Here is a 288,358-nt window from a genome sequence, read left to right as displayed (position 1 = left end):
AGGGGCTTGTAGACAGGGCAAATGCTGTTGCTGACATTCTGCTGGGAGTGAAGTAGGCTGAACGTTCTGAAATATTCCAGCGCATTGCAATGTACAAATTGCACTTCCTATTTATGATTGAATTATTTGTATTGTTATAGTGCCCAGAGGGCCCCAGCCCGTATCCAAAGCCCCACGATGGCTCTCTGCAAGAATGAAGTTTTTTGAGGAGTGGGGAGGAAAAGTAGCTTGACTATAAAAGGTTCTTCTATATGTGTGTGGTAGTGATTCGGAAGAGCTGTCACATTTCAGTGATGGGCGAGAAAGGGTGTGCTTCTAACCAAACACATACACATGCCTGCTCTCCTCATTCTCCATAGAAATGTAGCAGCTGCTCCATAGGCATGTTTTTTGCGGTTTCCTTAGGAGTGAGAATGAAGAATAGTCTCCAAATGACACTTCAGGGAGATCTGAGAGAGGCAGATTGTAATTAACCAAGTTGGAATTTGGCCAAGCCACTGAAAGTAGCACTCTTATCGTCTGCTCTGCGCAGGACAAACCACCATGTTTAGCAAGAACTTAAACACGCCTGTGACCCAGGATGGTCTGGCTGGCTCTTTTAGACGGAGCTGATTTGTTCTAAACAGGTTTCAAAGCCATGTTTTATGCTGATTGGCCAAACCAGTCTATAAGCTCTGCTGTATTTAAACTGTTCTTTGGCAGGTTTGGTTGTTAGAGATGATTGGGAAAATGCCAGTTATTGTGCGCGGAAAATCTCAAAGATTTATTTTTGTTTTGTTTTTCCCCACAAAAATGTTTTGGTTTCAGGATGAAAAAAACTGAAAATGTTTCCATTTTTTTAAAACCTTTTTTTTAAAAAAAAAAACGTGTTTTTGATTTGAACAACAAAAAACCCTTCCCACCCACCCCTCCATTTTTCCTAACAATATTTGTTTTTCAGTTTCTGGTCTCTTGACAAAAAAAACCTTGCAATTTTTGACCAGAATGAGAACTTCCTGTGAAAATTTTCATTTGGGTCAAAAAGCCCTTTTCCACTGGGGAAAATTTTTTGAGGAATACATTTTGACCAGCCCAGCCATTTGCTCTGTGAAAATGTTTGCTCTTGTTGTTGTGAGGGGTGCCAGGGGATCTTTAAAGATCACACAGCGCTGGCTTTTTGCCCACTTCGGAATTCTTTGAGAGTGTCAACAAGCATGTGGATCAGGGTGATCCAGTCATTATGGCACTTGGCCTTTCAGAAAGACTTTGACCAGTTCCATCACCAAAGGCTGGCTCTTAAGCAAACTAAGCAGTCACAGGATAAGGGGGAAGGTCCTCCTATTAGGGTGACCAGATGTCCTGATTTTATAGGGACAGTCCTGATTTTTGGGTCTTTTTCTTATATAGGCTCCTGTTACCCCCCACCCCGTCCCGATTTTTCACATTTGCTGTCTGGTCACCCTACCTCCCATGGATCAGTAACTGGTTAAAAGAAAGGAAACAAAGGGTAGGAATCAATTGTCTGTTTTCACAATGGAGGATCTGGAAAAAGGGTGACCAGTGAGGTGGCAAAATTTGCAGACTATACAAAATTAATCAGGACAGTTAAGTCCGAAGCCGACAGCAAAAAGTTATAAAGGGATCTCACTGAACTGGGTGACACAATGGCAGATCAAATTCAGTATTGATAAGTGCAAAGTAGTCCACATTGGAAGAAATAATCCCAACTATCCATACCAACTGATGAGGTCCAAATTAGCAGAAAGAGATCTTGGAGTCATGGTGGATAGTTCTCTGAAAACATCTGCTCAATGTGCAAAAAAGCTAATGGAATGTTAGGAAGCATTAGTAAGGGATAGATAATAAGACAGAAAATATCATAATACCACGATATACATACCTGGTACGCCCACACCTCAAATACTGCATGCAGTCCTGTTGCCTCACCTCAAAAAAGATCTACTAGAATTGAAAAAAGTGCAGACAAGGGCAACAAAAATGATTAGGGGTATGGAACAGCTTCCAGACAAGGAGAGATTAATAAGACTGGGACTTTTCAGCTTGGGAAAAGAGATGACTAAGTGGGGGATATGATAAAGGTCTTTAAAATCATGACTGGTGTGGAGAAAATGAATAGGGAAGTGTTATTTCCCCTTCACATAACACAAGAACCAGGGGTCACCCCATAAAATAGTCAGCAGGTTTAAAACAAAAGGAGGTACTTCTTCGCACAGCACACAGTCAACTTGTGGATCTCCTTGCCAGGGGATGTGGTGAAGGCCAAAAGTATAACTGGGTTCAAAAAAGAATTAGAAAAGTTCATGGAGTATACGTCCATCAATGGCTATTAGCCAAGGTAGTGAGGGATGCAGCCCCATGCTCCGGGTGTCCCTAAACCTCTGACTGCCAGAAGCTGGGACTGGATGGCAGGGGATAGTTCACTCAGTAAATTGCCCCATCCTGTTCATTCCCTGTGTTGAATGAAGAGCAGTGGTTGCTGTCAGAGACAGAATACTGGGCTAAGTGGACCATTGGTCTGACCCGGAATGGCCGTTCTTATGACTCAGCCTGGGCTGGTAATGCTCTAGCAGCGATGTTTAGCTGCATCTACTGGCCCCCCGAATTCTCTCTCTACCTCCAGAGGGGTCGTCCCTGCTCTTGTTGCCTAAAAGCAGGGATTTAAGGTCCATAAATACGTAACACTTTTTGGGTGATTTCCCCGCCCCTCAAGATCCACCGCCCCCTCCCTTGTAGCACGTTGTAACCCCAAACAAATGCAAAATTAAGGACAACTCCTCCGCCCCCTTAATGTATTATATAATGTATGGACTGCCCCTGAGGGAGAGGACCCTGATCCACTCATGGGATGATGCATGAACTAGAATCACCCCCCACTGGGAGCCTACCCTGGAGCATGGGTTTATGGCGTAGGAAGCTGGTTGAAGAGGTCCCATCAGATTGAGATGAAGGGATTTTTTGGATGACTGTGGCTTGGAAGGGGCAGACTTCTAGCTGACTGTGACCCAAGTAGGCTGGAGTGTCTTCTGGCCCACTGTGACACAGAGGGCAGACCAGTGCTTTCCCTTCCCAGTGGGAGTGCTGCTGGGAGCCTCGACTTTATTTTGAAAGACTGCTACGTGCGTTTGGTCTTTAGCTACAGCTAAAGGGGTGAGGAAAATGTCCTTGCACATCTGTTCGGATTTGCTAGCAAATTTTGATTGGACCCTCATCTGTGAATTTGGCCGAGCACTAAGAGAAAAGGAAGGGGAAAATTCCCATGACTTATTTCTATACAGAACCGAATGAATCTCAATTGATCAGTCTTTAGGACCCTGCTCATATTTGGTGCCTACAAACCTTCTAGCAAACAAGCTCCATTAGTGCGAATACCCAAAATGCATGATTTTTTTTAAGCTTGAATATTCACTGCAAGCAAATTTCAGACATGATCTTCGTCTCTAATGCGAGGTTGTGTACCGTGCGTGTGTTTTACAGATGGCACATCATCCGATCAGTGAGCAGAAACAATACAACGCGTCTGAGGTAACTAACCATCCTGGCCTGCATTTCAAAGGCCGAGTGTTCCCTAGTGGGTTGCTCGTGAACTCTTGAAATGGAGGCACGCACATGGGCGTGGAGGCGGAGAATTGTGCCCAGGAACTTGTGATTTTAAGATCATCAGAGGAGTTCTTGGTTGACCATTTTCACCTTGTGCTGTTCGAGAACAGACCCCAGAGTGCCTCAGCTCTGCCTACCAGCTCTCCAGTCATTCTGAGTTTCTCTGAATTTAACATGTTCCCTAATACTTTTTCGTCCACTAGGCTTTTTTTCCTCTGTCCTTTTCCTCTCCCTTTCCTCTTGTGCGCACCAAGAGCAGAAACCAAGGGGCCGCGGGATCGTAGGGGAGGTGTTTAAAGATGGGGGCAGATGTTGGGATGTAATGTGCGTTGACTGAGCCTTGGGTGGTCTGGTGGCCGAATTCCTCTTCCTTCCAAGCCCCAATCCACTCCAGCACAGGCAGAGTGTGGGGATATTTATAGATGTTACCATGCATCCAAGGACCAGGCAAATAATATAGCTTCTTGCGTATAGGGCCTGATCCTGTGTGTTGCTGAGCATTGACTTGGATGGGAGCTGAGGGTGGTTGGCATCTCTCCAGATCAAGCAGTTTAAAATGGTTTGCAAAGCCCTGCCCATAGAATTGGACTCCTTGCACTCAAGGTAGCTCCTAATTCTGCATCTGTTTATTCCCCGTCCCTCGCTTTTTAAAGGAACAGTGCCCCTAAAGATGAATGAAATAGGCTCTTCTCCCCCACCTTAACCCAAGTTGCAGACCAGAGGGTATCTTTGTTCTTTCTGCGTGGGGCTATCCATAAGGGTCCCCATGTGTAGGGGTATGATGTTTGTACAGGATCTAAGCTTCTGTGCTTTTGTCACTTTCAGCTTCCTTCTCAACACCGTTGTCTACCAGAGGCTTTGCACTCACAGTGTCTTGATTCAGCCTTCTTCCATCTCAGGTGCCCTCCAAGTGTTGGGAACACTAGCTGTTTGATGCAATGATTCCACCTTAAATGGAGAAAGCAAAAATCCCAGTAAAAATGATGCATTATCTAGCCCTCCTGCTCTGTTGAATTAATGCCTATTTGGGCAGGCAGGCAGGGGTAGAATTAAATTAATATCTGACTTCTGACTGCTACTGTACCTGGTTATTGACTTATCTCACGCTGTAGGAACACGCACATCTAGGGACATAAACTTAGGATCATATTCTGCTCTGGATCATTTTGAAGCTCTTTCGAGATTCATTACAAACTTTAGGGTCAGAATGCCGATTCCTTCAGCAAAGAGCTGAACTCTGTATCTAGCCAATTGTAAATCTGAATAAGTGTGTTCCTCGGTATGGGTTTGTCCCACAAATCTTGGAGATCTCTTTTGCGTAACCTATCATTTAGAACCTTAACTGGATGACTTGTTCCTGAAAGGAATGTGGGAGTGATTTGGCTCAGGGACAGACTGAGGTTTTCTGTGCTAGGTCCATGGTTCAGCTGCAGCCCAGATAAGTTGGAGCATCTGGAGGTTTCTGTACTGGGATTCTGATCTCACGTAGTAAGATGAGAAGCCACCAATCTCTGACACCTGTTCCAAGGTTGAGAACCCAGGGCCTCTAGGAACTGAGTTAGGTGATCTGAGTCCACTTTCTAGTGGCCAGAAACCTTGTTGGCAATCCCAGCAGAGTGGCCCGTAACTGAATGACCCAATGGAGACTGAACTCCCTTCGCCTCCTTGTAACATCCGACTCCATGTGATGGTTTTGTTTGGGTGGGTATATCTAGCAGGCAGCAGCTTCACACCGAGGAAATGATTTTGGTCAGAATTATTGATGCACTGAGGCAATTTTACTTCTATATAAAGCAACAGCATCCAAAAAGAACTGCATCAAAGCATTTCTCCCACGAGCTGACGGCCTGTAGTTTCTGCTAAACAGAACTCATAAGAATCTCTGTAATAGCAGCATCTGGTGATGCCAAATAATATCTCACCCTTTACAAGCACTCCTGGCAAGGCATTGTTGGTACATCTGCATTGCCACCGCAGGTATGTCATGGACACTGAATTCACCTGAAAAATGGGACATGTTGCTGTGGCACAAATTATAGGGTAGAGAATTCCACGTTAAAGTGAATATAGTATAACCACTCGTGATCATAAAGAATTCAGGGTTAACAGGTAAGGGGGGATGTTCAGTCACAACTTTGGGGTTTGTGTTCCCAGCTTGCTGAGCTCCGGGGTGAGGGCCTGATCCTGGGAGCTGCTGAGCACCCAGAACCACCAGTGACTTCAGCATCTTGCATGATCTCAGTAGAAGTTGGGGATGCCCAGGATCATGCCTTTTACTCGCTCACAGACTGGTAAGTGTCTGCTTTTTCGCAGGGTTTCCCAGATAGAGCCGGCAGGAACGTTTCCACCAAAATGAAAAGTATTGTTCTGTCAAAGCGGACACATTTAGCGGGGACATCTCATTTCCGTGGTGACGTCATCCGAAAGGTTTTTTGGATCAGGGAGAGGAGAGAGGGACTCTACCGCTGGGTGGCTGAGAGTGGTTACTGGCCTGGGACGTGGGAGACTTGCAGGGCCTGATTTGGGATGAAAAACTGGGCTCCAACTCAGGCAGAGCAAGGGCTTGAACCTCGGGCTCCCACATCCCAGGTGAGTGCTCTAACCACTAGGCTATAGAGGGAGACAGGCACCCTTTCTGCCCCAGCTCCCTTTTTTGTGAGGGGTTTTGTGTTCATTCCAATGCAGAATGAAAACAAACACCAGAACCTGGGACGTTGCTGTGTAATGCAATCGCTGTCTTCCAACCAGCTCAGCTCCTGCATAGCAGTGGGGCTCGCCAGCTGGAGACCTTTGTGCCTGTCTGCAGGTTCTTCACTGGACACTTTGCTGCGCGTTTGTTCACTCGGGGAAGACATGCTGGCTCTCTGCAAGGCGACTGATCCCCTGCAGGGGAGTACTTGGCCCATGCTGTTCATGTGCTTGGGATAAGAAATGCTCAGGCGCCATCTTCAAGGGAGATTTACTCTGCTAGACAGGGTGGTCACCAGGGGGCTTAGACATGCCCGTTCACACAGGCTTATGTATGTTTCAGTAGCAGGAGATTTGTATTCTGCTCTACTTTCTGCATTAAATCTTATCAACCGCGGATGAAAGGGGAACCTGATTGTGTCTCCTCAGAGTGGGGCGAGCCCCGAACTTCCCAAATCTCTCGGGGTGTGTGTGTCTCCAACCCTTCTGTGGAATACCCCACCTCCCCGTCTGCTAGCGCTGTTCCATCCCCATTCTAAGGCCATGGTGATCTTTTCTTGGGGGAATCCCCCAGCTGCTCACGCCCCTGCATTCCCCACTTGGAGCCGTTCTGGGGATTTGCCTTCTGCTAACAGCTGTCTCTTCCCCTGCCATCTTCCTTCATCCGGTCCCTTCCTGGGATCCCCTGTTCCGAGTGGAATCCTCTGTGCACGTTTTGATCTCTTTCTGCCATCTGTAAAGGCATGTGGTAACAACTGTGGGTTGTTAGCCTGAGGAAGGATTAACTCTTTGTGCTCCTGTATCCTGCTGATAACATGCCGGGAACTGGTAGTTCTCTGTTTCCCTGAGGGAAGGGGACACTGGTCTGCTCTCTTAGCAGTATATGCTTAAAGACCGTGGATGGTGTTTCCTTCATTCTGACTAAAGCAACTTTAATAAATATGGGGAAAGATCCAAAGGGAAGGTTTGTTCCCTTCTCTAAATGCTTCCCACTGGCTCTCTGTTTGCAATCTCCTTTTGTCTAGTCACAAGAAATTGCCCTCTTTTTATTTTCTCTCTCCAAGGCAGAATTGATGTGGCGTGTTCCGCCTTTGTGCAGTGTAAGCTCTGTGCCATTTTATCAGGTGTGATGGGGGAAAGGTTATCTGCTCCCCTGCCGTCGCCAAGACACCATGAGTGCTGGCTGCTGGCCTTCTGCATACATACCAGAAGAGGCTTTGCCATTGCAGAGCCGGCGTGGAGCATGTGTGGTGTGGGGGCGGCTGGCATGCCTTTGTTTTGGTTTTGAATTTTCCTGATTAAAACCCTTCTTTTCGTGTCATGGCACAAGCCAGGCTCTCGCTGGTGTACAAGTCCAAGGTGGGGCATGGCCATCTGGAAACAACCAAATGCTGGATTTAAAGAGCAAGAGGCATTTGGCAGAGGGTTGTGTGTGTTCACAGGCCCGGAGCGGCTGCTCAGGTAACCAGTAACAAGGCCTGTACCCAGGAAAAGGAAAACACCTGCATATCTTCTCTCTCTCTAAAGTACCCAGCTCAGAGGGTGGTTGTCCCCACGTACACACGCGCTTTCTGAGACCCATCCTGCTAAGCACTGAACACCGTAGTTCACCTGTAGCACTTAGAACCTCCCAGGATTGTCTGGGTTGGTCTCAGGTCCTGGCCTGGACGGTTGTGTTGGGAGTTGGTGGCAGTGAGAGTCTGCTGGCAAGTTAGGGAGGAGTGGGGAACCCAACGCTGTTTCTTAAGGGAAGGTAATTCAGCTGCCAATGCGGAGTGTGGTCTGAGCTTACAAAGGGCTCTGCTCCCACATGAGGAGCCTGAATGACACTCGCTCACCCAAATCTCTATTAGGGGCTGGGATGAGATCTTCATGGCGGGGGATGAGTTACCCCACCTCTGACTCCTGTGGGGTTTCTGGCTCCTTTGTTGAAGCATCTGGTACTGGCCACTGTCGGAGACAGGATACTGGACAGGATGGACTAGAGGTCGGACCCAGTATAGTAATTTCTATGTTTCTGTGGAAAGCTCATTGAAGACAATGGAAAGACACCATCTGACTTCAGTGGCCTTTGGCTCAGGCTCTCAGACAGTGGCACACACAAGGTCCTAGCAGCTGTCATTTGCTGAACATACTCTACTCTGAACTGAAAGTGCCGAAAGGTGATTAAGCCTCTCATGGCTGCATCTGGTGGGCTAAATGTGGGCTACGTGCTTTTACAGTGTGTCTTGTGGCTGCCCTCCATCTCAGGTATGGAGGTGTGGCCCATGGAGATGACAGGTCCCAGCAGGCTGTACTCCATCCTGAACCAAACAGCTACACCTCTGACGCAAGGGAAATCAGCTCCATTGTACGCAAACTAGGGATGCGGTGGGTTCCAAAGACCTCAGATAAGCACAACTCCCTAGTGCAATTAACAACCTCTGAAAGGCAGTCTCTTGGCAGGAAGGTGAGTTGGACACCCTTAGTTAGGAAAGAGTGAATCAATAACCTCATGACACACGATCACCATTCACTTGTGTTTCCTGTTTAACTCCAATCTATTTCCACCTCTCTGGGTGCATTTAGTTACCTTTTATTAGATGTTGCTATGGTGACAGTCTTTGCTAGGAGGCTTTTGTTTTATCATCACTGTTCCTCCAGTAACCTCTTCCCTTAAGGTGGAACAGGCCATGTCGTCTTCTCTTCTAGCATCCTTGACCCCTTTAGATATGTAGCTCTAATTTGATACACCCAAGGAATACATAGCATTCAATACAGCATTTTACATATTCAAAGCACTGTCCAAACATTAACGGATTGATCTTACCACCCCATGTGAGTATTCAAAACAATGTGAATGATCAAAGGCCCCTCTTGTTAAGAAACTGCTTTTGATAGTAGCATGGGAAGGTTTGCCTGGTACCTGTCCAGAAACATTGGAAGAGCACAAGAACAATCCAGGTTTCAGAGTAGTAGCCAGGTTCTCCTGCCTTGACTCAGCCATTAAGGGGTCAGAAAAGCACGGGTTGATCTTGATGTTAGGTTGCTGACCTTGCTCAGAGCCATGCAGACATGCAGCCACTGCTTCTCACTTCCAGGGGCTCCCGAGTTTTTTAATAGGGCGTTGTCCCCTGTCCTTTTGGAGTAGCAGCCATGTTAGTCTGTTTCCGCAAAAAGAAAAGGAGTACCTGTGGCACCTTAGAGACTAACCAATTTATCTGAGCATGAGCTTTCGTGAGCTACAGCTCACTTCATTGGATGCACCTTGAATTGTCGCCTCTTGTCCCTGTAAATGGAATCTGTCTTTGAGTGAGTACTTGTGGCACCTTAGAGACTAACGAATTTATTTGAGCATGAGCTTTCGTGAGCTACAGCTCACTTCATCAGATGCATACTGTGGAAACTGCAGCAGACTTTATATATACACAGAGAATATGAAACAATACCTCCTCCCACCCCACTGTCCTGCTTGTTTCATATTCTCTGTGTATATATAAAGTCTGCTGCAGTTTCCACGGTAAGCATCTGATGAAGTGAGCTGTAGCTCACGAAAGCTCATGCTCAAATAAATTCGTTAGTCTCTAAGGTGCCACAAGTACTCCTTTTCTTTTTGCGAATACAGACTAACACGGCTGTTACTCTGAAACCTGTCTTTGAGTGGATGTTCAAACAGTCATCACCTCCTGTTTCTATAGGTTTACAAAACTAGGTCTTCAGCTACCTGTGATTGCAGATTGCAATCTTAAAAATGGATGAGCAAGTTACAGTCAAGGTAAAAATCTCTCAAAATCATAACCTTTTGCTGTAGAAGGACAAAGGTAACTGGTCCCCCCTCCATACACGCACAAATACCCTGACTGCATTCAGTCATTGTCTTTTTAATGTCCTTGTTTTCCAGCTCTGTTTTTTTTTAAATTATTTACTTGGTTTTCCATTAATATTCTTTACATTGGGGACAGAATGGAGATTGGGGTGTGTGTGATGAATCTATTCAAGGAGTTGTGATCTCTGCATTTCATTTTGCAGTTCAGCTGGAAAGATCTCGTTTCCAAATACACCCACACACAGACGCAGCAAGAGAGCGAGAGGAAGAAAGACAGAGACTCAAGGGGGATGGGGAGGTTGGGGCGGGGAGGCACTGGGGGAGAGTCACAGAGAATGAAATGCCAGGGAAAGATAGGAGACGGGTGAGTGTGTGGGACACATGCTTATAGCTCAAGATTCCAAAAGGACAGGGGACAACGCCCTATTGAAAAACTCGGGAGCCCCTGGAAGTGAGCAGCAGTGGCTGCATGGCTCTGAGCAAGGTCAACAACCTAACATCAAGATCAACCCGTGCTTTTCTGACCCCATAATGGCTGAGTCAAGGCAGGAGAACGTCCTGTGCCACTGGGGACAGAGCAAGCTTGCTTGTGTGACATTGGGAGAGATTTAGGGCACTGGCTGCTGTGCAAGTGATGTAATTGCAAACTCCTTCCAGTTTTGGGGTAGGATGATGGGTGAGCTGGAAGGACATGCCCTGCACTAGTTCTGCCTGGTGTGCAGAGACGTTCTTCTCCTCCTTTAATCAGGAACACAAGCTGGTGTTTCTTCCCTCCCCGCATGTACCCCAAAACTCAAGGCCAACTGGTTGTCAAAGTTCTCAGCCAAGAGCAGGGGCAGCCAGACTCCTCCTGGCTGAGGGCTGTATTGGCAATGAGAGTGAGCCTGGAGCCTCAGAGCCACATTTAGATTGCATGGATTTTCCTCTTTTAATAAGGGGGAGCAGCCTGCCGAAACAATGAGACCGTTGTCTCTTCAGGCCACACCTCCATGTTAAATGCCTGGGCAGTGGGCTGCATTGTAGATCTCTGTGGACGTGCTGACTGCACTTTGGCTGACCCTGGTCTTGTACATGGCAGCAGCGTGTGACGATGAAGTCTCTGCCTGGGAAGGCATGGCTTTGAATAAAGACTCCTAAGGATCAATACAGAATTGGGAAGATCGTTGCTCAAATGAACACTGAGCCCAAGTTTCCTTGGCTCCAAATTGATGGTGCAGGGGGCTTTAGAGACAAAAAAAATTTCAGTATCCCTGTGACCCCCAATTTGGACCTGAACCCAACTCTTTTCTTTGGAGGGGCTTGAAGGTGGAGCTTCTCTAGAAGAGGGAATAGGTTAGTTAAGAGTTTGTATGAGGTTTCCAGGTCCAATGGGTGCACACGAAGATAAAGGAGCCTCAGCTTAGCTTACTGTGGGTGGGTTGGCTGAGCAGATGAGCATACATGAATTTAAGGCTGATGAAGGGTTTTGTGCTGACAGTTCTGGAGAACAAAATTGCCTTTGTCAACAGAGCAGGTGCAGCTTCAGCAGCAGTATTCCTCGACCCTACCCTGTGGAGACCGCTTCTAGGAGCGAGCGAATAATTCAGTCCTCAGAATTGATCTTTGGCCTGCCTACTTAACACGCCAGCAAAGACGGTAATGAGCAGTGATTGTAATGTCGAGTCCAGTGCATTTGGAATAAGAGACCCCCGGCTCTTTATGTAGGCCAGTTGACAGAGGGTAGCAAATTTGAGTTACTACTGATCCGAGCTGGACTCAAACCATCCCCGTAGAAGTAGTCTACTGCTAGTCCCATGATATATTCAGTCCCCTGAAAAGCTATTCTCAGGTTGATAGATGATTCATTCCATTACTCCAGACATGCTTAGCTCATGCAATACCATTCCTTGGGGCTAATATTTCTTCCCCTTCCAAGTTTCCTTATTTTGATATTTCTCAAACTTTACATTCCTGGGCATGATGTGTGACATTGCCGAAAAACTTGGAGTCTCCTCCTTAATGGGAACCAGAGGAGTTCTAACATCCCAGAACAGCTTCTCTGTAAGACCTCTCTCAACAATGAGGCGTCCCGTTAAACCACCAGCACTTCAGCCAGGTTGTTTGTCTTGCTCTGTCTCAAAACCTTCAGCAGAGGTCACCATAAGTCTTAAATTATGGTGAGAGGATTGTCAAGCTGTCCTGCAGTGGCTCCCAGATGTGAATACCAACCTCGGGGCAGACTGTACAAGAGCCAGGACACGAACCCCCAATTGGTTGTGAGTTCCATACATAGATTTCGCCAACGAATTATCAAGTGTAAAGTCCTCAGGCACTATGATAGCCTTACCATGAAGTCACAGACAGGTCCCTTGGGCACTCCAAATGTCTGTCTTGCTACACAGGGTAAGCCTGCCTTTGTGACAGATGGTCTCTTACACCAAGAATGACAGCAATATTCAGGTTATTCCCAGCCCCAAAGGACCAGACACTTAGCCCAGGTCAGTTAAACCTTAGATCTCACACCGTAGGCAATGCTAGTAGCCAATCCTAAAATAAGCTATCTAAAGAATTATTTAAAAGGAAATGAGAGTTATTTATAGGGTTAATGCCGGTAAACATCACAGGCGCCAACTTCTGGCACCAGTGGGTGTTCGCGACCTCCCCACAGTCCCGCCCTGACTCCACCCCTGCTCTGCCCCCATTTCAACCTCATCCCCAAAGTCCCCACCCAAACTCCGCCCCCTCCCTGCCCCTACTGGACTCCTTCCCCAAATCCTCGCCCCGGCCTCGCCTCTTCCCCACCTCCTCCCCTGAGCCCGCCTCCCTCCCACAGCTTGTTATGCCACAAAACAGCTGTTTCGTGGTGGCAAGCGCTGGGAGGAGAAGCGGGGATGGCACGCTCAGGGGAGGAGCTGGAGGTGAGCTGGGGTGCGGCAGGGAGCTCCCAGTGGGTGCAGAGCACCCACCAGTTTTTCCCTGTGAATGCTCCAGCCACGGAGCGCCCATGGAGTCGGTGCCTATGGTAAACATACATATGCCATTGAGTTACAATCTTAAGTTTCCAAAGGTAATAAAAGCTTCTATAATAAGCAAACTCTATATGACCTTTAGGGCTAACCCAGGCTAAGCAGCTGGGGATCCCTTGCTTATGCTTAGAAAACCTTGCCCCCACAGAGTCCAAGCAGCATAGAGATACAGTTCCTTCTTGTTAAAGGTTTTTATTCCTTTCCCTCCCAGGTGCTCTGAGCTGCAAACTCAGCTGATGGGAGAAATTCACTTTCATGACTCGTCTTCATGGGAGTGGGGTGGGGAGAGCAGAACAACAAAGTCTTTTGTTCTCTTGTAATGTTCCACAACAGTCCACCTGGTGTCGATGGGCCTTCCTTGTTGGCCAGGACATAACCCCTTCTGCTGAAGACCAGCACTTTACACCAGTTAATGTCTCTCTCCTGTCTGGTGACTTACACAGTCACTGAGGCATACAATACAAATGCTTAAATATTACCTTACAGTATGGGATACAGAGGTTATAAGTGAGATTAACACATGCACCAACTCATAAGCATTCAATAAAATCCAAACACAGCACCCATTTTACCAATAGTAACACACCGGTGAGCCAGACGGATCCCAGCTCTGCATTCGTCAGGATTCCGCTGAGACATGGGGACCTTGGCATGGGTTGGCACCTGCTCTGACATTCTTTTCACTCTAAAATACACTCCATCACCACCACGGCCTGTTGTGCTGTGTTTGCGTCGTGTGTGTGCTTTGAAAACACAGCCTCCAAATGTAACTCCAGAAACGTTTACTTTAGCTGAATGCCACTACTGAAGCCGGGGCTGTGTCAAACAACAAGACTGCCAGATTGGTGAGTTTACGCCATGTGGCTGGATTTGTGATTGCAGTTGGGCGGGGAGCAAATGCGGAAGATGTGGCGAAAAGACCATTTCTAGTCAGTGGTGGAAATAGCTAGTGATGTTGCAGGTTGAGTTTTCCCTGCCTGAGGTTAGGAGGTGGCTGTTATCAGAGCCTGGGATGGTGGCTCAAGCATGCATCAGTGGTTGGAGCAAAAGTCGGTAGCCAGAAATCGGAGTCGAGCGTCAGAGCTGTGTTACTTGGAGTGAGGCAGGGCTGGAACAAGCAGGTGCTTTTGCAGCCGTGGGCAAAAGCTTTGAGCAGCTGCTGGGGCTGGTCTGTTGACTCTTCTCTGAGGCAGGCAGTGGTAGCCAACCAGGCAGCCTGCACTGGTTAGGTTGCCCGGAGACTGGCTCAGCTGCAGGCCCTGATTCCTGACAGATCTTATGCCAGCAACAGGCTCTTTTAAGGGATAGATTCAAACAAGGGTTTTCCCCCCTTATATGCTTGAAAACTATTTTTTGGGGGGGGGGATTATAAATGGTCATTGTTAATAGGGCTCCCCAGAGTTAAAATGGTCATGCACAAGCAGAGACCCTGGTCGGAAGGAATATTTGAACAGGGAAAGAGATGGTGAAAGTTCTAATAATAGAAAGCCGATGGACGTGGCAGGAAGAGATCTTGGGCAATAATGTCGTGAACTTAGAGATGACGTTAAAGGGATACGTTATCTATTTCACCTGGCAACTGCTTGCATACAAAGGAGATGGGCAGCCATATAACCCCCTAAGCTAGACCGATAGCACGGGGTAGTAAGTATTGTCGTCAGGGTGCTGCCCCAGTAACACCGGGGAGGTTATGTTGAGAAGTTGGAGATGACCACTGCTATTAAACTAATGTCACTGACATCGAAGCAGTGACTTGGAAATGCCATGGGAATGATTGACAGCTACATGCCAAAGGAGAAATAAACAAACAGGACTAAAACCTAGCTAAGTTGAAAAGCCATCTCCAGTTACTGAAAACAGGAGGAGAAGCTTAAGGCTCCCAGGCAAGCCCTGCCCCTTTAAGGAAAGACTTCCCCCGTGTCTTGACTTTACCTCTCTCTGTCTGCAAGTGGGATAGTCTGATGCCTGAGGCTTGTCTTGACAGGGTAGCTAGAAGCAGAGATGATATCATGAAGCTTAAACCATTTGAGGGGAAAATGAAACCAGTTATTTTTGAAATGTCACAAGGGGGGCAATGGCATGCACAGTGATGCCATGAGCAAGGTGTGGAGACCATAGGATCTAAGTGAAAGGGCTGGTTTCTTAATTTCCAAGAGGTTTTTCAGTCAATTAACATGTGCATCCTGCCCTCCTGATGAGGCAGAGGTGGTAACAGGATGTGATAGGTAGGTCCCAGCCCTGGAGCCCTTAGCACAGTGGGATTACAGCTAATTGGGTGGTAATATTGGCACTGCGCAGCGATCGATCTCAAAGTGTGTTACAATCACATCGCTATGGGAAAACAAAAGCATAGTGACTTGTCTCACGTTGCACAGCAGGTCAGCGACAGAGTTGGGGACTGGACCCGGGGGCTGGATTCGCTGTTGCCCTGCACCTTGTCTGCTCCCTCACACCACTGCAAAGTGAGTGCCAGCCGGTGAGGGTAGAATGCTGCGGTTCTGATTGGGTCACTATAGGCCCATTTTGCACACGGTAACAGGGCAACAAAACTGGGTCCCAGGCTTAACCCTGCTCCTACCTCTGTGCCCTGTCTGCTGAGCTGCACTGACTATTGCATCCATATAGCCCCAAGGAGAAACACTTTGGGGGGTGTGTGTGTGTGTGTGTGTGGCGAGGAGAGGGGTAATCTGAATGTTAGACAATCTCAGAACTGTTCACTGAGGCTTTGTGGCTTGGCTGGAATGTCCTTCCAGCGGCTCCCTACCCAGAATGATTAGCTTGCGGCGGAGAGGGCAGCCGGCCACTTGCCCTCTCTTGTGGTTTTAGGAAGCAGTAGTGGGGATACTAATGAGGACCTGGTTGCTGAGAGGCAGGTTTTATCTGTGCAGCTGAGCACACTGAGCTAGGGCTGGAGCAGTGTGGAGCAGTTCAGCACGGGAGTAGCTCTCCAATTTGTCTGTCCTTATTTTCTGCCTTTTTAAAAAAAATCCTTCCTTTCTCTTTCCCTTGTTCCATCTTCTGCCCTTCCTGAAAGGCAATGCTTTCCCTTTTTTCCCTCAGGCACCTTTGAATCTTCTCACTGGTTCTCTTGAGCCACCTGTCCCATCTGCCTCCTCACCTCGACTACGAAATAATCAAGTCCAGATGCCAGAGAGTAGGGTTGATGTAGTGGAGCCAGGCTGTCTGTGGTGCTTTTAAATCAGGAGCTTAGAGGAAAAATTAAACCTGTGTTCTGGCTGAATATGTCGGATGCTCTTTTCCCAGTTCCCTCTGAGCTGTGGATAAGAGGGATGTTGCTGTAGATACTCAGCTGTCTGAACTCAAACTTTTTGTCCACCCCGCCCCCTCCTCCAACTTCTCAGTCGTACTTTGTAAGTAGAAACCATTTAAGCTAGTACACAAATTGATGCTCGCAGCCTCCCCTGTGTTTGCCTGATTAAAATCTTAAATTCTTCCTTTTTAGAGATGATTTGGGTATCCTGGGCTGAGCCAAGAAATCTCTATGGCAACAGTTGAAGGAAACTTTTTATCACAGATCTGTGGTAGAGACAGGGGGTCATTTCTGGTGTAGTGATTTTTCTATTTTAAAACAATCTAATATTTGTGGTAGCGAGCACTGGAAGAGTGGGAGATGTGTGGAACTTCTTTCAATTGGCGTGTCAGCAAGCATTGTTGATCCTCTTCCTCCCGTCGTCTGTCTTGTTGTCCCTCTCCCTTTCTTTTTGAATTCTGAAAAGCATTTGTGTAGGTTATCATCACTGGAGGGGTGTGTGTTGTATGCATTTTCGTCTGTGGTTGACTCTAAAGAGATGAGAATCTATTATGGAAACTCTTCTTTTTTAAAACCGTGGTAACTGCCTATGATACCGGTGGAGATAACGGATCGGATTCTGCACTCACAAGAATTTTTTTTTCCACTAATGTCATTCCCTTGTCTTCACTGGGGAAATTTGATTTGTGCCAGTGTGAATGAGAGCAGAATCGAGCCCTACATTTCTCCTGGTCTCTGATCTGGGAACTCTTCATAGTGTGAGGCCATTAAATGTACTGGGCCGGTGTGAGATCTTTGCTCTGTCAGTTTCACTTGGGTGGTGATAGCATATTGCAGTGGCAGCTTCATATCCTCTGTTCACGGTGGCTATGCTTATTTTGAAGAGCCTCCATGTTCATGTCCTGATCAGAAAATCTGAAGTAATACTAAAGGAGGCTCAATCCAAGCTCACTTTGAGCTGGTTGCACTCCAGACTGCTGCCTACCAGAATAAGATTGGTGGCCCAGAGACAGCATGAGTTGAATACGAACCAGACTAATGAAATGAACTGGAACTAAGATCCCATCTTTGCTACAAAAACTGCTACACGTGTTGCTTCTTGTCACACGTAAACAAGCAATGACCATATTCCCTTGAACAAGACAGCAACATGGGAGGGGCGGGGGGGGCACCATCAAGACAAGTGTGCTTCTGGCAAAGTCCTATAGAACTTAATAGCCATGAAATCAATGGGTTTCCCTAAAAATAAAATAGGTTTTTAGAGTAATTCCTACAGAACCCTATAGTGTAAGCCCCTTTGGAAAAATCTTATAATCCTAAATCCTTTTATATAACATTGTTAGCCATCCTTTTATGTCTTATAGCAAGGATATAACTTTCTATTAAATTCCATAGGGTAATTACCCTTTCTTTGGTGTGATTTAAAAAAAAAGAACCAATCACCTATCAAAAGTTATATGCCTGCTATTGGATATCATAGGACTTTAAAAAAAATCGCTATAAAGTGTATAATTTTCTATTAAAGCTTATAGGATTTTTCCATAGGGGTTTATGCTACAACAGAGAACCTCGTTGGTGAACAATTGTTGTAACCAGGTCTCCAACACAATAACAGTACGTATGTGTCCTAAACTACATCAAGGCACTCAGTACCCCAAGTCTTTTGCCATTGGACCAGATTGAATAATTCATTCTGAATAAGGTACTAGATAAACATTTGTTTGTTAAAGGAATGTCTGAATTGACGGTTTCTCCCTGCCCCCAATATATTATAAAATATGTCACAGAGTATTTTTCAAATTTCATTTTCCCTATGGCTTGCTGTATGGAATTCAGGCTGTTGTTTGTGTTTTGTACCTACACAGCATGTCCTCTTCTCATCTAGTGGCTGATCCACAAAGGAAAACAACCTGCTACTGTTACCAGCTAATGGAGTGACTCGTTTAGTTTAGGCGGTGGAGTGTTATGGTGCCAAATAACCTAGAGTGAAACTTTCTGGACAACCCATGCAGGGTGTGAGGGTGTCATTGCACTTAAGTAGGTCACCAAAGTCGTCTAATATTGTTTGGTTGGGTCTGGTCAGGTTTCTTGTTTGACTTCTCATTGAAAGGGAATTTTTAATTGTGGTAACTATTTGAGTGTAACATCAATCGTGAATATCCACAGAAAGCAAACGCTGGAGTGGATTTGTTTTAAAAACTAGACCAAAGGAAAGCTTGGTTTCAGCACCCAGCCATTTCAAGTTATAACTATTATAAGGGAACTGCATGACAGTTCTGAAGAAGACTGTCGCATGGGTCCTTTGACTTATGACACGGTTTGGTCCGATCAAAAAGCAACGACGATACCGTGTGACATTTGCTGCTCCAGCCTGGTTTGCAATTGTATGGTAGCTGGGACCTAAAAGCCAAAGTAGGCTGAAATCCAAGTCAGTGAGTAATCTGCATTTTATATTCCCTCTTGGCAGAGCCAGGGTTACCATTACGAGACCTGTGAGCCGTAACACAGTGTTCTAGTGTGTACTGTTCAGCTCCTTCCAGTACAGCCCCTTCTGCTAATGAAGCAAGTGGATGCTTCTTGGTTCCCTGTGGGCTTGTGCAAAAACTTGAGGGGTAGCAGGAGGTCTCTCTAGAGAAGCAGAATGGAGAAGGTGGAAATTGGACAACTGAGGTGTTTCTGCATTCAGAGACTTCTCCTCAGGAAATATCAGGGTCGCAGTGGAAATTTAACTATGTCATTTCTCTGTCTCTCCCGGTGAGATCAGCGAGCTCTGAGGCAGGAGACAAAAATAAAGGGGGTGTGGGGAGGGAAGGGATTAAGATCTAGAAATAAATACATCAAATTCATCTTAATGCCAATTACTGCTGTTGATGCCGTCCTTACTAGCTGGTCGCATTACAGTCACACACAGAGAGAGACCCCAATTGAAATCAGCCCCTCATTGTGCTAGGCGCTGGACACACACATAGTAAGAGCCAATTCCTACCCTGAGGCGCTACATTGTAAATAGACAAAACGGGCAAAGGAACAGAGTTCCCATTTACAGATGGGTGGAACCAGGCACAGGGAAGTGAAGTGACTTGCCCAAGGTCACGCTTAAAGTCTGTGACAGAGCCAGGAATCGAACGCAGATCTCCTGGGTCCTAATCCAGTGTTGTAACCAATAAATCCTCCTCCCTCTTACTGGATGATGAATACGCTGAGTGTGCAAAAAGAGCCAGTGTGGCCTCTGTCTGTTTTGGGAAATACAGTGTAAACTTTGGTTGCTTTTCTTCATGTGGGAACTTTCCATAACTTCTGTCAGCCGTGGATGTAGACCTGAGATGTTTCCTTTCACGTGGGTTCGACAGACAGCACAGTCTTGCTGCCAAGAATGCTGGGACTGGGGGAGAGGAGGGAGTTGTTACACTTTAATTTTACCGAGTGCCGATGGTGTGAGAGGCTGGTCTAGTGGGCCGGACCCTGGGTGGAGAGATGGAATCTCCTGATTTCTGATTCCAGAGCAGCCACTGACTCACTGCCTGACCTTGGGCAACTCTATGGTTTAGTTTCCTCCTCTGTAAAATGGGGATTATAACTGTGCATCTTACACAGGAGCTCTGAACATTAGTTGATGCTTGTAAAACATTTAGATGTAATATGTTATATAGAGGCTAATCTTATTATTTTTTCCTGTACAGTAATACACATTTTTGGTCATACACCATGTGCCAAAGAGGGCTGAGGATTTATCTTCCATTCTATAGTCCATATGCAACTATGCATTCCAGTTACCCAACGTGTGCTGTTGCTTTGGGGTTCCCCTGAATCATGAGGAGAGCCCTGCTGCTGGGATATTCCTCTCTAGACCAGGGCAAAGCCTCAAAAAATGTTCCACACATAATCTTTCACATAGTTATTCCACTGTATTAGAGCTCCCTGAGTATTTTAGCAAAGGAATTTTCTGGCAGGCGCATTTATGACATGGTGATTTTAAAACAAGCAGCACAGAACAGTCACAGAAAATGACTTTTGAATTTATAATTTGAGAGTAGTTGCTTGGGGACCCTGATTGTGTTTCTCCAGCGGGGACCAGAAACACGCTGCGTGACTCGTCCAGTCAGCTTGAATTGTGCATCCCAGCCACTTACAATGATCTGCTTGTGAATGAGCTGCAAACCAAGAATTATTCGCTGATATTATTTAGTGAATCATTCGAAATAATGACTAAGTTTGCGAGAATTGAGATCTGTTTGCTGACAATGGTATCCAGGAAAAAAATTGTCCCACAAATTTCCCCCTGTAACAAACGATTTACTTCAGCTCTACTACTCATGGCGAATACAGAAGTAAATGCAGTTCCTTCAAAATGTCCAGTATGTTAGAGCAGCAACTGGGAAAAGGGTAGGAAAGGGACCTGGGTCTGAGCCTGAAACGAAAGTGGTGTGGAACTGGTGAGAGAAGTGGGTCATCTCTATTTTGGTTTGAGGGGCTGCTTTTACAGTTCACAAAAAGGGAACTAAGTTGCTGCCATTAGGAAATCCAAGGGTGTCTTGTCTGGTTCTGATCCAGGTTTGGAGAGACCTGCTTCCAGCCCCTCTTCTGGATCCATTTTTGCTAATGCTTCTGTTTCATATTGATTCTGCGGTATGCCTCACATCTGGTCTCTCCGGTCTGGAGACCCTGGGAATCCAGACCCAGCAGGAATCCAGACAATAGATCGATGAACAACTGTGTCTTGCAGAGCATTAGGAGCGCTGGTGACGTGCGGGAGAGCGAGGGATACCCTTCGCTGATGATGTGGCTTCCTCCCTCCCCACCTCGCTTCACAGCAGACAGCTGAGATACCATGTGTCTGATATTCTTTTGCCTCTCCCTCATTGTTTGCTTAGTGCTGTGTGAATTCCAGCCTCCACAGTTACAGGTGTCTCTGGCTGGGCTTAGGGAGTGAGCCCCCCATCTCCTCATAAGACAGCCCAAGGACTAGGGCTGAATCACAGGGATTAGAGAAAGGAAAGACCTGTTAGATCAGCCAGTTCCTCCTCCTGCCAGGGCAGGATCATTCCCTATTGCAGAATTTCTGATGCTTTGTCCTGTCTACTTTGAAGTCCCAAGTGACCCCCTTTGGAAAGGGGCATGAGGGGACAAAGCACCTGCTTAAAACCCAGCTGAAAAGATCAGGTTTAAGCTATCTCTTTTTATTTAAGCTCAGCTGGCATTAAAGTCCTGACAGTTACCATAGCAACCCATGCCACGTGACTTCACAGGTCTGTACTGTATGCCTGGAAACCTGTATCACCCTGGCCTCTAGTAACCATGGCAATAATGTCACATGGTCTCCACCTGTCTCCCAAGTAACCTGGAAGTATCCCATAGAGATAAGTACCTGAGCTAAAGGGCATGGAAAGCAAGTGGCTCTCACCATCCCTGTGGTGTCTCTAGGGGACCAGAGCCTTTTAATAGCCATGGTAACTAATAAGCACTGCATGGTGATATATACCTTCTGTATCCATGGTAACCAACGAACATCACATAGCAACATGTGCCTCATGTACCCATGGAAACCTGCTCGTTAGTTTTAGTACTGATGCATTCAAAAAGAAATATCCATAGTGTTTGTCCTGAGATGAACCTGCAGATGTGAAGAATGGTAGAGTTATGCCATGGACACTGTAGAGAACAGGGCAACATGAACTCCCACCTGATTGTCAAGCTGAACTTCTGCTCTACCCCTGCCAAAGACACTGCGGGGATTATGCCTGAGTGATGCAGGTATCTACTGTGTTAAAATCTATCCAAGATTGAGAAGAACTACCACGGAGTGCAGTGGGAACAGAAACAGGCCCATATGTTATCAGTACTCTAGTGTGTAGAGGCAGGAAGGCTGTTGGACGCAGACAGATCCCTGCTGGGCTGGGCAGAAAGGGTGTATCCCAGCCTGCAAGGCCTCATAGGAGCGATAGACTTGTCTACTTGGTCACATCAACAAATCTGGGGCTGATGGGTACAAATCCCTCTTCTCCCCTATGTTTTTCTACTGAAGTCTCTTCTTCCACTGTCAAACTGGGCACAAGCTTCCAGTTTGCCCCCATGAGGGGGAGAAGGGCAAGAATGGAAAGAGGTGTACGACAGTGAACTAGAACAGTGCTTTGCTGCAGATCCACCAGTCAACATGCAGCAATAGATCTTGCCAGGAATCCCTGAGATCTTCTCCCCATCAGACCCCAGTGCAGGTGTGAACCTGATTCTCCCATCCTGGTATCTGTGACAAAGGAGGGAGGCTAGGCATCGAGCCTCAGACAGGAGAATTTAGACAGGAATGGGGAATCCTTTCTTGCATGTGGTATCTGCCATAGGTTTGAAGGGCTTGGCAGGGATGGGAATTATGTTGGAGTGAGTTATTGCAGAGAGATGGCACATGAAATAAGAGACTTTCTGCTTTCCTGAGCACTTGCCTCAAGGCTCTTAGAAGTTTTCCTCTTCACTGGTGCCCCAGACTGTGATGGCCAGGACCTTGGCACCTCAGAATATAGTTTGACAGAGACCAGGAAGAATACACAGGGCACGTGTGAGGCGTATCCCATGGACACCAAATCCCGGGGATGATTTAATTGGATTAATGGCTCAGAAACATCTGATGGGCTTCTGGCTGCTGATCTGAAGGAGAGTTAGAGATGTTTAGGAGCAGAGGGCTGGAGAGTAATTGAAAGTTTTTAGAGGAGGATATTTGAAGGCCTCTAGGCCTCCTCCTCACTGCCCATCTCTGAGGCCACCAGGTCCTCTTGTATTCTTGGACAGAGATTTTCAAAGCTACCTAGGAAACTTGGAGATCTGTCTACTTTAATGGGAAACAGGCATCCATATCCCTTGGTTGATTTTGAAAACCTCCATCTTGGTGTCCCTGAAGATGTCATTAAATGCACAGCCCCCAGAATGGAGTCAGCATTGGGATGTGTGTGTCCCGTGCTGCAAATTATCCAGCTGCACGTGCACCAGGATTTTCTCAATGTGCCCAGACGCTTAATAACACAGGGGATCCCCAAGCTGGCGGGAAGAGGGACACAAGTGGCCTGGCTTTCACAGGAGGTTTGCAACTGTTGCTGATGTCAGCTGGGGCTGGGGCTTGCTCCACACCTTCGTAAACCAGACTCATGTATTACTAGCCAAATGAGAGCTGGAGGATGCTGAGTCTAACCGACTGGTATGTGCGTGCGCCCGAGTGTTACAGGTCCAGTGGGTTACATTAGCACTACTAACAATCTGGCTCATGCAGTATATAACTTAATAAAATATTCTTTTAAATACTGCGATAGTTTTCCCCGGTATACACATAGCAGAGGATCGCTGGGAGCAGGGAACAGCAGCATTCACCCATTATTAGCAGCAAAGGATTTAACAAAAGTGACCCCTGTTTTTCTAGTCACAAGTTAGTCACAGATTTTTAAGAAGTTGTTTATTTGTAGTTGTTCAACAGGCATTTCTTGCAAATGTATTTCAGCCCCCTTTTTTTGTCCATTTGCAAACCTACACACATTGCATGGAGTCTTCTTCAGGTTTTTAATTATTTTTTTCTTTCTGTAAACATTCCTGCAACTCAAAGCAAATGCTCACAGAAATGTTTTCAGAAAATTTGTAAAGGCTCGTGAATTGAACTGGTTAAACTTTCTCTGCCTCCTTCCCCCCAGTTTGGACTAAACTTTTTGCAATGTTTTTTTTTCCCATTGGCTAACATGTTCTAGCTGTGAACTGCCGTGTTGGGCAACGTTCTCAAAAGTGCCTAAGTCCCACGAAAAGCCAATGAGACTTAGGCTCGACTGACTCTTCAAACCATTTGAGTTTCTGTTCCGCTCTGACTTTTTAGGAGCTACAGGTGCTCAGTACTCCTCAAGATTAGGTCATAAACCCCTAGACAGGTTTGTGTCCTAACTCGTATCCGCCTGTGCAGTGTCCTGTGTGTAACACTGGGCTGACGTGCCCACATGCAAAATTATGCTGTTATAGATTCTGTGTTCCGGGCCCCATTTTGGTTTCCCTGGGGGGTTCTCTTTGCGGGGGAGGGGCAGTTATAGGGCTGGGCCCTCTGCTGGGTATAGAGATACTGTCATGGCTTTCTCCTAGGCATCTCAGGCCCCTGTTTTTTCCCCCCTGATGATCCCAGCTCTGCTGAATTTGGTAGCAGGGAGTCACCTTTCTGATTATTTTTTGATGTATCCATTTCCTCCTACACTCCTGCTCGTCAAGGTATCCCAGTCCTACGTACGGGGGGCAGTCAAGAACTTTGACTCCCGGCGTTGGTCAGGCTGCACACTGATTGTGTCCCTTTCCCACAAGAAAACGCCCAGTTGTAAGGAAATGTCACTGTGTGCCACTCACTCTGCTCTGTGAGATGCTTCCCATGATGCCATTGGTTGAAAGTATTTTCTCAATTGCTGCCTTTGTTAGACATAATGGTTTGGAGTACCGGGATTAGGATGAAAAGTACCTGTGATGAGCCACATTAAATGGCAAAAGGAAGGAGTGAGATGGCATCCAGTTAATTTGCCATTGAGTTGAATAATCATCCATTCACACAGCCCTTCATTGTGCTGTGACCAAGAAGCTGAGGCAGTGAGCACATTATAATCCCAAAAAAGAAAAGGAGTACTTGTGGCACCTTAGAGACTAACCAATTTATTTGAGCATAAGCTTTCGTGAGCTGTTATTTATTTATGCTCAAATAAATTGGTTAGTCTCTAAGGTGCCACAAGTACTCCTTTTCTTTTTGCGAATACAGACTAACACGTCTGTTACTCTGAAACCTGTCATTATAATCCCAAGTGCCTAAAGCCTGTACATCCTGGGAAACTGACCCCTGGCTGATCATGGGGGTTAGCAGTGCGTCCCCCTGAACCAGCACTGCCAAGGATCTCACTGCTAGAATTGATGGGATCAATCTGTTGTCAGCACCTGTGCCGAAAACATTAATAGAAAAGTTTGCAGATCTCTGCCAAGACAATGAACCGGGCTGGACTAAGGGTGGGTCCTAGGCACATCCTCACATAGGGGCCACCCATGCCAGGGTGATCTCCCTCAGTGGTATGACAGGGCTCCCCTTTGATTAGGTAACCTGGTCTGGTCTGCTCTGTTGGTGGTGGGGCAGATGCCTTCTTCCTTGACTCTAGAGGCTGCTGACGACTGAGGCAGGCAGCATGGCACAGTTACTTTTTCAAGCTTTTCTTTGCAACCAGCGGGTTAGATTTTTTTTTTGTTTGTTTTAAATGAAAACTGAGATTTTTGACATCACCAAATTCTGAGCTGGAGCCCCAGGCCCTTGCCCATAGTAGCTGCAATCCAGCTCTGACAATGAGCTTGCAGGTCTGTACGAAACATTTCTTTCCAATTCTTCTCCTTACTGATCACTCTCCCATCTAGGAGTCCCTGTCGTGACCCAGGACCCCATTGTGCCTGGCGGCGTACAATCACAGCACAACAGTCCCTGCCCCATGGAGCTTACAATCCAAGTAACAAAATCAATGATACTTGCACATATTATTCCGCGTGCTACCTCTTCGTGTGCACCCCATTGCTGGGAGCCGCCTTGGGGCAATGTGCAAGTTTTGTGGTTTTTTTTTTTTTTTTTAAAGTCCCCTCTCCCTCCAAACAGGCAGCTTAGAGTAACTGTGCTGAGAATGGACTTAGTAGAACCAGACTCATTTTCAGCACTGGTTCATCCGCACCCATTGCTGAGATCTGTGCTAGTGGCGATGGTCTTTAGAAGCAAAACCAGCATCAGGCATCAGCAGTGGATGAGTTGTGTTAGGTCAGAGTTTTAAAAGAGCCCAGCTCCTATATAACTGCCAAACTAAATGAGCAAATTTAAAATACTGCTCAGCATGGTGGGTGCTGGACCATATTGAAAATCCAGGGTGAAATCCTGGCCCCACTGAAGACAATGGGAGTTTTGGCATTGATTTCAATGGGGATCTGATTTCCACCCGCCCCCCCCCCCCCCCCCGATTCTTGTTTAGGTGTCTAGATGGGAGTGAGCTCTTTTGAAAATCTGCCCCCTAGTGCTGATGCATCATAGGACCCTTGGACTTCCCCTTCCTGCAAACACTAGCGGTGGCTGCTCAGAGTGAGCCTAACAGACCCGGTGTCAAAAACAGCTGCAGTCCTGTCTATGCAGTGGATCTGAACATTGCTAACATCAGCACCAGCATCCCTTGAGCCTTTCCCTAGTATAGGGATGGCAGTTTCCTCATCCCCACTGAATGCTGCCCATGCAGCAGGAGCAGAGGGTGTTTGGGGACTGTCACGGGGTGGTGGGTATTTATTGATGATTGATTTTAAACCCCTCCTCTGTTTCTCAAAGGGAAGGAGGTACATATGGGCTGCAGCCATTAACCCCTCACTTTGCCCCAAGAACACCCTGCTCCTCTAGTTTAACAAAGTAAATCTGGAAAAAAACATTTGTATTTGGACAGAATGGGACAGCTCAGCCCCCTCTCTCACTCCATTCAACCTGCAGCATCCTGTAAGGAATGAATGAAAGATCGGGGTTGGGGGGGGGGAGGGGGGGGAACACAACCTTGTGGGCATCTTGCCCTGACAAGTGTGTGGCGGCTCTCGGGATTTGCATTAAAATCTGAGCCCTGTAACATTAGCAGGGGCCAGACTGCGTGATCTGACACAGCCACAGGATGGAACTTTCTCTCTCCCAGAGCTGTGTTAGCAAAAGGTCCAAACTGCAGTGACAGGCAATGCCCAGCCGGCTGCAATTCTGTGGCAGGTCTAATGAAATGTTAGGGGCTTCCATCCATTCCTTCTCCTTCAGCTCAGTGATCTCTGTGCTTCTAGAGTCTGAAAGGCTGAATTGTAAAGATACCATTGCTGGTATCGGAGGAGGGCGGCAGCAACCTCAGTGAAGTTTAATTAAATCTGAAATCCTGGCTGTTTCTCCGGGCTTCAGCTCAGGACGCCGCTGATTGGAACTCACAGAAAGGAAATAAACTGAATTAGAACAACTTCAAGGCCATCATATCCCCAGTTAGTGTGAACCAGGGACAACTTGTTTTTGGAGAGTGAGCAGGGTTGATGCTTTTGTGTTGATGAAGAAGAAACAAAGATTTGTTTGACCGTTGTTTGGGGGGAATATGTGAAGCCAGTCCTGGTCCCACTGAAGCCTATGGAGTGTCTCCTATTGCTTATATTGGGACCAAGATTTGAGACATGGAATATACGGTGTGTTCTAGAAAGGAGAACTGTGTCCAGTGAAACTCACCACAGGTTGGATGTGAGAAGTCAGGGAAGTAGTTGGGAAATAAAATTGGAACCTAAGAGAGTAGGAGTTTGAGCTGCCCTGGTTCTAGGTTTGATCTGATCATGCCTGCAGCTGATCAGGAACATGTCGATGTTTTGTCAGAAGATGTGATTCATGCAAAGTGAATTTTTCCCCTCCACAGAAACAATCTCATTGAAACCAACATATCATCTGAAAGGCTTCTCAGGACCAGGATAGGATTTCTGGGGGGAGGGTGAGAGAGACTGATCCACCCACCCCACAACAGCCAGTAGCCTGGTGGTTAGGACACTTAGTTGGAATGTGGGACACCCAAGTTCAAGCCCCTGCTCCAAATCAGGCAGATGTCTCCCACATAGAATAATAGAATCTCAGGGTTGGAAGGGACCTCAGGAGGTCATCTAGTCCAACCCCCTGCTCAAAGCAGGACCAATTCCCAATTTTTGCCCCCAATCCCTAAATGGTCCCCTCAAGGATTGAACTCACAACCCTGCGTTTAGCAGGCCAATGCTCAAACCACTGAGCTATCCCTCCCCCCGCATCCCAGGTGAGAGCCTGGACCATGGGACTATTGGCTGTTCTGGAATGGGTCATTCTTGTGGGTTGTTTCTTTTGGCAAAAAGTTCCAGAAGGTTTTGGTTTTGTTCCAATTAACTTTTTGCAAAATGGAATTCTTGTTTTCCAGCCAGTCATGCCTGAGCTTTGGAGAAGCTCCGATATGATGAGTGTGGCTAGGACCCATCTTGCACTTGCATAAACCTTTCCATTCAGACATCTTCAGAAAGGTTTTGGGAATTTTGAGTAACATTTTCACTGCTGACTCAAAATGGTGCCCAGAATCACGGATGTCACTGAACCTGGGATTGATATGTGGTTTCAGGAGAACGTGGGCATCTCCAAAGCAAGTGGAATTCGATCACTTCAGCTGGGTTTTACTTGGATTTGTTCAAACCAGGAGCTCAGGGAGTTTGAGCCCAGTGGAACTCAAACAGGAAAAAAGATTCCCACGAATCCTACAGAACCAAACCGCATTGAATGATGCACCCAAGCATTCTAGGTATATAAATCCACTATGTCTCCTCACCTGTCTGAGGCTTCATATTATCCTTCACATTTTACTAAGGGAGAAACTGAGGTGCAGAAGTCAAGGCCTGTTTCCCCCCAGCACTCCAGCTGATGTCAATAGGAGTTATGGGTACTTAGCACCGCTCCAAGTCTCAGAACTATTGGCAATGATCTTTGAGAACTTCTGGAGAACTAGAGAAGGGCAAACATAATACCCATCTCTAAAAAAGAGAACAGAGAGGTCCTGGGGAATTATAGACCAGTCAGCCCAACTCTGATACCTGGGAAGATATTGGAACAAATTATTAAACAATCCATTTGTAAGCACCTAGAGGATAACAGGGTTATAAGGAATAGCCAGCATGGATTCGTCAAGAATAAATCATGCCAAACCAACCTAATTTCCTTCTTTGATGGGGTTTCTGACAGTAGACATGATATATCTTGATTTTAGTAAGACTTTTGACGCAGTCCCATGTGACGTTCTCATAAGCAAACCAGGGAAACGAGGTCTAGATGAAATTGCTACAAGGTCGGTGCTCAGCTGGTTAAAAGACTGTATTCAAAGAGTTGTTCTCCATGGTTCACTGTCAAACTGGGGTGATATATCTAGTGGGGTCCTAGCGGAGTCAGTCTTGGGGCCAGTACTATTCAACTAGGTCTGTCAAGCGATTAAAAAAATTAATTGCAATTAATCACGCAATTAAAAAGATTGTGATTAATGGCACAATTAAACCACAATAGAATACCATTTATTTTAAATATTTTTGGATGTTTTCTACATTTTAAAATATATTAATTTCAGTTACAACACAGAATACAAAATGTACAGTGCTCACTTTATATTTATTTTTTATTAGAAATATTTGCACTGTAAAAAAACAAAAAAATTGTGTTTTTTCAATTCACCTTATACAAGTACTATGGTGCAATCTCTGTTATCATGAAAGTTAAACTTCCAAATGTAGAATTCTTTGCAAAAAAACTGCTGTCAAAAATAAAACAATGTAAAACTTTAGAGCCTACAAGTCTACTCACTCCTACTTCTTGGTCTGCCAATCACTCAGACAAACAAGGCTGGTTACAATTTGCAGGAGATAATGCTGCCTGCTTCTTGTTTACAATGTCACCTGAAAGTGAGAACAGGCGTTCACATGGCACTGTTGTAGCTGTTGTCACAAGATATTTACGTGGCAGATGTGCTAAAGATTCATATGTCCCTTCATGCTTCAGTCACCATTCCAGAGGACATGCTTCCATGCTGATGATGAGTTCTGCTTGATAACAATCCAAAGCAGTGCGGACTAACACATGTTCATTTTCATCATCTGAATCAGATGCTGCCAGCAGAAGGTTGATTTTCTTTTTTGGTGGTTCGGGTTCTGTAGTTTCTGCATCAAAGTGTTGCTCTTTTAAGACTTCTAAAAGCATGAGCCACATCTCGTCCCTCTCAGATTTTGGATGGAACTTCAGATTCTTAAACCTTGGGTCGAGTGCTGTAGCTATTTTTAGAAATCTCACATCGGTACCTTCTTTGCGTTTTGTCACATCTGCTGTGAAAGTGTTCTTAAAATGAACAACATGTGCTGGGTCATCATCTGAGACTGCTATAACATGAAATGTATGCGGAATGCGGGTAAAACAGAGCAGGAGACATACATTTCTCCCCCCAATTGTACCCCAAGGAGTACAGTCACAAATTTAATTGACACATTATTTTTTAACAAGCATCATCAGCATGGGAGCATGTCCTCTGGAATGGTGGGCGAAGCATAAAGGGACATACGAATGTTTAGCATATCTGGCATATAAATACCTTGCAACGCCAGTTACAAAAGTGCCATGTGAAGTCTTTTCTCACTTTCAGGTGACACTGTAAATAAGAAGGAGGCAGCAGTATCTCCCATCAATGTAAACAAACTTGTTTGTCTTAGCGATTGGCAGAATAAGAAGTAGGACTGAGTGGACTTGTAGGCTCTAAAGTTTTACACTGTTTTGTTTTTGAGTGCATTTATGTAACCAAAAAAAATCTGCATTTTTAGGTTACACTTTCACGATAAAGAGATTACACCACAGTACTTGTGTGAGGTGAATTGAAAAATACTATTTCTTTTATCATTTTTACAGTACATATATTTGTAATGAAAAATAATATAAAGTGAGCACTGTACACTTTGTATTCTGTATTGGAATTGAAATTAATATTTTTGAAAATGTAGTAAACATCCATAAATATTTAATAAATTTCAATTGGTATTCTATTGTTATGAGTGTGATTAATCACAATTAATTTTTGTTAATTGTGATTAATTTTTTTGAGTTAATTGTGTGAGTTAACTGCGATTAACTGACAGCTCTGTATTCAACTGTTTTAATTAAAGACTTGGCTAATAGTTTTGAGAGTATGCTTATAAAATTTGCAGATGACACGAAGCTGGGAGGGACTGCAAACACTTTGGAAGAAAGGATTACACTTCAAAACAACCTTGACAAATTGGCAAATTGGTCTGAAATCAACAAGACAAAATGCAATAAAGACAAGGACAAAGGACTTCAAATGCATGACTACAAAATGGGGAATAACTAGCTAGGTGGTTGTACTGCAAAAAAGGATTGGGGGGATTAAAGCGGATCACAAATTGAATAGGAGTCAATAATGAGATGCAGTTGCAAAAAAGGCTACTATCATTCTGGGGTTTATTAACAGCAGTGTCATATGTAGGACACTCTTCTTGGCACCAGTGAAACCTCATGGAGTACGGTGTCCATTTCTGGGTGCCACACTTTAAGAAAGATCTGGACAAATTGGAGAGAATTGAATGGAGAGCTACCTAAATGATAAAAGGTTTAGAGAACCTGAGCTATGAGGACAGGTAAAAAAACTGGGCATGTTTAGTCTTGAGAAAAGAAGACAGGGCGGAGTGGCGGACCTGATAAGTCTTCAAATATGTTGAGGGCTGTTGTAAAGAGGACTGGGGTCAGTTGTTTTCTGTGTCTATTGAAGGCAGGACAAGAAGTAATGGGCTTAATTTTCAGTGAGGGAGATTTAGGTTAGAAAGTTTTCCCTAATTTCTAACTATAAACTCTGGAACAGGCTTCCAAGGGAGGTTGTGGAATCCCCATCACTGGAGGTTCTTAAGAACAGCTTGGACAAATACCTGTCAGGGATGATCTTAGGTTTATTTGGTCCTGCCTCAGTGCAGGGGGCTGGACTTGATGATTTCTCGAGATCTCTTCCAACCCTACAGTTCTGTGATTCAATGAAAATCTGGCTGAAGGAGGCTTGATGTGCACACCCAAAATCAATGGTTGCTTCAAAAAAATTGTCCTAGTTTTTGCCCAAAGTCACAGCATGAGTCAGTGACCAAGTGGGAACAGAATCCAGGAGTCTCAGCTCCCAGTCCTCTGCCCTAATCCCTGGGCAACACGACCATGGCTTAATAACTGCCTGGATGGGAACCTAGCGGCTCCCATCTCCTGCAGTCTGCATTTTTTTAGAGGTACATTAGTAAAGACTATGAAGAGCCTTACAACTAAGTGGCAGACAAATGTGTGGTTAACTCCGAAAGCCAATCTAGGTATTCCAGGATTGAAACTGGCAGAGCAATGGCTAACGATTCACACGCAAGGCTCCAATTTAGGTCTATATTTGAACAGCTAATTCTAATGAACTCTCCTGAATCAATAGCTCTGTGTGACTTAATGAACACATCCCAATTTAGGGCTGACCTAAGTGGCCTGGATGCTTTTGATTAAATACTATGCATTTTAAAAAAAACCCAAACAACTTGTCCTCATCTGATCAGATGCATTGGCAGAGATGCTGTCTTTCCCAGCCAGAAAAGATGGTCTTGTGGCTAAAGCAGTCAGGGTTCAGTTCCTAGCTCTGCTACAGACTTGCTTTCTGACTTTGGGTAAATCACTTAATCTGTCTCTGCCTCAGCCCCCCCTTGTAAAATGGGAATGATAATACTCTCTTTGTCTGTCTCTGTCAAGTGTAAGCTCAGTGGGGCAGTGTCTCTTGCCACCTGTCCCTATGCTGCCTAGCACAATGGAGCCCCAATCTCCGTTGAGGCCTCTGTGTGCTACTGACACACAAATAATGGCACCATTGTTACTTGTGTAAGCAGAGTCTGAATGAGCTCTCCCCTCACATCTAGTGGTGAGCTGTGGAAAAGAACTTCAGGAGCTGATCTCATTTGCATGGGCACACCCACCCTGCCTAGGTGCTCAGCATGATGGGATTGCTTGCCCAAATGATCACTTGTGGCTGGGGTTGGATTCCCCAGTCTCCTTGTTATTGGGGCAGGAGTAATAAAGAGCTGTTATCCTTGTTGTGTGAATCGAGGGCAGCAGAACTGTACCTGGCATGCCCTAATGGAGGGACTCACCCTCAACTGAATGGGACTCGCTAGGCAGGGGACCTGGGTTCCAAAGCCCAGTGAGTTGAAAGGGGAGGCTCAGGCAACATTTGACTTGTTCTCTTTCTACAATATAATAAAAGCCTACTTAGATTTAATTGAGAGTCTTATGTACTGCAGAGCTGAAGTCACTGATACCTGGGTCTAATTATTAGGCCTACTTTGGGACAGTGTTTCTATTGCAAGAGACTGTCCAGTGTGCGCCAGCAGTGAGGCTCCCCCACTAACAGCTCAAATCACTGAGAGCTGTGTTAAGTGATGGGCCCTGAAGACATCTTGGTGAGTGGCCAGCTGGGTGGCTGGCATAGAGGCGTGGCAAGTGGCCAGCAGAGAGGCTGGTGGAGAGGTGTGGCCAGCAGGGTGGCTGGCAGAGACATGCAGTGAGTGGCTAGCAAAGAGGCTGGCGGAGAGGGCCAGAGGAGAGCCCCCCAGAGAGGCATAGCAATCGGCTGGCGGGGTGGTGAGTGAGTGCCCAAGCAGCGGAGTGTGTAAGGTGCCTCCTTACTCCCCGCTCCTTCCAGGGTGGGAGGTGAACTCTGCAGATGAGCCTCTGAACTCTGAGGCTGCACTGGCCAAGGACAGCAACTGTGAGTGAGGTACAGAGAAGGGACAGGCACATTACAGGGACTTTTGGGTTGTGGGACTTAAGAACCTGAGGGGAAAAGGATACTACCCAACTTATTTGTGGGTGGGTCTTTTGCTCATGGTTTATGTTTATGAACCCTAGTTGCGGTGTTTTCCCAAATTAATGCTGAGTTACTTCCCTCCTTTTATTAAAAGTTTTTGCGACACTCAGACTCTGTGCTTGTGAGAGGGGAGGTATTGCCTCTTAGAGGTGCCCAGGGGGTGGTGTGTAATTGTCCCAGGTCACTGGGTTGGGTCTCGAGCTGGTTTTGTGTTGTACTGGTGAAAAGGAACCCCTAGATCCCAAACCCGGCCCTTGTTGCTGCTGGCTCCACCTGGCAGAAGGGTAACACTTGAAAGGCTTCCTCGAGTCTAGAGGCTTCTGCTGCAGAGGGAGCTTTTGCTGTAGGCTGAGTTGAGCACATGGCATCCCTCTGCTTGGATTGCATTCATGCACTCTTTATTACGGTTTTGATAAGCTGCTGATAAGGAGCAGTGTTTTCCCCAGGAATTGAAATTATGGGGGGTGTTCAAATTTACAGGGGCAGGGGGTCAGGGCCGATGTGGGGTGAGACTGTGAGGGGGAAGGTGGGCTGTATGGCACCATAGTAAAAACTAAAAAATGTTTCATGACCATTTTATTAGATTTTAAAATCATCACACAAATTAAAGTTGGCTTCTCAAGCCTTCTATGAAGCACTACGTCTACATCCTTCTTGGTTTCTTGTTATAATTTTGCACAACTCTGTTAATGAACGTCTTGAATGCAATGCATTCACCTTTGGTGGCTTCTCTTGTGTCCGGTACTTCCATTCCTTCAATTGATATGCTCATTAGTTCATTCCCATGATCAGGCAGAAGGCGACTTCTTTCAAAACACAAAATTCTATTCAATGATGAAAAAGAACACTCAGCTGTAACTGTTGTGACTGGGAGTAGCAAGAGATGAATTCCTACTTCTTTCAGCCCAGGAAACATAGCTCAAAGATCAGGTCGAGCCACTAGTGATGATAAAAAAGAAGTTGAAGTCAAATCTTCATTCATTCATCGTATGATATTCCACTCTGTGTTCAAATTCTCTATTCTGTCCTGAGCACATGGCAGCCTCATTGCTGGTAGTGCCTCACTCAACTCAATTGTTGGTGTTTTATAAGACAGGGATCTGTAAAAGCTACGTAGAGGTTGAGTAGAATCTAGAAGTCGCTGTTGTAGATTTTTAAGAATCAAGTCTGTGTACTTTTTTCAGTTGTCTTAACAAACACTTCTTGTCCTCTTCACTTAAGGATTCGATATAAATGCCTTCATTAGTCAACTTCTGGACTGAAGTCTTTGCTTCTTCCAGTACTTTTTCAATGGGATAGCTCTCTGATCCAAATGTAGCTTCTATTGCTGGACAAAGATCTACAACTGCTGTAGCAGATGCCTGGATGGCATTGTTTAATGACCCAAGTGGTTTCAACAGTAGACTTACAAGAGAGAGAATGGCAAAAGTCTTCTCTGAACATAGTAGCAAAAGTAATGCACCAGTCTCACTACTTAGGTCCATCCCATCTTGGCAGATACTTTCCAAAGCCAGTGATAATGGCTGGAGTAATTTTAAGACAACAGCCAAGGATCACTCATGAGAAAGCCAGAGGGTTTTCCCAGGTTGGACTAATTTGAACTTCAGTCCCAGTGTATTTTCTATATTTTCCAAGATATTCAGTCTTTTTGGACTCTTGCTGAAAAAAGAATATAATGAAGACATTAAATTTATAGCTTTTTAAATGTCTTTTGAAGAGTCTGTAGCTCGTATTAGTGCTAGTTGGAGTAGATGGTCTCTGCAGTGTGTACTGGAGAGATCAGACTTACACTTTTCTCTGAGCAAAGCTTGTGCTCCACCATGTCTTCCAGAGAAGTTTGCAGCTCCACCAAATGTACAAGCAGCCATCTGTTTGGGGTTCCACTGACAAGCATTTAACTCTAAGATGTGGGTTGTCATAGATGCAGCCAATCTGTCTTCTATAACTTGAACATGTAGAAATGCATCTGCTGGCCTACCACTGACATCAAGATAACGTACACAGTGACTTAGTACTTGATGACCATTTGCATTGGTGCGTTCATCAGCCATGTATGCAAATTTTTTGAATATGGTGAGAGAGTTCTTCACTTTTTCAACTGTTGAGTCTTTCACTGTTGCACAATATGCGTCTAGCCAGTCAGTTGAGTTTCTTGCAGAAAGATAGTGAGCATTTGCTGGTCTTGTTCGGAGCCAGTGTTCAACTTCAGGATGAACAAGCGACAATGCACTTAACATTGGCCTCCAGTTTATAGTGTCTGGTATCTGTTGCTTAAATAGAAAGTATGATGCCACGGCCACATTTGTTTGCATGAACTGTGTTGTGTCTCCAGCATTCTTAACAGCCTCCTTAACACTCACCGGTATTGGCCTTGATCAGTGGAGACTAGGAGTTCAGAGGTGCTTTCACATGAGTAATCTCCCAGGTGTGGGGGGGCAAGAAGGCACCTTGCTCATTCCTCCAGCTGCTCACTGTTCGTTCTGGCCACTGTCATTTGTTGTGCCACCGTTCACTCCATCACTCTGTTGCCAATGGCCCTGTGCCGTCACCTTCTGCGGCCACCTGCCACTGTGACCTCTGCGAGTTGATCTCTTGAGGATCCACCCAGCTCTCAGTGATTTTAGCTGAGCTCTCAGTGGGGGAACCTCGCTGCTAGTGCAGACTGGGCTGTCACTTCCACAGAAACACTGTCCCACAGCAGGTCTAAGCACTTAAACCTGATTATCAGTGATTTCAGCTGTAGTGATCACTTAACAAAACAAAGACTATCTATGGAGCCTAGTCAGTTCTGTCTTTAAACAGTGGAGAGGAGCAGGTCTAATAGTACTTGTGACTCAGGCAGACCATCAAGCAAAACACCTGTCCCCACCCTCTCTCTTGATGCCCTCAACCAGCATAGGCTAAGTACAGTTCTACTGCCCTTTACTCAGACAATAAGAATAACAACATTTCATTACACCTCCCTGCCCCCCGCATTCAAGTGATTTGTAACCCAGTCCCAGCCAAAATCTATCACTTGGGCAACACAGCTCTGTTTGTTAATCTACCTAGGTATCTAGCAGTGAATGTAAATGCAATCTGGTCCTGAAGCCTTTCCCCCCAGCTCATCACTAGCTGTCAGAGAGAGCTCATTTAGACTTTGCTTACAAATCATAATTTGAAATTATTAGGCTGGCCAACATCAGTGAAATGAATGCACTGACATTGTCATAAACAGCTGTACAAGGAAGCTAGTCTATGTTCATACTTTTCAAATCTATTATACTTTTTCAGATACACGTATTTTATCATACATGTATATGCTTTTAAAGTGTATATTAATGTTTCAATTTTAATTTCCAAACAATCACTAAATTGGCAACGCTGCATGTAACTAGTTCACAAAACTGCGGGGGGTGTTGGGGAAATTCAGGGGGTTAAACACCCTCATGAGGGGTGTGTGTGTAGGGAAATCCCTGGGTGGGAGAAAGGGAGTCTTATTCTTTTCCACATATCACAGATGGGGAACCGATCCACAGAACAGATCAGGGTCTAAGATCAGGCAGAAGGTATCGAGCGGAGCCAGGAACTGGGCTCAGATCTCCTAAGTTCCAGTCTAGGGCCGTAGCTGTGAGATCAACTACCTCCCATGGTAGATAGACATTTATCTGGGCTGGGGAAAGGGTGAGTTTCAGTTCAGTGGTTGAGCTGTGGGGGCAGGACTGTTATGGGTCATGCTGGCTGCTGTACTAAGGCAAGGAGGCTCCAGGGTCACCAGCATGAGGGCTCCCAGTATTCTGCACTACCACTGTAGCCCATCTCCTACTGCATGGCTTCTCCTTGTCTTCCCATCCTCGAGCAGAGGGGACAGCACAGCCGCTAGTCTCCACAGGCTCCTGTTGCACACCCAGGTTGGAAAGTCCAGATGCCAGCTGGGACATTCCCAAAACTGCAGCGAGAAGTTTGACGTAAAACTGGGCATGTGGAGGGAATTTATGGGTCGGTTTCATCCCATATTGCTACCTTTCGCCGCCTTGTTCCCGCCCTCCCACTGCCTGGCACTGCAGCCGGGATGGAGGAGCGAACCAAGAGCATCGGGGGAGGTGGTGGGGGAGAGAGCTGTTGGCAACTCTTGCGGAGTTCGCTGTGCAGTCGCTTTGCATATGGCCGCGTGCCAGCTCTTGGTGGGGCAGGGTGGCCATTCCTCCCCTGCGCTAGGCGGGAAGAGGCCTTCCGATCGCTGGAGGTATTTATACTCCACAGCAGAAACGGGAAGGCAGATGCCATTCTGTTTACATCCCTGGAGCGGAAGCAGAGTGGGGGTAGGGGCGGTTCTTGGCATGCAGGCCTGGATTTGGAAGTGGCTGCCAGATAATTTGTTGTAACTGCTGGCTGGCAAGGAAGAAACTGCTTGATTCTTTTTCGTCCTCCCTCCATCTTACCTTGTAGGAGTGGGCAGCTGAGGTGTGAGGTGGGTTATGGCTAGTGTTCCCCATGCATGTCTCTGGCTGTCTGCAGGGGAAATTCAAGGCTGCTGAAGTTTGGTCCCCCATCGTGCCATGTTACGTCTTGCATGTGGCATTCACTGGCCACCTGTCACGTTGGTGCCAGGGCCCCTTGCAGCTGCAGTCTGTCTAGGAAGGGATGTGTGGGCACATACCGAGTGGTGCTTTAAAATCTATTAACCGGCAAGTGTTTAAACATGGTGAAGCGATCAAAGTCCTTGGTGGTTAAAAGCGGATTGTTTGGCTAGGGCTGACCACAGCCAGCCGCCACGCTCTGAGCCGTCGCGGCCTGGTCTGCAACAAGCGCCACATGGTGTTTGAAAACCGGCTCATGAACCTGTTTTAAAACCCCATTTGCCATCCTAGTGTACACAAGCCCTTTGAGCAGGCATGGCGCATGGGTGTGGCTCCTCGGTGTCATGGCCTATCGTGTGTGTGTGTGTGTGTGTGTGTGTGTGTGATTGTTGTTTGGTGCCTGTGGCCAATCACGCCCCGTCAGTGTGCTGTGGGGTTTGTCTACACTGTACAACAGAACCTCAGAGTTACGAACCCCTCGGGAATGGAGGTTGTTCGTAACACTGAACAAAATGTTCTGGTGGTTCTTTCAAAAGTTTACAACAGAACATCGACCTCAGACAGCTTTGAAACTTCACTATGCAGAAGAAAAATGCTGCTTTCCCTTTCTTTTTTTAGTAGTTTATGTTTAACACAGCACTGTGCTGTATTTGCTTTTTTTTTTTGTTTTTTGTTTTTTGTGGGTCTCTGCTGCTGCCTGATTACGTACGTCTGGTTCCAAATGCGGTGTGTGGTTGACCGCTTAGTCCGTAACTCTGGCATCCATAACTCTGAGGTTCGATTGTAGCACTTTGCTGAGGTATGTGTGTGAGAAGGGCTCAGGTCCCATCAGGTTAGGGTGTCCCCTTGTGTCACTTACTAATGCCGGAGAAGGGAGATCCACTCCTGGGGAAGTGTTGGGGAGGGGCTTTCTGGGTGAGGCTGAAGGCAGGCTTTCTGGGATGCCCACACTTCTGCTTTTCAGGGGATCCCTTAGGATGGGTGAGTGGTGGGTCCAGGCATGGAGGAGAGGAAACAATACTTGCCCCATCCCATAAAGCCCTCTGAGGGCCTCATATGAAAAGCATTGTACAAGGGCAAAACATTATTATTAAGTGGGCTAGGCTCTGTGGAAGGATGGCCCAGGGGTTAGGAGACCTGGGTTCAATCCCCTGCTCTGCCTCAGATAATCCTGACTGGCCTTGGGCAAGTCACTTAGCCTGGTGATATTGTAGTGTGTGTGGGGATAAAGATACCACAGAGAGCAAGGTGCTCAGATATTATCCTGCAGGTACCTTAGATAGATGCCGAGGCCTGTACGCTGTCTTAAATGCCATTTGCTCCATTTGGCCTCCTGTGATTCAAAACCAGTTTGTCTGAGGTGCTACCGATAAGCTGTGTTAACGTGGTTTCCAGCACAACTTCGTATAGCCCCTTGTCCAGGCCGGGAGGAGAGGGCAGAGGGAAATAGCTGCTGTATCTTAAGCCTGACTGGAATTTAAATAAATAGGCTGAGTGCCCTTAATTAAAAGGGAATAATAAGGGAAAACCCAAGTGTTCTTTACCTGTGCAAGAAGACGATTCGATCCAGCTCAGAGCTGAAGGCGGCAGACTTGGTGGAGTACGTCAGGATCCTCAACAAAGCATTGCCTCTGGTGTATCAGATTTTAGGCTAATGCATCTGGGTCTCTTCATTGGTGCAGTAGCTGATGTGGGGCAGGCAGGGTCCTGAGTACAAAAGGAGTGGGTGTGCACCTGTCTTGAGACTAGTGTGACGCTCATCATACCACCGAGGGGCTTAGCTAGACGTTCCTTTCTCTTTGGCCACGCCCAGCCGCTGTAACCCACTGGGTCAGTGTGTGATAGGCATCCCCCTCTGTGCCTGATTCAAAGAGAATGGGGGGCTGTCTGTGCTGCCTCCCAGTCCAGGGAGACAGAAACGCGCTAGCTCTGCTTGAGCTAGTGCCCTACAAATAGGGGTGTGGACGTTGTGGCTTGGGCTAGCTGCCTGAGGCCAAGTCTGCCTGAGCCTCTGGGTCTGAGCTCGGCGGCTCGCCCGACCCCACCACCCAGGCTGCAGCGTCCAAGCTGCTATTCATCGTGCACTCGGTCAACTGGATGTTTACCCGGGCTGGGGTGCATGCCCCCATCTGCAGTGTAGACATGGCCTTACAGCCCCAGCTACAGAGCCTAGGATCTGAAGCGTAAGCTGGGGAGTTATGCCTTGGGGGGTCCCCAGCGTCTGTCAGCGTGGCAGCTGTCGCTCTCCTGCACAGGACTGACTTGGCAGCAATGTAGGAGGGGTCCCATTGCTACAGGGTTGGGGTCCCTGAGTTTCCTCGTCACTTGTTATCTTGCAGTCATCAGGGCAACGCTCCATACCTGCACTGAGCAGGATGCAGCCTGGAGTGTCTCTAGCTGGGGTGTGCATTGCCACAGTGTTTTGTAGCTGTGTGTCGGGATGTGTGTGTAGCATTGTGCCCTGTGTGTGTGAGAGTGTGTGTGTGTGTCTGTCCGGCAGCTGTTCTGGGTGGGAGGGTCTGTGTCTGTGCCATTATGCCAGCTGGGGTCTCGCTCTGGCTGCATGTCCCTGAACTCCAGGCTTTCCACGGATGGCAGACGGGATGGAAGAACTTTTTGTTTTTTCCCTTGGTTGCCAATAAACCATTTTGTTTGCTGTGGCTCCTGCTGCCATTGGGTGACATAAAATCTGGTTTCACTTGGACATGTCCTCAGCCAGAGACCCCACTGGGCAATTCCCCCTTTGGCTATAGGAGGAGCAGGAGTTCAGGGGTCCTTCCCCTGCAGGAGACTTTGGGGGAAGTTCTGCTACCTGGAAGAATCCAAAGCAAATCGGTCTTTGTGCGTGTGCAGCACAAGCTATATCAGATCAATCCTTTAGCGGGAGTCCAAAGGGTGGGGTGGGGCAGTGGGGGGAAATAGGGCTGGTGGGCAAGGCTGGTAGTGCTGCTGGGGTAGGGGGATGGGCATGCAGAATGTCACAAACTGGGGCGTGTGGGCTGATGGGGCTGAAACACACCCGTTGGAAACGTGAGACCCGAAAGTAAACACTGTCACTTTAAATTACATCCTGCGCTCTCCATTGTTAGCAGAGCTAGCAACTCCAGCCTTGATCAAACCTTCTTGCAATCGGAGCCAGGGGAGCCGAGGCCAAAAACAAAGGCCATCCAAACCGTGAGCCGGCTGTCTCCTTTGTGCTTTGGAGAGCAGTCTTGGTTGATTAAGAAATTGTTGCATAACCTCTAACAAGGCTCTTTTCCTCTCTCATTTATATTTCCTCTCCTCTCTCCCCTCCAATTAAGCTGGCATGTGTTTTCCAAGTGAGGCAGCTGCTGCTGCCCAGATAAAGTGGCTGGGGCCGCTCGTCCCTTATTTACAGTATCAAGTGCCGTGGTTCTCAATCTGTTTACCATTGTGAGCCACATATGCAGCAATCTGTGTTACGTGGGCCACATCCACACAATATATATACTACCTGCATGGCTCTGAGGATGTCACGTGGGTCGCAGCTTTGTGCTGATTGGGCCACGAGTGGCCCGTGGGCCACAGGTTGAGAACCACTGATCAAGTGTCACTGTCTACTTGATTTGCATAATTGGGGCTGGAGGGACAGAGGTCTCTGGGCAGAGAGTGGTGCACATTTACTACATCTATAATTGTCACACTTGTTCAGTAATATGAGATGGTACCTGGGGTCTCCATTAGACCAGAAAATAACGGAGAGGCTTCTACTGGCAAAATATTGCTGTGCTTGTAACTTTATCCTGAGCGTCGCGGTAGTCTGAGTTTTTTCTTAAAGCCCCAGTACCTGAGGTCCTGTGATTACAGGATAATCTCTCCGCTTTCTTTCTTTTTTTTTTTTTTTTTTTAAAAAAAGTGTATTTCTAGCTGCCATGATTGTGGCGAAAACTAGAAAAGGTGACCAGAGTGCACCCTAAGGGCTCCTAGCACAGAGGACAAGGACAAACTAAGCTCAATATTCTTATAAAAAAAAACAATAAAAAACCTCTTGAGATTGGCTTTAAAAAATGGTGATTTTTGAGAGCAGGCGGGTGAGATGTTTTTCAATGCATGGGGCTGGTCATGCTGCTCTCTAGTTGCTAGCCACTGCAGTCGAGCTACCACGCAGCTGGTGTCCCAGAAGTCTCCTAGGTCAGCTTCAGCGCTGGGTTTGCAGGGCATTGAGTAAGCGTTGGTGGGGGAGGGAGGCAGCGGGAGAGAGGCCGGGGATCTGAATTCTCTTTTGCAGTGTACATGGTGGGGAGGTCAAGAGCAACAAGATCAGTCTGCTCGCTGCTGCAGCTGACCTTCTCAACCCTGAGGATGCTAAGCAACCACTTGCCTGGCTTGGGCTTAGGGCCAGCCTCGCCCCTCCTCACATGCACTGGGCCTGATCGGGCACCCATTGAACCATCAAGAGCGTTGCAGCTGGCTTCAGTAGGAGCGGGGCCGAGGCTGTTGATAGCCCTAGAATCGCCAGTTCCAAGCTGCTGGGCAGGAAGATACCTGAGCCGCTGCTGAGTGCCTATTAAAACTGTGCAGAATTATTGAGAACCGCTGCCAGGCAGGAGGGGAAAGGAGAAATATTTATCTTGGAGAGGCGAGAATGGCAAGAGGGAGGGAGCCGGGGAGGATGGCTGGGTGGGGAAGGATTGGAACGTGCTGCAGTTTTGGAAAGGTCGCGGGGAGAGGGAGATGGGATGGCTCATTTTTCTTCTCAGTGAAACTTAATAACCTAGCAAGACAGGCAGGGTTCCTTTGGCCCAAGCCCTTGCTTTATTACCGTCTAGCGATTGCCCAGGCCGGCTGGGGTGTGGAAACGCTGCTGGGAAACCAGAGCCTTTTGGCCTTGTTGTCAATAAAGGGAAAGAGGGAGTCAGCTTCCCCCATCTCCAGGGAGCGCTGATGGCTGGTGAGGGGAATCTCTGGGCCTGCGGCCTCCTCCCGCTGGGGCTTCTGGTGCTAGAGAGGGTGGGGGCCATGCCCTGCGTCGCTTCTCGAGGCTGGAATGACAGAGGAGAAGCCCTGGGTGACATTTCAACACTCTGCCGTTTGGCACAGGTGGCAGTGGTTTGGCTTTTAACTTTTTTCACCCTCCCCTTTTTGCTTGAGAAGCCAGCTGTGGAACCGCAGGGGCCTGCAGAGCAGGATGCAGGAGCATTGGTGGTGGGGTGGGGAGCTAATAGCAGTGGGGTGCAGGTCAGGGGGGAGGGGCAGTGGCAGAGCGGGGGGCAGTAGCACTGTAATAGCAGGGGGGTGCAGGTCGGGGGGGAGGGGCAGTGGCAGAGCGGGGGGCCAGTAGCACTGTAATAGCAGTGGGGTGCAGGTTGGGGGGAGGGGGAGGGGCAGTGGCAGAGTAGGGGGGGCAGTAGCACTGTAATAGCAGGGGGGTGCAGGTCAGGGGGGAGGGGGAGGGGCAGTGGCAGAGCAGGGGGGCAGTAGCACTGTAATAGCAGGGGGTGCAGGTCAGGGGGGAGGGGGAGGGGCAGTAGCAGAGAGGGGGGCCAGTAGCACTGTAATAGCAGTGGGGTGCAGGTCAGGGGGGAGGGGGAGGGGCAGTGGCAGTGGCAGAGCAGGGGGGCAGTAGCACTGTAATAGCAGGGGGTGCAGGTCAGGGGGGAGGGGGAGGGGCAGTGGCAGAGAGGGGGGCCAGTAGCACTGTAATAGCAGTGGGGTGCAGGTCGGGGGGAGGGGGAGGGGCAGTGGCAGAGTAGGGGCGGCAGTAGCACTGTAATAGCAGGGGGGTGCAGGTCAGGGGGGAGGGGCAGTGGCAAAGTTGCTGGAGGAAGCTCACACTTTGCCCACCCAAGGAAGTTTGTGGTATCAGGGCCCTGATATCACAATGGAGGAGACTGATAGCGAGACAGGGACATCTTATTTCTTCCTTCCTGCATAAGCTGGGGAATACATCAGCCTTGGGGAGTGCTGAGTCCACGGGGATGAATAGGCCCTGGGATGCAGCACTGCTGGGCTGTGCCGAGGAAAAACGCGCGCTGGAGAAGGCTGCTGACAAATTCTAAGGCTCAGATGAAATCACTTGTGCTGTCCCAGCTGCCAGTCAGTTGCCTCCTGCTCCCAGCTGATTATCCCAGTGCAGAGTTGCTAAGTACATTTTGCTCTCTCCCAGGAGAATCCACCTTCGGAAGAAACCAGCTGGATGCTGGAGGGGTGGCACCAAAGCGGTGGGCTCATTAGTTTGTGTTTCCAAGCGTTACTGTGAGCCGATTAGAGGCCGGAGGCCAGAGACAAGTGAGGGAGGCCAAAGACTTCAAAGGCTCCTGAAAGCACGGGGATTAGAGGCGAGCTGATTCTGTTTGTTCAAGGCATTCAGGGGAGAGAACAGCAAGTTCAGCGTGCCTGGAGCTTGCCGAGAAGGGCCGCTTCCCAGAGGAGTGTGCGCAGCAAGGTGTCTGGAGGGCTGCGGGGAGGCTAGCCCTGAGCTTGGGGGTGGGAGGGGAGAAAGCACTGCAGATAGTGCTGAGCTCCTCTGAGAAGGGAAGATGAAGTTACCAACGTGGGCTTACAACTGCGCCATGTCTCCATCTGGGCAGTGCCCTGGATGCATGGCTCAGGCCTCCCAAGGGTCCCTGCCACCCAGGAATCCCTCCACATAGCCTCAGTAGACCAAGTTGCATTGACATGGAAACATCAGGTGCAGCTGATCTCCGTTCTGTGTCCACTACCCCCAGAAACTACCCCTAGAAACCCCCAGTACAAGTCCCATTTCCTAACACCCCCCCAGCGCTGCACGCCGTGTCCCCCAAGCTGGGAGTGAAGGGTCTTTGTAAACCAGCTGGCTGTACAAGGGCTGCGGCATAGCCCCGTTGGAGCAGGCCGGCATGCAAAGCTGGCTAGGACATGTGCTCTGCTTTCTAGAGCCATGGGGGCCTGGCGCACAGAACAATATTCGCATCTCCCTTTTCCCAGACAATCCCGACATGAACCCCTGTCACCTCTTCCAGCGTCAGTGCAGCCTAGATCATCCCAAGCAGTTTGGGTCTGATATTTATAGTGGGGCTTGTGCCAACAAATTCAGTTCCCAGCTTCAAACACATGTCAGGGGTTGGGGTTGTTCAGGTCTGGGATTTGGCCTGTTACAAAGGGGATGCCGGGAAGATGAAGACCTGGGTCTGGTTTACAAACATCCTTGGTGTCTGATCTGGGCGCTCACTCTCTCTCTCTTCCCTTGTTTGTTGCTGCTGGGTTCAGAGGCTGCTTTCCTTCCTCCCACCCCCAAACACCCAGGGAGTTCTGCTCTCCTATTTTGGGCCGTTCCCAGCATTGGAGAGGCAGGTGGGCCCTGTGGGAGGAGGAACTGCACTAACATCTCCCGGGCCTCGTTAATTCTCTACCCCGCGCGATGTGCTTTGTGCAACTGGCTGGCTTTCGCCTGTCCCCGTCACACGCTGAGCGCTGTGTTGTCTCCGCAAGGCCCCTCTGGTGGGAGCCGAGCGGCTGAGTGCGCTGGTTGACAGAGCTGGGTGTGTGCGAGTGTTAAGGACTTGGGGTAGCGATGCTGACAGGGTGAGCGGCCCCCGTTGTAAATGGCAGGCCTGCCTCTCTCAAGTGGTCTGCTCCTGTGAAGTGCTGGCATTCGTGTTGTGGAGGTGCCATGGCCTTTGCCGTGGAAGAGATGAGCCCGGCTACGAGGGCTCTGTGCATTTGCACTGGGAGAAGGGATGGGATCGGCTCAATAATAAACCATGATATGGGCACATGGGAAACTCTGAGTAATAGACAAGGACACCCTCCCCACCCCGTTCTCGCTCCCCTGCTCACAAGCCAGAGGTGGGGCTCAGTGGAAAGCCCAGGCTGATGTAATGTCTTAATTCAGACTGTAACTGCATGGGAAAGTCCGCCCCTGAGGAGCTAGGGCTGCCATTAGCATGTCATTCTGGGGGCATGTTGTTGGAGGAGAGCTGTGTAGGTCACAAAGCTTTTGCATTCTAGCACCTGGCATAGCAAGCGCTGCTGGTCTCTGGCACAGAGGGCTACGTCTCTTCATATTTCATGGGGATTTCAGTCCCCAGCTGTCAAGAATCCTGCTCCTCTTGCCATGCCCTGAGTCTGCTGATGGAAAGGACCCCAAAGGGCCAAGGAACAGGGCAGGATGTGAAACTATGGGGCCACATTCTCTGCTTGTGTATGGGGCCAGCTGTTGAAAGAACTGTGTGCCCAGCTTCTCCCATTGGGGCATGTATGAGGTTGCTCGGCAGTCGGTCCCTGAACCTCTCTGCCTGAGGTTTCCCATCTGTAAAATGGGCTTCTTAGGGAACTGAGTCATCATTAACTCCTTATCCGTCTCCAGAGTGCTGTTGAGATGCTCGTTACTGTTGGTAACTGTAACTTGGCTGCTATCCACCTGCTGTGAACTTCATGTTGTTCATATGGGTAATTTTTATATCTGACTTCTGAAAATATATATGTATATAAATAATATACAGCTTGGCACGTCCTGTTCCTAAACACCTGTTGTTTATCCAGGAGGCCACATGGTCTAACTAGCCCAACAGCCACTCCACTCTCCTGGGACTTATAGAAATAAGCAATAATGCCTTTTAAAAAACCCACCACCATCAACCCCGTCTTCTCCAGTCCTTTCTGTGGTTACGTGGAGACTTCAGTGTTAGGCCTGACTTCATGATCTGCAGACCGCAAGTTGCCCTAGAAGAGGTCTGACTTTCCTCCCCCAGTAGCAGACCGGGCAGTTGACACTGTAATTAGTACAGGACCAAGTGTTTCCCCAGATGGATCCTTGTTTGTTTATTATTTGCCTTATGCTAGTGCCTAGATTAAGACCCCATTGTACTAGATGCTGTACAAACATAGACCCAGCCCCGACGAGCATCCGGTGGCCAGATTTACAAAGGTACAGAGGCTCCTAAATCTAGTAGGATTTGCAGAAGTGCCTAGGTGAGTTAGGCACCTCAACGCAGTGATTTCCAGTGGCCGTTAGGCACCTAACCTTGTTTTTGAGAATCCCACTCGGTGTCTATCTGCCTCAATGCCTCTGGGAATGTGGCCCGCAGACAAAGGATGGAAAGGGAAGCAGAGAGGTAAAGGGACTTGCTGAAGGCTACAGCAAGTCAGGGGCAGGGCTGGGAATAGAGCCAGGGCTCATAAGTCTCCTTCTAGTGCCCTATCCCCTGGGCCACGGTGCCTCTCTGACTAGAGTGTCTTGGACTGCTTGGGTGTACGGCTCTGCCCATTGCAGACGGAGATCCAGCATGCCTCACTCTGGGCACCATGTGTGCGTCTTTGGCATGTCTCTGGAAAACCACTGACAATGTGGGAGATGGGGGGTGATGCTGCTCTTTGTTGTTGTCTGTGTTTAAAAAAAAAAACACCTTAGCATCTCAGTCACTTTTAATTATCACCTGAAGGAATTAATCTGCATTCTACACTAATGACCTGGGAGAGGACAGGGTTCTTTAAAGCTGTGTGTGTTTGTCTGTCAGAGCCAAATGGGTGGAGAATCGGAGATCTGACCTGGCTTGCTGAACCCTAAGGGGACCCTCCTCTGTGAGCAAGAAGCTGGGGACAGAGAGATCTAGTTTCCCTGGGGAAAGGAACATGCTCTGGAGAGGAAGAGTGGCCTTGTGGATAAAGCACTGGAGTGGGACTCAGGAGACCACGGTTCAGTTCCTAGCTCTGCGATGGAGTCAGTGTGTGACCTTGGAAAAGTCCCTTTGCCCTTTTCCCTAGCTGTAAAACTGAGATGCAGAGCCTTGTGTATCTCCCAGGCGTGCTGTGAGGCTTTCTTGGTCATGAAGGACTTCACGGTCCTCAGCTGAGAGGCACTGGAGAAACACAGAGAGATACAGAAGCCAGAAAGTGAGTTCTCGCCCGAGTCCAGCCCAGTGTCCCTTGCTATGCCCTTGAGGGGAAATGGCTGAGGTTGTAGGAACTGTTTCCCTGGTCCAGCCCCTTGGAAAGGTTTGAAATGGAGGAGCCTGTTGTTTCATTTGCTGCACTTCCATCTCCCTGAATGGCAGAGGCTTATCTGCTGCTGTTGCTTTATCAGAGCTCTGCAGAGAGATCTTTTAACTAAGGGCTAAAACTCACCATGTAGCAAAAATTATTCAAATCTCCTTCTGTGCCCTCCCCATCCCACAACCCCCAGCTAGCCAGGCAGACCCCTCACTGTCTCCTTCCCATCCACGAGGTTACTTTGGAGGGTCGAGCTCCCACCTAGGAAATGGAGAGGCTAGAGGATACTGGAGAAAAGCTTCTCTCTCTCTCTCCTTTTCTCTCTGTCTGCCCTACTGCTCCTCCGGGCCTTCACTGTTACTTTTCTTTCTCTCATCATTGTTCTCCCTTCCCCTATTCTCTTCTTCAGCGTAATTTCTCATGCTCATCACAGTGAATGGGAGACTTCTCCGGTGTTGGATATGGTCCGTGGGGAATGTGTGGGCGTAGGGCTTAGTTCCCCAGTACTCAAGGTGTTTAAGGGATCACACCCAGTATTCTAGCTAGTCCTAGAGGGCAGTCAGTCTCTCTCTTTTTTTTTTTAACCCCTCTTCTCCAAGCAGCAGAGAAGACTAGTTTCAGCCCCTCCACATGTGCTGGATCACATCACAGGATGGAAGGGCTCTGCAGACTCTTCCTCCCATCCCATCGGCGACTCCTTGTACTCCGCATACGCACCTGTCTGCAGCTGGGGTTTGGAGGATTCAGAATGGCAAAGCTTAGGGACAGATCTGAAATCCACCTCCTGCCCTGCAAAGTCTGGGATCCAAGGGCTTGGTTCAGGTCAGGTCTGTCTCTAATTCTGACTCGTAGCCCTTCCTCCCTGAGCAGTACCTGTGCTGAGGTGTGTTGCCCTCGCTCATTTCCACAGCCTTTCTCATTTGACTCCTAGACCCAGCTCTGCAGAAGGGAACTCGTGCACTGGCTCTCAACCTTTCCAGGCTACTGCACCCCTTTCAGGAGTCTGATTTGTCTGGCGGACCCCCAAGTTTCACCTCACTTAAAAACTACTTGCTTACAAAATCAGACCTAAAAATACAAAAGTGTCACAGCACAACGCGACTGAAAATTTGCTGACTTTCTCATTTTTAACCATATAATTATAAAATAAATCAGTTGGCATCTATATATTGTACTTACATTTCAGTGTATTGTATACAGAGCAGTATAAACAAGTCATTATGTGTATGAAACGTTAGTTTGCATGGACTTTGCTAGTGCTTTTTATGTAGCCTGTTGTAAAACTAGGCAAATACCAAGATGAGTTGATGTACCCCCCCCGGCAGACCTCGGCATACCCCCAGACTGCTGGGGGTATGCCGAGGTCTGCCGGGGGGGTACATCAACTCATCTTGGTATTTGCCTAGTTATGGCGAATTGGGGCAACTGCTCCAGGCCCCGCGGGCCAGCGCGCACACCGCTGGCTGGGGGAAGCTAATCCCCAGCCCCACCCCTTCCACCTGAGGGAGAGCGCGCCAGGAGGGAGAGCGTGTGGTGCCACCGTAGCCTTCCCAGCCCCAGGAAGGCGGGCGGGGTGGCCCCAGCCCCCGGGAGCCCAGCAGCTCCGCCGCAGCGGGGCTCTGGGAGGGCGGAGTGTGGGTGGGGCCACGCCTGGTTGTTTGGGGAGGCACCACCTCCCCTGCCCGGCATGGTCAGTCCCGGAAGTGACGGATTTGTCGCTTCTGCCCCAGACCCCGCCGCGCCCCCCCTAGGGACGACCCTGCCCCCAGGAGTACTTGTACGCCTGGTTGCAAACCAGTGAACTAGTGGGTTAACTTTCTGTCCTCTTCTTTCTCTCCTGCTCCTTTCTCCCTGAAAAGTGGCTTGGCCAGGGTGTCCTGTAGAGTGGGTCGGTACCATCCGTGCAGCTTTGAGTTCTCCTAACCCTGTCTTCTTCCTCTCCTGCCCTAATGTGGGAAAGGGGTTTGGTGTTGGACTAATCCCACTCCTGGCACCCCCCTGCTCCCTGCTTCCCAGAGCTGGGTTCCCAGCTCCTGGCTCTCCCACTTGCCTTGTAGAAGGAAAGCACTAGGTTATAACAGGCTTCTGGTTTTTATAACCCTGAGAATGAATCTCAGAGACATCCGTCTGTCTCAGGGGACTGGAGGTCACGTCAATGCAGAGGAAATCTCTGACAGGGAGCGACAGCTATTTAAAAAAAAAAGTGTGTGTGTGTTTGTGGGGGGGGGACGGGGGACGGGAATACCATGCTGAGATCACATCAAGTAAGGGATGGAAGAGAGAGCGGGAACTAGAGACAAATGTGCTTTCCACGCAAACAGGGGAGAGGGAGCAGCCCAGGTCAGAGATGGGATGTGCCTGGTTGGTGGCGAGGGGACAAGAGCCACCAGGGTCTGGGGAAGGGCTGTAGCTGTGGGGGGCCCCCCAGGACAATGCAGAAGAGCTGACTGAGATGATAGCTCCGCACCCTTCTTCCCCAAATCACCTGCTAAAGAAACCTCCCCAAGCTCCCTTCCCAATAAAAGCAACCCCCTCAAGCAAATAACACCCTTCCCACTAGCGGGAGCCTCCCCATCTCTGTTCTGTGCCCTGGGTGTTCCAAACTCAAGGTTCCTTTTCGAGGAGCTGTGTTGTGCCATCTGGGTAGCTCTCGGCATTTCCCTCTAGGAAACTGGATGCTGAACTAAATGGCTTATTGGTTTCCTCTGTGATGACCCCCCTTGGGTTCAGCGAGTCAGACTTAACACGTGCCCTGATTCTTGCTAATTCAGGTGTCGAAGATACCGCATTGCGAAATTTCATATGAAGACTCTCACTATTTGATGTTTGGGTTTTTTCTTCCTCAAACCCCCGGCTCCTTTAGTCATGCGAGAACCTCCACTTCGTTTCAGCCCCCATTTCATTTTCACGTCTATCTAGCCCTGCTGTTTACAGAGAAAAGCTTGAAAATGGGATCTCTGAAAGGCTCCAGCCCCTGAAGGCCACCCGTATTGTCTTTTGAGTCCCATGGGCATTAAGCCAATTCCATGATTTCTGGGGGGGGGGGGGGCAGCTCTTTGGAATGTGAGCTCTTGGGGTTGACAGTGTGCGGCGGACACTGCCCATCGGGAAGACCACTCAGTGAGCAACACTCAGTGGCAGCTCTAGATCTGGAAGCCTTGTGGCACTAAAGGGGTGGAGCTGCCCACAGGACATTCTCCCAGGGAGGCCCTTCTCAGGTTGTGTACAATGCGCTCTTTCTCCCCCTCCACCTATCTCCCTGGTCCAAAATAGCATTGATCGGGTCGGGGTTGGTGAGATAGGAAGAGGGTCAGGTATGGGGCCTTCCTCAAGCAGAGAGACATGGGGCTACCATTTGAGAGCTTAAAATGCTGGCTGTCTTACAGGAAGGGGAGTGTGGTTTTGCGTATCTATCTATTTGTTTATTTTTACAGGAGCTCGTTGTTTTATTCAGTGGAATCCCCCTGCAGGGCAGGGGGAGGTTTGAGGCTTTGGAATTGTATAGAAAGGGTTGGATCAAGGGATGGATAGTGTGGTTTTATTTGACTGTCACTGAATCGGGTCACCTATGCCTAGCGCCGAGCGGCTGGACCACTGCATGCCTGGGTGTCTCTGTTGCTGCAGTCCCCTCTGTCATTTTACACCTTGAATCCATAGCTGTGCTGATTGTGAAATCAAATGGCGGAGCTGCTGGGGTGTTTGTGAGTGACTTGTGATCACGCAACCCAGCATTCAGAATCACAGCTGGGAGCTGCATGCTATTAAAAGGCAGAGAGAAGGTTAGGATGGATGGGAGGGAGGAGGGGAAATGCAGGGATAAGTGTGTGTGTGCGTCCGGGGGGTGTTAAAGCATGTTAAACACCAAGGTTAGGCTATCCCCCAGTGAGACCCTCATGCATGAGAAGTAATGGAGCTGATGCTTCTTGCTAGGACATGGGAACAAAGATGTGGAATCAAACTCAGCCCTTGATGTCAGCTGCACCTTCAGGCTTTGGAAAATCACTTCTGGCAGGGACCAGGGCTAGTTTTGTCCCATCATGTACGTGGACTGGAGACTGCCACAATCTGAGCAATAGACTGGGAATCAGAAGCCCTCGAATGCTAATCCTGGCTTGGAATTGACTCCCTCTGTGTCCTTGAGAAACTCCCCCAACCTCAGCGCATCCAATTCCCTGTCCATCAAATGGTGGTCAGACTGACCTGGCTCGCAGGCTGGGGAGAACAGATTAGTTAATGTTTGCAAAGTGCTTTGGGGGAGCACAGTCCTGTCTACAGGAGGTGCCAGCTGATTGCCCAAGTGGCCTTTGAGAAGCACATACCTCTGGCTATCGTGACCAGCTGTTGGGAAGATAGAGTGAAAGGTGGAAAACGACAGTGAGATAACAAGAGCGGTCTCTCCTGCCTTGGAGTGTCTGGTGTGTGCAGAGATGGGCGTGCAATGGCAGGTTGCACTGGTGGCTTAGTGAAATCACTAGTCAGATTTTGAATGGTGAAGCAAAAGCCCACCTTATCTGGTGAGGTTGGGCTGGGGATGGATAGATGGGCATGTGCTGTGTGAGCAAGTATCTGCACACACATGGTCTCCCTAGCACGGAGCGTGCTTTCCTGAGTAACGTCCCCAGCCACTGTCGTTCCTCCCGTTGCTCCATCTACAGGATTAAAACTGACCAAACTCATCATTACTCTGAGCTGATTTCTTCCTGGAACCATGTAAATCAAATGCCTCATTGATTTCTGATTCCCCAGCTGCCAACGGGGCCCTTGTGCAGCTCCTGCAGGAATCCGCGGCACGCTTTGCTGCTTCCCCCATTTCTCACATGGCCACCGAGCAGTATGAATAATTCATTGCGAACAGTTTATCTTGCTAATTTATTAACCAGACAAATGTTGCCTCATTTTCTCCTCAAACTGTCCACATGCCAATCGTGACTTCTTTAAAACTACATGAATTTATTCCCCAGACCCTTTCCATGAATAGCTCTTGACTGATTATTTGCAAATAGTTCATTGCAAGTGTTAGTTTGAGCATTCTAAATAGACAGTCTTTGATTGGATGCATAGGTCAGACGGTGGGCTTCTGGCCCCTGATTGGATAAGCCATAACTCTTAGAATCAGTTTTCTGCTGTGAGCACTTGTTTTCTGTGAATATTCTCTTTCCACAACCATTCCGGCGAGAGCAGTCACGTGGTAGAATACACATGGAGAAGAAGCGGAGAAGCGGGAAGAGGGAGAAAATAGTGCTGAAGTGAATTTGCTTAAAAAAGTGAAACAAATCTGGATGGAGTCTTTCCTTGTTAGCCTTCATCCAGCTGGTTCTGCTGGTCTGGGAGAAGAGGGACCCACCAAACTACTTCTCCCCTCCGTACCCTCAGAGGAGCCAGCCATGTGGTTCTGACTCTTCATGAGGAGAGAGAAGTGGAGCATTGGAGACTGAGGCACTCAAGCTTTCTCATGACATGGGTTTCTGATAGACAAGGGGGCGGATGGGGAACACTGGGGGTTGAACCAGTGAGGACAATTGAAATTCAATGGGACTTTGGAATCTAGGCTCCTCTGACCATCCTGGCTGGTGGCTGGTTCTCATGCTGTACCCTGGGGTTCTCAAACTCTTTCGTAGTGTGGACTGCAGCACATAGAGCGAGTCTCTTGTGGACCAACCTCCAATGGTGACCACGTTGTACTATAAAGTATCCATGGCGATTGCCAACACAGAAAAATAGCATTAGGGAAGGGTTGAATAATTACGTATTGGCACCTGTCTTCTAATGCAGTTTGGTAGCTGGAAATAGAAGAGAACCAACCAACTACATGGTCTGGATTGGTTATTGGCCCCATGCCTTGCACCAGTGCAACATGGGTGTGAAATGCTGCCCTGCTGGTTTGGTAACACTTTGCACCCACTGTATACTGCCATAAATGACTGTGCAAGGTGCAGGGCCATGGAATCTCTGGACCCATACCACAGCTAGATCTCCACAGACTTGCTAGGAGAAAAGCGCTCTAAAGGGCCCTTTATTTCAGGGTAGACATCAGCAGTGCCTAGAATCCAATTCAGCTCTGAACTCTCCCTACTTCTTGTGGTGGTTCTGATCTGGGATGTGGTTTTGGTCCAGTTTCTACATTGCCTGGTCTCTACATGACCAAACTCCAACCCCAAAACTCCTAGTGGCATTGTGCAGTAGTGACCTGAAATCACCCCAGCGTCGCTCATGTGCACTGCACAGCCCTGGCTCTGGATCGTTCCTGTCGGATACTGTCGGGCTTCTTCATAATGGAGAGTGGAGGTTGCAGAAAGAAGAAACTCAATTTCCCCAGGCTCCTTTACACTGAATTAAAGAGACAACTCCACCAGGCAAACTTGAACATTGACGCGAGCCGCGAACTGACGGGGAATCCAGCAGAAAGAAAAAGAAGAAAAAAATCAAAGGGGATGTGGAGTTCCATGTGTTGGGCTCTGGAAAAATCAGCTCTGAAAATGCGGCCACTCTAGGAAGCTGTGAGTTGGCCCCTCTGAACCCCTCCCTGGAGATCTGTCTCTCTGGATCTAGGGGGGCTGGGCCAGGGTCACTTATGAAGGAAAAAATAGATGATAGCAGGATGGTTTTTTTTTAGTCCGGTGGTGACTGACTCCTCCCCATTTCTGGGCAGCCTTGTCTCAGGACTGGGGGGGGGGGGGTTAAAAATAAGCATCTGTTCCCTTTCCCACCAGTCTGTTTCCAGTTACCCTTTTACAAAGAGACCATTAATTAGGGGGGTGTGGGGTTGCTTTTCAGAGACGCACCTAGTCTCAGTTCTTTGCAATCCCAGGTGGGGAGCCAAGTGGGGCTCTCCTTCGTGTTGTTAAAGGTAATTATTGTACTGGGCCAAATCCTTCCAGCTCAAGGACTGAGGAAGAGATCTGTGTTACCTTTCCCAGCACAGGGCCAGAGAGATCCCTGTCTCTTCCTTCTGCACCATCCCAGGTAGATATGGGGAGAAGAGCTCCTCTCTTGCTGGGGATATTGTATGTAGTGGAGGGGGTGAGGAGCCCCCTTTCCTCTATGGGGAGTAAGGAGGCTGGGGTGGTGAGGTGAAGAGACCTATGTTCCCCCTGTTGAAGGGAGTAAAATGGGAGGAGGGCTAGAGCGCTCAGTCTCCTCTTCGGGTGTGGGGTGGGTGTCATGGGAGAAAGTGGTTTGTTTCCCCTGTTCATACCAGGCTGGGTTCTTTTGGCCGGGAGTTGGAAGCCCATCCCACTAATCCATCCCCCATGCACTCTGCCTTGGTAGGATGACTGGCCGCTGCTGCAATTGTGTCTGAATTCCAATTAACCACGAGTGAAATTTGCAGAAATTTGGAAGGTAAACAACTAGGGGCAGAAATTTGCCTCACTTTGCGGGACTCTAAGCTAGGAAAAGTTTCCAAGTTGCAAAAGAAAAGTTGTTTTCCCTCTCTTGTTTTCCCCTCTGGGTGCCTTATAAGGAGAGTGGCTGGAGCCCTGGGTACCAAAGCAGGAGGAGGTGAATCCATTTGCAACCATCACTGCAAACGGACCCTTGAAACATGCTCAGCCCAGGGAAGATGGAGAGTCTCAGCAAGATGCAGGAGAAAACCTTGCGGTCGGATCCTGCCCTGTGCTGGGATGAAGAAGAGCAGTATATTGGGGTGAAGAGCTGCCACGTGGCTCCAAAATCAGGATTTTGCTCATAGGGTGCATGGACCTGAAGCATCTCAGATGAAATGCCATGCTGGGGCTCCCAGTGTTTTACAGAGCTGACCAGGCTGGGAAGTGTCTCCCAGATGGGAAAGGATTGCACATTCAGGTTAAGTGACCTTTCCAAAGCTACACAGCAAGTCAGTAGCAGAGTGTGACTAGAACCCAAGACCCTGGCACAGATGAGAGGGAACCTAAGGCACCAAATCTAAACTTCCCGTCTGCATGGTCCTCACCTGCCTGACCCTGCTGTTAACACCCCAGAGTCCTCACAGAAACAGCTTCACTTTTGTGTCTCTGGTTCTCCCTCCTTCCCTCTCTGCCCCCTTCTTATCTCTGCTTCCCTTGTCCCCGTCCCCCCCTGCCCACTTCCTCTCTTCCTTCTGCCATGTGTTTTAACACAACCTAAAGCTGGCATTGGTAAAATACAAACAGCTGGGCAATAGTCAAATCTGCACCATCTGCCAACGCATGTGAGGCAGAGGGGCTTGGTCAGTCTGCCTCCTGCCTGTGACAGGAGAGCAGGAGAGTTCATCCAGGCTGTCTCCCGCTCCCTGGGTTCAAGAGGCTGTCTCAAAGGGCACTCTAGGTGCTCTCCTGCTGGCCTGACTTTCTGGTTCTCAGCTGTCTGTCCTGAGGGAAAGGGCTTTCAGAAGGAGGAGAGACAGCTGGGAGCCTTCAGCCTCTCGTAGCATCTCACCTCCTGTCTCCTGGGTGTAAAATATCCTTGTATGTCTGGGATCGTCCCTCCCAAGGTACTGTCTGCTTTTCCCCGCTGTGGTCTGTCCCCACTCCCTGTATTCCTGAGGCTGTCCCTTGGCATGGTTCCCCTCCTGCCTCACTCCTTCTGAGGCTCTGCCCCACTGTGGTCTGTTTCCCCCCCCCCCCCCATATTCCTGAGGCTGTCCTGTGGCACGGCTCCCTTCCTGCCCCACTCCTCTTGAGGCTCTTCCCCACTGTGGTCTGTCCCCACTCCCCATATTCCTGATGCTGTAGCTTGGCACGGTTCCCCTCCTGTCCCACTCCTTCTGAGGCTCTGCCCCACTGTGGTGTGTTCCCCCCCCGCCATATTCCTGAGGCTGTCCTGTGGCACGGCTCCCTTCCTGCCCCACTCCTCTTGAGGCTCTTCCCCACTGTGGTCTGTCCCCACTCCCCATGTTCCTGAGGCTGTAGCTTGGCACGGTTCCCCTCCTGTCCCACTCCTTCTGAGGCTCTGCCCCACTGTGGTCTGTTTCCCCCCCCCCCCCCGCCCCGTATTCCTGAGGCTGTCCTGTGGCACAGCTTCCTTCCTGCCCCACTCCTCCTGAGGCTCTTCCCAGTGGTGGTCTGTTCCCACTCCCAATATTCCCGAGGCTATCTCTCCTGCCCCACTCTTCCCAGCTGTGGCTTCCCCATGCTTCTGCTCAACTTGAAGGCAGAAACATGAGGCAACTAAGAGTGACACTGACCAATTCCCCCTCCTGCCCCAATCACTTTATTCGCTTCCCCCTGTCTGTCCAGTGTCACTGGTTCCCCTACGGGTGTCTGCAGCAGCAGCAGCCCCCTGCCTGACTTGTTAGTTACAGACGCCCAGCCTGGTGCAGCCATACCGTCTGACTCTTAAGGCTTGGGATCCAGATTGTATCCCTTGTAATTAAGATGAAATGAGCTACGTCAAACTGATTTCTGGAGATGCCAAGCCCAGGAAGTGCCTGGGGGTTTTGGCAGTCAAAACTCCCCCTAAACCACAATGTGACACAGGCCAACTGTTGGAAGCTCCCCTAGCATCCCCCCATACTGGCTGTGTGGTGTGGGCCCGGTGTCCTGAGCGCCCCTTGCCCCAATGCTCCACGCAATGGAATAGGCTGAGTATGGTGAACTCCCGTAACCGCACGCACTCAGTCACCTCCTACTGGCCAAATGTGAAGTCCTGTCAACCTGGACCAGAGAGAGCCTGTTCTTGGGAGATTGGCAGCCCAGTTCTGCAGTCTCAAAGGGTTGGGATGCTGTTTAGATGAGCATCCAAAACTCTGGACTCTGACCCTTTGGTGGATCTCCCATAGCTGGTGTTCTGGAGGCGCTGGTTGCTGTGTTCCCCTAATGCCGGCTGTCATATCTGATATTCCCCCCAGGAATCTCAGATTGCCCTTATATTTACAGACCTTCCAGACTGGCCTGTCAGTTCTGCTGTATCTGGGGTGCTGATTATCTGTTACAATATCGGTGTATTGTTGTATGTAGTCACTGATACACAGCTAGGCAGCTATATAGGCAGTTTATATGAAACCTGTCTCCAGCCTGCTCTAGAGTGGGTGTCAATGGGATACTCCGTTTGATCTCTCTGATCCCTAAGGAGGGACTGGGTGCACACATTTGGGTCTTAGTGGTGCACATCCTGGTGCTGGCTGATCCTCTGAATAGGGCTGATTTTCAGCCCCGTAAGTTGAATTTGATCTGGGTGGGGAAAACTAGTTCTGACGTCAGACAACTTGCAGACCTGAGTCCCTCCCTAGAATTTAGAGATGAGAGAGACTAGAATACCAGAAGATGATCTAGCCCAGATTATTCCCAAAGTACAAGTCTGAATTGTGTCAGCAGCGAGTGACGCAGCCCCTTCTGTTGGGATGTTGCTCCCTCATCTAATTCACATTTGGGGAGAAATCTTCCCTATTTTGTTACCAAATATGCCCTGATACCCATTCTACCTTTTTCCCAGTTCTCTCCAATCACAGCTGGTGATTCCATCCTGAAACCCCATCTCCACCCCCCACCACTAAGTGATTCTTCCTCCTCCAGATGCTGTTTCTAGAAGGTGGTCCCATTTCCCGTGGCCCTGTGAATTATCTCTGAGCCTTGCAGTACGTACTTCATTCTCTTAACCTCTCCTTGAGGGTTAAACCTCTCTCTGGATCCCCTCCAAAATATTGTCCCAAAAAAACCCCCGAACCCCAGATGGAACGTGAACCCGTAATCCCTGGCTTTGGAGGCCAGTGCCTTATCCGTTATATATTTATAATGTACCAGCAATGTTAAAAATTACACTGTTGATGTGCGGGAAGTTATATCTGAAGTCACTGGGCACTGGGCTAAATAGCTCTTTGTATATCCACTGGGCCAGCTGTTTTGGCTAGTGCCTGTCGAGAGATCTCCCTCCCTCCCCTAAAAAGAAAAGGAGGACTTGTGGCACCTTAGAGACTAACAAATTTATTTGAGCATAAGCTTTCGTGAGCTAGTCTCTAAGGTGCCTCAAGTCCTCCTTTTCTTTTTGTGAATATAGACTAACACGGCCGCTACTCTGAAACCTCCCTCCCCTGCATCTCACTGGGTTCTCCCTAGCCATATTGCCCTTGTATTGAGGGGAACACCCTGGTATGTATTGCTGATGCTCAGAGCGTGTGTATATGATTCTTTGCCATCCATCCTCAAGAGCAGTTACCATCCACCCTCGGGGATTATTCCTTTTGTTGTTTGTATTGCAATAGCAAGCAGAAGCCGCAGCTGAGAGTGGGGCCCTGTTGTGCTAGGGGCTGTACAAACCGATGAAGAATGTGGTTCCCTCCCAGAGGAGCTTACAGTCTACCCGCAAAAATGATGTACAGTAGGTGGGAGGAGAGGGATTCAATCAGAGGTGCAGGTACCTCTGCAAAAGCTTTTAAATGAACAAAGGGCCAGCTCTTCCCAGCTGGGCCTCCAACCAAATCCTCACAATGGGTTGGATTTCCTGCCGGCATGGTGGGTCTGAAGGAGGGATTCAGTGGGGAGGGCTAGGGGCCTTTCGGCTCTGTTTGTGAATGGGGACGGGGGAAAGGAGATACCCGCTTGATAAGCTGGCAAGCAGGTGGGCAGGGCTGACGCTGCTGTGGCAGCTGAGGAGCCTGGCGTGACTTGAGCCACGGAGGGGCAGCGCTGTGAAGGGGCCTCGAAAGGGAGGCCGAGAAGCACAAACTTCCTGGGGCAAAGCAGGGGGGAAGGGTTCAAAGAAGGAGCTGGGTGGGCGCCAGCCTTAGGGCTGTCTGATCTGGAAAGGAAAATGCAGCATTTCCCCCCCACCGCGCTCTGTCTGCCGCGGAGGGGCACCGAAGCCCCACCAGTCAATGGTTCCTGCTGCTCTCGCCTTCTCATTAGCTCCCTCCTGTGGCGAGAGGCCCCTTCCCCGGCTGGGCTGAGTTCCGGCCCGGAGGCTCTGCGCTGGCGGGGGGAACTGTGTAGTAGCTCCATTCAATCCCACCCAGCTGTTTTTATTGGTGCTCTTGCTCTTTGTTTGCCTGCCAGAGGTTAGAGGGATTCCCATAACCCTCTGCTCCAGACTGCCAGGCCTGGCTACCCCATCCTCTCACACACATACCCCCCGCCCCCCTCCATTGCTGTGGAGATTCAACATCTGGAGTTGATTGATTAGCTGCTTCCAGAACAGAGCCCCTTTCAAAGCATCCCTGCCTCCTGGGGAAAGGGGGTGGGGGAGAAAGCTCCCTTGCGGTCAAACGGCTTCTTAACACCCTGGAGTCAGCAGATCACAAGGGAAGCTGGGAAATGCAGCTCTCCCCACCCACACAGCCGGCAAGCCTGAAGGCACCGACTATGCTGGGTTTTACTAATCCTCCCATGCTCGAAGGCACAATAGCCTACCGATCTCTTCCGAACAGGGATGGGCACATCCCAGAGCTGGGCCGCTCCCTGGGGTGCATGCTCCCTTTGCCTGTCGTGCTTTGAGATCTGAGGCACATGGCACTCTCTGAGATTTCTGACAGCGTCTGGCTGATGGGCCTTGTGAGGGCTGGCTGTTCCCGCTATGCTGAGGATAATGCTGGTGGGTTGGGGAGAAGCAACCAGCAGACCCAATGGATGTGCTTGTCTCTGGGTACTAAGATTTGCATGGGAGAGAGAGAGAGAGAGAGAGAGTGTGTATACACAAGCCAGGACAGAGCATGGATAAACTGGTAATAGCAATGGCCAAGACTGGCTCCTTTTTTCACTGATAACTGGCGAGAATGGTGTGACCGTTCCTTTGTGGTGCCAGCCTGGCTGCTGCTATCCACACCTTAGATGTCCTGAGGCTGACCTCTGTAATAAGGTCTCTGCGCCTTGGGACCCTTTGGAAACTGAAGTTGGTGCAAAATTCAGCCGCTTGCTTATTAAGTGGCATGTCATGCAGCAGAGACCCTGTTATACCAGTGCTCTGTAGTCTGCACCGGCTGCCCGTCAAGTTCCAAGGGGAGTTTAATGGCTTTGATTCGACCTATAAAGCCCTAAACTGCTTTGGGATCCTGCCAGCCTAGGTGACCACCCCCTTCCTGGTGTGATATTGTCCTATAACTAAACCCGGGTGTGGGACTCTATTTTGGTACAAGTGGCTTACTTTGGTTTAAGGTAGACCTGTTCCCAATTGATTTAAACTGGACCAAAACAAGCCATTCTTATATGGAAATAAGAGTGTCCATTTGGCCTTCTGTACCTGTCTTATTAGACCAGTTTAAATTCCCACTTTGGGCTATGCAACACTGATGTAGCTTTCCTGTGTACACAATGCCTAAGGGGGTCGGGCCTTGGCTGTGGTGGGTCTTAGGGTGCGTCATTCTCTACCCTAGAACCTTTCTCGTCTCATCTCTCCTTGCTTAAAAAGAGTCTGTTAAAAGCTGACTGAGCTGGACGCCGCTGCCTTTGCGTTTACTCTCTTCAACGGCTCTACGCACTCATTCTTTCCCTACTTCTTCCTTGGCTGTTTCTACTTAAGCTTTAGAGAGACTTTAGGACCTCACCTTTTTTCCCTGGGGCCTTAACCTGGCCTTTGCTTGCAAACGCTCACACCATGTGCACTTATGGTGCATCATTGCCAGCACACACAGATGCTAGAATTTTTCCTGTGCAAAATCCATCCCCCATGGGCACAGGTGACAAGTTAAAAGGCATGACCAGAGGCTGGCACGGGCAAAGCTGCACGCACCTGAGTGGAGACCACCTTCAGAGAATCAGGCCCCTCATAGTTAATATGTGTTAGATGGTTGGATTGTTATGTATGTATGTAGATGGCTCCTATCTTCTCTGCAGAAGGGCCCAGTACAGGGGCTGATGTGTAGCCTCTGGGTGAAACTGCTGGTGTAATAAACCCCTTCCTGGGTAGACCTGGGAAAACTCACTGTTTTTTTTCCTAGGGTTAATCCAGCAGTTGCATGATTCTGCGGGAAGGGTGAGCATCAAGCAATCCCTGCACAGCAATATTTTGATTGGATTCCCTGCCCCCACCCGTGTGACTGGAGTTCTGTCTTTCCCAAGCATTTATATGCGAGGGTTATGTGAAAGGGGACTGACCCTGCTTGCATCTGTTACTGTGCCGTCTGTTGCTCAGCAAAGAGAAGGACTCAGTGGCTTAGGGAGACATGGAGTAAAGGAATCGCATGCTCTCTGGACATTGCACTGTGATTCCTGATGTATGGCCTATTAGTGTTATCCTTGTAATCTTCCCTTCTGCCTGGGTGTTTCTTCCAGACAACGTGAATTTTAGCTGCTGGACCTTGGTCTGATTGCTGAACCCAGTTCTCTTCAGTGATGCAGAGGAGAAGCCAATGAGTGTACAGCTGCTCTTGCAATATTGTCAGCCTGGGCAAAATCAAGAAGTACAGTACTTGAAAATAGAGATGAGACTTGAAGTGACCACCCTACAATTGTTTCGTCCAGACCTGGCTGTAGAGAAACCCTAGGTGGTGACATTAAGCAGCACAGGTTGTGTGTAGTCAGCCTGGGCTGGGAGTTACCCAGCCAGAGAGAACCACAGGGGCCTGTCTGTATCCAGGAAGTTCAAATACAGCAAGGATCCAGACTTTTGGATGCATTATCCAAAATGAAACAGGCTCTCCGATGTTCCCTCCTCACTAATCCTGATTCAGAAGGACTTGAAAGGGAACAGGGTCACTGGAAGGTTTATTTCAGCACTTTGTCTTTCAAGAAAAAAACATGATCGGACAAGAAGTTTTAAATATTTTTATAAAAATATCTACATCTGCTGAGTGCAAAAGTCCCTGTTTTACCAAATGTAGAAAATGACTTTATATGGTGAAGCATTCACAACTGTGGTATGGAGGGGAGGAATAATAAACCATTTGCACTGAATAGTGTCTGTCATCTGAGGATCTCATAGCACTTTTGCAGAGTTGGTAAGAAATCAGCTTCCTTCTCAGCGCTATTTCCAAAAACAGAGGCACAGAGAGAGTAAAGCCAGAACAGTTCAAACTTGGATGGCTAAAGTTAGACATCTAAATCCATTTCCATCCAAAATAAGTGGCCTTATTTTAACAGGTAACGCCCATTCATGTCCCTGGAGTTACACCAAGAATAAGTATGGCTCCTTGCACCTGCAATGCCAGGCTGGACTTCATGCAGGAATGAGCTTCCTCGCACTTGGAACTGCAGCTTCCAGTCGCAGTCAGACCCGAGCGCAGAGGTACCTGAATACGGAAAGCTAATGAGATGAAAATGATCTGAACTCCTTTGAACTTCAAAGGAGGTTTTGTTCAGGCTGAATCTTATTTTAGCCAAATCAGTTCAATGCTCTCCGTTGGGGAGCAGAATCTACTCCAGTTACGGAAAGCGAATCACGGCGTTTAACCGGCATTACCGGACACTGCCCCTTGCCATGTGTTTTGCAATGAAAGGTGCAGGTGCCAGCAGAAAGGAGGACAATATGTAACCAAAACCCCTTTGTCTTTTTCTCCGTGAATAATCCCAGTGTGTGTACACATCCACTCAGACACGTTCCGTGGACAAACAGTCGCTGGGCGCTTTCCCCGCACGCCACTTGTTTCCCTGAATCCCAAGTACTCTGTAAACTGTGGTGAGCAGTAAGCTGGTGCTCTTTGCTCTCCATCTCGCTGATACCACCACCTGCTTGTGCTGCCTAACTATAGAGGAAAATCCTTTTAAAGGAAAACTCTCCCTGTCTTGCTTAGCCAGGCGATCTGAAAGAGGTTGGGGGGGTGTCTGTCTTGCCAGGAATAAACCATGAAATGCATTTGAGAGTAAAGCATTGAATTACATGGGTTTTAGGTGGAATCCCAAATCTGAACACCTTTAATCTACAGAGGGAGATGGGGTGGTTTGATGAACCAATCCCAACACTGGGTGTCAGGAGACCTGGGTTCTATTCCTAGTACTTCTGCAAACTTTGGGCACGTAACTTTACCTCTCTGAGTGCCGTTGTTATTATTTGTATTGTGATAGCACCTAGGAGCCCTAGTCAGGGACCGGGACCCCATAGTGCTGCATGCTGGACAAACACCAAATCAAATGATGGTCTCTGCCCCAGAAAGCTTACACTAAGTATAGACAAGAGACCGTAGATGGACAGACAAGGGAGCACAAGGGAAATCAGGACAAGGGGGATGTTTCCTCGTGCTCTGCATACCATGGCTCAAGTGCTTGGAAATCTAAAAGTGACAAGCTTATTGTTGGTATTATAATTATCTGGATCCAAAACCAGCCCCTAATTTTGGGATTAGGGCCTGTTTCTGAAATAGCACAACCACGCGCTCCAACTCCGAATGTTTCCATGTTTTGCCTGGAGCTGAGAGCTGGACTTGAGCACAGATCCAGGTGTTGTGCCTTGGAACCATTTATACCTTTAGTTACTTCTCAGCGTGTTCCTTCTGGTAGCAGCTGTCTTGTTAAAAATGTGACTTCCTTGATTACTTTCCCCAACAGGGGAGTCCCTTCAATGCAACTTCAGAGTGTCTGTCCAGCATTAGTGCTGGCTTAGCAACTACCTAAAATACCTTTGATATCAAGTATACATTTAAAATTATTCTTAATGTTGGACAGAGACACAAAGTCTATGATCATTGAAGCAATGAAAGAGCCTTTGTAGAAAAGCCCCTCTCTGGGATCTCAGTCATTGTTACAAGTGACTTACTAGGGGAGGAAGGACAGCCTAATGGTTAGCGTGCTAGTCTGGGACTCAGGTGACTCGCGTTCAAGTCTTTGCTTTGCGACAGACTTCCTGAGTCCTTGGTTCCGCATCTGTGTAATGGGCATAACAGCACTTCCTTCCCTCGTAGAGGTGTTGTGAGGTTGTGGGTGCTCAGATACTGCTGTAATGGGGGTCATATTTCCTTAGCCTGGTTCTCAGCAAAATGGCCACCACCTGCATGCAGCTGAGCATTGCCGGTTGCGATTAAAAGCTTTATTTTTCAGATGCGTTTTGTGGCCTGGCAGAATCGTGCTTCTGGCCCTAAGGCCAGCTCACTGGGCTGAGGAAAACAAGCCGAGGTTTCCCGCTTACATTGGATAGATAAAGCACAGACCAGGGTCCAATCCTGTGAGGTTCTGAGCTCCTTCGATGCTCATTGAAGTCAGTGGCAGTTGAGGGTGCTCAGCCCTTCCTGTGACCCTATAGCTGGCAGAGACCTCAGGAGCCAGGAAGATAAGTGCTGTGCACCACATCCTGGGCTGATACTCAGTCAATATTTGTACACGGTGTGAATGAATGGCCGTGTAACATCCGTGTCATTTATCACCAAGGTGTCTGGGTTTGCACGCTGTCCCGCTCTTTCTGCTGGTCCTTGCCATGCCTGTTCTGGTTCTCCACTCACCTCCAGCCCAGTCTGCTCCCAGTGAAATCTGGGCTGCTTAGCCTAGGAACTGTCAGATTGCTGGGAAACAAGAGAGATGCCAAGAGCAACTTGGAGCTGAGATAAGAAGTGGCCAGGCTGCCTAGTTGGCCGTCCTTGGCACTCTAGAGGAAAGAGCTACCCCTCACCCGGAGTCATGGGAAACGGGCCTGTTTTTGCTCTTACGTCACTCGCAGATGTCAGCTCCCCAGGGCAGCTCTGATGATCAGGCCCAAAGGAGAACGGCTCAGCTGAAATGCCTCTCTGGGAACTTGTCGTTCTCTTGGGTTCACGCTGCCCAGTGCTGAGGAGGCTTCCTTTGCATGGGCATCAGTGGGCATTGAAGGCGCTCAGCACCTCGCAGGATCTCCGCGTTAGTTTGGCACCGGAGCCACCCCTGCTTCCTGCTTGGTCTAACCACTGCTTTTCCATGCTCTGTCAACTTCTCCGTTTTATGGGCAGCCACCATGACTGCAATGCGCCTGTTGTTTCTATTTGAAATTAGTACTCGTTTTGGAGCCCAGCTCCGGCAGCCCTTACACCACCAACGCTCCCATTGACAGGAACCAGAACCCTGCCGTCTCTCTCCCACACAGCAGGAGGTTGCTCTGAGGGCTTGTCAGATCCTCTGTCATGGGACACATTTGGCATGACACATCGCTGATGGGATGTGAAAGGCAGGATCAGGGAGAAATCAATTAGCACGCAGAAAAGTACCCTTGATCCGGACCATAACCTTTAATCCAGCTCAGGCCTCATAGTATGAAGGCAGAAGAAAAGAAGCCTGGCAAAACGTATAAGGCTGATCTCCTTCCCCTCGGCTGCTATGTTCTCACTAATGTATTTGCTGGCAGCGTCTCTGGTCCCCAGAGCATGAGCAGTGCAGTTCAAGCAGCTCTTGACAGCCAAAAGCAGGAATGTCAAACCAGGCACGGGACTGGAACATCCTGAGGGAGGTTAGGGGAGCGTCCCGCTCACTAGGCCAATATGAAAGAAATTGGGGGAAGGAGATGGGGCAGAGGGAAAGCTGCCACCATGAAGCCTGCTGCTGAGAGGGTGTCGGATCCAGGATGGGGGGAGCCCAGCAGAGGAATGGGCACCCAGTATGAGAGACATTTGGGAGAACAAGATCCTACTCGCTCTCCTCCCATCTTTCCCTGCACCCTTGGCTAATGAGGAGGGTTATGATCTCAAGTACCCTATCTGCTAGCTGTCTAATCCTCTGTCTCCAATGACATCCTGGTCCCTATCTTATTCCATATCTTATTATTTCTGAGCTGGCCAATGTAAGAATTCCTGGCCCCTGGGAACCTATAAGTGTCCTTGGATGCGTCCATGCATCGATAGTGGTTTTCATATATGAATGGTAGGTAGATGTGGTATACATGTGCACGCTGGGTGAAATTCACGGCAAGTGTTAGCAGGAGCGGTTCCATAGACGCCACACCTATGTGCATCAGCCGTGATGCTGGACTGTCCGGTTATTCACATCCCCACAGATTGGCAATGGCGGCAGAGCTTCCCTTTGGTCAGGATATTTGACAGACAGCATGCCCTCTTACAAGAGAGATCTGTTTTGTGTTAAAATCCTGCACCGTGCTGAGTGACCCTCTGCCCTGCTGCCTATTAGTTATTTTGTAAGTTTCTGTGTGTTGGGGAAAAAACACCCCGACTTTATAAAATGGGTTTTGAACTGGATGGGGCCTGATTTTTGCCGATAAAGGATAGAGTATCCGTATTTGAAACTCCCCCCTGTGCGGCGGGCCAGCATGAGGCTGAGACCCAGTTTCAATCCCACTCCAACCCAGAGGGTTTACATGCTGCCTGGGCCTTGCGCTGCCCTCTGCATAGGGGTGGATTTACCCTGTTTGCAGAGACCTGAGGAATGTGACTTGGAGTGGGGTGAGTGGATCACACTGCTCCATGTGGGGAAGGACTGTCTGCAAAGCCCTGTGTCGTGGGGTGGAAAGGATGAAGCATTTGATTTGCTTCTGGGTGTAATTCAAGGTGTTGATTTTGATCTTAAAGCCCTGTGTGGTTTGGACACCCCAGACACGCCTTCTTCCCCTCGGCTCTGCTGTGGCAGTGGAGAATAGCACAGGTGCTTTTGCCAACAGTCCTAGCTTTGATGGTCTGGGAGCAGGGTGTTCTCAGGGAGGGGTCCTTAGCTGTAGCAGTTAATTTCCCCCAAAGTCTGCTGAAGTTTAGATTTGTTGACTCTCAGGGGACGAAGGGAGGTCTTTGTCTTCACTCAGGTGTTTGGCAAGTGACCATATTGGGAAGTAGTCTCATTAACTGGCATAAGTTTTGTTGATTTCTTAACTGAGTACTGGACAGATAGGGGGGCATTTTAAAAAACCCTCTTATTTTACCAAGGATGCATCTACCTTTAAAATGTTGTAACAGGGCAAGAGAGGGAGAGAGGAGAGGCTACCTGCCAGGAGCTGAGAGCTGACTGCACTTGGTTACTTTATTACCGCCTTGTCAGGGAGACTATCCCATCATTTACCACCCACTGCCATTACGATTGATTACGTGAAAACAAACACACACATTTCACACTCCCATCAAAGTTACCAGCAGGGGAGCTAGTGGCGAGTTGAAATTTCCTGATGGCCTTCTGAAAAGCAAACGCTATAGCAGTGTCCCAGATTGGTCCACTGTCACCACTGCAGGCTGGCGCATTTGAGGCCATTATTGTAGAATATTATAGCATATTTTTAATAAGGGTTGATACGGTCACTGCACTTGTTACAAGTGAAAGTGATGAGAATTTTATGAGGTGAAAATGGATTGCGAGTGCTTTAAAAAGGCAGTGTCATTTTCTCTCTCTCTCTTTCTTTCTCTCACAGGTACACTTCTCTTCTCCCCCCTTCTCCCCCCACTTCCCAATTTGGTAGAAATTTTTGCCTACTTACAGGTGTTGAGGAAAAGGCTAATATTAGCACTGCTAGATTTTCTAATCCTTGCTCTTGTCTGAGTCCTCTTTGCCGTGGTTAGTGAACTGTCTTCTGGCTGCAGGATTCATTAGAGCCCAGTCTCATGGGTTTGAAGGGAAATCGGAACAGCTGCTAATGAGGGAACAGTAATATCTAGACCTCATTTCAAAGCAATAATGGAATTAGGGGGAAGACAAACACAGATCAGTCTTGCGCCTGATGGCTTTATTTTCTGCTTCCTTCTTGCTTTTCACTTTATTAGTTAGAATTAGAACATACATTTTACATTAGAGGGAAGCTGATTAGATCACATGGGATTGGAAAGAGTTACCAGCTACGGGCTGAAGAGGGGAAGTTTGAGCTTGCTTGGCCATTCGGAAGAGCTCTCGGCGCAGACTGCGGAGAAGTGAAAAGTGCACGGGGAGGATGAGGAAAAGTGGGGTCAGAGAGAGGGAGACAGGTCTGGTAAGGGCAGGAGTAGTGCCTGAAGGTCTTTTTAGCCAGGCTCATAATACGATATTAATGGGAAACTAACACCGACTTTTATTTTGTGGACATTTTTTTTGTTCTGCATTAATTTTTAAAATGCACATTGCTCCCATTACAGCATCCTGCTGGGGCTTGGGTTGGGAGGCTCTCTATTATAACTTGACTCTTAAAAGGGTTTTGTGGGGAATTTGGTGTCCGAGTACCTGAGCCCTGTGTGCAGAGGATGGCAGGAGGAGGTAAGAGGATGTGGGGGAGAGGTACATGTTCCCACTTCTCCTTTCGTTTTTCTAGACGTTGCCCATGCTTAGTAACCTCCAAATGGCACCTCCTTTTGCGTGATCAGTTGTGCAGTCTTTAAAAAGTGCCTTAAGGCTGCGGGATTGGCTTGGGGCGTGCAAGAGCAATAATGGTCATAGAGCTTGTCTATACATGGAGTTGTTCCTGATTAACTCCATGTGTAGACCCCCTTATTCCTGGACAACAGTGTCTTGCTCCTGTTTAGCACAAAGTGCATTAAGTTAAACGTGAACAAGGCACTCTTGTTCTGGAATAAGAATGTCCGCACATGGAGTTAATCAGGAGAAATGCCATGTATAGACAAGCCCGAATTTGACCACAAGTCTGAGTGCAGATGACATTAGAGATGGGCCCAAACCAGGCCATGAAGATGACTAACTGTAAATATCGGGGGTGAGTGAAATCTGAGACCATATCCAGATCTTGCAAGTTACTCTTATCTTCCTTGTGGGCCAAACCAAAACTCTGGATCTGAATGAAACGCCCCTTTGCCCTGCAAAACTTTTGGGGTGGTCAAAATCCAGGCCTGGATCAGAATTTTACAGCTGGAGCCCATCTTTACAGGTTCTATCGAGTGGCTCACTGACAGTGGTGTCAATTCAAATATTTCTTGTGGAGGACAAATGCCTGTCCCCATCTCTCCTGCCCACCAGGGATCCTGTTCTACTCATCCCCCACTCATCCCATAGGGGTCCCAGGTTTCCCTCAGCTGGGGAGTCTCCCCTCTCTCTTACCCACACAATGCCTGAACCGGTGCCATCAGGAGTCGAGTTCTCGGTGGACGCCCCTGTGCTCTGGGTCACAACACCATTTGGCCCAGTTGCTCCTCCACCTGGATGGAGGGGCAGGTGGACCAAATTTGAGTGGCATTGTGACCCCCTGCGCCGGGTCTCAACACCAGTCACTGAAACTTGGCCTGGCTGCCCTTCCCTCTGGACAAGTCAAATTTTAGTGCAGCTGGAGCAATGCTCTGGACCGCTCCAGCAGCAGCTGGACTGATTAAGCATGGACCACTGCTTAAATATGGTTGGGCCATGCCCCGCCTCCCCAATGGGTGACACTGCTCAGCCATGTGGGGGACAATAAGGAGGGTAGGAGCCTGTGTGGCGCTAGCTGGCTGTGGAGGAGGATGGTAGGGGCCAGCATGCATCAACTGATTGTGAGGGAGGAGGACAGAGGCTGTTGGGGGTAAGGAGGGCATAGCCCACTGTGCCGTTAGATGGTGTAAGTCCTGCTAAGTAACTCCTTTCGGCGGAGCAGTGTTGGTTCTGCAGAGTCTCCCTTGCTCCATTCTTGGTACTCATTTGCTAACGGAAGGTGTAATCTCTATACCGGAAGATACTATCTTTACCCTCTGTGCATGGAAGGATTTACAAAGCAAATCTGCTCCTTGGTTTTCTGTCTCACCACGGGCAGGAATAAACCTGCTTTCAGACCCTCAGTCTGGCAGCTTTGTTTCCTTTATCATTACACTGGGGGAGAGAGATGCCCGGATGCCAAGTGCCCCCTCCCGTTGCTGGGCAGCCCCTGCAGGAGAACGTGGTGTGTGCAGGATGGGGGGGTAACCAAACACCAGGTGGGAACATGAGTGTTTCTGGATTCCGGGGGTGTGTATCCTGTGGAACTCTCGTTGTGCGGCCTAAGCAGCGTATGTGAGCTAGCGGTCCAGCTGGAAGAGGGCAGGGCCACTTGGCTACCAGTGGTGCTTTATTGGCTAGGAGCCTGGAATCTGGGGGCAGTGTCAGTGTATGCCAAGGCTGACTGGTGACTGGACGCTGAAGTGGTGCCCATGTGTGCCAAGGCAGAGTAACAACTGGATATAGATCAATCCTCACGTGCCAGGACTAGGCCTGTTCAAACCCAGGCAAAACTCACCTGGATTTGGTTTCATTACAGACCCCAAACTAAGGCTAATCATGGCTATGCTTGGAGATCCTGCAGTTAAGCCTGACTGAGCTGCGATTTCATGTCAAAATCACCCAAACCTCCTTGGCTTCACAAGGGTTAGACTTGGAATCAGGAAAACCATGGGGGTTCCTGCTGAGTTCTCCTGGGCTTGGGATTTATTTGAATCTTATCCTTGAAGCAAAGCTCACTGGGTGCAGAGCCCCTCTACCAGAAAGTGCTTTGCCCAGACCCCTGTGCAGTGTACTTGATGCAGTGGGGAAGAGATCCCAGGGCTAAAATAGAGAATCGTAGAAACTAGAGATGTCAAAGTCCTGTTACTGTATCTAGGGCAAGCTGTCCACATGCCAGGTTATATCTTGGGACATACAGCTGGCATTCAGCTCCGCAATCCCCTCCCCTGCCCCCCCCATCCCCCCAAACTGTTGCTTCATCCACTAGGACTTTGTGTTGCTGAATTTAGCAATTGGGGGGGGGGGGTTAGTAAACTTTCCAAAGGAGGCTTTTGAGGATAGTTTTACAAATGTAAAAATAAAGAAATGCTCTGGTTTAAGCTCCTTTGCTGTAGTGTCCTACAGCCATTTATATTGGGAGCAGACTTTCTTTCACCTCCTTTAACTACGGAGATAGCTTTGGCTCGCATGCCATGCATCCTGCATTTATACATGCAGACTGCACAGAACACCACATGCCCCGTTATTGCAGGGGTCGGCCTGCATTTGTGCACACAGTGACCCAGGCTGCCTGCACAAATGCAGGCTTTTGCTCCAACAAATGGATGCGCATCCAAATATTGTGGTTGCATTTCATGTAGCTGGCTGAAAAATGTAGCCTCTCTGTGACTTTTGTAGCGTAGACATTGTGAAAAGAGGGGGCATTGGATGGCTCAGGGAATTAGGAATGGACTGTAGAGTATTTTGCATATAGGTTCAAATCCAGCCAAGGTCAGCAGTGACTGTAAGTTTCTGCCACCCAAAAGCTGTTTGGTTGCCTGCCCACACCATAAAAACCACCATTTCCCTCCACATTGGCACTAACTGACCCGGTTGCCAGCAATCTTAACAGACAGGCCGAGGCCAAATGGGCCCTGAAGAGGGAAGTCCTCCTGCTTCTGCCTCCCCCCCCCCCGAGGAGATTTTGGAAAGGAAAGGTTGCACTGCTCCTTCAAGTGCTGTAGCTCTTGTCCCGCACTTGGGTCTCACACCATCACTAACACGCAGGGACTCTTCGTGACTCAGGGTACCCCTGGCGCTCTGTGGGTCTGACTCTCTGTCACCCTGCGCCTTGTGTCGGCTCTGGCAACCGCGCAAAGTGGGAGTCGAACGCTACCGCTTCAGAGTGGTGACATCTGACCGCCTCTGTGCCCTGTGTCTTTGCCTCAGCCGCCAGGGGCGCCACGCTGAGAATCAGGCCCTGCGGGACTCACAGAACCTCAGTCGGGTTCACTGCTGACACCAGAGCTTCTCCGAAGGACATGCACCTGCTCTCTCTAACCCCCAGGGACTGTTCTGAAGGAAGGAATGGAATAAATCCATTTTAAATACCTGGGTGTGACACCAGCGGTGACAGGTTTTCGGGGACAGCAGACACTGCTCCTGGTTCTCCCTGAACTCAACCTTTTTTTTCGGCCTGTGTAAATCCATTGACTTCAGTGGAGTTCCTCCAGATTGACCCCAGAGCCCGTGAGGATCAGAATTGCTGCCTCTCTGGATCTGGAACCTCTCTCGCAGCAGCGGTAAGGGTGACTTGTCGTCTGTGCTCTGAGTTTCCTGCCTTTTGTCAGCTCTTCTCAAACCCTGACATTAATTAAATGGAGTGTTTGGTGTTTAATAGACTCCCACTTGAGTCCCATGTGAGAGACGTGCCAGGAGAGCTGCCCTGCTCTTGCCTGAATGTCTCGTTACCTGACTGTACCCTAGACGTTACTGTCAGTGTCCGTCTTTGTTACTGAGCCTCAGGGATCGACGGTTCGCACCTTCTGTCCCATTTCCTCCCCAGGCTTCTATCCGTCTGCCGCTCCTAGCTGCCCTCAGCCCTGTGCTGTGCGTTCATGCGTGTGTAACCCTTCCCACGCACGCACACCCACTTAGAGTTAAAATATCAACACCTGGGTGCATTTTTATACCTGATCATAAAAAAAACCCCCAAACACTGATTAACCTGGTGCTTTTCATCCCATGGGATCCCAAAGGGGTGTGTGTGTGTGTGTGTGTGTGTTTTAAAGGCCACACTTTGCTCTCTGTGCTATTGGTGTAAACTCAGAGTAACTTTTCTGGAGTAACTCCACATTTACACTGGGATAACTGAGAACAGAATTTGGCCTGTTAGTCCCTTGCATAACTACCTCCCTTGCCCCAGAAATCTGGCCACTGTTTAACAGAGCATTACACCACCAGACCACACAGAAAGGGCTTTTTAGATGGGAAAGAGGCACTCAGATTGACCATTAAGAGGGAATTTGAGGGAGACAGGAAATCTCCCAAGAGGGAATTTGAGCAGCCCATCGGGGATCATCCCCCCTGTCCAAGTAGTGCTGCCAGCTCTGTAGTGTCCAGTAGGCCCCAGGGCCCCACACTGTGTCTCTTCCAGAAGAAAATGCCTCCTGTGGCCCAGAACCACATGTGGACTAGCACAGCAGGTGTTGAAAACATCCTGTTCTCCTCCGGAGCACCTTAATGCAAACAGACACATACAGGAAGCCCAGTGCATGCACCTTTTCGCTCTGCTCTGACTCTTCACTTTTGCAAGGGAAACGTTCGTGTTGTGTCAGACAGCTTTAAAGTCACCGAACCATACGATGCCCCAAATGCTCCGGCCACCTCGGAAATCTCTTCGTGTGCCGCAAAGGCAAGTTTGTCATTTTCTTCTCTTCCACTGCTCCTGTCCTCCTTTTCCTCCCTCCCCCGTCCCTTCCTCTCCTGGGGGAAAAGAAGGTCTTACACACGCAGGCTAATTCCCAGTCAAACGTCCTCTGAAGAATGACAATAAAAAATAATGCAAATGTGTCCAACAGCAACTTACATAACGGGCCATAATTTTGCTTGAAGCAAGGAGGGAAAGAATACGAAACAGCCCCCTGGTTATATAACACCTTCAGAGGGACTGCTTAAGCAGACAGCAGCACAAAGGCTAATAACATGGAACTAATGAGGGGTTTCCGAGTGGCGTCTGACATGGGCTTTTTGTACAGCGGGCTCCCACACCTTCTGCAATTTATAGGATTAATTTTACCGCTGCAGCAGGCGTGAGGCTCTGTGTGCAGCAGACTCTTCTTCAACGTCCGTCTTTGTTGACAGAGCTGTTGGGAAGCCCAGAGGCCCCCGAGTCCAGGGAGGGGGAGAAGAGTGGGAAGCTGGGTGACTTCAGAAGCGAGATTTGGGTGCTTTTCAAGGGTCGAGGTTGGTGGGGAGAGCAAGTTTGGAAACTGGAGGGTGGTGTAGATTGGGTGCTGGCTGATGGGGGCAGGGTTGGAATGCTGGTTTACTGGCGGAGGGATTGGATGCTAGTTGATTGGGCCGGGGGGAGGATGGGAAGGGGATTGGGAGTTGGCTGGTCATGAGGAAAGGGCCAGGTGCTGCTTGGGCAGTAGGAGGAGAGAAGGGAGGGAATAAGGAATCAGACCTTGATTGCCTGGGGGAGAGGGGCCAGGGACTGGTTCCACAGCAGCAACACCAGGAAATTCCAGTAACTTTGTTTAACATTCCACCTGCAGCTTCCTAGAGAGGGAGAGAAGGCTGGAGACCTCTCCCTGCACAGAGAGGAGTCCCCAGGCTTGTCCCAGGCTCTGGCATGCAGAGCTCTTCTTAGTCACCTGGCCAGCAGTCTGCTCAGACCCCAGGGCTTGGACCTGCTGCAGCCCCAGCCTTGCTGGCCCAGTTGATCTAGAAGATGCTAAGAAACAGATGAGGTGTGAAATGAGACCAGGCCGGCGTGTCGCTATCCCCTGCAGCTGTCCCAGAGGGCATGGTAGAAGGTGCCTTCCTTCATCATTCCTCCAGGCTCCTCTGGGCTTTCCCCCACAGCTGTCTGCAGCAGGCTGGCACAGGTCTAACAAATTTTCCCATCCTCCTTGGGGCTCGGGATGAGCAGGTTGGGACGAAGGCTGGGCAGTGCATGGAGGCAGCACACAGTACAATCCCCTCCAGGCTGCTGTCTGTTTGTTTTGCAGGGACTCCTTGGCACAGCCTGAAATATTAATCTTGCCCTGGATTTCCGACTCAGCACTCGGCCCTCCCTGATTGGTCCCTCGGAGGGCATCGCTGCCAGTGTGCGGGAGGTGCAGCTGAGACCCTGGCTGCTTGCGCTCACTGCAGGGCACAGACACGACTCTTGATCTGTTGTAAACTCTGCCCAGCCCTGAGCTTTATCCCAGCAGCGGATCCAGGCGGCTTTACAGCATATGCTGCTGACACCACACAACATGCCTCTGATTAGCTGTATCTCCCCTGCCTGCACCGCTCAATCAGATCCATGGCACAAGCAGCCGTGCGGGGGAGGAGGCTGGGAGCAGTCTGAGTTCAGATGCAGGTTTGCTAATTTCTCGTGGGGAAAACCGCTGGCTTGTTCCAACCTTGGTCCTTTCTCAGACCAAGTGACCCTGTTGTGAATCCCTCATTGGCAACTGCCACTAGCCCATGGCACCTCCCTCTGCTGTTCTTCACCTTCTTTTGCTCTTCCACCTTCCCCACCTCCTCCCTTCCCACACGTCCATAGCGGAAAAGTCCTCCAGGAGTCAGCAGGAAATTAAATCCCTGTCTGTGGGTTCTATAGGATGCTTCCTTAGCCCCATAGATAGGTGATCATCCAATTACTTTCCTGAGGATTTCGGAGTCATTTTGACTGACTCCCGCTGCAGCTCAATAAAACCCTCTTGATTCCTTCCCAATGTCAAATGCTATAGAACTTTTCCTTACGGGGCACCGCACCTTTGTCCCCTCTCGGCTGTATTTGTGTAGCAGCAGCAGTGAGAGTAGCTTTTGTACAGGGATGTAGGGAGATCAGGTCCCTGCCCTGACGAGCTCACCATCTGAATTCACGTACAGGAGGGTGGAACGGGAGAGGCAGCAAGCGGAGTGGAGCAAGGGGCATGTCCTGTTAGCTCTGCTCAAATTTCAGGTTTATATGTAATTACGGGACCCCACTCCTGTGTCTGAGCTGTGATATGTTTTCTGTTTGAGTCAGTGCTCCAGCTTCGGAAACGCTGAGGGTCAGAAAGTTGTTGGGAAGAGGTTTGTACAGTGCCTGGCTCGCAGATACTCTGATCTATACTGTGGAAGTGTTTTCAGAAGGGGCCTGCTGGGTGGAGAAGCGGGGGACTGGGGCAGGCAGAGAGTTCCTGGTATAAAGAGCTGTGTGCCCTCCCTGCTTTCTTCTCTGTTCTTCATCTTTTTCCTGTCAGGCTCTCTGTCACCTCTCCTCACCTTTTCTCTTCCTCACTCTCTCCCCAGCTCCCTTCATCATCTAACCCCTTGGCAGAGGGGAGCTCTGAGTGATCAGCAAATGAGTGATTTCCCTTCAATGGCCATGATGTAGTGTAGGTGCTCTGGAAGCCACATGCCTCCCGGTAGCCTGGCAGAGGGAGAGCTATGCTGTAAGCCTTGGGGCTTCTGCCCACACTGTGAGTGGGGGAGGCAGGAAAAAAGAGACACACACAACCTTTGCTACTGAAGTACTAATCGAAGGCAGCTGAGTGCACGAGGACAGAGGATCGGGGTTTACCAGCTTTTCACCCCATAATTGCAAACTTGGCTCCCTTCACACAGGGCCCCTTGTCCCCCGTTAAAGATTCTGTCCTGATTTGCGTGCACTCTGGATTGCATGACCCGTCCTCCTTCTGACGCACAAAAGAATATGCCATGCAGGATGGTCCTGAGCCCATAACATTGGACAGCTGGCAGAGTGTACTGAGCACCCTGATCGATTTCTTGGACCAGCTACTTCAAAAAAGAGACAGCCCTGGGAGTACCTGAGCAGGTGGCAACCCTACCCTGCAGCAACCCAGGCCAGAGAATAAAGAGTGTGTCCCTCTCTGCTGCCCAGGCAGCTTGGATTTGTGGGAGGGAAGTGGTAAGGTGCCAGCCTGACAGGTCTGGAGCCTGCCCACAGAGCAGGGGCAGCACCAGCGAAAGGTACCCCCTACGCTGCTTAACCAGCATGCCTCACACCAGACCTGGAGGGACCGTTCGCCAGGGCAGAGAGAGAGAATTCAGTCTCAATGGATGATTCAGTCCTTAGCCTCTTGCCTCAGACTGCCAGCGAGGTTCCCAATTAATGTCTGCTTGGATGGCTTTTGTATTGTGGACACTTGTTGTAACACACTAATGGGGATACCCAGAGCTCTCGCTCTGCTTCCTCTCGGCCTCAGCATGAGCTGTTTTCGCTGGGGATTAGACTGTGTTAGCTCCCTGCTACTCTAACCTGTCTGCCTCTCCAGCAAGCTCTTCAAGTCTCTCCCAGCCCCAGCCTCACCTACCTGGCAACAATCACTGAACTCCAGTCCCCGAGCTCCTCAGAGGCTGGGCACTGCCGAGACACATCTCCACCACTGAGCATCCACAGGAGAGATGAAGTTCGCTGCTCTGTTAGAGTCAGTAGTCACAGCTTATTAATTTAACTGGGGTAAATACACCCTCCCCTTCAAACACAGTCCTGTGTTGTGGTTTATAGTCAAACTAAAACAAGTTTAACAACAGAGGAGCAGGTATTAAGTGATACCAAGTAAAAGGCATAAAGGTAGAAATGGTTATAAGCAAATAAAACTGAAAACACGCATGTAAAAGTCTAAAACTTCCTTTAGCAAGATACAGTCTTTGTTCAAGATGTTTTCCCTCACTCATAGCCTCCTTTCCAGCCTTTTCCTGGCCAGCCTGGTCAGGGCCCATCACAGAGATCAAATCACTTTGTTTCTTTGCCTCCAAGGTGAAAGATAAAGATGAAGTCTTCTGTCGGTGTTCCTTACATCCCCAAAGGGATGTCTTTGTCTTCTGGGGATTCGGTCTCTTGTGTCTCTCTGGGGTACAGGACCCATGTTAACTCTCTGTCTTTCGAGTTCAGGCTCAGAATAACCCCCACTAATTTAACTCAATGGCTTTGTTTACTGCTAATATGTAAATTGAGGTAAACCCACATTCCTTTGTCTAGGACAAATCTGTTTAGCCAGAGGCTGGGCTGTTTTACCTTAAACAAGTTTTAGTCACATCATAAAAAGGGAATTCATAACTTCACATGGAGCATGAACACGTGCATTTTACAATGATATAATTAACCAGTGTGTTGTTAGCTTGCATATGATACCACACAAGGCATATTTTGAACAAATATTATTGCAGTCATGTGTAGGGTGTGAATACAGAGGTACCTAGGGTCACGCTTGTCCACTAGGTAATATGAGCTTGGTCCGCCAATTCATTACACGTATGTCATGAGATGGTAATTACAGGCGGGTGACATTTTTTGACTGCAACGTTTTTTGACCTGAACAATTTTTTTTTTTTTCCGATTTTTAGGAATGGCCAGAGAACCAAACAATCAGTTATTTGCACAGCTCTGATGATAATGATTTTCAGTCACTATAGTATTTTGACACCATATAAAATGGTTAGGTGTTTGTTCTTGTTTTGTTTTGGTGTACTCATGTGGGCTGTAAGTAGCAGCTATGCGCCTAGGAAATGACTCAAGCAGATGAGAACGGATATCACTATTTGCACAGTGTCTAAATATTACACCACAACAATGAGCATTTCACCATGGTCTAACTGTGTAATGTGTAAGACTATCTGCAGTAGTCCATCTGCCAACTCTCAAAAATACTGTAGTTCCGAGCTGGATTCAAACCAGTGACCTTGCTGTGAGAAGACCCATGGTCCATTGACCCTATGTTTATTCTCTTCCATCTTCTACATTGTTTCTCTAAATGCATATAGAGACTGGGCTACCTTAGACAGGCAATTTGTGATACCGTATCTGGATTTTTTTCCCTTCTTAACATAAAAGAGACTTGCAGTGTAGTTTCTGTAGCTTGGGGAGAAAAACTGGCTTACAGTGAAATGCTTTTATCAAAGGCTGACTAACATGAGACATCTACCCCTCATGCAGTCCCCTGAACAGTTGGTCTTTTAATTTTTTTTTCTCAATAGCCTTTGCATGCAGTTTGCTCCATCTCTTGTCTAACAGAGGGCCGAAAGAGTTATGCTAGGGATGAGTTGCGCCACCCCCCAGCCTCTTACATAAGGCAAAGCCTGCAGGTGGCAGCCTCTGGCAGGACAAACTCATCCATCTGGGCCCCAGTGGGCAGGAATTTCTGGGCGTTTGGTGCCATTGCTGTTTCCTCTGATCCTATCTGCTTTTTTTTAAACTGCCCTCGGTCCATGAAGTGTCCTGCATTTGACAGCATTTATAAGTCAAGCGAGGAGCCCACATCAGCGAGAGCAGAAATCGGTGAGATAAGCAACGTGCTGTTTTTATTTATAAAAACAAAAGTGGAAACAGATGCTTTAAGTATAAGGAATAAAATCTGGAAAGCTAATACTGATCTCACTGGGCAGAGGTACTTTTAAATACCTGAACTGTGATGAATATTCATCTTTAGCCCAGGGGCTGGTGTGGGTTAGTGCTCCGAGCATTGGCCTGGAAGCCAGCGACTTCTGCATCCTACTTGTTCTGATACTGACCCACCCCGCCACACACACTGTGCCTTCGAGCAAGCCGTTTAACCTCTCTGCCTCAGTTTCCCCATCTGTAAAATGAGGTCATTAATATTGCCCTACTTTCCAAGGATGTTGTGAATATTCATGTTTGTAAAGCTCTGTGCAACTGCAAAGTGCCTGACAAAGGCATGCAATTCCCACTGAAGTCAGTGGAAGTTGCAGGTATTTATCCAAAACGAGGATTTGGCCCCATGTGGTATTCACATTACCAGTCAGGATCCTGGCCTTGTTATTCTATTTAAAGAGAGTTCTTGCTCCACAGGCCTTACTGTCTAATGAAAGATGTGAGAAGTGTGTGTAAGGAATAAGCGCAGGGCATAGGCGAGGGAGGGTGTGAGTAACAGTGCTAGGAGTTCATTGTTGTGGAGCCCGGCTGTGTGCATAGCAGGGTTTGAGTCATTCACCTGTTTTAAAAAGATAGAAAAAAAACAAGAAATCGTACAGAGCCCATTGCTCTCTGTGACCTGCCTGCCCTGCTTTAGTCACTAGGATTAAAATGAGAGAGGGTCTCAAGATATCAAGATTGTCACTAGATCAGAGCTTCCTCAAAGCTCAGGGGAGTTTGGCTGGGGGCTTCTGGCTCATCCCCCTCCTCTAATGGATGGAAGGGAATTTAGAAAGGGTAAAGGAATAATAAAGACCCAAGTAAGTATGCCATACAGATCTGCCTGGGAACTAGGAAATATAGGGCCAATTCTCAGTTGGTGAAATCAGCATTGACTTCAGTGGAGAGAGGCCAATTTATACCTGCTCCGGATCAGCTCCATAATGTTTTATGTTTAACAATACCTAGCTCTTTTCATCAGTGGAGCTCAAAGTGCTTTACAGAACATGCTGGTATCATGGTCCCTATTTTACAGATGGGCAATTGAAGCAAAGAGGGGTGCCTGCCCTGAACCCAGACTTCCTGAGTCCCCGTCCAGTGCTCTATCCGCTAGGCCACACAGCCTCTAGATAGCACCTTTGGGAAGACTCCAAAGCACTTTACACATTATCTGCATCCTGCACCACCTTGGGGAACAGGTGACCGCTCATGTGCCTGGTACCCTGCACAAGGGGTGGAGAACAATTCCTGTTGTATGTAAGGCCCCGTGGGATCGGCAGCATCTGCTAGGAGCTCCTCAGAAAGACATGTGCACACAGAGCAAACGTGGAAGGACTAAGGGCGGCCTCAGCTCTACTGTGGAAGGACTAAGGGCGACCTCAGCTCTGTGGGAAGTGTAGTCTGCAGGGGCAGGGATTTCGCTGAGCCCTGAGGCTTGGGTCCCTGAGCTCTTGCCTCTGGCGAGAGATGAGACTGATGAGTATAAACAGGCACAACCCAAGGCCTGGATTTGGTGGCTTTAAAAAAAGAGATTGGGGGAGCTTTTCAAAGGCACCAGTGGGAGTTAGGCGCCCAGTTCAGTGGGAATGGGACACACTCAATGCCTTTGAAATCATCCCCTGTTAACCATAAGGTGGGACAGAAGGTGTCAGAGAGAGCTGTGGGGAGTGGGGGGTGGGGGGGGAGAGGAGGGGTCAGCTCGGTGTGGGGGCAGGGAAGCAAATAAACAAATGTAACATAAATTTGTTAAAATTTCTACCACTCCCCTGATAAATAAATATATCCTCTCACCACCCCAACCCCACATCCTCTGTCTTACATGCCTCAGCATGCCAACCAGTCTTTGTGGCTCTGTAGAGCTGAGGATGATGGTTTCATTCCGAAGATTAAGAACCTGGCCCAGGATTCGTGGCATTTATTCCCCATCTGCCTGAGGCAGGGAATATGGCACTGGAGGTGGGAATTGGGACACCTGACTTCCATACTTTGCCCCTGGGAGATGTGTATTTACGCTTACCGCTTGGGCAAGTCACTTAGCCTCCTCATGCCTCAGTTACCCCATCTGTAATCTAAGGAGGAGGATGGTATCCAGCCTGGAGCTCTGCAGATACAAAGGGCTCAGTATTATTAAGCTTCAGGAGCTGGGGTAGAGAAACCGTGTGCAGGTCACAGGTGGAGAGAGATGATTTGTTTAGTTTGCTGAAGATGAGCGACTTTTCTGACCGTTTTTTCGAAGAGTGTTTTCTCAGGCCCTGCTGCCTCCGTTCCCTCTTGAAGGGAGAACGCCCATTTCCCTCGGCCTGAGCTACCTTTCCTTCTCCAGCTAGGACAGGGAGTGCTGAAATGAACAAGATGATGAATTACTCTAATTGCAGCCACTTCCAGGGTCTCCTCCCCTTGGCCTGGGCTTTGTGGTCCTCCCTTAGTTATTGTGTTTTGTTGGTTTCCTGACACCCACTTGTTACCAATATTAAGGAAGCACTGTATTAAATCAGCAGCCGCTATTGACCCTGCAGAGCGGTAACTTTTACACTCTTTCTCCAAGCTGGTTTACATTTCCCTGTCTTGAATCTTTCATGGGCTTTGCCTCATGTATTTTTAATAGTTTGGGATTTGGTTAAAGCACACTCTGGCTTCCAGCAGGGATTTGCAAGACAGAAGGAGGGAAGAGGGATTATAACCTGTACCTGTAGAGGAGGTTTGTGGGAACAGGGGTTAGCAATGGAGCGCAGATCTATAGTAGATTGGGATGATAGGGGTGGGCCAGGGATTATTTAGGGTCCTAGGGGAGGTCTGAAAAGGGTCTAGAGACAGTAGACTTGATTCACCATTTACCTGCACCCCTTATGTGGTTCTTTACACTACCGCACAATGTTCCCTCTTGATAGGATTCTGCCCAGGTGTAAATTGTAGCAATAGTTGTGACTAATTCAGGGCAATAGTAAATCAGGCCCAGTGCTCTCCTTGCAGGGTGGTTAGGGTTCAGTCAGGGAGTATAAGGAAAAGGAGGTGTCGTTGGGGTTCATTGACCGTAGTGGTCATCTTGATCAGAGAACCAATCTTGGCTCCAGTGGCCTTATGGGGATTCGTGAGGGGAGTTTAGGAGGCTGCCAGGGGAATTAGTGTAAGTTTGTTCACCCCAGTACATCCCTTGGATGGCGCTGGGCTGTCATCTGTCTGTCACTTCCACTGCTTTATTAATACACTGATTATTTTTTTGAGCTCCTTGCATGCAGCCCAGCGCCTGCCAAGGAAGCCTCTGCAGGGAAAGGGGATTCTTCTAGATGACATCTCTCTGGGCACAGTAATGTCTGGCTTTGGCAGCTGAGCCGGTTTCTCCCTGCAGGGAACTGCGGAGGAGGGGGAAGAGACCTTCCCCTCCATCTGTGCGCTTCTCTCGGAAGGGACCTCGATCATGGGCTTGTGATAGCTTCCCCTGTGGCTCTGTGGGACACGCCCTCAGGGAGTGGGAGTCTTAGCTATCGCCTCCCTTTGTAACTGGGAATGGCTGGAGCTGGAACTTTCCTTTTAATCTCTGACCCCAAAGCAGGGAGAGTGTGTTCCTCTGGCTGTGCTCCAAAGGCATTCCTCTCCCTCTGGCCATGTGGGGGAGCTGTGAGGGATGCTGCCTTTCTCTGGCCCCAGGATGGAAAAGCCTTTATAGGACAGATTATCCCCTCCAGCATAAAGGACATGGAATAAGAGGAGATGCTTGAGTCAATGAGCAGGACCTGGGGAGTGCAGCTGAGAGTCACTTAGTAAGAGTCACTCCGAGCCAGCAGGGGGTGGTGCTGAGCAAGGTGTGCCGTGGGCCACTGAAGGACAATGGGATAGTGGTCCAACCATCACAGTAGCAGAGAGATGGACGGTACCAGGGGAGGCAACAACTGCCTCACAACAGGGTATTGCGGCTAAGTGGCCCTCGTACCGAAATGATCAGACTCAATGGGTGAAAAAGTTGGGGAGGGAGTGGTGTACATCAGTCCCAGCAACGGGGGTCTGACAGTGGCCGTCACTCTTAGGGGATGGGTGGTAGAACGCAACACGCTAGTGTAACCCACACAGCTTCTGGGTGTGGTGTTCTGTCCCATCTAGTGGCACCGAGACCAATTAGAGAGAGAGAGATAAAGTGAGTCTGCTCTACAGCCTTAGCTAACAGTCAGTTGGCTTTTAGCTCATGCGGTAGAGCAGAGGAGGGCAAACTGTGGCCTGCGGGTCACATCCGGCCCGCGGGACCGTCCTGCCCAGCCCTTGAGCTCCTGGCCGGGGAGGCTGGCCCCTGGCCCCTCCCCTGCCGTCCCCCGTTTCCCGCAGCCCCAGCTCGCTGTGCCACCAGTTCTCTGGGCGGCGGGGCTGCGAGCTCCTGCTGGGCAGCACGGCTGGCATGGCTGGCTCTGGCCGGGTGACATGGCTGCCAGTCCTGGTGCTCTGAGCGGCATGGTAAGGGGGCGGGGAGCAGGGGTTGGATAAGGGGCAGAGGGTCCCAGGGGGCAGTCAGGGGACAGGGGGTGGTTGGATAGGTGTGGGAGTCCCGGGGGGCCTGTCAGGGGACTGGGCAGTCAGGGGACAGGGAGCAGAGGGGGTTGGATATGGGGGTAGGGTACCAGGGGAGGGGTCCCGGGAGTAGGCGGTCAGGGGACAAGGAGCGGGGGGGTTGGATGGGTTGTAGGTTCTGAGGTGGGCAGTCAGGGGGCGGGAAGTGGGAGGGGGCAGAAAGGGGGCAGGGGCCAGGCAGTTTGGGGAGGCACAGCCTTCCCTACCTGGCCCTCCATACAGTTTTGCAACCCCAATGTGGCCCTCAGAACAAAAAGTTTGCCCACCCCTGTAGTAGAGTCTCAAGCACTAAGCTCTAGAGGTCCCCGGTTCGATCCCGACGACCGCAGTCTGTTGGTGTTACACAAGCACAGCAGGGTGTGCTGCTGCAGTGTATAAAGCGCCCATGCATACACACAGCAGGAAAAGCACATTAGTACAAGGGAGACAAAGGCTCATCCAGAACATGGGGAGCTACAATGGGCCCCAGCCCCTGTGAATTAGGAATGTAGATATGACCAGCTATATCACTGCTAGTCCAACATTCATTAAGTGCACTCTTGTGGGGTACAATTTTGCTGCCCTCTGAAACATGGCAACGCAGGTGCCAGGGCTAGCCTTTGTAACATGCAGTGGGAGGAGGGGAGCACGTTGTGTTGCTGATCTCTCTTAAACACGCCTTATTTTCTGTGACCCCCCGCCCCCTCCATCCCCAAAACCTAGTGGTGTATTTGCCCTGAACCCAGTATTCACACATGATTGCACAGGGCCCTTTGCTGAGTAGCAGACGATGCATCTCCCACTTAGAGGCAGGGATGCTGCCTTTAGGGCAGTAATAATGTGCCTCTTGCAACTTGGGCACTTTTTGGTGCACACCAGACATGCATCTGATGGGATGATTTTTCTGGCTCTGGGTACAAAGGACAATGGGCCAGACCCATGGAGCAATGCTGATTCACACCAGCTTAGGATCTGACCCACTCTCTTTCTTTGCTCCCCTATTCCAATGGTTGTAGAGGAGACTTTTCTCTGTAGTAGGAACCCTTGCATCTCTCTTGTCAAGGAAGAAGCTGTAGGGTATTTCCCCTGATTCCACAGCTCCAGATCTATTAGGATCTCTCTGCTCTTTGTGTGTCACTCTGTCTTTCCTCTTGTCATTTCAAGTCTCTTGACTTGACCCAGGAATCACTTTGATGGGTGCACAGTTTGCCTTGAGTATGTTGCTGACATTTGTGGATTGATACCACGTGTGGCCGAGAAAGCCATCTCACAAAGTCCTTTCTTTCACAAACTGTTATATAAATCCACTTTCATACTGCACTTGTGGACGTCACTGAAGCTCTGTCCATACCCATAACATCATTGTTTCCATAGTAACTAGCATACTTCCAAGGGGACACAGTGGAAGGAGACTAAAAAAAGGATAAAAAGGGAACAAGACAAATATGTGACATATCCCAACTATGTGCCGGTGTGGGATGCTATAAAGATTTTACTGCCATTTGTTTAGGAGGTCTTGCATAACACTCTCTCTCTCTGATGGCTCCAATACTCGTGAGTAATGCAGTCGTCACAGACTAGTGGCAATAAAAACTTTATAGCATCCCATATTCTCCTTATAGGGCAGAGGGTGGGCACATGCGCTGTAGAGATGTTAGACTTAGTTTATTTCTCTGAGAACCAATAACGAGATGAAGAGGGTGCTGGCCAAGCCTCCAAAGCATATCTGGGTAAGGCCTCCAGCTCTCTGCACGGTATGTTCCCATGATGATCCATGTCCCCAAAAGCTTTGATTGTCCATCCCCCACATTTTGTGATCTAAGCAAGATGGTCATTTTTTGTCTGCTGCACCGGCGAGTACATGGCATGCCTTCTAATGGAGATTTATAAGGGTATGTCTACCTTGCAGTGAGAGGTGTAATTTCCAGCTCAGGTTAGGGTTGCCAATTTTGGTTGGATGTATTCCTGGAGGTTTTATCACACGACATCATCTTTAATTAAACACTAATCTTTAATGCCTGGAGACTCCAGGACAATCCTGGAGAGTTGGCAACCGCAGCTCAGGTAGATGTACACAGGCTTGCTTAGATCACATTAATGCACTAGAAATATCAGTGTAGCCACACTAGGGTGGTCAGTCATACAGGCCAGCTGCCTGAGTACAAGCCCATCAGCGCACACTTGGGGGGTTAGCCCGTGCCGTACAGCTCTGCTGTAGCTACATGGCTATTTTTAGCGTGCTAACTCAGTCAGAGCTAATGCAGCTACGTCTACCCAATCTGGCAATTGCCTATGGGTGTGTCTGCTCTGTGATCAAAGGTGTGATTGCAGCGCGGGTGGATTTACCCTCACTAGCTTTGATTGAATGAGTGTGCTAAAAATAGCAGTCTAGCCACTGGCTTCAGCACTGGCTGTATGAGCCCACTCAGAATCCCATGTAGGTAGGTGTGTTCCTAGCCCTCTCTGGAGTGTGTGGATTACAGCCAGTGCCCGTATATCTAACCGAGCTGCCATCACATCTTCGATTGCAGTGTAGACCTACCCTGAAGCAGGCAAGAATGAAGTGCAGGAGCCAGCCAGGGGTCTGCGTGGAGTTTTACTGGATGTTGTGCTGTGCTCTGGGAGAGGGAAAGAGAAGGCGGAGAACGGAGGGGTGGGGTGCTTTGGGGAGGGTTAGTGGGGTGGTATTGCAGGAAGGAAGGGGAGTCCTTGAGCACTTTGGACAATCAGCCCATAAGGTAAAGACACTGAGGCTTAGACCTGGTCTGTCTTTCACACAACCAGTTTATCCAGCCCTAATTACAGCCCCAGCAGGGTGCCATGTGTCTCATCCAGGACCTGCTTCCCCACACACAGCATTTCTCCCTGCCCTTCTGTGGCTGCTCATGGAGTCCTGTCCCCTGTCCCATTTCACCTGGTCAGCATGTCCACATCAGGCTCTGGGAGGGAAGGGTGTGTGTGGTACAGCACAGCTCTCTGCCCATTTTGTAGCAATTACTTGGGTTTCCATGTCTCTGCCTCCCTCCCTCTTTCAGGCTGTGATCACGGAGTCTACATTTAGTCAGGCTACAACTCTGCTTTCCATCGGAAATGTTTGCCAGGTAATCAGCCAGCCGGCCAACTCTTTAGCCCTTGCCGTATTCTGATGCCGTGCGTGTTTCCATGTGCACATTTTTAAGGGACCGTTTGCAATAAGCTGATGCTTCTGACATTCAGGGGTGAAGATTCCACCCATTACACATTTCACAAAGCAGGGGAGACCTTAATTACACAGCACCAACAAGGATTTTACTGTATTTAATATAGTTCAAGTTATAATCCCTACCCCTGCTTACAGCAGTGATCCTGGAGCAGTCCATAGGAGGAGGTTCCCTTACGCAAGACAACCCTGGTTTTTAACGGCATCATCGTGAGTCAAGGGGCCTAACGGGCTGAATTCTCCTAACTTTATCCTGGGAGTTATTGGCCTTGTCTGAGCCTAGGTCAATAACAACGCGAGAGGGGCCTACAATAAAGAAGATCCCGAGGAACGTGTACACGGGACAATTCTGTGCGCTGATACCCACACAGTCTCAGTTACGGTGTGAGGGAGTGGGGAGCCTGACCTGGTGCATCAGAAATAAGTGTGGCTGGAAAAACGAGAATTGTTTGGTGAAAACGTGGTGAGGTTTTTGGCACTGGTTTGCATTCTGATGTGGCACGGAAACCAAGACTGTCAAAACCGCACAAGGGGAAGAGAGTGCCGCCGCAGAATAGCCAATAGCCCGCTGGTGAGGGCATGCGCCTGCAATGCAGAAGACCCAGGTTTCAGTCCCTGCTCCTTTTGCTTATGCTCTCCTGGCAGGTTGGGCAGGGCTAGGTCACGGAGTACCGAGCCTGATGGACAATTGCCCTGAATTATTGCCATAATTTTCAAAAGGAGCTGAGCACCTGGCGTGTACCCATTCTACTGAGCTCTTTTGAAAATCTGGCTCATGGGGTCTCAGAGCCAGCAGGGATTCGCTCGGTTTGCCAACGTGCCCTCTTCTGGTGGTGCCTCACCACCACCGCTTCTGCTCCTGGACCCAGGTCACCCTCTTCAGATCACTGCCCTCTGGCTGTGTCACACACTCGGCTCTCCCCTCTTCCGGGGGAACTGCAGTCCACTGTCCAGGCACTTCCTTCAGGGGCAACCACAGTCTACTGTTTAGCCACTTCCCCTGTGGCCAGGAGCAGGGGTGAGGGGGGACAGACCCAGAGCCACCCACTACTCCAGGTCCTGGCCCAGGGATCCATAGATAGCAGCCACTTGCTGCGTCCCCTCCAACCCCTCAATCTCTTTCCCTGGGCCACTTCCTCACAGCCCTAGCACCTTCTTCACCCTTACCTCAGGGCTTCAGTATGCCAGTCTTAGCAGCCAGCCAGGAGCTCACTCTCACTCCTCTGCCCAGTACTGCTTGATCCCGGGTGCTAGGGACCTTCCACCTGCAAGGCAGCCAGTCCCCTCCTCTCCCTGCTCAGGCTCTGGGGAGTGACTGAAGCTGCTCTGCTCTGCATTCCTTCTTATATGGGCCAGTCCGGCCACGATTGGCTGCCTCCTGCACAGCCTCCCAGGTCTGCTTTTAGCTCCTTTTCTGCCAGTGTGGGGCAGCTGCCCCATCACACCCCAAACGGTTCCTCTAAGGAAAGGTAGCCAGAGACTAGCATGAGTGGGGCTGTGCAGGTGAGTTGATGTAGTGCAGGGGGTGGGGGAGATCATGCTAATACCTGCGTTAAGCCAGTCAGCATGCCTAGTGTGAAATTTCTGTTGCCTGCAGCCTGGGCAGCCCAGGTCTGAGCTGAGTGCTCATGCCCTTAATCAAAAGCGCTGTGCCTTCTCTTCCAGCCAGCCTGACGCTCTTCCAGCCAACCCAAGTGCTCTTTAATTATTACAGCTCAGAGAACTGGTCTGGTAAAGCAAATGGATGTCTAGCCAAACTATCAGACCCCATCTTGTGGCCTTTGGCCCCTCTGCTTCCCATCCCGGAGGGAACCCAGAAGCTCAGAGACGTAATAACAAAAAAACTAACGTGTGTGGAGGGGTGGGGTGGTTGATGTCCTCAAACTTCACAAAAAGGCTGCTCTCAAGTGCTGGTAAAGGATCAAGGCAACTTATCCCAATCAGTTCAGCTGTCTGTGCATAAGAAAGGGGAAGACTGATAATTCTGTACTGTCTGAATCTAGTCGGCGTGATCTTCACCATCCAAGAAAGGCATGATTGCAGCAAATGGCAGTAGGGACAGATGTCTGCAGTGGGAGCTGCAGGGTAACTAGAAGAGACCTTGTCCTGTTGGGGGCGGGAATAACTGTGGGGGGGGGGTGTCAGGGGAGCAGGAGGTGTCCTGCTTAATTCTGATTCTGTTCACAGTGATATTACCTTGAGGAGTAAATAGTTAGGAAATTATTTTGTACAGTGTCCCGCAGAAACCGAGCACTTCACAATTATTATCCAGTTAAACATTACAAGCTAAGCAAAGCTGCACTTGAGGGCATACCTCCAAAGATACCCAGGTGCTGCAGGAGTCAGTGTTGCAGTACCTGGCATTTTTCCCTCTGAGTCAGCACTAAGCCAATACCCAGAAGTATGGTGCTTGGAGATGATATGCTGTGAAAAGTGCTTTCCTCTGGATGAGTCTTAAGACCAAGGTCCTGGACTCCAGGACTGGCCCTAGACCAAATGGCACCCCAGGCGAGGAGTGTCTTTGGCACCTCCTCCATTTGTTAAACTTTTGAATACCTTATTTTTTGTTGCATTTGTAGCCCATTTCATGCTTTGATGCACGATTTGCATGTATGATGTATCCCTCTCATATAAGAGGATAAATTTGCACTCTAGGAGCTGTAAATCTGTATTTATTCATGCTAACAACAAAAACAGCCCCCCAAGCCTGGCACCTCAGGTGTCACCTGCCCCTAAATCCAGCCCTGCTGGCCACTTGTCATTAACACACCACCCCCATCCAGCTGCTCTGTTTGCAAGAGTACAACTCAATGTGTTGCCAACTCTCATAACTTTGTGAGTGATATTTAGGGATCTTTTTTAACCCCCAGATTCTCCGATCCTGGGATTATGTGAGTCTCTCAACTTTCATAAAAAAAAGAAAAAAAGAAAAAAAAAAGTTTTAACCCTCCTGGTTGCAGAGAAAAGCTTGAAAATGTGGATCTTAAAGGCCCAAAGCCCAGAAGCCAAACAAGAAGAATCTAGGGCTGATTTTTCGACTAAACTTTTTTTTTTCTGTCAGAAAATGCTGATTCATCATAAGTGAAGCTTTTGTGGAAAAGGTTTGGTATCAATGGCCTTTTTTGACTCAAAACAGTTTTGCAAAGGAAGTTGAGATTGTTAAACAAAACTCTTCTGGTTTTCTGGTTTCAAATGACTTTTTGTTGTGAAAGTTAAGTTAATTATAGTAAACAAAATGAAAAAAAGTCAAAATTGGAACAAAACATTTTGGAATGATTGAAATGAAACATTTCAGTTGACCCAAACTGATCTTTTATTTTTCAGATTTTCAATTCATTACAATTTTTGAGATTTTAATTTTTTGTCCTGATTTAGAGCAGGAAAAATTTTCAAAACCTTGAACATTTTTGTGGGATGGGAAAACTGTTTCCTTCCCAGCTCCAGAAGAACCCCAAATTGATTGTGTTTAAAATCTCATGATTTGGGGAGACTAGACTCATGATTTTGAACATTGGGGATTGGCAATACTGAACCCCGGTCTGTTTGTCCAGTTCTAATTTAGTTTACTAGATTAAATTCCCCCTGGATACAGCATTCACTTCCTCAGCTGAATAGTTGTGTAGCTTTGCTCTTGCACTGCTAAACAACTACAACATCAGCTTTCAGAGATGGTTACATTTCAGTAGTGGGGGAAATCTATTTAGTTTAACAAAGAGAGGGTTAAAGGGTGACTTGACTACAGTCTATAAGTACCTACATTGGGAACAAATACTTAATACTGTAAAAGTTGTGTTATCTGGCACTTTACCAAATGGAAAGCTCTAGAAACTGGCATTTCAGGAGAGGTGCGGGGCGCGGGTTCTGAGAGGGAGTTTGGGTGTGGGACGGAGGTCCAGGCAGGGGGTTGGGGCATGGGAGGGGTTTTGGGGTGCTGGATCGGGGCAGCGCTCAGCTCGGGCGGCTCCCTGCAAGCGGCGACATGTCCCTGCAGTTCCTAAGCAGAGGAATGGCCACATGGGCTCCGTGCACCTCCCACGCCCTGACCCAAGTGCTGGCTCACAGCTACCATTGGCTGGGGACCATGGCCAATGGGAGCTGCGGGGGCAGCATCTGCGGGTAGAGGCAATGTGCAGAGCTGCCTGGATGCGCCTCTGCCTGGGAACTGCAGGAACATGTCACCACTTGTAGGGAGCTGCCCGAGGTGAATGCCATCCCGATCCGGCACCCCACACCCCCTCTTGCGCCCTTGCCCCAAGATCCCTCCCACACCCAAACTCTCTCTCTCTTAGTTAACCGGAAGTTTTGACTTACAGGCACCCCTCACCTCCCCCAAATGCTGGATAACAAAGCTTTTACCATAATGTACTCTTCAATCTAGCAGAGAAAGGTATAGCGTGATTCAATGGCTGGACGTTGAAGCTAGAGAAATTCAGTCTGGAAATAAGGTATAAATTTTTAATGTTCAGGTTAATTAACTACTGGAACAATTTACCAAGGGTTGTGGTGGATTCTCCATCACTGACAATTTTTAAATGAAGATTGGATGTTTTTCTAAAAGATCTGCTCTGGGGATTATTCTGGGGAAGTTCTCTGGACTGTATTATACAGGAGATGAAACACGATGATCATACTGGTCTGCCCTTGGAATCTGTGAATCTATGAAATGATTCGTGGCTACAGTCTGCATTTCAATTTGTAAGCCTTTGGGGGTATGTCTACACAGCGATTAAAAACGTGTGGCAGGCCTATGCCAGCTGACTCAGGCTCACGGGGCTCGGGCTAAGGGATGTCCCGGGGCTCGGGCTAAGGGATGTCCCAGGGCCCAGGCTCCAGCCTGAGCCCGAATGTCTACACTGCAATTAAACAGCCCCATAGCCTTAGCTCCATGAGCCTGAGTCAGCTGACATGGGCCTGCCACACGTTTTTAATCGCTGTGTAGACATACCCCCAAAGACATACCCTCCAGGAGTGTTTAATTGCAATGTAGACATACCCTTAAGGATTTTCGCATGGCTGCATCAAAAACTCAGATCTGAGAGGAGTCTGATCATTAATAGCACAGGGAAGCCAAGAACACAGCACCTTAAGCAGCTGCAAGGGTAAATACATTAAAAATGAAATTTCAAAAACACTGGGATAAATAATCACCGAGCTCCTGATTCTCCGGTCTGATGCTGAAATTGCATGGATTACAATAATCTCCTGGGCTTGTCTTTCTTGGACACGAACCAGTTTTAAACAGCTACAGAAGTATAATACACACACACCCTCCCCCTGTCCTTGTATTTCCCAGTTCACATCAAATGGACAGGGGGAGGGTGTATGTGTAGTATATTTCTGTAGCTATTTAAAACTGTATTTCCCAGTTCTCATCTCTCATCTTCCTAACTCCATTCTCATTAATGGCTGCAGCTTATCGTAGTGTCACTCCTAAACTGCGGGATCTCACTGACACTGCAGGGAAAGGCTGTAAAAAGCAGAAAGTCAGTTCCCAGGTGAAATCCCGTTGGATTTAGTGGGGTTGCATCTAGTTAACTCGCAGCAGGATATGGCTCTATTTACAAGTCTGCTTCTTGGTTTCAGACTAAGGAGCAGGAGGTTCACAAGGGACAATGCTCAAGTTGGGCAACTGCTGCCAAAACGTTCCATGAATATTTGTTTAAACAAATTTGCATCAGCCCCACTGGAGCTCTTTGTGTGTTCGCTCTCCAGGAACTTTCATGCAATCAAACTTTATTGGCATATTTGCTCACGCAATCCTTATGTTAAGATTGCATGCTTGAATCCGTCTGGAAACCTGAGTCTACTAGTGACACTCATCCAGTCAAGGAACAGAAATGAGACCACATGATTTATAAGGCCCAATCACAACTATGCAATACAGCTTGAATAACAAGTGGTAGACTAAACAAAATATATAAAAGCTTGCCTTGATTATTGTGACTGGCTGAGCTCCATTCAGCGCAGAACCAGAGGGATTGGGACAACGATAGTTTGTGCCTCTCCCCTCCTGAGCCTGAGCTGATTTGGCCCCTCAGCTAACACTGGAGCAGCCACAGGGCTGCTATAATTCATGCTGGTTGATTAGAGCTGTGAAGGGCCACTGCTCCAGCTGGGGATTGCCAAAGGACAACAGTGCCCTTTCCTTGAATATACCCCTGACATGCCTTCTGCCTGGGAGCTGCTGGGGTGGGTGGGTGATGCCCCCAAACTGAGTTATTCTGAGTTGGATGCTTAAGCCAGTTTTTTGGCCCTTTTGCACTGCCAGATTGGTGCAAAAGGGCCATAGCAGCGACCAGCATCGGACCATATATCTTCATATTATTTTGAATGACAGTTAAATCTATCACCATTGAGACCTATTTGCCCGGATTCAGCGAAAAGATAAAGAAGTGAAATTTGCCAAGTAAATGATGATTTACAAATGATTCACCCAGGTCTAGATTCCACCTGAGGGGGCATTTCCCATTGCTAACTCGACAGGGTTATATCTTGGAGTAAACATGTGGAAGTGCATCTTCTAGTTCTAAGCTGAGGGGCAGAGTCTAAGGGTCCATTACACCCGGCCAGTTCTAATCCAAGGGGCTGTACCACAGGTTACACCTGGGCGTATAAATTCTGACAGTGCATCTTCCCCGGAAGAATCCAAGGGCGTGAATGAAGCTTGCAAACTAAACTCCAAAGCAAGGCAGCCGTGGCAGAGATATAAAGTCCCAGCAAATGCTGAGAGCAAAAAAGATGGAAACGTAGACGCCTGATTTCACTTTCAAAAGAGCACAGTTAAAAAAAAATCCAATTAAATGTCCCAGATTGTGATAGGAATCCTATAACCCTTCAACTGGGCTTTACATTAAGAGCCTTTCCCTGCATTTGGACTCACGCAGTCAGAGGCAAAGCTGAAAAGGGGGTTATTATTTCCATCTGTGAGGCAGATTAATTTTGAAGGACTTTTAACTTTCCTCTCGAATGGCCTGAATTAATGTTTTAGGATTTGAGTCATTTTCCCCCCCCCCTTCTCAAAGGCCGAACCTTGGAAGTTCCATTATGCTCTTGTCAAGGGGGCTATTTCTGGAATTGATGATATGAATGAGGCCTAAAACTCCATTCTCATTAACGGCTGCAGCTTATCGTAGTGTCACTCCTAAGCTGGGGGATCTCACTGACACTGCAGAGAAAGGCTGTCATTTCAACCCAATTTTCCCATCACATTGGCACAAAAATTCCAGGCCCCAGAAGCACTGTCTGTGTGCTGGTCTGTAAGCTGCAGTTCTACAGAGCAGAGCTCTAGCTGAGCACAAAGGAAATGACTGCAGCTCCTAGTACTGGGAATTCAGGGACAGACATGGTACCCAATCCTCTAGAGTGCAAGGCTTGGCAAAGGACCTGCATGACTGGGACTTCAGGAAAGATGCAGGAAGCCCTCCTCGCCCAGGCATCAATGAATGGCTTCGTGCCTGGAGCGTCCGGAGGGATTTGGGCTTGGCTCCTTTCCCCAAAACATAAGGAATAGCATGGAGCAGAGGTGTCAAACACCCAATGCATGGGCTAGATCCAGCCTGTTTGATGGGTTTATGTGGCCCCCGAGGCACGTTATGATTCTGCTGACTCTGAGGTTTCATTTCAGAATAAAAGTCAGTTTTAGCCTTCTTGGTTCCAAAGATAATCTTGCAGTTGTGACCCTGAGTGTAAAGCAATTCCTGAGTCTGCAGACAGCCTGAAACCATGACTATGGGGAGTATGGACTCCCTCTTCCTCTGCCACTGTCCCCGTTAATCTCATTATGGAGTTAACGGTATAGCCAAACGTTGACACTTTAAATGTCCAAACTAACTATTTGATGGCTATCCTTCATGTGATGGGTTGCGAAAAGGGGTAAAAAGTGACGTTTCTTAGGGGGGATTGAGAGTTTCTGAAGGGAAGGAAATGCAGACAAAAGAAAAGAGGAGAGAGTCAAAAGAGGAAGAGAAACAGAGAACGCAGAATGGAGACAGAAAAGCAACAAAAGGTAAAAATAGCACTGATCCTAAAGGTGAGCATATTTTCTTTACTAAGCCATGCTGGATGCCACAATAAGTGACTCAGCAACGATAACCCTAAAGGGTTAGCTAATACATAAGGGCCATATTCTACCCTTGATATTTGTGCAAATTGACATCAGTGGAAGTGTATGTAGCCTTGTGTTGATACCCTGACCCACGGACAATAGGTAAAAATAGAATTTCTCCCACTCCCTAGGCTGAGTTTGGCACTCAGGCCCTGGAGCCTTCCCTAGAGCACAATCCTGGACTCTGAATTCAGGGTGTAACCTGGAGCCCTAGTCACCTATCCTGGCAGGAAATAACACAGAGTCCCCTCCACTCTTAGAGTGCAGATAACAGATGGCGCCCCACTTCGTTTGGGCTTAGGAAACAGCCTGGGGCCCATTTCTCCCCATTGGTACCCCGTACACTCTCAGTACAGAACATGGAAGCCCGTTCTGTTGTTCTCCCAAGGTTTTGAGCTGGAGCCTTTTAATGTTAAAGGGCTTCCCCGGCCGTGTTAGTGGTAGAACTCATACTGCGCCATGAGGTGAACCTGCAGTGTGAGTCTCGTAGGTTTTGGGAGAAATGTGTTCTGGGCCCGATTTTTTTTTCCCTGGCTCCTAGCATATGATGTAACTGCCAGTTTTCTTCATGGGCAGGACCAAGAAATGAGCCTTAAGAAACATTTTAAACTCTCAGAATGCCTGTCAATGACTTTTTCTGGTTAAAAAAAAAACAACACAAAACCTGTGACTCATTTCCCACATCCAGTTGCAAACTTCACACCTTATTCTCCCCATCGGATTGGCTCTGGAGTCAGAAGTTACACCAACCCCATGCAGGTGACGTCTGTTTGGGAGCATTCAGGAGGAAATAAGGGCAGCAGTAGGGTATTCTCAGTGCTGGTGAACGTTGAGCCACATCGCTGTTCATTGCCTTTGAGGGAATGGATGTAGCTGGCGGATTGAGACTGATGTTCAGGCTGTCCCACAATCCTTTTGTTGGTGCTGCTTTGCGCAACAGCTTTTCATTTAATTCAGTCACTGGTGAATTTAATCCAAACCTCTGCCACCAAATCAGATTAAACATATTACAGTGTCCACCTGTTTTGATCATCTTAAGTGGTATGAGGCTGGATAATTAAATCGTGGGTTCTTGCTTCTTAACTATGAAAGGTCAGCTTCTGCTACCCATAGGAAAGTGAGTAGCATCCTACTCAGAGCTAGAGCTGGCTGTAATTTCTTTTGACAAACTGGTCTTCTTGTTGGTGAAAAATGGTCTTTTTTCAGAAACAAACGTTTTCATGGTGAGTTGAATTTTTTTTCACATTTTTTAATTTTTTTCAAGCTTTTTTGTGATTTTTTTAATTGAAATTTCAGAGTAACAGCCGTGTTAGTCTGTATTCGCAAAAAGAAAAGGAGTACTTGTGGCACCTTAGAGACTAACCAATTTATTTGAGCATAAGCTTTCGTGAGCTACAGCTCACTTCATCGGATGCATACTGTGGAAAGTTTAGAAGATCTTATTATATACACACAAAGCATGAAAAAATACCTCCTCCCATCCCACTCTCCTGCTGGTAATAGCTTATCTAAAGTGATCACTCTCCTTACAATGTGTCTGATAATCAAGATGGGCCATTTCCAACACAAATCCAGGTTTTCTCACCCCCCCCCCCCCACACACAAACTCACTCTCCTGCTGGTAATAGCTTATCCAAAGCGACCACTCTCCTTACATTGTGTATGATAATCAAGGTGGGCCATTTCCAGCACAAATCCAGGGTTTAACAAGAACGTGGGGGGGGGGTAGGAAAAAACAAGGGGAAATAGGTTACCTTGCATAATGACTAAGCCACTCCCAGTCTCTATTCAAGCCTAAGTTAATTGTATCCAATTTGCAAATGAATTCCAATTCAGCAGTTTCTCGCTGGAGTCTGGATTTGAAGTTTTTTGGTTGTAAAATAGCGACTTTCATGTCTGTAATCGCGTGATTTTAGTGAAAGTTGCTATTTTACAACCAAAAAACTTAAATCCAGACTCCAGCGAGAAACTGCTGAATTGGAATTCATTTGCAAATTGGATACAATTAACTTAGGCTTGAATAGAGACTGGGAGTGGCTTAGTCATTATGCAAGGTAGCCTATTTCCCCTTGTTTTTTTCCTACCCCTCACCCCCCCCCCCCCCCGACGTTCTTGTTAAACCCTGGATTTGTGCTGGAAATGGCCCACCTTGATTATCATACATAATGTAAGGAGAGTGGTCACTTTGGATAAGCTATTACCAGCAGGAGAGTGAGTTTGTGTGGGGGGGGGTGTGTGAGAAAACCTGGATTTGTGTTGGAAATGGCTCACCTTGATTATCATACACATTGTAAGGAGAGTGGTCACTTTAGATAAGCTATTACCAGCAGGAGAGTGGGGTGGGAGGAGGTATTTTTTCATGCTTTGTGTATATATAATAAGATCTTCTAAACTTTCCATAGTATGCATCCGATGAAGTGAGCTGTAGCTCCCGAAAGGTTATGCTCAAATAAATTGGTTAGTCTCTAAGGTGCCACAAGTACTCCTTTTCTTTTTTTTAATTGAAATTATTATTGGAAATCTGAAAGGCATTATAAGAAACGTTGGATGAACAAAAACCAGGTTTTTGATTTAAAAGAAATCTATAAGCATTCCTATAATAACGTTGATACATGCTCAATAAAACTGTGGATGCAGGGTTTTTTTAAACTGCAAATGGGTCCTTTTTGAACCGTGCGACAAGGAAATAAATAGCTTTGCCATTTAGAATTATTTACTTATTTATTGGACAGTGTCTTTGTCATTTTCTGATCAGAGCAGCCCAGTGAAGTCCAAGGGACCCCTGGCAGAGTGAGAGACTATTCAACGTGAATAAGACTGGGAGTACTGGTCCTAGAAGAAGGAACCAAAATGCTCATTGAGAGAGGGAAGACAAGTGATGGGAGAGTGCCCAAGATAATAAAAACGGAAGTTCTGGTGTTCAGATTGCATGGTGCAAAATGTGATTTGCCTCCATTAGTGGGTCTATTGATAACAAGGTCAGCTGCTTATTTCTAGAACTGGGTGAATAATGGGGAAACAAAGCAAAACCAAACCAAAGCAAACCAAACCCCTCAAGTCATGACTATTCATTTACATTTTAAAATGAATATGTTTCCCCCACATATGCGCCCATTTTTGTCTTCGCTTTCCATGACTGAGTTTCACCAGAGGCACTAACATGTTTAGAACTAAGAACTCCTTCTGCAATGGGAGTTTCTAGTGTTTCATTTGCATTCTACATTGCTAATGAAATGTGAGCACGTCGCAAGGTAGTTGCTCAAGACTGCTTGACAGGACTTATGCAAGACATTATGCAAGACATTGGACTCCAGAGCTAGCATTTTCCAAAGGGGCCCCTGAAGTTTGAGTGTCCAACTTGAGACACCTTTGGCCTGATTTCCAGAGGGGCCGAGCATCTGAAGCTCCTATTGGGTGTGTCTGCACTTTGAACTGGTGGTGCAAGTCCCAGCTCTAGGCGCCATACTCCCACGAGCCCTCATTAAGCTAAAAATAGAATGTAACTGCAGAGGCCTTGGTCACATCAAGTACGTATACCTGTCCGAGACCTCAGACTTGTACTTAGAGCTTACACCGCCATGGCTACACTTCTATTTTCAGCTTACAACTAGCTCGATGAGAGCTCGTGCAAGTATTTCTCCTCAAGCTGGGAATCACACCCACAGCTGGAAGGGCAGATGTTATAGACTCATAGATGCATAGACTTTAAGGTCAGAAGGGACCATTATGATCGTCTAGTCTGACCTCCTGCACAACGCAGGCCACAGAATCTCACCCACCTACTCTTGTAATAAACCCCTAACCTATGTCTGAGCTATTGAAGTCCTCAAATCGTGGTTTAAAGACTTCAAGGTGCAGAGAATCCTCCAGCAAGAGACCCATGCCCCACGCTGCAGAGGAAGGCAAAAAACCCCCAGGGCCTCTGCCAATCTGCCCTGGAGGAAAATTCCTTCCCGACCCCAACTATGGCGATCAGCTAAACCCTGAGCATATGGGCAAGACTCACCACCCAAGAAAGAATTCTCTGTAGTAACTCAGATCCCACCCATCTAACATCCCATCATAGGCCATTGGGCATCTTTACCGCTAATAGTCAAAGATCAATTAAATGCCAAAATTAGGCTATCCCATCATACCATCCCCGCCATAAACTTATCAAGCTTAGTCTTGAAGCCAGATATGTCTTTTGCCTCCACTGCTCCCCTTGGAAGGCTGTTCCACAACTTCACTCCCCTGATGGGGTCTTCAAAGCAATAGCCAGACTGGTTCAGACCGGTGCCCATCTGGTCCTATCTCCTGTTTCTGACAGTGACCAAAACCAGATGAGTCAAAGGAAGATACAAGAAACCTGGCTCAGCAGCTCTGAAAATCAGTACACTGATGTCTCTAGCTGAGCATCCCAATGTTAGGATCCTGAATATAGTAAACATTTGTGTAAATTTATTCCTAGTTTCTTAAAGAGGCAGTGCACATACCTAACTTGCCATCCCTTCCAGAGCTCCAGATTGGAGTTCTTGAGGGAAACCTTGATAACCCTTTGGGGGCTTTAGGAGCTGGAACTAGGGGTGCTGCTGCACCCCCTGGCTTGAAGTGGTTTCCATCATATACAGGGTTTACAGTTTGATTCCATGGCTCTCAGCACCCCCGCTATACAAATTGTTCCAGCACTTCTGGGTGGGAATGTTGGGTAGAGCGGGTCTGTTGTCTGGAGTCCTGTCTCTCTAACTTCCTGCCAGAAGCCTTTTCCAGGCCCTATGCCATAGCCATTCCATTGACTTCCATTCTAATCTACACCACGGAAAGATGAGACTCGGACCCACAGGTGTGAGACAGGCACTCAGAGGGTGCGTTTGTTGCAGGGTGTAGATTCGGGGGAAGCAGGACTATTTATTTTACAAAGCAGTAGCTGTGCTTGATGCTGCCCAAAGCACATAGGAAGTCACGGTCCCTGCCCCGGGGAGATTACAGCGGCCAGATTTCATTAGTTCACTCTGGCTGCTTTGTGCAGCTCCAGCAATACAAAGCAGCTGTGAACCCACTTTACCCAGCCCGTCCAACTGGGTTTATGGCTGCTTTGCATTGCTGGAGCAGCACAAAGCAGCCAGAGCATACCTGTGAATCCAGCCCTAACTACTGGTACCCTTTGCTGAGTCTGTCAGTTAGGAACTGGAGAAATCTCTCCCTTTGCTCCCCAACCCCCATGCTACCACAGCAGTGAGAAAAATTCAATAAAGCACTTTCTGCTCTTGCTAATTGAAGAGTTTTCCTTTATCAGCCACTCAGCTCAAACAACTGGAGGTACAAAGCAGTAGCCATCAGCACTTTGTGCATTTCCGAAAATCCCATTAGCAGAAGAAAGAGCTTGAAGTTTCCTTTGGGCTGGAGGGGCGGGGGACTTCAGCTTCATCAGCTGTGCATTAACATCTCACCCAGAGCACAACTCACTCCCATCGCCTGCCTCCTCCGTGGGAATATTTAATCAGGATGAAGTGTTATACTAGACTGAAATTTATTTGCTTCAGAGAGCAATATGCTGATAAAAGGGGCTGCAGATAAAATTAGAAAATAAAAATGCCAGCAGCCAATAAAATCTTGTCCCACTCTGATTTTCTTTTTCTCCGGGAGGAATGTTTGTTACTGCAAAATGGCACACGGCGACAGGGATTTCTAATGCTTCATAGAAATGGCACAACAAAGAGACCCCGTCTGTTTGGGTGGCGGGCAGATAAATTACTGCCGGAAGCAGGGTGGCTGGCCCCAGTAAATGAAGCAGGTCCAGTGCTCCTCTGCCAGTGTAGGTGCGCCGATTTGGCCAATTAAGAGGGTGGGGCAGCGCCTGGTGGCTAAAAAAGCTCAGGAAGCAGCACCAGGAGGAGGTAAAGCTGCCATAGGGAAGATCCTGTGGTTGCAGGAGCTTGGAAGTCAGTGCCTACTGTCTAGCCAAAAAGCGCCTGAGTGATGGTGAACTGAGATCCTGCACTGGGGAAGAAGGCTAGGGAGCCCCACCAAGGCAGGAGACAGGCAGATATGGGAGGGCCAATGTGGGTAAAGACCAAATATATTGGCTCCTGGACAGGGAGTCTTTGATTATGGCCTGGACTGTGAGGGGGAGTGGTTTTGCAGCCCAGAGGGGGCACGCAGGAGGTGGCTGTCCTGGTACTGGCTTTGCAGGAGGAATGGGAAGGAAACATGAAGCCTTGTTTGTGGGAATGTTTTGGGCTCTGAGCATTGGGAACAGATGGGTTCAGGCCTATGCAGTGTGAGAGTCTGGATATGGGATGAGTCAGGCCCATGGGTTGGGGGGGGTGTTTGTGTTCAAGTCCATGTGGCTGGGGGCCCATGGCTGGGGGCTCAAGGGGGGAGGGGGATGCAGTCTGAGGTATGCATGGTCTCAGGATTGTAGAGTGTATCAATCAGGCCCCTGGGGAATTGTTACTGTGTGCTTCTACAGTAATTGGTCTGCAAGCATAGAGACCTGGAGTATGGCTGGGCCTGCATGAGTGCCCATGATTAGGGGGAGAAGGGCATATGCAGCCTACTTCACCTAGTGCCCCTCTGCAGGGGGGAAGCTGTAACAGTCCTTACGCTTCCCGGGTGCACTAATCGGTCCTCTAGCAATGCGAGCTGACTTGGAGATCTGTGCCCTATGTCCTCTGCATTACCAGCAGACCTGGGGGGTGCATGCTGTAGCCACATGCGGGATGGCATAGAGGAATTTGGCCTGACTGTGATGCATCAGCTGGGATTCTTCCTAGAGGGGAACTGGCCTGAGAAGCAGGGTTAGAATTCCGGATTTCCTGGCATGCAGTCCGGTACTCAGACCGCTAGACCTCACCTCTCCAGGCACATGTGTGTGTATTTGTTTATAAAGCAGTTTTCTTGCCCAGGCGTGGAAGGTGTAATGGAAGGGCCAATTGTTATAACAACTCCATTCAGGGTCTAATGAGCTGTTGCCCTCCCTTGTCTGCAGTGTTAGGAGGGGTTAATTAGTGTTGGTAATACTAGTAAAGTGGGAGCCATTTCTCAGCAACACAGGAAGGTTAGTGGGAATTCCCCATATGGTGAGTGTGGCTCTTATCTGAGCTGGCTTCCCTGTCTCGCTGCCAGCTGGCTGTTAAAAAGACAAAAGGGTGGAAAAAACACAATTATTGGTTCTTACTTCAAATCCCGGTGAGGTGCCTCTGCTCCTCCGTTCAACGGCTCTCAGCTGTGCTGTGCAGTTGTCACCAGACAAAGGCAGATGTTGACATTTGACAGGGCTGGCCTTACCATGAGGGGAACTGAGATGGCTGCCTCAGGTGCCAGACTGGGGGGGCACCACTAGGACCCAGAGTGTAGAAAATTGTGTCTGCTGCTGGTGCGTATGTATTCTCTCTGCTCTAGATGCACAGAGATGGTGGAGTGCTGTGCGGGAGGAAGGAGAGCACAAGACACATAACAGGCAGGCAGGAGAAAAGATGAGAGGTGATAACAGAAAGCAGCAGGAGCTGCAGGGAGAGAGAGGAGGAGGAGCCTCTTATGTACCTCTCTAGCACCCCGGGAGCCTGGACTGATTAACACTGGCTTCTCAGGGAGCTTCCTATTTCCTGCTGCTTCCCTGAACCTGCTTGAGGAGCACAGGCAGTCAACTGAAGTAGTAGGAGCCAGTTAGGCCCTTAAAACACTGATATCTTCCCTCCCTCAGGCCCTGCTACCAGCCTGCTTATTTGTCCCCTTCAACTGAGTGTTGAGAGCCTCTATAGCTGGCACAGAACAGCAGTCATGAGTGAAAGAAGAAAACACCCCTCTGGGGCAACATTCAGAAAAAGAAAAAAAGCAAAGGAAGCTTTTCTATCTAAGCAGGAAGGAGCTCTCCTGAGATACATAGACACAAATGTTCACGGTGAGCCTTCCGGCCCCAGTGAGGAGTGAATGGTGAGGAGATACCTGATCTTCCAGTTAGTCAGAGTGCAGGTGACCAGGCAGCTACTGCAGCATCCATATCTCCATCTCAAATGGATGTAACCATGCACGTTGCTGAAGAAAAGTGTAGATCAGAGAAGAGTGTGGTGGAGGCGCAAGAAACAGATGGTGCTGAGTTTAGTTCCTTGAGTCTAGATGATACAGGACTGTGGACCCACTTGAGCAGTAGCCTGAGAGACTTCCTTGTACTGCATGGGCCACCGCAAGTGAAAAACTTCATGTTCCCCAGAGACAATGAAAATAGAAGTTTCCATCCAACACATTACTGGTGGGAAATCCCCAATGGTGACAAAGTGGAGAAGCCATGACTTATGGCTCAAAACCCCAGAATGCTGCATACTATTTTTATTGCAAACGTTTCCAGTCTAATGTTCCAGCCACATTGGGTTCTGCAGGAACAAAGGACTGGAAAAATCTGGCTAGAAATCTGGCATGCCACGAGAAGGCAGCAAATCACCAGAGAGCATTCTATAGGTGGAAAGAGCTTGAGATGAGACTAAGGTTAAAGGCCGCCATAGATGATCAGCATGAGGAGAAGACTGCATCAGGGTGTCTCTACTGGCAAAATGTTCTGAAAAGGCTCATTGCCATTGTGAGAATGCTTGCTACCGAAAACCTAGCACTGCGTGGCACTTCAGATCAGCTGTATGTGCCAAACAATGGAAACTTCCTTAACATTGTGGAGCTGATGGCTGAGTTTGATGCTGAACTCCAAAAGCATCTAAGAAGAGTCACCACCCAAGAAATGTACACGCACCACTACCTTGGAAAAACAATTCAAAATGAGATCATACAGTTACTGGCAACAAAAGTCAAACAGAAGATTGTGACAGATCTAAAGTCAGCAAGATATGACCCTGTTATTCTGGACTACACACCTGACATCAGCCAGACGAAACAAATGACTTTAACGGTGCATTTTGTAACAACAACAGAACCTAGTGAGAATGTCCCTGCAATGGTGCCTGTCAGAGAGCATTTTCTAGAATTTATCGAGATTGATGATACTACAGGAGCTGGTATGACAAAAGTGCTTCTTAAAAAGCTGGAAGATACGGGAATTGCGACAGCTGACCTGAGAGATAATGGTGCCAACGTGAGAGGAAAGAACAGAGGAGTGCAGACACGGATCCGAGAGTTAAACCCTCGAGCTTTTTTTATTTGTCCCATGCAGTTCTCATTCATTGAACTTGGTGGTCAGTGATGCAGCATCAGCTTCTAGTGAGGCTGCTGAATTTTGTAATGTAATTCAAAGCATCTATGCATTTTTCTCTGCATCAACTCATTGATGGCAAATTTTGAAGCAACATCTGGAAACATCCTCTCTGACTCTGAAACCACTGAGTGCCACATGACGGGAAAGTCGAGTGGAGGCAATAAAGCCTATCAAAAACCAAACTGGGAAGATAGATGATGCCATAGTTGCCATTATGGAGGATAATGCTTATGACAGGAACTGTTCATGGGAGAACAGTGGTAGAGGGAAATGAAATCACCAGAAACATACATAACTTCAAATTTCTGTGTGGCTTAGTGTTGTGGCATGACGTACTGTTTGAAATAAATGTTGTAAGCAAGAGACTCCAAGGTGTTGACCTTAATATATCTGGAGCAATGGAATAACTGGACAAAGCAAAGTCATACCAACAGTCTTACCATTTAGATGAGGGATTTCACAACGTTCTGAAGAGTGCATGGAAGTTGGCAGAGGAACTTCACACTGAAGCTATTTTCCCGCCCATTCAAGAATACCAAGAGTCACTGAAGAAGAAGACATTTTGATTACGAGGCATGGGATAATCCCATAAGAGACCCCAAACAACAATTCAAAGTTGAGTTCTTTAACCAGATGCTAGATTGTGCAATACAGTCAGTTGAAGAACGTTTCATGCAGCTCAAGGAACACAGCAGTATATCTGGGATGTTGTATCATATTCCAAAACTCCTCACTATACCTGAAGAAGACCTACACCAGCAATGCAGGGCACTAGAGACAGTGTTGACACGTAACATGGGCAATATTGATGTGAGTGATTTAGGTGATGAACTAAAAGCCCTTTCAATATACATTTCAGCAGGATCAACTCCAAAGGCTGTTCTGGAATATATGTGCACAAATAAGATGACCACCCTCTTTCCAAATGCTTTTGTTGCTCTGCGCATACTTCTAACACTTCCTGTAACAGTTGACAGTGGAAGAACGCAGATTCTCCAAGCTGAAGTTAGTAAAAACACATCTATGCTCCACAATGACACGGGAGAGGCTGGTCGACCTTGCAACCATCTCAATAGAGCATGAGCTGGCCCAGACTGTGGACCTTCAGGAAACAGTTAAAATCTTTGCAACCAAGAAGGCACGGAAAGCACCACTTTGATTTTTCAAACAGATAAAAATGCCAGTGTTTACTACGCAAACAAGAAAAGTTACATTTGCTGTTCAGGCGTTTGAAAGTTAAGTGTTACTTAAATTTTTTGAACATGTCATTTTAAGTTGTTAGTTCTCCTTTATTGGGGTAGGTAGCAGAGCAATACCATGAGAGGAATAGAACAGGAAGAAGGCAGAATTGAGACCTTTCAAAGTTTTGGCCCAAGTGAGGGGGTATGGGGGCGTCATTTGAGCTCCCCGCCTCAGGTGCCAAAAAGTTGTGGGCCGGCCCTGCATTTTGAGATGCTGCTGAGGACCCTGGGGGACAGGGAAAAGGTGAGAACTGAGTCAGGCTCTTTGCTCTTGCCACCCTGTTTTGTCCAGTACCACCAGCAGCATGCCAAGCTCTCTGCCCTAAGGAATAATTCTCTGGTCCTTCTCGGCTCTGTCGGAGGATAAAGGGCAGTGAGCAGTGGTGACTATCCTCGGTGGCCTCACGGCTGCTGTGGCAGCAAGGGGTGAGTGAGCCTATTATGGTCTGGAAGTTCCCTTGGATTTGGATAACCTGGTAACAGCTGACTTTGTACCTATGAGTAACTGCTTATTGCTCTCTGGTGGTCAGCCCAGAGAGATGGCATGAACCTGTCAGCAGCAAAGGGAGCGCTACCTAAGCTCAAGTGGTAAAGATCTGTGGTGTTGAAGCTGAAGGAGCAGGGTTCTGGTCTGCTCTTTCCCACCCCAGCTTTGTGCGTGTGATTGATTTAATACCTGGCTCTGTTATTGAACATGGGTTCCTTACAATGCCCCCCTGAGAAAAGGACCCCCAGCTTTCTGGATGATCGCCCAAACTGTTTGAAGCTGTCTGGTTTGGTAAAACAGGGTGGAGAACTACGCAATCCAGCTCCCTCCGTCATGGGCTCTCTGGAGCACTGAGCTTCTTTTCAGGCTGGGAATGGGGTAAAGGTTTTTATTTTTATCCTGGCAGTTCCGCTTCCAATGCGGGTTAGAACCAAGATGAGCCACAGCCCATGAAAATAAACACACTTTGGTAGGATATTTGGGGTGAAATTCAGGAAGCAGGAGAGAGGTTCTGTGCTGGGATGTATGAACACCACACACGTCAGGAGAGGGTCATGGGGATGCTGGGGGGCCTGTGGCACCTGAAGCAGGTGTCAGGCTTTGAAGGAGAAGCTAAAAAAGAGAGAGACCAGCTCAGTAATGGCCTGAGTGGGGTGAAGAGCAGGACTATGCTGGAGAAGGCTGGCTGGGGCCAGGACCTAGGGAAGACTGGTGCCAGCAGGGCCTCCCTAAGGGACTGGAAGAATATGGGAGATTTGGACTTTGAGTACCTCAGAAGTGGGTAGAACTTTTACATGACCAAGCCAGAGGGCTATTGATCCAGAAGGCCCTGGAGACTGGATGGAGAATCTGAAGACCTGGAGAGAAACAGAGGCAGAGTCACTGATCCGTGCTATAAGTGGGTGTGCTGGGAGGGCAGGTGGCCACAGGTTCCTTGTGTAACATGACAAATGCTAGTTGTGTCACTTCCCACGTTACCGGATAGGCATGGGGTAAGAAGCTGAAGAGGGAGAAGCAGCTGCCAGACAGGTGGCTTGAGGCATCCTGAGAGCACAGATGGAGACGGGGAACATCATCATTCTCCGCACCACTTGTGCACCTCAGCAGGAGGAGACACAATTTGACCCGCAATTGTAAATAAAATACAGTAAAATGTCTCCCTCTCTGGGTTTTATCCCTCCCCGCCTGGCACAGCTGCGGTAGCATGGCAGAGTGACTGCTGTTCCATCACTTCCCTGGCCTTTGCCTCAGCACCATGACCTCACTGATGCCAGGAGTCTCGCATTTGGAGCGGGTCCTGGCTCTGTAGCATCTACCTTGCCTGTCTCTTGCACAAAGGCCCAAGGCCAGTTTCTGGTCTCTTTAACAACCCTATTGAAATCCATGTGCAGCTGAGAGCAGAGTTTGGCTGTCTGTGTTCGTTTCTCCTAAGGGTGAGATTAGGTGCACACGCTAAATGCTCTGTGTGCAGCGGGGTGTGGTGTCTGAAATGACTACAGCAGACTGTTACCCTCTGGTCTCCATTAGACCTGGTGATCTTTCACAGCCAGCAGATTTGCTGTTTGTCATTTGATCGTAACTTACCCAATGGATCTAGTAATGAGCATTAATACATGGGCAGCCCCATGGAACAGCTTGTCTAGTTGTAGGGTCCTGCTCGGGCCTGGCTCTCCTCTCAATTGCTTGGAAGGCTGGTCTAGTGGTTGAGCTGCTAGGCTGGCACTCTGGAGACCCTGGTCTGACTTTCCTGCTCTACCAGAGACCACCTGTGTGACCTTGGGCAAGTCACTTTGTCTGGGTCTCATTTCCCCATATGCAGAAGTGCCCAATCTCACTGGGGTGTTGTGAGAATAAACACATTAAAGAGTGAGGTGCTCAGATACTGTAACAATGGAGCCATCTGTGTATCTTGGCTGGCTAGGACCTTGCGATAACGCCATTAACTGCTGTGTGTTTATTCCAGATTCTCACCCAGGTAAGTGAGAGGAGACACGGGCCTGTTATGAGTGTGACGGCTTGTGTTGGGGCAGATGAAGGCAGGATATTTGAGATTCAGGCCCCTGGATCTGAGCCCACCTAGCTGGAGCAGTATGTCTGAGTCAGCATCAGGAAGCCGCAAACTGGGCTCCTTCACTTGGGAGAAGATTAAGGACTTAGTAGTGGGCTGCAGTCATGAGTTGATCTGGTGGGGGACCTGAGGAAGTTTAGCCCTCCTGGGGATTGAGTTGGGAGGAAGGATCTGCCTGCGGGAAGTGGGTGCTGGCTATACCTTTAATGTACTGGTGCCCTGGGCCTGACACCTGAGATTCAATGTGTGTCTGTCTGTGTTTTGAAAGTGGGCATGTATAAGCCAGGAGCGGCTCAGAGTTGTCCCACCTCCTAATCAGTCTTCACTGAGTTCAAATACTTCCTATAAATGACACGCATGCCCAGGAGTTTTCTGAGATAACAGCATTTCATCCCTGCTGTGGAGCCCTGGAAAAGACTTGAATCCCAGCACTAGCTGGATAGACCGCCTGTCAGCTTTCCCTTCTGTGCAACACTCTGCGTAACTTCTGTAATCCCCCGTGACCTGCTTAGCAACCTCACAATGGGCTCAGCTCAGCGGAGCGCTCAGACAGGGATTCCATCCTTGCATCAGGCGTGAAAACAAAAAAAAGCAAGTAAGCCACCCTGACAAAAGACACATTTATTCCCTCATGGACAGATGAGCGATTGCTTGGGAGGAGCCCTTGCAAATCCATGGGGGGTGGGGTTTAAAAGGGAAAAGGTATCCCTTTTTTTTCAACCCCCTCCCCCACTACTACAAAATTTTAAAAGAAAATGTGCTGGGAGAAAATGAATGCAAAGAATATTCCCCACTCTCCACCCTTCTTGGGACAATAAGATAACCCTTTCGCTGCCTTGTCTCTCAGCAGCTGTCGATATCTGAACACAGCCTTCCATGTTCCCACATCAGCAGGGGGAACGGGGAAAGGAGGAGCTGGATTGGTCAGGGGAAAGCTCCCTGGGTTTTTTAATTATTTATTTTCACATTCCAAATATAAGCTGCATTCCGAATATGTGCCAGGCTTGTGAACTTCAATCCAGTTGACAGGAATTGAAAATAAGGGACAAAATAAAGCTCTCTTGCCCACCTGTTGCCACCTCCTTCAGATCCTGGCCTTTGCACATCCCTGTTGGGTGGAGTCACGTGCCTTGCTTTGCAAGTCCCTCGGTGTGACTCTACAGCAGCCCTGTGTTCACGGAACTCCAGTTACTACCGTGTAACCTTCCCTTGGGAGCAGCCCCCTGGTGGGCCTTTGGCCCAACTCACGGAATGCACATTCAGCGGTGGCACCTGCCTGCTGTGCCTTGAGATGGTGAGAATTGTCCTTACTCTGGAGCACTTGCTGCCACCCTCCTCCATCACAGGCTCAGGGCTGGCCTTGTCTTTCCTTGGCCCAAACCTTTCTGATTCTCACTTTCTGGGGACTTACACTGGCATGAGAGGTGGTGGTGGGGAGGACACACGCTGCCAAGTTCTTTAGTTGTAGGTTCTTTAAACAGTTGTTGGTCTTGGTGCTTTAGCACTTTTACTGGAGAAGGGAAGGACAGCAATGCTTGGTGTCCTGCTATCCTCACTTCTGTCTTCCTGCAGTCCGCAGCCACTTGGCCTGTTGCATTGGATGCTCAGTGGGTAATGACAACGAGCTTTCACATGGCTTTGAGAAGGCAGCATCTCAGCTCCCCAGGTGTGGCTGTTCCAGTCCAGGCTATTTTACGTGAATAACCTGAGCTTATGGAGTGGATATCACTGGCCAGATATTGATATACTGCTTGAGGTGCTGGCTTCCGTAGGGGGCATGGGGCTTTTCTTCCCCTCTGCTTTCCTTTTGGTTTCCACCAATATAATTCCTTCGCTGTGCTGTGATTCTTCGACTAAACAGATTTTACGTTTTAATCAGATTTACATGTCAAATCCCCACGTGTTCCCCACTCAGGAATCCGTCCCTGTGCGTGACACTCACGATGGGAAGGCAGCTTGGGTAAAGTGCTTTGACATGACACAGCAAGGGGAGTAGTTGTGTATGGTGAAAATTTGGTAGCTCTGCTTGTGACCTTGCCATGGTCTTAATAGGAGGACCCAGCCGGCTGTTATGCAGGCAGGAGGGGCCCAGCTCTATATGGCCTGGTCATCAGAGAGAGATTTGAGCTCTTAGGTTAACCTACGTAGCAGGCTTCCTTGCAGAACCTACAGCTTTAAGCAGCCCCCTTGGGGCGGTACTAAAAAGTAACACACTGATTTAGACCCCACCGCCATAGACTGAATGGGACTATGTAGCAAGCCATAACTGTAACCAACATGTTGGCTAAAGCTACAGTCCTGTAGTCACTGTTCATTACCCCTGTGATGTGAGAGAGGATCCAAATAGTTTTCCAGGGAGTGTACAGTTAGTATACACAAATATAATTCCTTGAAGAATTGCCTGCATTAGTCAATGTCGCTGTGTTGTCTACCTTCCTACTGGAAGGGGAATTCCAGGCAGTGAGGTCCAGTTGCTGAGCCCATGCCCAGTCCCTCCATTGTAATATAAGGGATTAAATGAAGGCTAGATTCTGGTTTCCTCAGTCACATTGAATAACTTCTTATTCCATGAGTAGCTCCACTGACTTACTGGGATTTCTCATGGAGAAAAGTGCTACTCAGGGAGAGTAAGGGGATTGGAATCTGGTCCCAAATACTTTGCTTATGGTGTGATAAGTTGCGCAAGGCTTACATTAAGTATGAGACCTAATAACACTAGATACCTCTCCACGCTCTGGGGGGGACTGTAAGCAGTGCAGGCAGCTTCCAGCTGTAGTTACCTGTACTGCATTACTCCCGTGATATCTCTCTGGAGGTGCACAGTTCCCATACTGGCCAGGCCAAGTTCCATCTGTGTTGCAGCACCGACAAGCTTTTTTAATACTGCTTGGTCTGTGGTGTCTGCTGCTATTCTGCCCTGAGGCTTCCCCCTCTCTGTCCATTTTGAAGCCATCACAATTTTCCACACTCTGTTGTTGTTTATCAGCTGAGGAAGAGGAAATCTGCAGGGTGTAGGAAGCGGCTGACAAATTCAGGCTGGACAGAGAAAAGGGGAAATATTCTTGGTAACTCATTGGTATTTGTATTGCAGCAGTGTCCACTGAACTCGGGGCGCTGTTGTGCAAGGTGCTGCCCATAGACCTAATAAGAGACAGTCCCTGTCCCAAAGTGCTTACAATGTAAATACACAAAGTAGTAACGTCCCATTTTGCAGATGGGGGAGCCGAGGCACAGAGATTAAATAATGTTCCCAAGGTCAGACAGGAAGTCTGTGGCAGAGCCAGGAATTGAACCCAGATCTCCTGAGTCCCCTTTCCAGTGCCTTAACTACCCAGCTGTCCATCCTCTGGTATCTTTAGGGGAGGTCATGTGACAAGGCCATTGTTTTCCCTCCTACCCCACCCACAATGGTATTGTGGGGATAGTGAGTGCCCTTCCTCCTTCACACTGCAGCAAGGAGCCACACTCGCTGCTGCTGCCAGGCATCTACAATAGACACACACCCCACTGGCCCTGGCAAGTGGGCATTAGGGAACCCTGGGGCTCCAACCTCTGCGGAAGAAACAACCTGGAAATGGCACAAAGCAGGAGAGGGCACATGCTGCAGCAATCACCTCTCTGCATGAAAGGAGCCTTTGTGCTCTGCCAGCCGGGGAACCAGATGATACCATGTACATGCGCCAAGGAACTTCTAGCAAAAGCAGCACCACCTTCTACCTCCCAATTTCCACTGACAATAGACAGCGCGAGGAGAATTACACCTGCCTTTGGCATTTTCCATGGTCCCGGAAGAATTTACAAGACACAGGGCCTGCTCATGGAAGCTTTCGTCTGTCTGCTCTTATATCACTAAGAAGGTTAATTCTAAGTGCTCTTGGTTCGGCGCTGAATATTTTGCACAGCTCTTGTCTGACACACGCATTCTGTTGCTGATCTGGGATCTTAAACAGTCTTTTTTTTATTCTTTATTTTCTTTAAGGCTTTGCAGTTCATCACTGGCAGAGTTGTGGAAGTCACTGGCTCCACAGATGGATGCTGGCCAACCCAATCAAATACAGGGAACATCCTCTGCCATCTCTCAGAGTTCTGCCTCTCCTTTGCTAGGCCGTGTATGCGTGCCCCCATCGGACTATATTTGGGATAAATATTCCAGGCTGTAACTGCAACCTGACAGTTGGAATTTCTGTTTCAATACCATGTAAACACTTTTTCAGAATAAAAGATCCAGCTAAACAAATCCTGACTCCTCTGCATGTGATTAAACAGGAATCTATGTAGGAAAGTCCACAAGAGAGGAATGCCCCAAGGTCCCTGGCCCAGCACTTACTGAGACACCTGTCAGGTCGGCTTCATCTCTAACCTTTTAAGGTGAATAACAATATAGTATGGGCTCCCAAACTTCGTCCAGTTCGGGCCACGTTGGAAGTGTTTTGAGTTCCCAAAGGCCAGGCTTCCATTGTATAAAATGGAGTGGATGGAAGCCGCTGTCATCTTTGAGACTACTGCAATGCATCATCTTGATCTGATTGAGTGGATCAAGTAGCAGAGTGCGTGCTGGGATCTGTCGTCTCCATGGATTATGTCTCTGGGTCTGAAATGAGGGCGGCCCCTGGTTGCATTGATGAGCTTTTTCCTCTGCTGCTCCATAGGTAGGACCTGTAGAAAGCTACATCATTGTACAGTAGCATCCTGATTATTCTAATGTCAGATAATCAGGGGAAACCCAGATATAGCTGAGGAGAGGAGCGGTCTAACCAGATGGTGTCTCCCAAGTCAAGCTGCCTGACCACAACAGAAGAGCTACTTTAGGCATAAGCAACAAAGCCTATCACAGTCATCCCTGGGACCTTCAGCACCAAAAAGTCTGACCTCTTACTCCTTCAGCTAAAGGAGCATCTCCTTCAGCTGTCTGTGGGTAGCAGGCTTTATTCTTGTTGGAGCCAGCCACTAGAGGGAGACAGGATTGAATGGGCTCAGCCTGGGTATTACATGCAAGGGCTTCTGCACAGAAATCTGTGCTTCGTTAGTTTTTCTTCCCCTAGCTCCTCTCCCCCTCTCTTTGGCTGGCCTTTTGGGCATCTTCTCTGTCTGTCTTCCTCTTCAGCTGACTGCCCAGCAGCCTTTGGGGCACATGTCCCACTGCTGCTCCACTGTTTCACTTAACTGGGGTTTGGCTTACAGAGTTTTTACTGCCCATGGAAAAGCTCTCTGTGGCCAAGCCTGTGTTCTATAGCTCTGCTGTCCGCTCAGCCTGCGCCGAAGCTGTTTAGTCACTTCAGAGCCATGCTGGGACCCCAGTGGTAAACACTGCAAAGATCCTGCGGTGCAGCTATATGATAAGCCCCACCAGAGAGAGATTTGTTATTTAGTGCCATACGAAGGAACAGTTACGGTCAGACACCTCAAGAATGTGCCAGAGCCAAATAAAAGGCCACACAGCTGCCAATCTGTGACAAGGGATGCAAGTGAGATCTCGAAACGTTCTGGATGCAAGGTTAAGTGTCTCGATCAGACACGTCCCTCTTTCTCTTGTGGCTGGAGATCGAGGCTTTAAAAATGTCCTTCAAATGAAGCTGAAGCCAAACACAAGGTTGAGGCAGGTGAGCCTGGTGCTCGGTTGAGTGGTAAAGCTAAAGTGCATTGAATTGGTCCCTTTCTTTAACATCTTTATGTCCACAGTAGCCTTGAAATCACTGGAAATGTCCACTAGAGGGACACAGAGAAATTCCTTTTGCTCAATACCAGGTTTGAAACTTCCTTATGTGGCTTTGTTGCTGCTCCAGTTGGCCTGTCCTAGAAAGTAACAGCTTTCAAAATCTCTTCCAATGCAGCTCAGATATTTAAAACTCTTCTAAAATGTGGCCATCTGGGGGGTGGACTTGGTTGACTCCCACTCTCCTTCTAGGCAGTTGGTTTATGTTCCAGCCAGTGCTGATTTGGACTAGGAATGGAAAGTGCAATCCCTTACTTACTCCAGTGTGTCTCTATAAAACGCTAGGAATGGAAACTGATTGTGCCCAGATACCATTTTGGTACTTGCATAACAAAATGATGGCAAATTTTCCCATGGTAGCTTTGGTGGGATATGGCTAGCATGGAAGACGCTATACAAAATAAAGTTGCATGGTATTAGATTGTGTGTCGTTATGACGGACTACAAAATTAAAGGCAAATTACCTAAACTTTTATAAAAACATGAAGTATAGGATTCCTGTAAAAAGCTAGGTAGGAATCTAGGCTACAATTCAGCAAGTGCTCAAATATGTGCCTTACCTTACATGTGGTAATAATCCCATTGACTTCAGTGGGGACTATTCAGATGCTTTAAATTTGGCACTTGCTTATGTACCGTGCTGGCTCAGGGCCCTGGGGAAGAAGGTTGAAAGAAGGCATATTTAAAAAAAGATTTTTCAGAGCTCTAATGTCCAAGGAAAAACCCACGTTGCCAACTGTGACTTCAAAATAACTGAAGAACTCATCCTCCATAGAATCTATGCCAGGTTTCACATGAGACCCAATGCCTGTTAGAACAGAACCTTGGGAATTTTGGGGAGTTCTGCAGGGACTCCCAGCCAGTGCTGATGTGTTCAGTAGCACTGAGAGGTTTTTCCTTGATGGCGATGCTCTCATGAGAAGTCCTTAGTCTAATTTGAATAGTCTCTCCCCAGCTAGAAGTTTGTTTCATGCAGAAGTAATTGTACCAGCTGGTCAGTTCTAGTGGAGATTGCAGTCAGGAAGGGAATGGCCATGTTTAAGGGGACCAGGCTTGGGGAGTCTGACAAAAAAAGGCCTGCTTGTAATAAGTCTGGTCAATCTGCTATTCCTTCCTTCCTCATTACCTTGGTGCTAATGGTGCTAATGGTGCTAAGCTACTTTAGCTTCCTTCTATCCATGAGCAAACATCATGTGTCTAGTTCTAGTGGAACCTTCCCAGCTTGTGTCTTAAAAGGGCTGTTGATTTCCTTAATGGACCTCCCGTGCACCTGGTTCGAAAGGCTCAGCATGCTGGTGATTCTCCTCAACTGTGTGACACTGGGCATGTTCCACCCCTGTGAAGACATGGCCTGTGATTCTCCACGCTGCAGGATTCTCCAGGTATGGGCATATATTCACCTTACTGATCTTACCCCACTGGAGGGGTGCAGCAGGTGGCTCACAAAGCCTCCCTGATTGTTAGCTCTCACAAGTATCCACGGGACTCCAAAAGGTGACTCCCTGTTTTCGCCTCCAAAACCAGACACAGAGAAAACTAGCATGATCACAACTACGTCAGTATTTGCTCCCACCCGCATGCCTTGGGGAGGTTGAGTTCTTCCCTTCACTGGGGGTTTCAGCCACCAGGGCCCAGCCATTGATTTAACTGCACCAAGGCACACTCAGTGGTGATAGGCAGAGCCCCTATAAGCCAGCGCAATGTAGCCCAGCTTGAAACTAGTTGGGTTTTGTTTTTGAACAGTCAGGTTTGCCGTGCAGACAGAGTCTTAAATCTCTCTGATCCTCTCCCACAAAAGTTGGTTCCTTCCTAGCCGAGTAGGGTGGAGGCACGTTGCAGGGGAAAACGCACTGCTGCTCTGTGATCTGTGTCTGCTTGGTGATATGAATTCTCAGTGCTGTTAATCAGGGCCTGATCCAACCCCATTCAGATCAGTGAAGAGGCTCATTGACTCCAATGGCCTCTGGATCAGGCCTTTCATATCTTTCAGCAGCACTAACATTAACGTGATTTTTAAAGTACCAATTGCGGGAAGTTGCTGGAGAAAATGTATTGAACTATGGGTTATCGTCCTCTACAGCTAAAATAGCATCCCTCCCTGGGTCTACAGTGCACTGGTTCTTCCGTCACCGGTCAGGGGATTGACCTCTGACATAACAATGTAATCGTGTGCTGTGTTCTCTCACCATCAGATACACTCCCTTCACTTGCCACTCTGCGGGGGGCAGGTGTTTTTCTTCTGACCTCCTGCTGTTGCTTTGTTTTCTAGAGCTTTGATGACTTCATCTTTGCCTTCTTTGCTGTGGAGATGATAGTCAAGATGATTGCACTAGGGATTTTCGGGAAGAAGTGCTACCTGGGAGATACTTGGAATCGCCTGGATTTTTTCATTGTCATAGCTGGGTAAGTCAGGAGAATGCCAGGGCGTGGGAGGTTTGTGGTTCTAGGTGTAGCCCTCGGTGGTGGTTGGCAGCACTGTTTTATTAGCATAGCTCTGAGGAAAAGGAAAGTGCTGGTCCCCACTGGATAGCGAGAGGACCCTGCTAACTCTAACCATGTTCCCGCATGACCTGTAGTTATCAACTTCTCTTCCCAGCGGGGCAAGCACCCTAGCCTGGCGGTAGAAGAGGAGACTGCTGGGAAATTTATTTTCTGCAGTGGATCGTACAAGATGCTACATTTTCTGCCTGTATTTCCAAGTGCCTGCTATCCCCCTATGCTGCATCCGCCTGCTCGGGAAGGATAGCAGCCTTCCCTGGCAGCACTGAGTTTACAGACAACAGCAACAAAAAGAGTGAGTGGGGGGAATGTTACAAAAACGGTTTTCCTTTGTTCTCCGCCAGCCCGTGTGCTTTCCATACTGTAAGATCTCTCGCTCGGCAGCTCCAGGCAGTCTCAGCTGGCACTCGTCTGAACTATTTTTCTGGCTCCAGAAATATTGGTAGTTTGTGTCATGCAGATTGCCCAAATGGATGAGGTTTCAGCAGCTCGTTTCAAGCGAGGAGCTGGTTCCAAGTGAAATATTTCAGTGAAGTGTGCGTGATTGCCCGTTGTTGTTGTTGTTGAGGGAAAGCGACCAAGTTTTGCCTTTCATGAGTGTTTGCCTTTCACAGGCACCTGGTTTAAATTAAAAGCTCTTCTAGCACCCGAGAATCTCCTGGCTGTGGCTGGAAATCCACAAGAAAAATTCCTGGCTCACAGCCAAAGAGTTGAGTTGCCTTGACACATTAAGGGCTCAGAGGCCCTTGCTTCACCTCCCTACTCATGCGGAGAGCCCAAGGACCTCTGGGAATCAGGCTATTTTTTTCCTTGTGTATATCACTGGAATTTCCTGGAATGGATTGGTGGATCCTAGAAATAAACCACAACTGCGTCATTTCCCAGGTTGGGCAGTCAGCAGCAAGCTTGTGGGCTACTGGGAGGTGGTTGCATGTTTGTTCAGTTGGCTTACAGCGTATGGTGCATCTCTGCATGCTTAGCCTGCTGGCAGCACAAGCCTGCACATGTGAGGGCAGGATGCTGGCAACAGCAAGGGGACACTCCGTGGAAATGAGAAGGTGGCAAACCCAAAGGTGACAAAAGGAAATGTTTTTTTTTTGGTGTAATTAGACTGTGGAACTCACTGCCACATGATGCAGTGGAAGCCAAAAACTTTGCGGGATTTCAGCAGGGATTGGATACAGTTATGAGAACAAAGACTATCCAGTGTGACAATACTTAATGCAAGCAAGCATTTTAGAAGAGACATTAACCCTCATGCATCAGGGTTTTAGCTAGTCTCTATCTACTAGAGGTCAGGTCATTTCTTGCACTTTCCTCTGAAGCACCCAATGCTGGCCACTGTCGCTGGCCACAGAGACAGGATTCTAGACCAGACTGACCATGGTGCTGATCCACTCTGGCAATTTCTATGTTTATAAAAAAAAAAAAAAAAAGCAAAGGTGTGGCTGGATTATAACTCATTCCCCCACTTTAGTTGAGTTTACAGTCTAGGTAGGCCCTTATGAGTATGGATTCTCAGCACAAAGCTGCCCTAAAACCATGTTAGCCACCAACAAAGGAGCTGGAGCCCTGCCCTGTTATAAAGGGGAGGGGGCTGCTGGCAGAAAGTTCCCTGTAAGGTTTGCTTCCCCCCGGAATATTCTTCCCCCCGACCCAGCATCTGAAATGCCCAAATTTGTTGCCCATCCCAGCAGACAGCCAGGCCTCTCTCTGAGCAGCATTTGGCAGAGGCCCAAGGCAGCTGCAAGAGGGGTTTCTGGCTGGTGGGAAGGCACAGGAAGAGTTGTAGTCACCTGGCTGATGGTGGAATGAGTGTGCTAGGTGGGAGGTGTCCCAGGCAGCTTTATGCTTTGTAACCCTCATGTTACTGTGTTTTCAACTGTATATTGGGGTGCCCGGAGTTTTGGAAGTGGCCTGCTTTCGGAGAGGAGGGGAGTGTCTTGTAGACTGGAATTGAAAGAAATAGATGGCTGGCTGTATGTTTGTCACAGAAGAGAGGGTGGAAGGAGTTCAGCTGTACAACTACAGTATGTACCCACGGCACCCTGGAGTGTCCAACTGCGTCGTCGTAACCACGAGAGCAAAGCTCATGGGCTAGGGGAGGCCCTGGGGACCCTGAGGAAGGAGTACGGTGTGGAGCGTAGTCTTACTCACGGGTTTCCTGGACCGGTTTGTTTTGATTCATTTCAAGGCTTCCCCAGAAAAAACATGGTCTTTGTCATAGAATCATAGAATAACAGAGTTGGAAGGGACCTCTGGAGGCCATCTAGTCCAACCCCTGCCCAGGGCAGGGCAAATCCCAAATAAATCATCCCAGCCAGGGCTTTGTCAAGCCTGACCTTAAAAACTTCTGAGGAAGGGGATTCCACCACCTCCCTAGGTAATGCATTCCAGTGTTTCACCACCCTCCTAGTGAAAAAGTTTTTCCTAATATGCAACCTAAACCTCCCCCACTGCAACTTGAGACCATTACTCCTTGTCCTGTCATCTGCTATCACTGAGAATAGTCTAGATCCATCCTCTTTGGATCCACCTTTCAGGTAGTTAAAAGCAGCTATCAAATCCCCCCTCATTCTTCTCTTCCGTAGACTAAACAATCCCAGTTCCCTCAGCCTCTCCTCATAACTCATGTGTTCCAGTCCCCTAGTCATTTTTGTTGCCCTTCGCTGGGCTCTCTCCAATTTTTCCTCATCCTTCTTGTAGTGTGGGGCCCAAAACTGGACACAGTACTCCAGATGAGGCCTCACCAATGTCGAATAGAGGGGAACGATCACATCCCTTGATCTGCTAGCAATGCCCCTACTTATACACCCCAAAATGCCATTGGCCTTCTTGGCAACAAGGGCACACTGTCGACTCATATTCAGCTTCTCGTCCACTGTCACCCCTAGGTCCTTCTCTGCAGAACTGCTGCCTAGCCATTCAGTCCCTAGTCTGTAACGGTGCATTGGATTCTTCCGTCCTAAGTGCAGGACTCTGCACTTGTCCTTGTTGAACCTCATCAGATTTCTTTTGGCCCAATCCTCCAATTTGTCTAGGTCCCTCTGTATCCTATCCCTACCCTCCAGCGTATCTATAACTACTCCCAGTTTACTGTCATCCGCAAACTTGCTGAGGGTGCAATCCACACCATCCTCCAGATCATTAATGAAGATATTGAACAAAACCAGCCCCAGGACTGACCCTTGGGACACTCCACTAGATACCGGCTGCCAACTAGACATGGAGCCATTGATCACTACCCGTTGAGCCCGACAATCTAGCCAACTTTCTACCCACCTTGTAGTGCATCCATCCAGCTCATACTTCTTTAACTTGCTGGCAAGAATACTGTGGGAGACAGAGTCAAAAGCTTTGCTAAAGTCAAGGAACAACACGTTCACTGCTTTCCCTTCATCCACAGAGCCAGTTATCTCATCATAGAAGGCAATTAGATTAGTTAGGCATGACTTTCCCTTGGTGAATCCATGCTGACTGTTCCTGATCACTTTCCTCTCGTCTAAGTGCTTCAGAATTGATTCCTTGAGGACATGCTCCATGATTTTTCTGGGGACTGAGGTGAGGCTGACTGGCCTGTAGTTCCCAGGATCATCGTCCTTCCCTTTTTTAAAGATGGGCACTACATTAGCCTTTTTCCAATCTTCTGGGACTTCCCCCGATCACCATGAGTTTTCAAAGATAATGGCCAATGGCTCTGCAATCACATCCGCCAATTCCTTTAGCACTCTTAGATGCAGTGCATCCGGCCCCATGGACTTGTGTACGTCCAGTTTTTCTAAATAGTCCCGAACCACTTCTTCCTTCACAGAGGGCTGGCCACCTCCTCCCCATGCTGTGCTGCCCAGTGCAGCAGTCTGGGAGCTGACCTTGTTCGTGAGGACAGAGGCAAAAAAAGCATTGAGTACATTAGCTTTTTCCACATCCTCTGTCACTAGGTTGCCTCCCTCATTTAGTAAGGGGCCCACACTTTCCTTGGCTTTCTTCTTATTGCCAACATACCTGAAGAAACCCTTCTTGTTACTCTTAACATCCCTCGCTAGCTGCAACTCCAGGTGTGATTTAGCCTTCCTGATTCCATTCCTACATGCCCGAGCAATATTTATATACTTATCCCTGGTCATTTGTCCAATCTTCCACTTCTTGTAAGCCTCTTTTTTGTGTTTAAGATCAGCAAGGATTTCACTGTTAAGCCAAGCTGGTCGCCTGCCATATTTACTATTCTTTCTACACATCGGGATGGTTTGTCCCTGTAACCTCAATAAGGATTCTTTAAAATACAGCCAGCTCTCCTGGACTCCTTTCCCCCTCATGTTATTCTCCAAGGGGATCCTGCCCATCAGTTCCCTGAGGGAGTCAAAGTCTGCTTTTCTGAAGTCCAGGGTCCGTATTCTGCTGCTTTCCTTTCTTCCTTGTGTCAGGATCCTGAACTCAACCATCTCATGGTCACTGCCTCCCAGGTTCCCATCCACTTTTGCTTCCCCTACTAATTCTTCCCGGTTTGTGAGCAGCAGGTCAAGAAGAGCTCCGCCCCTCATTGTTTCCTCCAGCACTTGCACCAGGAAATTGTCCCCTACATTTTCCAAAAACTTCCTGGATTGTCTGTGCACCACTGTATTGCTCTCCCAGCAGATATCAGGATGATTGAAGTCGCCCATGAGAACCAGGGTGTGTGATCTAGTAGCTTCTGTGACTTGCTGGAAGAAAGCCTCGTCCACCTCATCCCCCTGGTCCGGTGGTCTATAGCAGACTCCCACCACGACATCACCCTTGTTGCTCAGGCTTCTAAACTTAATCCAGAGACTCTCAGGTTTTTCTGCAGTTTCATACTTGAGCTCTGAGCAGTCATACTGCTCCCTTACATACAGTGCAACTCCCCCACCTTTTCTGGCCTCCCTGTCCTTCCTGAACAGTTTATACCCATCCATGACAGTCATGCGAGTTATCCCACCAAGTCTCCGTTATTCCAATCACATCATAATTCCCTGACTTTGCCAGCACCTCCAGTTCTCCCTGCTTGTTTCCCAGGCTTTGTGCATTTGTATATAGGCACTTGAGATAACCCACTGATCGCCCCTTGTTCTCAGTATGAAGCAGGAACCCTCCCCTCTCACACGCTCCTGCTCATGCTTCCTCCCGGTATCCCGCTTCCCCACTTACCTCAGGGCTTTGGTCTCCTTCCCCCGGTGAACCTAGTTTAAAGCCCTCCTCACTAGGTTAGCCGGCCTGCTCGCGAAGATGCTCTTCCCTCTCTTCGTTAAGTGGAGCCCGTCTCTGCCTAGCACTCCTCCTTCTTGGAACACCATCCCATGGTCGAAGAATCCAAAGCCTTCTCTCCGACACCACCTGCGTAGCCATTCATTGACTTCCACGATTCGACGATCCCTACCCCGGCCTTTTCCTTCCATGGGGAGGATGGACGAGAGCACCACTTGCGCCTCATACTCCTTTATCCTCCTTCCCAGAGCCACGTAGTCTGCAGTGATCCGCTCAAGGTTATTCTTGGCAGTATCATTGGTGCCCACGTGGAAAAGCAGGAAGGGGTAGCGGTCCGAGGGCTTGATGAGTCTTGGCAGACTCTCCGTCACATCGCGAATCTTAGCCCCTGGCAAGCAGCAGACTTCTCTGTTTTCCCGGTCAGGGAGGCAGACAGATGACTCAGTCTCCCTGAGGAGAGAGTCCCCGACCACCACCACCCGCCTCCTTCTCTTGGGAGTGGTGGTCGTGGAACCCCCAACCTTAGGACAGTGCATCTCATGCCTTTCAACTGGTGGAGTCTCCTTCTACTCCCTTCCCCCAGACGTATCATCTGGGCCACTTCCCGCAATGGTACCTGTGGAGAGAACATGAAAACGGTTACTTACCTGTATCCGCGTTGCTGGTACATGGATGTTCCCCCTTCTTCTTCTGGAGGTCACATGTTGCTAGATTTCTTCACCGTTGTCCTGTCCGCGCTGCGCAGCCTGCTCTGAATCTTCAGAACCTTGTGTCTGTAGAAGCATATCCTGACATCTGTCCAGGAAATCTTCAGTTTCTCTTATGCAATGCAGGGTTGATACCTGTTGGTCCAGACCTTGAACCTTCTCTTCCAATATGGAGACCAGCTTGCACTTTGTACACACACAGTCACTTCTGTCCTCTGGAAGAAAGACAAACAGGTCACAACAGTTGAACACTCCCCATCCATATTACCTTCCTACTATGAGCTTCCTCAGGAGATGCAGTAATTACTCAGAGAAGTCGTTAGGGTGTAAGCCTCAGTGGGCTCACTCCAGGCGAACTCCCAGGCAAACTCCTGCTGTTTGCTGATCTGCTGTCCCCCGCCGCTCAGCTGGTTCGCGGAGCACCGGCTTTTTTAAACAGCCAGGCTCACCTGAAACAAAACACTCCCAACTCCCGCCCTTTTCAGCCAACCAATCAAGCACTCGCTCAAACTTTCAAGCTGCCCTCACTACAAACACTACAAATGAAATCATGAGTCAGATTGTGCCCTCGTTTACACCTCCCTAAAGGTCCTATGGGTGTAAAGGCGGGCACAATCTGGCGCTTTATAGAAAAGCCCCACTTCTCCCCTCCTGCCTGTTTCCTTTTTTGAAAGATACTGTTACTTAGGAAAATCATAGGAGGAAAGTGTGGTGGGTGTTTGCCAACAAACTGTGCACACCTCTAGTCTGCGCTAAAGCATTCTTCTTCTTCGTGTTACCATGTCCTGTTTTTAGCGTAAGTCCTACAAGACTAGGGCTTGAAGTCAATGGCCATTAACTTGAATGGACTTTGGCTCAGGCCTGTTGGTGACTTTTGTTGTGGTTTTTTCTTTTTACTGGGATTGTTTGTTGGGGTGTTGTAGTTGAGGGAACAGGGGGTTAGGGATAGTATGGCGTAATTGCAAATAAAACTGGAGATGCAGAATTTTGAAGACACTCCCCACCAGACAATACTTGTAATGGTTAAATTCTGAGAATACACCATCTGACAGTGTCTCCTTTAAGGGTCTAGCTGAATTGAACCAACAGAGCAGGGAATTCAGGAAGACAAGGCAGCCATCATGTACCACTCTGAGATCCTGCTAATATCTCCTAATAGCAGAAGGTTCTGTGACCGCCCAGGCTGGAATAGCCAGGTGGTACTGATGTGTCAAGGATGAAATGGCAGCCATTTAACTCTCTTCTTCCTAGTCTTAATTTGACCTCAGCCTTTATATTTTGAATAACATTCTGTTTTCCTACTTTTAGTGATAGAAGAATACTCTTTAAAAGGGAAATAGAGTGGCCAACCAAACCTTGCCTGGGAACCCAATGTAATGAGCACAGGTCTGTTAAGGCTCTGCCATTGCCCCAGGGTGGAACAGTAAAAATGTTTTGGGCACAGTGCAGTTGAGTGGAGAATGCACAGGATTAGGAGTCAGGAGTCCTGGGTTCCATTCCCAGCTTGGCTACGACCCTGCTGGGTGACTATGGCTATGCAGAAGCACTACCCATTCCTCTGTCTCTTTGGACTGTAAGCTCTTTGGGGCTCGGGACTGCCTCTTAGGTGTTTGTAAAGAGTCACATTGTGTTAGGTACTTATCTCAGTGCAGACCTTCAGGCACGAATATAATCCTAATAATCATGAGGTAGCGGTTCCAATTTTTTAAGCTGAGTACACAACTCACCGGCCCAACTTTTGTGTTTGGGCCCTCAGATTGCATTGGGATACCCAAATACCCCTTTCCCTTGAGTGCAACCATAAGAAAACCCTATTTCTTTCTCCTTCTCCTAGGCACACAAATAGGTGCCTTATACATTCCCGCTTTGTACAGTTCCCAGAACGTTATCACTCACTCACGCGCACACTCTCACACACACACACACACATCTGTTCCAGAGGATCTGCAGGCTCGCAGTTTGACCAGCTGCCAGGCCTCCTGCCAGGTCAACTTTGCCTCTTGCTGAATGATTTCTCTTTTTCTGTATGTTCATGAACTGTTCCCATCTGGGCCCTGTCAAAAGCAATTGGGCTGACAAAGGATCAAACTAGCTTTAAATACAAAGCAGAATATCTGCTTCCCAAGGAGGTTGGGCTTCTCCTCTGTTTATTACTCGTGGTCATTCCCCTCCACTTCTTTAGCACTCATGCTTTTCTACAGGAGCTTGTCCTACCACTCCTAAAAGTGTTTTCCTCTCCTCAATACAGTATCACTCCCTAAAACCCTCCCTCACCTGTACCTTATAGAACACCTTGGGGTGTGGACAATTGAACGCAGTAGAGGGGAATGGTATTAGCACGTGGCAGATGACAAGGCAGGGGCTAGTACATCATTTTCTTTGGTATGTAATTGGGCCCAGAATTGGGTGAGGACTATATTTAAATAAAATGCCTAAATTCAAAATGACTCCCCTGAGTGAATAGCTCAACTATATAGGGTCTGATTCCTGAACACAGCCAGGGATGGTTCTTTCCCACGTGGGACAAATTAGGGAAATGAACACCCAGGCTGTAGCATTAACTGCAGAATATGGAAGCAATGAAAGACCTTCACTTTAAGCTTGGTTATCTTGCAGCTTTTGGCTTCCCTTGTGGCTGCTGACAGAGTAGCTGCTTTTGATGAACTCTGAACCTGAACTTCTGCCAAACACTGCCATGCATGGCATGTGGAGGACTTCAGGATAGTGATGTCCTTAAAGCACATCATGTGGTGCTCACAACCAGGAAGTCTTTATAAGAGCTGGCATTGGACCTGACATGCAAAATTCCAGTCTAGGCCTGGGACGCTGGTGCTCAGTGGGCGTTGGACTCTAACTCCCTTAGCCCCCCTTCAAACCCAGCCATGGTTCCCTAGCTGGCTTCTGTAGCACGTTCATTAACCTCTAATGTGCCCTATCCACTAAAGCAGGCAAAGGCCCACACTCTCCTGGTACAAATGGTGGACTTTGTTTCCTCCAGCATTTTGGTTGGCAGGGGGCTGGGAGACACGTGGAACCCGTAAAATCCCCGTGAAGCGCAATGCAGCTGATGAAGATTTGGTTTGTGCGAAGCATTCTTTCTGGGTTTGCTGATCTTCCTTCAGGAGCCAAGAAAAGGCAGGTAAAAGGCAGTGGCGATGGATGAAAAGTGTATGTGGTCGTTTCCCTAAGAAGGAGCAAGTTGTGAGAGAAATAGCTGAGGGTGAGAACTGGAGATGAGGAGAGCTGAGCTCAGGTACAGGGTTTTGTGCTGCTATGATGATCCAAACCAAATTCTATAAATAATGTGATAAAGAATCTGACTGTGGATTTTGGGTTGAAAGACTTTGACCCCCTCCCACTTGTTTGTTGATGACCATGTGTGAGTAATCCTAGGCAAGTAACAACTTCCATCCCCTTCCATCCCAAATAGCTTCTGCACCAAGACTCATGTTCTTAGTGAGCTACAGGCAATCTAACTATTTTTAGTCCAGTTTTCTCATCCTGTCCCTCCCCGTGCGCGCACACATACCTTATTGTTCTTGTGCACGATTTTTTGGTATTCATGGTTTTAAGTGAACTCTCTTTTCTCAAATCAGAATGTTTGTTGCAATTCCGTGTCACAAGAAATCCTCTCTGCCTCGCCACCAGCCCCCTCCTCTCAGTCCACTGTTTTCTGAATCCCTTGGGGGAAGCAGATCTAGTTTAACCTGGGGCTTTATGATCTGAAAGAAAAACAGGAGCTAACACCCTGAGGAGACCTAGTAGGCTCGTTCCTGACATGTCAGCTGCAACCGTTCTCAAACATAGCCATGTGCCGGCCGGGTATCTCCTCGTTGCCTTCAATCAAAACCCTCGCACCCTTTCCTAAAGTGCCTGGCAAGAGCGAATGTAGTGATGGGGGCTGGTGCTGGATGGTAGCTTTGGAAGCTTTATTACAATGCTGGGAGCAACAGGGCAGGCTTCTGTAACCCACAGGTGAGCTGTAGTACAAGTTCCACTCTGTGCCAATGCACAGAGGATATGACCTGTTGTAGCTCCCAGTTACAGAGCCCCTGGGCTCTTCAGTTCAAACTGCAGCAGCTTGGGCTTTTAGCTCTGGAGGTCCCTGATTCAGTTGCCGAGATGGCAGCTGTCACACTTCCACCATCCTGCCCTCCAATGATGCTCAGTCCTCATCCACAGGTATCTACGTCAATGGTGGGAGGGCAATTCAGTCTCCAGGCTCTGCCTCTCTGCTGAGATGGCCAGCGGAGAGAGGGAAAGGATGCCAAAACAGTAACTGTTTGGGGCTTTCCCCTTGCCCTTCCCCCCCCTTTTTCAGGGCACAAAGAGGGGGAAGGGAGGGGGAGAAAACAAAGAGGGAGAGAAAATGGGGGAAAACAAGAACCAAAGACATTTCATGTTTTGGGCGCTCTTGTCAAAATTGCAGAAAAATGACAGGTTTTGGTGAACATTTTCATTTTAAGAGGGGGGGAAGGGAGGGCCATTTATTTAAGAAATAGCTTTGAGTGACAGTCTGACCAGATCCATTCATTACCAACTCCAGCGGCCCACCCAGCCCACACACAGCGGGCTCTCTGGATCCAATTCTTCCTGACATAAGCCAGCCCAAGTTCACTGATTTACAGCAGAGTGTTGCCTGACTGTGACAGTTATGTCTGGACCAGTGTCTCTCACTTAAATGTCTACAACTTCACCACCACCACCTGCCATGTTAAGTGAGACATACAGTCACATCCATGGTGTTAGCACACTTATTTTCACTGCTTCCAGGCTGTTCAGAAGACTCAGCTCTCTCTCAAAATGTATAGCTTTTAGAGTGAGGTAGCTGGCACTGCTCAAGGGAACCCCTTCAACCTTAAAGAGTCCAGTACAAAGCACTAGCGCAATGGAAGTTTGCACGCCAACCAGCTGACTATCAGGTGTACCACATTCTGCAGCCATCAGACATCCCTTACTCTTATGGGCGTGTTCCTGACATGCTTAAAATCAGATTCAGAAGATCTCAGATCAATGTCATTTTCTGCTCTGTCATCTTCTGCATTCTCTCCAAATACCCAGCCTGCCCACTGCATAGATAGCATCATGGTGGGGGAATGGAAGCAGAGCAGTAAATCTTACTGCCTGCTTTTTGCTCTTATCTCACCAGCAATGCATTTGTGCACTGCAAGAAATGTTGTGCCCAGTGTGGTTTGGGGCAGCAAGTGGAAGGTTTTGCTGGGGGAAACCAGCATATTGTACCCGAGGACATGTGCTGCATTTGTTGGCCAGCATCCATAGCTCAGAAAAGCCTCTACCTTGGGATAGGGCAGGCTCGGTTACAGGCTTCATGCTCATCTGTGTGTTTCTTGTGCAGTCAAACATCTCTTGGAAACAAAGTCAAACTAGATGATTGGAAGAAGTCCAGGAAAGTTGCCCAAATGAGGCAGCTTTTACTGTTAGCTTCACAGGTTTTGCTTGATTCCAGTGTTGCCATTCCAAAGAAGTCTGTCTTGTGCTGTTTACTCTGGAATTTGCTGCCACCTCCTAGGCATTCAGAATATCACTGAACCAAGCTGTCAGCCAGGGTACCTATGAAAGACCTAGCGTGTGGCTGGTCTCAGTGCTGCTTGCTGGTTTCGCACCCATTGGCTCCCTATGACATTGGTCACTTCTGTGGCATATCCTTAAGTACTTGTCAGCTGTATTAAACTGTCCGGAGCAATCCCATGAGCTCACGAAGAATAAATGATTTATTTGTGACAATGTAATGCAATTAGCGCTAATTGTAGAGTGTAATGTCTGCAACACATCTTTGTAATTACAGGAAAGCTCACTGGCAATGAGATCTGATAATGGGGCACTGCTCAGCCTTTTGAAACACGGCTTCAGCTCTAGGTTACAGGGAGAAAAAGAGAAGTTTTGATGAATCACATAATTATGTTCCATTATTCGAAAAGGGAGGATTCTGGGAGATGGCCGCTCAAAGAGCGCTCGAAGGTTAACGGGAGTTGCAGGGCAGACCTTGTTTGCCGTCTAAAGATAATTTGCTGTGACTTCTACCTCTAAGAGTGTATGATCCTCATGCATCGAGGTTGAATATTTACACCCAAAACCACGCGGAATGGTTTACAGTTCAGTGATGTCTGAAAAGAGCTGGTGAATCATGGCTGCGGGAGGAAGATGCAATTTGACTTGCTGGCTCTTTGTCGACTTTGGCTGACTTTGTGTCTTCTAAGCAGCAGCTTTCCTCCTACCCTCCTTTCTCCTTGGCCATTCCATAGTCTACCCACCTCGCTCCATGGTTCTTCTTGGATTCAGGGTCTCTTGCAGAGGAGATGGAGCTGTTCTCCAGACCGATCCCCGATTACAAATTAAACATGAGTGTCACAAACTGATAAGTCCCAGTGTGATTCTGAGGGCTGGTTCCTCAGCTGGGGTCAGTCACCATAGCGCCATTGACATCAATGTTGTGCAGCAGCTGGGCTGGACGGGAGAGGGATGCTCAAGGAGGGAACGTGGCCATTGGAAGCTCCCTCCCCTTACTCCCAATGAAATTTCAGCAGTAGTTTGTGCCCTTCCAGCTGTTTCTCCCGCTTGCTTTCCATTATGAACCTCACTGACAGCTGGGCTGCTGCTGGGGTTCCTCCCTTTCTCCCCGTAATATGTTGAGTGAATTTTGTGCTGAAGCCAAGTGCTGGATTAACAATTCTGCAAACTGAAGCCTTCTGCAGGGCTCCAGCACTGTCATCTTTCCTGACCCACCCCACAAATGGGCCAAAAGGAGAGGGAGAGGATAGTTGAGTTTAAGGCCTGTTCAGCCCTTCGTCTCCCTGCTGCGACTTCCATCTGGGGAAGTGGCTTCTATGCTAGGAATGCAAGTCCAGTCCGAAGTGCACCATACCCATCGTGTGCTTTCCTAGAGGCCTTCCGCCCGTAATGGCACTTTGAACCTGCATTTGAGCTAGTGTCCCAGAAGCGAAGGGCTCCTTCTCCTAGTCCCCTCCTGTTTCAAGGGACAGCCAATGGGATGATCCCAGAGGAAGGTGCTGCTCGCTCAGAATAATGATGGCAGAACCAGATCCTGCTAGAAGAGGCTCAATCAATTCCACCAGATCAGACCCAGATTTTGAACCCCTGGAGGATTCTGAAGTTTGCAGCTTGAGCCAGTCTCTAAACTGAATTCCTTTAAGGGTTAAAGAACACCAGAGATCGTAGGATCCCAAAGACGTCTCAACCCGCATGCTCTCTTTCTGTGTCAGCTTTGTCACTGGTAGTCTGAAAGCCTTTGAATCAGCAGCAGTTCAGGCTAAAGTCATTCTCCACATAGAGAAACCTGCTGTTTAAAAGAAACCCCTGGGCGGTTTCCCTTGCGGCCGGGTTCAGATTCAATCCCACTTGTGAACAGAATACAAAAAGTTATAGGGTTTGTTTTTTTCCCCCTTGAAAAATCACCACTTTCTCTCAGTTCTTCGGCGTCGGCTTAAGTTGCTGCTGCTTCGACAGCAACATCCATCAGGTGCCCCAGCTCAGATTCGTGCTGCTATTGAATGTCGTGGATCTGGCAGACAGCCGAGGTCCTGAGATCTTTGCACCTCCGGTGCTATTATTTCCTATTCGGTTTAGCGTGATTAAAACAAATGTCTATTTCAGTAAATAAATAACACCCAGAGTGGAGTGCGCCTGGTGAAGCTTAAAGAGCCATGTCTGAATGATAGTAGCACACAGCAAAGCCTTCAAGGAGCGAGAGCAAATTTCATTCTATTTTTCCAAGCGATGACACTGTCTAAATAATCTTCCCATCTTTTCCATCCCTCATTGGTTAATATTACCCTCCCATTGGTACAGTTTGTAGAGAAAGGGAGCCAAGGCACCCAGCTTTGGATGCCTTTTACTGTTTGGTAAAGGTGGGTGTATCTCCTACGAACAGTGAAATGCAGCTGTATAGCTTCATGGGCATAACTGAGAGGTCCCAGAGTCTTGTGATCGAAGCAGTGGGCTTGGACTCAGAGCCCTGGCTTCAGTTCCCAGTTCTGCCACAGGCTCCCTGTTTGACCTTGGGCAAATCATCCAGTCTCTGTGCCTGAGTTCTTGATCTGTAAAGTCCTTCCCTATTACCCCCTATCTCCGCGAGGGATTGTGAGTGGTTGCAAGGTGCTCAGGTATTATGGTGATGGGGATTATGAGTACCTAGACAGACAGAAGGCAGAGATGGAGCCTAACCAAGTCCCCCTTATCGGAGACACCAGCAGAGTTTGGGGGAGTTCCTGTCTCTGTAATGCTCTGTGAATCCAACTGAGGGGGCCTCTAGCTCAAGAGCCTCTCCCAACGTTTTCTCCAGTGGTTGAATGGCATGCTGCAGGTAAACATATCATTACACATATGGCCTCACATACAGCATTTTGCTGTAAGTGTATCTCGAGGTGACAGGGGCATGCGTAATGATGGCAAAACTTGCACCCCCCGCCCCCCGAAAGGTCATGCTCTTCTAGTGGAGGACAAATGGTTTGACCAGCACTGCTACCTGGACCATACTGCAGCTGCATTCCATAAACTCAGCAGTGACAATAATTCTTCTAACAGAGGGCCCCAAAACTCGCCACTGTCGCCCCAAGCCCCCAACTTGTTTGCTTCAACCCACAATCCCTGTCTTCAGAGACACTGCCTTGGAGTTGTCATGGTGCAGACATAGTCCTTTCATCTGCAGAACCTAGTGCCAGGGGCATCGGCAGCAGCATTCTGTGACTTTGGTAGCTACTTTTATCAAAAATTTGGGCTTCTGGCCCTCCTCCGTATCCACTTCTTTTTCATCTGTCTCCTGGAGCAATAATGTGTATGCACAAGTTATTCTCCAGTCAGCACAAATCCAATTGCTCTGATGTGCCTTTATACACAATTTTAATATTTTAAAACTGTGTGTTTGACTTGTTTGGTCTCTTCCTGGTGCTATATTTGCTCTTTTGAAGTCATTTTCCTAGGTTGTTTCTTGCAAGCAGCAGAGATGGAGGGGTTAGGAAGGGTAGGGCAGGAATGAAAGCTTAAGAAAGCATAAGAAGAATGATGTCACACATTTATTTGCATGTCTGCCAATTGTATAAAGACTTGCTGCGTGGGAATAGATGACTTGGCCTAACAAATAGCAATTCTAAATGATCTGGACAAACTGGAGAAATGGTCTGAAGTAAACAGGATGAAATTCAATAAGAATAAATGCAAAGTACTCCACTTAGGAAGGAATAATCAGTTGCAAACATACAAAATGGGAAATGACCGCCCAGGAAGGAGTACAGCAGAAAGGGATCTAGGGGGTCATAGTGGATCACAAGCTAAATATGAGTCAACACTGTAATACTGTTGCAAAAAAAGCAAACATCATTCTGAGAGGTATTAGCCGGAGTGTTGTAAGCAAGACATGAAAAGTAATTCTTCAGCTCTACTCCATGCTGATTAGGTCTCAACTGGAGTATTGTGTCCAGTTCTGGGTTCCAAAGTTCAGGAAAGATATGGACAAATTGTAAGAAGTCTAGAGAAGAGCAAATGATATGGACAAATTGTAGGAAGTCTAGAGAAGAGCAAATGAGCAAAGATCTAGAAAACATGGCCTATGAGGGAAGATTGAAAAAACTGGGTTTGTTTAATTTGGAGAAGAGAGGAGCGAGAAGGGACATAACAGTTTTCAAGCACATAAAAGGTCGTTACAAGGAGGGAGGAAAATTGTTCTCGTTAACCTCTGAGGATAGGACAAGAAACAACAGGCTTAAATTGCAGCAAGTGCGCCTGGTGAAGCTTAAAGAGCCATGTCTGAGTGATGGTAGCGCACAGCAAAGCCTTCAAGGAGCGAGAGCAAATTTCATTCTATTTTTCCAAGTGATGACACTGTCTAAATAATCTTCCCATCTTTTCCATCCCTCATTGGTTAATATTACCCTCTCATTGGTACCGTTCGTAGAGAAAGGGAGCCAAGGCACCCAGCTTTGGATGCCTTTTATAGGTTGGACATTAGGAAACACTTCCTAACTGTCAGGGTGGTTAAACACTGGAATAAATTGCCTAGGGAGGTTGTCGAATCTCCATCATGGGAGATTTTAAAGAGCAGGTTAGATTGTCAGGGATGGTCTAGATAATACTTAGTCCTGCCATGAGTGCAGGGGACTGGACCAGATGACCTCTCGAGGTCCCATTCAGTCCTATGAGTCTATGAAACCCCCTTCCAGGGTTGATGTCTCCTTATTCAAATCTCTTGGAAGCATTCTGCTTACTGAAAGTTCTGCTACATGACCATGTGTGTTTTTGCATTCCCCTAACCTGAAGCAAATACTCACCAGCAACCACATACCACACAACAAAAACACTAACCCAGGAACCTATCCTTGCAACAAAGCCCATTGCCAACTGTGTCCACATATCTATTCAGGGGACACCATCATAGGGCCTAATCACATCAGCCACACTATCAGAGGCTCGTTCACCTGCACATCTACCAATGTGACATATGCCATCATGTGCCAGCAATGCCCCTCTGCCATGTACATTGGCCAAATCAGACAGGCTCTACGTAAAAGAATAAATGGACACAAATCGGACGTCAAGAATTATAACATTCAAAAACCAGTCAGAGAACACTTCAGTCTCCCATGTCACTCGATTACAGACCTAAAAGTCGGAATATTACAACAAAAAAACTTCAAAAACGTACTCCAACGAGAGACTGCTGAATTGGAATTAATTTGCAAACTGGACACCATTAAATTAGGCTTGAATAAAGACTGGGAGTGGATGTGTCATTACATAAAGTAAAACTATTTCCCCATGCTTATTTTTCCCCCCTACTGTTCCTTACACATTCTTGTCAACTGCTGGAAATGGCCCACCTTGATAATCACTACAAAAGGTTTTTTTGTTTGTTTGTTATTTTTCTCTCCTGCTGGTAATAGCTCACCTTAACTGATCACTCTCGTTATAGTGTGTATGGTAACACCCACTGTTTCATGTTTTCTCTGTGTGTGTGTGTGTGTGTGTGTATATATGTATATCTTCCTACTGTATTTTCCATTGCATGCATCCAATGAAGTGGGTTTTAGCCCATGAAAGCTTATGCTCAAATAAATTTGTTAGTTTCCAAGGTGCCACAAATACTCCTGTTCTTTTTGCATTTGTCGTTACACCTGTTTTTTTACAATAAAAGGACTCGATCAGATTAAATGTGACTATTTTTAAAACCTCATTCCCTTAGTAACACCATAGTTATTAAAATCTGATCTATTCCTCAGTCTAGATGAGCCTAGACCAAAATATCAAATCCAAAAATATATAAACATTGATGATGTCATGAGTGAGACCTTGTTCTGAGTTTTCCTGTTAGCCCCTGTGTCAATAATACTTTAGTGGAGCCAGGATTCCAGCCAATATGGATAATCCTGCTAAAAGCAATGGATGAAATCTTTGCAGGATTGGGATCTAATTTTGACAGCCAGCCTCTCTCTCCAGTCACCATGAATGCTGTGGTTTCCCTATGAGCGTTCCTCTGAAGTTGGATGATGAAAATAAAATGGTCAGTGTTGCCTTTTGGCTCTCCTGCTCTAGGGCCGTGGTACTGTCTCTGGGATGCAAACAACGAGCTTCCAGCAAAATCTGAATTAAACAACAAACAGGCCAAACTGTGTCTTGATCTTAGGGTTTGTAAAAAAAAAAAAAAATTCAAAACATAAAAGTTCAAGTGTGAACTGACCTGACAGATTCCCTTAAAAAATGCAGTCTTCTGCTTTCTTCCCCACTGAATGAGACAGTGCTGTTAGTGACATTATTATCATTCCCACAACAATTAGTGAGTGGGAATGTGGCACAGAGGAATGAGTCAGAAACCCCCAAGATCTAGTAACAGTTCTGACACCCCAGTCTTTTTGTGCCTCAGTGTCTCCAGCTGTAGAATGGGGATACTTTATTGTATACATCACAGGCCTATTGTGAGGTTAATGGGGCAACGTTTGTATGGTACTTTGAACAGGTAAATTTTATATAAAAATGTTAAGTATTTTGACATGAGTACGTGTCTGTCTGTCCACCTGTTTATTTCACTGCCCTCTGTGGGATAGAATTGGAATCACTCAACTCTGTCATATTGAACAGTATAGGGACTAGGGGGTCTATGCTGGGGTGGCCAACCTGTGTCTCCGGAGCCGCATACGGCTCTTCAGAGGTTAATATGCGGCTCCTTGCATAGACTCCGGGGCTGGAGCTACAGGTGCCAACTTTCCACTGCTCGCTGTTCAACGCCTGCCTCTGCCACAGGCCCTGCCCCCACTTCACCCCTTCCCCCAAGGCCCTGCCCCTTCCCGCTCCCTTCCCCAAGCCTGCCGCACCCTCGCTCTTCACCCCGCCGGAGCCTCCTGCGTGAGACACAGGGAGGGAGGGGAGGCGCTGGTGGGCGGGGCGGCTGGCAGGCCGGGTGGGGGAGCTGGTGTACGTGTTACTGTGGCTCTTTGGCAATGTACACTGGCAAATTCTGGCTCCTTCTCAGGCTCAGGTTGGCCACCCCTGGTCTACGCTGTTGCAGCAGGAGTGTCCGAGTCCTGTCCTGGCTGTTTTCAGTTGCTACGGCATGCAGTAGTGACAACCAGGAAATCCTAAGTGGCCGCGGATTTCTTACAGCATTTACATTATTGTTACAACTAAACCTCTCTTTGAAAATTCCCATCCTGGATAATAGAATAATCTTCAGGAAGCTACTCCCCTGGAACTTGTACAAGAACAGTAACCAAAACCAAAGAGAGGGGGGAAGAACTGTGCAATGGTGTCTCTCGTTGATTTTATTTGGATAAGCAAATAAGCATAATTAATTCTTCCAGAAACCTTTCCCGATGGGGAAGACAGAATAGAAAGTGTCTCTGTTGGCACACTGCATATGTTTGATGATCTAACATTTCTCCTGCAGATCTTTCATGTGCTCCCATGTTTGTGTTTTCTGTAGCATGCTGGAATACTCCCTGGACTTGCAGAATGTCAGTTTCTCAGCTGTTCGGACTGTCCGAGTACTTCGGCCACTCAGAGCCATTAACAGAGTTCCCAGTAAGTCGATTCCCTGTTGTCCTCCCTTTTTCAGTTCGTTTCAGCTCATTATTCCAGACACAGTGCAGCTGAAGGAGCAATAGGGATGCTTTGCATCTTTTTTTCTCAAGTTGCCCTGAAAACATTGGCCTATGTGTCTTAAGTGGGCTGGCTCCTACAGCTACAGCTGGCTCCTACAGTCCTTTTGTAGTCCCTAACGCCATGCTGGTTTTAATGAATAGTCCATCCATCTAACCATCTTTGGAAACAGGAGCGAATTGATAGTCAAAGACCAGCCACACTGTTTCATTTGTTTATCTGGTACGCTGCCACCTCCCTGCTAGGGAGCTCCTCTCCGAATCACTTTGCAAGGAGATGAAAAGTTCGTTTGGGGGAAGGAGCGGTGTGTAATGTGAAAGGCACTGAGAGGTTGACTGATCTGGTCTGTGTGTTTGGAGGGGGGCGGGTATAGATCATGAGTGGGGAGCACTTGCCGTGCTTGTATTGTTACAATAGTTCAAGGATACACTGTGGACCACATCTTCAGCTCTGCTGCAGCAGCTTTGCATCTTGCCTTCCTCCACTTCTTAGGACTTGTTTACACAGGGGAATGTATAGGCAGAACTATACAAGTATGATTATATTGCTGTAGTTATGGTATAGCTTCCCCTGTAGACACTCTTATTCTGGAATAAGAGAGCCTTTTTTCCATTTAGGTTATACCGCTTTCAAAGTGATATACCAGTATAGTTGTATGCCAGTAACTTTCCCCATAGAGACAAGCGAGTCACTACTTAGGATCTCCTAGGGCCATGTTATTTGTGTAAATCAGCAATTCTCAACCTTTTGCACAGTGGGACCGTCCTCCTATTTAGCAACATGGGAAGGGCAAGGTGGATGCGAGCTGCTGATTGAGAATTCATGATTTGTCTTTCTGGGAGTTAAATGATGCTATGGCCCTCACCAAGTTCCTTATTGTCTTTAAAAAATTATGCGAAACCTTCCTTTCCCCAGAAGTGATGCTCCACAATAGAAACAGCCCCTTCTATGGCCAAACACCAGCAAAAAACGAACCTACCCCAAGTAGAGTTTTGGCCCTAAGAAGACAGAAGTGTCATTGCTGGAGACTCCATGTGGCCCACAGGGATTTTGGTATTGCTATTGATTTTAAGTGGAAGGCATTCAGATGATACAGGGATAGGCAGCAAGATAATACCAGCAGGTAGGTAGATAATAAACTCGGTCCCACTCATAAATTCTAAGAATCATATGTACTAAATGCGATGCAACATCACTGGAAAAGATACACTGGATTCCAGACACATAGAAAGTATCTAATTCACCATGGTTATCAGCCAAATTAAATCTAAGTCAGAAAGGCAGCCCAGCTGGTTGAACTAGGCTGTCTCTTCAATGGGCGCTACTTGGCCCCCACTCTGTCCAGCGATCTTGGAAATTTCTAGGTTGTAATTATTTTTCTGATCCTGTCCATTAAACATAATCTGGTTTTGCTGTTTGCTGCTGCTTTTATCATTACGGTAGCTTCAGAACCCTGTTTGTAATTTTTCCCCCCTGCAGAATTGATGGTGGAATTTATCTGCCGCTGTCTAACTGTGGATGTAATTCACTTAATGTATTTGCAAATCCTGGGTGATTTATCCCATCTCCTATGTAGTGGAGCTAGAGCAGGATAGAAACATAAGGTGGGAATGGAAGAAAGAGAGTTCTGATAGGTGATAAATGCAAGAACTAGAGAAGGTTGTTTGTTATTTAGGAGTTGAGCAGGGAGGCTTATCCAGTCAGAGGAGGGACAGAGTGGACTGGATGGAGATGACAGCATCGTCTAACAATGAAAAAGGCTTGTTCAGGTACCAAAAGTAAAAGAGGCCACAGTGAAGGTTTCCTTAAATAAAGATCAATACAAGCAAGAGAATGAATGCAAGAGATACAGAGAGAGAGAAGAGAGAGGGAAAGAGAGATGAGTAGAATATTACAGAGATGTCGGACGAAATCAATTTTTTTGTGTAAATGTCAAGTTGGAGTCGCCATCAATTTGTCTTTGGTACAGAACTGAATGTTCCTGAACTTGTAGGAATGAACTGCCATCGGAAGTCCTGTATTTTAAGGAGGAGAAGGGATTTAGAGGAGATAAGAATTAGGAAGGGAAGGAGATTTTAATTTATGCTGAACGCTCTAGAATTACTTTAGAGGTAATGTGAGTAGGAGGAGCTTACAGGTGAATGGCAGAGTTCAGTCTAGGTTAAGAAAGAAGAAAGTTAAGCTGACAAGTTAGAAAAGGAGAATTTTGAGAGGAAGGGGAGGAGTTCAAAGGGGAAGAAGTGGGTGTGGAAGGATTGTGGGTTAGATACCACGGTGACTGTGAAGAGGTGGGGCTGATGGCAGCATGTAGGGTTAAAGGGAGAAAGTCCCAAGGTCCCTTGCAGGAATTTAGAGATGAGTGGGAGAGCTGTAGGTGCCTGGAAGACACCCGAGGGTGAAAAGGACATTGGGTGGGAAGACAGTGGGGAGGTTGCAGAAGGGAATTGAGCAGTGAGTGGGCGGAAGGCCACTTTAGAAGGGACAGGGTGGGGAGAGCTTAGCCTGAATGTGAGGAATGAGGAAATTTAAAGGCCACTCCCCCTTTGCCTCAGGTATGCGCATCCTTGTCACGCTGCTCTTGGACACACTGCCCATGCTGGGGAACGTCCTCCTCCTCTGTTTCTTTGTCTTCTTTATCTTTGGCATCGTGGGAGTCCAGCTGTGGGCAGGGTTGCTCAGAAACCGCTGCTTCCTACCTGAGAACTTCAGTCTGTAAGTATGAATAAAGGTTCCCCACCTGGCCTGGGAACTGAGGCCGATCGAAACCTGTCTAAGGGTCAATTCCCCCTTCCATCGAAGCCAATAGGAATGTGCCATTGACTGCTGTGGGACCTGGACTTGGCTGTAAGGAACCACCACTGCTCTGATACTGAATTTCTTCATGGGTTTCATGAAAGGAATGCTCCAGAGGCAGGTGCTCTCTCAGCTCAGTGAGGAATGAGCTTAACAATACATCAGTCTAATAAACCTCTGGCATTAAAATAGGTATCTGCAGTACGTCTCTGTTAATGTGACCTATGTGTCTAGTGGGAATTTCACCCTCTGATCCTGATGTAGTGCAAGGAATGGTAATGTCCCAGATTACAGAAATACAATGTAAATGTGAGACTCTTCGGCCTGGAGATCAGTGATTGAGGAATTCCACCTGGCTGAGGAAACAGGCAGCCAGTCTCAGCTGGTATCAGGAGGCTAGTGCCTGAGGGACAGATGAGATGGATAGACTGGGAAGGGACCTTAACTGGGAAATTAGTGACTGGGGAACCTCAGCTAACTGTAGGCTTATTAGTATGTCAAAAGGTAAGTGGCTGAGGGTCATAGACTGAGGTCTGGTCTGTCCTTATAAATTAGGTTGACATAGTTACTGCTATGTATTCACACCCCCGAGAGTCATAGCTATGCTGACCTAACCCCTGGTGTAGACGTGGCTAGGTCAAGGGAATCCGGGGCGGTGGATTACCTACAGAGATAGGGGAAAAAACCACCCGTTGTAAGAAGCATCTAGACTATGGTGCTACTGCAGCATCAGCTGTGCCACTGTAGTGCTCATAACGTAGACCAGGGGTTACCAACCTTTTCCTTTCTGAGCACCCCCCCCCCCGGCTATTTAAAACCTCCACAGCCCACCTGTGCCCCAACAACTGTTCTTATGCGTATACAAGGCAGGGCCAGTGTTGGGGAGTAGTAATCAGGGCAATTGCCCATGACTCCCCACCACAGGGGGCCCCACAAAGCGGAGTTGCTCAGGGTTCAACTTCAGCCCCATGCCGTGGGGCTTTGTCTTTCTGCCCTGGGCCCCACCAAGTCTAATGCTGGTCCTGCTTGGCAGACCCCCCCTGGAACCAGCTCGCAGCCCCCCAGCGGGTCCCGGACCCCTGGTTGACCACCACTGGCGTAGACCAGTCCTGCTTGCCTGCCTGTAAGGATGTTAGTGGGTATAAGCACATGCACCTGGGATATTCGTAGCTGAGAGATACTGGCCTGATGTTTCTGCCTATTGGTACTTAACGACTGAGATCTCCCCGCTGGTAATGCCTCTTTGTGATCTGTGATGATGGGATCTCAGGTGGGAGGTTCATGCCATCTCTCCGTCTGCCCGTTTTCCTATTCTATGGTGTGTTGTGTTGCTCTTCTAATCCAAAAGCTTTTCACACTCACTCTCCAGTCACGTATTTGCTCTGGGCTTAACAGGTTTTGCATTTTTGTAAACAGGATGAAAAACTCAAGAAATACATAAATCAGCACAAACTAGCATAAAGCAACCAGGAGGTTACTCAGGGTGGGTACTACCTTCCTCTGCAAGTGGTGCAGTTACTCGGTGTGAGCGAGGGTGACAGGATCAGGCCCTGCAAGTTCTACGGTAACATGCAAACCAAGTTGATTTCACCCAAATCAGTGCATTATTGCCCCTTTGAGCGGAAGCCAGTTTTAGGCCTTGCAGGACAATTCTGCATTTGGAGCAGAAATCGGTGACTTGGAGTCCGGCAGTTTCTTTGCGTAATGTGTGTGTTTACCAAATGTACACGAGTCCTGTTTCCTTGAACAGAGGTGGTCACAGACTGCACTCAGGCAGCTTGCTCTCTTCAGGTATGACACCCACCTCTGTCCTGTCCCAGAAGCAGCTACCTTTCGCTTCTGTCTCTCTGACCTAGTCTACACTTAACAGCTACAGAAATTCCACACCCTCGAGCACCGTAGCTACGCCGACCAAGCCCCCAGTGTAGACGTAGCTAGGGCAATGGAAGAATGCTTTTGTCAACCTACCTGCCATCACTTGCAGAGCTGGAGTTCCTACAGTGATGGGAAATCTCTTCTGTCACTATGGGAATTGTCTGCACTATGACAGTACAGTGGCATAGCTACAGCACGGTAGCTGTGCCTATGTAGCAGCCAGAGTGTAGACATGCCCCCCCTCGCCCCCCAAATCTCAGTTGCTTAACAAATGGTTTTCTCTTCCTGCCCCAGGACATTTGTACCTGGGAAACCCCCTGTCTTAAAGCTTCTCTGGGACCGCATAGCTTTCAAAGGTGAGCCAGGGGGCATCAGCTCTCCTTTTGTGCAGCTGCTTTGCCTACAAAAAATACCTCAGCGCTTTCACTGCCAGACAAAGGAGAGCGATTCAGCCAATCAGCCCACGCTATCTCTTTAACAAGGTTCTGGGTGACCCCTAATGGGCAAGACGTTAGCCCCTTTTGCATAACAGTATATACAATAGCAGTATACAAATAATCCAAAGGACGGAGGGTCACAGAAGACAGGACCATGCTCCCTTAAAAATCAACAGCCCTAAATATTCCCTACTCCCAAACTCCACCCCCCAGATATGCCCCGCAGGAACAAAGGAGGTTGTGACAACAGTGCCATTTCAGGTACATGGAGCACTGCCTTTAATTGTTGTAGAGTGCTTAGATACCACCCTGCTGGATAGGAAAACCTGGGAGAGAGAGATCGCTCAGACTTCCCAGCTTCAGCATGCAATTACTGCATGACCTTTTCTGCATGTGCCAAGACACTGAGACCTAGGCCCCATTCAGCAGCTATGACTATTTATTTTATTGCGGTAGCCGTAGCATCTAATGATCCCAACCAGATAACTGCACTGAGCATAGCCTGCATTATGCTGTAGGCTGTGCAAACACACAGGAAGATGCAGTCCCTCCCCAAAGAGCTATTCATGTTCATCAATTTTTAAGGCCAGAAGGGACTGTTCTGATCAAACTTTGTTTGCTGGCTTCCAATTTCTAACTTATTCTTGGCCAGACCACTTGCCTGGAGTATTAACGCTTTCAGTACCTTACTGATATTCTGAATATCCCCTAATACAGTGGTTCTCTACCTTTTCCAGACTGGGACGCCTCCAACTCCACTCTCCCCTAGTCTTGATCTAGCCTGGGGCAAGGTGATCATGATGCCCTGATACCGATTCACTAAACTCCAGGAGTGTCAACTCCCAGGCTGAGAACCAGAGCCTTAGTATTCTTTATTGGGAGGGATAGCTCAGTGGTTTGAGCATTGGCCTGCTAAAGCCAGGGTTGTGAGTTCAATCCTTGAGGTGGCCATTTGGGTCAAAAATTGGGGATTGGTCCTGCTTTGAGCAGGGGGTTGGACTAGATGACCTCCTGAGGTCCCTTCCAACCCTGATATTCTATGATTCTTCTTAAAGAACCGCTGTCCAAAACATCAAAAGAGACACAACAGAACTACAGTAAATATAACTATGCTCTCACTACTAGAGGGGTGAGGTCCAGATGCAAAACACAGGACCTGAAATGTTGTAGGTTGCCCATGAATCATTTTGCCTGTAAAATTCCAGGAGTTGATCAAGTTGTTACATCCATGCCGAGAGGTAATGGGAGAATCTCCGTCCTCTCCTTTTCAGCTCTGAACAGTGTGTCATGCCTCTTGTAGGTTTCATTCTCTGGGAGGGGAGCTGGAGTTTCATTAACATGGAAAGGCCCTTTAGGTAAATGGGTAATAGAGCAAATGAACTGTTTTGCAGTTGGGTAAAGCCAATGCAGCTACTGGTCTGGGTGCTGTTTAATTGAACCAGAATTCCAGGACTTTAGCTAAGCTTTGGATGGTATTAAAGGCAATTCTGCAGGAATTAACTGGGCCGAACTAGGCTTAAAAATAGCTTTGCAAGCTTTAGTGGGAGTCCAGGTGGCATTAAGGAAATAGCCATTTATTGAGCAAGAATAAGCTAGTTTCCAGCTGACCACTGGGCTGTTTTGTCTCCCCTGGAGCATGTGATTTGGACTTGCTTGTTGTTCCAGGATCACCTTTGGAGGGAATTTTCAGCTTGTCTGACATTGAACTGTCACCTTGAGCCCTGAGCAAGAGAGCTAACAGCGGTGCAGGGAACCTTGGGTGGTGCTTGCCTTGTGAAGGAGTCTATCCAAGCAATGCATTCTCCTGCTGCACAGATGTTCTCAGCAACTCTGGGAGGGCAGAAGATAAATTGGCCTTAACAGACTCATTCCCATCTGACTTCAGTGACAACAACTTCATAAAGGATGTAAAATTTGTGGGCCACATGCTGCTCTCTGTTCCACCAATGTAAACCAGGACTACATCTGGGTGGAGTTACTCTTCTGCAATAACATTAGCAGTGTTACTCCAGAGTTACACCATGGCACCTAACAGTGGAATTTGGCGCAATGTGTCCAAACTATTTCTCTCACTTCCTCCTCCCCCCTCTTTATTTCTTTTTCTGCTGTTTCTCTTTTTTTCCTTGCCATTCAATAGGTGAAGAGACGCTGTGCATGCTAGTGATTGTAACAGCAGAGTAAGAGTCATGATCCCTGAGAGCTATTCCTGGCTCCGCCACTGACTCTCTGAGTGACCTTAGGCAAGTCCCTTTGCCTCTCTTTGCCCCAAGCCAGGTCTACACTACAGACACTACAGAGGCACAGTTACATCAGTGCAGCCGTGCTACAGTAGCACCATACTGTAGACACTTCTTACGCTGATGGAAGGGGTTTAGCTAATCCTCCCCTCCAGGCTGCGGTAGCTAGGTTGAGAGAAGACTTCTTCCATTGACCTAGCCACATCTACTCTGGGAGTTAGGCCGGCTTGACTATGGTGCTCAGGGATATGAATGTTTCATGCCCCTTAGCAGTGTAGCTAGGTCAATCTAGTTTTTAAGTGGTAGACCAGGCCTTAGTTTCCCAACATGGGCTTAATAATATGAAGTCACATCAGAGGGCTTCTGCAGGGTGAATTCAATCATTCGGTAAAATGCTTTGAGATCCTGGATAAAAGCTGTTAGACACCTGAGTGTTACTGTTGTTGTCGTTCTCTTGACAGATTGCCTTTAGTCACTGTGCAAAACCCACCCTTGTCTGGTCTCTTTCAGGCCCTACACAGTAGAGATGGAAAGATACTATCAGACAGAGAATGAGGATGAAAATCCCTTCATCTGCTCCCAGCCTCGGGAGAATGGAATGCGCTACTGCCGCAGTATCCCGACACGGAGGGAAGAAGGCCTGGAGTGCACCCTGGACTTTTACACCTATAACGACACCACTAACACCTCCTGCGTCAATTGGAACCAGTATTACACCAACTGTTCGGCTGGGGAGCACAACCCCTTCAAAGGAGCCATCAACTTTGACAACATCGGATATGCATGGATCGCAATATTTCAGGTGAGCACGGTGGGCAGGCTCCCATTCTCACCCCCGCTGAGAGTGAGTACTCACAGGTCGGGTCAAATCTACCTTGATCAGTGCTAGGTTCACAAGTATCTGCAGGACCAGACCTGCTCTCCTATAGCTATTCCACTCCTTGAGCAGTAATGCAAGAGCCCCATAGGCTGCCAGGAGGGCAATTTGATGTCCAGTCTGAAGAAGCCTTCCTCACTTGGAGGGAAATCCACTCCTGTGTAGAAGGTCTATGCACCATTTAAATTCAATTGAAGGGATTAACTGGGATTTAAGAGGTATACAGGCTTTTCTGCAGGTTCTCTGCACAGTGGTAAATTTCACCCAAGAGTTTCCTTCCAACTCAGTTTGTGCATCACTTTTCTTTGCATCGTCAGCTCTTGGGACCCTGGAAGCATCATTGCCATAAGGCTTTTTAACATGAGGTATGTTTCCAATTACCACTTTGAGTGGCATTAAATAAGCATGTTAACAAATGGTGTATGAACCTTTGTAAGCACAATGAATCCATCCCACTATTCTATACTATGCTCATCCCACACTGAAACATACCAGTGTATTTGAGACCAAGAGCAAGGTGCTACTTTAAGCAGGTATCTGGCCCAAGAGGTGGTAGGAAAAGGCCATTTCCAGCTGCGGTGAGAGCAGACTGTGTTAGATTGGTTTACGTCCTTCTCCTCAGCGTGACTCTATTTTAGAGCTACAAAACTTGGGTGACCAAACGCTGCTCCGTTGAGGTTAATTGGAATTTTTGCCACTGACTTTCAGGGAGCAGGATTTTTCCCCCTGAGCTGTAGTACATGGCCTTGGTGCAACCAGATTGTCACTGACCAGTGCGAAGGGCATGAGTGCTGTTCCTCCTGTGCTTAGGCCTATGGGGGTGGTGACTGGTGAGCTGATTGTTCTTTCTCCTGCCTCTCTCAGGTCATCACGCTGGAGGGCTGGGTGGACATCATGTACTTCGTCATGGATGCTCATTCCTTCTACAATTTCATCTACTTCATCCTTCTGATCATCGTGAGTGATCTCTCAGCCCGCCCAGTGGGTAGCACGCCTTTTGCTCAGGCGTACAGGGAAGGACGTAGTGGTGTGAATGGGAAGAGTGGGCAGGAAGGGTGTTGGAGATAGCACTGAATCCAGGCTGGGAGAGGTGGAAACCAACTCATTGGAGGACCTGCAGATGAGTTTTACATACATTGGAACAACCCCATTTCTCCTTGTTAAAGGGGTGAAATATGTTGCGTGGGGGTGAATTTCTGCTGTAGTTGTACATCTAGCTGTATTTTGCTGGAGACGAGAACTGAAGTAAGTATAAGTTCTCCTGTTCTACAGTGGGTCTGCCTCCTCCTGTTCGGCAATATGTCACCCTCCTCATCCTTCTTCCTGCTTTGCAGTAGACTCCTCCTCTTTGCCTTTTTATTAAAAAAAAAAAAAAGTAAATGAAACAGTAAGTGAGTTTCCTGCCGCTGAAAGGTGTCGGCCTGCTCGAACTCTTGGGTTACATGGTGCCTGTCAAAGGCTCCACCCACAAGAAAACACCATCGCTCCTACTTTGATGGAAAGTGTCAGACTGATGGTCCTGGAGGCTGGAGCCCTCAGTGCAGCACTCATGCTCAGTTGTGCCTCAATCCCAACCTGCTGAGGCCCACATCTCTGGAGACTGCTGAGACTGCCCCCTGGGATAGCTTCTGTGTTGTGGACTCCTGTCCTGTTAGGCATGGACCAAGGCCACCAGAATCACTGCACGTTGGCCACCAAACACCATTGTGCTCATTCATAGTCGTTACCAACTCAGTCCTGGATTTGAACCGGTGACCTAGAGGTTAAAGGCTGTTTAGTCTATCACTAGTTCTCAGAGTCCTCGAAGGGTTTCTGTTCCTACTCAGTGATCGTTCCTTCTGCTCTGCAACAGATCCGTATGCTCTGTGCATTCCAAAGACAATGCAGAGCAAGGCATTGATAGCCTGTGCTGTTGTGTATTACGAGGGACTGGGGAGAATGCAAGACTGAGAAGTGATTGGTTGCTCTTTTTAATCAAGGTGGAATAGTGCCCATGATCTACACAACACAGAATCTAATGAAACCCAAGTTTGGAATCAAATATCAAATCCTTGGCTACAGACAGCTGATGCTCTTGAGTAACAATATCCCCATAAATCCTGTTAACAAAGATTTCACAAGCCACCCACACGCTGCCAGAAGAAAAAGCCTCCTATCAAAAGGGCTCAGTGCTTTCATTCTAATGCAGTTAATTGTGATAATTACAAGCAGTGTCTGCTGAGACATAAAACAAAATACAAAAAACAAAACAAAACCCCAAAGAGGACCTCGGATATTAAAAAAAAAAAAAAAAAAAAAAAAGCAAAGTCTCTTAGTCAAAATAAACTTTCCCTCCTCTTTGATATATGACGTCACCCATGGAGACCTGGCATGGGAGGCCCCACAGTGGGGATTCTGAGAGGCTGTCTCCTACGTGCCCCTCAAGGCAGACAGGACAGGGGGCCGCCCGCCCTGTGAGTGAGTCAGGGTGTGATGTCTACTCTTTGCTGAAATATTAGCCCTTGCCTATGGTGTATCAGTGTCAGATGTGTCCAGCCTCCACTGCTCCTACACGTTCACACACACACACACATCCATGGCCCTCTCACCCCCACTTTTTGTGTCCTTCTGCTGGCTGCCACCACCACCTCCTCACCGAGCACAAGGTGCTTCTATCCTCACCTTTAAGCTCCTCCTCTGCCTGGCCCTGCTTTACCTTGTGAAAGTCATTTCTTCTTGTGTGTCCACCCGACCATTTGCTCCGTCAATGACGCCAACCTCCATCGCCTGCTTTTCCCACAAGCACCGTCACACTGTCTCCTGTCCTCTCCCTTATGTTGGGGGAAAACCTCCCACAACAGATTTCACAAAGCTGCCACTTCATCTTCTTTCAGATCCCTGCTTAAAACCCATCTCTGCTGTGATGCCTGCAAACCACCGTGATCTGTCTTTGGCTAAACTAGTGACCATGTGCGATTCCTGAGATCACCCTTACAACTAACACACACACACACACACACACACACACACACACACATTTATTCACCTGTCCGCAATGTCCTACCTTATCCTTTGAGCAACCTGGGGCAGAGACAAGCTGTGTTATTTGTTTGTTCAGTGTCTAGAAGAGCTGTGCGAACAACTGATTGCTTGGTTCAGTGGCCAAACCAAAAAAAAAAAAAAAGGGCGTGGGACGGACATTATTCTAGTTGACCCAGAACAAAACTTTTCAATTTTTGGAGAGAAATGTAAATGTCGAAAAAAATGTTTTGCATCAAGGAAACCCATTTGGTTCAACTCAAAATGAAATCTTTTGTTCAAAGGGTTTTAACTTTTTTTTTTCCACAATAAAATTGAAGCATATTTGAAATGCAAAGTCATTTTGAATAGAAAAATCTAAATGTTTTGTTTCAACTATTTTTTCCAGCCAAAACCGTTTAGCAAATTCGGCACAATATTTTGGTAGACCCAAATGTGCATTTATTTATTTTTTGGTGGGGGGAAAAAAACCCTTTTGTCTGAAAAGTGTTGGCCAGCTCTACTGACTAGAACAATAGGTTCTGATCCCTGTTTGGGGTCCTTTTGTTTTCATTGTGGTAGCAGCTATCAAAAGTCATTACACACATACCCTGCCACCCTCTCTCTTGGGCTGATGGCATCTTCTGTTCTCCTTTAGGTGGGCTCCTTCTTCATGATCAACCTGTGCTTAGTGGTCATCGCCACCCAGTTCTCTGAGACAAAGCAGCGAGAGAGCCAGCTGATGAAGGAGCAGCGGGTCCGCTACCTATCCAATGCCAGCACGCTGGCCAGTTTTTCGGAGCCGGGTAGCTGCTATGATGAACTTCTCAAATATCTGGTTTACATTGCCCGTAAGGCCAGCAAACAGGTGGTCAAAGGCTATAGAGAGGCAGGGTTCAAACTGGGTCTCCTTTCCAGCCCGAGGAATAAGAGTGGGGCCGAGAGGCAGCCGTGCAAACATCAGCAGAGGAAAAGGTCATCAGTGCACCATCTGATTCACCATCACCACCACCACCACCACCACTACCACCTGGGAAATGGGAACTTGCGGGCACCACGCGCCAGCCCTGAAATCAGCGATGTGGAAACCAGCTCACTCCACAATGGCACCAACAGGCTCATGCTCCCTCCCGCAACATCTAATCCCCATTCTGCCCCCAATGCTGCTGCAGAGTCCGTGCACAGCATCTATCATGCAGATTGCCACTTTGAGCCTGTCCGTTGCAGGTCATCCCTCCTTCAGCCTGGCTTGAGTTTACCAAGCCCAGAGGTGCTCCCCAAGAATGTGGTTGGCAACAAGGTCTATCCCACCGTACACCCAAGCACCTCCCATGAGATGCTGAAAGAGAAAAATGTAGCAGATTCTACAGTGAACCCTGGGGCCAGCACGCTAACCAACCTTAATATCCCTCCTGGGCCGTACAGCACCATGCACAAGCTCCTGGAGACCCAGAGTACTGGTGAGTGCTGGAGCTGGGGGTCAGCCTTTGGTTGCATTCCAGAAATAAGACCTAAGTCCCAATTTTCTTTTTCTTTCCACTGAATCTTTCCAGGATTCTTTTCAGTCCGCAGTACAGGTACAGGAGCTGGCTTTCCAGGTAAGGCCAAGTCAGAATCTTCCCGCCTGCAAAATGCATCCTGAGTTCAGATCCTGAGTGGAAGTCTCTGTTTCCCAGCTTTGCACCAGCAAACACCTAGGGCAATGGACTATCAGGAAATCTGTGTTTTTCGTAAGAGTTTGTCTCGCCTAGCTCTTCTCCCCACTCCCACTGACCACCTCAAATCATAGCATTTCCTAATCAGACTAGAGCTGGGCCCAAGCCACAAAGTGCAGATCTGGATCTCAACTTGCCCAAAGCGCAGGGGTGTTCTGGCCCATCTGTAGGCAGAACACTGCCCTCAGTGCTGGCTGTACTGCCCACTCTTTGATGTTTGGTTTGGGTTTGGAGAGCTGCCTCTCTAGGTGCTTATATTGCTCCCCATTACTGTAGTATCTGAGTGCCTCACAGATTGGAAAGACTTTATCCCCATAATGCACCCATGAGTACGGTTATCCCCATTGTACAGAGAGGGAACTGAGGCTCAGAGAGATTCTGGGCCTGATTTTCAGAGGTTCTGATCACCTACAACTCTAAGTCAAGGCAATGACAACTGCGGGGCTCAGCAAGTTTGAAAATCAGGTCCCAAGGGACTTGCTCAGAATCTCGCCAGAAGTCTGTGGTAGAGCCAGGAACTGAACCAAGGTCTCCTGAATCCCAGTCTAAGACCTTCTCTGTACGACATTACTTCCCCCTTTACACTCTGCGGTTTGGGAACATAGCCAAACCTTGTTCAAACTCTCTCAGCCTCTGGGGTCTGGAAGTCCTTCTAGTAGAAGCTTTCTGGCAAGTCCGCTTTCTGGCAAGTCCACTTTCTGTCCCAGTAAAACAAAAAAACCCAAAACCAATGGCCTTTCGCTCTCTTTTAACCTTTCCAGTTCGCCCTCCTGACTGGAACCTTGTGTGTGAAGTGGACAAGGTTTTCCAGTCATTCCAGAACCCCACAAGTTATTTGAGTTGGGCTCTGAAAATGGGCAAAGGTTTTGAGGTGGGGGTGGGAGAGCTTGTTTTTTTATTTCACCTAACCTGGATGGTGATACTGTGGCTGCATCAGGCATGAGCATGCAGACGTCCTGTTCCTCTTGCAGGCAGCTATGATAGAAGCATATCCTGCCTGTACAGTCAAGTGAAGGAACCATCTGTCAGCTGGGAGCTGCCATTGTGAGGAACGATTTGAGAATCATATGTTTAGGGGGAAGCTAGTAATTCTGAAGTATCAGCAAACAGCAGGAGTATGAAAGTCACTCGCTGGCTCCTGCACTGTCTCTAATTACAACACCTAACGCTCCAGGTTCTGGAGGAGCTGATTGCTTTCTGTTAGCCCTAATAGCCAAAGGTATAATGAGGTGGTAAGGATCCCTTGGCTGGTGAAAATGTCTCACTGTGGGCAGCAGAAAACCACTTAGTATATAAAGGGAAGATCCTTGGAGTATAATGTTTCTGCATGACCCTCTTTAACCTGCTTGGGACGTGCAGTACAAGGGTTGGGGGAATCTAAGCAACTGGGGTTTATAAGAGGATAATTCCTGAAATTGGGAGATGCTTAGAACAGGCATCGGGCCTTGTTATTTATTTGTTAGCTGTAATGCCCGCTATGTGCTTTCTAAACACTTCTAAAGGACAGCTCCTGATCTGTGGATCCTGCCCCCACAGACCAAGGATAAGAAAAGGAGAGTGGGTATAGCTGAGCAAATAACTGATTTTTTTGGTTCCCTGGCAATTCTGAAAAATCAATATGAAATTTCATTGCGGGTCAAATCAAAAACAAAATATTTCAACAGTTCTGGTGAATCAAAATGTTTCTTTAAAAGTTTTCTTTTATTTTGTCTCAAATTAAATGTTTCATTCTCCCCACAATGAAATGTTTCGTTTCAATGCCATGCCCAGTTTGGGCTTTTTTTTCAATAAATGCGAAGAAAATTTCAAAATGAAAAGACCAAAGGTTTCAACATTTTCGGAATTTTTGTTGTTTTTTGAAACAAACAGGCGAAACTGACACGAATTCATGAAATGTTCTGGTGTCACTGATTTTCACATTTTTTGGCTGACAGATGTGGTCCAGCTCCAATTGTGGGTGGAACTGGGAATAAATAATATTGTTAGTGAGAAAGCAGAGTGGCGCTGGGATCTTGGAGAGGGGAGTGAGGAAGCTGAACAGCCCCTGAGGTCTAAAAGAGAAGCTCTGAGCTTTTATGGATGTGTAAGGTGATAGCTTGTCCCCAGCCCACAAAGGACCCCTTGCCACACCCAGAGTCTCTTTTCCAGGCAGTTTTATTTCTCAAATATAGGCAAAAACCTCACAAACACAGCTCCTCCGTCCAGCCTGGGCTATAGCTCCCAGGGGAGTTTTCCCTTTGCCTCTCTCAATTCCTCCTGCTTTAGGGCCTATGGCAGGATTCTCCTGTGCTCTGTTCACTGAGCACAGCCTCCCAGGGCGCTCTCTCTGGAAACCCTTTCCCCCCCGCAGGTTCCCACTACAGCAACCACTCCCAGGGAACTTCCTACTGCTCCTGCTCCCACTACCCAGGTCTCCTGTCTGACCCGTTTCCCTAGTCTCAGGGAGCATGCAGTGAAAGCTCTCTCTGCCCCTTTTGGGACTGACTCTCAGGCCTGACTCACCTTCTCTGATAGCCCAGCTGGTGATCAGCTGACTAGCCACAGCTGCCCTGGCCTTTTCCCTCTTAAAGGGCCAGTGCTGAGACAGGGAGGAAGAATATAACTTCTCTCTGGCCTTCATGCAGACTTAGGGACCAACCAGACTCCTGTCAGCCTGTACAAGGAGGATCTAGACAGAGAGCGTCACATGGTAATAAAATGAATGTGGAGTTCCTGTCATTTGAACCCTTAGCTTCCCTGACCCAGCATGCAGGGAACAGACTCCTCTTACCTCAGCTTATTTGTGTTTTAGGTGCCTGTCAAAGTTCTTGCAAAATTTCCAGCCAGTGTGTGAAACTGGACAGTGGTTCCTGCAACCCAGACAGCTGCCCCTACTGCATCAAGACTCTGGCTCGTGACCTGGAGCTCACGGACAATGAGACGGCGGACTCGGACAGCGAGGGGGTGTATGAATTCACTCAAGATGTCCACTACAGCGACCAGAGGGACCCTCAGCGAGGGAAAACCAAGGGAAGGAAAACCAGCCAAATCCTGGCTTTCTGGAAAGTGGTGTGCGAGACATTCCGGAAGATCGTGGACAGCAAGTACTTTGGCCGGGGGATCATGATTGCCATTCTGATCAACACCCTCAGCATGGGGATCGAGTACCACGAGCAGGTGAGCAGAGCCCATTCTGTGTTGTACAGAGGCTAGCTAGACGCTCCCTGGAGGGAGAGGGCTCAGCATGGAGACTTCATTAGCACAGTCTTCTCCTGCTCTCGTAGCCTTGTGGGGGAGATTTTTTTTTTTTTTACCATGAGCTGCGTGATTAACCTTGACCCCTGCTTAGTTGCTTGCCAGGCCTGGCTATGTTTTTACCAATTGCTGTTCAATGGCTCTTCCTTTTTGCGGTAGCGAGTGTTGGAGCCCTGGTTTGGTGAGGGGTATAGGGAGCCTTTTGCCTCTGTGTTGCTGGTTTTGAATTCAGCCCAGGCTGGTGGACATAAAAGTTGACCCCATGTGATGGGTGTTTGCGGGCCTACGTGAAATGAAGCTGATGGGAATTAGGCCATGTCCCAGTGAGCAGGTGTCCTCATAAAAAACCCCAAACCACTCCCCAAACCGGCACACAATAATGCTCTTTTTGGCTGTCTCAGTAAGAGGCTGTGTATTTCATGGGCCACGGAAGCTGAGCTACCTCCTATCCTTAGTGGTGGCGTCTCCCAGGCAGACCCGTTGGCAGGACAGTATGGAAAATCTCAGTCTTCAGCTGCTTCTGCTGTAACTGGACTGTGCCTTCAGAGAGAACTCCGGGGCCTGTTGATCTGGCACCATTCATGGGTTCTTATCACGTTAGGTCTGGTACACGCAAGTACACACATTGTCTCAATCTAATGCTTACTCCTAAACCTCGGCACTGATCAGGCCTGGTAGTGTTCCATTCTCATGGTGAATCTCCGCTTTGTGGGTAACTTCCACACAAGCATTGTAGCCCTGCAAGTCAGTGGCAGCTCCTCCTACAGAAAACCTCCCTAGAACATTCGGAACCGTTTGGACAGAAAGGGCGGGACATTTGTGGCCTGACTCTCAATTACTGTCAATGTAAAGGGGCCTTACTGAAAGTGAGCAACAGGCCCTTGGATTTTGGGGTTTTAGTTCTCTTGCAGCATGCTCCAGCTTCCCTATTTTAGATCATGACTTCGGCTCTTCCTCAGACCAATGGTGATGATGGATCTGTACCACAGGATCTCACAGCAGTTTGGTGGCCTCAACCAACCTTCCTGGAGGATACATCACAAAAAACCCAGGGATGAGCCCAAGCCATAAAGTTCCAGTGCAGATGTCCCCAAAAATCTGGAGTGCTTGGATCTAGGGCTTTGGATCAGGCTCATCCCAACTAGTACCCCTTGCTGGCAATCTCAACCAAGAGGCCAAAGGCTGAGCTAACCGGAGGTGCTCCCATGGGCCGGGCCGTGAGCTGATGCTTGCACTGTTCCTGTCCAGGGAACGAGCAGAGAACCTCAGTTTTAGGCCAGCGCAGCAATCCCAGCAATGTTGCCCATGGCCAACAGACTTTGGGGTTCACGCAGCAAGGGTCAGCACCATTGCAGGCATGAAAGAAGGTTTTATTCCCACTCCCCTAGAGAGGTCGGCTCACAATGAATGCTCCTGTTTCTCCAATGGATGCTGTGGCAACTGTCCTGTGAATCCAAAGTAGACTAATTTCGGAGTCTCTAACCTATTGTCTCATACACCGTAGTCCCTGAAGGCAAGAGGCTTCCTGTCCATGATACACATATCTAGTCCCCATAGCTAGTCTTTAAGAGGAGAAGATGCTGCCATGTTCTTCTCCTCTGGTACACTGAGGTCCCAGCTTTCAAAGGGATCTCCACTCAGTCTCTGTTTTTTCACCCCAAGTGATGTAGCTGCAAACAATTTAATGCATAGTTCGGTGGGTGCATTGTATGACACATAGACATCTAAGCACCTGATATCACCTCTTCTGAAAATTGGGCCCTGACTATATTACCCAGGGGCATGTGCGCACAGACCTGACTGTTGGGTTATTGTGGGTGAGCTCTGTGTTGACTTTTGGTAGAAGAGCTTAGGTGGCTCTGTGCTTATGCCCAGTAAAACCTTTGTTACACCAAGTCTCTCATTAGACGAGTCGCTGGAGGAATGTACGGTAGCCAACAGACCTCCACTGATACAGGACTGAGAGAGATGTTCTGATAGCAAGGCCCTTTCCATTTGTTCCTCTAACCAGTGATGCACAGGAAGTTTCCAGGACATCAGAACTGGGTAGAACAATTCCTGTCCTATGGCCAGTGTTTTCTGGGAACTCCCCTGCACTTTGAGCCTTTATTGTTTACTTTTCTCTTTTTCTGACATGTTTCTTATTTGTATAGTCACTTGCAGTTGGATGCAAAGGCATTTCTTCCACTGTTTATAGCTCCCCGTGTCAGCACGGTAGTTGCGAACTGAGCAGACATAATTCCAGATTCCAGTGTCCTCCTGTGGTATTAACGCATCAGTGACTAAACATTAGGAAGACTCCGACCCACTCAGTGTGCTAAATGTGTCTCTTCAAACCAGCACATTCTTTCTGAACTCCTTAATACAATATGGCTGGCTAACCTTTGTTTTCAGTATGTATTTAATGGAGATGCACTCTGCAGTCCTACAGGTAGGATTAGTCTCATGCTGTTTCACCTTCAATTGGTGAGCTTACTGGAATATTTCTGTACCGCTGGGAGAGAAAATGTCTGATGGTATTGGAGACTCATCATTCTTTCATTATTATCTGGGGACTGTTTCTGAAGAACCTGGGGGGCAAAATAAAGAAGAGGATGGAAAGTTCATATTTCCCATTTTGATAGATGAACATAAGAACGGCCATACTGGGTCAGACCAATGGTCCATCTAGCCCAGTATCCTGTCTTCCGACAGTGGCCAATGCCAGGTGCTTCAGAGAAAATGGACAACAGGTAATCATGAAGTGATCCATCCCCTGTTGCCCATTCCCAGCTTCTGGCAAACAGAGGCTAGGGACCCCATCCCTACCCATCCTGGCTAATAGCCATTGATGGACCTATACTCAATGAACTTATCTAGTTGTTTTTTGAACCCCATTATAGTCTTGGCCTTCACAACATCCTCTGGCAAGGAGTTCTACAGGTTGACTGTGTGTTGTGTGAAGAAATACTTCCTTTTGTTTCTTTCAAACCTGCTGCCTATTAATTTCATTTGGTGACCCTTAGTTCTTGTGTTAGGAGAAGGAGTAAATAACACTTCCTTATTTACGCTTTCTCCACACCAGTCATGATTTTATAGACCTCTATCATATCCCCCCTTAGTTATCTCTTTTTCAAGCTGAAAAATCCCAGTCTTATTAATCTCTCCACATATGGCAGCTGTCCCATACCCTAATCATTTTTGTTGCCCTTTTTAGAACCTTTTGCAATTAAAGGTAAAGACAGAAATGTCGTCTATATATAAATCTATTATTTTGGTCTTATTCCATTGGAAACCGCTAAGGGCTGATTCACCAAGTTTGGTGGCCATGATAAGTTGCACCTTTAAAATTTGCCCATGCAAGTGCAGTTTTTGTGTGTGCGACAGGATGCCTTCACAAATTTGTTACCCTCCTCTGGAACGTTTCTCTCTCTAAAGCTCTTCCAGTACCTTGAATGTGCAGTTTTATTTTTCGTGCTGCTGGAGATGCTGCTTAATCCAAACAATAGATCCCTGGCCCTGGGGAAAGGAAGATCCTAGGAAAGCTACTTCTGCTAGAGTAGCACGTCAGAAGCTCCTGTAGACTCATCCTCATTGAAACTATGTTGGACCAAAAGCAGCATGGAAATGCCATGTACTCTGAGACTGTATTCAAGCAAGTCCACCACTGCTCTTACACATGTTTAGAGGAATCATAGAATAGAATATCAGGGTTGGAAGGGACCTCAGGAGGTCATCTAGTCCAACTCCCTGCTCAAAGCAGGACTAATCCCCAATTAAATCATCCCAGCCAGGGCTTTGTCAAGCCTGACCTTAAAAACTTCTAAGGAAGGAGATTCTACCACCTCCCTAGGTAACGCATTCCAGTGTTTCACCACCCTCCTAGTGAAAAAGATTTTCCTAATATCCAACCTAAACCTCCCCCACTGCAACTTGAGACCATTACTCCTTGTCCTGTCCTCTTCTACCACTGAGAATAGTCTAGAACCATCCTCTCTGGAACCACCTCTCAGGTAGTTGAAAGCAGCTATCAAATCCCCCCTCATTCTTCTCTTCTGCAGACTAAACAATCCCAGTTCCCTCAGCCTCTCCTCATAAGTCATGTGTTCCAGACCCCTAATCATTTTTGTTGCCCTTTGCTGGACTCTCTCCAATTTATCCACATCCTTCTTGTAGTGTGGGGCCCAAAACTGGACACAGTACTCCAGATGAGGCCTCACCAATGTCGAATAGATGGGGATGATCACGTCCCTCGATCTGCTCGCTGTGCCCCTATTTCTACATCCCAAAATGCCATTTGCCTTCTTGGCAACAAGGGCACACTGTCGACTCATATCCAGCTTCTCGTCCACTGTCACCCCTAGGTCCTTTTCCGCAGAACTGCTGCCTAGCCATTCGGTCCCTAGTCTGTAGCTGTGCATTGGGTTCTTCCGTCCTAAGTGCAGGACCCTGCACTTATCCTTATTGAACCTCATCAGATTTCTTTTGGCCCAATCCTCCAATTTGTCTAGGTCCCTCTGTATCCTATCCCTGCCCTCCCGCGTATCTACCACTCCTCCCAGTTTAGTATCATCCGCAAATTTGCTGAGAGTGCAATCCACACCATCCTCCAGATCATTTATGAAGATATTGAACAAAACCGGCCCCAGGACCGACCCCTGGGGCACTCCACTTGACACCGGCTGCCAACTAGACATGGAGCCATTGATCACTACCCTTTGAGCCCGACAATCTAGCCAACTTTCTACCCACCTTATAGTGCATTCATCCAGCCCATACTTCTTTAACTTGCTGACAAGAATACTGTGGGAGACCGTGTCAAAAGCTTTGCTAAAGTCAAGAAACAATACATCCACTGCTTTCCCTTCATCCACAGAACCAGGAATCTCATCATAGAAGGCGATTAGATTAGTCAGGCATGACCTTCCCTTGGTGAATCCATGCTGACTGTTCCTGATCACTTTCCTCTCATGTAAGTGCTTCAGGATTGATTCTTTGAGGACCTGCTCCATGATTTTTCCGGGGACTGAGGTGAGGCTGACTGGCCTGTAGTTCCCAGGATCCTCCTTCTTCCCTTTTTTAAAGATTGGCACTACATTAGCCTTTTTCCAGTCATCCGGGGCCTTCCCCCGTTCGCCACGAGTTTTCAAAGATAATGGCCAATGGCTCTGCAATCACAGCCGCCAATTCCTTTAGCACTCTCGGATGCAACTCGTCCTGCCCCATGGACTTGTGCATGTCCAGTTTTTCTAAATAGTCCCGAATCACCTCTTTCTCCACAGAGGGCTGGCCATCTATTCCCCATGTTGTGATGCCCAGCACAGCAGTCTGGGAGCTGACCTTGTTCGTGAAGACAGAGGCAAAAAAAGCATTGAGTACATTAGCTTTTTCCACATCCTCTGTCACTAGGTTGCCTCCCTCATTCATTCATGAAGTGCAGGCATCATCTGGGGAGGGTTACCAGTTTGTTCCTTCCCGTATCTGCCCCATCCCTCCTTCCTTTTATCTGCCATTAAAAACAATTGACATTGCCAGCGCCAGTGTTGTGACTCTGAGGAGCTACCACTGTCAAAGGACACCACAGGGGAGCATGAACAGCCCTATGGGCTCTGAGACAATGTTGAAAACACCATAGGCTGGTAGATGGGGCCCAAAGGATTATGAGGGGAAAGAGGTGGTAAATTATGGGTAATGAGATGAAGTTGGTAGGTAAGGGAGGGACCCCAGGGGCTGTGAGTGGAAGATTCTTTAGATGGCTTTTTGAAACTACTTCTGTTCCCATTTCCTTTCTTCCAGGCACTTGGTATGAATAGTGAATCATGTTTTTATTAGTTCATCCGATTAAAGTGGTGGCAGAGAGCAAAGAGGTGTTTTTCTGTAAACTCAGGAGGCTTATACGCAGCAGTTTCCTAATCTGACAGTTATGAGACTGGGAATTAGGGCAGAGAAATGCTGGCCCAGGTCTTTCTGCAGAGATTATAAACAGTGAAACTTGTGATTTTTCTTTTACAAAGTGAGATTTACAGCCTTCGCCTGAAAGTGCAAGTGATCGACCTCACCAAATTTATCTTCATTGGCTGATTGTTTGAAAAGAAATGAGGGGGCTTTAAGAGTACTTGACTTTGAGTTTCTATATTAAGCTCTCTTGCTTATTTAATGAATATTTATGGCATGGGCTTTTCACACATCCAGTCCTGAGTGAGCCAGGCTATATTAGGCTAAATTCTCTCAGGACATATTTTATGGTGCCGGGTCAAAAGAATGGCACTTAGAGGAGGGGGGAACAGACACACTAATTACCAGGATTACTAGAGAGAAAGGAGGGCCCAGGGGTTAGGGCACTGGTTTGGGACTTGAAAGATCCTGTTCTGCCTCAGAAATCCCAAGCAACCTTCAGCAAGTAAGTTACAAAGGGTGCATTGACATTTGAGCTGGTCTGTGTGATTCCCAGCTTCTGCAGACACACCCGTGCTAGCTGTGCCCACGGGTACGGCTAACCTGAGCCACCACCTGCAGGGACGTGGCTATTTTTAGGCACTAGCACAAGCAGAGCTAGTGTGGATATGTCTACGGGAACTGGGAAACATACCTCAGATGTAGATGTACCCATAGTCTCTCGGTGCTTCACTTCCCTATCGGTAAAATGGGGATATTCCATTACTGAGCTGCTTTAAAAATCTGTTTTGCTGAATGAGTTTTAAAATGCATTAGAAAATTTTCCCAGTGTAGACAGGCCCTTAGACTGTCACTCACCAACTTGCATTTCCCCGCTGCATATTACCTCTGAATTTGTACCCCCACATCTCAGAGAGTGAACAGGAATCTAAGCTAGTATCATTTGAAGGTCAGGGGACCAGAAAAGAGGAGAATTTCAAGGAAACCAACATGAGGATGTAATTTAAAGTGGCCTGCTTTAAAGTGCTTTTAATTTAAAGTGGCCTATTTTAACTCATGCTGTCAGACAGCTCCACAGCCTCTAAATTATAACTAAGGCTCCCTTACACTCTGGGTGGTAGGTGGGGTAAGGAACAATAGGGAGTCAAGCTGAGATTAAGGGAACCAAGTCACTGTGCACATTTAATGCACCACAGAACAGAGAAAGGAGGCCAGGAGTTCTAAACACAATGCCCCCCCATTTGCTAACCACTTCAATGGACCTTGTAAGTTTAGCTAGTGCTGTGGGAGGCGGGTGTTACATTTTTTAAAATATGTTAGTGTTTTGTGCTTAAGAACCTAGGCTTTCAGTTCTGTCATTTTCTGAAATGACCCATCTGAGTGATTCACTGATTTCCCCTCCCCCCCGCCCGCAACTATTTCACATCAAATCACACTTCAGCTCAGCCACTTGGAGTTTCTGCCGCTGCACTGGCATGAGGGTCCGATTAGGACCTGGATGTTTTTAACTATGTGCATATTCCCTTTTTAAAGAAGGTCCCATTCCCCAGCCGCCCTCAGGACTATAGCTATGGTTCTTGAATACTAGCTACAGTGTGAAAGTACTGGATAGAGTATGAAGAAATTAAAGCGTGTTTAAGATCACATAACACTGTCCAGCGGCTGCGCTGGGCAGGCTTGGGACCTTTTCCAGGTTGCTGAGTATTCTAATATGACTGGTAAATGGATTGTTTTTCCACGGAGCAGTCCAACACCTGTAATGGAAAGGAAACAGAGCTGTATAGAAAGTGGCAATGTACACGTCAAAGCTCTGCACCTGTAGGAACTTTAAAGAATGAATGAGTTTATAGAAAGCCTTTACGGCCTGAGGCCCTCAAACCTAAGTAGTATATGTATTCGCATGCCAGTGAATGTATTCAGCAGCAGTACTGGATAGGGGTGCATTTCAATACTGGAAATATTCAATACAGTACTGGATAGGGGTGCATTTCAATACTGGAAATATTCAATACAGTACTGGATAGGGGTGCGTTTCAGCCAGCAGTAGGCATGCAACGTAGCATCTGTTTTAATGTATTCTGCTCGTTGTATTTTTATTATTTATTTGGTAGCCATATTGTACTAGAACTGCATGAAATTTTTTGGCCAAAACCTTTTTTTTTTTGTCAAAAAATGCGAATTCAGGTCAACCAAACCATTTCCTGAATTCATGTCAAACTTCCTTAATTATTTCATTGGGGAAAAAACAACATTTTGGTGGGGGGGAAAGTCAGAAAGTTTCCATTCAACATTTGGAAATAAAACCTTTCAATTTGCAATGACCTTTAGTTTTGAAATTGAATTTGATTTTATTAAGTTAAAAAACCTGGAAACTGAAACATTTCAACCCGAAAATAATTTTTCCCAATTTTTCTGGTATGGCCAGTGAATTGAAAAATCAATTATTTGCACAGCTGTCCACTGTACAGTCCCTTCCCAAAGAATTTACAGTCTAAATAGACACGTAGAAAGGGAAACTGAGGTTCAGGGAAGTGAAATGACTTACCGGCTGTCACACACTAGATCAGTGGGACAGCTGGGACTAAAACGCTGGTCTCGTACATCCTAAGCCAGCACTGCAGCCACTGGACCATACTGCCTCTTGGCTGTAGATATGTACATGTACTGGTGTATGTGTGGGTGTGTTGTATTTAGGTAACAGTAGATACCTGTTTGGTATGTGACTGTGTATTCAGCCATCAGTAAGCATGTTTGATATAGGAATCATACAGTGTGTGTAAGTATTCAGCTAGCAATTTGTGTTTAGGATTATATGTGTCTATTCAGCATACAGTATGTGTATATTCTGCGTGGGCATGAGGACATGTGTCTGCGTATCCATGTAATGTGACCAACACTTGGGTATATATATGTATGTGTCCCACACTTCATTTTCTCATCTCTGTAACTTAAGTAGATGTCGGATTGCTGGGTGATAGCAAAAAAGGGAAGGCTTTTTTTCAGGGAGGATCCTGACAAATCACTAGATTGTCAAGATGAGCGGCAGTTAAAGCTGCATTTGCTCTTTCTCCTGTTTGTTAAGCTTGTTAGTGTTCCAGCCAACATTAAAATCTGAAATCTCAGCAAAACGGTCTTTCAAGAAGCTAACCTGCTCCATGGAAGGAAAGGGCTGTCAGTTACCTGCAGCCGCAGCATGATGTACCATTCAGTCCTTACCAGGCTCACTTAGTGCGGAGGAACAGAAATGCCGGTTGCTCAGTGGGATGAATGGGACTTGTGACCACTTAAGGACTTGCTGGCTATTCCTCATGGGGAAATTTGACCATCTCACTGAGGAGCTGAATAACCTTCAGCTCTCTAGACTCATGTTAACAGTTCAGTGCACTAAGGGAACTATAAGTGCTGAATGCCCAGGATCACACACCAAATATTTACAGTGCATCAGCACTGTATATCAACCTGGTTAAAGAGAATCTGCACCACTGCAATCACAATGAGGCTTTCACATATCAAATCAGGATATGTAATGTATGATCCTCTACCTCCCTGAGGGACAAGACCCCTGATTTGAAAAGAGGAACCCTGATATGCTGGGAATAAATCAATCTGAAGGTCCAGTGATCACAGACTGAGCTTAGAGAACCATTGGGAGGCCCCATGGGGACCCGATGACTAAGACTACGGTTTTGTCACTGAGGTCGCAGAAGTCACAGAATCTGTGACTTCCAAAGACTTCCATCACTTCAGCCCTGGCGGCTGGGAGCTGCAGGGTCCCACCACCTCCTGCACGGCAGGGAGCTGTGAGGCCACTGTCTGAGGCAGCAGGCTCCCAAGCTCTCAGCTGCCATGAGCAGGGGTGGTACCCCGCCACTCCCAGCCGCCACCACAGGCGAGGGGGGGGATATACCCCACATCTCCCAGCCACTGTGGGGGACAGGGGGACCCCCACAGCTCCCCACCACTGCGGAAGGGGGACCATGCAGCTTCCCTCCATTACTGGTGGCGAGCGGATCCTGGAGCTCTGAGTCCCCACTGGTGGTGGGGGCCCCAGAGCTCCCAGCCACCCCACAGCTGCCCAGTCCCTTCCCATTTTATCATGGATATTTTTAGTAAAAGTCAGGGACAGGTCACGGGCAATAAAGAAAAATTCACGGAAGCCCGTGACCTGTCCCTGACTTTTACTAAAAATATCCATGACAAAAATTTAGCTTTACCGATGACACATCCTGGTGACACATCAAGTTGGACGCGTGAGGCAGAGACTCCTATTGCAAACCACATGGCTGTGGAAAGGCACTGTGTAAAAGCAGCCAAATGCCCGTTTAGCCAGGCTTGAGCCCAAATGACGAAGCAGAGAGAAGGCGGCCTGCAGACGATTAAACCATTCCCGGTCCCAGATTGCAAAGTGGAAGGAGCAGCCTACAACCATGTCAGGTCATTGGTAGCCCTAATAGTTTTCACAGGAGTGCTTTAAGGGCTCAATCCAAAACCCACTGAAGGTGATGGGAGTCTTCCGATTAACTTTATTAGGCTGTGGATCAGGGTCCAAAAAGCAAATTGAGGCAAACTGCCGTTTTTAAAGTCCCTATATTTTTACTGAGAATTTATTTAAAAAAAAAAAAAAGGCTCAAAACAAATTAGAAGAAAAAGGAAGAGACCAAATGAAAATGCAGGTAGAAATTGTTCGCTCCTGATAGACAATTACAACTGTGATCGAGGCACTTTAAATACATGCTGAAATTGAGGTGTTCACTGTTGAGCCAGTTGAATCATTTGCCTTTTGGAAGCCCAGATTCTGCAGTGGTCCAGGTTCATGGGGCCAGTATTGTTCTTTTGCTTTGCAAAGGCATGTCCTGCTCAAACAGAATATTTCTTTGGGTTTTTTCCCCCCAGTTCTGGCCATAATCGTGTTGCCTGATTGCTTCTCTTTTAAAGCCTTCCCTTGAAATGAAATGCTCAAGCCTCCTGCAAGGCCTGATGCTGAACTGTTTCTTTTAAACAGAGGGTGAAATTTAGCAAGGGCTTCCTTAAGGCGGAGTTTTTTATAACCTCGGTTGCATTGAACTGCCTGAATGTTCTAATTTTCCTTGTCTGAGCTCACATCATGTGAAATGTACTCAAAGTATTCATTTGTTTAAGTAGTTCTTGAATTCCATCTGCCATCTTCTGTTGTGTTTTACTGTTGATAATGTATCAGACTGGAGGCAGGGTCTATATTAAAAAGTTCCAGTCTGAACTTTCAAAAATTCCAGTTTGCTCACATCTGGGGCTTGGATCTGGCTCGTTATAGTCCCTGTGGATCCAGAAGTTCAGGTGTGTCCTGATCAGGAAGGAGAAGTTGGTTCAGGACCATCAATCATCTTTGTGAATTTCTTAAAGGCAAATCAGACAAATTATAAGGGTGACTCTTTGGGACAGGGCCTTAGGATAGAAACATAGAGTATAGGGTAAGTGATTGTTCAAGAGGTGAGAGAGGGAGGCAATTGACAGCAATTTAAACAGGAACATTCCAAATGGAGCATTATCAGCTGTGGCAATATGTTATCTGAATCCACAAAATAGCAGCATCACAAAACACAAGCTGATGTGCAAACTCAATCTGCAGAAGGCAAAAGTAATCTTTCCAGGCTCTGCGTAAGCTCATTTTAGTGTCTAGAGCTTAATTCTTAGTGCATCATGCTGCAGGGGCCTTGAGTAGGAAACTATACAAATGATGTAATGTTGTCACTAGTAATGTTACAACCTAATAACCTCTGCAGCATGAAAGTATCAGCCATCTGTGCCAAGGTGTCTTAGGAAAACTCACTGACAAAATGGATTAAAGGGTCTATATTTATTTATGTAAATAATCAAGATCAGGAGAAAATTCTGTGTAAAACTGAAATATTCCTAATCGACATTATGGAGTGTAACGTCTGTGCAGATTGTAATCGGGGGGATTAAGGGTCTCCGCCACTGCAGTAATATGAGAGAAGTTAGTGCATTTGGAGGAACCATTGCAGTGATAGTGTTAGAGATTCAGGCCTGTTACACCAGTGACCCAAATACAGCCTTCTACACGGTATCTAGGAACTTCTGCTTCTGTCTGAAGTCAGGGTAGAAACAGGTGGGGTAATGGGAGGAAAATGTTACATGTATTGAACCTCAGATATTGTCAGGATTTGCTTTGAGTCTTGGGGGAAAGTTTAGTTAATTGGAGTTCACAGGTGAGCTGGCCCTTTAAGGGAGGCAGTCTTAGTCCTGCTTGTGATTAATTAGTTGCCTCATGGTGATGGGTCTGATACCTTTTATTGATACGTAGACAACCGTTGCGGCACAGGGAGGAGAATAGGGTTATAAGGAATAGCCAGCATGGATTTGCAAAGAACAAATCATGCGAAACCAACCTAATTTCCTTCTTCAGGGATACTGGCCTAGTGGCAGGGGGGAAGCAGTAGATGTTATACATTTTGATTTTGGTAAGGCTTTTGACACAGTCCCGCATGACATTCTCATAAGCAAACTAGGAAAATGTGGTCTAGATTAAATTAATATAATGTGGGTGCACAATTGGTTGAAAGCCCATACTCAGAGTAGTTAGTGGTTTGGTGTCAAATAGGTATTGACATATTTAGTGAGGTACCACAGGGGTCAGGCCTGGATCCAGTACTATTCAATATTTTCATTAGTGACTTGGATAATGGAGCAGAGAGTGTGTTTATCACAATTGTGCATTGGGTGCTGGGAGGGGTTGCAAGCACTTTGGAGGACAGGATTAGAATTTAAAAGGACCTTGACAAATTGGAGAATTGGTCTGAAATCAACAAGACACAATTCAATAAAGACAAATGCAAATTACTTCAGATGCACAACTATAAAATGGGAAATAACTGGCTAGATAATAGTACTGCAGAAAAGGATTGGGGTTCTAGTGGATCACAAATTGAATGAGTCAACAACATGATGCAGCTGCAAAAAAGGCTAATATCATCCTGGAGTGTATTAGTAAGACTGTCTGTGTAAGACATAGGAGGTAATTGCCGGCTCTGCTCAGCACTGATGAGGCGTCGGTTGGAGTACTGTGTCCAATTTTGCATGCCCCAGTTTAGAAAAGATGTGGATGAACTGGAGAAAGTCCAGAAGAGAGCGACAAAAATGATACAAGGTTTAGAAAACCTGACCTATGAAGAAAGATTTAAAAAAACTGGGCATGTTTAGTCTTGAGAAAAGATGACTGAGGGGGGACCTGGTAAGTCTTCCAATATGTTAAGGCCTGTTATAAAGAGGACTGGGATCAATTGTTTTCTTGCCTTGTCTTCAGTGGTCATGGAGGTGGTGGGCTTAAATCTGCAGCAAGGGAAATTTCGGTTAGGTATTAGGAAAAGCTTTCTAACGATAAGGGTAGTTAAGATCTGGAACAGGCTTCCAAGGGAGGTTGTGGAATCCCCGTCATTGGAGATTTTTAAGAACAAGCTGGACAAACACCTCTCAGGGATGGGTTAGGTTTACTCAGTCCTGCTTCAGTGCAGGGGCCTGGACATAATGACTTCTTGAGGTGCTTTCCAGCCCTACATGTCCATGGTTCTATGAACACAAGGCTCCCTCCCGTTGGACAGGAAAGGAAGAGAACCCTGCCCACATATTTACAAACGCTCTGAAATGCAAATACAACTGTAGCAAACAACACAGTTCACACAGCTGCTGCCAGAGCCATGGCTGTATCGGCGTGTCACAGCTTGGGTGGGTCGGCCCTTTAAGGGAGAGGTGGGCTTTGCCCCGCTTGTGACTAATGAGGCACCTCCCAGGTGATGGGTGTGACACCAGGGATAAAGATGATACTCTGCACATCACCTAGGCCTTAGATAAAAGGCCAGCAAACAGCTCTATTGGCAGAGAGACCTGCAGGGGACCCTGGTTAGGGGAAGGGCCCTTTTTTTATGTGAGACCCTTTTGATTTTGAGAAATATGCCCATCCTGGAAGAAGGGGACCTGAAATGCTGCTGCTGTTAAGAGCTTGATTGGATGCTCTGGCTGGTGAGTTCGTCGTACTGGTTTATAGTGCCCTATGCAAGGACATTCATAATTGGATCATAGCTCTGCCTGGTGCTTTAAAGGGTTTGTCCACAGTCATGGGCCCTGCCCCAGTGAGATGATGGGGTAAAAAAGATGTTCCTAGGCCATGAAGGTAACATGGAGGATGGTGCTTAATTTGTAATGAAAGAGGGGCTGGGGCTCAAGCTGTTTTTTTACAGTCATAACTGATGCACTAAGCCAGGAGGTGCCGGAGCTATGAACTGCCAATCCCAGAAGTGCCAGGGCTCAGCCCTGCCAGAAATTAAGCCCTGATGGAGGGGAAGAGAGGAGAGGTGGGAGGGTTAAAAGGTCTGTAGGGCAGGGCAGAGGAGAGGAATAAGTAATGCAGTCAGGGGTAAGGGGAAGCAGAGGAAGCGCTCCCGTTCTCACCTTGGATGGCTGGGGGGCAACAAACCCACTCCTCCTCCTCCTCGGTGATGTGGTGAGAACTCCCCCTGCTGGTTCAACCTACTTTCACCACCAAACTCAGGAGCAGGAAAGGAGTGAGTTTCATGGGGAGGATTGGCAGGAGGAGGGCCGGGGTGCTGGTTGCAAAGGAAGAGGGGTATAATTCCAAGCAGAGAGGCTGAAAAGGGGCAAGAAGGTGAGAGTGAAAGGAGGAGACAGGTGAAAAAAACAGTCTGGGGGGGGAGGGGGCAATTCAGACAGGGCAGAGCCCTCAGTGACCCCAAAGAGTTTGAACTCCATGTGGAAAGAGAGAGGATAGATCAGAGGGGGAAGGGAGGGACAGGGCAGGTGTGGAAGAACATCGAGGCTGCTGCTGATTAGGCAGGCTGAGGTGTCAGTGATCAAGGATCTTTAAAAGATGCTGTGAACTAATTTAAACTGAGCGCCAAGTTCAGGCGGTTAAGTGTAAAACTCTGCTATGGATGTGAGGTCTGCAGCCGTCATGGAGTCCAACAATGGGCCCGTCCTGCAAGGTGCTTTCAGGATAAGCCCTAGAGGGGCTTTGCGGTTACTGTACTCCTGAGCTCCCCTCCTTTTTAAGGCAAGGCGAGTCTCGGAACGCAGCTAATGGCTGGGGGTGAGCGATTGGTTGGGCGTATTGGGGCAGCTCCTTCCAGCTCAACACTGAACTTAGCAGAACGTCAGCATCTCCAGATCACAATGTTGTGTTGTCTGCTGTGTTCTGGAAGAGCCACATCCTTGATATAATATGAGCAGGGCTCAGGTCACCCTTTGTCTTATCCAAACAGATTTACCCAGGTCTTGGAATAATTGCATGGTAAGTTGCATTAATGGCATGTTCTCTCCTGCTGACTGTGCTAGTGGATTGTGTCAGAGCGTGGAACATCGTGCTCTCTCTGACCCCTGCCATACCAGATGAAGTGGACTAAAGAAGCCTGAATTCTCTTCAATTGGTGGATTTGTGTCAGGCCTTCATGATCAGTAGATTTGGGGGTATTTAAATAAAGTAAGTGGCGTTTTTAATATCTATTTTATACCTCCTTGGATTCTGTCCAGTCCTTACAGTTGTGTCCAAGAATTCTCCCTGATGCTGACTGTTAGCTCTGTGTGTCATGCAGCTCTGTTAGCACGTGGGTTTCCCTTCAAGTTTATCTCCTGCACATGACCGTGGAGGATCATCTGCATGGAACACACCAGATCTCCATCTGGTGTAAATTGGCACTGAATTCCATTGAAATCAGTGGGGACTGTGCTGTTTTATACCAGCTGAGGATATGGCCCATAATACTTTGCCTCACCTTTCAGTTCGGCTCAACCTGGTTCGAATTCATCATCTTCCTCATGAGAGCTCTGTGAACCTAGTCCATTAGGCCCTGATTGAAGAAAAAGGAAAGCTTTTCAGAAAAGCACTTCAATGGGATTTAAGCACACGCTTAAATGGGCCCCACGCATGTGCTTTTCTGCACTGGGACCTTCCCTGGTGATTCTGTCATGAGATCACTATAAATCACATCCATTAGTCAGTACATTCGTATCTTCATACACAGCCCTTAATTCATAAAGAGATCAGTATCTCTGCCTTGGTGTATATCCCACTTCTCTATTTAACTTCAGTACACATCTCCACTGCCCCACACCAGCTATTCTTAACCACGTGATCAAAACTTTGGCAGCATTTTGAGGCTTTTCTTCCCTGGCAGCCTGTCATCTTTTCCCAGCTCAGTGCTTGTATCTGTAATATTGGGTTAATCTTACAGTTGAATAGGCTATGCAGATTGCAGAGAAATGATGTGCCCTATAGATTTGCATGTGCTCCTTTTAATTAGCTTGCCTTTAACCAGTATTTACCCTTATTAAAAGTTTGCTGTTGGAGTCTATTGGAATCAAATCACTGCTAATGGAAACTGTCAGAACTGTTAATCATAGTGATGGCTGACTTTCAAAACCCATTCTCTGTTGTTACAGAGGCTAATTGTTTTCATGGGCATGGGCCTAATGGGGTCATGCAAATGTTCGATACATAAAAGGAATCGATGGCCTCTTGGCAGAATTAATGTATCTTTATTGATTATCTTGATTATCATACACATTGTAAGGAGAGTGATCACTTTAGATAAGCTATTACCAGCAGGAGAGTGGGGAGGGAGGAGGTATTGTTTCATGGTCTCTGTGTATATAATGTCTTCTGCAGTTTCCACAGAATGCATCCGATGAAGTGAGCTGTAGCTCACGAAAGCTTATGCTCAAATAAATTGGTTAGTCGCTAAGGTGCCACAAGTACTCCTTTTCTTTTTGTATCTTTATTGACTCTATTCCCAAAGGCCTTCTGGAATAAGACACAAAAAAACAATGTTGCTTTAGAGACCAAGAACATGGAAAAGAGGGAAGTCTGGCTCAGCCAGAAGACTTTTCCCAAACTCTGGAAGTTAGTTGGATTTGAAGGTTACAGGAGATTTTACACAACAGGGACAGGCTTGGAATTTTTGGCAAGAAGTTTCAGTTCTCCGAATATTTGGCTACGTGGCTCGCTTGTCCTCTCTTTTCTGCTAAAGTCTTCTGTAATTCCTTGATGGGAAGCTGAATTGGCCCTATTAGAGGCCACCCTTCCTGTCACCAACGACAGGAAGAGCTGACTGCCAATAATGCAGCTGCAAAGGCCAAGCACCCCAGTGAAGCAAGTTAAAAATGAACAGAAAGTTTGGAATGGGAAGTGAAAGCCTGTCTGAACTTACAGGGTCCCTGTCACTGTCTATTCTGAGCACCTTACAATCCATGTTAATGTGAGTTAGGAACCTATTCGTTCCCACCCGCAGGATCCGCACGGGGAATTTGCAGCCCAGCACGTCTGTGCGCAATGCTATTCATACCCCCATAGTCTGAACTGTGGGGCACTGTATACATAGCCTAAGTGACTTGTCCATGGCAGCACAGGGAGTCTGTAGCAGAGCAGGGAGTTGAACCCAGATCTCCTGAGTCCTAGGGTAATGCCCTAATCAATGGACAATCTCTCCTTCCCAAAAGGAGTGTGAGTTCAGAAGGGGCAAGATGGTAAGTGTAAGGGAGAGGAGTAGTAGGAAGAGAGGTCTGGTTTAAACTAGAGTTAGGCTGACACAAGGCAGCTTACGTCGACCTACCTATGGAAGTGTCCACACTTAAATTTCGCTCCTGCCAATGTAACTACCCCACTACACTAACTTAACTCCACCTCCATGAGTAACGTAGAGTCACGGTCAATGTAGTTAAGTTGACACAGTGTCAGTGTAGACGCTGCATTGTTTATGCCAACTGTTACTGGCTTTCAGGAGCCGCCCCACATGGACAGTCCAATTGATGCAAGCGCTCCTGGGGAAGTCGTGTACTGCTGACACAAGGAGCCAAGTGTAGACCTGCACAAGTGTTATAGTTACTGTGGCAGCTGTATGCTGACCTAAGTTAGGTCGACTTCTTTTGTAGTGTAGACGTGGCCCGAGAGGAGGATGGAAGAAATGACGGAACATGACAGAAAGGAAGGAGAGTTCCTCTTGTTTAACTAGTTCACCTGGAGGGGAAACCATCTTCTGAATGGCTCTTGCAGCATGTTGATTATGACATCAGATGTTCAGCTCTTACAGGTTTCAGTATCAGTTTAGTCTGTGGCAAAATCTCCTGTCTGTATATTTTGATGAGATGAAACTGAGACGGGTTCAGCTATTCACCTGTCAGTTCCTCTTTGTAAATGGCTGCTAATCCCAGACTACATGTACTCCAGGGGCAGGAGAGGAGGTAAACTTGAATAATGCTGCCCCTTCTGCATGTGACCAGGCTGGCATGGCAGGGTGGATTTGGAGAGGAGAGGTGCAGAGTTGAGTGAAGTCTGAACACAGTCCAAGATTTCCTGGAAGCACATGCTATCTGCTTATGTGGTGACAGTCTTGTATCAGTCAGTTGGGTAAAAAATGAAGGAGCTGAAGCCACTCAAAAAAAAAAAAAAAAAGTCCTTGCAATCCTGTTTCTTTCTGAACCGTCTTCCATGGAGAGAGCACTTTATTTTGAACCAATTCGGCAGAAGATCAGTGTAGAAAGATGAGAATGTATCAGGTTCTGATTAATCATAACTCAGGTTAAAGTCATCAACAGACACAACAACAACAGCTAAAGTCATTTCCTTGTATGGGCCCTCAAACACAAGGAATGTCACTGCCAAAAATATGGCTTGGAGTTTCTATTTATAAAATAGCAAGACGGTCTGGAGCTAAGAGGAGCTATATTTACTGAAGGGAACAGAAGCACTTCTGAGGATGTCCAGAGCGCTGAAGAGCTTCTGAAGTCTGTCTAAACTGTTCTGGGGATGGACAGGAAGGGTGGACAGGGGGAAGCCCTGAAAGCTGCTTCAACCCTTCTGAAGCTGTTCCAGAACTGTACAGACACACACAGCTATGGTGGAAGTAATGAAGTATATGGGTGTGACGAGAAGAGAGGAAAGGGTGTTTAGAAGACTTGTGGTTTATTGGAGGAGATCAACTAAATCAAAGATAAAGCTTGGCAGCTTTGGGCTGTTTCTAGCATATGATATTGAAGGCCTCCTTGCCACTCAGTGGGCATGCATGGGGCGGGGGGTCCCAGCTCTGGCTGGGGAGAATTGGGCAGGGGGGTTGTATTTACTCTTGGATGTAGCCAGGAGACCCTGCAGATGGAGGCAGATGCTCATAGGTTGTGAATGTTTCTTTGCTTCTGACAGCTGTCCCACTAGAACGGAGCCAGTAGCCAGTTTCAACCAAATGTATGTCTGATCTGAAATGTGATGAGATGGGGAATTGCCTGTCCTTAACTCAACACTGGGAAGTCTCTTCATCTCACTATCTGAAGCAGATTGAGTGAGCGAACTGCTGACTAAATACCAGTGACAGGAACAAGGCTCAGTGTCAACCAGGAGTGAGCTTTGGGAAAGCCCTGGTGTCATAAATATAAAGGGAAGGGTAAACCCCTTTGAAATCCCTCCTGGCCAGGGGAAAGCTCCTCTCACCTGTAAAGGGTTAAGAAGCTAAAGGTAACCTCGCTGGCACCTGACCAAAATGACCAATGAGGAGACAAGATACTTTCAAAAGCTGGAGGAGGGAGAGAAACAAAGGGTCTGTGTGTCTGTCTATATGCTGGTTTCTGCCGGGGATAGACCAGGAATGGAGTCTTAGAACTTTTAGTAAGTAATCTAGCTAGGTACGTGTTAGCCATTTAAAGAAATCATAATCTAACACATACCTAGCTAGATTACTTACTAAAAGTTCTAAGACTCCATTCCTGGTCTATCCCCGGCACAAACCAGCATATAGACAGACACACAGACCCTTTGTTCTTCTCCCTCCTCCCAGCTTTTGAAAGTATCTTGTCTCCTCATTGGTCATTTTGGTCAGGTGCCAGCGAGGTTACCTTTAGCTTCTTAACCCTTTACAGGTGAGAGGAGCTTTCCCCTGGCCAGGAGGGATTTCAAAGGGGTTTACCCTTCTCTTTACATTTATGACACCTGGTAGCACCAGTCTCTGCCAGGTTAGTTTAATGAGGATAGATGAGAATAGGCTAGAGGGTTGCTGTACCCTTCCTCCTCACCACCCACATAGCATTGCACAGGGTGGGAACCTTCAGTGAGTTTAATGCTGTTGAACAATGCCAGATTGGCAGCTGAGAAGACCAGTGTCCACCCTAGCTACAAAGCTGGTGCAGCATGGGCAGCTGCAGTGGAAGCTTTCCCCGTGCTGATCTGCCAAAACTGCTTCAATCCGGAGCTCTAGGGGTGAAAAAGAGAGTTCCCTCTCCAGGCCCAGCCAGGTCTTGGCCTCTAAGCTGAGTTGTCATCAAGAGGAACAAGTAAAGCTGGTGTCTTTTTAGCGACTTGGACACCTGTCCCCTAGGAACTCAACCAGTCCCCTTCTCCCCAGGTGTATCATGCCTTAGCCATGCATCTGGTTTTTTCTCAAACTTGCGGCATGCGAGAATCTGGGAGACGACTTGATAACAGTATAGATTGCGACATGGGATAAGACGGAAAAAAAAGCTCCCCCATTTGTGCATTAGCAGCTGTTCCCAACGATTTGAAGGTCCTTTTATTTTACTCTGTGGCTCTTTGTCCTGTATCCTATTTTAAATCTGACTCTGATCCATATATTTCATCTGTCTTCACAGATATCAGAGAGCTCTCTAATGCAGTGGAGTCAAACCCAGTGGCTGGAGGAGAAATCTTGCATTTGTGTCTGAAAATTGTTGAGTGGGGCGGGGGCTATACAAGAAAAATCAAATATCTTTAAATGATGAGTCAGTGAAATGTTGTTGGTATTTCCTGGGAAATAGCTGAGGTTGTTCTTTTCTCTCTTTCTGTTGTATCTTTCCTTTGGAATCCTAGGTTGCCATGGTAATGATTTCAGAGAGATTTTATTCTGCAATGTTTCTAGCAGCTGAGCACTTTCCATCATCTTCTGGATGCACAATAGGCAGAATCAGTTGGATCAGAAGGGACCTTCTGGCAGATCATCCCCGTCCATCCCTTGCGTTGTGGCAGGACTGATTTTGTTATTGTTAGTGGGATAAGGGTAGAATCCTCTTTGGAGCTTTCAGGCCTTTGCTCAGATGCCCATGGAGGAAGGGAGGAGGCAGGTACTGGAGAGAAATATTGTTCAGACTGCATAATTCCTATCACTCTCATCTCATTGTCAACTGTAACTGGGAAATTAAAAGTAGCGAACTCCAGAGAATTTCACTAATCCTCAGATGTACCTACTGTGTAGTCACTTGGCATTTAATAGGGTAGCTTTCAAGTCAGCAAACAAATGCACTCCAACAAATAAGCGCATACATACCAAAGTGATGGGTACTACAGAAAACTCCAAGGATACGTCAACACAGCACAGTTAACCCAGGCTCTTACCCTGATTTTAGCCCAGCCCCCACTACCATCCATACAGAAAAACCTCTGGCTTGTGTTTTGAAGGCACTTTAAGCTGGGCTACTTTATCCAGTGGGGAGTGTAGGTGAGAATGCGGGCTCTGCTTTAATGTTGGCTGGCACCTGCCCATTTGGAAGTGAAGATGTAGGGTACTGAGCCACTCGAGTGCTGACAGTCCTCCACTGCCCTTCCCATGCTTCCCCCCTCCCCGCAAGGACAAACAAGTTCTCCCACAATTGCTGGGGGAAAATCGTAGGGTGTCTCAGCACAAAGAATTATGGGACGTGCCCCCAGAAAAAACACAGACAATTGCAGAATTAGTGAGGACACAATAAGGTAGGGGGAGGGTTTGCAGTGAAGACGCTCTCCCTTGGGATAGGCTTAGACCTGGGTGCCAGTCACTCAGCTTAGTAGTGCAAGGAGGCTACAAAGGGGACATGGAGAAAACACTGTGGATAGCAAAGGATGGGGATGTGCGGTGCAAACATAGCCTAAGCAACTCTTTAACTTGCCCTTAGCCAAGACAGATTAGAGATATCAAATGCCCAAGGTCACCCAGGAAATCTTTGGCAGAGCTGGGAGATTTTCTGAGCTCCAGTCCAGGGCCTTAACTACAAACCCATCCTTTCTTCCTACAGCCCATTCCCATCACATACACGGACAGTCACTCTCAGACATGTACCGTGCCTCCTGTATTTTGCAAGACGAGCACACGGCCCTTGTGATGCTTCCCGGGAGTACTCAGGGTTGTGCAGGACCTTGCTACCACTTGCCCTTAGCACGAGAAAGTCTTGTCTTTGCCTGCCCTGGCTCAGCTCCCTGACTCCACCACCCTCAGGTAACACAAGCATTGCCTTCCAGGCCCCCTTGCGCGCTCTGTGCAGGTTAGGGATAGGCACACACTGACCCCTGAATCCTCGGAGCGTCCCCCGGCGTGCTCAGCCTCCTCTCCGGTGAACACTCTCAGAGCTCTCAGATTCTCTACTCCCAAAGGAACAGCACGCACCAGCATCCAAGATTCAACTCAGGATCACCGCTCCACTTAACACACACAACTGAGATAGATCTAGCAGTGTATTTATAGTGAAAACAAGAATAAGTTAGTTATCAACAAACAGACATTCAAGTGATAGGAAGTAAGAATATTGGAAACAAATGGTTACGTATAAAATAAAACCATAGCCTCCTTTCTGGAGCCTAAACTTAATGCACGAGGCATTCACATGTCTTCTACAAGATAGATTGCTCCAAGTCCTTTTCCCAGGTTTCACCCAGGATGGTTGAAATCCCCCCTCTCACATGATTGAGGCAGCTTGTCTTCATAGACTGGAGGATTCCAGAGCATCTCTGATCTTTGATCTTCCCTTGAAAACAACTACCGGCACAGAGAACATCATATTCACATAATTCCTCACATACTTTCCGTACATATATCTTGCAATCATTATGATGACCAGTGTGACTCACGCCTTCATTAGACACTTGACGTGACATTCTTTTGGTGAAGCCAGGGGATCCCTGTACCCCTGTGTTAACCCTGTGCTCGCTGCCAGTTGGGATCAAGCAGTCCTTGGGTCCCAGCCCTCTCTTCAGGAGGCCCCATCTTAGACTAACAATAACTGATCCAATCCAGAGAGAGTGCTCCTGCCAAGATGAGATGTCTTTGAACTGCAAGGAGTGCTTTTGGCTGCTTCTCTCTAGACTCTTCAGTCTAAGCTTGGGAGAGCCTGGCTTTGGATGTGTGACAGCAACAGCTCAAGTTTCACTTGTTCCTCTCCAGTTGCCCATGTTACTTGACTCCGTTGTGATTCCCACTAACTTGCACAGTTTGAAATCTGTAAGCAGGGCTCAATACGCTTCTCCCATGAGCAGCAAGAGAGGTTTCATTCCATCTGAATCATTCTGCTTATTGGGGGGGGAAAAGAAATGAATTAATCTCTGCGAGTTCCAGACGCCATGTGCCCTGCAGAGATCTTTCCCCCCCTCTCCCCACCCCAGACTCTGGGCTGATAAATTTGCAGTCTCCTAGAACAGGAGCCAGAGCAGCAGAAATCATTTTCTTACAGCCATAGTGGATGCCCTGAATGGCTCAATTCTTGACGGCGACAGTAAGATCTTATTGTTGCTCTCAGATATTTTCCTCTGCAGGAGGCTTGAAAAACCTACATTTGATCATCCGCATGGCTTTTATGAGAGACACTGTGCTGTCTTTTCACATCATACATGCAGCCAGAGCGTGTCAACATACTGCTTGATACAAATGGACCATAGTGCACATGCAAACGCACCATTCCTAGCATTGGATGTATCCGGGACAGTCTCACAGACACTACAGCTATGTAGCCTGTAAGACTGGGTGCTCAGGAAACAGAATTTCATATTTACCAAAGCCTCCACTAAAATCTGGTCCACCGCATTTGAGATTTCATTTGAATCACACTTAGATCTCATTTTTTCAAGGTGCTTGTGGTTTAATCGTAGGGCGCTTTCCTTTTAATTAGTCGCTGCTGCCGCCGATGAGAGAATTAGCAAAATCTTCTATGAATGAAGAATCTCAGTCTATGATAGATGCACTTTAATCTAATTGGTGGGCAAGTGGTATTGTGCTGCAGGTGAGGTTCATGTTTTGCACTGAGAATTAGCGTAAACCAAATAAATCTTGTGTTTTCCAAAATCAGCAGTTTCCCACAAAATTCAGGGCCCTCTCAGAGAAGTTGAAACAAACCCTCTTGTTTATGATGGTGAGGGGAAGAACAACTTGGTCTTGGATGTGTAACTCTCTTTCCTACTTCGCAACATATCCTAGCAACTGGTTCTTTGTCAGGAATCTTTGACTATCCCAGGCATATTATGTCAATATCTCTAAAGAGAGCACTTGACATGTTCACCATCTCTTAAGGTATGTCTACATGGCAGCTGGAGGTTTGGATTGCAGCACGCGAAGAGAGATCTCTACTAGCTTTAATCTAGCTAGTGTGAGTACCAATAGCAGTGAACCTACAGCATGAAAGACTTCAGCGCAAGCTAGCCACTCACGTAATTATTCAGGGTCCCAGGCAAGCTGAAGTTCATGCTGCTGCAGCTCACTGTGTTAGTTGTAGTGACCGAGGCACAGGCAGCTCACCCAGTAGTGTCCACTGGGCCAGGATCAAAGGCAAGAGTCTGGAGCAAGATGGGGCAAAAGACGAGGCCTGTAGCAATAGCAAGGCAGAGTCTGCATTGTTGCTTAGCTGGGTCCTTTGGGCAACTGCCTGGTTTAAATGGTTAATAGTTGATGTGTACCAATCAGGCAGCCACAGAGTTCTGTCACTCTGGCCTCTTTGACTGGCATTTCCTGCAGTACCTAGCCCTTAAACCACGATTTGAGGACTTCCATAGCTCAGACATAGGTGAGAGGGTTTTCGCAGGAGTGGTGGGTGAAATTCTGTGGCCTGCGTTGTGCAGGAGGTCAGACTAGATGATCGTAATGGTCCCTTCTGACCTAAATATCTATGAATCCAGTAATTGTTGGATGCTGCTCAGCTTGGCTCTCTGGGGGGTGATGTGGAGGCATCTGCCGCCTAGGATTATACAACGCTGGGTTCTAGATCCATAGATCTTTACATTGGTATTTGCACTCACTAGATCAGAGCTAGCTCTGGTGGGTCTATGTGTGCTGCGGTCATACCTTTGACAGCAGTGTAGACATATCCTATGTCAGGAGAGTCTTCTGAAAGTCATATTTTTGTATGTCTCTCTTTGTGGAAACTGGACAGCTGAGACTGGTCAAACTGCCTATGGGGATTTGGACCCTCAACTGGGAATCTCAGGTCCAAATCCCCCTAGGCAGCTTTGATAGTCTCAGGCCACGTGTACTTTGGTAAACAAAGATATGGTGAATATGATGCTCATGAAAGGAAGGCTGAATGGAAAGCACTACAGACTGAATATGGGTGGTTTTTCCTTGAGAGTTGTTATGTGGCCTCTGTTCACGTCGAGAGCCATGGGAGAGCCATGACGGGATTCAGAGGAAGAGGAAATGGATGGATTTTATTTTTCCTCAGGCGTTGTTTGATGAAAGCAAAGGATAAACCCTCTGCCATAGCATAGATGCTGGTATGAGGGATACCAGGCTCCCAGCATCTGCACTGCCCATCCTTGTCTCTACCCCCTGCCCGCCCCCCCCAGCTCTGAAAGTACTTGGAGTTAGAGGATACGGAGAGCCCACTAATGAGTGACGCAGGCTACAGGGTGACATCTTTGCTCTTTGTAATGCAGGAAGCAGGTTATTTTCAAATCTCACATCTAATGGCTTTCCTGCCAGATAAACAACATAAGCCGCCTGTAGTCCCCACTTCAGCTCCCAGACCACCTCTCTGGCTCCAGAATGATTTTCCCACAGCTTGAACTCCAGCCAGAGCAGTGACACCAATTACAGATTTTTGTCACCTTAGGATGTTGCTTTCTGAGATGATTTACAACAGCATGTGTCAGGTGAAGCCCTTCTGAGCGGGGGCTGATTATTAACGATGCTTTCCGGTCCTTCTGTCAATGAGTGGGGAGACTGGCTGATTCCCGCTGACAGGTCCCTGTACTTCTCTCTCATCTTACCAGGGTTAAAGCTACTGCAGGGCACTTGTAAACAAAGAACCAGTGTCCGGGATGTGTTGTGATTAGACATCTCCTGGATCAGGTGCCTTTAATGGCTTGCTTTATGCACGTCTTTCATGTGGGGAGTGCAGCCTCAGCTGTCTGCCTCTGTTTACCTAGCTGTTGCTTTTAAGAGAGCAATCGGGTTTGAATGGGACGTCAAAGAACCTAAGGGAGTTAGGTGCCCAGCTCCCATTGAATTTCAGTGGGAGTTTGAAGCCTAAATCCCTAAGCTCTTTGGGAAATCCCAGCCATAAAATCTACTAGCAGGTCTGCCTTTAGTTCATGGTGTGACCTGGGGTAATCAGTTGGCCTCTCTCTGTCTTAGTTTCTCCATCTGTAAAATGGGGATGGTACCTGTACCCCTAGCAGATAGAAGGCGCCAGTTGAGTGCAAAGTATTATTACTTTTTTGTAATTAATCTTAGATCACCTCCTTGACTGTCTGCATTTTTTAATGTTTCTTCCTGCCTCCTCCAGGAGTGGATAGCTTGGCAATGGGAGAGGGAGCCGGGTTCTAGCCTGGTTCATGACAGTCAGCAGAGTTCACTGGGGTCTCATTGAAGGGCCAGATTTTTCCCTCAGTTATACATGGGCAACCCTGTTCGGCAGACACACTGTAACATGTTTTTCATGGCCAAAGGATTGCACAAGTGTAGTTGATGGCAGACTGTGGCCTATAGGCTCCAAATTACTGGCGGTGATGCATGAGGAGGAAAGATTCCAAGAGCACGTTTCCTTGCATAGTGAAATAGCTGCCATAATGAAAATAACAGCACAGGCTGTCTCTGAGCCTCTGCAGTTGTGAATGAGTTGGCAGTTTTCATGACACGTGCAGGCTTTTGAAATTGTCCTGCGGTGGCGCTTGACATACAAGTTCTCGGCCGATTTATGATTGTGTGTGTGTGTGTGTGTTCCAGGACATCTATCATTTTAAACCAAGAGTGTGTTTAATAGCATGAGTTAAAGCAGTTTTATTTTAACTTAAGATCAGCAAGAAAAGTAATGTCAAACTCTAGCCCCAGGGTTTAGTTACTGATGAGAGTGACACAACAAGCTGTGAATCGATAAATAACCCTTTGTTTTCTTTCCCTCTGGTTTGTCTTCAGCACATTTAAATCTTTTGCCTTCCACCCCTTTTGTTCTTGAAAAAGTAAATATTTTCTGAGATCCGGCCTCTTTCGTGGGCTGAGTGCTGTTGATGTCACGAAGGGAATCAAAAGCACTTTGAAATGGCTGAGGGATCTGAAGTGCCCAAACAATATCTGCTAAGCACACCCAGTAATTCCCTTCCATAACATTTTTTTTTTTTTTTTTTGGACACAGCCATTTTCCCAATCACTAGATAGGGATTTAACTTTGTTATAACAAACTCCTGCCATTGTCGGTGCAAGTCCGGAGGGATTACATTCTGATGTCAGAACAATTTTGGTCCAAGTTTACAGAGTAAATATTATGCCAGGAGGGCGGAAGGCAAAGTGAAATATAAGATTCAGCGTACGTCTGTGGAGATTTAGACATCGAGAAACAAAGATAGAGAATTCAGTGCAAAAAATGGCTTTGTCGGTCTAATCTGTGTATTTATAAAGCACCCGTTCACTGTGGTATCTTGGTGCACTGAGACACAAATGATTGCAAGTGACCACATTCTGTGTAAAGCTACGGTGATGTCCTTGAACCACCCCTGTTCCTGTCTTGCATGGTTTCAGAAAAGTGGGAACTCTTTTATTTATAGCCCTCCAGCACATGCTACAGTGGCGCCAGGTCACAGATTAAATTGCCAGCTAATTTTAGGATATTCCTCTTCTTATTTTGTCAGTTGTAAAGTTGCTTTGCTTAAATTTTACATGCTTAGATACTTTGCTGATTGGGACCTAACTCAGGAGAATGAGAGTCAGAGCTGAGCTCCCAGGTTCTATTTCTAGCTCTGCTATAGAGTCACTGTGTGACCTTAGATAATTCACTCTTTGTGCCTCCATTTACTCTTCTGTAATGTGTTTATCATAATTGGGGCCTAGCTCACATGGATATCAAGAGGCTTAATTAGTGTTTGTAAAGTGCTTTGAGATCCCCAGGTGAAAGGCACTAGAGAAGCTCAAAGTATTATATGCAGGCCTGGTAGCCCCACCTATTATTAAGGTTTCCTGATCCTTCCCATTATAAGACCCTGTTGCCAGTTGCTTGTATCTTTGCCTAATTCTGTTTAGAGAGTAGGTGCAGAGTAAGATTTTCAAAAGTGTCTAATGATTTTGGGGTACCTCCATTTTTAGGTTCTCAATTTGAGACACCTTAAAGGTATATCATATTGAGGGTGCTCAGCACTTTCTGGAAGTCAGGTTCCTTTGAGGCATCTCAAGTTAGGAACCTACAATCACTAATGACGTTTGAAAATCTTAGCTTTAGTCTTTATGTAAGATTAAGATACCTAGTAAATTAAAGAATAGACCCATAATTGATGTGTATGAGAAAACACTCTGGTTTGCCCCTCTGTATTGGATAATCTGTGTGTGAGTTACAGATAATGCTCAATTTCTCTGTTGGACAGTGTTACAACTGTCTCCTCCTGTTACAGTATTAATCAATCAAATGCACATGGTCTACAAAGGACTGTTGCACCAGCAAGAATGACTATGGTTGATGGCATCACACCAGGCATCAAAGTGGTGACACTGTAGTTAATGTGGAGTTAATGGGTGGATTTACCTCTGTAATCTATAATAAGTGCTATATCTTACACTGTCGTTGGAGTTTTTCCATCTGCTATCATGCTCTTTTACTCAGCTATAAATTACACTTTTAGTGACATGCATTTTACATTACTATTTGCATCCTCCTGTAATTGGCCCTGGTCTATTTTGTGGTCTAAATCTGAGCACCTCTAGAGAGTAGATTTGTATCATGTAACTACTTCCCCCCCCCTTTTTTTTTGTTCTTAATCGCAGCCTGAGGAACTCACCAATGCCCTGGAGATCAGCAATATTGTCTTCACAAGCCTCTTTGCCCTGGAGATGCTGCTGAAAGTCCTCGTGTATGGTCCATTTGGCTACATCAAAAATCCATACAACATTTTTGATGGGATCATTGTAGTGATCAGGTACAAGCATGGTGTTCTGCTTACAAGGGTTTCTCTTAACTGGACAGTTGAATTAAAACAGAGGATAATGGATAGAATGGCCTTTCTGGGTCACTTAGGCCTCTGTGCTCCTGTGTTAGCTTTTGTACCCCATATTGTTGTTTCTCCATAAATTCTCTACTCTTCTGAAAACTCTCTGTAGCAACCCACCTTGTTCCTGTCTTTGGTAGTTTATTATATACACAGCTATCCTTAGTATAATGGCCCTTGGCCAAAGTTTTCCGTGTGCCCAGCCATGATTTTTTGTGATACCTCATTCAGAGCCTTATTTAATAGCATTTGTCCTTTCAGCTCCCTCATATCTATGCCTATTTCTGAGTTCCTCTTTCATATTCCTCCCCCGCACCTCAAAGTATACACACCCCGTCTCTCTGACTTCTGTGCATCATTAATATGATGAATTTGATTCCTTGGATCATATTTTCACCATCTGTAAGAACCATAATGGACCATCACTGGTTCCCTCTGCAGTGTTGATTAATTTGCTGCAACATATTTTATACCATCTACTGTATATTATCAAACATACCTATAGACAAATGACCGCCCACACCCCTACATGCCATGGCTTGCTTTGTGGGTTTTTGGTTGCTTGGTTTCGATTTTGTTTGTTTTTCTAGAGAGAGCCCTAAACAACAAATCCTGGATCCAAACACCTCCAGATATTGGGGAAGTTTAGACCCAAAATAGCTTTAGCTGACAAATGTCTTGTTGGGTTTTTGTGCCTACTGGGCACATGCGGACACTGTAATTGTGCATGCAGATGCACTCAGTGATTTACAGGCATGTTTTTGGCATGCTCTAATGGGACTCCACTCTTTGCAAATCTGACACTAATTCAGGTATCAGAAGGCACTGTCCATACAGACCTTCCTGACAGGCTCCTACTTCACATCCCTGTTTTCTCTGAGCTTCACCAGCTTGGAGAGCGGATCTTTCCTTTCACTTCTCTCTGCCTTTCTCTCATTGCTGTCTACATGCATTTATGTTCAGTGCTTCCTTTTCCACACTAAGGCCCACACTGTAAATCTCTTTTCTTCCTTAGCGTCTGGGAGATAGTGGGACAGCAAGGTGGGGGCCTGTCAGTTCTGCGGACGTTCCGTCTGATGCGAGTCCTGAAGCTGGTCCGCTTCATGCCTGCCCTCCAGCGCCAGCTAGTGGTCCTTATGAAGACCATGGACAATGTGGCCACCTTCTGCATGTTACTGATGCTTTTCATCTTCATCTTTAGGTGAGTATGTGGCAAAGACTCTGATTTCCTTTCATGCCCTGCCCTGGCTCTGTACTTTAAGTTTCTGGTCCACGGACTACACGAGAATGTGAAGAGAATCCATAGGTTTCATGATTGCTCACATAAGTAAATAACTCTGACTGTGGTCTCTTGAAGTGAACTGCTGAATGAGAAGCACAGTAGCCTCCATAACAGGTATGGGCACTGCAGATTAGCCCCTGGCTGGAATCTTGCAATTCTTGCCAAACGTCACGTCTGTGTTTGTGAGGGTGTTCTCAAGGGAAATCCCTTCTGTTGGGTGATTCCTCCATGGGCATCACCCCAAGGCAGCAAGCATATGACATCACGTTCCTGCTACTGTCCAGAGAGCAAGCCAGAAGCCTTAACCAAAACACTGTCTTTCAAAGGGCAGAGAAGGGAATGTGCCTAGAATAAACCCAACCAAGTCACTCTCATTCACACATGGTTCTTTTATCCCCTTTGCATCATTTCTTTGCCTTTTCTCTCTGTGCAAAAGATTTGGGATTGGATCCACTTGAGATTCAAGCAGCTCAGAACTTTGGGGGTGTTGGAAATCCAAACCCAGGTGCAGATATTGAAAATGACTCCGATCTTTCTAATAAGTCAAACCTGCTTGAAATCCAACCCCGGATGAGCCTGTCCCTAATATACAGGGGTAAGGCTGGCCTTGCCCAAGATATACTAATGGGAGAGTTGGCAGGAAGCAAATTAAGGCTCTCTTTCTTCCATGGAGGGAAGTTTTGCTCCCAATATCTGTTTGCTAGGCAGACAGTATCCTGAGACACAGAGGTCCACCACTTTATGCTGCTCTCTTAACATCATCTTCAACCTTGTCTTGCCTTCTTCTTGTGCTCAGTATCCTGGGGATGCATCTCTTTGGCTGTAAGTTTGCTTCAGAGCGAGATGGAGACACCCTGCCAGACAGGAAGAACTTTGACTCCTTGCTGTGGGCCATTGTCACTGTTTTCCAGGTACAACAGCAAGAACTCCTTACCAAGCACACACTTTGGGTCTGTAAGGGGTGGGCGGGGGGGGGAGGTGGAAGAGTTTAGGTTTGCTTTCCACAATGCCCTACAGAGCTCAATAAAACTAATAGCTGCGGGGGAGAGAAACCAAAATGTATCAATGCGGGTGGGGAGGAGGAAACGTTTTCTGATGATACAAGACAAGAAATGGAGATCGGATGAAAGGGGAACTCCAGGAGATGCCAAAAGCTGCAGAAGAGAAGGCTCTTGCAGGAGCAGTGGTAAGATTGTGAGGAGTGACAGAGGGGTAATTAGTATGAGTAAAAGGACAGGTCTGCGAGCAAGGCTGACACAAGTCCAGTGAGAGCTTCAAAGCAAGACAGCCAGCCTGGATTCTCCATAGTGAGGAGAATCTGCTTTATGGCAATAATTCGTACTGTGTAATGTATTGCTGTTGGCAAATCTGGACTGTGTATTCCAAGTCTTAGGTGGATCTTCATCTGTCTTTACAGAGAGAACAAAATGCCAGTGCATGCTACATGGCAGTCATTTAAAGCTCTGTATGGACCTTGATATCAACTGGAGTTCCATGCACAGAGTTAGGGCAGCTTGAGGCCCTTGGGGTTAGCGTGTGGGGAAGGGGGGGCGGGGGAGGGCGGGGAATCAGGTGCTATCCCTGCCTTTGCTGTGATTCATTTGGAGACCTGAGCTAAGTAACAATCCTTCTGTGCCCATCTGGAACGTGAGTGCACTTCTCTCCCTTACAGGGCTGTTGAGAAGCAGCAATTTTACAGCATTAGTATTACATATTACCAGCGTGCTGGTTTCCCCAAGAGTAGGGTGTTTGCCTGTTTAAGGCTGAAGACCTACAGCTCTGTCAACCTGGAGCATAAGTAAGAGCATGTAGGAAAGATGAGTGTCCCTAGTCAATAACCCAAACACTGGGTTACTAGTGAATGTTGGACTGTTGTGATGTCCCTTCATGCTCACGGTGTCCCTTCTCTATAGATCCTGACTCAAGAAGACTGGAACAAGGTCCTCTACAACGGCATGGCATCTACCTCTTCCTGGGCTGCTCTCTACTTCATCGCCCTCATGACGTTTGGGAATTACGTTCTCTTCAATCTATTGGTGGCCATCCTGGTGGAAGGTTTCCAGACTGAGGTAAAACCTTTTGGAGACTCCCCTCTTTATCTCTTTGTTTCCAGAGCGAGGGAGGGTCTAGAACCAACATCCATCTGGAATTTAGATTTACAAAAGGGAAAATGATTAACTTAAATAGAGAGGGGGGGGGGAGAAAAAATTAGCTCTTATTTTTTCTGTTTCTTAGCTAGGACCAAGTGCAATAAACCAGGCTGTTTAACTGAGCTTAAATGAAAAGCTATGTTAGCATTAATATAATTGCAAGGATTCAGCTGTGAGTCAGTCAGTGCTGATGGAATAAAATGCTCTAAGAATGTCTTTGAAAGGGCTTCATTGTGTTTGGGAGTCAGATTAAAAGCCATCCCTATAAAGTTATGCAGGCTGGTGAGATTAGTGACATTATTATCTCTTTGGATGGTCTGTGTTGTGGATCTCTTCCTGCTTGCGGCTCAGTGACACTTTAGCACATTTTTACACTTCATTGTTCCTAGGTTGTCAATTGAGTCTCAGGGCTGGGAGCCTCTGTTAAATATCCTCTACCTTCCATAAGTATCTATGGGAAGTCAGCAAAGAGGTCTTAGATCTGAATTGAACTTGACCCCTGTGTCTTTCTAACTATGCAGTTCATGGTGAATGAATATATAACAGACTCCCTGAAACTAGCAGACAACCAGGGCTGCCTATGACCCAGGTCTCTACAGGCTAACAGAAGCAAAAAAAAATAAAAATAAAAATGTTCATGAAGAAGGAGAAGAGAGAACTTTACACTTTGCAGAAGGGCTTAGATAAGGAAGTACAAGCCAGCACTATTCATCAGTATCTAGTAGTACAGGCTGTAATTTAGAGCGATGTCTTAGCTGATGGATACGTGTGTTGAGGAAATAATAAACATTAAAGTTTGTCAGCTCCCTGTGCCATAATAATCCATCACACCCATAACTAGCTATTTATACAACCTGATTGTTTTGATATTTTCCAAGTGCCGTTTAAGGGGATAATTTGTTATATAGTTCTGGAATGAGGCTGTAGGTATGTGTGTTGTCATTTCACACTGGGTTAGTGTGTTGTTTTGAATTGCCTATTATTATATCCATCTCTCTCTGGAAGTTGTCTGCTCTGTTATGGAAAATGGAGTTAAGGTCACTGTCATGTTCTTCTGAACAAAAGATTTCTTTTCAGGAGGTGGCATGTACTTTGCCTAAGTAAAAGTAAGCACGGGTAAAAAAAACAAAAAAACCCAACAACTTGTCGTCTTGTGCAGTGATGTCTGACTTGAAACTCAACCTCTCTCTGGTCAGTCTTGTTCACGGATTCTAGAATGGCCACCTGATTGAAATATCACTTGCTGCAACTACCAGTAAAGAAAAGGACCTAACTTTTTTAAAACAGCATAACAGCATTTCACTGAGAGTGCAAATGCAGTTGTTTTTTGAGGAAATTAGTTTGCCTCTAGACATTGGAATGGAGGGATCAGATTCTGATCTTAAAACCACTACTGTAAATCCGGAGTGACTCCATTAAAGATGGGAGTTACGCCTGATTTAGGCCCCAATTCCGGAAAGCACTAACACACATGCTTAACTTGAAGTCAATGGTATGTATACACATACCTAAAGTTAAGCATGTGCTTAAGTGCATCCCTTAATCAGAGTCTTGCACTGGTGTAACTGAGGCCAAAACCTGGCCTCGGGTCTTAGTTCCAAATTCTGATATCTGTTAAGTTTGTGTCATTCCTATTCATTGATACTGATGTAGTTACTCCAGATTTACACCAGTGTCACTATGATTGGAATTTGGCCCTTTTGTGTCTCAGACTTTTGTAATATATGGTCATCTCCCCCTTCCTCATGCGAATGGTAAGACGTTTGCTGTAGTCTTCTCGTAAAATGAAATCTTGTGCACAAACCTCAGTTCAACAGCAGTTTTTCTTAGGCAGGCAGGTAGGTAGAGTGGATGTTTGCTGGATATGGTGAGACAGATCCTCAGCTGGTGTAAACCGGCATTACTCTATTGACTTCAGTAGAGCTACATCTCCTTACATCAGCTGAGGATCTGCTCCTGACCATTTTATTCAGCTTTACAACCAAAAATGTTTCCATTTCTTGCTACCACGCATACCAGGGGGCCATCTCCTAAGTGAAATTAGATGAGATCATCTCCTGTTGAAAATAACACCAAGCTTTTATCTCAGGTGATCATTCCTGGGTCCTTGACCCTCTATTCCTGGTTTATTTGTTTGGTTTTTTTTATTTCATTGTCCTTCAGATTTCTTCACAGAATGTGTTGCTTCTGCCTTTATCTCTCCAATCCTTGAGCGCCTTTCCTCCAGCTGCAAACACCTTGTTAATGTTAGTGCATGCCTTTGCAGGCCTTTTGGTTGCTAAGCAGCAGATGTACATATGTGGTTAAGAAAGAAAAAGAACCGATTCCAAACTTTCAACAGAGATCCCTGTATTTCGTTGTAACCTGGCTATTGCACGCAAAGGGCACACACAGGATTTTCTGCAGCCTGGGGTTTCTTTAATGTACATTCTGTGAATTACTTAGATTCAGAATTTGTGCCTGAAACCACAGCAGCTCTAAGGTGTGAAAGATGAGCTGTGTGACTCCATTTGATAGAGTTGCTAACACGATATTACTTGAGTGAACTATCCAGTCTCTGCCCTGGGGATTTATCTCTGAAACAAACAATGACTCCTGGTAAGAGAGCTTTTTGTCAGACATAAAGCTTCTCTCCTGAGGGACTTCATGATAATGTTATCTCTGAAGCATATTCTTCCATTGGTAATCCTCTCAATTTCATGTTCCCTTTGGTTTCTTTTCTTGTCTCTGGCAATCCTCAGTTGCTAGTTTGTCTCATCTCCCTTCTTTGTGTCTGTTGTTCTTTAATTCCACCTTTCCCATCACAAAGCAACCAAGGTTCAGTGAGGACGGGGTAGTGTATGAATGCAGAGCACTTGCGTGCTTTATACATTAACAAAGATAAAAACCCAGGGTCTGTGGTGTAGTACCAGACCATGGCTAAACAGTCTGAGACAACAGAACCTTGACTTCTCCTGGGACTCAAACAGAAGAAAACAATCAATTTTCACTCATCAATTATTTAGATTTTGTACTGTATTTTTGTCACGTCCTTTACTTTTTACACTCTAGTCAGTTTCATTGGGATTATCCTTATGAAGGATAATTGTGTGTTTAATCTTTTGCTGGGTTATTCATGTGTCTTTTTATTATAATCAAATTTGATAATACTTTAAATTATATGTACAATATATGCCTGGAAAGACATTGCTATCCCTGTTTGGATCCAAATTTTAACTTACTGTTCTTAAATATTGTTCTAATGTATAGAGGGATGCAAAATCCAGTACCTCATTGCCAAGAAATTAGCCCAGTTGTCATAGCAAGTGCTGTGCAAATAATGGATTTTTCAATTCATTGGCAATTTCAAAAAATCAGGGAAAAATTGTTTTGGGTTCAACAGAAATAACATTTTTTTGAATTGTTTGGTGAATCAAAAAATAAAAAAAATGTTTTGGGTCAAATAAACCTTGTGCTTAGATTGAGATTTCTTTCCCTTTTTAAAATTAAAGGTAATTTTGAAATAAAAAGTCATTTCAAAAGGAAAAGTCAAAATGTTTTGTTTAGAAAATGTTGAAACAAAACATTTTGCTTTTTAAAAAAAATTGGGGTTTTGGGTTTTTTTATTTGACTGAAACAATTTCACCAAAACCTACAGAATATACACAACATTGGTTTGGTTTTTTTGGTTGACCTGAATCTGCATTTTTCGTAGCAAAATGTTGATTGAAAAATTTTACTCAGCTCATAACCTGCGCCAAGATCTCAGTGTGATAGGTGAGAGAGACACCAAAAATAATATACAAACTCCTCTTACTGCCTCTGTAATGTGCAGCTGAATTTAAAAATGCTTTCCCAAAGCTGCACGTGTCTCCAAACATGCTTGAATATGCTGAGAAGTAAACACAAGTCTGTCAAGTCAACTTTCCGTATGGAAGGGCAAATGCAAAGAGGAGTACTGATAAGTGTTTTACAAGTGGAAAAGGATAAAGTAGGTACAAAAATGTTGTTTTTGAGGTATTGGGGGCCCAATCCTAGAGTCATTACTCAGACACAACCCACAGGGCCTGATCCAAAACCCACTGAAGTCAATAGATCAAGTGCCCACTGATTTCAATGAGATTTGATTGGGCCCAGTCAGAGTAACAACATATCTAATCTATAAAAGTTTCTGATGGCTTCCCTTGAACTAGCTATTTCATTTGGCTTTAATGGGATCAGTATTATATGTTAATTAAAAACATGCATTGCTGCCTAATGACAGCATAATAAATACAGATCTCATTTTGCAGCCACAAAAAACCTGAGCATACATGGTTTTGATAATCTGACGGTATTTCATTAACGTGAACAGCTCTCACGTTGGAGCTAAATCAAATACTCCTTTTGAAACACTTATTTTAAAGGTAAGGATGATCTCTTCTAAGGGCTGCGCTATCTTTCATCCTTTCCTTGCACTGAACAAAGTCAGCCGCATCTGACTAGTCCAGTGTGTTGTGACCTATTCTGCTTTTTAATCTTGGTATGAAATTGTCGCTGATGGGTACACATTACCCTTCTCTACCCTTTTTTCTTTTTACTTTTCTTCCTTTTCTCTTTCTCTCTCTCTCTTTTTGATCCACTCTCAATTTTGATGCTGAAATTGTAAAAAAATCAACCCCCACCCTTCCCCCATTTTTACTTCAGGAAATCACCAAGCGAGAAGACGCGAGTGGGCAGTTAAGCTGTATTCAGCTGCCTGTCGACTCGTCGGTGGTACGTAAGAACTCAGCATGAACCCACCCAAATGCGCCGTTTGGTAGTTGTCTCTCTCTGTGGTGACTGCTCACACACCATGACGCTGTTCTCATTGTATAGCTGTCGTTCCTTTTGTCGTCATTGTCAAGCAAGCCTTGATTTTAAGTCTCTTTCTTCTTTGTGGAGTCAGACAGGTCAACACAGACTCCCCAGTATCACCTGAAACTGTTCTGGCTTCCTGCATCTTTTCTGTACAGGCCTCGATGCCTCTTTTAACCCCCCTCCCCTTCCGCCTGCCCCTTGTAAACCCGAGGCATGGATGATGCTGTTTCCCAGGCATGCTTATCAAACACCTCCCTGATCACGCACGCTGCTCCCTGCTTCCGGACAAAACCTCACCCACCTCATGCACGTCTGCCCCAGCCCCTCTAGCTGCATGTGGCGGAGTGGCGAGAACTGCCAAAGACTGAAAGGACCTAGAATCAAGGCTGTCTGTGGACACTTGTGTGTCAGAGCGCTGTGCTCTGGAGAAGTCAATATTAGCATTGAGGCAGCTGCGGTAGTCACTGGTGGAAGAAATGCTCTAGCTCCACCAGGCATTTATGGGCTGGATGCTGGAATCGCTGGGTGACATTCTCTGGCCTGTGTTATGCAGGAGGTCAGGTTAGATGATCATAATGGTCCCTTCTGGCCTTAAAATTTATGAAACTATGAAACCGAGCACAAACCAAACCCTGTCTCCCCTGCCCTTTACCCACCTGACCCTTCCCTTCTCATGCATCTTTCCTTTTTCACTTCTTTTCTGTCCTGGAAGCTCTGGCTTTTACTTTAGCACAAAAGCACTTTCTAGTGTGTTCAGGTACATTCTGCCCTCTTTCGTACATGCTGATATAGCCACTGTGCCATATGGTCCATCTCAACATTCTCTCATATTTCAAAGGGATTTTAACTCCATGTTCTCTCATAAACCCTTTTCCATACAGAAAGGCAAACTGGGAGCAAAAGAACAGGTAATGACCACGAGGCCCTGCGGTGAGATGCTTGCCTGCAGCCGCACTTAATATATCACACGCTGTATTAAAGGGGGTGATGATATATTCTGGTACAGCTAGAGTGGGATGCTTCAAAATGATGGGGTTTGGTGCTGTGGGGACGGAAGTTTGCAATCCCCGCGTGGTCCTGCTCCTCCTTATTAATGTGCATCTCTTACCGCACCCGAGAGTGCACCCCTTGTCAGTGACAGAATATTTGAGGAACACAAATTAAGTAATGAAACCTATTTGCATTGCTCATTAGTTTTTAATGACCCATTAAGGAGAAATGAAGTGGCAGGCTTTCTGGGAGAGAATACTTGAAGTCCACATTCCAATAAAGAGGCAGAGAATTTAAAAATTCATCTAAATTCAAGCCAATGTTAATTTAATATTCCTTCTTGAAAGTGGCAGTCCTGGCCCTTTAAAATACTACCGGCCTTGCAGGGTGAGTTTCCTCAAATAACAGGGTGATCCTGCAGGACAGGAAGAAATTTTAAAAGGCAAGGGCTTCCTTTCACGCTCTCTGTTTTTGTGATGACACTTCTCTGAGAGAGTCCATGGTGTGATTGGAGAAAACATAACTGTTAGGCTGAACCAAAGAAAGGGTGTTTTTCTTTGAGAATGTGGGCCCAACCCTGGACTCTTTAGTCAAACAAAACTCCCATTGAGTTTCTAGGTGGGCTTTGCCTGAGTAAGGAGCACAGGCCTGGGTCTTGTATTGAATGTCATCTCCTTCAGTCTGCCACTCTAGCACTTTCCTAGCTAAAGCCTGTTCTGGCTTTTAAAATCAAACATGTACCCAAGCACCAAACTTCATTAGGGTGGACCAGGGCTAGTGGTGCAGCTTAGTCTTCACTGTAGGTGCTGGGTTCTCTTGTGCACCTAGATTCTCCTAGAGCTAAAGTAAGATTCTGCTTGGCTTCTTTCTTGTCATTGCATTTCCACTCTTCCCCCTTCCCCTCCCCAAGATACATCATACTAAGGGAGGGGGCCATTTTGCCAGAATAATGGTTTCAGCAGTAAGTCACCCCCCTTCAGGTGGAAATAATTCTGGCAAGCTCCATTCCTGGCTGATGTATTGCGATTATACCACACCCTAAGTATTTTTCCTCAGTGCCAATGGACAGAATCAAAAAGGGCTGAGCTGGGAAGGCTTTGATTCGGTCTGTGTCAGATGTGGGCATTGTCTGAGCTAGGCATTGGCAGAGCACAATAAGCAATGGAAGCCTTGAGCAATGGTAAATTATTTAACACACCATTCAAGGGGGACTCGAGTTGGTTTCCTGGATAGGTTTCTGATGACAGACCAAGATCAAAAGGAGAAACCCCTCGTCAACTCCTGGCATTCTAAATCGTACAACAGGACACAACCCCCCCTAAATAAATAGGATGGTTATACCACTTAGTATTGGGTGAAATGGACACCTTGGGGAAGCCTAATTCGCTGTTTTGCGTTGTCTCCCTTTGGAATCTGCTCTATTACATACCAAGTGCTCTTATGGCACTTTATGTAACTTTTCAGAGACAGACCCCAGTTATCTGCTGAAACCTACAGTCCACTGTTTATCCCACTTGCTGAAGTTTGGATTATTTCCTCTAAGCTTCACTGGAAAGAGCTGTGTTCAGTGCTTGTATGTAAACAATTCTAATCCCATCCCTGGATTAATGGTCAAGGACAAGGAGGGTCAGTTTTTCATCCAAAGAACATTCATCAGGTTTATGTCCTTTCCCTAGTGTCTGCCCAGTGTGCAACTCCAGCAGAGGAGGTCAAGTGGTTGTCTTCTGACCCCAGCCCTTGGCTGCTTTTCGGGTAGCTCTGCCTGTTGGGAGTATAGTTAACAGTATGTGGTATAAATATGTGCATGCCTCATTGTGTGGAAGGTGATGTCCCATTGTGGTACTAATTTCAGTAGATCAGTAGGTGTGTTTTTGGAGATGGGACCCATTGTTCAGAAGGCATTTCCATACCCATAGCCAATTATCCTGGTTGCTAAGCTGCTCTGTTTTGCTCTAGGGAGATGCTTCTAAGTCTGATTCTGAGGGGGATCTTTTCCCTCATAGCCTGGAAGAAGAGGGTGGACTTAAGAAAAACTTGTCAAACCCAGCCTGTAAGTAACCACACTGGAAATTAGTCCTTCTAGGCAACTTCACTTGATAGGAGACACAACGTGTCCAAAGGAGGAAAGCCCTTCTTGGGGAAGTGTTTAAGCAGTATCTCGGGCCATTGCAGACTCTGTCAAGGTATAACTGATTTTAAATATGAGTCATGGAACATGACACAAAGGCAAATACATGTAATGGTGTTAGTCCGTTATCTCCCAGGAAAGCCCAAGAACCAGCCCATATACTATGGATATGGGGTTTATAACTGGGGAAGGAAACAGCAGGGAGCTGCTGTCTGTAGTTAGCACTTTGACAGGCAGCAGAGCTGTGATGCACTAATGCTTGGAGAGCGGGCACAGGGAATGGTCAGGGTGGGCTTTGCTGGGAGACATATTTATTGTCCACGAGGTAGAAGATTTGGGGAGGTCGGAAGAGGAGAAACTGGGGGCATCGAAGCTCAGGGGGAAAGAGGGAGAGTGTGGGGCCGCAGAGCACCCTCAGCAGTGTTGTAAGACTTCAGTTGAAAGAATGTGGAGGAAGGAGTACAGAAGGGGAAGAGAACTGGGGAAGAAGAGCATAGGGAGAGGAAGCAGGGAAAGAGCTTACAGGAAGAGAGAGTGGGACATTGTGGGGAGCAAAGCGTGGGGGGAGACGAAAGAAATTAATGGAAGGGGGAAGTTGGGGAGGCATGGTTGGCAGATTGCTGGCGCTCCTGAAGCAGCAGATGACAAATCAATGTCTGTTCTTGGCTGCTGATCTTGTAAACAAGTTTATTTGAGCCCCTGTGCCATTCAATTTCTGGTTTTAAAACAAAAACCCAACCTCCCACTCACTCATTAAAAATCTCCTTTGTCCCATTAATTGAAGACTTCTTTCCTTTTTGTGAAATTGTGTTATTGGCCCATGTTCTGATTAGAGCTGGCTCCTTTAGGGCCATCGCGTCCTTTGTCACCCTGATTTTGGATGCAACCTGAAGGGTGATGGAGAATGATGGTTTATTGAATGTTCCTAGAGCTGCAGTATCTTTAAAAACTCCTTGTTACTTCCAGTGATGGTACTGAGCGACCTCCCGGAGCTGAAGAAGAGCCTGACCCCACCCCTTATCATCCACACAGCTGCCACGCCAATGCCAATGCCAAAAAGTGCCATGTTTGGAGATGCAGCTCAGGGCTATGAATCTCGCAGGGCCAGCAGTGTCTCCATGGATCCCAATGCCTATGAACTCAAATCACCGGTATGCAGCTCATCTTCTTGATCACCCTTTGTGGCTGCTTTGTTTCTGTTTGGTTTGTGCAGCTGTTTCCAGCTGTGTGGGCTCTGTCTGTCTAGGTGTTTATACTGTGCTCGCTGCCTTGGTATTTCTAGGCCTGTCCATTGGGAACAAGCATGAGATGGTGGCAGTGATGCTGGGTTGACTCTCTTCATGTTCTTGTCCCTTCCTTAGTCCAGCATACAGAGCTCCCCCCATAGCCCTTGGAGCGCAGCTAGCAGCTGGAATAGTCGCAGGTCAAGCTGGAACAGCCTGGGGCGGGCTCCCAGCCTGAAACGTCGGAGCCAGAGTGGGGAGCGCAAATCCCTCTTGTCTGGGAATGGAAAGGAGAGTTCAGAGGAAGGGGAAAGCTCAGACGAGGAGAGGTCCAGCCGGACTGGGAGCGTTAATGGCTCTTTACCTCACCGCATGGCGTCGCTGGAAACTAAAGGCTCGTTCGATCTCCAAGATACCTTGCAGGTGCCTTCCCTATACCGAACCAGCAGCCTGCACAGCAGCCGGACCGCTGCATCAGAGCATCAAGACTGCAATGGGAAAACCTCCCCGGGAGTCTTGTTACATCAGCTCCATTTGGACGACGATGACGGTGATGATGAAGGCAACCTGGTAAGACAAATCAACAGCCAGTGGCTGCTGAAGCTTCTTGGCTTTCCTGTGTTTAACTGACACCCATTCCCTTAGCAGAACAACGCTGCTGAGCGTCGGGCAATAGTCCACTGCAGCTGGGTGCATCTCTCCTGCTCTCTAGCAGCAGACTTAGGAACACCATGTAAATCCCGCATAAAAGCCACAGGGGGTGCATGGGTTATGAAAGCCCACCTCCTGCATGCTGCTGAACAGCTGACCACCGGCGGGCAGGAGGCGCTGGAGGGGAGGTGGAGGAGCTGATCGATGGGGCTGCCAGTGGGTGCTGAGCACCCACTATTTTGTTTTCTGTGGGTGCTCCAGCCCCGGAGAACCCACGGAGTCAGAGCCTATGTTCCTTCCCCTGGAGGTTTCTCCACCTAGGTTCCACTGCAGCCCTGGCTGGAACACACATTTTCCACTCCTCCTGTTCCACAAGAAACCTCCACCCATTATCAGCCTGGACAGACACAAGCGCCCATTCTGGATGCATAACCTGTGTCCCTCGAAGGGACTGACCCCCCGTGACCTATCAATTTGCAGCGGGTGGTGTGGGGGAGGGTGGTGTCAGGGAGGGTGAAGGTTACAAAATGAGACGTGGGCTTTGCAGCAGGAGGCACAATAGAATGGCTTTGAATGGAGCCCCAGATGATCTTAGCTCTTGGACCTGAGCGTGGTGCCCGTTCTGTTCTTAGTGCTTTAGATGTACTTTGTAGGAGATCATGCAAAGCTGTTCTTTGATGTTTTTCCCAACTTTTCTGTTTCTCCCTCTCCCCCCCCCTTGCAACTTTTGCTTTCAGTTTTGGGTTAGAAAGAGTGCCAAAATCTTCAAGCAAACTCAATGAAACCACCAAGTTCGAACTGGTTCCATGCTGGAGCAATGAGAACCTCAAATCTCACATGCTTTCTCTGCAGAACCATAAATGACAACATACAGGGGAGAGGGCTGATGTGGTCTATCTGGGATGTGCAGCTGTTAGGAAGGCTGTGTCATTTGGTTTCTACTTCTGTTTTTCAAGTGATATAAGTCATGCAGTGGACATAGCCTGGCTATCTGTGCATTATCTGAGTAACACTTGGCTAGTCTGTGTAGGTGCACTGGATGTGGGTTGGGCGGGGGGGATAGGAGGAGACCAGGGTATAATGAGTCTACACCCTCCCATTAGTACAGCAGCATAGGAACCTAGTGTTACTCCCTGGTCCCAGAGGGGATGTCCAGACAGATTGGGGTTGGGTCTTCTGTACACTCTAGTATCCAGCAGTAGACGCAGCACAAATGCATTGCCTGTCTCTGGTTATTTCAGAAAAAAAATCTATCTTTGAAATAGAGAATAGTACGTTTCTCTTTCTCCAACTATAAGGTCGAATTCTGCCCTCAGATGTGAGAGGGCAATTTCTATTGATGTAAACAGGAGAAGCAGATGTATATCCAAGGGCAAATTTGGCCCATTAATCTCATTGACTTATTAGACTCATAGAGGCAGCATTAGCCTTCGCATTAATTTCAACGTGAAGATGCATTAGTCCAATATGTATGTCTCTTTCAGAGGTCTGAGAAGTGCCATTTAGAAAACGTTTGCTAAAAGCATGGCAGGGGGAGAAAATCAGCTGTAATTTTGCACTGATTAGAGATGCGAGGTGGTTAAGAGGCATTTCCCATTTTACATTTTCCCTGGATCTCTGCTTTCAAATGAATGTGTGTAATTTGTACTGTGACGCCGTGCCCAATTTGTGTAAATGCCAGAGCAGTTTCAGCGTTAGAGTCACTGCAACTGCACTAGAGATACATCTAAATACAAAGAACCAAACTGAGAGCTGTCATCCACCCTGTCCAGCCCCATTAAGGGAAATCAGGGGGATTGCGTGGGTGTGGGTTGGAGGTTAGCACCAAACTTGGCCTTCAGGCAATAAGGAACATAGAATGTGACTTATCAAATAAAGGCCTCCTGACCGCCTTCCCCACATATCTCAGCATCTGGAGGTCTCCTGGAACTTTATCTCCTTGTGCGTGCAAGCATAAATGTGACATGAACACCTCATTTTATTGAGATCTTTCATTCATCCCTGACCTTCTTCTATTATGCTAGCAAAACCTGCATGGGGATGTTGCAAAGGCTAACGAGACCTTGAAACATCTTCCGTAAGTTACAGCAGGAGAATTTCGCTCCCTATCTGGAGAGTTACAAATAGGATGAGACAATAACAGGTGATAGCAAATTGCTAATAAAGGCAGAATCTAAAAACTTATAAGGCTCAACCAAGGGTCTAGGCTTATTCTGAGTCGTGAGCCTGCCCTAGCTCTTGAGCAGCTGGCTTGACAACTAGCTAAAATCAAACTCTAAGCAGATAGCAACTGACACTATGGCAGCAAAATCTGATGATATTTAGGATAATGGTCTCCATGTTCTTGTCACAAACTGATGTCCATGAAAGACCCACCAGTCCTGCTCCCCTTCAGTTTGCAGGGAGCACAACTGGGGACTATGGTAGGGTTGGTGAACTTTAATCCATGCTGAACAAGGAAAGGCTTAAACCCCATTCATTGCCCTGGAAAGAAAAGTGCAGCCTGTAGGGACCGCATCAGGCTAGGAGTGAGGAGCTGTGGCCCACTGGGCAGATGGATAGTGTTGCTGACTGCTGTGCCTTGTGAACTAGGAATCATGAAAAGCCGGAGGTTTCTTATGGGGTGGAATGCCCCTTGGAAGGAGGAAAGGACTGGAGGCTGGGGGAAGGCCCTGGCCTTCTTTTTCCTTCACTCCCCGGGCAAGGGGAGGACCGGGGCTGTGGGGACATCCTGCCAATAAGGGAGGATTTCTTTTCTTTATTTGATTATGTCACTTGGGCACACAAGACTGTGTGGAATTAACTGCTGAACCAGGAAGCCAGGTTTGTGGGGGTAAGGGGGGAACTTCATAGAATAATAGAATCAGGTTTGGAAGGGACCTCAGGAGGTCATCTAGTCCAACCCCTCAAAGCAGGACCAATCCCCAACTAAATCATCCCAGCCAGGGCTTTATCAAGCCTGACCTATCAAACCTCTAAGGAAGGAGATTCCACCACCTCCCTAGGTAACGCATTCCAGTGCTTCACCACCCTCCTAGTGAAAAAGTTTTTCCTAATATCCAACCTAAACCTCCCCCACTGCAACTTGAGCTTCTTGGTTCGTGGTGTGTGTTAGGCCTGTCTACTCTAGGAAATTAGGTTGGTATAGCTACGTTGCTGTGGAGTGTTAAAAAGCCACACCCCTGAATGACACAATTGAACCAACGTAAGCCCTGGTGTAGACACCACTAGGTTGACAGGAGAATTCTCCCATTGATCTAGCTACCGCCTCTTGCGGAGGTGGATTACCTACTCTGACAGGAGACGCCGTCCCATCGGTGTAGCTAGTGTCTTCACTGAAGTGCTACAGCAACGCAGGTTCAGTGCTTTACGTGTAGAGAAGCCCTTAGTCTGCTTAGACCAGTGACCCCAATAGATTGGGCAGTGACTCCTGTTACTGTCCCAGAAAGGAGATAAATGGATATTAGCCATCCATACGTGGGCAGAAAAAGGCAGGCACCCGCCAGCCTCTGAAATGCTGTAAATTGTCAGTTGTAAATTGACTGGTCCTGGAGAACACAGCACAGCACAAACACTAGCTAGTCTACCTTAGTGAGCATTTCAGATGCAATGAGCAACCAGCGTGGGTCAGAAATAGGCATCATTCTCCATTGTAGTGTTAGTCTGGGCAAGTGTCTGCGAACAGTCATTATTGTAGAAGCAGCTGGGGCAATACTGAGACTATGAAAGAAGCAGGTTGTGGAAATATCTTAGTACAGTTCACTGGCATTGGAGAATGAAAATTGAACTTTGAGAATGTTAATGGATGCTAAAGACTACCATAATTGCAAAGTACATACTGACGAGAAACCGAGGTTGTTTTGACCAAGATATAGTTGCCTAGCCACAAATCTCCTTTTTTAGAATACATTTATTCCACTATGTCTCAGATGTGGACTCTCAGGCTATAATTTTAACTGATTGCTTTAACCTGGTTCTTAACCTCCTAGAAGTTCAGCAAACCACTTTGGTCACCCTGGAGATGGAATTTCTAAGAAAAGGGCCTGTAATTATTCTCAGAAGAATAATTATTAAAATTATCAAAAGATCATGATCTTATTGCTAGCTGGAGACTTTTCATCTTCTGTCTCAAGGCCAGATTTCTTTCCAGCTTACCTGAACCAAACACCTAAGTGGCACATCAGAACATACTGTATGCAGTATCTCTTAGTTTACAACTTCCAGCTAGTAAATTGGTAACTGACTGCAATCTTGGAATTAATTTCTGAATTAGATTGCGTACTGCATCTTTAAGCTGAGAGTTTTAAAGACTTTAGTCTTCTCTGCTTTCCATGGACACAGTATAAATATTTACTGTAAACAGACTAAAGTCCCTGTAGTAATGTTCTAAGATCTGGGTTTGCTCTGGTGTACTTTGCCAAACTTCTCATCCCTATTTTATTGTGCTGTGCAATGAAGTGGATTGTTTGCTAGACCAGTGCCCTCCCAGTGTTTCAATGGTTCTGTTGGTAAGAGTTTGTAAACCACTTGGTGCACTTTTGAGATGGAAAGTCCTATATTCTGGCAAAATAAGGTTCATGTTTCTTGGATCATCCTCATTGTGAGGGTTCTCCTGAATTCTTACACAGAGACCATGAGTTTTCTCCTTTTTCAAACAAATAATGAAACAGCGGTTACTAGAAAATATTGTTCAGCTTAAAGAATTTGTTCCCTCCATATTTTGAGCTTCCTGCTCTGATTTCCTCCTGTCACTTTTTGGGGTCTTTGCCCCCCAATTTAACCTGGGTAGAATGAGAGGAAATTTCAAGTTCTTTTCCAAAGAAAATAAACAAGCTGGACTCTTATTTAGATCAACGTGATCCTAGAGGACTAAATGTGCCCTTATGGAGCAACGCCCAAAAAGCTGTCTTTATTGGATGTACTTGATGTTTTCTGCACTGAACTAAAAACTAGAACAAGGGCCAGATTCTGATCACCCCGGCCCCAGTTTACATTAGTGTCACTCTATTGACTTCAGTGAATTCACGCCCAATTAACACTGGTATAAGTGAGACCAGAATCAGGCCCATTAACTCTTCTTCACAAAATAAAATCAAGGGATCAAATTCTGCTCTTGGTTGTACAGGTGTAAATCTGGAGGAACTCCACTGAAATAATGGCCCAATACAAATCCGTATTTATACAGGTGTAACTGCAATTGGACTCTGACCTGAGATCTTTGATGTTCATATATGCTGGTCCAGTTTTTGGTTTTTCTCTCTCACACTCAGTGAAATTTCCACATTCTGCAAAAGGTCCATTGTAACGTAGAACCAAGCTAGCGAGAAATAGGAGTGGAAAGTGGGGAAGCTACGTAGTCTCAAACCAAAAGACCCTTCAAACACAATCCCCCGTATGCAAAGTGCAAATAATTCTGTTTGTGCTTTTTCATCTGCTTTCACCTTTGGCTGTTTTGCACTAGTTTTTTAACAAGTAGATCAACAATAAGGGAATCATCTATTTTACTATCTCAATCTTCCCCTGCTCAGTGTTTAGAATGAAATAATCCAGTCCTGAGATTCACAATACATCTTCTAGCTTGCATTCAGTTGACTTGATAGGCATGGATGGTTTATTAGCAGATTTTTTTTCCTATAATAAAATTTTTATAGATCAATGTCGCTCTGCTCAAAGACGTATATCAGTCATCTTTTAATGTCAGCATTCTTCCCTTCTGCCCTTAGAAGCACATTAATAATATCTGAAATTCCTAACCAGGAAACTATTTTTCAATAGATCTCATTAATGTAGTCTCTACAGGGTTCTCTATTCCCCCTTTGATGTTTGAACATAACACTGGTTAATATCAATGGGAGTTATGCATGTGTTTTGTCCACCAGATAGACCCCAGGGGCATGTCTCTCTTTGTCAACTGGGTAGAGGCACTGAGTACAGAGGGAGTTTAGCTTCAATAGGCCAGCAAGATCATGCTCATAACATTCTGTCTAAGAAACGAGCAACTGAATTAAAGGGTTGGTGGTGGTTGTTTTTCTTCTTGTTCTTCCACATCTTTATTCATCCTGGCCAGGTGTGTCTTATGAACAAATAGATATGATTTAAATAACATAATTGATATATCTCTTTGAACATAATGGAAACTCCAGCAGCAATCAGGCTGATTGTAAGCAATGCTGTGTATCTGGACTTTGCAGAGAAAGCATCTGATGGGGGTCGGCTGGAAATACTCATTTTTTATTTCACAGAGATTTGGCTCAGATGATCGTGGGCCAAACTGTGCTCTGTTACACTGGTGTAAATCTGGAGTAACTCCTTTGACTCCAGATTTCCATGGATATAACAGAGAACAGAACTTGGCCTAGTATAAGGAAGCCAAAGCTTCAGTAATGACTGATGGATCCATGTCCCAAGCCTTTCCCATACATGTTGAATAGAGGGACATGATGGAAGTTCACTTTTCCCCTTTATTATCTGATGTAGCCTTTGAACTGCTAGCTGCAACAATTAGACAAAACCCAAAATATCTTTGGCATTAAAACTGGACAAAAGGAACATAAAGAGGCATTCTGTGCTGCTGACGCATTACCATTCACTTCAAATCCCCAAGATAAATACCAGAAATGCTTTGAATAATAGATCCTTTTGGAACCCGTCCAGCATACGATATTAACTGGACCAAGTCACAGCCCTTACTACATGTTCAAGGGCTGAGGTAGCTATCAGGGTTCTATCTAGAACTTCGAAAGGTGGCTTTCGTTTTCCAAAGAGTTCAGTTTGTCACCAAGCATTTTCATTAAAATGGACACTGTACTAGCTATTAACGCTTGCTAATGAGACTCCTGGCTGAGTGCATATAAGCACAGAAAGCATTTCACCCATTCCACTCAATTACACTGACAGCTCCAGTTTTTACAGTCCAAACCAGCTCAAACTGCTAATTGCTCAGCTCCTAGGGGGAATGCGCGGGGTTGTGTTTAAACTCTATCATTTTATGCACTCCCAAGGTGCCAGTTTTGACTAGCAGTCTACTGGGTAGGGCACTGGACTTGGAAATCAAGTATCATAGGTTTAGCTACTACTCTGCTGAGTGACCACAAGCAAGTCCCTGCACATCTCTGTGCCTCTGTTTCTCCATTTTACAAATAGGGATAAAGACACTGATCTTCTTTGAGGATAAAAAATGCCATTGGGCTTGATCCAAAGCCCATTAAAGTCAATCGAATAATTCCCATCGACTTCTTGGACTTTTGTACCTGTCCCTATAAGAGCTATGTAATGGCATTATCCAGAATTAAAAATATGGAGTGTGTGGGGAAAGAGGAGTATACAGTGAGGATACAGGAAATTAAGAGACCTATGGATTATTTAGTCAGGGCAAATTGTTTCAAGTTATTTGTCATGAGAAGGCAAGACTGTAACCTGGAAAGTGGTCATCATTTTCACATCAGACCCATGATGAAAACTTGGGCCTTATAATTCACTTAGACCCTAAGTGCCATTCGATTGTCCTTTTGGTCCTTGGAGGTGCTAGATGGATCTTCTGTATGCAGTGTGCAAAATTCCGCTTCTGCTTTCACCCCATGCGACTCTATTGGCATCAGTAGGTTTGCAAGCAATGTATGTGTACAATTTGGTCCATTGTGTCGATATCAATTACAGCTTAAACTATAAGAAGTTTGAGGTAATTCAGTAGAGCTCTAAATATTGACATATAGCCCAGCAATTGGGATAATAATGGGTGTATAAATCCAAGAGTTGATTGGTTATAAATGATAATCTCTTAAAAGTTAACCTTCAGACTATAAGAACAGGAGTACTCGCAGCACCTCAGAGACTAACAAATTTATTTGAGCATAAGCTTTCGTGTGCTACAGCGCATTTCACGGAAGCTTATGTTCAAATAAATTTGTTAGTGTCTAAGGTGCCACAAGTACTCCTGTTCTTTTTGTGGATACAAACTAACACGGCTGCTACTCTGAAACCCTTCAGAATATAGAGGATTTCCAACTAAAGGCAATATCTAAAGTCTGAAATTCTAGCATGTTGGAGGAAGATGGATAGAACCTGTGGCTAGTTTTGTTTTGGGGAAATCAGGTTTTAGTTTTGCAAAATCCAATCCATGGTGATTTTTTGCCCATTCCCCCTTTGTCTGATCCTCTCCTAATGTTATGGGAGGGGGTTTCAGCTAAATGGCTCTGCTTTAGACCTCTCCCCGGTTGGAGATTCAAGGACTAAATTGTGCTACCCTTATTGACGTCCAGTAGCACTTTGCTGCACAAGTAACCCCATTGATTTCAAAAAGTTGGCACATGTTATAAGCTAGTATTCAGTGCAAGTAAGGGTAGCTCTCTGCCCTGAGGGGCTGGCACATTGCTACATGGTTTATGGTCTTATGGAAAGAACAAATCTAATATCGGATACAGCTGTACTCTGTGGGCCTCATCCAAAGCCCATTGAAGTTAATAGAAAGATTCCTGGTGACACTAACAGACTTTGGATCAAAGCCCCAAAATCTGCCCTCCTGTCTTAAGCCACCATGGTGTAAGTAATCTATTAAAATGGTAAGGAAAGTGCACACTTGACATTCTGTTAACGGACCCAAGTGGAAATCACGGGTGACTCCTCCAATATCACAGTGGTGCACAAATATGCCAGTCATAAAGTTCCAGGCAGGAATGAACCTGGTCATCGAGCCTGAGCTCACGGATATCACAGGCCGCTGTACGCCACCCAGCCAGCTGCACACCCAGTCCAGCAGCCAGAGTTAGACCGAAGTCCCACCGACACAGGAGTCCACAAGTGGCAGGCAGATGTCTGAGCCTCTACCCTTTTTATTGTCTCTAACATAAGCCCTATATGTTCCTCTTTTACTTCGAATTAAACCTCGGAAGATTCGGGCAAACATCTGTTAAGTATCCAGAATGTCTGAGACTGACCACAGAGCAGAGATTTTAACCAACACACTTGTCCTGTTAGTGTATTCATGATGCTATAAAAATAATGGTAACAGAGTTTTCAGATGTTTAGAGAGTCCTGTCACTAATCAGCGCAGACCTGTGCTCTGCTGGACTGTGCCCCAGTTTTTGCTGGCAGTGCCATGCACAGTGGGGTCTTTGATTTTTTTCAGCTCATAATCAGCTGCTTTGCTGAATGGTGAGTGACATTTCTGCTATAGGAAAAAATGTGCCATCTTAGTTTTGTGACTTATTAGGTTTGGAAGACCCTTTTTTAAAAAAAAAACAGCTTTCTCTGTTTTTTTCTTTATGATAACTTTTAAAATGCCGTCTCCATGTTAGAGTGGTGACTGTGAGCAGATACCATGTGCAGCAGTGCTTGTCCACACTGTAGATATCTTTAAATTTGTGGCCTCCCTCTTCCTTTACACAGCTGTGCTTAAGACATTTCTGTAAGTGGAGTTGCATGCATGTACTCTTAGGTATCATCAATCCATCCCTGAGATGCACAGCAGGTCATGTGTACCCATGCTGCCAATTTCATTATTTTAGTTTTGTATTATACACAAGAAATGTCATTCAGAAATGACCCCAGCTCGCAGGCCTGCAGTACTGCCATGTAACTTCCAGGTTGACAGGGAGGAGGAGAAATTAAAGCATCACAAGGGTTTCACGCTTGGTTGTTTGCTTTGTCTGGGTTTCACTCCATGGCTGATGCTTGCTGTAGTTGCTCAGAATAACTGATTACAACTCACTGTACAGTTGTCATTTTTCTTTTAGAGCAAAAGTGAGCGTATGAAGGCTTGGATAAGGGCACACCTACCTTCCTGGTGCAAAGAAAGGGATTCCTGGTCTATCTACATCTTTGCTCCTCACTCTAAGTAAGGCAACTTGCATAATAATGTGATAGCTGTGGGTAGAATTGAATGTAAGTGTTACAGTGGATTACGCTGCCCCAGCACCGTGAAGTTCAGAGTCTTCATTGTATGCCAGCCTGCCCATCTCCTAGCTGCTGCATCGATGAGGGTAAAGCCCACAGCCCTATCTAAATCTTGGAGACAGATTCTTTCCCCTTTCCGCTCCCTATGTACCACTCCATTGACATATAGTAGCAATACGGGCTGCTGCAACTGGCTGGAGAGCATTCCCCTGGTGCAGATAAATTGTAGGGTTACTGTAAGCCCTAATGTAAGGATGAGCTGTGGGCAGATCATGGGTGTGGGCTCTTCGCTTATGGTATCTCTGGGATCAGGGGCTGCACTGTAGATCATAGCCAGCAAAAGGAGCAGCCCCTCACTGCTTTAACTTACACCAGGATCAGGTTCAGCTCCCAGAACAGCCCACAATACGGAGCGTGAAAAGGTGGTTTAAAGTCATCTTTGCCCTCACCCATGCCCTGTGCCTCCTGGAGGTGCGGCACGGAATCTGAGCCCCTGTTTATTCACCTGGGGTACCTGAGGAACTCTGCTTCCTCCCTTAGGATAGGTGGTCCTTTGGTCCTAAGGACTTGTGGACATCAGCTGTTACCCCATATCAATAGACAGGTTCCAGACATTGCTTCATGGGCACACACTGTTCGTTAAAGAAAGAGAGCAGAACCCGATGAGAGCCTTTGCCCTAGTGGAGGTGAGTACCAGGGGAAACCATGCTGCTCCAGGCTGGGAAAGCTAGGACCTAAAGGTCAAGGGGTCAGAATAGCTGCTGGAGGTAGCAGCGACCAATTGTTTGCCCAGTCGTCTGTGGTGGTGGTCAGAGATGGTGTGTAACTTACAGTCCCCTTCAGGCAGATTCTCGTTGAACTACTCTCACCAGTTCTTCTTGACTTCACAAGGAGCTGCAAAGAGGTGTGTGTTCAATTAAGCTGGGAGCCACTTTAACTGATCCCCTTCTTCCAGCTCATCAGTGTGTAGTTAGGGGTGGGGCTGTAAGTAGCTCCAGGGGAGTCTAACTTAGTATAAAGGAATTGAAGCTAGTGTCAGGGGATCTAAATTGCACATCACCCTTAAATCTGGCCCTGCGAGTCTATGGAAGTCTATAAGAGGCTGGCAATGCTTGCCTGGAACACCTCACCCTCTTAGCAGGTGTTGAGCCTGCTGGCAGAGTTAAGCTGGTCCTGCTTGACTCACTGGGGCAGGCAACTGGTTACTCCGTTCCATGACGCTGCCAGCAGGAGCCCACTGGGAGGTGGGAGGATCTAGGCTGTGGGCTGAGAAGTCATAAGGGAGGAACCCCAGGCACAGCCACGCTTGAGAGAGAAGGCTTGAACAGATCTTTATTATGCTGTTGTTAATTTCTTTCTTAATAAAGCCAAGCACCCAGGGTGAGCTTTTGACTCTACACAGTAGGTGGAAAAAACACCTGGGTACAGTGGCTAGGTACATCCAATAGCATCTAAATTGGTGTCACATATGCATTGAGGGGACCAAAAGAAAGTATTACACCAACTTAGTCTCTAGACTTAGACTTGCCTCTGAATTTGGGCCTTTGTGTTCCCTTTCTCCCATCGCCTAGTCACACCCCTCCAGGAAAGGCTTGTTGCTTACATAAAGGAGCAAGAGTCTTTTGTTCTTTCCAAGGGTCAGCTGCTATATGGCCATCTGGAATCAGTGCCCTGATACACGTTCATGCAGCAATGTCATGGCTTGTCCTAGGGGACGCCTTGTGTTTTTAAGCTGGAGGCCCAAAGCAGCATTACAATTCATTCATACAATGATTACATAGATTTTTAGAAACAGACTTTGGGAAATGTAATACCATATTATAAATCCTGCATCAACATACAGCCATCTGTCATGCTAAATAGTTCTTGTTCCTTTGTTCAGCATAGCATTCTTTAGCCAACACACTCAAACTGGGCTATTTTCGAGCTAGAGATGGAGTGAAATTAGAGCCTTGAATCCAAACGTGTCTCTGACCCTTGGAGTAAAGGAGAGCTTGAAATCTGAACCTGGCAATAGGTGTAAGTTGCAAGCGGCTGCTCTCTTTACAATGAACCAAACCCCAAATCCAACCAACCACCCCTAAACTTTGTGGTGGTTGCAAACTGTGTTCAGATTTTGTGGCTTGAACCCTTTTCTGTTTATACTGAGAAAAATTTGCTAACACATGGCCACCCTAGAGAAGGAGTTGGGAGTCAGCAGTGCACCTGCTTTTCAAGCCGACTGTTCAGTTCTCACGCCGTGCATAAGGCTGACGCTTTGACAAAAGTGTTTCAGACCAGTTAGGTGTTAACAGCTCATTATGTGTCTTTTTTGTCTTTTCTGGACAGATTCCGTCTGATGTGCAATAAAATCATCACTCACAAGATGTTTGATCACATCGTCTTGGTTATTATCTTCCTGAACTGCATTACCATTGCCATGGAACGGCCCAAAATTGAGCCCCACAGTGCTGTGAGTATCAGAGTTATGCATTCATTGTGGAGCCACCAAAGCTCAAGTCACACTGGACTCTCTCTCTCTCTCTCCTTCATACTATTAAGAAAAAGGAGGCCAGATCCTCAGCTTGTATGTATCTGCATAGCTATACTGAAGTCATTGGGGCTGTGCTGATTTACACCAGCTGAGGATTTGGCCCCGAATTCCAGATCAGGAATCAGATCCTTAGGGGCCATGCGGCTGCTTTATACAACTCTGACACAGTGCTTGGACCACAAACCCTGTCTGTCTGGCCCAGAGAGGATCTGCCAGTGAGAGATGAGCATGCAGTGGTATAGAGCCAACTTTGAGGCTATATACCATCCACCCTTCCTGCTGCTCGTGGTGTGTGGGACGTGCAGATGGCTAGATAAAAGGGAGCACCACACGTAGGGACGTCCCCTGCACTGCCCTGGTCCAGCAGTATGTTTTAGCTCTTTGTGATCATTACACGCCAGTGTAAGTAAGGGCAGCCCTCAGGCTCCAACACAGCACAGAGGAAACAGCCAGGCACAGAGCATCACGATCATCAGGGCAGTGCATGGGAGGGCTTTAAGCCATCTCTGCGTGCTGCTCGTGCCTTGTGCTCTGAACATCATGGCTGTATCCAGGGATCTTGCCCCAGCTGTTTATAATTTGCCATTCATGGTTTATTTAAAAGAAAATCAATCCTGCCTATGCAGCGTTAACTTCAGCAATAAACGTACCTTTACAGCACATGCTGAAGTGGACTTTCCATGATGCTGCCAACAGACAGGGATTCTTTCAGGCATTCAATCCTCTGCCCTCACCAAAGTTTCTTTAATCTGATTCTGAAACGTACAAGAACAGCACTCATTTGCTGGGAAAGACATCAAGGCTTCCACTTTTAATATCCCATCTCCCCAGCCACAATCAGACTGTTTTAATACATGATATAACTAGGACATCTGTCTCCATTTTCTTCTCTGATAAGCATTCAAACACTTTTACTCTCTCTGCGCAATGTTAGCTCCTTCCATCTGTTCTGCATCGGCGTATGGGTGGTGGGAAGGGATAGGGGGAAGCTGTTCATTTTGTACTTTTCTGGCTTCTTTGTCGATCATATTTGTTATGACATAAGCAAATTGAATGGATACAAGCACTGTAATTCCATTTCCCTGAACCATTTGCTTTAATAAATTGCATAATGATTTTTCAAACCAGACCCTCATAACATCAACTCCTATCAGTCAGATGGGCAGAATCATCCACTTGCTCTTTTATTTTTGTATCGATTGCGGCTGAGAGGTACACTAGGCTGCCTCTGACATATTGCAAAAGACTGTTCATATTGCAACAATATAAATCCCTGATCCCTCAGTGCATGAGTACCTTGCTGTTTATTGACTGTGGATCTTTAGGCCGAGATCTTAAAACTAAGGTTCTTTGTGCTCTTTGTGTACATTAAAGATCCCCCTAGCGCTCCTCCTCAGAGAATAAGCATGCCCCAATCTCCTAAAGCCAAATTTCTTTCCTTCACTGTTGTGCAATAAGTGACTGTCCTCCACCCCAGAGATGGCTGCATTTCATTGCATGTATACAGTAGCAAAGTGCTTTGGAGTCTTTCTATATAAATGTAAACTCTCATTATCATTTTGTCATCTGTCAATATGTGAGTCCAGCGGGTTTTCTGAGGATATAGCTGGGGAAAGATGCTGGGTTGGTAGCCCTGGATAGTGAAGCCTCTGTATCCCCAGAATATGTGCAGCATGGATGGTAGCTCCAATGCAGACTTCCTCACAGCTCCCTAGCCCTGCCCGGGAGGAGCCCACCATTAGGGTGAGTGGTGATCAGTCTTCACAACCCATTCGGTCCTTGATCTCTTCTGAGTCTTGCAAGGTTGCCAGTTAATGCCAGGGGTGGTGGTGGCTTTTGTGATCCCTTGGGAACTGGACTTTAGCCACCAACCAGCCAGCAGATGGTAACAACTCTTAGTCACTTCCAGCCTGGGCTGGATCCGAAACAATGAACTTAGACGGGGAAGCATGACCTATTTTGGGCGCAATGTTATGACAAATGCTCTAGCATGCCACAGAAGGCTCAAGAAGCTCAATCTATTTAGTTTAACCAAGAGAATATTAAGGGGTGACTTGATCACAATTTATAAGTACCTAGATGGGGAACAAATATTTGATAACGGGCCCTTTAATCCAGGAGACAAAGATATAAACATGATCCAATAGCTAGAAGTTGAAGCGAGACAAATACAGGCTGGAAATGGTGTACCTTTGTAGCAGTGAGGGTAGTTAGCCATTGGAACAGTTTACCAGTGGTCATGATGGATTCTTCTCCATCACTGGCAATCTTTAAATTAAGATTGGCTGTGTTTCTAAAAGTTCTTCTGTAGTAATTTTTTTTGGGGGGCGGGGAAGGAAGTTCCATGGCTGGTGTCATACGGGAGGTCCGACAAGATGATCACAGTGGTCCTTCCTGGCCTTGGTCCTTATGAATGGGGCCTATAGTATGGAGCAGGGTTCCTGCAGATCAGTATTCTGTTTTCACCAAACACTCATATTTTTCCAAACACGTTAATGAAACAGGCTTGTCATTCAGGATGGGAGTTTTGTGAAACAAGGTTTGGATCCCCTTGAAACTATTAAAACAAAAACACCCTTTTAATGAGAGTCCATTGATGCCACTCTCCATTAACTCACTTTTTTTTAATGAATTTGACGTGAATTTGGATGCTGCTGGAGCTTATTTGGAGCTCTCAGCCATTGTTTAACTTACAGATGCCTTTTTTCGACTTCTGTTCCCCATTAGACATTGTCAGGCGGGCTGCTCGGACAGTTGCTGCACATGTAAAAGGCTGGCTAGGGTGGGATGGGCATGCTCCTCACATGAGCTCGCTCTTTGAGTGCGGGAACAGATGAACTGCTTTGGATGCTGGGCTCCCTCCCCAGCCAGTCCATTGTGGGAAGTTGTCCTGGCATTTCACATGGGTGACTTCTAGTGACTTTAGTGGGTTTCGTGCAGCTGATGGAGGCTGAGATTTTTCCAAAGCTGGTGAAGGGATCTGGAGGCCCTGTTCCCATTGAAATGAGTGAGAACTGGGTGTCTGTATCTTCTAGGCAGCTTTGGAAATCCCCTTGTAGCTCTTGGTATTGTGGAGACTCTTAGAAAGCTAGAGCAAAGAATTTCTTTGCTGTCCCAACTTTCTTTGGAGGTATTAAATGCTGCTGTCTGGACTCACCTGCTGAATATTGCAGAAATAGGGCCAGATCCTCAGCTGGTGTAAATCAGCATAACTCCATTGAAGTTATAGCAGCTGAGAATCTGGCCCACATATTTAGGAGCATTCCTTCATATTCTGAATGGCTCTTTGGTCCCATGTTGGGTCCCCTTAGAGCCCTGTCCAGAAACCCTTGCACAGAGGGGTATTTTGTTTGCACGGATGTTCGGGGAAAGGCTGGTGTGTGTTTGTGTTTTTTTTTTTATGGTGACCTGGATTCACACGCAAATACGGGTATTGGTTTTCCACTCCGTGCTATTTGTTGTTCTCCAGTTTAAAAGCCATCTGACCTGGGCCTCTGGGACATTGCACCAGTCAAGGTGTGGGATGGCCCTGGGTGAGGACAAGAGTGGGAGCAGCAAAGATGGGGAGGAAAGGTGCGGTCTCTCGTGCTGTTTGAAATGGGAGAAGTGAGAGGATTGGTTGGGAGTCTGGATGTGGAGGAGCCAACAGTGTGGCGCGTGGGAGATAAGGAGGACAGTGGTACTGCCAGTGGTGAGGGGAGAATGAGGCACCCTGGTCTTGCCAAGACTCGGAGGAGATTTCTGAGATGCAGAAGTGGACAGAGGAGAGAGAGCCCAGGGGCAGGAGGTAGGTGAGAGAACCATCAGCCTGGGTATGGTAACCATGGGAGCCAGTGAGGTCACCCAGGGATCAAGGTGAGCTGGACAGAAGATGGAAAGCAGAAGCGGGGAACACCCAAAGGAGGCACCGCAGGAGATGCTGAAGGAATGGCGAGAGCGAGCCAGGGCAGGCATGGGCACACAGCCCTGTTCCAGCTGACAGAGCTCTTGCCTGGAAACACAAATAGTTATTTTAGCTTCACTTGTTTCAAATAATTGTACTTTGCCTTCCAGAGCCATGGCTTTTCTAACTGCCTAGAGCCAGTTCTCTACCTCTCCCAATTAGAGCTGGCCAGTCAGAGCAGGGGAGGCAGGCCTTCCTGTTCCGGAGAGTAGGGGATGCGGTGCGTGGAGACTGCACTTCCAAATCGCTGCACACTTGCCAAAGAGAAGTGTAATATTCTGACTCTTTTATACCTGCTATTACCATTTTATCTGCACTGCCTAAAGCAGGTGCTTATCCGCTCCTGCAGATGCTCAGCCCCATCGCACACTTGCCGACCTTTTGTGCCGCACTCTCTTGAAGACCAGGGATGTCTTCTATCACGGCTCGTGCAGTCACAGCAGGGGTCTTTACGACGTGATTAATTATGGACACCAGGATGGAAACAAGCTACTTAGTGATTCCTGTGTCACTCTCAGTGAATCATGGCCTGGCAAGTGAGAGTTTCCATGGTGTTTTCTCGTAGTTAAATTGCAGCTGGTTTTTAGAGAGCTGCATTTCTTAGAGAACTGCTCTTTAGGGAGCAGTGGAAATAAATCCAGCATCTCTAGTAACGTTACCATAACGTTACAGTGAGATGTTTTAGTCCCTGTGTGAGAGTGCGCACATGCACACAAACACACACACACACACTCTGTGTTTCTGTCTTACTCCCCCCTTCCAACTCTCCATCTCACAGTGCAAGCAATCAGAGATTGTATAGGGATTAGGGGAAACTGTAATTTATTTAATGATCATCATTAGAAAGAAAGGTTTCTGCTGGTTATAGATAGGGAATTAGGCCATGGTTCTCCTCTGTAATCACTAGTTACTTACACAGAAGGAAAGCATGGTTTAGTGGTTAGACGATAGGACTGGGTTAGAGCATGGGAACACTGCTGGGTTCTGTTCCCAGTTCTCTCGTGGTCTTGGGCAAGTGATTTAAACTTCTTGGAGGCAGACCCTCAGCTGGTATAAATTGCCATAGTTTCATTGACTTCAATGAAAACATGGAGACATTCCAGAAGACTGGAAAAGGGCAAATATAGTGCCCATCTATAAAAAGGGAAATAAGGAAAACCCGGGGAATTACAGACCAGTCAGCTTAACTTCTGTACCTGGAAAGATAATGTAGCAAATAATTAAGACATCAATTTGCAAACACCTAGAAGATAATGAGATGATAAGTAACAGTCAGCATGGATTTGTCAAGAACAAATAGTGTCAAACCAACCTGATAGCTTTCTTTGACAGGGTAACAAGCCCTGTGGATAGGGGAGAAGCGGTAGATGTGGTACATCTTGACTTTAGTAAGGCTTTTGATACTGTCTCACATAACCTTCTCATAAATAAACTAGGGAAATGCAACCTAGATGGAGCTACTATAAGGTGGGTGCATAACTGGTTGGAAAATCATTCCCAGAGAGTAGTCATGCTGGAAGAGCATAACGAGTGGGGTCCCGCAGGGACTGGTTCTTGGTCTGGTTCTGTTCAATATCTTCATCAATGATTTAGATAATGACATAGAGAGTACACTTATAAAGTTTGCGGATGATACCAAACTGGGAGGGGCCACATGTGCCTTGTAGGATAGGATTAAAATTCAAAATGATCTGGACAAACTGGAGAAATGGTCTGAAGTAAATAGGATGAAATTCAATAAGGACAAGTACAAAGTATTCCACTTAGGAAGGAACAATCAGATGCACACATACAAAATGGGAAATAACTGCCTTGGAAGGAGTTCTGCAGAAAGGGATCTGGGGGTCATAGTGGATCACAAACTAAATATGAGTCAACAGTGTAACACTGTTGCAAAAAAAGCAAACATCGTTTTGGCATGTATTAGCAGGAGTATTATAAGCAAGACACGGGAAGTAATTCTTCCACTCTACTCCATGCTGATTAGGCCTCAACTGAAGTATTGTGTCCAGTTCTGGGTGCAACATTTCAGGAAATATGTGGACAAATTGGAGAAAGTCCAGAGAAGAGCGACAAAAATGATTAAAGGTCTAGAAAACATGACCTATGAGGGAAGATTGAAAAAATTGGGTTTGTTTAGTCTGGAGAAGAGAAGGCTGAGAGGGGACATGATTACAGTTTTCAAGTACATAAAAGGTTGTTACAAGGAGGAGGGAGAAAAATTGTTCTTCTTAACCTCTGAGGATAGGACAAGAAGCAATGGGCTTAAATTGCAGTAAGGGAGGTTTAAGTTGGAAGTTAGGAAAAACTTCCTGTCAGAGTGGTTAAGCACTGGAATAGATTGCCTAGGGAGGTTGTGGAATCTCCATCATTGCGGAGCCGGTTAGACAAACATCTGTCAGAGATGGTCTAGATAATACTTAGTCCTGCCTTGAGTGCAGGGGACTAGACTAGATGACCTCTCAAGGTCCCTTCCAGTTCTATGATTCTATGGCAGTTTACACCAGCTGAGGCATGGTTTCTCTGTGCCTCAGATTGCCTTTCTGTAGAGTGGGTATTCAGCTTACTTTACAAGAATCATTAAGTCCCACAACAACCATGTGAAGTACTCTGAGAACCACAGGTGAAGGGTTGTGAGACACCCGCTATGTATCATTCATAAGAAAACTCTCCTTACATCTGTCAAGCACCCCCATGCATCCCAGAGTACCTAGGATGGGTAAAGGAATGGTATAGAACCTGGGAAAGTGTGGAATGACCAAAGGATACATAGAAAGAATGGCTTAGATTTAAGAGAGAAGGCATGTGAATTTCAATTGCACCCTTCGCTTATTTCACCCATCACCTGTGGTGAAGCAAGCAGAATCCTATAGAGAAAGCTGGCAGCTGTCCATGGTACTGACATACACAAAGTAACATAGGAAAAGAGCTCTATAAACAAGTGAAATGTTATCATGTAAATGTTTGGACATCATCTTCAGGAGCAAACATTCCAAGACTTATTTCAGCATAAAATCAGGAGAACATTAAGCAACTACCCAAATATATATCTCAAGAGAGAGATTTGGAGAGCAGACTATAAAACCTTGTCTCTCGTTTTCTTTTTTTATTTTTTATAGGAACGAATTTTCCTAACGCTGTCCAACTACATCTTCACAGTAATCTTCCTGGCTGAGATGACAGTTAAGGTAAATGAAGCCAAAGCATAAGCCTGGCTGTGCTGCATTAGCACCATTTTATTACTTTGGATTTCTAAAGCCCCTGTGCCCATTTTTCCAGAGATCATCATGTCTTAATCTACTCTGCTACTTGGGAAGGAGAAGTAACCCAGTAAATACCATGCACTTTATTCTCCATGCATTTTGCACCACCATCATTCCACTGAAGTTATTCCTGATTTTTTGGAGTATAGATGAGATGAGAGGCCTCAAATCAGCAGTCCATCACTTTTCAATAGAGCACTTAAGCGCATGCTTTACTTCAGCCATGTGGGTAAGTCCCATTGACTTCCATGACCTAAAGATAAGTTTACGCTTAAGTGCTTTGCTGAAGAAGCAGTGTGACATAGTGGCTAATGTACTGGACTGAGATTCTATTCCTATCTCTGCCTGCCTCTGGCTGTTGGGTGACCTTGGGCATGTCATTTCACCTCCCTGTGCCTCAATTTTCCCATCTGTAAAATGTGGATAATAATACTGACCCCTTGGTGAAGTGCATTGAGATCCACTAATGACAAGTGCTGTGTTAGAGCGACGTGGTGGTGGTGGTTTGCTGTTGTTTTATTAAAAGTATGCGTAAATGCTTTGCTGAATTAGAGCCAAAATCAGGCCCAAAGATTGGCAAGACTTTTTCCTGTATGTCGCTCTCATATAATTCATAGCATCTCAGAACTATTCTCTTCTCATTTGGAAACTTCCCATCTTCTGTATTTGCAAATCTGGTGGAAAGCAATAGCCTATAGTCAGGACCTCGAAACCACTTCTCTCCCCCAGTAGCCCAAATAATCATGTGATCAAATCTTATGTGCAACAGCTATACGTTAATAGAATCACTTTTGCACAACTAGGTTTAGTTGCATTAAAAATACATCAGCTGTTAAGGGACAATCTGCGGTGTTTTTTGCAGTTATTTTTATAGTCCTTACGGTATCACACTTTACAAAATTGTCTAATTAGGTTTCTATACTGGGAAGCAAATGGACTCGCAATCACTTATCTGTGAATAATGTATTAGCTGCAAGTCGCTAACTGGAAGAAACATACTGGCTGAATTAGTCATAACCTGTTGCCATTTGGGCAGGTGGTGGCTCTCGGCTTGTGCTTTGGGGAGAAGGCCTACCTGAAGAGCAGTTGGAATGTGCTCGATGGGGTGCTGGTTCTCATCTCGGTCATTGACATCCTGGTTTCAATGGTATCGGACAGCAGCACTAAAATTCTTGGAATGCTGAGGGTCTTGAGGCTGCTGCGAACACTCAGGCCATTAAGGTAAGCAGCGATTTGGGGCTAGATAAGATAGAAAAGGGGAGCAGGTTGGCTGTGCAAGCTTCTGATTGGGGATGGTTCCCTGAATCTCTCCATGCAAAGAAACGGAAGTGTTTTCTGGAGTGCGATGGAAGGGCCCAGTGAGACCGAAAATGAGGGATTTGCTGCTCAGTTCTGTGCACAACCTGTCATTGCCTTTACAACAAACTCCCAGCCTGATTGTGAGACATGACGTCCTCGGGTCCTGTTGGAGTCAAGGGGAGCTCCAGGCACTCAACACATCTCAGGGTCAGGCTTCACTGTGTAGCAAACTGATCAGTGCCCCCTTTGCTCATTAAGACACACATCCCCTGCTATTTGTGTTCTCATTCACTCTGCGTGAAGTGTTCCTTAACAGCTCCTTTCCCCTCTCCCTTTAGGCAATCAATGGTTTTTGCAACCAAGAATAAAATTAGTAGCAGGTGGCAGTGAATTTTTGAAGATTCAGAGACCAAACTGTTGCTTAACCTAAAATGTGAAGATTTTTTTTCCTCCAAAATCTCCATTAATTTCACTCTGGTACTAATTGTAAGAATGGCCAGATGAGATGAGACCAACTGGTCCCTCTAATCGGGTTTCCTTTCGAACAGTGGCCAGTATTGGATGCTTCACGGACTGGAACAAGATATCTTTTAATGGTCAATTGAGCAATAACCTGCCCATGGAGGAAGTTTCTTCCTGACTCCAAGCAGACAGTGCTTGGCATATGAAGGTTTATATCCTTACTAAATATGATAACCTATCTAATATAATTGGGGATGTTCTTGTTATGCTGGAACTAACAAGCGTATCATCCCCACAGTCTCTTTACACATACGTTGTATCGCACTCCCCCTCCCTTCATCTGGTGTGTTTTCTCTTGGGGTAGGGGTGTATCTCTTTCTTTCTGTGTGTTTATGCAGGGCCTGGCAAAACAGGGCCTCATTCTGACTGGGCCATCTGTTTGCTACTGCAATATGTATAATAATAATAATAATTAATAATTAATAATAAAGGTCACACCATCTGTATATTTCTGACATACTCTCCTCTGAAAGAATCAAAACATAGGCTTTGTCAACATGCCCTGTTAGAGCTGGATCAAAAATCCTTTAAAGCTTTTCCATTGCCTTCAGTAGGCTTTGGATCAGCCCTTTAGTGGGTAAAAAACTAGAGATGAGCAAATTAGCAACTGCTAATATTTTTGCCATATCTGTCCCAAATTGCATGGCTTTTACACCTTTTGCCATTTATGTGCTCAGAAGTCCCCAGATGGTACACACACAGTTCATGGCAAGCATTAAATATTCAGATTTTGAACTCTACTGGTGAGTTTTGATTGAACAGATATGTTGCATGATATATGTCTGTTCCCTGATTGGGTGATCGCAACCCTGACAATCAAGTTTCCAAGATGAATACTTGTGATTGTGGGTTCAGGTTCGGCTTTCTTCAGGTGTTTCCTGGTGTTCCCTTATCGTTTGCGGATTCTGTGAACATTCCTGACAGCATGCTTGTTTGTTAGACTTTTCCACAGAAAGCCACAGGGCAAAAAGGGCACAAGCACCATTAAAACAGATCCATTTAAAGCAAAGATTCTCAAACTGGGGCTTGGACCCAGAAAGGTCACAGGGGCTCATGGCCACCCTGCCTTTCCCATACTGCTAAATGGAATGGGGATCCTGGCTAGATTGAAAGAGGTGGCCCCGAGAAGTTCCAGTATGGAAAAGGGCATGTTGGGATTAAAAAGATTGAGAACCACCAGGTTAAAGGTTCGAATGCACATTCACAGAAAATTGTTTACTGTATCTACCAAGCTCTTCTCTCCCCTTTCTAATACATTCACAGAAAAAGTACAAGATAATTGGAATTTCTACAGGTAAAATTAGTATCTATTTCACAGCAGCTTCAACTGAGAGATGCACATCACATTTGGAGAATCTCCTCCCATGAAGGTTATTGGTTTTCTCAATGAGCCCGTGTTGTTAGATCACATCTAGATAAGATGTTTTGAGTGAGCTTTACATTGATCTATCGTGTTTCCTGGGGTTTTTTTTTTTCTTCAATTTAAGGCTTTGATCCTGTTGTCAGTGAGACTCCATATCTGCGTATGGGTCAGCCTGCTCAGGATTGGGGCCTTAATTCACATGAGCTGTCCTTGTTCATGTGAATTATCCCATTCACCTCAATGGGATTATTGTATGAGTATAAACTTCCAGTCTGAAAGGGTATTTGCAGGATCAGGCCCTTACATTATTTTGTTCCGTTGGCGTAGGATGTATTTTCTCAAGAGGGTACATGAATGTTTGTGACTGACTAAACGGCACAAACACTTCATAATGCAAAGGAAGCTTTTAAACGGTAACCATGAACCTGTTTCCTGAATATGTTCACAGTCGATTCTGTTCCTCTGTCATTAGATTTGTAGGAAATGAAAAGCCAACCGTTAAAGTAGGGGCTTTTTCAGTCATTCATAAATCTCCACATGTGGAAATCCATCCGCTGTTGTGCACGTGCACATATGGACTCAGGTGACCATGACCTCCCTGCCCAAGGCCAGGCAACTTACGTTGCTGTCTCATTTAAGAACAGTAAATGTTGCATTCTTTAGCTCCACCTGTTGGGACGGCTGTGTATGTGCAAGTGTAATTGGGTGCACAACTCCGCCTCCTCTTGTTTTAATCAAAATGAAGCCCATACTGTCTGGGAAATTAGCTGCCATTAATGTGGGAATGGCAATTCGTTGTATGAAGTTCACTTCGGAGCCTGGACCCTGCACAAGGCCCTTTGTGATGCTTGAGCCCACCCAAACTTTTCATGAGTTGGGGCTGAATTTAGCAAATAGTCTGACGCAATAATTTGGGGGGGGCAAATTTTTTAAGCCCCAGCTTTTCGCTACAACATTTTCAAGATGAAACGTTTCCACTTTTCATTTTGGAATTGGTGTTTTGTTTCCAAACTTAACTAAATGTATTTTTAAAAAGTTAAACTCCCAAAAATGAAACAAACACACACTCTCGCACATTCATTTCCGGTCAAATGAAACATTTCATTTGTCTTGAAACAAATTGTGGGGGGGTTCATTTTGACAAGAAAACCAAAATATTTCCATTTCAGGTCAACCCAAAATTATCAGCCACCGAACTGAAAAAAATTAGTTAGTCACTCAGCTCAAGGTCAGCAAGTGACAACATCTGGCTGCCATTTGCCAACTCCCTGTATGGGCGCAAGGGGTGGAATTGCAAGAATGGCTACTAGGGAGTGTGATGGGGTGTCCACCCCACACAAGGCCTGAAGGGGGGAAGGTGGCTAGGTGGGCCAGTTAACCACCTGGGCTGCACCTAGAGGAGGAGCCAGGGCTAATTAGAGATGAAGCTCATCAGGACAGGAACAGGAGGGGCCCGTATAATACCCCATAGTTGAAAGTAGAAGGGGACAGTAGAGACGGAAACTGCTGTCACTGTCGAGGTGGCGGAAGGTAGGGTAGGAAGCAACCCAGGGATACAGCAAAAAGGGATAGACCTTGTACAGATCTTGAGTGCTTGTTGTAGGCTCCCTGAACTGGAAACCAGTGTAGAGGGTGGGCCTGGGTTCCCCTACCAGCCACTGGGGAAGTGGCACTGTTATGGGGCAATGAATGGGAAGACAGCCTGGGACAGGGGGTTCCGAGAGACTTTGATATATGCCCCCCAGAAGGAGAGGGCTACAGTGACCTGGCCAGAGGGCCAAGCCACAAAGCAGGAGCAGTTGAGTCTCAAGCGAGCGAGACAGGGAGAGAGATGGAGTGAGCAATGTCAGGAAGGGACGTCAACATGGTAGAGCTAATCCCCAGATGCGACCAGAAGGAGGCGCTCCAGTGGTGAGTGTAGCGTCCCGGGACAGGGAGACATCAGGAGAAAAATCCCTGTGAGAAGCCACTGCTCTACACCTCACAGCATTGAACTTGAGGAAAATGAAGGGGTTTTGTTAAGTTTCCTTTGGCTTATGGCAGCTTGCCTTGATTTATGGCCCTAGAGGTTTGCTACTTATAAAAAACCTTGCCGATTACTACTTTGTCTTATTTTGCTGTAGAAATACCCGACTGCCTTATACAGTACATACAGTTGTGTATGCAAAATCACATATGCATATGCAAATCAAGTATTTGCTTGTACACCTGACCAGCAAAGTGTACAGCTGGCCATACGCATAAATAACTATCCAATCTGCATATGTGCAAATCATGTACATGCAATTGTGTTGGCGTAATTACACATGCCAGTCATTGACTATCAGGCCTAAAACTATACAAAGGGGTATTCAAGCCCCACTCTAGGCACAGAAGTTTGAAAATGCATTCACAAAGAAGGGGCATTCCAAGGCGTTTCCACTGCTCTCTCTGATGTACCAGCCTGTAGAAGAATTGCTGATCCAATAAAGTTCCTTCCTAATGTGTTCAACCTGCTGTTGTCAGGATCAAGTGCTACAGCTCAAGATACAAGAGAAATCCAAATTAAAAATGGATTCAGAATTAATTTGGATAGGTTTCAATGCTATTTTACTCTCTTTAGCGCTTTGGCTTCAGCTTCCAAAGCAGATGTGTAAATTATTCACTCTTCCTCCCATTGCAGTATGAAATAGTCATTTCATAGGTTCGCTCCTCTTTATCATATTATCACCCTTGCTGGGTTTTTTTCCCTGTGGAGGAAAGTCTGCATTAACACTGAGCTGCCACTTCTTTATACAAATGGGCTGAGCAGACTAGCAGGCTTAAAGTTAGTAAATATGTTCCAGCTGGAATGAGATTGACAGCAGTCTTGGAGCATCTGCATGCTTGGAGTTTAGCAGCATTGTGACTGCTGAGGCCAGCAGAACCAAGAGGAACTCAAGGGATTATCTTTTTTTCATGCTGAAGAACTTCTATGACTCTAATTTCCTCATTTGTCAGATGCCTGACACAGGCTGAAATTGTCCTTAATGCAATCTTGGCTGGCTACCGTGTCACAATGTCCGGAGGGCTCGAATCAGCTGGATCGTTCAGCACTAAATTGCAAGAGCAGTGGATTGGATAGCATGGGTTTGCAGGCAATAATATCAGCAGGATCTTGGGCAATATTGACGAGGCGCTGGGATGGTTAAAGCCATCATAATGGAGCTGACACTAATATCTCGGAAATGTTGAGGTTGCGTTATTTTGCGGTTCTGTCTAAGGCCTTATCCGGCTCTCACGGGAGTCTTTCCATTGACCTAGTGGATCTTAGCTTCAGTGCCTGTAAGCATGAGGACTGTGATGTTTTTCGTTAATTAGTGTTTAACCTTCTGACCGGTGCTGGCAGCAGCAGCAAATGCCAGCTCAATATCCAGAGGTTCCTCTTAAAATTACAGAATAAAACCATCTTGAGCCCCAACCCAGAAATTTGGGAAAACTAAATACCTCTCCTGGGCGTCTTTAATAGTTAGTACTTCCCGCCTTGCAAGCACCGAGTCTGTGTATAACGAAAAGCAAACTTTTATTGAGGGGACGCAGCATTACTTTGAGAAAACACAGCAACAATGACTCAGAAGTATGCAAACAATAAGTAAACCATCTGCCCCACAGGACCTTGGGCAGGAGTCCTTTGCCTCAGCTTCCCACCTTGCAGTGTGGAAGCCCGATAAATGAATGTTTCTTTAACATGCGTCTCCCCCTTTCCCTCCACTGCACCCCACTCATGGTTTGTTGTCAGAAGTCAGCAAAGTGTTATGGGCTGCATTTAGGTGTGTTCACCTCCAGTGAGGGAGGCCTCTGCCATTGCTCTGCTGTGTCCATGGTCTGGTTAAGTCCAGCCCTACAGCCCCGTGCTTTTAGTAATCACTCTTCTAGGATTTGTTGGGCAAGAGGCTGCTTTTGCTGCTGATCTCACCAGGCTGTGTTCTGAGGTTCCATCAACTAGCCCAGACCTTAGTGATTTCAGCTGTTAGTGATTTCACTGGGTAGTGGGGAACCTGCCGACTCTTGCATTGCTTTTGCACGCTGTCTCCACAGCCAATGTAAGGCTCAGCCCCTAGACCTGGGGAGGAAAGGGTCAAATGGCATCTGGGACCTTTAAACAAGCTCCTTCCTACCAGAGAGGAAGATCTGTCCCCACCCCTTCTGACAGTCACTTGGATATGGCTCACTACCCCATGTTTAGTGAGTGAGTATGCCCTTTAATCGTACAATAAGGATAAAAGCATTTAATTACCCCTGCTTTCAAGACTTATGTGAATTTTAACCCAAAACAGTGAAAATTAGTCACTTGGCAAAGTAGGTGGTGTGTCTATGCTAATAAGGTCGGCTCATGAGCATAGGTGCAACTCCGTGGGTGCTCCAGGGCTGGAGCACCCACGGGGAAAAATTAGTGGGTGCTCTGCACCCACTGGCAGCCAAGCTCCCCTCTCCCCCACCCCACCTCCGTCCTCCTCCTCCCTGTCCCCTGAGGGCAGCGTCCCCATTCCTCAGCCTACCTCCCAATGCTTCCCTCCCGGCCGCCGCCAAACAGCTGTTTGGCAGTGTTAGCACACTCCTGGAGGGAGGGAGAGGAGCGGGAACGTGGCACGCTCAGGGGAGGAGGCAGGGAAGAGGCGGAGCCAGGGTGGGGATTTGGGGAAGGAGTTGGAATGGGGGCAAGGAAGGGGTGGGAAGAGGTGGGGCAGGGGTAGGGCCTCATGGAAGGGGTGGAGTGGGGGCGGGGCTGGGCTGGGGGCAGAGGAGGGGTCAAGCACCCACGGGAAAGAAGGGAAGTCAGTGCCTATGCTCATGAGGTCTTTTCCTCCAATTTCTCTACAGCTGACAGGAGAGATCTCATTCAGACCATTGGTTTACATCTGGGATTACATTTTTCTTCAGATTCTTTTCTGTAGGCCTGGGGATAATGTTACAGGAGAAGCAGCGGGGTGTTGTGTAGGCTGCAGTGCAGACATAACGCAGATACACTGAATGATATTCTCATTAGGAATTTGAAGGAACCAAACTGTTATATAATTTCTTAGCCCCTCTTTCTCAACATGCATCCTCTGTTGGCCAAGACAGAAGAGTGACCTCCTATTCCTTTACCCTGTGTTGGATCGCAGATGATGTCGTATCAGGAAAAGCACTTTGTTCCATCTTTAATTTGGTGTTGGTGCTGGTGAAAGTTGCCAGGCCCTGGAGACTGAATTTCTTCATTGTATCCACAGAATAGAGTTTCCTCACAAGAGGAAGGATGGTCCATTGGAGAGCTGCTTGCCCGGGATTCAAGAGACCTGGGTTCAATTTCCTACTGTACCACAGACTTCCTGAGTGACCTTGGGCGCACCACTTAATCTTTGTGCCCCTGTTTTCCCATCTATAAAATGGGTATAACTGCACTTTTTGTGGGGCCGTTGTGAGTAATATGTATGATTGTGAAGTGCTCAGATACTACAGTTATGGAGAGGCATAAAAGTACCTTGGATTCATATACAGAATAGGCATCAAACTGACTGAGACCGTGCAAACTTTCCCCTAACATGCTTAAGCCCTGATCTGGGTGTATTTCAGTCTTCATGTGCTTTAGTCTGTCGGCTGAGACGATCAAAAAGGGTGCTAATGAGGACAGTGTTCGTTGTTTGTGATGTGGAGCCCTGCCTGCCCAGAAGTGATCTGAGATCAACAAACATATTTAACATAGCGTGCTAAGCTGCCATTTGAGGGTAATGATTTGTTTTGGTCGCTGCCAGCCTGGCTTAGATTTGATTCACAGCCTTAAAGGTTAAAGACTTCATAACTCCTTACATTCCTTGAGCCATCCAGTCCTCTCCAAACTCAGGAAAACAGCACAGAGCAGAACAGACAAGAGAGCCAGGGAGTGTAATAAGTAACAACAACCGTTACCTGAGCACAACAGCCAGAAAAACAGAAGCATCTGCCTTTTGCGTTGTGTTGGTAGGGAGTGGATAAAAATATCACCATCTGTTTCTTTTTAACAAGGGGAATTGACAAGCTACCCTTGACATTTAGAGTAAATATTTTACCAGAAAGAAGGAATTTTTTTTTTTTTTTTTTTTTTTTTTTTTTAGTTTTTCAGGCTATTGTTTAAAGCCAACAATTCCTAGGGGAAAAAAAAAAAGGAAAACAAAAAACCACCATTATTTTATGGCTGTGTATGTAGCTCTGCCGGTTAACTCTATAGGCACCGAGACACACAAGGAATAATGCAGACTTTCAGAGAGCATGAGGCTTACCCGTCATGCACCTTATTAAAGCCAAACATCACTGCCACATGGCCCAGTCCACAGTGACCTCTGCTGGGAGAATGACACAGTCTGGTGCAGATGGAGATTAGACTAGCACTCAGACTGGGAGGTAGTTTTAAGATGGCAAGAGGCAGGTTATTGAGATAGGAAAGCAAAGATACAAGAAAATGCAGAGGGACACTGAGCTGAGCAGGGAGAGACGTTGGGGAGCCTGTGATAGGATCAGTGTAAGACATCCTTGTCCCATAAGTGAACATGTGCTTTACATTTTGAGTGCCAAGTTTTCAAAGGAGCCTTCAAACCGATGTCCAAAAAACACAAACACACACACACACACACACCACTCTATGGGTGCAACATTTTTGTGCATAAATGCCTGATTTTCCATGCCTACATTTGTAAGCAGCTTGGCCATAAAGACTAGATTTACAAAGTGAGGGAGGCCTCTAACTCCCATTGATGTCAATGGTACTTTTGTAAATCTCACTAGAAACCTATTTGCCCCTAAATACCTTTGTGAATATGTCCATAAATGACTTGATGGCTTTTTTAATATACACAAGCTTAGTCCTCTTATTAAAATATAGAAAAATACAAAGTGATGGGGCTTTGATGAACAATGGGTCGGGGGAGAGAGGACATCCTAACTGGCTATGTGCTCTAGAAGGTGCTAATCCGGAAATAGATCTGTGAGTGACAGTGGGTTAGATTAAAACCATCAGCTCCATCTCTGGCAGTACAAGAGGCCAGAGGGACCACATCTGACATACAGTAGAACCTCAAAGATGCAAACACCAGAGTTACGACTGACCAGTCAATGGGACACCAGGTGAAACCGTAAGTAACCAATCGGGCAGCAGCAGAGACCAAAAAAGAAAGTACTGTACTGTGCCTGTGTTGCAGCTTACAGGTCGGCACATCTGGGCTGCCTGTCCTCACCCCCATGTGGGGGCAGCCACTTACAGCTAGGAAGTGAAGATGCTGGGGCTGCCAGTCCAAGGCAGCCGGAGCCAGCGGAGCAGGACCAGTGCTGGGGTCTGCGCCACTTTCGCCCCTCCCTCGGCTGGGAGGCGGACACACTGGTCTCACCCTCCCTCCGCCAGCCAGGGAGGGAACGCGCTGTTTTCGCGCACCCCCCTCCCCCGGCTGGGAGAGGGACACGCTTGCAAACTCAGTCGGACCCAGGGAAAGAAGCTGCCGGCAAGAAAGCTGCAGGTGCTGAGGAGGGAGCTCAGCTGCCGCTGGAGCCTGGCCTGGAGTGTCAGCTGCCGGAGCTGGTGCCCGAACTGCGCTTTGTTCAGAGTTATGAACATTTTGGCGTTACAGACACAACCTCCCTTTCCAAGGTGTCCGTAACTCTGAAGTTCTACTTTGTATTAGATGGGAATATGGTGCCAAAGCTCTTTATAAGAAAGATACAAGAACTGAGAGCGCTGCATAAGGGGTCAAACAGAAGACAGTAGAATTTCTCAGGCCTGGAGGCAGGAGATGTGTTTTAAATGGAGAGGTCACTAAAATTAGATCTGTATTCATTTTGTAATAAGGTCGTTAAAAAGGACATGACTGGGGAGGTGTAGGTAATGGAGTGGGAGAAGAAGACATGGGGGTACTCTGTAATTTTCCCTTTCTGTGAGCCTGGTCGAAAGCCCAGTGCAGTTAACAGAAGCCTTTCCACTAACTTCAATGGGCTTTAGATCAAGATCTGGGTACCTAACTCTTAATACGTATGCACTCCCACCTGCACCTTCTCATCTTCTCCATTCCACACACAAGGATCCCTGATTACATATGAAGTTTCACCAACCTCCCTTACATCTCAGTCCCTTCATAACATCTTGTATGCTCTTGTTTTTCAGCCACTCCCCATTTCAAACAGCTGCTTCCCAAGTCCACACTTATACCTGTGCCTCAGAGCATGGAAGGATTCAGAGAAACGTTGCAAGGACAGTGTCTAACCTGCTTCTTGTGCCTGCTTTTTCCCCTCAGGGTCATTAGTCGAGCACAAGGACTGAAGCTGGTGGTGGAAACCCTGATGTCATCCCTGAAGCCCATTGGGAACATTGTGGTCATCTGTTGTGCTTTCTTCATCATCTTTGGAATCTTGGGCGTCCAGGTGGGTTCCCTGCAGGGCTCTTTGCCTGGTTCCACTGGAATCCAGGCAAAGCTGGAAATAAAGGCAAGCCCAAATAGAGAGGAATATCTTGGTATCTTTGCCACTGTGTGCGGGCTACAGGTCTTTGAGGGGCCCAGATTAAGGTGAGTTTCTTTTTGGAGCAACTCCCTGTGCAGAAACTGAAATAGCATGACAAGAGCAAGAGCCACATTATTCCAGCCCTAGCCATGGATCACTGAGTCTTTTTCACTTTTCACTGGCTTTTCAAATGAATCGTAGGTTAGACTCCACACACGTGCACCTTAGTACCAGTGGGCACAGCAATGAGTATGAAAAATTATGGCGGTATGACTTTAACCTCTTTCCTGGTTCTGTTGGGGTGGTGAGATCTGTGGGTTAGTGGGTGGGTCTAACCCCCTTCAAGCTGACCAGTAATACAGTAATACTGCTCTCTAAGGACAGATCTACACCACAGATTAATTGTAGCGTGGGTAGACCATGCCCTCACTAACTTTAGCTAGAGCAGATAACTCTAGCAGTGAAGATGTGGCTGCATGGACCCTGATGTGGGCTAGCACCCTGAGTATGTAGCCAGAGTTCCTAGTGGGCTTGTACTGATGTCTGGACTGCCACGTCTTCATTGCTCTTGTTACCTGTGTTAACTTGATTAAAGCTAGTGCAGGTTTACTGGCACTATGAGTACAACTTAATTTGCGATGTAAACATACTTGAAAACAAACACTGACCGAGGGGGCATGCTGCTCCCGCTCAGAGTGTCAGCCAAAAGTCCTCACCATGCCCCCACTATCCCCACCATGAGGACTTATGCTCTGGCTGGCAGAATTCCTGTAGCAGAACATGAACTTAGCTACACCTCAGCTGTCCTTCCCCCAGGATTAACTGGAGCAGAATTTGGGTCTATAGTTAATATAATCAGATCCCTACCATGTCCCACTAGGAAATCCCAGTCCAAGGAAACTATTCAATTCAATTCTGTCTCCTGTCTGTGGTGTTAAAGTTGGAGAGACAATGTCCCCTTTTTTCCCCAGCTTTAAACTCACGGAAAATAGAAACTAACTTTCATAGCTGGGAATCCGCTGGCTTCTAAGCTGAAAGGAAAACTTGTCCCAATAGACTCAGTACAGGGTTCTGAAAGGTTCACATAGTTAGAAGTTGGTGAAAATATTGATTTCTGAGCGTTCTGCGGTGTCAGGCAATCTGGATACAATCTGCTGTCGTCATCGCCAGTCCTTGGAGTGCAGGAGCCCAAGGGAAGAGACTGGAGAAAAGTTTCCATCTCCTCGTAATAATTTCTAATCATCTGAAAAAGAAAGAGATTCTATTTGATGGATATTTCAGCACAGTTTCCCCTTTTCCAGGTGAAGTTTATTTGATCTGTCAAAGCTGGCTTGGAAACTGGCTCCCAGTGTGGACAGGAGGGCTTCTGTAACATTTTGCATTAATGAATGTACTTTAAATAACTAATAAATATAACATTCAAACCCGACAGAACAAAAGGGAAGAATCATCCCATTCATGACAGTTTTTGCATCTAGATTGATGTATAGGTACAGCGCAATATCCATCCATTACACTTCACATCCATTGCCCTAAAAAGGACCATAAAACTAAGCACATCCCATGAAACAAAATAATCAGATCCAAAAGAGTTTATAACGGGGAAAAAAAATCTGTCATACTGAGCTGTTTGAATTTCCTTTCTGCTAATTGTGATCGCTTTCCCCAGTGCCTCTCCCAGTCTTCTATTCAGTTGTCACAATTACACATTGACACATTTACAGCACTACATACAAACATTAGAACTGATCCTGCATTCAGCTTGCAAAATTCCCAGTGATGTCAGTGGGAGTTCTGCATGCTGAATAACTGTAAAAGCAAGGCCATCATTTATATAAAAGAAACCAAATCTTAGATTGCTCAGTATTAGCCTGTTTTTTTTCCCCATGTAAGTATAAAATGGAGATAGATAGTAAGACTCAATCTTCTAGAGTTAACAGGAAGGCAGTCTGTGCCCCAAAGAGATTACAGTCTGAATAGACCAGACAGAATAGGAAACACAAGCACAGAGAGTTTGTGATTTGCCTAGTGTCACACAGGAGGTAAGTGAAAGAACATAGAATAGAACCCATGCCTGCTATTTATTGATTGTATTACATAGATTTCTGAAGCATGCACCAAGGTGGCATGTGGATAGTCATTAATCTAACTGCCAGGAGTAGAAAGTAGAAAAGACAGAGTCACTCTGAAACTTTGCGCCTTCGAGTTTCAGAAGTGCTGAGAATCTGCACCTTCAGCATGAGCTGCCAGTAAGCGTGAGCTGCCAGTGCTCAGTGTGTTTGCAAATCAGACCCTTGTATGTTCTTCTCCAGTTTATGGTTGTGTAATGGGGCCCATCTGAATGGTATTACACCCCTAGTCATGAACCTATTACACTCATAGGCAATGTAATAAAATCCATGTTCACTTTCCTGTTTAATTTGGAAGAAGCTATCTCCATTGTAGGCAGAACATGGGGATCCTTAAGGGAGCTATAGCCGTCCTAGATCTAAAAGTTTTATGGCTAAAGTAGATGTTGAATAGAAGGATGCTCTGTCCCAGGGACGCAAGACAAGATACTGTCACTCAGTAGAACAGGATTTCCAATATGGCTCGCTCGCTCAGATTTCACCATCAATTGCCACGTCCCAAAGAGTAATCATGCACTGCCATTTTCTGTGCCGTTTTGCAGAATGCAACAAATCTAGAATTAAGCACCTGATGCTAGTCTCGTAGGTGTAAATCAGGAGTAACCGCACTGGAGTCCATGGTTTTATGCCAGTGTAAGGGAGATCAGGATCTGGCTTCAGGGAGCAATATGAGTTCATTCTTAAATTCTGGTTATAAAAATATTTGCAGAGACTTTCCTGAAGTGCAGTCTAACGATTGAAGGAGAACAGCTCTCATGCAAGGGGATTTAGTGCCATTGAAAGTTGCTGGGTTAACAGCCCTAGAAATAGAAGTCTCATTGATCCACCCCACAGGTCCAGCAGGAGAACAAGGCTCCACCCACACCACTCCTCATTTTGATCTTTGTGAATAAGAGCGTTTTCCATTTCTCTGGCGTATTCATTCCTTTTTCTCTGCCAACAAAGACGGTCAAAAGGGCTGAATTAGGGCTAATTTTGTTAGCCACTCTTGTAAGACGTTTTGCTGGCAACTGGATTGAGACCACCATTTCTTATATATCACTAACCAGCCATCAGATGGTAACACCTACAAGCCTGGGCTGGATTTGAACCCAGTGCCCTAGAAGAAAAAGTCTATAGAGGATAGTCCTAGTCCTAAGAGCTACCCAGCCCTCTGCAAGGAGATCTTCAAGATCAGTATCCTAAATTATGTTAGAGGAGGTGTTCAAGCTTTGAACTAAACTGTCACTGTTGTTATGCCAGGCTTCACTCTTTGAGTGCCATGCACTAACGAAGCTTTTATCTTTAACTTGATTTGATTGTGTGGGCTGCACAGCAGGTCCTGAGTGAGCTGTCCATTCTGTGCAGGTAGATGAAGTGGATTTACCCCTCCTCTTATTCTTCTGTTTTACAGCTTTTCAAAGGGAAGTTTTTTGTCTGCCAAGGGGAGGATACCAGGAACATCACAAACAAATCAGACTGTGCAGAAGCCAGCTACAAATGGGTCCGGCACAAGTATAATTTTGATAATCTCGGCCAGGTATTACTGGAATGGTAATCTGCTTCTTTGCTCCTTTACCTCCTTGATTTAAAAATCTATGCATAATTACTTATAGGATTTTCTTACAGGGGTCTAAGCAGCCATAGTCACTCTTCACTTCATATACACCCACCCTGCATTTGTAAATTCCAAATGCAATGCTTCCAAGCACTCGCACACTTCCTTTTGGAATAAGACAAGCACAAGTAGCTTCACGGTGTATTTAATTGCTTCACTGCTGCATAATAAACTAAATACATCTAGCAGCAGGGCTTGACTAATGTGGCTGGACATCCTGTACCCAGTGCATCTCAACATCCCATTCATTTACAACTGCCGATGGAGCACATCCTTATTTTAGCAGCATGGTAGGACCTAATTAGTAGTGAGCAGTGGAGACCTGGAGGGTGAAAATGAAGCTGCCTTTGTGTTTGACTTTGTGGTTTTCGAATTAGCCCTCTTCGCTGGACCGGTGTCTGACATTGACAGGTTTTTGCTGCCAGGAAACCTTGGACATCAAAAGTTTCTTGTTGTTGGCAAGGTAAAATAGTAGCACAAATGCAAATCCCAAAATGGAGAAGGGCAAAGGAGAGTTGAATGTGACAGGTAAAAGAGAGCATCTAATTAGCTGGGTTCCAACTAAACGTAACTTTTCCCCTTACATTTCTAGGCCCTGATGTCTCTCTTTGTTCTGGCCTCCAAAGATGGGTGGGTGGACATCATGTATGATGGCCTCGATGCTGTAGGAGTTGACCAGCAGGTATGTTTTCTAGATGAACGCCTAGTAGAGAGAAGCCTCCAAAGAGGCTATGGTTTGGTTTTCATTTTGCAAAACATTGTTCGTCTTGCAAAAGTGAAACTTTGGGGGGTGGTTTGGATCTGGGTTCCATTTTATCCAAACCAGGGCGGGAGCATGACAGAGATCAGATGAAAGGTTCCAACTGGGACCCATGTCTACTAGTTATATGCTGCAACAAAACCATGCTATGACATAAGTGTCAATAGCTCATTGTACCCACTTATGGTGCTTGAAGAAACGTCCTGTGTAGCTGTAAAATGGGGAACACTACCTATCTGAGAGGGGTTTTGTGAGCCTGAAGAGTCTTTGAGCACCTCCGGAGAAAGCTGCTACTTTGTATATGTACAGATTACTATTATTGCTGGCCTGGGATAGTTGCAAAGGATTCTGTTGCCTCACTCTTTGGCACAACAGACCATTCATGACTCTTCAGTGTTCAAGTGACTTTGGGTGCCCAACTCGTGACACCTCAAAGGAGCCTGATTGTGCTGAGCACTTGCCATCTGAAAGTCACCTTTAAGGTGTCTTAAGTTGAGCACTCAACATCTCTAGCTGCTTTTGAGAAAGCGGGCCTTGCTGTTCTGCTCCATCTACCTCCTCAGGGTATGTCTACACTGCACTGCAGTTGGAAGCAAGTCTCCCAGCCTCCATAGACAGACTTGCGCTAGTGGGGCTCGAGCTAGTGTGCTAAAAATAGCCATGTGGATGTTGCGGCTCAGGCTGCAGCTCAGGCCCATCCAACCCCCAAACTGCAGCCGGACGTGCAACTTCCACATTGCTTTCGTTAACATCCCAGCTCAACCCTGACTAGCAAGAATCAGTTTGCTCCATACTCTGCCTGTTGCAATTCAACTGGCATCTATCTCCCTCCATCCTGTAGCCAGTTATGAACTATAACCCTTGGATGCTCCTCTACTTCATCTCCTTCCTGCTGATTGTGGCCTTCTTCGTCCTCAACATGTTCGTGGGGGTCGTGGTGGAGAATTTCCACAAGTGTCGGCAGCACCAGGAGGAGGAAGAAGCCAAGAGACGGGAGGAGAAGAGACTTCGCCGGCTGGAGAAAAAGAGAAGGAGTAAGGAGAAACAGATGGCTGGTCGGTAGTCTTTCCACATCTTTCTGAGTCCTGCTTGACCTTTGACACAATCCCCTAACCCTGCCTAGCATCTGATGATCATTCTCCTCCAAAAAAAAGCATGTCCAAGCTATGAAATTTGCATGAAGGAAACAGCGCCATGTTAGGCTGAGCAGGAAGCCATGGAAACCTTTCAATGCCTGCATGATTTGCAATGACCTTTTCATACAAGGTTATTTAAAACCCAAAAACCCAAACCTGGAGCTTCGTGGATAGCACAACTCAGCGTTACACAAATAGTGACAAATGTAAAGATCAACAGTGTCAGACTAGGCCATAAATCCTCCAAGTCTTGAGTACTGTTGCTGATAACTGGATTCACTATTTGGTTTATTACAGCCTTGTAATGCCACAGCAACATTACCTGTCTCATTTATCAGGCAGGTTTATTTGTTGGTAAAGTAGCTCTAGGGCTATTCAAGGATGTAATAAAATAATGAAGCCATCTTATTCTAGAAATGCTTTTAAAAAACACCCTATAGATACATATCAATGAGTTTGCTTGAGAAATACAGATTGAAAAAGAATTCAATAAGACAAATTAACCAGATGAACTGTCATTGATGTGAGATAAATTGAACGATAAACTTGACACAAACTTGTGGCCCTCTTAGAATAATGTAGCTTTAAAAATTCTGTTAGCGTGATGGAAGGATGCTAGACCTACACACTCTGTCAAAAATCTAAAAACCTGACCTTTTTCTTTTTACTTCAGTTTTGGTTTGGTTGAAAAAGCAGGAAATAACATTCAGGTCAGAGGTCAAAGGCCAGAGGTACTCTTCTCCATCTTGCATGCTTTCTGTTCTGGTTGCATTTTTTTCAAGTGCCCATCTCTTCATGGTATCTCTCTCTTGTTACCCTCTCCCGTTCTGTCTCCTTATTACTTGTCTCCACTTCTTTCACATTTCATTTTCTATCTTCGACGCACGTCAGTGATGTTTAAGAGTCTGTCTCTGATCAGGAGCTTGTGCTAGCAATCTGAAAGCCGGTAATGTTAACTCTGAAAGGTTAATAAAGTTGCGATGAGCTTAGTTATACTACTGCAGCACAAATATCACTAACTAAGGCTCCCATTCAGAAAGCACTTAAGCACATGCTTAAGTCCATCCCTTTGCAGCATGGCTCTTAAGCATGTGCTTAAGTCCCATTGATTTCTATGGTAGCTAAGCACAATGCATATGTGTTGTCCCAAATATGGTGCTTTTCGGAATCAGGGCTTAACGCCCTGATCCTGCAGTGAGAATGGCATGGCCAGAGCTCTGCAACTGCACAGCACCCTATTGCTTGCACTGCAGGATCTGGCCCTAAAGAAGGAATATTCTAATATCCTGGGTACATTATAGCATCTCCAGATTCCTGCTCAGAACTGTGGATCAAGCAAAGAAGAGACTGTGACCAGTTCCTTTCGGGGTGTTACAATGAGCCCAGTGAACTTTGGGAGATGTAAACAGTACTGTGTGGCTCTTCACCCAGTGTGGACGCAATAAATAAAGCTCATAGCTATGGATCTTATCAGTCAGTCTCAGTTAAATGGGATACAGCTGATATATCAAAGGATTTTTTTCCCTCCAAACAATTAATATGTATAGAAAGCGCTTTAGGGTAGTCTGAATTCCCAGACACAATTGCTGAGTGACAGCTGCTTCTTTAGAACATACAGCTACACGCTGGATGCCAATGTCCCTTTTGTATAGTTTGGTTTTGGAAAGAAAACATTCTAAATGTCATTAGAATAAATATATAGAGATATTATGAATGACCTTATTTATAATGCTAGGAGAAAAAAGATGAATCAGACATAAGGCTGGTCTGGGAAGGAATCACAAAGCATCCTTGGAGATGTGGATATTTGCATTCAGTTCTGTAAAATGCCTAATTAAAGAGGCAATCGCCAGATCGTCTACCAAGGAACAGAATACTGCTGAGTGCTAAACTTCCTTAAAAAAGAAAGACATGAAGCCTTCCAAAGAGCTTTAGAACAAAGCTTTTCTCAGTTCACATTCAATGAAAATGTTGGTTTTGACTGGATATGTCCAGTTTTGCTCTCAATGACAAGTAGGTGTCATTGCTTTGCTTTTCCATCTGTAGTTGTAACTGGTATGCCATTTTGGGATAAGGGGCTCACTTCTACCCTCAGATCCATGATAGCAATTCCATTGCAGTCATTGGGGTTTCCTTTATGCCGAAGCTGGCCTTGTCACTGAGTTTTTGTTGTAGGTAATAGTCAGAATTAGTTTAACTGACTGCATGGTCGGTTTTTTTAAATGCTAGTCTATTCCTATATTAGGACAACCTGCTGCATCTGAAAAAGAGAAACATGTGGGCATACCAATACAGTGCTTACATGACAGATGCAGAACCTAGTTGTGTAGTATGCAGGATTGCAAGCAGCATATTGTGCTAGGGTGAAATTCATCCTCTGCCAAGGCTTTTGCGTAAATCCTACTCAAACCCTGTCTTGAGGACTAACTAACTGATATATAGGTCTTATGCGGGGGTGAATTGGCCCTAAATTTTTAAGGGGGCAAAGTTCTGTCAGTTAAACGCTGCAACCTCATGGAGTCCATTGCGGTAGCACTGGCGTAAGTGGGAGGAGCATCTGGCCCTTAGTTTTACCCCACTGTATCAGAAGGGGCAGGGATAGCAGATTCCACTCACCATAAAAGATATCTAGGAGAGAACATTATTAGAACTTTTCGGGCTACAGCCATTACAGACCTGTCTAGTTGACAGGAGAACTGTAGAAACGGTTGAAGGGGAATGAAACTCTTGCCGCGCGTCCTGCCAGATGATTAATGTCGTTTCATTCTTTTAGATCTAATGCTGGATGATGTAATAATGGAGAGCTCAGCCAGTGCAGTGCAAGGTACTGGGAAATCTTAACGTCTCGTCTCACGTGAATGGCAGTGCTGTGTAACTAACGGCTGGCCAATGCTGCTGTGAGGCATCCCACTAAACTGTGCGTGTGGTGGAAGTCTTGTTTGCTTACTTCATGGCGCAGGCATATCATTTTTAAGTGGCAAGTCTGCAGACCTGACTCAGGCCAGGCACTTGCAAATCTTAATTTACACCTTTTATCAGGGTTTTTTTTTTCTGTTTATTTTTTAAAATCATTTTTCCGGTCCTCATCCAAACATTATCAGACTTTTTGTTTTTGTTTTTGAGAATAGTGACTGGCTTTTGAAAGGGGTCCTGTGTTGTCCACACTCACTTTCTAACCATAAACCATTAGGAGATTCTGAACATTCTTCAGCGGTATCTCTGGAAGCCAAATGACCCAGCTAGAGTAGGGTATTTTTCCAGAACTACCTTGTTGCATTGCTAGTATTCCAGTAAGAGAAAACCGGCTAACCTGAGTGAAACCCAGCCCCTGTGCATAAAGCTAGCGCATAGACCTAAATTTGGAAGTGGGAAATCTAAATCAGGGGTAGATTTCATCCTCCATGCTGTCAAACTTGCAGCCACAGGAAGTCCCCAGGTTATTGGGTCCAGCTCAATGAGGGACCAGTAGAGAAGATAACAGCCTTGGGTAGGGCACAAATTTCTTCACACCAGCTGAGAGCTCTGTGCAGATACCTTGAGCACCTTGGGGAGGTGTACATGCGCCATATATGGACAAATTCTCTGTTGTGGATCTCAAGGACCTTCCCCCATCTGGCAGAGCACAGCTGTATGAAGTAAGTTGTAGGGAGGTCACTCACTGAATTCTGGGTTTTCGCTACGGGCCCCACTGAATGGCCTTATTTCTATGCTAATGGGATCCTTAGTCAATGGAAGGTTAGCCATTAACCCCTGATGAGCTGGGGAAGGAAATGTGAGGTTAGCAGAAGTGAGCTGTAGCTCACGAAAGCTTATGCTCAAATAAATTGGTTAGTCTCTAAGGTGCCACAAGTACTCCTTTTCTTTTTGCGAATACAGACTAACACGGCTGCTACTCTGAAACCTTTTATTCTCACTGTTATTTCCCTACTAGAGCTAATGGAAACTTTTCAAATTGTAATGATTTTTAACCAAATTTTCAGATTTCAGTTGGGAAAAAACATTTTCTTGATTTCTAACCAGTTCGATTCACACCACAGCCCTGTCTGCAGAAAGAATGTTTAAGTTTCATTAGTAGCTACAAGCCGTAGTACATCAGATCTTGTAAGTCAGGTGAAACAAACTTCAGAGTCCTGAAGAAGACGGGCGAACTTCGATTAGACTTGCTAAGAATCTAATCTCACCCTCTCCTATCTACTTAACTCACTTCTCCTCCTTTCATTCATTACTCACCAGAAGGTGCTTCAGGCTTCAGATCTTTTCTCTGGTTTTGTTTTTGTTTTTAGTTTTTTTTAAGACGCAGCAGCTTTGATCTGAGCAGTAGTTCTTTTTTTAAATCATGAATTGTTAAGAATTGTAGTCTGAATAATTAAAGATTTGTTTATATTGAAATAAATGCGTAAGTGCATTCAAGGAAAATTACGTGTCCATAAAACCGTTCCAGTGAAAGGACAGCCCTGTTTGAGACAATGAGCCCTGATCCTGCTGTTCTCAGTCAGGCAAAACTCCGATGGAAAATCAATGTTGCTCATTCATTGGTGAGAAATAACTCAGGCAAAAGGAGCATCCTAATCTTCTTATAAAGTCCTGGCTGAAAATGACCCAACTTGCTTTAATGAACCTGAATCTCCTCACCATTGCCACTCCTTGTGTTTTAATTTCCTTGCCTTCATCCTCTCTGTTATTGCTAGGAGTCCAATCCTCCACCCCTTAATCAGACATCAGTGCCTGGGGAAGGATTGAAGAAGCAGGCCCTAGGTTTTTTATTTTTGTTTTTGTTTGTTTTTTAATTTGGTTGCGAGCATCTTCACCACATAAGACCTCTTCCGGTCGACAAGAGCTTCATCTAGCATTTTGTTTGTTTTGTTTTTGTTTTATTTTGTTTTGTTTAATGCTTTGATCTCATTCCAAAACTGGCCATTATCCAATGCAGACTCAGAAAGAAACGTATAGTTTACCTTTAAAACTGTGATTGTCAGATCTGTGCTTTTGTATTTCCTTTGTTGTCTTTTATTGGAACCAGTATTATTGAATGTGCTTGTGCTGGTCTTCAGTCATCAAAGTGAAAGAATAGAAAGTTCTCTTTCAGAATCGTTGTGTGATGCTAGGGAATCAATATTGATGTTTTACCAGTCAAACCTTCTGTAGCATGATGAGAAATCCTAAGCTGAGGACCCAGAACTTCCATATGTCTTTGTATTTTACAAAAGGCTTCCTTTATCTTTATGTGAAGATGAGATGGAGTACTGTGTGTCTGTGCTGTTTACTGGTGTGTAATGGAAATTACTGTTATTATTTTGGATCTATCACAGCTGGAAACTTCTCAGTGGGAATAATTTATCATTTCCATTTTGCTTTAAAAATGCCACTCAATGTGATAAAAGTTGAATAAAACAATGTGTTTAAATGTAGAAGTTCCTTCAGTGCAAAACATTTTAAACCTAATTCTCTCAGTACAGTTTGTAAATCCAGCTGCTTAATGTGTTCAAAGTTCACTGTTTTCCTGCTTATATCCCCAAAATAAATGTAGACCTTTACAAAGAAATGCATTCCTTCATGGAACTATACCACTCTTGTGAATTCCAGTTTCCACTGGTGGTGCAGTTCAGCAGCACTCTTCTACTCTGAAAAGCGACTATGGAAAAATGGCAACTTCCTACTCTTCAGGGATGAATTCAGAGTCCAACCTGGTCTCTTGCTGTGTTCTATTCCCACTAGCCCTACTGAGTGAACACAGCTATTAGAAAGGGAACTGGATTCTCTTCTGGCCCCAGCATCCTCAACAGTATCGTTTGCTGAATTCCAAGCACACAGTCTTAATTGTTGGTGCTATGCAAGCCAGAAAGAATGGAGCATGACTTTCAGTTATGATACTGGCAGTTAGAAAAATCACTTTTATGCATACACGGAGCAAGTGAGTCACTGATAGTAAGAATCAGTGAATTATGGAATCACTTTCCAGAGGGACGCCACACTTTAATAGTTACTTGTTACAAGCATGGTTTAACTAATATCCAAGATTATGAGGGAACCGACTCCCATTGGACTAATCAGTTCCACTTCCTGGCACTTGTTAAGGCAATCCTTTGTAACAACGACCCCACTGCATGGCGCATATATCATCATAGGACCCCTCTTCAGGAAGCTGTTTGGATGAGGGCCACTGGACATGACCAACTAAAAACAAGTACCCATAATGTTGGGCACCTGTGACAATGGACTCAGCTGCCCATCAGGCTAGAGCATCATTCCCCAGGATTAGTAGGGAAATGAGACTTATGAGTAGATTGCCCGACCTTCATTGTGTTAGCTGATCTTTCCAATTTAATTGTATCTAAATATTAGAGTTCATTCCTTTTCCTATCCCACTTTTCACCCAGCCACAGCAAAGCAGCTTGATTTAGAACCTGTTTACCTGCCAGATTTGTCGTGGGCTTTTGCTGCATCTCGCATCCTCTTGCAGTCTTATTCTGCCATTTTTTTTCTTTTTCTTTAATTCTCTGTGTGTCAGGAAGTGATCTAACCTTTCCAGTAATAACCTAGACTAATCTGGAGCTCTTGTTGTTCTTGACACAGTGTATTGTAACAGTACAGTAATGTGGTGTTGTGTTAGTTGTGAGATTCACCACCTGGAGCTTAACAGATGTCTGTATTTCCCAAGATGTTGGTATTGTTTAGATTTTTTTTCTGCAATAAATATGAATACTGCTGTTTGATGGGGGCATGGAATTTACATCTGGAGAGTGCCAATCTGTGCAAACCATCTTAAATATGGCTTTTCTTGCTGATGACATAAAGAAGCAACTGCTCTGTTCAAAAAGTTCCCTGCCTACCTCGATACAGTAGCTATTAATTTGTAGCCCACAGGCAGCATGGTATATTTGTTTGTGGTTCATTTCAAGGTAATATCTGTGTTCCGCTAATATGCATGACCAGCATGTTGAGAAAGGAAAATAAGTGGTAGTATGATTTATAAACCGGGTTGAGAAACCGCCTGTTAATAACCTTACAGGCAGGGGATAAAATATTTACAGTCTGTAAATTAGTAGTGTTCCAGATGTGTCAGTGACACTGACTTTCAAATTCAATCAGGAAAAGCATTTGACATTGCAAAGTCCAGGGCCATGCTCACTGAAAGGTTAAAAAAAGGGAATATTTTGGGAAGGTTTGGCAACCCTGTTTATAAGGCCATGCTGTTACTAGTCCAGATGCAGGATCTCTGCACAAGTAACATTTTACAGCCTCTCTGTAAATCCCTGCTATATTCTAAGAGCTGCAGTGCTATTCTGTGGGATTTGGAATGACCTGCCAATCAAAGCTAAAACATTTGAATTCCAGTATAATTATTCATATGTAAATCCACTGCAAGAAGAGGCAGAAATGTTGACATTTTCCTTTTTTGAATGTGAATTATTCAGAAACCTAAAAGAAATCAGTGATCAAATTATGATGGTGTTTCTTTTTGCAATTATAACCTGGTTCATAACTAGGCCCTATTGCTAACTTAATTGTATTCAAACATTTTAGTTAATTTCTTACTCATAATTTAGCATAATGTGATCAAGATATCGTGGCTTTATGGATATTTATGCAGGGATTTGAGATCCCTGACAAAAAGTCGTGTGAGTCAGCAAGCCACCGGTTTGGCTTTTGTTAAGTGCTCAATAGATTCAGCATTAAAATTTATTTTATAGACCTTTTCACTGCTGTTATGCTTTTGCCCTCCAGTATAGATCGCCTTCCGCATATTGCACATCCAAAAGTTAATATTAATACTGCCTTTTATTTTATGACACTTGAGCAGAATTTTGGGAGTTCCAAACCCTTACCATATAAGCTGCTAAATAGTTTGTCTCTGGTTCTTAAGCTTTAGGGGAAAAGTCTGTCTCAGTGAAAAAACAAAAATTCTGTGATTTTTCAGGAGCCCATGTCATGAAGCAACGAGCGTACAGTGATGTTAAACCTGTGGCTTTGGTTGCAGAATCATTGGCTATCTACACACCAAATTATATCCCCAGCAAAACTTTAAATTAGTTTTCCCTTGGGGTAACTGATACATATAGTTCATGGCTTCATTGTGCCCAAATTTCTATTTGGAGTAATGTATCAAACCCTGCATTTGTTCAGCAGTGCTAAATCTCAAGCCATGTAATTCTCTCAGCTCAATAATTTTTATAACCAGTTGATTATCTAATTATGAGAATAATATTATACACTGACGTATTCAAGACAGTCCTTTCCACTTCAATCTGCCTTATAATGCCTCCTTGAAAATTGTGCTGAATTATATACTCAGCCTTGGCATTTCCTCATTAGAGATTAGGTGAGTAAATTAGTTTATCTCCTGGAACATTTAGGGTCTGAAAAGCATGTGTCATTCCCAATGCAACTGACTGTGGAAGTAAATCTAACAGTGAAATCTACAATTCAGTAATTGTATATAAATGGAGAATTATTTTTCTAGACATTAAAGTAGACTGATCAGTTTTCCACAGTATTTATTCAATGTTTTTCAGAGTTCTGACAGCTGAAGTGTCAAATTTTGTCTAACCCCATAATTCACTGCGAAGGAGATGAGATGAGTTTATTGCTGTCTCTTCAAATAAGACCAATAAATGAAGGGCCTGTGTTCTCAAAGCCATTGTCAATACCAATTTTGTGCAGTATTTGATTATTGAACGGGCTCTTCGGCTGCTGTTTTTGTTCATTTATTGTTTTCGTTTCCACATTAAGTTAAAAAAAAGTAGGGCTTTTTAATTTCTTTACAGTGAAACAGTTCCTGGAGCCCACAATAGTCCCAGCTGTACTCACTTCATCTCTAATGGCTGAGTATTGTGCATGTTACATTAAAGATGTTTAAACGGATCCATGTTGTTGGTAGCCTTGCTACATATTAAGGCTGGTAACATACCACCCAGGAGCAAAACCCAAAGCCTTATTGTGATCAATGTGGAAAGCCTCAATTTTGAAGTTTGCAAAGGGAAGGTGAACTCATGTTTAAGAGACACAGAGTAATGAGCTGATCTGCCTCTCCACTCTTCCCGCCCCCCATTTCAGAAGCACAGTGTAAACCCTACTATTCCGATTACTCTCGCTTCCGGCTCCTGATCCACCAGATGTGCACAAGCCATTACCTGGATTTGTTCATCACTGGAGTGATCGGCCTCAATGTGATCACCATGGCCATGGAGCACTACCAGCAGCCGAAGGTACCGGGAGACAAGGAAGCTGGCAATAGCCAGTGATAGAATGGGGAAAAGAAATGGTCTCAGCTTTCACTGAATGCTAGAGATGGGCAGAACCAGGGCTGGTTTAGTTTTACAGAACTTCATCTATTGGGTGATGGTTTTGCATGATCAGCATTGGTGCCTTAGCCAGTGAGGCAATGTGGTGGGAGCAGAGGAGTGGGAGTTGGAAGTTCTGGCCTCTGTTCCCAGTTTTACTGCTTGAGTCCTTAACTAGTCACTTAGGGTAGGTCTCTACAACCATCCGGTGGTGTGACTGCAACACATGTAAACACAGATCAAAACTAGCGCAGGTATCAAATAGCAGTAAAGCTGTGGCAGCCTGGGCCAGATGCTTGAGTATGTGCCCAGGGTCCCAGGAGAGTGCCTCTAGCCCATGCTTCCCTGCTATTGTTACTTGCGCTGATGAGGTAATTTCCCTCTGTACCTCAGCTTCCCCATCTCTTACCCACCCTTTATAAATACTCTAAGAACGTTAAAAAAACAAAACAAAACAAAACAAAAAACCTACCATAGCAGTAAAAGTTGGGATGAAAATTCCTCTAGCCAGTTGCCAGTGATTTTTTTTTCTTGAAATCTTCTCTTTGACTAAGTGTTTCTATGGTAACAGTCAGTAAGAAGACTGTAATCTTTCTGGGTCAATTCCTGAAATCTTTACCCATGCAAATCTCCCGCTGCTCATGTCTACACTAGAAAAGAGGTATATTTGAACATACACGTTATAACTACAACCACCTTGCCTATGCTAGGGTTTTAACACCTTATCTAACACTTATTAAAAATGCACCTTTCCTCGTGGAGACATGGCCAATGGGAGATTTGCCTCAGTGCCTACCCACTACATTCAGCAAGCAGATACATGTAGGGCCTGATTTTCAAAGGTACTGAATACCATTGCCTTCAGTTGGAGTTATGGCTACCCTGCATTTCTGAAAATCAGACTCTTAATCTATTAAGCGTGCCAGGCTCCTGTATCTTGGGCCTGTTCCGATGATAATAACAACCTGTACTGGGAAGATGACTGCCTTGTGCCGAAGAAAGAGATGGAAATGGCTGCCACTGCTGTATAAATTGTAATTCTTTTTATTAGCTCCTTTCAAAATGAATACATGCAAATCACAATAAGGGTGAAATATTCTTTGAGGCTAGACAGGACCTGCATGACTAATGTAAATAACAAGTGAAGGGGAAAAAAGACGCGTGTGCACACACACACATCCATCCATCATAAGCTAGCCGAAGAGTAAAAGGGCACAAGCCCAATTTCTTTTTCCTTTGCAGGTCACCTTTAAATACACTGGGAAGCACATTATGAGATTCAGTCACTTTCTGATTAAATCAGTCATTAGCGAAGAAGCTTGTATTAGAATTACTCTAGGGCCTGTGCTTATTAAAGTCATTTCACAGCGACATTTTTACTTGTATTATAAAAACATTCATATTTTTCCCTTAAGGAAAGTAAAATTCTTTATGTAAGACCCCAATGTCCTATGTGTACATAATAATGTAAGAATGGAAATAGTCGCATGGAGGTGAATGGGATTACCTGCCTGACTAAAGTCATGCATGTGCTTACGTACTTTGCTGAATCAGGGCCCCGGTGGCTAAATCCAATCTGGAGTTTGATTATTATCCTGGAGATGTTTAGACAGATAAATGTGCTTAAGAGCTTTATATCCAACATCATAATTCACCAGGATGGTGAACGGGATTGGTAATGGGATATGGATGGGAAAGGACTTTTGTCATCAGGACACCAGTCAAAATCCAGTACATATTGCTGCTGAGTAACGGCCACTTTGCAAGCAGTGCAGCAGTACAGAGAGAGGCATACACAGTTTGAACAACTATTGGTCAAATTCTGCATTGGCTAATTACATTCTACCGGTGCAGTTTTGGCTGGGCAGAAACTTCTTCTGCAGTGTTGCAGTGAGCTATTTAATAGCTGTGGCTTTCTTCCCCAGATGTGGCTGCATTTCAGTGACAGGTGAAGTGATTTCTCTTGATCGATATTTGGGGTAAATTGTGCCATGAAGCCACAATCTGACTGAGATGCATGAGAAGCTCTTGGTAGACGCAGCGCCTCCTGGGGAGCACAGCTGCTGCCTTTGGAGCAGGTGCACTCTCTGTCACCACGGAGCTAGCTCTGCTTCACATGAGAGCGTGGGACTAGCAATGGTGCTGGACTTGGACAATCCTTTTTGGCCAGTTAGACTGCGGAGGATTGCTGCACTGAAAGCCACAGCACCATAGAATCACAGGACAATGGAACTATGGCAGTGCTCAGCCCTGGTACAGGGGCAAAATGTGGGAGAAAGGGCCTTGCTCTTTCCCCATCACCTCTTTCCTGCCCAGCGATGGCTCGCAATCATGGCATTAACTTGTGAAACGTCTGATGATCCTTTAAAAGCAACTGCCATGACCCACCTGGCCTTACATACCCCTTGGAAACACATCCAATTCTATCATCACCTCTTGAATTACTTAGCAATAAACCACGGGATGCCGTGATCTCACTAGCAGCTTTCTCACGGAACTTTAATGACACAATCTTTCACACCCTAGCTCGGGATCTGTGTAATATTACCCTCCCCCACATCACCTCCCAATGGCCCGTACCCAGCTATTGCTGTCACACCTTTCAGCAACAAGAAATATGATGCACATTGCTTACAAAGGAAATCTAAGATGCTATTACCGCTGCCCTCTTTTACCAGTATGACCTTGGGAATAAAACCACTTCCGCCATTAGTTCGCAATCGCCTGTGTAATAGGTGCCCTGCTGGCAGTGATGACTATCATTAGCGGCAAGGTTGTGACACAAGCAAAGGGGAAAGAACTAGGGAATTCGATATTGTCTGATGCTTTATCCATATCTTATGCCTTGCTGTGAGCTCAAGGTGAGGCGCTAGCCATACGGCTAATTTCCTGTTGCTTGTGCCAGGATTTGGACAAACCTAGGGCTAGACTGTGGCTCTCACATTGGTGCACGAGGGCAGGTATGGTGCAAAGTGCCTTCCCCTGGCCTTGAACATGCAGAGCACTAGCGCACAAGGCCTTTGCACCACTTAGGCCCATGGATGCAACAGTTCCTTGGTGAATCACTCTCATCTAAATGGTCCTTAAATGTTTTGCAGACTACAGACGGCATTGTTCCCAGTGTCGAGCAGTCTCAAGAGGGACCTGAGTAGTGCATAGGCTTTGTGCAGGCCCTCTGCACAGGGGTGAATTGTACAGGGGCTGTGCACAATTGCAGTCTCTGCACTCTCTTAAATGCAGGGACTTCTCCTTACTAGTTCCTCCTGGGACTGAAGGGAGCAGAGAGAGAGAGGGGCCATAACCCTGATCCCCTCTCCTTCGTCAGTCATCAGTTTTTTCTTATTAAATGTATAATTCTGGTGAAAACAGGATGGCAGCAAAACCGTCCAGCCAAGTCAGCAACTAACCTCAGCTTTGTATCCATGTTCCAGGTTCTTGATGAAGCACTGAAGATTTGCAATTACATCTTCACTGTCATCTTTGTCTTGGAATCTGTTTTCAAGCTGATTGCCTTTGGGTTTCGCCGGTTCTTTCAAGACAGGTAACAAAGATTAAATCCTGCACGTCTGTGACAGCAGCAGGGGCTCAATAGATAATGGGCCAAATTCAGGGGTGGTGCAAATCAGGGCAAGCTACTGCTTTATATGCCTCTTACTGACATACTTGCACCTGATGTGTAACTTACGTCACAAGTGAATTTGGCCTTGAGACTTCCTTAGGAGTTGCATAGGGTCTAAATCTAACCCTGAGTTCTTGTTGTTATATCATGAAACGAATTCTCGCCTTACCAGACAGCTGGCAAGTCTGATCTTTCTTCCCACTGTGGACTGGATAGAGTTGTCCTGGTGAGATCAACAGACCAGGAGGAACTGCAGACATTGGCCTCTGTTGGCTTAGGATGAGCTGTAACTGAGTTAAGATATTTATACATTTAATATTGGCCCCCCTCAAACCTCTGACCTCGCATTTTTCATCTTCCTCAAGTCAAATGTCAAGAGCATTGGATTCATGCCAGACTTCTTCCCTAGAGAAAATCATTCCTCCCCAACTTCTAGCTAGTCTGACATCACTGTTGTGCTCATCCTATCTACTCAAGACTTTCTAGAGGGCCTTTCATCGTGGTATAATCTTGGTATGTTTCCTTCTGCCCAATGTGACTGTGTTACAGTGACTGGACAGTGGATCAAAGCCTGCAGTTCTTACTTGGACACAACTCCTGTTGAGTTCAGTGAGAGCCTTGCCAAACAAAAGGCTGAATAAAGTTTGTAGGATTTGGCCTAATGTCTGGATCATCGGGTATAAGCCCAGTCATGGTTTTATATTTTCTTTGGCGTTGGCTGATTCCATAATCTAAAAATAATGGTTTTTGTGCAACTCCCCTCAAAGTTTCAAAAGTTTGTCTGTGAGCATTAGCACCACTGACATGACTGGAATTTGTTTAAAACAAACCAACGCACACTGCAAATACTTTAGTAGATGTGATTTTGTGTTGTCTTCAGATGGAACCAATTAGACCTGGCAATAGTGCTGCTGTCTATCATGGGTATCACTTTGGAAGAGATTGAGGTGAATGCATCATTGCCCATTAACCCCACCATTATCCGGATAATGAGGGTGCTAAGGATTGCTCGAGGTAAGACGGAGTCAATGTGAAAATCATTTTTATTTGAGGTGCAGTGAGCAGTTCTGTCCAGGACATGACTGGGAAACCACTGCATGCCACATGCCCTGCTTAGTGCACTTTGTTCTGGCATCCACAAACTGTAAACAAATAAGAGAACAAAAGAAGGGAAAACATCGCAGAAGAGCCAAGGAGCTGAGCCAACTGGCCATGCATTTCTTAAGAGCACTTGCAGATCTAGATCTTCTTAGAAAAGAGAATCCACTGTGAATTTCATTGATGGGTGAACCTGGAAAAGCAAACTTTGGCATGCTCGTGAAATCAAGTATGTCTCAAAGATCTGGAAACTAGATAGGGGTTTCAGGGTGCAACACAGCCATAAGCTAGAGAGTTGGCAATTGATTTAAAAAAAAAACCCAAGATGGTTAATAAATTTCATTTCCCTTTTCACGTGACCTCTTGGTATTGTGTGAGACAACGTGTCTATTTTGCTTTGTATCCAGATGTACCCTAGCGATGATGATGATGATAATACCTACCGCATCTCTGAGGCTTACTTAGTTAGGGTCTAATTTTCAGAAGAGCTGAACACCAGGAGCCCCAACTGATGTCAGTGTAAGCTACAAGTGCTCGACACCAGGGCTGTCCTTACCCATACGCAAACTTCACGGCTGCATGCTGCTCCAGCAGCCAGCCCCATCCCCAGGCCAGCAGAGCCAGCCAGGAAAGCTGCCCCCGCTCCACCTCTTCCCCAAAGCCCCCAATCCTTCTCCGCCCTAGCCTCGCTCCTACTCCACCCCTTCCCCTGAGCTATGTCCCAGGGGACCGCATCAGGGGTCGGGCGCGCCCCACACTCACCAGACGAGCTGGGAGCGGAGCAGAGCAGAGAGGGCTGGAGCCAGGAGGGCTGCGTAGGGCACCACAATGTCTAGGGACGGCCCTGCTCAACACCTTTGGAAATCAGACTCCAAATGTTTGTAAAGTGCTTTGAGAGCTTCATTATTGTCATGCCAAGTTATTAGCATTATTATTATTTATTCTAATTGGAACAAAGAAAGAATGGAAATAGATGAAATGTAGTTGAAGCCAGAAAGGAAGCCTCAGAAGAAAGGGAAACGTCTGTCATATTAGGTACATTTCAAAAGGAAAAGCATATGCAGTTTCCGCCTGGAAACTCAATGTTACAGACAAGGGCATGCAAAGCAATGCCTGCGTAAATCAAACATGAAGGTAGGCAGCTGCAGAACTCAGAAGGTAGTTAGTCCAAACCAAGAGGAAGGAAAAAGAGATCCAGGGATGGTAACTCAGAAGGATATTTTCAGGGTTGTATATTTAGTACTGGATTCAAGACCCAAATAGGAGAAAACCCTAACGGGCCAAATTTCATCCCTGGTATAGGCCCCACTGAAGACAATAGGGGTGGATTTGGCTTCCTATTTGTTTAGCTGTAAGCAGAATTCTAAAGGAATGTACATCTGGTAGTATCTTGACCTTTCTAAAACTGTTTACTTCCCTCAGCAGAAGAGACTGTCAGGAGAAAAGGTCATTCTTACATTCCTAGCATTGTGTCAACATTACCCAATTCAGAGAGAGCAAGAGAATGGTGATTCTTTCCCGAAGCCTCAAGATGCTACTATTCACAGGATTCTAACAAGCATCTGAACAATCTAGAGCTCTATAACGAGGCCTTGAGCTTTAGTTGCTAATGGAGAGCATGTGACGTGATTTCATGCTTGAGGGATCTTCCTCTCTCTAAAAATCTGTGTCTCCACAGTAATGCTGCAGCAGTAATGTTATGAACCTATCATTTTCTGCAGTGTTAAAGTTACTGAAGATGGCTGTAGGGATGCGAGCCCTGCTGGACACAGTCATGCAAGCACTGCCTCAGGTAATTCATTGCCTTCCCAGAAAAATCTCATCAGGACCAGAGCTACATTCTTATTGCAGAAGGCTGCTCCTGGACCTTCCTCCTTATTTTTGTCTTCACTGTCATTGGAAAATTGCATTTCCCATTAGAAACTCAGTCTCAGATGCTATCCAGGTCGTATCTGCCCTCGGGCGGCTTAACTTTTGTATGAAAGAATACGGGGAGAAGCAGGTCTGGAAAAAAATCAACTAATGTTGTTGTCCCCCACCCCCCATTTCTTTTTCTCTTTCCAGGTGGGGAATCTCGGTCTTCTCTTCATGTTGTTGTTTTTCATATTTGCAGCTCTTGGAGTGGAGCTATTTGGCGACCTTGGTAAGTTCTCCACAGACATAGCATTGCCGGAAGCAGGAGGAAATAGTTACATAGAGGGGGAATGTGAGCGAGCTCATTGTCTAAATGAGATTCTTCTGGTTGATCTCACAGAATGCGATGACACTCACCACTGCGAGGGGCTAGGGCGGCACGCCACTTTTAGAAACTTTGGGATGGCCTTTTTAACTCTCTTCCGGGTCTCAACAGGAGACAATTGGAATGGGATAATGAAGGTAAGAGATCCCTGGGGAAGGAATATTGATGATCATTTCTAATGTTACAGGCTGTCTGTCACTGTTTCAAACCAATAACAGGGATCAGCTGGGGCACCCAAGCTGGGACGGCCTCTGCACTTGTTGATTCGGGGCCTGGGCATTTTCTCAAAGCAATTCTTTTTCCTCTTGCCTGACAGCGCCTGGGTTTGCTGGCCTTCAGATGCATTGTAAGTTCCCAGGCTTTTCCTGAGGTGGTGGCTTGAGGACAAGGAGGGCAATACAGGGAGTTTTCTATGGAGTGACATTAGTTCAACTGAGTAGCTTGTTTTGTACGGGGAACTAGAGGCTCCAGTAGGCTCGTTATTTTTCGCTGGAGCAAATAACACAACTGTGCGACTGATGAGGTCTGGGTCAGTTAGGATAGTTGCACTTTGGCCTTGCAAAATGGCCTTTCAGAATGGAGAATCTAGGATAAGCCAGTCCTCTGGGAGTATAAAGGAGCAGACAGGCGCCACCTGTTGGAATGCAGTGAGACTAGTTGGTGTTTTCTCTGAGCCTGTGTGCAAGGCAGTATTCCCCTCCAGTGTCACACCTGACTCCAATGAGTTAGGTTTTGCTGTGGGGTCATTTGCTCACCTAGACAGATCTGAAAATCGTCCGTGAAACTAGTCTGATCATCTGTGTGTGCTCAATAGATGGTTAATCCATTTGGGCCTTATGCGGGAGCACTGAATGATTGGATGGCAGGATCAGGCCTTCTTCGGTTAACTGGAGCTTCCTCAGTTTCCATAATCATTTTCCCCCTATCACCAGGACACGTTGCGTGACTGCGACCAGGAGTCCACCTGTTACAACACAGTCATCTCGCCCATCTACTTTGTCTCCTTTGTGTTGACGGCCCAGTTCGTCCTGGTGAACGTGGTAATTGCAGTGCTCATGAAGCACCTGGAAGAGAGCAACAAGGAAGCCAAAGAGGAAGCAGAGCTGGAAGCGGAGCTGGAGATGGAAATGAAGACTATCACCCCAGGCCCAATCCCCACTTCAGACCTCTTTGCATGGACAGGCGGTAATGGTGGAGAAAGGCCTGAGAGCCCCAGAGGATGTACCAATCCTATGCAATTCAAGGTGGATTCTCAGCTCTCATTATTTTATCCTATGGTGAGAATCTCAGGTGGAGGGTGAAGAGCAGGTTGGCCTGCATATTTGCTAAGGGAGGATATGCACGAATTCCAGTGAAGGAGTGAGTGTACAGTGCATTGGGGAGTTGTATTCCTCACTATCTGTTGACTGAATTGCTGCATGTTTTGATAATCTATGCTACAATGTAAAGATCCTGACCCAGTCTTCACACCAGATTGTCACTTCTGCTCAGGTGCAAAGAGCTCTGTGTCTGTTCTAGTGATGGGCCCAAGCCACAAAGTTCAGATCTGGCTCCAAATTTGGGGGATGTTCTAATCCAGGGTTTTGGCTTGGGGGGGGGGGGGCGAGGGGGGAGAAATAAAATTTTGCTGAGTTTATTTTTCTTTTAAATGCTAAATAAAATGTATATTTTATATAAACTAAGTTTAATATTTACCCCCTCTCGGAACCAGTGCTCCCAGGGAAAAGATTACTTCAATAATAGGAGAATCTTCTGAGGGCTCGATCCTACTCCCATTGAATTCAATGGCACAGTTCCTATTGACTTTAATGGTGCAGGCTCTGGGCCATAGTGCTGTAGCTGATGGTACTACACTGCTTATATTTGTGAGCTATAAATGAGTTCCACTGGTCTCTCAAAAAAAGTTTCTGAATGGGGACTGGGTTAGTGAGGGGATCCAGACTTCTCCATATTTAGTTAGTGGGGCCGTGAAGCATAATTACATAAACACAAGAATGGTCCAGTCTTTATTCAGATGCCCAGATAGCTGCAAGATCTGTAACTGTGTTTCATGTTTACACCCACCTATTTAGCTCTTTTTACATATAAAATAGAAAATCTTGAGTTTCACATAGGTGAATGAAAAGACGTCTATTTGCCCTGTTTACAAGGCAAACTAATGTAATGAGTATTCTTATGGCTGAAAAACTCATTTGTGATCTTTAGGAATGAAGACAGAGTAAACTCTAAACTCACGTTCAGTTTCTAAGCCTTTGGAAAATGTCTCTCGCTATTAAAAATCACTGAGGTATGAGATAGATCCCAGAGCTGTCTTGACAGCACAAGGCAACGTGATTCAGGGTAATGAGGGGGACCTCATTGGTAAATTACATCTTACTGCTCCTTTACAAAGAAACACTGTGCCTTCACCACCCCCTAGCCCCCGCCACTCTCCCATAGACAGACACATCCACACCCTCTGAGCACATACTGCACACCGCAGCTTTTGTGCTTGGGGAGCGATGGGCTTGATTGTGCCCTGTTTGGGTAACACTGACCAGTGCAGTACCTAGTCTCAGAACCTAACGTTCTCTCTCAAGCAGAGAGCTGCAATCCTGCCCTGCTGCTGTGTGGTGAGCAAGTGTATAGACCACATCCTTTCCTCCACACTAGAGCATCCCTGTAGCAGATGGCAAGATTTTCTCCTTTATCTTTTCAGTCTGTTTGGTTCAGTCTGTTCTAGGATTATCCTACATGGATCTTATTCTGCATCCTCTAATATAAAATAAATATATATATATAAAAAATATAATATTACAGCTAGTATGGCCAAACAGTCATCTTCAGCATAGTCACAGATCAGTAACCAAGCTAAGCAAACGAGTAGGTGGAGAAGCGAAACAATCAGAATTATACCATCAGCTGTTTGAGAGGCTTTACAAATTTCATTTGGCCGTCTTCTATTTGGAATGGCCATGGAGGATGTTTATTCCACCCTCTTGTATATTTTCCAGACTCTATTCATTGCTCTTTCCACCAAAACAGATGCTTTGAAAACCTCAGGACGGTTTTATTCTGAAATAACTGTGATGATTTTCTTTCCTTCCCATCAAAATCTCCACAAAGAATCTGGTGTTTGAATACATGGTGGTAGAGGAATACAGTTCTCAGAATGCGCTTCTGCAAGGTCATGTGGTCAGCATGCGCCTTTGCTTGCATATTCCCTAGAATATTTGTATTGCGTGCCATTTGACTGTAACAAAGGTCCTCATTTCATTGTACATATTGGCTCTTCCCTGCACAAAAGGGACAACTTTTAAATGACCCCTGTACTGTTTGTGAAAATTATATGTTATCATATATAATATTTCTGCTGTATGCACGAAGGCCAACATTTTTAAAGGTGGGAGCTTGAAGTTAGGAACCTAAACCCATATTTACCTAACCCAACCCACCTAAATTAGTGGCCTGATAGTCACCTGTGCTGACCATCCACAACCTCCATGGAAGTCAGTGAGATTGGAGAATGCATGGCACCTCCAAGAGTCAGGCTGCTTTCATTTCTGTGGTGCCCAGGTATGGATTTAGGGACCTAACGCTAGACTCCCATGTTTGAAAATGTTGCCATTAAGTGTTTCATAGATGTCTTACAGCAATAGTTTCCTTTAGAAGTTCCCAGTAACAAGCAATTGGATTCTGTTACAATGGCCCTGCCAGACTCCTGCAACTCAGAATAACTAGTAATGGTCGTTCAGGATGGGAGTAATGTCTGAAGATGGGCCCAAGCCTGAAATGTCCCACAGTTCCCCGGGGCATCTGGCTTCAGTCCTGTCTCTAGTGATGTCTGAGAAAGCTTCTGACTGTGAAATTACTGCACTGTTCTCTTTCCTCCTCTATCTCATCCTTTTCCTTCCTGATCATTTCTATTACTGCTAATCTCTCTCTGAAAACTATGGTTTTCTTCTTCCTGTTTTCCCCTGTCCTTTTACTCTCTCCCTCTGTCTCTGTCCCTCACTTTCTCTCTCTTTGGCTTGCCTCTGCATGCTATACGGCACCCCTCCCAGGAAAGACACTTGTTTGATACCATATCACTGCTGATCCAGGAATCTCTGGAAGGAGAGTTGAAGCTGATGGACAACCTGTCAGGCTCTGTGTGCCATCATTATGCCCTTCCAGCTCCTGAATATTACAACTCTGAGAAACAGGTTAATATTCCTAATTTCCTGCACAGTCTCTGTCCAAGGCAATTTGACTGAGACCTGTATTGAAAAGATAAAGTTGGGGGTGGGGTTTAATCGAAACTAGCCATAGGGATTTTGAAGCCTAAGTCATCAGGGCTATTTTATGGGAGGGCAAGTTAACTTATCTCTGTTTAAGATATTATATATCCATGCTAGAACAAGTGTGCAGGATTTAATCTCCCCTCCTTAATGTACTAAATCCAAAGCTAAATTTCTCTATATATGAGTGGCCTTAGGATGATGACCAAATGTAGCCCAGATCCTGAGATTGGATTTATGCATTGCAACTGCACAGGTGCTGGGATCCAACCGCGCAGACTGGATTGTAGGATGGGAGCTCATGGACCGGATCAGAGGGTGGTGTGAAGGGGCATCTCTCCATTCTGTAGCGATGCCCATTTACACTCCAGCCCCATATGTGTCTCTAAATAGGCCTCTTGCGACTGGGTCCTGATCTCCAATCTGAACCCAATTAGAGAAAGCAAGACAGCACTTTAGCAAGTGCTTATATCCCAAAGAAGTCAGTGAAGCTTGGGTATGTGCTTAAAGTTAATCAGGTACTTAAGTGCTGTCTTCAGTAGGAGTGGACTTAAGCATGTCTGTAAGTGCTTTCTTGAACTGGGGCCTTAAACAGTTAAAATAATACCACTCAATTTTTTTAAATTAATGTAGTTGAAATAAAATTCCTGCTTTCTCCTATCCATTACTCCTTAGGGCAAACACTTTTTCGTATGACATAGGCTAATTCAAATACCCTCATTTTTTATTGTTTTCATTTTGACTGAGCAAAATCCAATAGTGCTGTCATTTTTTGCTAAAAATATCTTATCAGATAAATATATCTGAAGATTTCTTATTAAATTATTCGTATATTTATTTACCAGCTCATTGAGTACTATAAATTATTCAACTTTTCTTTTCATTAGGCAGGGAGAACAAGTTTGGATACAATGAGAACTATACCTTTATAGGTTTCACAATATTGGGATAACTTTTTACCCCCTAGTTGTTGATTATCACTTTCATTATGCTGGGGATTATTAACCAACAGACAGAGGTCTCCCTTAAAACCTGTGATGGAAGGGACAAGCTAGCTTTGTTACCTTTTCCGTTTCCTCAGTCCTGGGGACTGCTGAGAGCTTGTATGGCTGTCCACATAACTTAGAGCAGCTTCGGGGCTGCTCTAAACTATCCCAACTAATAATGGCCCCCAAAGGTCCATTACACCAGCCAGCAATTACCTTCATCCAACACATACTGGCCACATCCCCTTTTTCCGCTGTGGAGGAGGGCCCATAGAGGCTGGCATAGAGCTACTAATATCAGTCCTATGCCAGCTAGGAATCCGTCTGCCATGCTGGGGGAATTCTCAATGGCCCTATTAGGGCGTCTCTCTGGCTCCTTTGTGCTGCCTCAGTGGCAGCTGGGTTCTAGTGGACTCAGGTGTGCAAGAGCTGCAAGTGCCTCTGATCTACATTTCCTGGTTCCATCCACAACCAGAGACAGAAGCTCTGGGATACCGTGACTGATGCTAGAACAGCTCTGCCACTGGCAGTTCATTGTATTCCTGACTCCAAAGGACACACTGGAAATCCCACCAGAAAGCCTGTCCAGTAAGATTGCTAGCCAGCCCTGTGTCACAGATTTAGAAGGTGAGAGGGTTTGGATAGAGTTCAAAAGAACAATCAGTCTCATGATTATCTCAACCAAACCTCTGAGGTTCATCCATCACTAGAGTTAATTAGCCCCAGGTGAAATAGTATGATACCATTTCCAAAAGCAGGCGTGCAGGAGAAACCAACTCTTTGCTAGGTTGGATATGGCAGGCTTTGGTCTCCACAGCTTCTCTTGAAAGACGCATTGCTGTGGAAACAGACTGTTTGAACGCTTAAGATAAAAGTGCTAATCCTTTGAATTAAGAGAGGAAATGCTGACGTACTGGGAGCCCTAGAGGCAGCACTGTGGACCTATGTCTTGATGTAGAAGCTGTAGTTGTGCATGGATCAGTTTTATATAAGGCCTATAAAACAGTCCCTTCGCTAACCACACACCCATAGAGAAATACGTGACAATCGGTAAGACAAATATCCAGTTTGAGAGAGAGTGCTTAGAAAGTCAAGCCTACACTTTAAATCCAGCATCTGGCTTTGAGGCTGCTGACAACAGTGACTCTACTTTGTTAGGAGAACACTGCCCTTTCTTTTGGGCAGTCTAGACAGCCACCTCAAAGCACAAAGCAATGACACATTGTGCTTCCCATTAGATAGTCGTGTGTGCCTCAAGAGAGAGCGCCCTCCACTGAAGGCTGCATATTTTGCTTGATTTTTTTTTAGAAAGGACTAACCCTGTCACCGACTTGCTGTGGCCCTGGGGAAGTCACAGAGGGCAGATTTTCAAATATATTTAGGTGTCTAAAGATGCATATAGATGCCCAATGGGGTTTTCAAAAGCACGTAAGTGGGTTAACTAACTCCCATAAATGATTCAAAGCCCATTAGCACCTGATCCAAAGACCACAGAAGTGACTGGGAAGAATCTCACTGACTGCAGCAGACTGCGGATCAAGACTTTATGCCTCAGTTTACCCATCTGTAAACAAGTTATGCTACCTGCCTCACATGGCAGAGACTCAATTCACATTTGGAAAGTAGATTGAGATCCTATAATGAAAGTCTCCCTAGATAGATGTCATTCTTTACACTGCATTAAAGATGCATACATGAACAGCTGATTGCATCCTAATCAGATGATTTTGGTGTCGAGGGTATCCCATGAGGATCCAAACAAGACAGGCTAGAGTCAAACACAACTGCAACATCGCCATAGCATTTAGGGATAGGAGATATCAGCGAAGTTTTGAGGTTCTCAATGCCTCTAATAGTTAGATGTCATTAGAATAATAAAAATACATATTTATCTACATACTACCTAAGCTACTGTTACTTTCACTTCCTGTTGGTGTTGTGAGGATAAATACATTAAAACTTGTGAAGCACTTTGAAATCTACTGATGAAAAGCATTATATAAGAGCCAGGTATTATTACTCTTATTATTCCTCGATTTGTCACATAGAAACCAGTGTTTCTCACAGCACCTTTAGTGTACAATTGTAAAATCTGTTTGACTTATTTGTAAGTATTTAAGGCTGAATGTAATGGGTTTTCTTACCCCATTTCCTTATGATTTTATCTACCGCAATGACATGCGTGACATAGATGCTCTTATTTTAGGGATAATGCTTCAGTATTTAGACGATGATACTTTTTTTCAAAAGATTTGTGTCCTGGTTTCTTATGCTTAATCATCTCTCCCTTGTTTAGATCCCTCTAGCTGAGATGGAGGCTCTGTCTCTGACGTCAGATATTCTCTCTGAAAAGTCCTGGTCCTTAGCTCTGACGGATGACTCTTTTCCTGATGATACTAACACACTCTTACTTAATGCTCTGGAAAGCAATGTACATACACTGGTCACTATATATTCTGATGTTTACAGGGTTCTAAATACTGCTGTCCCATGGTTAATCACAATGGTATTTTCAGTCCAACTCTATCTCCAAATAGCACCTAATCTTTTATCTGAAGAGGGCAGTTTATTTTTATTTTTTGCATCATATGTAAAAACATTACATTATCTTCAAAAAAAAAAAAAAATAGCCCACCCACAAAAAATGGATGGTGTGAATCTTGAAACTTTCTCTGCATCTGAAACAAATCAATATTTGTGTGCATAAAAGACACACCCATGAGCAAATAGCTCATGTGCCCGATGCAGAAGGATTATCTACATCCCCTTGGTTTGTAAGTGACTAGATTTTGTGAACATAGGTGCCCTCAGTGCTTTGGGGATGGGCGCCAGATACACTTTTTTGAAATATACCAGCTGCAGATCTCTCAGAGATGCTGCTTGTTTTGTGAACTCTCATTAGCAACCAATATTGGATTCCTTTCTCTTTTTTGTAAAAAATTACCAGTATTTTGAGCCCTGCTTTAACCATCTTCTTTTTGAAACATTAGACATTTTTAGCTGATGTGTAGCGATCAAGTGCTTTCTTTCTGCTGTACAACAGACATAACTTCTCTTCCAACATTTTTGGATCCATTCTTGTTTTATATGTCGTCCATATACCTATCTCTGGATGTTTGTGTTGTTGATAAATTTTCTATCATCCTAATTAATATTTATTTGGGCTACACCTTCTTTAAACCGTGACAATATTTCCCATCATGCTTCATGGCATCATGTACAAAAGAAAACTACATTTAACATTTTGTATGGAACATTTTGTTTCAAAATAAGATATCTAGTGGAGGTGGGCTGAGGAGCGCAGTGTTCCAGTCTGGATCCAGATTGGGTAGAGATTAGGAATCTGACAGCACTGAAGTCTGTGTGAGCTGTTTCTCATGGGATCACCTTTCAGGCTTTTAAATGGCTTTCATGAAATTAGCTGTTCTCTCAAGATTTCTGCTATTTGAGGCTGAAATCTCAGAAGAGTTTGGCTGCATCTGAACTGGAAAATAAGCCCCTTCTGAGTTGGATCTTGCTTGGAAACCTAGACAAGGAGAGTGGATTTGGATCGGATCTCGAATCCAAATGGATTTGAATGTGAAATTCCAGTTTTTGGACCATCTCTTGTATTAAGCAAAATGATGTGTAGAGAAAGGTGTGTGCATGCAGGTTGGTGAGGAGGATTTCAAACCAGAAGTGTCAGCATTACCAGAATTGAACTTGCCCTCCTCATTTGAGTTATAGCAGGAGACTGCAGTCCCTAATGAATATCATTTATATCTAAATCAGCAAATTCATGAAGACTGAAAACAATTTTTTATGGCAGTGAACTTGGATTTAGTTGGCCAATTTTACAACAGTGATCCCCCTCCTTTTCTTCTTTTTTTTGTTGTAAATTCCATTTAATCTTGTCCTGTTTTACTGTGTACACAAAACACACTAATGAAATTTTGCTTCTGTTAGAGGACTAAATTAGAAAAAACCTCAGAATATCTATTTCAGAAAAATAGTAATGCTCAGAGTAAGTGGAAGATAAATTTGCCAGTAGATAATTTTTAAACTACTCTGAAAGAAGGGGATCAGAGATGTATTTTACTGAACTACATTGGCATGTTCCTCTGTTTTCTATGATTTCTTATGGAGTTCTTTATAAAGGAGGTAGTTCTTTTGTTAGAAATACATGACTGGGCTTACATTATTTCCATGTTTGATAACACCTTATAATTTTCTTTAGAATGCAAGAACATAGGAATTGCCCTACTGAATCGGACCCAAAGTCTATCTAGTATCTGTCTCTGATGGTGGCCAGTGCCAAATGCTTCAGAGAAAGCTTGGAAGAAGCCTGCACTAGCAGATGTGGGATAATCAGCCCCCCACATTAGGTCTTATCTATATCTCTAATAGAGATTGGTTTATGCCCTGAAGAATGAAATTTAATGTCCTGCCAAAAAAGTGTCATTAATAATTATTACTAGAAAAGGAAAGAAAAAGCAATAAAATGACAGTGGAAGTCAAAGCAGGGTACATCTTCTGTGAACTATATTGTTTCTCCATTCTTAGAAGAGGGGATGACTGTTACGTACTTACCTTTGCAAAAGTCTAACTGACTTGGGAGGGCACATATGGGAGGCTTGATTATCTTTTGATATGATCAGAGTTATGCAAAAAGCATGTGTGCATTGCTGGACCTTGAGGCATGATGCCTGTTTCAACTATTCCTGAAATAGTCATGGTTTATTACTGCACTGTTGCTTTCCTCTGTTTCCCAGTATTTTATTTGGTTCATTCTGTGTGATGGTTTAGTGACACTATAAAATTAGGGGAATAGCTTCCTAGTAGATCCATTTGTGCAAGTTTCATTTTGTTTCAGTCGACCTTGTACATATCGGCAATTTGCATGCACCATCATGCCCCATATTTATTGCAATGGCTGTTGCTAGGGGTCCCAGGTTCTCTGGGTCTTCCAACTCTGTGATGTTTTCTCTCTCTTCTTTCGTAGACTGATCACCTCTCCAAAGATGACACTCTGACACTGTCCCCGAGCAAGCATTTGCTGAGTGTGAGAAAGCCTTCTGTAGGTCGCACACACTCTTTGCCAAATGACAGCTATATGTTCCAGCCTCCATACTCTGGCTCCTGTGCCAACTCCCAGGCTGAGAGGAACACATCTCATCAGAAATCGCGGTCAGGTACAAATCTCTCCACGCTGACCATATCAGGCCTGGGGGGTTCAAAGTGTAGCTACGGAACTACCTATGTTGCTACATATCATTTGTATCAAAGCTACCTATATAGCTGTGTAGCAGTTCTGATGGCAATTAGGTCTCTAGATGCCTAAAATGGCTTTGAAAAGCCCATCTATCAGGTCTAGACTAACAAATTTGGCCAGTCTAGAATAAAAACTTCCTCCATCTGAACCTTACACCCATTTTAGAACCAAAACTTTTCAAAGGGTTCAGAAAAAAAGGAAGTGACTGGACTGCTGGGCGGGCAGGTGGTTGGCAGCAGTGGACCCGTCTTACATTCTACCCTCCTATCGCTGCCTTCAGGGGTCAGAATTCTTAAGAACTGTGGAAGCTCCACCAGTCTCACCCCAGCAAACTAAGACCCGTGAATGAAAATCCCAGCAGAAGTTATCTTTAGAGGAGTGTCTCCTCACTTCTTGTTTCTGAAATATTGTGACAGCCTGTCCTGCTGTCCAAATAACTGCTCTTCTTCTTAGGGCAGGGTGGCCCAATGGTCAGAGTCAGTGGGGCTGTCCTTAGATTTAGGGCAGCAAGGCCTAGCAGCCAGCGTCAATAGAACCCTCCTTCAGCACATGGCAATATGGCCTACCAGTCAGAGTTAATAGGAAAGCCCTCCTGCACCAGGCAGTATGGCCTACTGGCCAAAAGGGAAGTAGGCCACCACTCAGGGGTAAGTTGGTGGCCAAGGTAGAGGAACCTGGGCCCTCCCTACTCCACCGGGTCCTAGCCCGGGGCAGCGCGGATCCCACTGAAACATGCTGACTCTGTTCCTAGAACCACAACCGGATCAATGTCTGGTTCCCATGGGCTACTTCCAACTCTGTCTTCCTGCTACGTAGGCTACAGGTCCTCTGGTTCTCCAGGGTATTCAGCAGGCGATGTTCCCAGTGGCTCCTTTTCCTTGTGGGCTTCCACTGATTTTACCTGGGTCTCAGTGTACATGGCTTCTGCAGTCTGGGACTCCAACAGCTTCCGGACAGGAGCATGCAACACCCATCCTCTCTCCTCCCCAGACTGAGTTGAACTGCTCCCTCTTATAGTGTGGTTCCAGTTGGAGCATGCCCAGCAGGGAGAGGGGGTGAGGCTTCCTTAGTCCAAAGTACAGGGTTAACCCCTTCTGGCCCAGGGCAGGGCAAATATGTCTGGTCACAGACACATTCTCCCAAATGGATCCCCAATTCAGAACATTTTCAGGTTAGCTCACCCCTCCCTGGATTGATAGGGGCATGGTTCCTCCTGTGAGACTGAAGAGAGATAATGAATTCTATTCTTTAGAGAGAACAATAAACTGGAGTATTGGGTCAGTCTTTCCTTCTTCATAGCATATGAAGCAATGAATGTGGCCTAAGATTGACCAAAGCATTGGAGCAAAGCTGATATCTGTAATCAGTCTCCAAAGTGTTTACTGGGAGCTCATTACAAAGTAGTACACATTATCCCTGTTGTAAAACCAACCATGACATCAAAATGAAATCCAAAATAATGGTCATTCTTCCCTCAGGAGAATTTTGAAGTCCTTCTCTGTATGTTTCTCAGAGTCTCCAAGGAAGTACTAATAGGTTAAATGTGTGTCATGCTTGGGAGAGAAGCACAGTCTTGTGGCTAAACAGAGTGGGAGTCAGGAAATATGTAGTCTATTCTCAGCTCTGTCCCTAATACTTCATGTGGCCTTGAGCAAGTCACTTAACCTCTCTGTGCCTCAGATGCCTCTTTACAGAGGGAGCTTGTGAGACTTATTGTTTGTAATGCACTTTGAAATCCTGGGATGGAACACACCATGGGAATGCTAAGTTGTGTTATTGTGCAGTGACAAAACACTGACAGGCTGGTTTAGAGAAATAACCGGGTAGAATTTGTGTTTAAAATGTAAATTACAGTTCAAAGATGGGTTTTCCCATTCAAAGGTTGTTTGATGGAGGGGACTGGGTTGGACAGGAAGATAATTAAATTACCTCAATTAAAATATAGGGCCAGGTTTCCATAGACTGGTGCCACAAATTGCAGCTACAGTAGCATCTATCTGTGCAAAATGGGTAAGTGTATGTTTAAGGGACCCTTAGTGCAGGTATTTTCTTAGGTTTACATTTGCATTTTTTTCAGGTGCTACCCCTGGTCCATATTGTCCATCAGGATTTCACTGTTGTTGTGATGGTCAATATTTTGGGGATGCAATTGGCAGAAATTCTTGTGTTGCACAGTAGGCTATGCAATACCTTCTGCTGGTCAGTTAATATAGTTCCCTTTAATTTATCTGCACCTGCTCTTAATAGACAACAGTTTGTAGGCTCTTGTCCTAGGTAAGGCAGAAAAGATTTTCCCGAGCATTACCATTTGCAAGCTTCTAACAGGGGCATAATTTCATACAGCTGTTCAGAATGATACAAGATTTGAACAGATTAGAAATGGGATGTTGAAATTTGCAGAGTAATAGGAATGCACAGCTATAGTTTAACAGCAGAAATAAAATGTGGAGACAACAGAGCAAGATGAACCTGGGGTTGGAAAGAGGCATTGGCATAATATGAAAGACTTAGGGACAAATACTGTCCCTTTAAAGGATTCATTCACATCAATGGAAAGACTTGGGGTAAAATTTTAGCCAGTTAAAATCTATGGCAAAACTCCCTTTGACTTCAGTGGGACCAGGATTAGTGTCTGTGTAGCCCAAGGTCACTGAAACTTCCTTGGCTTTTAAAAAGATCCTCATGTTGCTATGGAGGGAGTTTTTGGTGCTATGCATGTTGCTGCTTAATCCAGGTATCTTTGTTCCTACGTTGAGCTAGCTTGCAAGCCACACCCGGGCTTCTTCCTAGTCCTTTGTTTACCTTGAACTTGCACTGTTCAGTTCCCATCTTGGTAAAATGAATAGCACTGGCTGACACCAGGAGAATCTGAGGAGCCTGTATTACTCCCTAGGGAATCCTGGATAAATAGTCCAATTTGGAAGTAGGGCAGATATTTAAGAAAAGCTCTTGCATGATTCTTCAAAGCCACGCTGGACCCTGAAGTTTGTGCTGGCCATTGATGCACTGTGTTTTGATCACTTGTTAAGTAGCTCAGATTAAACAGGGTATTGGAAGTAAGAGTGTTTAGGGTAAATGTGTTTCGTTTTTTTTTTCTGGCTATGATCATCTAGGGTTTAGAAGCTAAGAATGGTCTGACCTAGTCAGGATTTGGATTGGAGACCTCTGAAGAAAACCTGAGATGTTCCAAGAAATGATCCTAGCCATTCATCCTCCCTCTGAGTCAGCTCTCAGCCAGTGACCCAGCATGGGGGGGGGGCAGTCTGTACTGTTTTCTGATCAGAGAAAACTAATGTCCTATTCATAACCATGTTATAACCAATTAAATACCTTATGTTTTACATCTGCCTCGGTGTCCTGGCAAAATTCCCATTGCTTTAACTGGACAAAGTATTCTACACACCCTGTTCTGAGATGCTGTATAGTGTTGCTGGTACCCTTTAAATTGTTGCCCTATTCCATCTAAAAAGTGGCTGTATTTCAGCACTGAGTGAAGTGAACTCCTACCTGTTTCAGAGAGGGAGCTGTGTTAGTCTGTATCAGCAAAAAGAACGAGGAGTCCTTGTGGCACCTTAGAGACTAAAATTTATTTGGACATAAGCTTTCATGGGCTAAAACCCACTTCATCAGGTGCATGCAGTGGAAAATATAGTAGGAAGATATAGATACACAGAGAACATGAAACAATGGGTGTTGCCAGGCCAACTATAACGAGACTAATCAATTAAGGTGAGCTATTATCAGCAGGAGAAAAAAAACTTTTGAAGTGATAATCAGGATGTTAAAAAGTATTCATTGTGCAATGCCTGTCTGGTCCAATGGGAGAGTTTTCACTGAAAGGTTATTAAGCTATGGGAGATATCTACAGATGAATGTGTGTCACATTCCTGTTTCCTGTCCCTTTCTCAAGGTTCAACAGCCTCCGTGCAGTCGCAGCCTGCTGACACCAGTTCTCTCCTGCAAATCCCAAAAGATCATTTCCACCACCTAAGACCACATGGCAATTTGGACTGGGAAAGTAAATCCAAGATCCCCCCAGCTGTGCATTCTCCCTCTGCAGAAAGATTACTTCGTAGGCAGGTAAGCAGAGCTGTGACTGTGAACCTGCTGTAGTTCAAGACTGGTGGCTTACTAAGTTAACTGATGGGTTACTAACCTTTATATCGCAATTTCATGAGCTCTGTAACCCTCATTTAGGAATAATCCCAAAAAGATTGGTTGATTTTTTTTTTAAGAGAAACCCATTCAGTGTTCTCTAAAGAGCCACGTGATGGCTTACAACTCCTTTGGCAATAGGCCTAAACGTTCTCCATTTGATTAATACTTTGTCCTTCCTAGCATTTTCACTGATATAGCCAAATGTTCCTTAGGGGTCAGTGGAGTTCACTGAACTAGTTCCGAACCGCTACGCAATGCTGTCCCCAACATTTGAGAGTGCACAGTGATTGCAGATAACCCTCCCCAATCAACTCTATGACTGCTGTAATTTCCTCTCATAGGGAAGAGCGATCGCTTTTGACAAGGAAACGTGTGTTTTGCTTTAAGGAAGCCAGACCTTTTATGTCTGAACAAGCAGAAGTGGGAAATGTACCTTTTCTAGAGCAGGGATACGAAGTTGAGCTACTTTTGTTTTTACCTAAACTAAGAGTATTTTCCTTATTAGATGGGGGGGGGCAATTCAAATGTGCCTAAGTGATTTAGGAGCCCAAAGCTCCATCTGCACCACAAGATAGGGGTGTGATTGCCCTGCTCGTGTACACGTAGTCGTGCTAGCCCAAGTATAAATAGCAAGGTAGCCGTGGTAGGATGATTAGCAGCAGTGGAGGCGTGGCTGAGCCATGCAGAATACAAATCCACCTGCAACCAACGGGTATGGAATGCCTCTGCTGCCGCGACCCATGCTGCCGTGGCCACTAGTGCAAGCTCAATTTATACTCGTGCAAGCTCAATGAGAGCCAGTTGGAGTATGTGCACGTGAGCAGGGGAATCCCACCCCAGCTTGGAGTGTAGATGTGGCCGATGCTGAAACTCAATGAGACAGACACTGAAGTGCTGAGTCACTTTTGAAAATGGGCCTGAGGCTCCTAAGTCATTTAAGAACTTTCGGAAAATTTGCCTTTAGTTTAATTTCTTCTGTTTTCTAACAAATGTATGCCTATTGGGTTTTGAGGACACTTATTCTTGGCCGCATATCAGTTGTCTAATTGCCAATGATATAGGCCCTGATTCAGCCAAGTACTTAAACATGTGCTTAACTTTAAGCATATGTTTAAGTCTGTACCTGTTCAGTAAAACACGTAAGCATAAGCTTAACTCTCACATTATAAAATTAAATATTAAATACATGTTACAAGTGTTTTGCTGAATCAGAGCCATATATTTGGCTAATTTTGTAGCTCATCTTTACCCAATAGTTAGTTTCCTGTGTCTGATTTTTTTATAGAGAGAGAGAGAGAGAGAGAGAGAGAGAGAGTGTGTGTGTGTGTGTAAATAAATAAAATGCAGAGTGGATCATTTTTATTTTTCCCCAAATAACGTATTACTTGAATAAAATATATCCTCATTTATTCAAATGATCTTCCCTTTTTACACTGAGAAAATAAGACAGTTAATTTATTGAGCCCTAAAAATGAATCTGAGGCACTAAGGTTAGCAGTTACATTAATCTGTAATATTAAACTGACAAGTTAAATTCCCAATGTGTATTAGACTGCACCAGGCCAGCCAGGCAGCCCAGTCGACACTAATGGGGAAACTAATTGATTTAATGTTTCCAGTTCATGAATATTCTCCCTCAGCTTCTGATGGGTAACAGCTCCAACCTTTTGGCTGGTATTTCTAATATAAATTACCATGTTAGCCATCTTCTTTAACTCCATTTTCTTCACATTTTCCATAGTGGTTACTGCTGAATAAGACTACAGGATAATTCTTAATAGAATGTTGGTTTGCACTTCAAGAGCAAGAACCGCAGCTGCTATAAATCAGCATGGCTCGATTGATTTCAAGAGCTATGCCAATTTACACCAGCTGAGGATCAGGCCTTAATGCCTTAAATTTAACACACAGAACTCCAGGTAAAACCAGTGGGAGATGCAAACATGTGCGAGCGTGTAATCTGACCCAGAATGTTCCCAATAGTCTATCCTATGTCACAACATGTGGGATTTTCAAAAGGGTTCAGAATTGGCCTAATCTGCTCCCATTGAAATCAATGGGAAGTCTACCATTCTCTTCAATGGGAACACAGACCAGAGTACGCCTACGTTGCAGCAAAAGGTGTACTTAACTCGGACCAGCTAATTCAGGTTAAAATAGCAGTGAAGAAATGGCAGCTTGGCTTTTAACTCAGGTTAGCAGCTTGAGTTTAACTCCAGGCTGTCAAATAAACATTGCAGTCTATCATTTAAGCACATTAATACAGAATTTCTAATTTGTGGTCCAAATAAGAGAGGTGAGCATGCAAACTCTATCAAGATTCCAGATACATATTAGTAATATAAACACACACAAATATTTGTGTGTGAGAACATATACCCCACGAACGTATTTTTATATTATTATGTATATGTGTGCATATATATATTTGTGTATGTAAACTTTCCTGAAAATACTTGCACATGCTTAATTTGAAGTATAGGGGAAGACTTATTAAACTCAAAGGGTCGGCTCATGCTTACATCTTTGCGGGGGGGTGGGGGTGTTGCATAAACCTTTGGAGGATCAGGGTCACTGTTCCCTCTAAGCTGGGCGTGCGCACACAGATCCTAAACCCCGCGCACACAGTGAAATACCACGCGCACAAAAATTTGCACAGGAGCACAACAATTTGCACAGAAGAAATTTTTTGCATACACGGCCTGTCAAAAATTAGAGGGAACATTGATCAGGGGGTGTGTATGTCCTGTAGTCGATGGGAGTTTTTCCCAGAAAAAAAATGAACTGGTTGATATTTATGGACTAGTTCATAAACTTTCATTTTAAAAAAGTAATTTTGAGCTGCTAGATGACAAAAGTGTTATTACAATTAATAGCCCATCTCTTCATCCTGGTATATTAAAGTGGGGCCACCTGCATTTTTTTTTCAAATATTGTAAAGAGGAAAATAAGCAATCTCCCCAAGATGAGACATTTGCATGAAGAGCTATTAAAATGACGTATAAATCCTTTAGCATAGGGGCACATAGCACTATGGAACACAATGACTGCTGAAAATGGGGAGGTAAAACTGCCATGTAAAGGTGCTGTTCAGAGCCAATTTGCAGCTATGGGGAAAATAAGCCTGTATCTGACTCCAAACAGTGTAGGCAAAACGTCCCTTGAGGAGCCTGAACTCACACTTATAATAGGTGGAAATAATTACAGATGCATCACTCTAGAGGTATCCATTTCACTTTAATAAAAATCATATTACCAACAAGAATTTTCAAGTAATTCTATATCACATAAAGGTATTCAATACCAGACAATTATTTGAGATTTGGGGACACTTAGCATTTTTAGGATCAAGGATTGGGCCCATATTTATTTAGCACCAACAATGTCTTCAGCCACATAATAAACAGTCTTTGCCCTGAAGATCTTATATAAAATTTCCCCCCTCCCTTCTTCAGTCTCAAGTGGGTTTTGACCATTGGTGTGTGAGTGCTAAAAGCATGTGCCTTGCCAGCTTGAGCAAGAGCAGTGGCTGGCAGTAGTAACTGACTGCGTTCTTACGCAAACCAGTCCCTAGATAGGGCCAAAGATATGCACTGTTCTAGTACTGTTTAGATTTGCATGCAAAAAAAGATGAATGCATAGAGGATAGGGCACACTGGGAGTGCAGAGGTAGGATAACTAAGCCCAGATACGGCAAACACAGATGGGTATGCTGGAGGTAGCTCTATTGGACTCTGACTACACACGTGAGTATAGGCTGGCAGGAGTAGGGCTTAGTGGGTGGGGGGGGGTGTTTATATTTCATTAACAGTGTTCCAAACTCCCTTTTTTTAGGACTTCAGCTCATTGCCCAGCAAAGCACTTGAGCACAAAGTTAACTTCAAGCATATGTGTAATCCCATTGATTTCAGCAGGACAATTTGTGTGCTTAAAGTAAACCCTGATCCAGTGCCTAATGAAGTCCATGGAAGACCTCCCATTGACTTCCATGAGCTTTGAATTAACCCCTTCCTCATTTGCAGAAGTAAAAATAAAGCCAAATCCTGGAAAAAGTTTTGATGCGTTTTTTTTGGTTTGGATTATCTAATCCTATATACTTTAGAGATACAACCTGAGAGCTGATATTCTTAAAGCATTAAAGTCCAAATTCTACTCTAACTTGTACTGGTGTAACCCCAGAGTAACTCCAATGAAGTCATGGAGTTACTATAATATGTATTCCATGTTAGAATATAGGAGTCATTGGATTTTCTCTGCATTTGTGTTAGTGTTTTTTCAAAGCAGAGTTAGGCCCCAGGCATGACAACCTGCCTTGTTAATTTTGTGCCTGCCTTGTACTAACCTTTGTTTGGTGTGTCTCTCTTTATCTGACAACCTCCTCCCCAATTCCGTGGCACTCTGCTACAGGTGGCAATAAGGAATGACTCCTTGGACATGTATTGCTCTGAAAGCAAAGACAATTTGCATGCTGAGGTGAATGAACTCTCTGATACAAATGTGGCAGCTGTATCCACAGAGACCCCATCAGAAGCAAGCGAATCGGCCTGCTGGGGCCGATCAAGTGTTCGCACTCAGCATTCCCACAATTGGTATAATATATCCAAGCACACACCAGCTTCGTGTGCATGTACAGGCTCATATCAAGAGACACTTAGAGACTCGATGGACCAAGAAGTATCTGAAATAAACAGCTCTTTGGAGCCTTTCGCTTCAGGACCTTGTACAGCCTTGAGTGCCTGTTCAGTGGTTCCACCTCTAAGTCCTAAGAGGAACCTAGGCAATAGCAGCAATGTTACTTTGAAGGACTTGAAGAAATACTACAGTGTAGATACCCAGGGTCTTCTCAGAAAACCACCATCTTGGTTAGATGATCAAAGGAGACATTCCATAGAAATTTGTTCCATGCAAAACAGCCCTCAGCACCATTCCACATCTAGCTCTTCTGGCTTCATAAGTCAGGTCTTAAGTGAAATGGAAGGCTTGCAAGGAGCACGGCAGAAGAAAAAACTGAGCCCCCCGTGTATATCTATAGATCCACCAGATGGACAAAGTTTGTTACCTAGAGGATCTCATGGTATTTCACCTCCCAGTGCAGACATTTGCCTGCGAAGGCGTGCTCCATCTTGTGATTCCAAGGACTCAATGGATATAGGAGATTCGCTGCTTCCAGACAGTATGTCAACATCTCCTACCCCAAAGACAGACTTGTTGACACTTCCTAGTTTTTCCTTTGATCAAACAGAAATGGACCCCTGAATTATATTTCTGTTGGTGCCAAATATTTTCTTCTTTTCGTGTAATAAAAAAAAGTACAAATTAAAAACTAACAAAAAACCCTCTGTATTCTCAAATGGCACTGGGTAAAAATTTCCAAAGAAAGTTGAAAGAACCAGCTGGTTAAAGAGTGGTTAACCTATATCATGCTTACTTAAGCATATGTTCTGCTTAGGTAAAAGCAATACATTGTGCAGAATCTATATGTATATTATATTTTATTAAATTAATTGACTCTAGTATTGCGGGATGTAGTACATTTTGTGACTAAAATCTTGTTTAATTTTCTTCTATTTTATGTATCTCAGAATATTTCTGAGATAAGGTTTGGGTTTTATGGACATTTTAACATAAAAATACATATTTAATCCTTTTTTGTTTTGGTTTGGTTTGGTTTGGTTTGGTTTTTTTCCAAAGCACAGCGTAGAGCCAATTAGTGCATTACAGAGGAAATATATCCCACAGTCAACAAGGAAGGAGAATAATTTTGAACTGTAATGTAACCTCCCCCCTTTAAACTTAATAACTTTCTGTGGGAAATAGTCATTTGAATATTTTACAACTGCAATGGAATTTTTTTAATAATCGAATAATTTTCCAAACTCATGTTAAATCACCCATCAGAGTCAAAGCAGGTGCACTAGACCGGGAATGTACAGTATGTTGACAGATGCACGAAGATTTCTAATGCAAAGAGAATTTAACTGCATACTAGCGTGACACAATATTGGTTTATAAAAAGGTATTAAATATATTGCCACTGAGGACAATGGTGGTTCTTAAAAACTTGTCAATGGATGGATGCAGTTTTCAAAAGCACCCAAGTGATTTAGACACCTAATCCCGTGGGCACTTTTTAAAATTTTACCCAATATCTTTAGATACGTAGAACCCAGTCCCGAGCTCTCGTGTCAGCAGTTTTACACTAGTCTAAGTCCACTGAGTTCAGTGGAGTTACTCCTACTTGCACCTGTGAGAGAGGAGAATCAAACCCGTAAGTAAGATCTGCGGTTAGCTAAACTCCATATAGCCCTGATTCAGGAAAGCGTTTAAACATGTTCTTATGACCATCCCTGTCCAGCAAAGCACTTAAACCTAGATTTTTCAAATTATTTAGGAATTGTTGCACTGCAACACCTAACTGATTTAAGAGCCTACATTTCATTTTAAAAGTGATTTAGGCACTTAGGAGCTAACTACTATCAACTGCCCAGGGGAATTTGGCTCCTAAGTGCCCAAACTGCTTTTAAAATTAGGTGTCGGCTCCTAAATCAGTTAGGCATTGCAATGCTGTGCATTTAAAAATCTGGGCCTGAAGCATGAGCTTAATTTTAAGCATGTATTTGTCTCATTTAAGTCAATAGGATTTAGGTGCTTAAAGATAAGCATATGCTCACATGCTTTCCTGAATAAGAATGCTTTGCAAAATCAGAGCCTAGCTGAAGGTCATTACCAAAAGGAGTAGGGAAACCTGCAGTACAACCACTATTTATCTTAAGTAAAACAGGGAAGTTTTTCAGTGCCACAACTGGGAGCTAATTTGTAAGGCCCTAGTTTCAATTTACTTCCAAGCTGGAAAGGCTTTAACCAGAAATTCTTTCCAATTGTGGTATGAGAAGAAATTAAGATAGAATTTTTACCAAATGTTTATAACATGTTCTTAATGTCAGTCATCTCCAAAATTCATGGGCTAAAGTCTGTGCTAACACCCCATGCAAATCTCTGTTTGTAAAATCGAAGTTAGAGAGAGAACGCAGAATATAAAGCACTGCAGAATTTGGCCCAATAGACCTAATCCTGCTCTCAGCTACTCCAGTGTGAATCTGAAGTGAACTTCATTGAGCCTCAGTAGAGTCGACTTCAGATTGAGGCTCCTTAAAAGACAAATCCACACTTAATTTCAAGCATCGGGAGTAGTCCCAATTAAATTTATGAGACTACTAACATGCTTAAAGTCAAGCACATGCATAAGTCTTTACAGGACTTTGCAGATTTAGCCTTACACCAATGTAATTAAGAGAAGGATCTGAGGTACTTTAATTCAAGATGACTAGTTCTCTCATTCAGGAGATCGAAATCCTTTGAGCACCACTGATTTTTTTCAAACTCCTAGGAGACCTTGGTTCCAAGCCCTTTGGTGGGCTCAGAGATTCTCCCAGTGTTCCTTTTTGTATAGAGATTAGTGTCAAATAAATATAGACAAGAAAGATGCCCTATATTTAATAGATCTATATGAAGATTTAAGTTACTTTTATTTTCATTTGAGGAAGTTTACTTTACTAAACAATCACCATAGATTTTGCAAATCTTGTACAAAACCCAGGGATTATACAGCAGGAAGTAATCAGTTTATTTTAAAGATTAACATTCTCTACTGTTTCTTCCAAATAGATTATTTCTTGGCTAGAATGGTGGGCTTTTTTTTTTTTATCCTGCTCGAGAGTCCTAATGGGTGCCCTCACATAAAGCATTCTCTCTCATAATCCGAGTCCGAATCCAAAACTAAACCCAATTAAAGCAATTGTTACAAACAAACCTTTCATTAGTGCTTCATCCTGATCCCATTTAAGGAAATAATAAAATTACAGTGCATTAAGCCTGAGAAATATTCTTAATCCCTTTTTTGGTTTTACACTCTTAATGAGCTTTAAACTTTCCTTTTGAGCATACCAAACAACCCAGCAAAATGGTTGGTCCACGAAAATTACTGTACCCAAATTTGCTAAATGACTAGCAATGTGTTTCTGTAGCTGGAGTGGAGCTGCATAATAAGAGGTCTACACAACACAGTACCTTCCTTGTGATATAACATGCAATATGTTAGCATGAAATCATGGTGCAAGAAGGTGAGGTAATGTCAATCCATGCTCACAGCTCCAACTGTAACAGGAAGCCTAACAACTGTTTAACTTAAAAACTGTTCCATTTTCAGTACTCGGGGTTTTGCCTACTGACAAAGGTTGTGTGAATAACAATAAAACAAAGTTTACATCATACATTCATGTTCAATAAAGACAAATCAGTAGAAACATACTGTACGAAGATGCGTTCAGGAAAAAAATGCATGTAAAAGCATTTGTTTTCTAACTGATAAGAGTTTTTTTTCTAGCTGCCCTTTTGAAAAACAAATATATGTACTACAGAGTGTGCAATAATCTTAAAATAATTTTAAATACCTTTGGGGGGTTTTATAGAAGTTGACTTTTTTTAAATAAAAATCTACAAAATCCACAGGAATTCTGTAGAATGGTTATGTTGATTGAATTTTTATATTTTTGTAGAAATCTGTAGAGAAATTGTTAAAAGTGTGCATAGCATCTTGGAAAGAGAAGCAGCTATGTCTAATATTTTCTTTTACTAAATTTGGGGCCAGACCTAGTGTATTCCAAGATTTATAACCTAGTTCCAAAGACCGCATAAAGGTAATGGTTAGAAGTGAGTAGCTAAGCTAAAGTTCTAGGATATTGCAGTGCTACACTGTTAAAGAACTGTACTGGTATAAACCATGTCCACCCTGAGAAATCAGCCAGCCCTGACGCTAATACACAGTAACATGGCGCTCCAGTTCATTCGAAGCACACCAGCACTTTAATATTGTGGATTTACTGTAAACAGATGGGAATAGAATATTCTGCCATTACCAGTCTTATGTATGAGAGGAAAAGAGATGGTGATCATGTCTGGAAAAATGTAAATTCCATAGTTGCAGCCATTGCACATAACTATTCATAGACAGAGTACAGGTTATTTAAACTGTAGATAATTTGGAGGGGGGGGACACACTGTTTTTGGCTTCTATAGATTGCACTCAACACAAGGTTTGGTGTAAGGCACAAAGAAATAAAAAAGATCTATTGTTGTAAATTAGGCTATGCCCTGGTCCCCCTTTTCTGCCCCCATGACTATAATAATCCATGTACACTATTACACAAGATGACTAGAGTAGGCACAGTACCATTGCAATGTCCGTAACAATCTAGCATATATGATAGAACTTTGTATTTAATACTTAATATATTGTTATACTGTATCAGGTATATAGACCAAAAACTCGGTCTTTGATCAGGGCAACAAAAGATGGTATTAAAGGGGAAAATTGGGTTAAAATGTTCTTTTAAAAAAAAAAAGAGTGTAAATCTTTACAAATGACAAAAAAAATGTCCTATTAAAAGCTTTTGAAAAGAAAAATGCGCACTTCACTTCTTTTGCTGTTGACGATGCTAATCTATTTATCGTTCAGGCTGCTCAGATCTTTGGTCTGCCCAAGTTCTAATTGTAAACATGACGGAGGGGACATTGTATAACTCAGCTGAAACAGACTGGCAGGGTTAAAGGATGGTTAGCAAATGTCAATCCTTTGTGAAGTGACTGGCATTACACCAAAGATGAGTTTGGCCCAGCATGTTACCAGGTGTGTGTTGCTTTGCTATAAACAAGGTAGTCAGTTGTACGTTAGCAGTTGCATTATATGGGGACTGAATGCAGTTTGGCTAGCGGCTGTATAATAAAAAATCCGCAAGGAAAGGGAAAGGACTTTTTCTGGAGCTTTCTGGTAATAAGCACGTCAGTGAAGGCTGACAGGGGCACACAGGAGAAAGGGGCTAGGAGGGACGGAGTTGATCTGTGCCCTGAAATCTTCTTTTGCTGTTAAGAAGGAAGCTTTAGAATTCTCTCTGAGTTACTACTGCTGGTTTGGTACCTGAAGCATTCTCTGCTGCCCTGCAACTCATGCAGTCATTTACACCAGTGCACACTGAGTGCAATTGGGGTGTAAAGTGCTACCGGTCTGATTTTGTGGTAGCCTTTTGCACCCAGTGAAAATGACTGTACTAGTTGCAAAGCAATGGAGAATCAGCACTTATAGGTTAAACTGTTTTTTTATGGGTCATCAGCAAGCAGGATTTGAACCCTGTACCTGTTCAGCACATATCTCCACCAATTTAGTGGCTAGGAGTAGTAGCTGGTTATCTTTTGAATACCATCTAGTGGAGAGGGTACACAGCAAACTTGATCACTGTGTTATACTTAGTCAAGCGTATTTCTTGTGTTTGATTTACTTGGCTGGCATCATCGAGGTAAGTGCACTCAAACCTAAAAGGGGGCCTGCTCCAGCTGAATGTCTGCCCATCACAGGGTGTTTGGATCCAGGGCTTTGGTTCAGATTCATCTCCACACTAAAAATGATGATCAAACAGATAACAGCTGATTTTATAATATTCCTATAGGGTGAATGTCACCCTGTGTAAAGGACTGGGGCAAGGCTATGCACCCCCAGAGGCCCACTGAAGCCCTCACAATACAGCTTCGGCTGGGCTCCCTGGTGCATATGCCTTCTGCAGGCTGAGGGTTCAACACTGCAAGGTGCCATGATCCAGCAAAGCATTTAGACACAAGCCTAACATTACACATATGACAATCCCACTGACTTCAAATTAAGCATGTGCTTAAGTGCTCTGCTGGATCGGGATAAGAGTGCAGAGCTGCTGGCAGGATCAAGCTCTCTCCACACAGGGGCGGATTTATCCCTTCGGATATTTCCATTTGGAAAGGGATTTGAGGCAATGTGCGCCCAGAGACTGGGGTTCAGAGACCATCCTCATGGGAAAACTGCTTTTGAACTGGGCAGGAAGTTGTTTTGTGAGCGCTTCCAGGAAAACCCTTCCAACTTTGTTTTTGTTTGGGCCTTTTTTTTTGGAAGGCTCCCATCCAGACTGGTGGTTGAGGGAACGCTCCCTGTTTCTTTGTATCTTCCTGTCCCCCTTAGTATTTTGGTATCATTAGCTAAATAATTTGGATGCCACAACAAACTGGCTTGGTTTGCTAGGTCCAGGGGCTTCTGTGTTTTGAACACAACTTTTTCTCAGCTCAGTCAAGACAATGAAAGTGGGCTCAGCTAACTGTCATGTTTTTCCAACAGGAGGGATCCATTGCAAGGAGAACGACGTGCCTGATGCACTAAATCCTACCGGTGGTTTTATAATAATTATTGGCATACCATGTATTCTAATGATACAAGGCAAGAGAATATGATGCTGCTATTTAGTGGAGGGAAGCAAATGTTGCTTTTTAAAAAAAAAAAAAAAAATCTTCACTGCAGTCTCTGCTGCTGTCATTCAGAAAACATGGTGAGGAAAAGGAATCTGAAAAACCGAAAGCATTCTGCTTTTCTTTATGACTGTAGCACTCCTGGAGGGCCCCACTGCGCTAGGTCCAGAGTGAGAAAGTCTTGGCCCAAACAGACAAGAGAGACGAAAGGTTGGAATAAAGCTGAGCAAAAAATTTTGGCCACGTTTTTTTTGTTCACTGAAAAATGCTGCTGTGCCGGGGTGTATATGCCACACTGGCTCTGAAAGAGTTAAGTGGAGCTGGAGCACTAAATTAGAGCACTTACTGTCACCTGGGGGTTGGCCCAGGCTCAGTTAAAGATGAGGCCTAGCAGGGTGGTTGCTGTGAAAAGAGGAAGCGGCATGGGGGGGGAGAGACAGATCAATCTCTGCATCCTTCCTCTTGGTAGTGGAGAGACCAGGGGAGTCCAAGAAGAAACCTAGGTGAGTATTGGCCCTGGGATCCTTTCCTGAGTAGAGAAATGTGGCAAGAAGTCAGCAGGGTTGCTACCAGAGTACAGCAAGCTCCGGCTGTGAGCTCTGATTAAGGGGCAGGATCTGGATCCATGGGGAGAAATCCCTGTGAGTCATTCAGCTGGGGAACATGGGAGGGATGAAAGCTCAAGCCTGAGGAGGGCCGTGGTGGTTTGCTCATATTTTCCATTGAGATTTACTAGGGGACTCCAGAAGGGAGCCCTGCAAGGCCCTGCCCTGAACAAACGGTGAGCCTTGAGTGGCTCTGCACCCTAGAAAGAAGGCAAGGTCGTGAAGCCCCAAGCCAAGGCATGGAAGGACCATTGGTCCCAGAGGCTGGAGACCTGGCATAAGGTCTGCGAATTGCTTGCTGGAGAAGGCTTTGTTACCCCAGAAGGGGTGGGGATTGGGGGGACTATAAGTGACCTAGCTGGAGGGCTGAGTCACAAAAAGAAGCAGACCAGTGCAGGGCTGGAGCAGCTCCTCTGCAGGGGTGCTAGATGAAAAGAGTCGGCTGTGCCATGAGGGGGTGTCCCAGCGGTGAACCCACCCTTCTACAGGGACAACCAAAACGCTTACCAAGCGAGCGTGGATTTTGCTAAATTGTTTTGATCAGGGGAGGGGGGAAAAATTTCAGAAATGTTGAAATGAAGCATTTTCATTTTCCAGGCTAGAGACACAAGGGGCATCTACCAAACTGAGGGGGAAGAGGTGCTGCCTCCCCCTTCCTGTCCATTAGCCCATTGGGCAGGTCATTTACCTGGGGCAGGAACCTGAACTCACATTTTCCCCCTCACAAATGAGGGGACCTAACCACCAGGCTGTTAGGTATTCTGGGTAGGGCTCTCTCAGCCTCTCCTTTTGAAGCTGTTCCTCTTTGTACTAATACTGGCATTGTCACTGGGCCAGAGAGACACGCTCTCTCACCAGGTGATTGGAGCACACAGCTGGAAGGAGTGAGAGTTGGGACAACTGGGAGGAGGGATAATGCTGCCACCTCCTCTGTTTTGTCCCTTGGGGAGCTAGCTCTTTTTCCATATTTCCTTTGCTTTTATTTTTAGAAAGGTTTTTTAATCAAATGAGTTTTTTCCAGAATTTTCATTTCATCAAATAATCAGTGTTGTGTTGACCTGAAACCAATTTTTAACCCAAAAATCAATTTTTCACACTGCTATAGGAGAAACAGGTACAGAGGTGAAGTGGTTTGCCCCAGGACAGTAGAAGTCTCCTGCATCCCTGTCTCATGTGCTATGTTCCTGACTACAGTCCTCTACTAGTGGGTAAACTCCTAAAATCAACATAAATAATCCTGATTTTGGAATAAGACTGTAGGAAACTTTTGCTGCCACCTAGAGGATTTGGTGGTATCTTTTACAAGCTCCTTCTGATGTATGGGAATAAAAGGTTGTGTGAACTGACTCGTGTTCTTGCTGACTGGGTACAAAAAAAATCATCTTTGAAAGAAAGATTCTGGCTGATGCTCAGTCAGTTATGGAGTGACTTGGCTTTTAGTTCAGCGTCCCAGAGGCAGCACTATAATGATGCAAAGGGCTTCACTTACATAGTCTCTCTTTAAACAAGTTGAATGTTAGAAACAAGTCCCGTGGACTCCTCCAATGGGAAAACCTATAGAAAAAGGGGAGATTTATCTGACCGTGGGCATGATGTATGCTGACCCATGGAACAGGCTGCTGGGCCAGCCCACAGACTTTGTCAATCCTCTCCGGATCTGCGCAAAGCCAGGAGGACATCCAAGCAGCTACCCTAAGCACCTGTACCAGTTCTGGGCTTCTGGCAGCTCCCTTTCTCCCTGACTGCTGGGCCAGCCCACAAACTTTGTCAATCCTCTCCGGATCTGCGCAAAGCCAGGAGGACATCCAAGCAGCTGCCCTAAGCACCTGTACCAGTTCTGGGCTTCTGGCAGCTCCTTTCTCCCTAGCAGCATGGCTCCAGTGCTACGGCTTCTGCAGAAGGCAGCTGTCCCAAGGACCTTCAAGAGGTCTCCCCAGCATTGGTGGTGTGAAGTCACACACACACACACACACACACACACAAAGATAATACGCAAGGGTGGTCAAGAAACAATGTGCACACGCACACACACCTATTTGACTTGCCTTTGCCCCACCAAGAACTCCAGATACCTAGAGCAGTCTTCCCGTGGGGAGAGGGGGATGGGAATACCCTATACAACCATGGAGGTGTCTGACCCTTCATTGCACTGACTGATGCCTGCAGAGCCAGCAGTCACCCAGCCATACACACCTACCTTGATTTCAAAGCCATTGCAGTACACTTATTTGAATGTGTGAAATGTACATACAAAAACAGTGAAATTAAACATACATGGTTGATTATAAAGATGAGCAAAAGGTTTAAACCTGGCCTCCTGTCCCGATTTTAAACTCGGCTAACTGTAGCCTGCATCTCTGAAATGGCATTCTTCACTTCCTGCCCTATGCTGATGTATACAGTGTTGTTGTGTACTGTCAAATTGCTGTTGCATTCCTTCCCAGAAGTGGCTGTATTTCACTGCTAAGTGAGGTGATCCCCCCCCTCTCTTACTGACTCCCAAAGGTGTTCTGAGTCTTAATTAATTTAGTGCTTTGAGATCCTCCGGTGCTAACAAATTGGTTTTATAATTAAAGTAAATAGAATCTCATAAGCAAGCCAGGGTTAATTTGAACAGTCCCTGTCAACCTCCCTCTGCTTCTGAAATTTTCTCTGCAATATGCTGATATCAGGTTAATCTACATACTTAGTTTTGATTACTTTGTTCTTTGTCTACCCTTTGTCACTTATTTAATGACTGAATGCATCACTTTTCTCAAAATGGCTGGGAAAATTAATTGGCAATTTTCTTTAATTCTCAGCTCACCCAAACATTTGGGTTGGTAGAAAGAAGCAAATGAGTTCACTGGGTTAATTGGATACTGGATATAATTAACTAATGCAATGTTTCATTGATGTGAGTAACTATTTTCAGGGTTACTGATTTAAAAGCTCTTCTGAGTTTCTAGCATTGACTGAAAGGAGCTTTAGGTTGCAGAGTTTCCTCTGATCTAGTCATTCTACATGAAGAGACAGCTCATGCTCCAATTTCAGTGGAAACAAACCAAAGACATTATTTCAGGTCATGTTTGACTAGGTGATGAAACCAGTCCAGACTCTCTCTCTGGTACTTACATGGTCCCCATAACCATTATAACTGTGCACCTCACATGCTTGAATTTATTTATCCTCACAACACCCTTATGCAATAGAACATGGCTATTATCCCTATTTTACAGTAGGGAAACTGAGGCACAAGGCGGCTAAAGCCTCCTTTCTCCTCCCCCACCCACCAGCCTGCTGCAGGCTAACTGTCCATGGGGATCCTGCTGAAGCGCACGAACACTTCATTAGTGTGCTTTGATCTACTTCACTTTGAAGTGCGAGTAGATTAAAGCAAACTAACAAACTGTTTGTGCGCTTCAGCAGGATCCACGTGGACAGTTAGTGCGTGGCAGGTTAGATTCACACTCCGGCTTGCTGTGAACTAAATGTTTGTGTAGGCAAGCCCTTAATGACTTGCCCAAGGTCACACAGGAAGTCTGTGGCAGAGGAGGGACTTGAACCCAGGTCCAGGCCAGTGCCCTAACCCCTGGAGCATCCTTCCCCTCACGGGCCTTCCTATTTCCTGCCTCTGTTACAAAACAGTTGATCTTGCTTCATTTTACTGCTGTAAAATCGCTGGGCTTTTTGATGGCGGTTTCTTGCTCAAAATGAAGCATTCCTGCTTCAGAAAGTAAAACCTGCTAATTATAACTTAGTGAGTGTGCAGATGTGTTTAGGCAGACCAGAGCTGGGCTGTATGGAATATGATTTAACAAAGTGTCTGATATATCAGTCATACTCTATATTAAGAATACATTTATAAATGGGTTATAAAAGGTTAACTGTTTGCTTATAACCATGGCTTATGGCCATCTCTAACACCTTCTTTTGGTGTTGCTTGTAACCATGTGTACACATACTGCTCATTACCATGCTTATCACATCTATTAATCACTTATTAGCCTTATATAAGCTATTTATAAATAGACCCTTGATATCCAGTGTGACTGTATGTTTTAGACCGCGATTCTGCAATGAGATGACATAGAACTTCACTGAAGTCAGAGGGGTCGCCCCACAGCAAGGTAATATGCGCTGAGAGCTGCTGACTGTACAAGGACTAACTTGTATTTTATTTATAAATTTGGCGATGAAGGGCTTTTTTAATACTCAAACTTTTCAAATGTATCCGTTTTGTCTTAACACTTCAGCTTTAAAGCAACAGTCAAATATTTGGGGATAATTATAAGAAATTATAAACTAACCTTGAATCTTTCAAGGTAACCATAAAACCATAATGTATAAACTGCAACTTTCTCCCTCAATGGTCCCCTTTAATCCTTTTCCTCTAACCACCTAACTCACACATTAGGGGACATATTTGCTTCGCTTACATTGAAGTCAGTGGATTTCATGTGATTTCCCTCCTTTGTTAAGTGCTTTGAGATCTGTGGATGAAAACTGCTATATAAGAGCTAGATATCATTTATTATTATTACTCACGATGTAGGGCCTCATCCAAAGAGCATTACAGTCACTGGGAATCTTTCCATGGACTTTAATGGCCTTTGGATCTAATCCTTAAAGCAGCATAAATTAGAACAGAATTTGATACTAAGCCTAACTGATAACACTATATATGGGCTTGAATGTCCTCTCACTCAAAATATTTTAAGAGTAGTGTGACTCCACTGTCTTCAGTAGAGTTACCCAGGTTCACAGCACGTTGAGAGCAAAATCAGGCCCTCCATCTTCAATATCAGTTCCCCCCCCACACACACACACCCCGTTAATTCCAGTTAAGCCACGGGAGCAGAACCCAGCTCGGAACCTGACACACTTTACAATTAAATGCACCATCGTTTTATTTCTGTGATGTTAGACTAGGGTTCATTCCCGGGTTGTGGAGGTAGGTAGGCAGGCATTGCCAGACTGGATCAGACCCATATCCTATATCTGACAGTGGCCTGTACCTGATGGTTTCAGAGGAAGGTTGTAAGAACCCCACAATAGGCAGATGGGAAATACACCTCCCACACACACACTGTCGTCCTGATTGCTGGTAAAGATTTGCTTAAGTCCTGAAGCGTGAGATTTAATGTCCCTTCCAAAATGTCTATCATTAATTATGACTCTGGATACTCTTGTTTATATAAATATTCATTCCTTTCTGAATCTTGCTAATTTCTTGGCCTCAGTGATGTCCTGTGGCAATGAGTTCCACAGTTTATGTGACAAAGTGTTTTATCAGTTTTGAATTTGCCACCTTTAACTGTATCTGCTCTTGTTTTTGTGTGTGAGATGTACTAAGTGTCACCGCATCTTACTGGAACATGTTATATGACTAGCCTCAATTACTTGTCCTCCTTAGCTATAGGAGGAATGTTTTTTTCCCCCTAGGATCTGCTTAATACTTTACATACAAATGTCTTTAAAAAATCTTTTGTGCATAAACATAACGCTTATACTTTACCCTAGCACAGTTTACCTTAGCACTACTTACCTGATCTTAAACACTAACCCAAACCCTACCCCAAAGCCCTAATACTAACTCAAAACCCTAAACACAACTCTCAATAATTACCTTAAACCTTAACCCTGCACTGCAAGACTAGGTTACAGGAATAAAATGCAGTGGTGGGGCTCGGGGACTGGTGCTAGGACTCCTGGGTTCTATTTCCACTTCTGCTGCTGACTCACTGTGATGTTGGATTAATCATTTAACTGTGCTGTGTTTCAGTTTACCCAGGTGTATAAGAAGAATAATGATTTGTACCTCGCAGGTGTTACATGGCTTGATGATGCTTTGAGATCCTCGGAGAAGGGAGCTAGAGCAGTGTTCTTTATAGATTAAAAAAGACAAATGGACAAATTTGCTCATGTTCAGCTTATGTGCTGGTCACTAGATGGCAATGCTACTTAGTGTATTTTAGAGAGAGCTGCTTAGAGTACAGCATTTTAGCTGAAATTTTTGAGTTGAACTTTAAATTTATTGGAGGAGTTGCTTTTATTTATTCAATTTTTTCCTCATTTAAAGACATGAACTTACTGGTGTTCTGGTATTTCAGTCACTGGAATTGAAGGTTATTTCTACATTGGGTAAAACATTTTACATTCTTTGCATGTGTTTGCAGGATAATATATTTAATGTACCCTGACATTTTGTATTATTGCTTGAGTCAGTGGATGCTGTAACTGGCAAGGGTTCAAAGGTCTTGAATGGACTGTCTTTCTCTAACTATAGAGACAAGGTGGATGAGGTAATATCTTTTATGGGACCAACTTCTGGGGAGAGAGACAAGCTTAATGGAGCTCAAAAGCTTGTCTCTCTCACCAACAGAAGTTGGTCTAATAAAAAATATATTAGCTCACCCAACTTTGAGTAGCAGCCGTGTTAGTCTGTATTCGCAAAAAGAAAAGGAGTACTTGTGGCACCTTAGAGACTAACAAATTTATTTGAGTATAAGCTTTCGTGAGCTACAGCTCACTTCATTGGATGCATCTGATGAAGTGAGCTATAGCTCATGAAAGCTTATGCTCAAATAAATTTGTTAGTCTATAAGGTGCCACAAGTACTCCTTTTCTTCTCACCCAGCTTGTCTCTCTCATATCCTTGGGACCAACAGAGCTAGAACACTGCATTCAATAATGGAAGATTTCTCTAACTATCTAATACATTAAATACTGTACAGAAATCCTCCAGAGATCCAGCAGGAGAATGAAAAGGATGGCTAAACCATTTAATTACTACTTGTGTTTTCAGTTCCTTTATACGCGTACAACAATTCCAGTCATTCATAAGCTACCAGAAAGGAGTTAATATAACAGAGTCACTAACTCAGTGATATGAAATGATAAAGGATACTTGCAATGAATTGGCTAGAGAGTGAGAGAACATGCTGCTGCTGCTGCCCCCTACTGGGTGGAAGCAGAACTGCTTATCTGTGAGTCATAGTCTCAATACAGCTAAGGGAGATTGTCCATTAACTCAAGGGGCAGGGAACTCTGCACTTGGAGCAGGATTCCTGCTGCTGTCATGGAATTCCAGCTAGCTGTTTTGTGATGACCATAAAAGGTTAAGTAGCCATGGATCTGTTACAGCCCATTAGAGAGGGAAGGTAATTTGTTGGGCAGCTGGTCAGGGAATAGGGAACAAATGTACCAGGAGGTCAATATGGCAGGTGGGCTGAGCATAGGGGGTTTGGGTCTTTGATATTCAGTACACTCTAGTGATATATCCTATTTCTCTGCAGTTGTTCGTGCATGCAGCTAAGCTCCCTTCACAGATATACCTCTTATGAGCAGAGGTATGTTACACCTGCCAGGGGTTTAATTAACCTCTTAAGACACTGACCAGCATGTTCACAGAATTAATCTATTGAGTGACAGTGAAATGTTACAAGCATTTGGGAGTTTGTGCCGCTGGTCTTGGCTCTGCTGGCAGCTGGTGCTGCTGCAGTGGCTTCCGCAGGACACACTGGCCAGCCCTCAGCCATGGCTAGATCATTTTTATTACTTATCCTGTTTGTCACTTTCAATATGAAATGTAGCAGCAAACACACATTATGGGAAATCACTGCTATATGCAGCGTGGTAGAGGATTCATATTTATAAAGTCAGGGGGCCTCATTCTCTCTTGCTTTGTGTCACCTTGATGCAGATCTGGGATAGAAACAGCCCCCGGGGATACCAGGGTTACCCGCCCTCTCCTGGTGTAGTGAGCATTCTAGAACCTGAGAGAGTGGAGCTGAAGCACACTGTCTCCTCCCCCCTCCCCACCTCCCATTTCCTTTCCAGTGAGTTGGTACCAAGGGGAGCAACTTGGTAACAGCCCCTGCGCCTCCTTTGTTACCTGTGGTGAGAGGAAGTCCTTACTTTCTGCTCCCACTATGCGTAGCCATATGGCCGCAGCTGGAGGACTGTGTCCAGTTTTGGACATCACACTTTAAGATGTGGACAAGTTGAACAGAGTCCAGAGGAGAGCAACAAATATGATTGAGGGAGGACCCGGGAGGAAAGATTGACAGAATTGGGCATGTTTAGAAAAGAGAAGGCTGGCGGCAGGGGGGGTACCTGACAAGTCTTCAAATAAGTAAAAGGTCTGTTATAATGAGGATGGTGATCAATTGTTCTCCAAGTCCACCAAGGACAGGACAAGGAGTAATTGGCTTAGTTTGCAGCAAGGGAGATTTAAGTTAGAAAGTTTTTCCTAATATCCAACTATATGGATAGTAAAGCTCTGGAATAGGCTACCTAGGGGTGTTGTGGAATTCCTGTCACTGGATATTTTTAAGAACAGGTTAGACAAACATCAGTCAGGGATAGTCTAGGCATAGTCCATCGCTCACAATGAGGCAGAATTGAGTATGTGACCTCTTGAGGTCCCTGTCCAGCCCTGCATGTCTATGATTCTGTGACAGATATGTCAATTTCCTGCAATATCCTTGAAAGCCCTTAGGTATGAAATGTATGTATTATGGAGGGTCAGGATTGTGTGTAACTTCTTTATGGAGGAGCTGTGACAAATATTGCAACCCCATGCAGTATCTTTGGGGTCCCTTGGTTTTAAATTAATGGTTTATGCAGGGTTGTGCTCTACTCCAGGGGTTCTCAACCTTCTTCTTTCTGACACCCCCCAGACATGCTATAAAAACTTCATGGCCCACCTGTGCCACATGGTTTTCTGCATATAAAAGCCTTGGCTGGCATTAAGGGGTAGCAAGCAGGACAATTGGCTGGGGTCCCACGCCACAAGGGGCACTGCAAAGCTAAGTTGCTCAGGCTTCTGCTTCAGCCCCAGGTGGCAGGGCTCAGAGCCCCGGGCTTTGGCTTTCTGCCCTGCGCGCCAGCAAGTCTAACGCTGGTCCCGCTTAGCGGACCCCCTGAAACCTGCTCGTGCCTTCCCAGGGGGCTTGAACCCCTGGTTGAGAACCACTGCTCTATTCCATGACAGAGGGCTACCACAGCTCTTGCAAGGATTAAAAACAGTGGGTAGTGATTACAGAAAATTCACCAGGCTGTAATCTTCCCCTTCCCACCCCAAGAGGTATCACCTCTTGGGGAGATCACGTATATTAGTTCAAATCAGATTCTCCAGAGACCAGCAGACAGAGAAAGTTGGATAAATAGCATGAGTCTAAACTGACTCAGGGCCTTTCTTCTGATTCAGCAAACAGGCAGGACTTTCTGTCAGGACTTTCCTGAGAAGGGTTGGAAGGACTTTGGCCTCCCAAGGCCCCATAAGACTGATGGGCGATAGCGCATGTCTAGGAACTTTTATTGTTTTATGTTTTCTCTGTAATGCTTTCACCTTAAGAATAAATGTGCTTGCTTACAAAGAGCTGTGTGGTAACTTGTAACTGCTGGCAATCATAGCTGTTCATAGCCTTCAAAGAGAAAGCAATGTGCAGATGCTGGCCTGTCCAGCTTGTTGGGATTGTCACAGTGTAGGCAGGGATGTGAGCAGACTGGAAAAACCCCAATCAGGAAGGAGAGAGATGCAGATCTCTATCTAAGAGAGGAGACAGCTGAGGAGCCAGAACCCTAAATTTGTGCCCTTGGTGGACAATGGAGGAGTAATACAGGTGCATTTGCCCTTGAATTGTGGCACGAAATAACCCTACATGATTGGCCCAAGGTCCAACAGCAAGTCAAGGGCAGAGGTTTGAGTAAAACCCCAGTTTCCTGATCTCTCACTCAGTTTGGTGCCCCATCTGTTGTAACTTGCCCCTTCCAAACTGCCTGACGTGTCTTACAAAAGAGAGAGCTTAAAATAAACCAGCTACTTCAAAAGGAACTCCTGCTAACTGTAGCACTAACAAAATGATAACAGCAAACCATTGCCCTGGAATTATTTACAACTAATGCAACTCAATTAACAGCCGTAGTGTAAGTGACATCCCAAAAACGAACAAGAAAGAATTATTCAGAAATATTCCAAACATCAAAACACAATGTTGCATTAATTCATAATGACTAGCTGAGGAACAGATACAGCCAAAGAAATGCTGAGACAAATTGGGAGTGGAGTAGAGAAGAATACATGTCTTAGTACTAAAAATTGGTCATGTGTGTGGATGGTCATAAGTCTGCTAGGATTCTAAAATGGACTTAATTCAGGAAAAATAATTTCCCTTGCCTACTGGCACCCAATAGAGTTTGGGGTAGGGGGAAATGGAGACAATTATGATTGCTGTCATTAACTAGGAAGTAACAACATGAAGAAAGTTGCATGTTGTGGGAATGTCAAAATTCAGATCTGGATTCCAATGTTGAACATGGTAAACTTCAGACGTGGAGTTTTGATTAGCCCATTGTAAGACACAAATAGGGGTCACCTGCCAAATGTGGATCTGAGTGCACCCCACTGCATGCTCATGGAATTTATGGGTCTTAAGGTACAGGGGTCTGGGTTGGGCCCTTCTGTACCCAAAATATTAAGGGAAATTCTGGGAATCAGTTACTGACTGTATTGCAAATGAGTAAAGCTCTTCTTATGAGTATGAAAACACTGAACATAAAACAAGAGAAAAATCAATTAAAGAAATTACTAGAAAAACTGTACATTTTAAGCTTTGAGATAAGTTGAACCCGTGAGTCTGTAATATGCTTCTTGCAATATTCTGCTACTAATGTTGTATAAAATGTAAGAAGAATTGTTGACCGGCTATGCTTTATATATAGGCCAAAGTAAGGAGGGTCCCGTACCCACCAGTATTCAGTTGCAGCAAAACAGGGTGAGAGTACAGGCTATTGCTGTAAATGTTATATCAATGTTTATTTGTTTTGTGGTAGCCCCTATAGAGGCTTTTGGTACTGTATGGAGCTGCACTGAAAAGACAGTCAGAACCTCCCATTTGGTCCATCTTTCCTCTCCTGGAGTTAATGTAAAGTAGGCACTAAGGGAGAAATCCAGAGCCTCTCAAAGTCAATGAGAGTTTTGCCATTGACCACAATGGGGCCAGAATTCCACACTTAGTCTTCCTGTTTCCCCAAATTACTATATATTTGTGCTGAGCCACATTTCTCCAGTAACTATTTGTTTTTACATCAAAGAACAATACAGCCACTAAAATCCTGATATCTAGAACGAGCAAACACTAAAACTATAGGTCCCAGAGATGGGCAGAAGCAGAGCTAATTTATCCCCACCACCTGTATTTTCCAGTGTGTCCTGTCTTCAGGGGCCTTAGTCTCTGCTGCCTGGCACCCCATGTGCTCATTTACACCTGTACAAACTAGAACTAAACCGCTACCTGCAAAGTACATGAAGAATTCTAGTGTGGTAACCTTTTATTCCCCTGGTGCACAGGTTTAAATGCCAGCAGAAGGGGCAGCACAGGGGTCTGGGCCATGTATATCTAGTTTTAAGATTGTAAACTCTTTGGAGCCGGGGCTGTCTCTGTTTTTGTGCCTTATGAAGCATATTACCAGCAAATACAAACTCTTACATTCCCCGTGAAGGGCCTTTAAGTACTAATGTTGAACCTGAATACCTAAAGAATGAGAAAGCAATTAAAGCAACTTTCACAGCTAGACAAAAGAAAACCCCGCCACTAGGCTAGCTGCCAGGGATCCCAGCACTCAGAGGCAATAGAACGCCAAGACAAAGCCTGTATCTTGCATTTAGATTGCATTCATTGCAGCCAAGTTGGGGTCAGTCCTATTTCCAACAGGAACACATTCCAGAGGCAAGGCATTGCAACTGGGTAGGCCTGGCCTTCCACACCCACCTGTTTCGCCTGTGCTCCTGCAGGCACAGTGGCTCGGAGTTCAGAGCAGCCTCTTAGGTGAGGGGGATGCAGGCCATGTTCCTGAACTAGTAGACAGGTCTACTGAGACCCACTGGCTGGAAGCTGAAGCTAGACAAATTCAGACTGGAAATAATTTTTCACAGTGAGGGTAACTGATCATTGGAACGACTTATCAAGTGTTGTGGTGGATTCTCCATTGTTGGCCATTTTTAAATCAAGACGGGCTGTCTTTCTAAAACCTCTGCTCTCGTTCAAACAGGACTTATTGCAGGGAAGTCCCATGACCTGTGTTATACTGGAGGTTAGACTAGATGAGCACAGTGGTCCCTTGGGGCCTTTGAATCTATGAATCGCTGTGATTGTGTGTGCTCTGTTGACTTATATGACCGAGGAAAGCTTCAGCAGGATAATTAACTCTTCCCAGGTTACACAGCCCTTGACTGGAGAAATAGGAATGGAGGAAATGTAATACACCATAGTGACTATAAAGTTTGCTCAGCGAATATGGGCTGAGAAGGCTTGGTGAAGGACAAAGAGTTCTGCCTGCTATCCCGGGCGTGTGCGGATCATACCAAGGACTTCCCCAACACTCAGAACTATCCAAGAGGTGCTGTCCCAAGTCCTGATGCCTAGAAAGTTCATAGGTGGTCTCTATTTGGATGACCCTTCTTTAAAATGATTTGCTGTGGGAGTAAGCCCTGCTTCTCTGCTGGAAACACATTCTGCTATCTATGCCTCCAGATCAAATCAGAGGCACATCCAGGGGTTGGAGAAGCTTGCACTGCTGCTGCCCAAATTGTACCTGGTTCTGTAAATAAATAAATAAAAAATCTTGAGTCTCCTCCTAGGGCAGCAGCCTGGTACCTTTCACCATCATTTGCATACAGTACCTCTAAACCAACTTGAACTCGCTTTTGCTTGACTGTCACAGGGCATGCACTATATTTTATCTCAGCATGCCTCTTCTTATGCTAACATGGAACACCTGTCCTGCGGGTAATAAGTGAAAAGCACCTTTGTCCTGCAGCAGCTGTGGGGAACAGGATGCAAATTAATTAACTCAACTCCAACCTCACTTCTCCCTGCAAAAAAATTGACAGAGTACGCCGGGCTCGTCCACGGGTATGTCACCTCCTCTAGATAGTTGTCTAGTTTTACAACAAGCTGCATACAAAGCACTAGCAAAGTCAGTACAAATTAAAATTTCATACTATGACTTGTTTATATTGCTCTATATACTATACACTGAAATGGAAGTACAATATTTATATTTCAATTGATTTCCTTTATAATTAGATGGTAAAAAATGAGACAGTCACCAATTTTTCAGGAAGTGTGCTGTGTCCCTTTTGTATTGTTATGTCTGATTTTGTAAGCAAGCATTTTTTAAGTGAGGTGAAACTTGGGATACGCAAGACAAATCAGACCCCTGCAAGCAGTACAGTGGTCTGGGAAGGTTGAGTGATATTGCTGTATCATCTGGTGCGATAACACCAGCTGGCCAAACAGTGTGTGCTGGAAAGCAAATAATGCTGTAGGAGTGAACCTGTTCAAATGGAAGGTAAACAAGGCTTGTGTGGTTGTGTTGCTAACGTTGTTTTCACTATACTACACCAAAAGGTGCATTGATTAGGCATGTATTGTATTAAATGGCAGCCCTAGAAAGATGTCAGCACTAATGGTCTTTGCAAAAAAGACTATAGGAGAAGAAAATAGAGAGAAGGGGAGGCCGTGGATGAATAAGAGACATGGTTCTGACTTACTCAACTTACTTAGATACTTGGATATGTGGCCAGGTTTAGTGCAGCTTAGAGAATTTCCTGAAATTAGGTTTCAGGGATCCCAGAGAGTGAACAAAATCTCATCCCCATATGGAACTGTCCTCCACCATATACTCAAGAACTTGATATTCCTGGGAGACCATCTCTCTTCTTTGAGTTGCCATGCACAGCTCTATATTTTGTCATGGAGTTTATGGTGTGGAAGGGGACTAGTCAGACAAGAACTCAGATATCCCTTCTCTTCTGAGTACATATTAAAGAGGCCATAATGCTTTGGTTAGAGTAGGGAGTTGCCCTGTTTTTGCATGCATAGAGTCTGGGATGAAAGGCTGTATAAGAAGTCAAGGCACGGCCAAGAGGCCAGAAACAGCACAGCTAGTAGCTACTGCTATAATTATTTCCAGTTTTTTACTTACCTAATTACATAAAAAGCATCTGAGATTCAAATTCCGCCTTGGTCTTGCTAATAGTATGATAATTTTCCCCCACATTAATCCCTCCAAGAGGTAGGTAGGTAGGGGTGGGTGGATGGGTGGGTATGTGTTGTGTTCAGTGCCAGAGACAGCAATATAGTGCTCTGTTTCCAAAAGCAGCAGAGTGTCCGGGGGCCCCTTATAGACTAACAGACATATTGGAGCACAAGCTTTCGTGGGTGAATACGGGACTCTTTGCCGCTTTTACAGATCCAGACTAACACGGCTACCCCTCCGATACCTGTTTCCAAAAGGCACCTACTGAGTTTCCAGGGTCCAGGGCTGGGGGAATGCAAGCCCACCCCTATCTAAAGGCCCCTCCCCCAGCCTAAAGCGAGGAGCCACTGGACGCAGGACTCAAGTCTGTTGCCAAAGG

At 46.1% G+C, this 288,358-nt stretch overlaps 1 protein-coding gene across 1 annotated transcript; it reads left to right on the top strand.

The window, feature by feature from the left end:
• Positions 1-115,413: 115,413 nt before the first annotated feature.
• Positions 115,414-267,283, top strand: CACNA1G (calcium voltage-gated channel subunit alpha1 G). Its single transcript, XM_077832908.1, has 36 exons — positions 115,414-115,617; positions 116,505-116,638; positions 135,605-135,702; positions 138,333-138,492; positions 143,633-143,924; positions 144,864-144,956; positions 147,655-148,456; positions 151,503-151,867; positions 180,781-180,932; positions 182,017-182,202; positions 183,080-183,194; positions 184,197-184,352; positions 189,099-189,167; positions 192,198-192,291; positions 193,336-193,520; positions 193,731-194,162; positions 203,975-204,075; positions 206,463-206,586; positions 213,730-213,798; positions 214,910-215,094; positions 225,310-225,436; positions 229,037-229,162; positions 229,833-229,922; positions 230,842-231,034; positions 240,191-240,342; positions 243,849-243,958; positions 244,917-245,050; positions 246,856-246,926; positions 247,199-247,277; positions 247,389-247,510; positions 248,306-248,650; positions 251,417-251,557; positions 254,915-255,049; positions 257,600-257,789; positions 261,780-261,949; positions 266,435-267,283. The coding sequence occupies exons 1-36, from the start codon at positions 115,414-115,416 to the stop codon at positions 267,281-267,283; spliced, it is 7,050 nt and encodes a 2,349-aa protein (XP_077689034.1).
• The last annotated feature ends 21,075 nt before the right edge of the window (positions 267,284-288,358 follow it).

Source organism: Eretmochelys imbricata, chromosome 14, assembly GCF_965152235.1.
Source record: "Eretmochelys imbricata isolate rEreImb1 chromosome 14, rEreImb1.hap1, whole genome shotgun sequence".
In the NCBI taxonomy this organism is placed as follows: Eukaryota; Metazoa; Chordata; order Testudines; family Cheloniidae; genus Eretmochelys; species Eretmochelys imbricata.
This window is presented reverse-complemented; position numbering and strand designations above follow the sequence as displayed.

Coding starts and splice junctions, on each gene's coding strand:
- CACNA1G (XM_077832908.1), top strand. CDS start 115,414: ATGAGCAAACATCATGTGTCTAGTTCTAGTGGAACCTTCCCAGCTTGT. Junction 115,618..116,504: donor CACGCTGCAGGATTCTCCAG/GTATGGGCATAT, acceptor TTTGTTTTCTAG/AGCTTTGATGACTTCATCTT. Junction 248,651..251,416: donor TCTCATTATTTTATCCTATG/GTGAGAATCTCA, acceptor CACCCCTCCCAG/GAAAGACACTTGTTTGATAC.